The sequence below is a fragment of the Mytilus trossulus genome, chromosome 11, assembly GCF_036588685.1.
Source record: "Mytilus trossulus isolate FHL-02 chromosome 11, PNRI_Mtr1.1.1.hap1, whole genome shotgun sequence".
In the NCBI taxonomy this organism is placed as follows: domain Eukaryota; kingdom Metazoa; phylum Mollusca; class Bivalvia; order Mytilida; family Mytilidae; genus Mytilus; species Mytilus trossulus.
In genome coordinates, this window is record NC_086383.1 from 24,794,686 (window position 1) to 25,083,043 (window position 288,358).

A 288,358-nucleotide genomic window follows, 5' to 3' on the forward strand; every position below is an offset into this window, starting at 1 on the left:
AGTGACAATCTTAGCACTCCGTAGATATTGAAGATGACGTTTTTCTGGAAAATCCATCTAATACAATCTTTATATATACAGAGTCAATGATTTGGTTGAATGTTATGGACATTGAAAGACCAGGGGGGTCTCAGCCTCATTTAAGCGGTCTCGGGTAGGTTTTCACTATATATTTTGAATATCCAACTGGCACTTTGGGCGCTCCGTAAACATAGAAGACAGGAACTGTACCCAAAGTCCTTTTAGTCACGTTTGTATCTACCTTTTGACTAAATGTCTGTTAAATATTAGAAAGATTGAGAGATCAGGGGGCTCTCACTATCACCCTGTGCCCTTTGTCCTAAAATTTGGACATTTTTTGACTGAAAAGTGACAATCTTAGCACTCCGTAGATATTGAAGATGACGTTTTTCTGGAAAATCCATCTAATACAATCTTTATATATACAGAGTCAATGATTTGGTTGAATGTTATGGACATTGAAAGACCAGGGGGGTCTCAGCCTCATTTAAGCGGTCTCGGGTAGGTTTTCACTATATATTTTGAATATCCAACTGGCACTTTGGGCGCTCCGTAAACATAGAAGACAGGAAGTGTACCCAAAGTCCTTTTAGTCACGTTTGTATCTACCTTTTGACTAAATGTCTGTTAAATATTAGAAAGATTGAGAGATCAGGGGGCTCTCACTATCACCCTGTGCCCTTTGTCCTAAAATTTGGACATTTTTTGACTGAAAAGTGACAATCTTAGCCCTCCGTAGATATTGAAGATGACGTTTTTCTGGAAAATCCATCTAATACAATCTTTATATATACAGAGTCAATGATTTGGTTGAATGTTATGGACATTGAAAGACCAGGGGGGTCTCAGCCTCATTTAAGCGGTCTCGGGTAGGTTTTCACTATATATTTTGAATATCCAACTGGCACTTTGGGCGCTCCGTAAACATAGAAGACAGGAACTGTACCCAAAGTCCTTTTAGTCACGTTTGTATCTACCTTTTGACTAAATGTCTGTTAAATATTAGAAAGATTGAGAGATCAGGGGGCTCTCACTATCACCCTGTGCCCTTTGTCCTAAAATTTGGACATTTTTTGACTGAAAAGTGACAATCTTAGCACTCCGTAGATATTGAAGATGACGTTTTTCTGGAAAATCCATCTAATACAATCTTTATATATACAGAGTCAATGATTTGGTTGAATGTTATGGACATTGAAAGACCAGGGGGGTCTCAGCCTCATTTAAGCGGTCTCGGGTAGGTTTTCACTATATATTTTGAATATCCAACTGGCACTTTGGGCGCTCCGTAAACATAGAAGACAGGAAGTGTACCCAAAGTCCTTTTAGTCACGTTTGTATCTACCTTTTGACTAAATGTCTGTTAAATATTAGAAAGATTGAGAGATCAGGGGGCTCTCACTATCACCCTGTGCCCTTTGTCCTAAAATTTGGACATTTTTTGACTGAAAAGTGACAATCTTAGCCCTCCGTAGATATTGAAGATGACGTTTTTCTGGAAAATCCATCTAATACAATCTTTATATATACAGAGTCAATGATTTGGTTGAATGTTATGGACATTGAAAGACCAGGGGGGTCTCAGCCTCATTTAAGCGGTCTCGGGTAGGTTTTCACTATATATTTTGAATATCCAACTGGCACTTTGGGCGCTCCGTAAACATAGAAGACAGGAACTGTACCCAAAGTCCTTTTAGTCACGTTTGTATCTACCTTTTGACTAAATGTCTGTTAAATATTAGAAAGATTGAGAGATCAGGGGGCTCTCACTATCACCCTGTGCCCTTTGTCCTAAAATTTGGACATTTTTTGACTGAAAAGTGACAATCTTAGCACTCCGTAGATATTGAAGATGACGTTTTTCTGGAAAATCCATCTAATACAATCTTTATATATACAGAGTCAATGATTTGGTTGAATGTTATGGACATTGAAAGACCAGGGGGGTCTCAGCCTCATTTAAGCGGTCTCGGGTAGGTTTTCACTATATATTTTGAATATCCAACTGGCACTTTGGGCGCTCCGTAAACATAGAAGACAGGAAGTGTACCCAAAGTCATTTTAGTCACGTTTGTATCTACCTTTTGACTAAATGTCTGTTAAATATTAGAAAGATTGAGAGATCAGGGGGCTCTCACTATCACCCTGTGCCCTTTGTCCTAAAATTTGGACATTTTTTGACTGAAAAGTGACAATCTTAGCCCTCCGTAGATATTGAAGATGACGTTTTTCTGGAAAATCCATCTAATACAATCTTTATATATACAGAGTCAATGATTTGGTTGAATGTTATGGACATTGAAAGACCAGGGGGGTCTCAGCCTCATTTAAGCGGTCTCGGGTAGGTTTTCACTATATATTTTGAATATCCAACTGGCACTTTGGGCGCTCCGTAAACATAGAAGACAGGAACTGTACCCAAAGTCCTTTTAGTCACGTTTGTATCTACCTTTTGACTAAATGTCTATTAAATATTAAAAAGATTGAGAGATCAGGGGGCTCTCACTATCACCCTGTGCCCTTTGTCCTAAAATTTGGACATTTTTTGACTGAAAAGTGACAATCTTAGCACTCCGTAGATATTGAAGATGACGTTTTTCTGGAAAATCCATCTAATACAATCTTTATATATACAGAGTCAATGATTTGGTTGAATGTTATGGACATTGAAAGACCAGGGGGGTCTCAGCCTCATTTAAGCGGTCTCGGGTAGGTTTTCACTATATATTTTGAATATCCAACTGGCACTTTGGGCGCTCCGTAAACATAGAAGACAGGAAGTGTACCCAAAGTCCTTTTAGTCACGTTTGTATCTACCTTTTGACTAAATGTCTGTTAAATATTAGAAAGATTGAGAGATCAGGGGGCTCTCACTATCACCCTGTGCCCTTTGTCCTAAAATTTGGACATTTTTTGACTGAAAAGTGACAATCTTAGCCCTCCGTAGATATTGAAGATGACGTTTTTCTGGAAAATCCATCTAATACAATCTTTATATATACAGAGTCAATGATTTGGTTGAATGTTATGGACATTGAAAGACCAGGGGGGTCTCAGCCTCATTTAAGCGGTCTCGGGTAGGTTTTCACTATATATTTTGAATATCCAACTGGCACTTTGGGCGCTCCGTAAACATAGAAGACAGGAAGTGTACCCAAAGTCCTTTTAGTCACGTTTGTATCTACCTTTTGACTAAATGTCTGTTAAATATTAGAAAGATTGAGAGATCAGGGGGCTCTCACTATCACCCTGTGCCCTTTGTCCTAAAATTTGGACATTTTTTGACTGAAAAGTGACAATCTTAGCCCTCCGTAGATATTGAAGATGACGTTTTTCTGGAAAATCCATCTAATACAATCTTTATATATACAGAGTCAATGATTTGGTTGAATGTTATGGACATTGAAAGACCAGGGGGGTCTCAGCCTCATTTAAGCGGTCTCGGGTAGGTTTTCACTATATATTTTGAATATCCAACTGGCACTTTGGGCGCTCCGTAAACATAGAAGACAGGAACTGTACCCAAAGTCCTTTTAGTCACGTTTGTATCTACCTTTTGACTAAATGTCTGTTAAATATTAGAAAGATTGAGAGATCAGGGGGCTCTCACTATCACCCTGTGCCCTTTGTCCTAAAATTTGGACATTTTTTGACTGAAAAGTGACAATCTTAGCACTCCGTAGATATTGAAGATGACGTTTTTCTGGAAAATCCATCTAATACAATCTTTATATATACAGAGTCAATGATTTGGTTGAATGTTATGGACATTGAAAGACCAGGGGGGTCTCAGCCTCATTTAAGCGGTCTCGGGTAGGTTTTCACTATATATTTTGAATATCCAACTGGCACTTTGGGCGCTCCGTAAACATAGAAGACAGGAAGTGTACCCAAAGTCCTTTTAGTCACGTTTGTATCTACCTTTTGACTAAATGTCTGTTAAATATTAGAAAGATTGAGAGATCAGGGGGCTCTCACTATCACCCTGTGCCCTTTGTCCTAAAATTTGGACATTTTTTGACTGAAAAGTGACAATCTTAGCCCTCCGTAGATATTGAAGATGACGTTTTTCTGGAAAATCCATCTAATACAATCTTTATATATACAGAGTCAATGATTTGGTTGAATGTTATGGACATTGAAAGACCAGGGGGGTCTCAGCCTCATTTAAGCGGTCTCGGGTAGGTTTTCACTATATATTTTGAATATCCAACTGGCACTTTGGGCGCTCCGTAAACATAGAAGACAGGAACTGTACCCAAAGTCCTTTTAGTCACGTTTGTATCTACCTTTTGACTAAATGTCTGTTAAATATTAGAAAGATTGAGAGATCAGGGGGCTCTCACTATCACCCTGTGCCCTTTGTCCTAAAATTTGGACATTTTTTGACTGAAAAGTGACAATCTTAGCACTCCGTAGATATTGAAGATGACGTTTTTCTGGAAAATCCATCTAATACAATCTTTATATATACAGAGTCAATGATTTGGTTGAATGTTATGGACATTGAAAGACCAGGGGGGTCTCAGCCTCATTTAAGCGGTCTCGGGTAGGTTTTCACTATATATTTTGAATATCCAACTGGCACTTTGGGCGCTCCGTAAACATAGAAGACAGGAAGTGTACCCAAAGTCATTTTAGTCACGTTTGTATCTACCTTTTGACTAAATGTCTGTTAAATATTAGAAAGATTGAGAGATCAGGGGGCTCTCACTATCACCCTGTGCCCTTTGTCCTAAAATTTGGACATTTTTTGACTGAAAAGTGACAATCTTAGCCCTCCGTAGATATTGAAGATGACGTTTTTCTGGAAAATCCATCTAATACAATCTTTATATATACAGAGTCAATGATTTGGTTGAATGTTATGGACATTGAAAGACCAGGGGGGTCTCAGCCTCATTTAAGCGGTCTCGGGTAGGTTTTCACTATATATTTTGAATATCCAACTGGCACTTTGGGCGCTCCGTAAACATAGAAGACAGGAACTGTACCCAAAGTCCTTTTAGTCACGTTTGTATCTACCTTTTGACTAAATGTCTATTAAATATTAAAAAGATTGAGAGATCAGGGGGCTCTCACTATCACCCTGTGCCCTTTGTCCTAAAATTTGGACATTTTTTGACTGAAAAGTGACAATCTTAGCACTCCGTAGATATTGAAGATGACGTTTTTCTGGAAAATCCATCTAATACAATCTTTATATATACAGAGTCAATGATTTGGTTGAATGTTATGGACATTGAAAGACCAGGGGGGTCTCAGCCTCATTTAAGCGGTCTCGGGTAGGTTTTCACTATATATTTTGAATATCCAACTGGCACTTTGGGCGCTCCGTAAACATAGAAGACAGGAAGTGTACCCAAAGTCCTTTTAGTCACGTTTGTATCTACCTTTTGACTAAATGTCTGTTAAATATTAGAAAGATTGAGAGATCAGGGGGCTCTCACTATCACCCTGTGCCCTTTGTCCTAAAATTTGGACATTTTTTGACTGAAAAGTGACAATCTTAGCCCTCCGTAGATATTGAAGATGACGTTTTTCTGGAAAATCCATCTAATACAATCTTTATATATACAGAGTCAATGATTTGGTTGAATGTTATGGACATTGAAAGACCAGGGGGGTCTCAGCCTCATTTAAGCGGTCTCGGGTAGGTTTTCACTATATATTTTGAATATCCAACTGGCACTTTGGGCGCTCCGTAAACATAGAAGACAGGAACTGTACCCAAAGTCCTTTTAGTCACGTTTGTATCTACCTTTTGACTAAATGTCTGTTAAATATTAGAAAGATTGAGAGATCAGGGGGCTCTCACTATCACCCTGTGCCCTTTGTCCTAAAATTTGGACATTTTTTGACTGAAAAGTGACAATCTTAGCACTCCGTAGATATTGAAGATGACGTTTTTCTGGAAAATCCATCTAATACAATCTTTATATATACAGAGTCAATGATTTGGTTGAATGTTATGGACATTGAAAGACCAGGGGGGTCTCAGCCTCATTTAAGCGGTCTCGGGTAGGTTTTCACTATATATTTTGAATATCCAACTGGCACTTTGGGCGCTCCGTAAACATAGAAGACAGGAAGTGTACCCAAAGTCATTTTAGTCACGTTTGTATCTACCTTTTGACTAAATGTCTGTTAAATATTAGAAAGATTGAGAGATCAGGGGGCTCTCACTATCACCCTGTGCCCTTTGTCCTAAAATTTGGACATTTTTTGACTGAAAAGTGACAATCTTAGCCCTCCGTAGATATTGAAGATGACGTTTTTCTGGAAAATCCATCTAATACAATCTTTATATATACAGAGTCAATGATTTGGTTGAATGTTATGGACATTGAAAGACCAGGGGGGTCTCAGCCTCATTTAAGCGGTCTCGGGTAGGTTTTCACTATATATTTTGAATATCCAACTGGCACTTTGGGCGCTCCGTAAACATAGAAGACAGGAACTGTACCCAAAGTCCTTTTAGTCACGTTTGTATCTACCTTTTGACTAAATGTCTATTAAATATTAAAAAGATTGAGAGATCAGGGGGCTCTCACTATCACCCTGTGCCCTTTGTCCTAAAATTTGGACATTTTTTGACTGAAAAGTGACAATCTTAGCACTCCGTAGATATTGAAGATGACGTTTTTCTGGAAAATCCATCTAATACAATCTTTATATATACAGAGTCAATGATTTGGTTGAATGTTATGGACATTGAAAGACCAGGGGGGTCTCAGCCTCATTTAAGCGGTCTCGGGTAGGTTTTCACTATATATTTTGAATATCCAACTGGCACTTTGGGCGCTCCGTAAACATAGAAGACAGGAAGTGTACCCAAAGTCCTTTTAGTCACGTTTGTATCTACCTTTTGACTAAATGTCTGTTAAATATTAGAAAGATTGAGAGATCAGGGGGCTCTCACTATCACCCTGTGCCCTTTGTCCTAAAATTTGGACATTTTTTGACTGAAAAGTGACAATCTTAGCCCTCCGTAGATATTGAAGATGACGTTTTTCTGGAAAATCCATCTAATACAATCTTTATATATACAGAGTCAATGATTTGGTTGAATGTTATGGACATTGAAAGACCAGGGGGGTCTCAGCCTCATTTAAGCGGTCTCGGGTAGGTTTTCACTATATATTTTGAATATCCAACTGGCACTTTGGGCGCTCCGTAAACATAGAAGACAGGAACTGTACCCAAAGTCCTTTTAGTCACGTTTGTATCTACCTTTTGACTAAATGTCTGTTAAATATTAGAAAGATTGAGAGATCAGGGGGCTCTCACTATCACCCTGTGCCCTTTGTCCTAAAATTTGGACATTTTTTGACTGAAAAGTGACAATCTTAGCACTCCGTAGATATTGAAGATGACGTTTTTCTGGAAAATCCATCTAATACAATCTTTATATATACAGAGTCAATGATTTGGTTGAATGTTATGGACATTGAAAGACCAGGGGGGTCTCAGCCTCATTTAAGCGGTCTCGGGTAGGTTTTCACTATATATTTTGAATATCCAACTGGCACTTTGGGCGCTCCGTAAACATAGAAGACAGGAAGTGTACCCAAAGTCATTTTAGTCACGTTTGTATCTACCTTTTGACTAAATGTCTGTTAAATATTAGAAAGATTGAGAGATCAGGGGGCTCTCACTATCACCCTGTGCCCTTTGTCCTAAAATTTGGACATTTTTTGACTGAAAAGTGACAATCTTAGCCCTCCGTAGATATTGAAGATGACGTTTTTCTGGAAAATCCATCTAATACAATCTTTATATATACAGAGTCAATGATTTGGTTGAATGTTATGGACATTGAAAGACCAGGGGGGTCTCAGCCTCATTTAAGCGGTCTCGGGTAGGTTTTCACTATATATTTTGAATATCCAACTGGCACTTTGGGCGCTCCGTAAACATAGAAGACAGGAACTGTACCCAAAGTCCTTTTAGTCACGTTTGTATCTACCTTTTGACTAAATGTCTATTAAATATTAAAAAGATTGAGAGATCAGGGGGCTCTCACTATCACCCTGTGCCCTTTGTCCTAAAATTTGGACATTTTTTGACTGAAAAGTGACAATCTTAGCACTCCGTAGATATTGAAGATGACGTTTTTCTGGAAAATCCATCTAATACAATCTTTATATATACAGAGTCAATGATTTGGTTGAATGTTATGGACATTGAAAGACCAGGGGGGTCTCAGCCTCATTTAAGCGGTCTCGGGTAGGTTTTCACTATATATTTTGAATATCCAACTGGCACTTTGGGCGCTCCGTAAACATAGAAGACAGGAAGTGTACCCAAAGTCCTTTTAGTCACGTTTGTATCTACCTTTTGACTAAATGTCTGTTAAATATTAGAAAGATTGAGAGATCAGGGGGCTCTCACTATCACCCTGTGCCCTTTGTCCTAAAATTTGGACATTTTTTGACTGAAAAGTGACAATCTTAGCCCTCCGTAGATATTGAAGATGACGTTTTTCTGGAAAATCCATCTAATACAATCTTTATATATACAGAGTCAATGATTTGGTTGAATGTTATGGACATTGAAAGACCAGGGGGGTCTCAGCCTCATTTAAGCGGTCTCGGGTAGGTTTTCACTATATATTTTGAATATCCAACTGGCACTTTGGGCGCTCCGTAAACATAGAAGACAGGAACTGTACCCAAAGTCCTTTTAGTCACGTTTGTATCTACCTTTTGACTAAATGTCTGTTAAATATTAGAAAGATTGAGAGATCAGGGGGCTCTCACTATCACCCTGTGCCCTTTGTCCTAAAATTTGGACATTTTTTGACTGAAAAGTGACAATCTTAGCACTCCGTAGATATTGAAGATGACGTTTTTCTGGAAAATCCATCTAATACAATCTTTATATATACAGAGTCAATGATTTGGTTGAATGTTATGGACATTGAAAGACCAGGGGGGTCTCAGCCTCATTTAAGCGGTCTCGGGTAGGTTTTCACTATATATTTTGAATATCCAACTGGCACTTTGGGCGCTCCGTAAACATAGAAGACAGGAAGTGTACCCAAAGTCCTTTTAGTCACGTTTGTATCTACCTTTTGACTAAATGTCTGTTAAATATTAGAAAGATTGAGAGATCAGGGGGCTCTCACTATCACCCTGTGCCCTTTGTCCTAAAATTTGGACATTTTTTGACTGAAAAGTGACAATCTTAGCCCTCCGTAGATATTGAAGATGACGTTTTTCTGGAAAATCCATCTAATACAATCTTTATATATACAGAGTCAATGATTTGGTTGAATGTTATGGACATTGAAAGACCAGGGGGGTCTCAGCCTCATTTAAGCGGTCTCGGGTAGGTTTTCACTATATATTTTGAATATCCAACTGGCACTTTGGGCGCTCCGTAAACATAGAAGACAGGAACTGTACCCAAAGTCCTTTTAGTCACGTTTGTATCTACCTTTTGACTAAATGTCTGTTAAATATTAGAAAGATTGAGAGATCAGGGGGCTCTCACTATCACCCTGTGCCCTTTGTCCTAAAATTTGGACATTTTTTGACTGAAAAGTGACAATCTTAGCACTCCGTAGATATTGAAGATGACGTTTTTCTGGAAAATCCATCTAATACAATCTTTATATATACAGAGTCAATGATTTGGTTGAATGTTATGGACATTGAAAGACCAGGGGGGTCTCAGCCTCATTTAAGCGGTCTCGGGTAGGTTTTCACTATATATTTTGAATATCCAACTGGCACTTTGGGCGCTCCGTAAACATAGAAGACAGGAAGTGTACCCAAAGTCATTTTAGTCACGTTTGTATCTACCTTTTGACTAAATGTCTGTTAAATATTAGAAAGATTGAGAGATCAGGGGGCTCTCACTATCACCCTGTGCCCTTTGTCCTAAAATTTGGACATTTTTTGACTGAAAAGTGACAATCTTAGCCCTCCGTAGATATTGAAGATGACGTTTTTCTGGAAAATCCATCTAATACAATCTTTATATATACAGAGTCAATGATTTGGTTGAATGTTATGGACATTGAAAGACCAGGGGGGTCTCAGCCTCATTTAAGCGGTCTCGGGTAGGTTTTCACTATATATTTTGAATATCCAACTGGCACTTTGGGCGCTCCGTAAACATAGAAGACAGGAACTGTACCCAAAGTCCTTTTAGTCACGTTTGTATCTACCTTTTGACTAAATGTCTATTAAATATTAAAAAGATTGAGAGATCAGGGGGCTCTCACTATCACCCTGTGCCCTTTGTCCTAAAATTTGGACATTTTTTGACTGAAAAGTGACAATCTTAGCACTCCGTAGATATTGAAGATGACGTTTTTCTGGAAAATCCATCTAATACAATCTTTATATATACAGAGTCAATGATTTGGTTGAATGTTATGGACATTGAAAGACCAGGGGGGTCTCAGCCTCATTTAAGCGGTCTCGGGTAGGTTTTCACTATATATTTTGAATATCCAACTGGCACTTTGGGCGCTCCGTAAACATAGAAGACAGGAAGTGTACCCAAAGTCCTTTTAGTCACGTTTGTATCTACCTTTTGACTAAATGTCTGTTAAATATTAGAAAGATTGAGAGATCAGGGGGCTCTCACTATCACCCTGTGCCCTTTGTCCTAAAATTTGGACATTTTTTGACTGAAAAGTGACAATCTTAGCCCTCCGTAGATATTGAAGATGACGTTTTTCTGGAAAATCCATCTAATACAATCTTTATATATACAGAGTCAATGATTTGGTTGAATGTTATGGACATTGAAAGACCAGGGGGGTCTCAGCCTCATTTAAGCGGTCTCGGGTAGGTTTTCACTATATATTTTGAATATCCAACTGGCACTTTGGGCGCTCCGTAAACATAGAAGACAGGAACTGTACCCAAAGTCCTTTTAGTCACGTTTGTATCTACCTTTTGACTAAATGTCTGTTAAATATTAGAAAGATTGAGAGATCAGGGGGCTCTCACTATCACCCTGTGCCCTTTGTCCTAAAATTTGGACATTTTTTGACTGAAAAGTGACAATCTTAGCACTCCGTAGATATTGAAGATGACGTTTTTCTGGAAAATCCATCTAATACAATCTTTATATATACAGAGTCAATGATTTGGTTGAATGTTATGGACATTGAAAGACCAGGGGGGTCTCAGCCTCATTTAAGCGGTCTCGGGTAGGTTTTCACTATATATTTTGAATATCCAACTGGCACTTTGGGCGCTCCGTAAACATAGAAGACAGGAAGTGTACCCAAAGTCCTTTTAGTCACGTTTGTATCTACCTTTTGACTAAATGTCTGTTAAATATTAGAAAGATTGAGAGATCAGGGGGCTCTCACTATCACCCTGTGCCCTTTGTCCTAAAATTTGGACATTTTTTGACTGAAAAGTGACAATCTTAGCCCTCCGTAGATATTGAAGATGACGTTTTTCTGGAAAATCCATCTAATACAATCTTTATATATACAGAGTCAATGATTTGGTTGAATGTTATGGACATTGAAAGACCAGGGGGGTCTCAGCCTCATTTAAGCGGTCTCGGGTAGGTTTTCACTATATATTTTGAATATCCAACTGGCACTTTGGGCGCTCCGTAAACATAGAAGACAGGAACTGTACCCAAAGTCCTTTTAGTCACGTTTGTATCTACCTTTTGACTAAATGTCTATTAAATATTAAAAAGATTGAGAGATCAGGGGGCTCTCACTATCACCCTGTGCCCTTTGTCCTAAAATTTGGACATTTTTTGACTGAAAAGTGACAATCTTAGCACTCCGTAGATATTGAAGATGACGTTTTTCTGGAAAATCCATCTAATACAATCTTTATATATACAGAGTCAATGATTTGGTTGAATGTTATGGACATTGAAAGACCAGGGGGGTCTCAGCCTCATTTAAGCGGTCTCGGGTAGGTTTTCACTATATATTTTGAATATCCAACTGGCACTTTGGGCGCTCCGTAAACATAGAAGACAGGAAGTGTACCCAAAGTCCTTTTAGTCACGTTTGTATCTACCTTTTGACTAAATGTCTGTTAAATATTAGAAAGATTGAGAGATCAGGGGGCTCTCACTATCACCCTGTGCCCTTTGTCCTAAAATTTGGACATTTTTTGACTGAAAAGTGACAATCTTAGCCCTCCGTAGATATTGAAGATGACGTTTTTCTGGAAAATCCATCTAATACAATCTTTATATATACAGAGTCAATGATTTGGTTGAATGTTATGGACATTGAAAGACCAGGGGGGTCTCAGCCTCATTTAAGCGGTCTCGGGTAGGTTTTCACTATATATTTTGAATATCCAACTGGCACTTTGGGCGCTCCGTAAACATAGAAGACAGGAACTGTACCCAAAGTCCTTTTAGTCACGTTTGTATCTACCTTTTGACTAAATGTCTGTTAAATATTAGAAAGATTGAGAGATCAGGGGGCTCTCACTATCACCCTGTGCCCTTTGTCCTAAAATTTGGACATTTTTTGACTGAAAAGTGACAATCTTAGCACTCCGTAGATATTGAAGATGACGTTTTTCTGGAAAATCCATCTAATACAATCTTTATATATACAGAGTCAATGATTTGGTTGAATGTTATGGACATTGAAAGACCAGGGGGGTCTCAGCCTCATTTAAGCGGTCTCGGGTAGGTTTTCACTATATATTTTGAATATCCAACTGGCACTTTGGGCGCTCCGTAAACATAGAAGACAGGAAGTGTACCCAAAGTCATTTTAGTCACGTTTGTATCTACCTTTTGACTAAATGTCTGTTAAATATTAGAAAGATTGAGAGATCAGGGGGCTCTCACTATCACCCTGTGCCCTTTGTCCTAAAATTTGGACATTTTTTGACTGAAAAGTGACAATCTTAGCCCTCCGTAGATATTGAAGATGACGTTTTTCTGGAAAATCCATCTAATACAATCTTTATATATACAGAGTCAATGATTTGGTTGAATGTTATGGACATTGAAAGACCAGGGGGGTCTCAGCCTCATTTAAGCGGTCTCGGGTAGGTTTTCACTATATATTTTGAATATCCAACTGGCACTTTGGGCGCTCCGTAAACATAGAAGACAGGAACTGTACCCAAAGTCCTTTTAGTCACGTTTGTATCTACCTTTTGACTAAATGTCTATTAAATATTAAAAAGATTGAGAGATCAGGGGGCTCTCACTATCACCCTGTGCCCTTTGTCCTAAAATTTGGACATTTTTTGACTGAAAAGTGACAATCTTAGCACTCCGTAGATATTGAAGATGACGTTTTTCTGGAAAATCCATCTAATACAATCTTTATATATACAGAGTCAATGATTTGGTTGAATGTTATGGACATTGAAAGACCAGGGGGGTCTCAGCCTCATTTAAGCGGTCTCGGGTAGGTTTTCACTATATATTTTGAATATCCAACTGGCACTTTGGGCGCTCCGTAAACATAGAAGACAGGAAGTGTACCCAAAGTCCTTTTAGTCACGTTTGTATCTACCTTTTGACTAAATGTCTGTTAAATATTAGAAAGATTGAGAGATCAGGGGGCTCTCACTATCACCCTGTGCCCTTTGTCCTAAAATTTGGACATTTTTTGACTGAAAAGTGACAATCTTAGCCCTCCGTAGATATTGAAGATGACGTTTTTCTGGAAAATCCATCTAATACAATCTTTATATATACAGAGTCAATGATTTGGTTGAATGTTATGGACATTGAAAGACCAGGGGGGTCTCAGCCTCATTTAAGCGGTCTCGGGTAGGTTTTCACTATATATTTTGAATATCCAACTGGCACTTTGGGCGCTCCGTAAACATAGAAGACAGGAACTGTACCCAAAGTCCTTTTAGTCACGTTTGTATCTACCTTTTGACTAAATGTCTATTAAATATTAAAAAGATTGAGAGATCAGGGGGCTCTCACTATCACCCTGTGCCCTTTGTCCTAAAATTTGGACATTTTTTGACTGAAAAGTGACAATCTTAGCACTCCGTAGATATTGAAGATGACGTTTTTCTGGAAAATCCATCTAATACAATCTTTATATATACAGAGTCAATGATTTGGTTGAATGTTATGGACATTGAAAGACCAGGGGGGTCTCAGCCTCATTTAAGCGGTCTCGGGTAGGTTTTCACTATATATTTTGAATATCCAACTGGCACTTTGGGCGCTCCGTAAACATAGAAGACAGGAAGTGTACCCAAAGTCCTTTTAGTCACGTTTGTATCTACCTTTTGACTAAATGTCTGTTAAATATTAGAAAGATTGAGAGATCAGGGGGCTCTCACTATCACCCTGTGCCCTTTGTCCTAAAATTTGGACATTTTTTGACTGAAAAGTGACAATCTTAGCCCTCCGTAGATATTGAAGATGACGTTTTTCTGGAAAATCCATCTAATACAATCTTTATATATACAGAGTCAATGATTTGGTTGAATGTTATGGACATTGAAAGACCAGGGGGGTCTCAGCCTCATTTAAGCGGTCTCGGGTAGGTTTTCACTATATATTTTGAATATCCAACTGGCACTTTGGGCGCTCCGTAAACATAGAAGACAGGAACTGTACCCAAAGTCCTTTTAGTCACGTTTGTATCTACCTTTTGACTAAATGTCTATTAAATATTAAAAAGATTGAGAGATCAGGGGGCTCTCACTATCACCCTGTGCCCTTTGTCCTAAAATTTGGACATTTTTTGACTGAAAAGTGACAATCTTAGCACTCCGTAGATATTGAAGATGACGTTTTTCTGGAAAATCCATCTAATACAATCTTTATATATACAGAGTCAATGATTTGGTTGAATGTTATGGACATTGAAAGACCAGGGGGGTCTCAGCCTCATTTAAGCGGTCTCGGGTAGGTTTTCACTATATATTTTGAATATCCAACTGGCACTTTGGGCGCTCCGTAAACATAGAAGACAGGAAGTGTACCCAAAGTCCTTTTAGTCACGTTTGTATCTACCTTTTGACTAAATGTCTGTTAAATATTAGAAAGATTGAGAGATCAGGGGGCTCTCACTATCACCCTGTGCCCTTTGTCCTAAAATTTGGACATTTTTTGACTGAATTTTTTTTTTTGGCTTTCCATATATATTTCTATTTATAGTTTTAAATATTTCTAGAGTTATTGGTTTTTCTTTTTGTCGTAAGAAACATTATACACAAAAGTACATCTTTGAAGTCGTTTTTATGACAAAACTCTTTATTACATACAGACAAATTAGTCGCACGGAAAAGGGTTTATATTCGAGGACAACGAGAAATTGCGACAGCTTGAAAAGGTCATTTAATGATTCCTACGTATCTTATCAGTCCTTTTGACTATGAAAATCGTGCTTATTATGATTTCCAGTATTTAATTTTCTTATGATTTTTCACTAAATTTTGAATATCAAACTGGCTGCTAGCAGCCGGTTGGATATTGAATATCGAATAACGAATAACGAACCGGCTGCTAACTTCACATACATTACTAGGTGAATGTTAATTTACATAGTATAACTGGATCTGATTCTGATGGAAAAAAATTATAACAGTCTTATACATTTTATATGCAGAGGATGTGAAACATTGTTTTTAAAAATTAATCACGAGTTTGTTGCCTCACAATGAAACACGATTGGTTATTGATACATGTATGTTAATATTATAAGAAAAATCCCTGTAGAAAGGAGACATCAGTTTGATCTTTTTCTCTTTTTCCAATATTATAATTGTTTTAATATCTAAAGATGATAAATCATATCAACAAGATTTTTCGAAATGAGTCAATTAAAACGCAAAAATAATAATAATAAAAAAAAAAATCAATGAATTTTGGTTGATAAAAGAAAAGAAAAAAATGCGATTTAAAGATCTTACCTATAAATGTACAATGGTTATGAGTACATTCGCGTTTAATCTATAAATTCTGTTTCTATACTCAAAGGAAATGTGTCAATATAATTTTTCCTCAGAAAGAAGACTTTTCTCAAAAAGTTGAAATGTTGCAAGAAAATATGCCTTCCAAACAAATAACAGACTACGTGTTAGACAACCGGTGTACTGACAAGTGGGGATGTCGATGGGCCAATTATGGAAGACATTTTTTTCATGAAAATTAAGATACAAATAACTTAGGGACGACATCAAAAGTTCAATGAAGGATAAAAAACTTAATTCACATAGTTTTTTTCACTGACCCCCCTACCCCCTCTTAACTTAATTTGGGAAAAATTGATTGACCCATATGGATAGATGTAAAAATCAATGTATCAATGTATCATAACCAAATCTTGCAGAAGTTGACCCCCCCCCCCCCCCCCCCCCCCACCCCCAAACTTTTTGAATTAAGTTTTTTTATCTTACATTGATCTTTTGATGTCGTCCCTTAGTTGAAAGGTTATTAATACATTTTATTACTATACACCTTATATATTACAAGATCGAAATGTTAAGCATCATCTAATTATTATATGTTTGATAATAGTAGACAAAATGAAAAATGTAGTCTAACAAAACCTGATGTGTATGAGAACATTAAAAATATAATGCTACTTATAACATTCAAATGTATACACATTAAAGTTTCATGTACTTTCTATTTGTACATTCAAACATAAATCATAAATTCAAAGTCATTAACATTTTGTCATTTTCAGGTTTTTCCTGGGCATGAAATACCATTTCCTTGGTGGGTATGCCAATTGCAGAGTAGACAATCCTATTCTTCTTATCGTTCACTTGAATCGTCTAAATTAGAAAGATCATTTCAATTTAAGATGCAAATACATTGAATATTAAATACTGTGAATTCAATTTTTTAAGAAATAATTGATTTATAGATCTTTGAATTAAGTTTTCATAATAAAAAATAAATAAAAAACATTGTAATTTTAGCTATCTAGATGAACTCGCAAAGATTGGTCGGTCGCCTGAAAAATATGGGAGGACAAAGGGAAGACAAAAGTAAATTGACAGCAGAGAATATGCTCAAGGCAGAACTCGACCAAACTGTGCAATGGACTTCATCCATAGAATGCACTGTTCCATCACAGACAGCATTTGGGACGATTTAGAATGTGGACATTGTCAATGTAGTGTGCAATTGTCCAGCTGCAACAACAAGAGGTAAGTTTTTTTTATTATCTAAAGTCAGTTCAACAATGTTTAAAAGTACACCATCAAGTATGAATTGTTGAAAACAAGATTATTAATTTCGGGTGCCGTATATGGTCCCGGAAATGCCTACCCTTCTGGAGCACCTAATTTTACTTCAGGTTTTTAATGGAGTTCGTATTGTTTATTATTTTTTTTTTACTGTTGTTGTAAATTTCTTTTGGTTTTATGAGTCTCCTCGGTTTTGATTGTTTTTATCTTCCAACAAGGCATTATCAACCGTCATCAGGTTATACAAGTGCAAATAATCATTTGCCTCATCAAATTTTCTAAAACAATGCGATCCAATTTAAGTAAATCTTAACTGAATGTTCATTAGTGGTTTTGTTTAAAGTTTGTACAATTGAAAGTAAATCATAAGGGTACAATGCAGTTAGTTATGTTCCATTCTCTACTATTTTTCAGGAATGTGTGAGCATGTTCATTTAGCTGAATTGATTGCTTCTAAAAGGAACATCGACCTCACTGTAGAGCGCAGATCAGAAGCAATGGATGTATTTAATGCAGAACAATATTTTTATGACAGAGATAACAACCAGGTAGAGGTTTTGTTCAGATTGGGAAATGTATCAGTTGTTAATTTGACCTCATTCAAATGTACATGTACTACTGACATAGAGTCTACCTCAATTGATGAAACAAGACAACAATTAAAGGAAGACAACGAAACAACCGACCAGGCTATTAAAAGAAAAATTGAGGAAATCAATATATATGTAAACAATGGAAATTTCCAGACAATTGATGTGAAAAAAAAAGAAAACTATTTTACAAGCACTCACAATGGCATTACATATTTGTAAGACAACCGACTTTTCCAAAACAACAAGAAAACGGCAACAACCGCTGTTTCCAAGCAGAAAATCCAATTCAGTAAGCCGAAAGTGTGTTCTGAAAAAACTGGGGCGTAAAGTTAATGATGATGGCAGTTTCAAATCTACTCACAGAAGGAAAGGATCCATTCGTAAACCATTTCAATGAAAAAAAAATGAAATATTATACTGATTTTGAAAAACTGCTTTTTCTAGATATTCATTCAAAAATTTTATATGTTACATTGGTACCTAAAGGCTTTAAAAGTAGGACATATACAGTTTGCTCTTGAAATGTTTTGCAAAGATACTGATGTTACCAAATGTATATAATTTAATATAACAAATACCTATTCCCAATGAAGATTTTGTCAAGCAGATAAATTGGCTAATTATTACATTGGACTAGGTCTGTTTGCTGTCTCAAGTAGGTAATATTTTTTAAGCAAATGATCAAATATGTTTTAAGTTAAGATAATACGTGTGATATGTCAAATAAATCATTACCTGGCAGCATTGTCTCTATTGTCTTCCAAAAGGCCTCAAAAACTTTCCCATGCATTGCTTTGTTAACATTTGATTTATTTAGTTCGCCTATAACATGGCAAATAATTTCTCTGGAAATATAAGTTAAGACAGCAATTTTATTTTTACAGGACATTTATTTACCTACATGATTTTATATAATGACACCATTTTAATTCTTCTAGTTTTAATAAGAATCATTTAATCTAAACAAAGAAAAGATTTACAAGAATGCATTTTATTTTATTGACTTAAATATTCTTCTTAAAATGTTTTAATATGTTGGTACTATAATGCTTAATTTATGTCATTAATAATAGTAAATTGTATTCAATAATTTCAAATGTTTCCTAGCTACAATAAAATAGCACATGTTAAACCGTTGAAAAATAAATGAGAATAGCAATGTTATACATATCAACAATAAAACATAGGATCAAGTCGAATTGCAAGGCCGAATTTAATAGTAATTTTTACATCAATAATTGTAAGTCAATTGTTCTACCTAGCTTTCCGGTAAAAATGTAGTGTGGATTGTTTCAAGTTTATGAGCAGTTAGAAGTAGATTGTATATGATTTTATAGTTAGTATTCTAACGATGCTATATAAATTTTAAAATGATTGATTGCATGTCAGTTTGCTTTGATAAGTTTATTACTTAGTACACAGAGAAATATGAAACTTGCACAACCTTGAGTTGTTTTTTACGTTTTTGGTCGGGTTGTTATCTTTTTGACATATTCCCCGTGTCCAAATAGTTATATTCAAACAAAATCTATTTTTGAACAGCTGGTAGTATGTTTGTGTTTGAATCATTTTTTTTTTATTACTGATGATGTGTCATTTCTCTGTATATTAAAATGATAACTACACATGTTCATTCGCAATTAACACAATTGTTCATTCTCTATATATACATTTGTAGACCTCGATTGCAAAAACAAAGATTGCATTATAGACTTGATTATGAATCTATGATCTGAATTTTGTTACAAATTTAGTCTAGAATAATTATTGAAACAGATAAGCAATTAATTGGATAGATGAGTCTCACTTGTATCTGTTGAGATAAGAGTATTATTCAGGATAATTGTAAGCAGAAGGTAACCAGAGGTAACCAAATCCAATATTAACATAAGGTAGCCAGAGTACACCAAATCTAATATTATTATAAGGCGACCAGAGGTCACCAAATCCAATATTTACATAAGGTGACCAGAGGTCCCCAAATCCAATATCAGCATAAGGTGACCAGAGGTCCCCAAATCCAATATCTGCATAAGGTGACCAGAGGTCCCCAAATTCATTATCTGCATAAGGTGACCAAATATAACCAAATCCAATATCTGCATAAGGTGACAAGAGGTAACCAAATCTGAAATCAGCATAAGGTGACCAGAGGTAACCAAACCCAATATTAACATAAGGTTGCCAGAGTACACCATATCTAATATCATTATAAGGCGACAAGAGGTCACCAAATCCAATATTTACATAAGGTGACCAGAGGTCCCCAAATCCAATATCTGCATTAGGTGGCCAGAGGTCACCAAATCTAATATTAACATAAGGTGACCAGAGGTCACCAAATCAAATATTTACATAATGTGACCAGACGTCACCAAATCTAATATCTGCATAAATCTGAAATCAGCATAAGGTGACCAGAGGTCCCCAAATTTAATATCTGCATAAGATGACCAAATATAACCAAATCAAATATCTGAATAAGGTGACCAAATATAACCAAATCAAATATCTGAATAAGGTGACCAGAGGTAACCAAATCTGAAATCAGCATAAGGTGACCAGAGGTACCCAATTCCAATATCTGCATAAGGCGGCCAGAGGACACCAAATCTAATATTATTATAAGGTGACCAGAGGTCACCAAATCCAATATTTTACATAAGGTGACCAGAGGTCACCAAATCCAATATATGAATAAAGTGACCAGAACTTATCCCATTCTAGCATGTTAAGGCCACCCGATGTTAACAAATCCCATTTCTGATTAAGATGACCACATGTAATCAAATTAAATATTTATGTAAGGTAATCAAGAAACAAAAAAATGATTTGTTCAATCAAGCCTAAGTGGCCATTTACCAGAAACAATTGCAAGTTTTAACTTCAACAAGAATAATAGTTGCAGCATTATATAAACATAGTGTATGTTTCAATCATATTAAAGGTTAAATACAATAAATTAAATGCATACATACCACTCTCATCTACATTTTCTGGTGACTTCTGAAAAAAGAAGATGAACATATGATGATTGTATTAGTTAATTCAATTTTATTTATCCAAAAGTATCTTATGAGGATGAGGATAAGTAGAAATTGACTTAATTATCAACCGTCCATGCACTTGGCAATGTTTGCAAGATCAATGTTTTTTCTTAGATTTGTTTGTAGATGATCATGAAAGATAATGTTCATTGTTTAAAGTTTTATCGATATATTAAAGGTAATGTAATAATATTCTATATTCTTGTTGAACCCATAATGTTTATCAAACCTGCTCTTCTTCTTTTTTCTCTTTCTTTGATTGTCTCAGACTTTCTACAACTGATATGAAAAACATCAACTAGTTGTATGTAAATACGAGAGATAACCAAATCTGAAATCTTCATAAGGTGACAGAGGTAACCAAATCCATATTAACATAAGCTGACCAGAGATCACCAAATCTAATTTTAACATAAGATGACCAGAGGTCACCAAATCAAATATTTCCATAAGGTGACCAGAGGTAACCAAATCCAATATTAACATAAGGTGACCAGAGGTCACAAAATCAAATATTACCATTCCATATCTGCATAAGGTGACCAGAGGTAACCAAATCTGAAATCAGCATAAGGTGAACAGAGGTAACCAAATCCAATATCTGCATAAGGTGACCAGAGGTCCCCAAATCTAATTTTAACATAAGGTGACCAGAGGTCACAAAATCAAATGTTAACATAAGATGACCAGAGGTAACCAAATCCAATATTTACATAAGGTGACCAGAGGTCACCAAATCCAATATCTGCATAAGGTGACCAGAGGTCCCCAAATGCAATATTTACATAAGGTGACCAGAGGTCACAAAATTCAATATCTGCATAAGGTGACCAGAGGTCCCCAAATCCAATATTTACATAAGGTGACCAGAGGTCACCAAATCAAATATTAACATGAGGTGACCAGAGGTAACCAAATCCAATATTAACATAAGGTGACCAGAGGTCACCAAATCTAATATGAACATAAGGTGACCAGAGGTCACAAAATCAAATATTAACATAAGGTGACCAGGGGTCACCAAATCCAATATTTACATAAGGTGACCAGAGGTCACCAATCCAATATCTGCATAAGGTGACCAGAGGTCCCCAAATCCAATATTTACATAAGGTGACCAGAGGTCACCAAATCCAATATTAACATAAGGTGACCAGAGGTCACCAAATCCAATATTTACATAAGGTGACCAGAGGTCACCAAATCCAATACATGAATAAGGTGACCAGAAGTTACCCCATTCTAGCATATTAAGGCCAACAGAGGTTAACAAATACCATTTCTGGTTTAGATGACCACATGTAATCAAATTAAATATTTGTGTAAGGAAATCAAGAAACAAAAAATGATTTGTTCAATCAAGTCTTATTTGCCATTTTACCAGAAACGATTGCAAGTTTTAAGTTCAAAAAGAATAATAGTTGCAGCATTATATCAACATAGTGTATGTTTCAATCATATTAAAGGTTTGATACAAGAAATTAAATGCATACATACCACTCTCATCTACTTTTTCTGCGAACTTCTGACAAAAAAAAGATAAACATGATCATTGTATTATTTAGTAAATTTAATTTTATTTATCCAAAATTATCTTATGAGGATAAGTAGAAATTGACTAAATTATCAACTGTCCATGCTCTTGGCAATGTTTGCAAGATCAATGATTTTTCTTAGATTTGTTTGTAGATGATCATTAAAGATAATGTTCATTGTTTAAAGTTTTATCGATATATTAAATGTAATGTTATAATATTATATATTCTTGTTGAACTTATGATGTATATAAAACCTGTTCTTCTTCTTTTTTTCTTTCTTTGATTGTCTCAAACTTTCTACAGATGATATGAAAAACATCAACTAGTTGTATGTAAATGTTAATTACGAGAGATAACCAAATCTGAAATCTGCATAAGGTGACCAGAGGTCACCTAATCCAATATTAACATAAGGTGACCAGAGGTCACCAAATCCAATACATGAATAAGGTGACCAGAAGTTATCCCATTCTAGCATATTAAAGCCAACAGAGGTTAACAAATCCCATTTCTGGTTAAGATAGTCACATGTAATCAAATTAACTATTTGTGTAAGCTAAAGGTAATCAAGAAACAAAAAGAGATTTGTTCAATCAAGCCTAATTGGCCATTTTACCAGAAACGATTACAAGTTTTAAGTTCAAAAAGAATAATAGTTGCAGCATTTTATAAACATAGTGTATGCTTCCATCATATTAAAGGTTTGATACAATAAATTAAATGCATACATACCACTTTCATCTACATTTTCTGAGGACTTCTGAAAAAAGAAGATAAACATATGATAATTGTATTAGTATATTCAATTTTATTTATTTAAGTTATCTTAACATTATCAATAGTATCAACTACATGTATAAGATTAGTGAATAATTTATTTCGTAAACATATTTTATATCTACTTCTACTTAGAGTCTTAGAGTGAGTCTAATCTTCTAGTCGTGATTCGAACATTTAAAAAAAACTTGATGAAACAAATCTTTTGCTTTGAATGACTTAATTAAACTTAAGTTTGTTTTATTCGTTGTATTCAATTGCTCGGTATGTTAATTTTACTTACAGATAATACAGACGGTGATAAGCTCAAGATCTATGGTGTATTGCTAAATAGAAAGAAGAATTGTTATTTTTAGTTTTCTATTTTTAGAACTACAATATTACTACACAGAAGAGTACTATTTATAGGGTGACCAGTGGGCACCGTTCAGCGTAACTATTATCCTTGTGCTAAACGCACTCGTTTAAAGCTATTAGTCAAAAGATGCGGATACACGAATCACGATAATATACTTCGGATATAATTATTTTTTTTGGAACATATGAAAAAGATGATTCGCATGTGAGATGTGTGTGTGCTTATTGCGAAACCTAATGTTGCCTTACGTTAAGATTTTTATTAGTAATGGTAATGAAAGACCTAAAAGTGTGATGATCCAGATTTCTCCAAATGTGGTCTGAGTGCTAAATCAGATTTTACGCCTAACAATATATTTGCAAAAAATCAGGACACATACTGTGTAGTTCTGTCGTGCACACATTTTGAGAAATTAAAAAAAAAATGTCAAGTTCTGTGCTTGTGTGAATTGAAATAATTCAGTAAAACGTATTCTTGATTATTTAAGCTCTTCTTTTTAAATTCAGTATATATTATCACAATTAAAACAGCAGGGGCGTGTTTTTTGTCCTTCGGTAGTGAGCCAGAAGAGGTCCATTTCTATTTTTTTGCATTGGGAAGATCTTCTGGCTCTCTTCCACCTCTTCTTTTTAAATAGGTGGTTTAGACTGTTAGACAGCAGAGACGCAACACAAACATGGCGTCGTTTAGTCTAAATGACATTCACAAATTAATGAATGAAATATACTAGAATGTGAGCTTTGTTATAAACGTTTTATAGTATGACGGGCTTAGTAGGATATATCTGTAGGACGATAAGCTGGAAGAATATAAGAACTACACGGACAGTAACAGTTAAGGGACAACTATTTGAAATTCTAGAGAAGGCATTTTGATTCTTCTTTAGGTACAGAAAACCATCAACATTTTGAAGATTTTTTTCCGGCACATGCCTGATTGAGGTTCATTTCAATTTTTCTAGTATTTGTTAAATTTAACAATTTTATCGAACTTTTATTTTTTTTACATTTTTTTTATTATATTTTCATTACATTAGTGATTAACGCTAATTCAATACTCATGGTTGGGCTAGTAGTCAGTTCAAATAAATAGATGAGGAATGAAGAAGGAAAGAGGACATCATTATTCATTTTAATTTGTCGCTAATCATGCCTTTTTTTGTTTTGCTCTTACCAGGCAACCATATTCATAAACGAAAATTTCCTGTCCCCCATCCCAACAAATAAATAAATATCAGATGAGATGGTTTTCTCTTAAATAACACACGTTTAAATTGATGCTATAATTTTTAACGCCCAGTGACAAATATTTCATGCATGTTCAGGAAAACACGAGAGAAAAAGTCGGGTATATAATATAAAAACGAAGAGATGAGATATGATTGCTGATGACGCAACTATCATAATATGAAGTAGTGGATGGAAGCAATAATAGGAAACCGTAAGGCCTTCAACAATAAAACAAAAACCCGATACTGTAAAGCCGTTTATAAAACGCCATGAAAGTGTGAAACAATTCAAACGATAAAACTAATACGGCCTAATTATTCAAAACAAAACAATTTGAAAAATACCAAATATGAGTTGAGACATGAACCAACGACAAACACTAAACTACATGCTCCTGACTTGGGACAAGTTCATAAAGAATATGGCAGAGGTTGGTCATATAAAAACGAAGATGTGGTATGATTGCCAATGAGACAATTCTTCACAAGAGAACAAATGATACAAAAATTAACAGCCATAGGTCACCTGACCATACGGCTTTTAACAATAAGCAAAGCCAATACCACATAGTGAGCTATAAAAGGCCCCGAAATCACAAATGTAAAACAATTCAAAGGAGAAAACTAACGGCCTAATTAATGTATAAAATAAAGTGAACGAAAAACAAAGAAGAAACACAGCAACAAACGGCAACCACTGAGTTCCTGTCTACTGACTTGGGATAGTCACATACATACAGAATGTGGCGGGATTAAACATAGTAGCGGGATCCCAAACATGTCCTAACCAGGGACAGTGATTTAACAGTACAACAACTAGTGTGTAAGCGCTCGATCCTCCTCGAAGCTGAAACAGTAGTGTAGCAGTACAATATAAGAGGCAACCTGTGCAAATCAGTTGCAATTTGAATATCTGAAAAGATCGGTACGAGATACTCAAAAGAAACCGACCAACTAACAGTAAAGACCATAGACTCAAAACATCGAACTACTAGTAAGAGTATTTGCAATTACTGGAAGTTTGTTCAAAGCTAGTTGCAACTAGTTCTGAAATAAATCTTGTTCTCCCAGACTGAAGTATCAATCAGTATACACAACCAACTGATAAAATTTATTAAAAAGAAAAGTATAGGAAATGTCTGGTTTACGTTGCATACTAATATATGGATCGATATATAATGAAAGCATTTGAAAAATGGTAGTCCGAAGGTTTTGACCATCAAAATTTTGCATTAGAAATAATAGTTAGGACCTGAGAAGATTTTCTTCAAGGACCACCAGAAAAAAAATTGTTTTGAGAGCTTTCTGAAAGCTTTGCTCTATACAAAAATAATCCAGTTCGGATACTAAAAAAATAATAGATAGACAAAGATGTCCTTTTTGTAAATTGATCCGAGTCATATTCCAGACAAATATTAACGAATTCTTGGGCAGGATAAAATTATTCTTAAAAATCAAATAGTGGGGAATAAAGCCTGATTTGTTTAGCAACATTGAATTGAAGAAAAGCATAAAGAAAATTGTAACGAACAGAGCACAATTTTACAGTCGTGTCTACTGGACGTATCTTAATTTTCTAAAAAAAAAATCGTAAACTTAATTTGATTCATCCAACATAACAAGAAACTGCTGTATTCAACGGCAATTTATTTTTTTATTTTATTGATCTTCCGTAGAATATCTTCAGAAGAGGTCCAGATTCATTTTTTGAACTCTTCACCAGAAGACATTCTGGATATGTACAGAAGAGATTAATAAAACACGCCCAAGGACCGAAAAGGGTACATGGTCGAACAGACAAAGGCAGAACGGACTACATGGACGAAACATTCATTCATTCATTTCTTTATTTCCTATATCAAGAGATTCAATGAACAACATATATGTTAACAAATTAAATAACAAAGGTTTACAAAAACAGGCAACACAATACAATATTACAATATTACACTATTTACAATAACTAAAGCATATTACCAAAAGAAAATTTTAAGACAATTGCTCTCACTAACGACAGTTCATGTACTTAGCAAGCTACTGTATTATCCTTCTCGTTAATCTGCTATACTCAGCAACACAGAGTGCAACGTGTACGTGACACAAACTAAGAAAACTGTCAGTATCGATATTTACTGTTGTTATGTGCTTGCCCAAAAGAATGCAGTATAATTGTTCATCATCGTATGAATACAGTTCGACAAATAATTGCAATGGAAACCTTTCAATAATGAAATCCCACCATGCATCTCTGAATGATTGAGTACCACAACAACTATAACACGCATGTACGTACACATCTAGAAATGGTCTGTCGCATAGCTCGCAAGTGCTTCTCGTGTTGTTAGGGATGTCAGTTAGTAATTTTGTTATGAAGTATGCGTTTATGATCCTTGATCATGTTGATGATCTAGCGCATTTCCAGAAATCAGGGACTTTGACCGAGAGATGAATATTTCTAAAACGAGAAAAGTTATTGTCACTCTGTATTCGACGAGTCCATTCATCAGTTTGTACTTTGTCTACCATATTATTCACTATAATTTTCCAAGATTGTTTTGTAGGGAAAACTCCATCTCGCATAAAGATAATCACATATTCATGAAGATAATATTTATATAAGATATCCATAATTTGTTGAATGAACCCATATAATGCTTACGTTCGGTGTCAATAAAATAAGAGTACAGGCGCACAAGAAATAGTTTTTTCATCAGGAATCTACTTGTCAATCTGATAGATCGAAATACAGTTCCAGTGTCAAACTTCGCTAAATCGAACGTAAAAGAGGAACGAAAGATACAAGAGGGACTTTCAAACTCATAGATCGAAAAATAAACTGGCAACACCAAGGCTTAAAAGGAAAAGACATACAAACATATAATGGTAATAAAATTGAGAATGGAAATGGGGAATGTGTAAAAGAGACAACAACCCGACCATAGAAAAAATAACAGCAGAAGGTCACCAACAGGTCTTCAATGTAGCGAGAAAATCCCGCACCCGAAGGCGTCCTTCAGCTGGCCCCTAAACAATTATATACTAGTTTGAAATAGTGATAATGAACGCCATACTAATTTCCAAATTGTATGTACACAAGACACAACATAGAAACTAAAGACTAAGCAACGCGAACCCCACTAAAAACTGGGGGATCTCCTCATGTGCTCCGAAACAGTCAGAAGATTCTGACAAAGGATCTACATGTAACAAAGCTGGGCTCTTCTTTCTGGTGGTTGTTTATTCACAAAAACATACATACGTATATTTGTCTCTGATTTAACCTTCTCCTTGTTTTGTAGTTGTACTACACACCCCTTCAAAAATGTGAGGGCTATGATTAAGAATTTAGGAAAAACAAGTCACAGGAAATAAAGTTGCTGACAATAATTTGTGCTCCAATGAACAGTTGCGCTTTAAACACTATGAACGTTTGCGCTTTACACTTTGATACACACCTATGTTAATTAATTGTTAACTCTAAATGAATTGTGAGTGATCATTACGCAAATTGAAAGCAACTTATTTTTTTGTGCCATTTTGGTCTATTTGAAAAAATGGTTACAAAACTCTTCTCATATAAATAACGGTTAATTCTACACTGCCTGTATAGTCCGCAGAAATCTAGCAACATTGTTTATATAAGCTTTTTTCACAATTTGTGGAGAGAAAAACTATTTTTTCAGTATACAACATTCAAATGCTAAGGTTTGTGTTTGCTGGTCTATTCCTAATAAAGGCAAAGCAGGAAAAAACACGTAGTGTTGGCAAATCCATGTAAGTGTAAAACGTAGTGTTAACAGAAAGTATAAGTGTAGAACGTAGTGTTGTTAGATAATGTAAGTGTAGAACATAGTGTTGTCAGATAATGTAAGTGAAGAACGTAGTGTTTTCAGATAATGTAAGTGTAGAACGTAGTGTTGTCAGATACGTGTAAGTGAAACGTAGTGTTGTCAGATACTTAGCAGTGTAGAACGTTTAGTTGTCAGATACTGTAAGTGTAGAACATAGTGTCGTCAAATAATGTCAGTGTAGGGCATACGTAGTGTTGTCATATACTGTCAGTTTAGAACGTAGTGTTGTCAGACGCTGTAAGTGTAGAACGTAGTGTTGTCATATAATGTAAGTGTAGAACGTAGTGTTGTGAGATACGTGTAAGTGTAGAATGTAGTGTTGCCAGATAATGTAAGTGTAGAACGTAGTGTTATCAGATACGTGTAAGTGTGAAACGTAGTGTTGTCAGAAACTTGACAGTGAAGAACGTTTTGTTGTCAGATACTGTAAGTATAGAACGTAGTGTTGTCAGATAATGTAAGTGTAAAACGTAGTGTTGTCAGATAATGTAAGTGTAGAACGTAGTGTTTTCTGATACTGTAAGTGTAGAACGTAGTGTTGTCAGATGATGTAAGTGTAGAACGTAGTGTTGTCAGATAATTTTAGTGTAGAACGTAGTGTTGTCAGATGATATAAGTGAAGAACGTAGTGTTGTCAGATACTGTAAGTGTAGAACGTAGCTTTGTCAGATAATGTAAGTGTAAAACGTAGTGTTGTCAGATATGTTGACTTAATGACTATATAAAGTCGTTTTGAATTTAAGCAACAATAGGTGATAGCATATAATTTAGCCTTTAAATATGATTCGCGACACAACTCTGTGGTATCAGAGACATATATCATATGTCTCTGGTGGTATACAGTAAAGTCATTTGAAATGTTTTTGAACACTAATGTCTGTAATGTCTAGTCTGTGGTCAGTTTCCTAGTAATATCATTTTGAGGAGTAACATATATAAGATTATCTCAGGTATGAAAGTAATATATCTACATATCTTTTAGTGTTGTTTTTCAGACACACAAAACTTGACTTTTTTCCATTTTCGTGCTGGGATCGAAACGTTTTTTCACCTTCTAGCATTACCTTTGTTCAACTGGTTTTCGGTTTTAATCTTGTTACAGTATCGCCAACTTTAAAAAGTAAAAACAAACCAGATTCTTCGGTGTTCAAACTTTTTTTTCAGCAAAACTGTTTCCTGATATAAACGTGTACTATACAAATCTTTGTATTAATCAAAAAGAAATGGGTAAATACAAAATCTAATTTCAATTTTAAAGGAAAAACGGGTACACCTGTTACCTTTTCTGTAATTTAAGCGAATTCACCGTTAGATCACAGGAAATTTCGGAAGTTCTATCAACATGATCAATGTTTTACTTAAAATATTAAATAACTTAATATACAATAAAATTGTTATTGCATGAAAATTCGGGAATATTATTACTCGTAGAATTTATATTGCACTGGCAAGCTCGTGCAATACATGTATAAAATTCTACTCAGAAAATATGTGACCTTATCGCTATTAGCATACTTGGCTGGCCGACCCAGCCGCTTGACCTTTTGATGCATACAACAATCGCTTTTCCATTATGGCGTCAGATAGTTTGTTTTATGACGTCAAAAATTTACAGGAACCTGTGTGATATCCAGTAATGGCGGACAAATAGCGATAAGGTGTATATTCCCCAATATTCATGCAATAACCCTATATTCTTTTTAATTAATGAATCAATAAATTTTAACAATTAAATAATCAACTAGTTTGTTGTTTTAACGCTAGTCCAAATAATTATATGACATCTTGAAAAGCTATTATATTTTTTTTCTTTGACGCCTTACGCAAGAAGGCATCAAAGCAACAAATTAAAATAGCCTTCCTAGACACCATAATCATGTTAATTATTTAGACTATTTTTAACGCTAGACCATGTAGACAGGTAGTCATTGATGTTTTTTTCTTCATTGGTGTTTGAGGACAGGATTCCCTATACAAGACAAATCGGCACCCAAGTCCGAAGACATTTCGGCATCCATTTTTGACATTTCGGTATCCGCACAAATCAGCACCAAGACAATCCGGCACCTCGTTTTTAAAAATAAATTTATTATCAAAAATTAAAGAATTGTTGCATAGATATTATAATTTGTATATAAAATATGCATTACAAAAAGAATATTTATCATTTAATTAAGCTCTTAAAGATTATGTACGAATAAACATAATTTAATTAAAACATAATTGATTGTTAGATATGTTTTTGATGGTTGTTGAAAACTTGTTTGAATAAACATTATTAAATTGAATCATAATTAAATCATAATTAATTGTAGTTATGCATCAATCAGTATTTTATGTTTAAATCTAACAATTCCTCAATAGAGATCAAAAGTGTATAGCTTGTGTTTGCAGCTTGTGTTCTCGTTTGATCCTTACATCTGTTAAGACAACACAATACTTGAAAACAATATTTTATTGTTGTAATATTAAAAGCCGTAAACATAACAGCGTGTGCAAGCCATAATGAGTAAATACCTAGAAACGTATGTAAATGTCAACACTTCTGGGATGCTCTTTCTAACACAATATCAGACAACAGTTGTATACAGTGCCAAAATGTTGTGCGCCCTAGACAAGAAGCTTTGCAATGTGATGGGTGTCAAAAGTGGCAACATAGAATATGCAACAGTGGTAAGTGGCTTTTAAACATTTTTAATTATTATAGATTATCATAACTGAAATTCTCCTTGCATACTTTTCATTTCCATACTACTGTAGCCAATCTCTGATAGCGCTATAATAGCAATCGATGAAATAGAAAAAAATAAGGTCCACAATCATTATGGTCATTTATCTATATATGTATAATATATTCTTATGATGTATTATTAATATTAACCGGACTTGTTTGAAACACCTTTTCGAGTATTGTATGTGTTTTGTCACTTTTGTATATTGTGTTTGCAATTTACATGTATCCCTCAGTGTGTAACTTTTTGCATTAAACTGATAAAGTATAATATATTATATAGTTCCTGTGTATTGACAGTTATCTATTGCCACGAGCCAGAACGAGCTAATTAACATATAATAACTAATTGGATTAGTAGCCAGATAATTGAATTAACCTGATTGGGAATGTTTAACTGATTGGTAATTTTTAACTCTGAATATATTTTTTTTTCTCTCTAGTATAGCATACTACATATAACGATATGAAATAAAAGACAATGTAAAACAATTCAAACGAGAAAACTAACGGCCTTATTTAGGTAAAAAAACGACTTGTGTATATATGTCTCTGATACAGGCACATACATAAATAATGTGTTATTAAAATATATGTTATATAAATTTATGTTACAAATTATTCTGATTTTCAATTCATATTTATATTTAATTCATGTACAAGTATTCAATGATGTGTTTTATTGCAGATTATTGATGAAGACCCTTCGATAGTTATAGACCATTCATTTGACAAATCAGCAGATTAACTCAACCAAAAACCCTAAAAAGTAGAACATTTAAATGTTCCGAATATTTACTTATTGATAATTATTGTGCTGATGAATATACATGTTCGTATATATTAATTAATGTATGAAATAAAACTCATAATGGTAACGATTTTATGGTTCTGCTCCTGCCTGGAATTAAATGTTAATGATTTTTTTTACTCAATACTTAAATATGGACAAATCATGTACAAATTTAAAAAATACATTCAGTTAAAAATATTCTTTTTACATTTTCAGTCCGCCTACAACAAGAAGGATGCAGTATACACATACTTGAGACAGGTGATGGCCTTACCGTTCCTCCCACCAGAGCATATCCCAGACACCTTCCGTCAGCTAGACGAGAAAGCCGACCATCCAGGTGTTCAGAAGGTAATGGACTACATCTACAAGACGTGGATACGCAACAGTGTGTTTGACATAGACTACTGGTGTGTTTTCATGTCCTCCATCCGTACCAACAATGATGTCGAGGGGTGGCATAACAGTGTCAACACCAGAGGACCAGTGCCTTTTTATTCCTTGGTTACCGAACTGTTTAAGGAAGCGTCCGATAATCCGCTACAGCTAAAGTTAGTGTCTGAAGGCAAGCTCCAAATGTACCAGCGCAAACAGAGTAGACAGACCCAGGGCCGTATTTTTGCTTTGTGGGACGAGTACTGCAACAACAGCATCTCCGCGTCTTGACTCCTTAAGGAGTGTGCCAGTGTTTAAGGACCACCACCAAAGTGACTTTGAGTGTTAAGACTTATAGTGCTTGTATATATGTTATGTTATGATTTCAGTATTTAATCTTTGTGTTCTTACCTATAGTATGCTTTTGACCTAGTTTATCATGTTTATTACAACCATGAACCATGCTTTTAGTGCTTCATTTAGTGCTATGTGTTATGTGTTGTATTGTTAAAAATGTTTTGTTTGTCGGTTAAAAATATACTTTGCCGACTCTAAATACAGCTTATTTAGTTTTATTTATTATTATTTATTATTTATTACATTTACTACATGTATGCATAAACTGTTGAATATAATATATAATAGATATAATAAATAAATATTATTAATATTCTACATGTGTTTTATTGATTTTGGATACAATGGTAACAGAATTATGGATAACATTAAAACTAGTACATGCACATTCCAAGTACATGTGTGGTGAAATCTATAAAGTCAGAATGTTCATTGTTTCAGGAAAAAGAATTCACACAAATAAAAAACCTATCAAAATGACTTAGCTGCAGTACAGTCTTATGCACAAACAAATAACTAAAAGGAATATACCACTTAATAAGACACATATTCAAAGATTTGTCTGGGTGCCGAACAAATAACTAAAAGGAATAAACCACTTACTAATAATAAGATACATATTCAAAGAAACAATGTACAATATTGACAATAATGTTATAAATAGTGCAGAAGACAAATAAATAACACTCAAACATAATTGCTGTCTATTAACACTGAACACGCAAAATGCCCTCATACATAAACAGTGCCAGGAAATTTTAATTTTTGGTTCACTATATATAGATCAAAGATAAATAATTGATAAGGTGCCGATTTGTCTATGTTAGGTGTCTATGTTAGGTGCCGATTGTCTAGGTGCCGATTTGTCCGGATGCCGATTTGTCTTTCATGGGTGCTGATTTGTCTATGGTAGGTGCCGATTTGTATGGGTACCGATTTGTCTGGGTGCTGAACTGTCTAGAATTCCAATTTCACGATGAAAGTAAACTTTAGGTATTTTGGAATATATATATATAATAATATATCATGTAACTGTATGTCATGTATGTAATTATTTTATATATATGGTACTAATACATGTAATAAGTGATATTTATTGAAAACTCGTAGATTAATGATAAGGGTGGGCTTATAACAGGATCTTTATTATAATTTATATTCAATAAGCATGATAAGCAGTTTAAACATATTTATTTATAGTAGATTGGTAACAAGTTATTGCAACTAATATTAACCCTTTTCCACTTTGCGGGTGTAAGTGCTGCCTTGTACAGTCAGGGGTGCTACTTAAACAAGTGATTTCAGAATCACTTCTTCAAGTGATTTTGGCTGTGAACTATTTTTTTAAATTCTATAAATAGACACAGAATCTTTAAAATCACTGTAACAAGTAGTTTGAGAAGATCACTTAAATAAGTGTTTATAACTTTTTCTTGATATTTTTCTTACAAGCTTGATTTTTTAATTGGTAAAAAGACAAGAATTCCATTGAAAAAACAACTATCTATATCTAGAAATTGTCTTTTGCTTGATTAGCCTGTCAGTTTTTACAATTTATTTAAAATATGCATTTTGTGGAATAATTCGTAGATCAGGACATAACTTTGAAGTATATCATTCTAACTCTAAAGAAAAACAATCAGGTTACCTAATATTATTGACCTTGTCTGTTAGTCAGAGCAGTTAATGAATATTTGATTACAGAACAATTCCCAAGGGTACTTTTAAAAGCTTTAGCGCACTAGCACTAACTGTATACTGCTCAAGCGCACTGGTGAAGTTAATATCCATAGAAAAAGGGATAATTGATCTATGTAGGAAAATTATAGAAAAGTTTGTGAAAATATGGAAAATCAAAGAAATTAGCATTTGAAGATCAAAGGAAACACCAAAATCACTTAAACATGTTAAATAGGTGATAACTGAATTTATTAAATCACTGAAATAGGTGATAATGAAATCACTTGTTTAAGTAGCACCCCTGACTGATGTGGCGACATTAATAGCCTACCCTTTTTTATACGACCGCAAAATTTGAAAAAATTTTCGTCGTATATTGCTATCACGTTGGCGTCGTCCGAATACTTTTAGTTTTCGCACTCTAACTTAAGTAAAAGTAAATAGAAATCTATGAAATTTTAACACAAGGTTTATGACCACAAAAGAAAGGTTGGTATTGATTTTGGGAGTTTTGGTCCCAACATTTTAGGAATCAGGGGCCAAAAAGGGCCCAAATTAGCATTTTCTTGGTTTTCGCACTATAACTGTAGTTTAAGTTAATAGAAATCTATGAAATTTTGACACAAGGTTATGACGACAAAAGAAAGGTTGGGATTGATTTTGGGAGTTTTGGTTTCAACATTTTAGGAATTAGGGGCCAAAAAAGGGCCCAAATAAGCATTATTCTTGGTTTTCGCGCAATAACTTTAGTATAAGTAAATAGAAATCTATGAAATTTAAACACAAGGTTTATGACCATAAAAGGAAGGTTGGTATTGATTTTTTGGAGTTTTGGTCCCAACAGTTTAGGAATAAGGGGCCCAAAGGGTCTAAAATTAAACTTTGTTTGATTTCATCAAAATTGAATAATTGGGGTTCTTTGATATGTCGAATCTAACTGTGTATGTAGATTCTTAACTTTTGGTCCCGTTTCCAAATTGGTCTACATTAAGGTCCAAAGGGTCCAAAATTAAACTTAGTTTGATTTTGACAAAAAATGAATCGGTTGGGTTCTTTGATATGCTGAATCTAAAAATGTACTAAGATTCTTGATTATTGGCCCAGTTTTCAAGTTGGTCCAAATCGGGGTCCAAAATTAAACTTTGTTTGATTTCATCAAAAATTGAATAAATGGGGTTCTTTGATATGCCAGATCTAACTGTGTATGTAGATTCTTCATTTTTGGTCTTGTTTTTAAATTGGTCTACATTAAAGTCCAAAGGGTCCAAAATTAAACTTAGTTTGATTTTAACAAAAATTGAAATCTTGGGGTTCTTTGATCATGTTGATATGCTGAATCCAAACATGTACTTAGATTTTTGATTATGGGCCCAGTTTTCAAGTTGGTCCAAATCAGGATCTAAAATTATTATATTAAGTATTGTGCAATAGCAAGTCTTTTCAATTGCACAGTATTGCGCAATGGCAAGAAATATCTAATTACACAATATTGTGAAATAGCAAATTTTTTTTTAATTAGAGTTATCTTTCTTTGTCCAGAATAGTAAGCAAGAAATATCTAATTGCACAATATTGTGCAATTGCAAGAAATTTTTTTAATTGGAGTTATCTTTCTTTGTCCAGAATCAACTTAAATCTTTGTTATATACAATATACAATGTATATTCACTTTTTACTACCAACTGATAAATTAAAATAATCTTTACCATTCAGTGATAACAAGCAGTTTTTTTTTTACATCTTAATATTTTATGATGTATTTAAATGAGTAGTTATTGTTGCAAACTCCATTAGAAATTTTAATTGAGATTAGTTTTGGAATAAGGGAAAGGGGGATGTGATTAAAAAAATTGGGTTCAATTTTCTCATTTGAAATTTCATAAATAAAAAGAAAATTTCCTCAAACATTTTTTTGAGAGGATTAATATTCAACAGCATAGTGAATTGCTGTAAGAGAAAACCAAAATTTTAAGTTCATTATAACACATTCATTCTGTGTCAGAAACCTATGCTGTGTCAACTATTTAATCACAATCCAAATTTAGAGCTGAATCCAGCTTGAATGTTGTGTCCATACTTGCCCCAACCATTCAGGGTTCAACCTCTGCGGTCGTATAAAGCTACGCCCTGCGGAGCATCTGGTTTTAATTCTACAAGGGTGTCTTTTACGTGCAAAAGATATGGCTCTCTCTTCATTTATCATTCCCATTCGAAGGACAACCATCGTTACATCAAGACCATACTCGCAAATGGATGTCAAGAAAATACTGAAAATATATATATATATAATCAACATATTTTTATTTATCTAGTTCAATGTGTCATGTTTTAACTTCAGATTGCAAGAAATGTTTGGCATTGATATTAATGATTGCTGTTGTAATGGGAGATAACTCCAGTAATGAAGGGGTACAGAAACATGTGGTCATTGTTGGAGGTGGCATAGCTGGTCTTGCTGCCGCTAGGAAGTTACAGAATACTGGTCAGTTTGTGGTCAATGTCTTAGAGGCCAGGAGGGAGAGGTACGGAGGCAGGATATTCACAGATCGTTCATCAGTTAAATTTGCAAAAGGTAGGTCATGTTTATACATATATACGTATGTATAAGAAAGTAATGACCAAATTAATCACTGTTTAATCATATTTATTTCTTTTATTATGTTGTTAAATTCTAAGTCTGTAAATTTGACAAGCAGTGTTTATTAAAATAGCACTCAATACACATCCAAAGAATTAAGTGTTTACTAGTCTACACTAACTAGTGAATAAGAATTTGTGTGTATATAGCAATATTGTTTAATTTATAAATTATAATTCTTTAAATTTAGTTTTTTTAATATTTTCCACAAGCATTGATTGTCAATAATAATTACATGTTTTGTAACATGAATTGTAGAACCAAGGATTTCCATACTCTGGATAGGAAAGTAGTCCAGTGAACATATTCCAAAAATGTAAACAAGAAACTGCAAAAAATACCATCACAAACCACCTAAAACCAATCATAGCAAAGGTCTTCTAATTATGCAGATCATATATGAGCATGATGAGATTCATGCATATCAACCATGTATGAAAACACATTATTCACAGAAGAAATTACTAGTTAAATTCTACACCATAGATATAGGAAGATGTGGTGTGAGTGCCAATGAGACAACTCTCCATCCAAATAACAATTTTAAAAGTAAACCATTATAGGTCAATGTATGGCCTTCAACACAGAGCCTTGGTTCATACCGAACAACAAGCTATAAAGGGCCCTAAAATTAGTAGTGTAAAACCATTCAAACAGGAAAACCAACGGTCTAACCATGTACAAATGTACATGTGCACTTGTCTCATAGATACCATTGAACAGTATAAATTAAAAAATAATTCATGGAAGCCATAGATTTGTTGGAAATTTAAACATGGCCTGGGCTGTGATATTCGAATTTTATCCTGAGCGTTAGCGAGGGATAAAATTAACGAATATCACGGCCCAGGCCATGTGTAAATTTTAACAAATCTATGGCTTCAATGAATTATTTCAATTCTAATACATGTAGGACAAATAAGTTCATTCAAATACTGAAGCGAGGATGGGTATGCCGTGTGTGTATCTGCTCTTTTTTACTCCTTGTTAGATAAAGCTCAATTATTCTCATAAATCTCAGGCTTGCATTTACTATTTCGTTAATAACCGCTAGAACAAATATTTTTAACTCTCAAACCAAATTTTTCCGATATTTAATTTACATGTTTTCTCGTAAACTACCGTCAAATCCAAAATTGACATATCGTAATGAAGGAGCTGCCATGTTGACTTGCTGAAATCAAATGCAATAGAATCATTGAGAATAGAAAACCAAACCTACCTCAGAATTCCATTTAATACAATATTATACAAACTTCGATGGTTACAAAAAAGTTTATATTTTTGTGACATTGACTAAATATTGCTTTTATACTGCCACTTAAATTAGTATATTGATAGCTTTTAAAATCTTAACATAAATATCAAGCTCATTTTCATCCCTTAGTGAGTCCCTGATTGTAGAGAAAGTTTTCCATGATGAAATTGACATTGCACAAAACATAGCTGTGTTACTATATTTAGGAAATAAACAAAACTAGTTGCATTATATAAATTCTTTTTATTATGCATCTGAATAAGAATAAAAGTTATTTTGTTTTTTGTTTTATTACAATTTCTAATACAATACAATTTGCAAAGCATTTGCAAAGAAGGTTCAAATACATGTGGATTTATGTGGGAGGTATATTGTAACATCCATTATTATGTATATCTCTGAGTCTGCGCTAAGCATAGATATATCGAGATTTTTCACAGTGTTGTTTACAAAGCGAAAGAAGCACGTCATATTAGAATACCTCTTTTATCATGTTTATTTTAGGAATGGAAGTAGATATAGGTACTAACTGGTTGAATTCAATGGTAAAAGACAACCCATTGGCTAAGATAGTATCTGACGGGGAACTAGAAGTGAAATCGGCAGGAAGTGTCCAACTCCACTTTCCAGAGAAGGGACAAGTTTATACAGGGGATGATGCCAACAAAATATTCACAGAATTTTATAAAGTATGGTTGATTATTGAATGTAATCAATTTTCAAAATTCTGACAAATATAATTTTGCATTGTACATGTTATATGAGGCAGTATCAGGATTGGAAAAAAATTACCATTACTTTTATCAGCTGCAAACATATGTTATGTATTTACCAGTAATTTTTACATATAAGCTAAGAGAATTGTTATTTTTGGTGTATATGGTGTAAGAGAAATAAAAATCGTACCTATATTTTGTATGAATCAATGAAAAAGTGGATAAAATGATTTAAATCTGATGAAAATACTGGGTTTAAAGGATAACAAATGTTGTTCATCTCAGCTTTTCTTTGGTATTTCTTTGCTTCTCATATTCCATAATATGAATTTCTAGAATCCTGAGAATACAAAAGTAATTTCATACGAACTAAGAATAACACATTATTACCTATGACCCTGGTTATAGGGATATTTATGAAATTGAACAAGGGGAGATAAATCAATAATCTAAAAAAAAAATTATCATGAAATAATTTAGATTGTAGCCATTAATATGGTTATATACAATTTACAGCTGAAAGTTTAGAATTAGATGATATTAGAAATTTCATTGTAGTCATCAATAATACACCTAAATGGCAAATTTAATGTTCATTATTTTTATGCCCCACCTACGATAGTAGAGGGGCATTATGTTTTCTGGTCTGTGCCTCCGTTCGTCCGTTTGTCCTTGAAACTTAGTACACATGTTCCCTATGATATGATCTTTCTAATTTTAATTCCAAATTAAAGTTTTGACCCCAATTTCACGGTCCACTGAACATAGAAAATATTAGTGCCAGTTGGGCATCCGTGTACTATGGACACATTCTTGTTTAAAGCATCTTTAGCTTTATTCTTCATATTCATCAGTTTGAAAATTGTCAAATATTGTGTTCTTTGTGCAATCAAAGTATAGAATAGAGACCTAATGACTATGACATTCAACAATGAGCAAAACCCATACCATTGGCATATATTCAGCTGTAAGAGGTCTTAACATGAAAAAAAATAGAAAAAAAAATAAACTTAATAATCCAACTTTCTGATTTTGACAAAACAATAATGCTCTTTGTAGTATGACCATATTATTTTCTGTTTACATTTTGTCAATGCACATATCCCCCTTTATGACTTTTACTTCAGGTTTCTGTATTTTTATTTCAGATAACTCTGCAAGCCATGCAAAAGGCAACGGACAACGGAAGAGACCTAGATCTAAAGAAAGCGATTCAAAGTGTTTTACGAGATGAAGAGACGGTGGCTGACAAAACCTTGCTGTCGTCAGTACTGGAATCACATTACACTATGTCTCTATCTGATCACTCCACACAAATGTTTGATCCTAAAAAAGAATTTGGTTGGGATACCGCTGTAGTTGATGGCTTTGATCAGATTGTTGACATGTAAGTGTAGCCACGGGCGTAGCTAGAAAGAAACGACGTGGAAGCAAGTTCCGCCGTGCGGAGCGAGGCGAAAAAATTTTGGGACCCTATTTTGCAGAAAAATGGTTTTTTTTCGGTTTTTGGTCATATGATGGCTAAAAGAGGAGCTACATGTATAATTATGTAGATAAAAATTTATGAATGTAAAACTATTAATAAATCTTCTGAATAGAGTAACAAATAAACAACTCATATTTTTGATAAGAATTTTTTCAAAATTGTCCAAAATCTGCTCTTTAGGTCTTGGAAGAAAGAAACTTCTCTATTACTTTTTCAATATTCACACTGAAATCCCGATGAATATGCAGTAATGCTATGTAACTGTCGTTGTTCATTGTTGATCGTTCATTTGTTTTCAATTACATATGTAGTATATACCGTGACTGAAAGATCTCCATCATGGTATGGTAGCACTCGCGAGATGTTATAAACCAGCGTACGTGTCCGGCATCGAGCGACCTTCCCAATTGAATTCGTCAAAATTACATGACAGGTCAGTTTCGTATGTCTCAGACAATATTGAGATTTGTGATATTTCCTACATTATGATGAAGCAGATACAGCGTAAAGAAGATAATACTTGAAGCGACTCCACTTTCCAGTTCCCTTGTCATATGGTCTAAAAACGCAAAAAATAATTAGAATTTCCGATACTGTTTTTGCGTGGTTGTAGGGTGATTGGCTCCGGTAGTCCGTCGACCACTTCGCCTTGGCATATTTTCAACGATATCGAAGGGATCAAATAATTCTAATGCCGATTGGTACATCTCATTCCAAACTGATGAACTGTACATTGTGAAATATATTCTCCAAAACTACATGTCTTAGACTGAATATAAATTCAAATCTTGTAAAAGATACAAGTTACCTCCTGATCTTGTCATTTTTATTTATTTTGAAACCAAATGTCGTTATTTAATGATATTTCATTAATTAAAAAGGTGACAACATAGTTGTTTCCTTTAACACTCAATTTATAAATTTTGATTTTGCCATTTCTTTTTTGCATGCCGAATCAATGTACACGCAACTGCGTGTAAGTGTATATGGAGCCACGATCTTTTTATGCATGACTCGAACAGCTTCATCAACACTTGCAACTATAGGTTGTCAAACTAATATCCGGGACACCAACAGTCTCCGATGTTAAACAAATATTATAATCATAATAGTCTAAGATAATACATGCATCACGTGTCGCTGTCCGATTCCGATTGACAACTCATTTCTCTCTCTCTCTCTCTCTTCATTTTTTTTTTTGTGAAAACGACGTGGATGCACGTGCTGTCGTGCCTCCGGGTAGCTACGCCCCTGGTAGCATTTGGTTTTTATTAAGTTATGTAATTGTTTAGGTTTAAAGGTAAAAAAAAAGTTGTAAACCACGTTTTAAAAAGCTACCAACATGAAAACAGATTAACCCGACTTGAATATTCTCTTACAATTAGCTGCTCATTATTACTTTCAATCTTTGATCCCTGGCAGGGTCAAACTGAATATAGATATAAGAAGATGTGGTATGAGTACCAATGCGAGAACGGTCCATCCAGGTCACAATTTGTAAAAGTAAACTATTTCTAGGTCAAAGTACTGTCTTTAACACAGAGTCTTGGCTCACAACGAATAGCAAGCTAAAAAGTGCCCCAAAAATTACAAGTGTTAAACAATTCAAACAGGAAAACCCAAGAAGACTTGAAATCTGCTATTAATGGCTGAACATTCATAATCCTAGACGTTACAAATAAAAGATTGATTGGTTATTGGTTACTTAATGTTTAGCCGTAAATATTCTATGCATGTTAGATATAAAAAGAAGAAGAAATGTAAGCTTTCTTTTTTTAACTTTCACAAACTTTCTTATGCATGCATTTGTCTTCAATTTTTTTCTTTATGATGCATAATTGTTATGATTAAACTCTTAATAGTTAATAATCATTAAATAGTGCTTTACATCTTTAAAAGTTCGTTGCACATATTTAAAAAATATTAAAAAATTATAGAACTATTTATGATACTGTTTTAGCCTTGTAGGAGGACAAAGAAAGGAGAGCACACTATCTGTAGAGTTAAGGAAACCAGTACGACAGATAGAGGTTAACAAAACACGGAACAAGGTTTTGGTGAGAACCAGAGATCTGAAGCAGTATGATGCTGACGCTGTGGTGGTTGCCCTACCTTTAGGAGTATTAAAAACAGAAACAGTAATATTTGATCCTCCCTTGCCTAAAGGATGGAAGAAAACTATAGAAAATATAGGTAAAATAGTACAGTTTAACCTGTGTTATCCAACACACTGGCGAGTAGAAACAATTTTGGTTTAAGCATCAGGACATTTTTGCAAGCATATTTTAGGACCAGAAAAATGTGTCCGTTAATGTTGGAATACTTAGGTGTTAGATTAGGCAGGTTACACATTATCAATAATATTTACAGAGTAAACTTTGATAAGGATTTTTTAAACTATTGATTTAACTGGCTGTTCAAGACTTTATGTGAATAAAATCGTTCAATATCTGATTCCCAAAAAAGGTCCATCTACATATATCCTTTATGGAAAAATAAATTTTGATTTGCACTTCCTATAATCATTATAATTTAAAATGGCAAGAACACTTGCCCCATTTACTGGTAGAACAGATTGCTGTATTAAGACTCAGAAAATTAAATTTTTGAACTTTGCTATCTTCACATGGGGGCTGAAATTTAAAAATAAGAAGATGCTGTATTCTGCCAATGAGACAACTCTCAACCATATATGTTAACAACTATAGGTCACTGTACTGCCTCAGTCTTCTTTCAACATTAAGCAACACCCACACTATATAGTCAGCTATTAAAGGCCCTGATATGACAATTGTATAATAAACCAAACCAGAAAACTGACCGTTATTCCTTTGATCACTTTGAATGTAAATTACGTAAACCATAAAAAAAATCATGTATATTAAAAAAAATGTTACACAAAATATGAATGATTCTATATTTTATTTCCTTTCCAGGAATTGGATTTAGTAATAAGCTAGTCTTACAGTTCAACAAAGTATTTTGGCCAGAAGATGTAGGTATATTCACCATGGTGACCAGTAACCAGGACGACATGGGCATGCTTCAGACCTGGGTAAATTTACATCGCTATGTCAACAAACCTTTACTGATGGGAATGTTACATGATCAAGCTGCTGTCAGGTTTGAAAATATGACAGACGAGGAAATCAAGGAAAATGGTATGTAAAAGATCTTAGTAAGGCCTTTTTCAATACCTAACCCATTTTTCAAACTTTTTAATAGAAATAGCCTACATTAAAGTTTTAAAGGTACTTTTTCAATAAGCACTGTTAACATGAATAAAGTCAGATTTTTTCTCCCATAAACTCAATGAAGAAAAAAGTCCCTACCTACCTACCCTATTTTTTTCAAAGATATAATAGGAAACACACAAATTATGTTATTAGGCCTAAACTATAAAATATCAATAGCTTTGTTTTGGATGTCTACAAAACCAATTAACTATGAATACAGAGGTTTTCCTTATATAATGCCTTTGATGCATCAAGCTGAATACCAAAGAATAAATATCAATTGAAAGTACAGTCAAACTAATCATGTATCTAGTACTATTGGAAATATATTGTCCATAGTTTCAAAATGATTAAAGGGAAGTAATTAGGGCCCCGACTAAAAGTCGGGTCGCCCTATAGTGATCAGTCTGTCTGTCCGTCCGTCCGTAACACTTTAACTTTGTGTCCGCTCCATATCTAGAAAACCGTTATGATTTCATACTTTATACTTTACATGTTTATTAACCACCACCAGAGGGCGTGTCATGATGTATGTACAACTTTCTAGGTCAAAGGTCAAGGTAAAAAAACTTTGGTTTCAGTTGACAACCCTGTGTCCTGTGGTGATGATCGTGTCCGCTCTATATCTTGAGAACCCTTATGATTTCAAAGTTTATGTACAACTTCCTAGGTCAAAGGTCAAGGTAAAAAACTTTGGTTTCAGTTGACAACCCCGTGTCCTGTGATGAAGATCATGTCCGCTACATATCTAGATAACCGTTCTGATTTTATACTTAATACTTAACATGTTTATTAACCAACACCAGAGGGTGTGTCATGATGTATGTACAACTGCCTAGGTCAAAGGTTAAGGTCAAAAACTTTGGTTTCAGTTGACAACCCTGTGTCCTGTGGTAAAGATCGTGTCCGCTCCATATCTGGATAACCTTTATGATTTCAAAGTTTATACTTGACATCCATTTTAACCACCATCAGATGGCGTGTCATGATGTATGTACAACTTCCTAGGTCAAAGGTCAAGGTAAAAAAAACTTTGGTTTTGGTTGACAACCCTGTGTCCTAAGTTGAAGATTGTGTCTGCTCTATATCTTGGGAACCGTTTTGATTTCAAATATTATACTTGACATCCATTTTAACCAACACCAGAGGGTGTGTCATGATGTATGTACAACTTCCTAGGTCAAAGGTCTGTCTATCTGTTGGTCTGTCCATCGCTTACAATTTTGATTCACACTATATTTATTTACCTAACGTTATTGACAGCGGGGCCCACAGAGATGGCTTCCATCTCAATGATATCTAGTTCAATCTTATATTCATAATTTCTTTGAACAACACATGCATCAAAACAAACGAATCATGTTTAGTAACAGGAATTGCTCAAATTAATATGGTGATCAGTATTTTTATGCCTTGAAAGAGGAATTATGTTTCCAGTTTGTTGAATCTTTCTTCTGTCCATTAGTCTGTCTGTCTGTTGTGCATCATGTTGTTAAAAGTTCTGGTTTTAAATACAGTTATGCCGTCACAGCAACATGAAACTTATTACACATGTACATTATCAAGTGAGCTGTTTACTATATAGTGGGTCTCATTGGGGTCTAAGCGTGATGTGGGATTGCTAATTTTTTGTAAGCGTGACATTGAAAGTCAAATTATTGTGTTGTGAAAATGGGAAATAAAGTCTAGCAGTACCCTGGAAATGACAAAAAATGAGAATTGCTTACGTACATAGTGTTAGCGGGATACGGAAATCTAACAGTAAGCAGGATCCTGGATCGGACCCCCCCTTCCCAATGAGACCCCCTATATATAACAAATTTGACCTAGATTATGTGATTCACTATATAGCTAAACATAGTAATAATGTGGTGAGAAGGGCTTGATGCCTTATACTGTGGATTCACTATAATTTGTTGGATATCCATTTTTCATAGTTTTACATGGGTAAAGGTAAACAAAGAAATATCAAATGATTGGGCCATTACTAAAGAATGCCTCCAATATGTATAGATTTAACAATGAGCAAAATCCATGCTGCATAGTCAGCATTAAAAGGCCCTGATATCACAAATTGAAAAAAAAATCAAACAAAAAAACTAACAGCCCATTTTATGTAAAAAAAAATTTACAAAAAAACAAATATGTAACAGCAACCAGTAACAATCACTACACTACAAGCTACTGGCTTTGGACAGACACATACATACAGAATGTGGTGGGATTAAAGTTAAACATGTTAGTTTAATTGCCTGAAATAAAATATTTCCATTCATATATAAAGGAAATATGTGTAACATCCCTTTTGTATTTTTCAGCAATAAACATTTTAACAAAATTATTTGGTGAAGAAAAATTGAAAGATGTCACAACAACCATAGTAACAAAATCTAAGTGGAATTCAGACAACAAAGTATTAGGAACTACTTCATATCCTAAAGTTGGTTAGTATTCTTTCTTCAGAAGTTATTGTGTAAGATAGATTGTGCTATAGATAGATATACATGATATAAGAAGATGTGGTGCATGAGTGCCAATGAGACTAATCTTGATCAATGTCACAATTTGTAAAAGTAAATCATTCTTCAACATGGAACCTTGGCTCACGCCGAACAGCAAGATATTAAGAGACCCAAAAAATGACTTGTGTTAAACATTTATAAGGGAAAACCGATGGTCTATTCTATATAAAAAACGAGAAACATTTATGAACCACATCAACAAACCATAAAACAAACAACCACAGAACTTTAGCCCAAGCTCACCACAGGGTCTTTAATGCAAAGGAGAATCCAGCACCTGGATTCAACTATTTTTGAAGAATTATCTTTAAAATGCATGTTTGTTGCTGCATCTTGTAATTTCAGGAAAACCTATTTACCCAGACAAATTATTTGCACAAATAGAAATATAACAACAAAATTTAAATTTGCAGGAGTTTAGATAAATTGTGTTGCTCTCTCTGTGTCCTCCATATTAATTATAGAATCTGTAGGGCTTTAGTGGTCAAGTTCTCAAAGAAGTTCATTTTATACCACTGAACTGATGTTGTTACTTTGTATCTCACATGTGTAGATGCATTAAACCAATCTTAATTGACTACAGTTTTCCTGCCTAAGATGGTTGTTTTTTTCTGGCCACTCAGGCTTCCTCCACCAATAATAACTGGCCACTAAAATGTGGCCAATAGTGCTAAAAGTGGCATTAAACAACAACAGTCAATCTTAAGGTAGATAAATGGTTTTTTTTCTATTTAAAGAAAACTTGTTAATTAATCGTATTATACAAAATATTTTAACAAATATATTTTATTTTGGTTATAAAATCATTTTTTTCAAATGAGCCATTTAAGGGGAATAACTCTTTTAGTACAAAATTTTATATTGGGCTAATAGAGAAATTTTTTATTTTTACTTGTAGCAAAAAAACAAGTTTGGTGACACCATGTTTTCTTTTTATTTTCTTAAAACATATTATGAAACCTTTCTTCTCACAATTTATTTCAAAATTCTATCTCATAGAAATTTTTTTATGCACACTAATGTGTTTTTTTATGAACAAACTAGCCAAATTTTGGCAATTTTCAACGCCTCATAGCTTGAAAAATAGCATGGTGACCCATATTTTTTATTAAATTTTTGAAAAGAGCATAATAAAATCTTCATTTTGGCAAATTATAAAAAAAATCTGTCTCCAAAAATATATACTTGTGATTAAGGATGTACTTTATATGTGAGGTTGGGTGAAAATTAACAAATCAAGAATTTTAAATTGATACTACAAACTGGTTAGGCATTTGTTAATGATAAAAATAAGCTAAAAAAAATAATAGGTCATGGACCTCCTTTTCAAGATATTTGAGATCTAAAATATGGTGGATTTTTACCTTATATTTTGCATCAAAACAAATAGAAAGAAAATCAAGAATCTTCTTAAATTTTTGTAAAATGACCTTTTATGAGTCATTAAGTTTTATATGAAAAAATAAATGGGTGTTATGGGGCAAAATATTTTAACTTGTATTGTGTGAAAAAACACCAAGGAGTCCGAAAATTTGACATGAATTCCAAACCTCACCTAAGTACATCCTTAAAGCATCTTGGTAAATTTAAAAAAAAAAATCTCCAATACTTCAAAATTGGAGCTCACTGCTTAGACTAGTAGGCTCAGATCAGAATAATCTGTTTATGTAGTCAGCGATATTGTTAGCTTTTTTTCAAAACTACCCCTACCCTTTTTTATTGGGAAAATATGTGTCATTTTCATCAAATTGGGAAATTTTAAAAAAAAACATGAATTTGACTGAAGCTTCAATTTACAGACCCATTTTCAAGAGTCAAACCCTGCTTTAAAACAAGACCCCATTGTGTCACTGATGATACATAAATAGACCCTCAAATGTGCACATATAATCATTTTCGGCATGAAAAATGGTTATATGAGTGTTTTTCCATTTGAAATCATGCACAATTACTACTGACACTGCACTGTATGGGGAAAAAGTTGTCTTTTTGGGAATATGTACTGTTTGGGAAAAAAGTTGTCCTTTTGGGAATCATTTTAAGCCATTTTTTTTTTCAAATTGGGATTCTTCTCCATTAATTTTAGGCAGTGGCTATTCGTCCGGCTAGCCGGACAAATAGTCAAAAATGTCTATTCATCCGGCAAGCCGGACAATTAGCATTTTTACGGTTTTTCGCTATTTGTACGGCCAAAAACATAATGATGAAGATATAGCTTTGTGTTTTGAAGGTTTTAAATAAAGCACGAGATGTTTTAAAACATTTTGTCTAACATCGTTTTATGAAAAAGAACTCATTCTAATAAAAAAAAAACACCTCTACATTTGATTCAGACTTTTTTATTCTAATATTCTAAAGGAATTTGGGTAGGAGGGGGGATGATTCTCTCTTTTGTAGTTCTGTCTATGAACTTCATGTAAGGTAAGTAGTCGGGGCAATCATTATTGGCTTTATCTATGATTTCAAAAGATCCTGAATTTAGTGTTTCTGTGAAGTTTGGTTAAAGGAAGGTCCCCATATGATTATGCACGATTCATCATTTAAATTATTCAGCGATTTTTAATTCATAGGAAATTATAGAAAAGGGCAGGCACGTGTAACCTGTCCCCAAAAGTAGGATTTTGTTTTCGATAAGATTGTTTTAGAAAAAAATGTGTATTAGATACAACAGAAAAAAGGGGGGTACCCCAACCCTGGTGTCTTATTAACAGTCAAGGCATATCAGTATGTTCATATATCTCCGTTGCAGTAGAATTTAAAAATAATGCATCAAAGCAAGTTTGATATAGTATTTTTCATTCAAGCAAGTTTGATATAGTATTTTTTCCGAATGCGTTTTACCTCCATAAGGTAAATGGGGGTAAATCATCAATTTCACTTCGATTTCAGGCTTATTCCTCACAGTTAACATGTACACGCTATTGTTCTGATATCACTCCTATATACATTTGTTTAAAGCAATCACATTCTCTCAGGTTTTCTCTATGACATCTTTAATATATAAGTAACGATCTCCAATTCTCAAAACGTCCATTGCATACGCGCGTGTGTTATCCGACACCGCATGTGTTATCTGACACCTCATCCGGGACACTTTCCGCGTCACATGACACTTTTGTTGATATTGAAGATTTGCGCATCCGCAAACGGATGGCCGGACGAATAGAGATTTTTAACTATTCGTCCGGCTAGCCGGACGAATAGACACTCCGTTAATTTTAGGCAAACAATATCAATATATCAATAGACACATGTCTTCCTGCAGACTGTTAAAATTACACTTTAATAATTTGTCTCAGCATATCAATCGATTAAAGCAGATTGCCATTGATGCCATATACTTGCTCTGTAACATACTCTTTCAGAGCAGGGATTTATATTCAAATTGCATAAGAAGTGTTCTTTGATTTTTTTGACAACATATAAACATTTTATTTTTCTGACTTCATATTTAACATTATTTTATATTTCAGGTATTTTACCAGAAATGTTTGATTCTTTGACCAAACCTGTATGTCCATATATTTATTTTGCTGGGGAATATACGTCATTGGAACACATGAACACAGCTCACGGAGCTTATTTATCTGGCATAAGAGCTGCAGATCAAATCATTTCTAATTATTGTGCAAAGGAACCGTCAAAAGAAAAGAAAGTAGAGACCGGTAAAGGAAAAACAAAGAAAGAGAAAAAATCTGAAAAGAAAAGAGAAAATCAGAAAGATGATAAATTAAAGGATGAGCTGTGATCATAGAAAAATGTTATGGGTTTCTTTATGAATAATTAAATTTCTTATGATTTTGGAGGGATTTATTCTCATGTTAAGGTGTTTTTTTTAAAGGTGAAATGTAACAATAAAATATATGTAATTAGATGCTAATTTATAAAGAATAGAGAATCATGTTCAAAATTTATAAAGAACAGAGAAAATATCATAAAAAATAAAAATACAGAAATGTAGAATAATTCATCCTTTCCTTTTATGTTTAAATAATACATGTAATATGTCAGCAAAATTTTATCCAAATGACAAAATAACTGAGACGTTACCTTTGTAAATTCGAAAGTTCTGCATTATTCATTTGAATGAAAAATAAAACTTTCAATATTTTCTGAAATGAGTCAAATGACAGTATTAAACTAGATGAAGCACTTAAATTCAAACTCAATTTAAATAAAAGATGATATGTGAGTTATATTTTTTCCTGACATGTTTAACATGCATTTATATCTATTCGAAGAATATTCATGGAGATAGTAAATCAATTATAAATTATACAATTGACCTGTTTTTAATGGAAGGCAATTTATGCAAATATTTTTATGTCATATTTTCATGTGACACAAGGTTATTGCTTGTTCTGATTTTTTTATGGTAATTAAAACAAAAATTATTGAAATTCTGTAGTGAACAAATGTGAAAAATAAAATAAGTAGCACAATTGGTTAATGTATTTAAATTAATACAAGTAGCTGTAGAATAAACATTAAATTAATGTACATGTATATGAACAGGTGCTGTTAACAGATTATAGTGTCATTAAATGTAGTACTAAACTTATTGTATTCAAGGATTTGCAAATCCTTGTTGTATTAAGGCAGTCATAGTATGAAATTTTGTATTTTTTATTACTATGTATTCACTTTTGTCAAGCCATCAACTTTTGTTGAAAAAGCGAGACATAGCGATCCTACATTCCCTCAACAATGTATTCACTCTGTTGTTAAAGTTTTTGAAATTTTAATAACTTTCTTAAACTAACATGTTTTCTACGAAACTTGGACAGAAGCTTGTTTATATTCATGAGATAGTATCCAGAAGTAAATTTGTAAAAGAAAATTTTGTTTTTTCTGTATTTTACCTTTAAATGGACTTAGTTTTTCTTCCAGTTAACATTATAACAGTCTGCAGTTAAAGTTTTTAAAACATTTATTAGATTCATAACCTATCCTGGATTTTTATAAAACTTGGACAGAAGATTCTTACAATGAAAAGATAGTATTGAGAGAAATATTATTTTTTTTTCCTCGGTTTTTTTTTAGCCTGCGATTAACAGCAAAAGTTGGCGAGACACTGTGTTCAATGGAACCCTTACAAATTTTTGTGAGCAAATTTTTCATAGGCATGTATGTGTTACAGTGAATTTGTATAATCAGGGATTATGTAGAATCCCTGGTTTTTCAAGGAATATGTAAAATCACCGAAATCATTAGTAATTATATGTAATCCCTGAAAATGACCAGTGATTTTACATAATCACTGAACATTTTAATAACAATTCTATATATTCCCTAATATGAATTCAGGGATTATCAATAATTTAAGGATCCCTTGTTTTTTTTAAAATAAACATTATTACAGACAAATAATCATTTTTAGCTCACCTGTCCCGAAGGGACAAGTGAGCTTATGCCATCACTTGGCGTCCGTCGTCTGTCGTCGTCTGTCGTCGTCCGTCGTCGTCTGTCGTCGTAAACTATTTCAAGAATCTTCTCCTCTGAAACTACTGGGCCAAATACTTTCAAACTTTAACTGAATGTTCCTTAGGGTATCTAATTTATAAATTGTATCCGAAGTTATGATCTATCAACAAACATGGTCGCCATTGCTAAAAATAGAACATAGGGGTCAAATGCAGTTTTTGGCTTTTAACTCAAAAACCAAAGCATTTAGAGCAAATCTGACAGGAGAAATATTGTTTATCAGGTCAAGATCTATCTGCCCTGAAATTTTCAGATAAATCAGACAACCCGTTGTTGGGTTTCTGCCCCTGAATTGGTAATTTTAAGAAAATTTTGCTGTTTTTGGTTATTATCTTGAATATTATTACAGATAGAGTTAAACTGTAACAGGAATAATGTTCAGCAAAGTAAGATTTACAAATAAGTCAACATGACGGAAATGGTCAGTTGACCCCTTTAGGAGTTATTGCCCTTTATAGTCAATTTTTAACCATTTTTCGTAAATCTTAGTTATCTTTTAAAAAAATCTTCTCCTCTGAAACTACTGGGCCAAATACTTCCAAACTTTAACTGAATGTTCCTTAGGGTATCTAGTTTGTAAATTGTATCCGAAGTTATGATCTATCAACAAACATGGTCGCCATTGCTAAAAATAGAACATTGGGGTCAAATGCAGTTTTTGGCTTATAACTCAAAAACCAAAGCATTTAGAGCAAATCTGACTGGGTAATATTGTTTATCAGGTCAAGATCTATCTGCCCTGAAATTTTCAGATGAATCAGACAACCAGTTGTTGGGTTGCTGCCCCTGAATTGATAATTTTAAGAAAATTTTGCTGTTTTTGGTTATTATCTTGAATATTATTATAGACAGAGATAAACTGTAACAGGAATAATGTTCAGCAAAGTAAGATTTACAAATAAGTCAACATGACAGAAATGGTCAGTTGACCCCTTTAGTAGTTATTGCCCTTTATAGTCAATTTTTAACCATTTTTCGTAAATCTTAGTAATCTTTTACAAAAATCTTCTCCTCTGAAACTACTGGGCCAAATACTTCCAAACTTTTACTGAATGTTCCTTAGGGTATCTAGTTTGTAAATTGTAACTGAAGTTATGATCTATCAACAAACATGGTTGCCATTGCTAAAATAGAACATTGGGGTCAAATGCAGTTTTTAGCTTATAACTCAAAAACCAGAGCATTTAGAGCAAATCTGACATGAGTAATATATCTGGTCAAGATCTATCTGCCCTGAAATTTTCAGATGAATCAGACAACCTGTTGTTGGGTTTCTGCCCCTGAATTGGTAATTTTAAGGAAATTTTGCTGTTTTTGGTTATTATCTTGAATATTATTATAGATAGAGATAAACTGTAAACAGGAATAATGTTCAGCAAAGTAAGATTTACAAATAAGTCAACATGACGGAAATGGTCAGTTGACCCCTTTAGGAGTTATTGCTCTTTATAGTCAATTTTTAACCATTTTTCGTAAATCTTAGTAATCTTTTACAAAAATCTTCTCCTCTGAAACTACTGAGCCAAATACATCCAAACTTTAACTGAATGTTCCTTAGGGTATCTAGTTTGTAAATTTTATCCGAAGTTGTGATCTATCAACAAACATGGTCGCCATTGCTAAAAATAGAACATTGGGGTCAAATGCAGTTTTTGACTTATAACTCAAAAACCAAAGCATTTTGAGCAAATCTGACAGGGATAATATTGTTTATCAGGTCAAGATCTATCTGCCCTGAAATTTTCAGATGAATCAGACAACCTGTTGTTGGGTTGCTGCCCCTGAATTGATAATTTTAAGGAAATTTTGCTGTTTTTGTTTATATTCTTGAATATAATTATAGATAGAAATAAACTGTAAACAGCAATAATGTTCAGCAAAGTAAGATCTTCAATTAAGTCAATTTGACCAAAATTGTCAATTGACCCCTTAAGGAGTTATTGCCCTTTAAAGACTTTTTTCACAATTTGTTCATCATGTTGACTTACTTTAAAAAATCTTCTCCTTTGAAACTGCTGTATCAATTTCAGCCAAACTTAGGCTAAATGAGTTTCAGAGAATCTAGTATAAATTTTATATTTTATTTCCTTGTATGTCAAGAAACATAGCTCCTATGGCTAAAATAGAACATAGGAGAAAATGATTATTTTTTTTGGCTTTTGAAGAAAACAGGACTATCCAAAAAACATTTAAATAAATTGAAAAGCCAAAATAATCAGTGATGAGAGATTTAACCAAAAGAATTAAGGTGAGCGATTCAGGCTCTTGAGAGCCTCTTGTTTTCTTTCATATTCCTTGCCAGATGAAATAATTCTGCTTTTAAACACAGAGGATAATCTTATAGATATAACAAACACAGGGTTTCGAGATAAAGTTGAAGGCATCCCCTTTTATAGATAACTTTACATGTGTTGTTTGTTGCTTAAAAGCCAGCGTCAAATGGATATTCATGTTCTATTTGTAAATCCAGAGCTTGTTATTTGTGGTAAAGAAGATTACGGAACATTTGTTTTGTGGGTTTTTTTTCTTTTTTGGTCAAAGGAACAAGAAAATTTGAATTGAGAGAACTTATGCATCTAAATGTCATGATGATAAAACAGGCAGAACTAAGAGATGGTTTTACTGAACACTTTTTTTTTTTTTTTTTTTATATCGATTCGATATGTAAGGAAAAGTTTTTTTTCAATGTGGATATTGTAATAGAAACAGATGTGAATCATATTATTTTAATATATATGTTACAGATACATTGCGCCTAACATTTTAAAAAATGGGGTTATCATTTTGATATATTGTGCTTAACATTTTACAATTTATGTTTAAAATGATGTTGTAATATGATTTTATAAAATAAATTATTTGACTTAATTCATTTTCTTTATAAATAATACTATTTCTTCATTTCAGTTAATATGTATAATCCCTAACATTTTTTCTAGTGATTATACATAATCCCTGGAAATTTTAGTGATTATATATAATTCCTAAACTAGCCAGTGATTCTACATAATCCCTGAAAATTTCAGGGATTCTACATAATCACTGATTATACAAATTCACTGTAACATATGCACTTGGCAAAACATACAAAATAAAATATCCACAAAATAAATTTGTATCCATGAAAAAAGATTCATTAGTCATGACTGTATTGTGTTTATTTTAATTTTATAAAGTTTTTTAATGAATGAATGCAAAATACAAGATGCACTGTTGATATTTGATGTTTACACCCCAATCTGTAAAAATTGTATTTTGAAATGTTTATGCAAAAGGTTGTGAAAATGCAGCATTACCATGTGAAGACTAGTTTTTTTTTGTTTTTTTTTTATATACTTTTCTATTACCAATTGTGTTCATATCAGTATGTTTGCATGAAAAGCTATTTTCTAATTTTTGTATAAGTTATTAAGAAATTACATAGCATTTTCCTCATGATAACTGTGGATTAAGTTTAATTTTAGGTGGTGTAAATAATGTGAATTGTTTACCAATATTCTGATTTTAATACATGCATTTATTATACCCCCACTTTAAAAAAAGGGGTGTATACTGTTTTACCTCTGTCTGTCCTTCCGTCAGTCAGTCAGTCCGTCCGTCCCATGAATATTTTTCGTCGCATTTTTCTCAGGAACTACAATACAAGGATTTCTGAAATTTGGTTTCAGGGTTTATCTAAGTCTGCTATTCCGTGTGATGGGTTTTCAGATTCATCACTGGACAACTTCCTGTTTACTGAACACTTGCATATTTTTACACTATTAATATTATCCACTTGCGGCGGGGGTATCATCAGTGAGCAGTAGCCTGCAGTTTCACTTGTTATTTCCAGTTCTATACAACTGATAAGAATGCTAGACTTTAGTTTAATAGTTCAATACAGAACTTTAGAGTTCTATGCATTTCAATCCATAACTTTGGTTTTAGTGAACATCATTCACATTTTTTTCAATTCTTCTGGATTTTTTCCATAAAATAGACTGCAATCTTCCTATATATATGCTTTCACTGTATTTTTAAACCTTTATATATCTGGTTTTACTGTCCTCTTGAAACCTGTATACCTGCTTTCACTGTACTTTGAAAACTTAAAATCTGGTTTCACGGTACCATGACAGAAATAAGAAGAATACATGTTTTTTTTTGTTTTATAAATAATCACTTGATGTACTTGACAGGATTTTTTTAATACATGTGATATTTGTCAGATTCACATTTTGTGTTACAACATGATGTTATATCTGTATTTTATGTTGTTTACATCAGGAAAATTGGTATCCAATGAAAAATATTGAATTCACAGTAGAAAATTGGGAAATTAATTTCATTAAAAGCATTAATGCAATCATTTTATACTGCTAATAGTCTGTCTGTTGGACCCTTTCTTCTTTCTGTTTGGCTGCATTCAGTGTCCTGATACCTTAATTTATTGAAAACGAACTAAATAACATTATTCCTAAACATATATAAATTCCAGGGGCGGATCCAGCCATTTAAAAAGGGGTGGGTTGGGGTTGGGGTTGGGGTTGGGGGGTGGGTCCAAACCCAGGACAAAAGGGGGGTTCCAACTATATGTCCCCATTCAAATGCATTTTTTGGAATACAGATAGTTTATTTTAAGATGTATATCAAGATCAAACGAATATTCTATCAAATTTATATATTGTGCCATGTATACATAGAAAGAAAATATATGATTACTTATAATGAAAGTTTTTTTTCTGATTAGAAATTAAGAAATAATTCATGGGGGCTTGAATATATCGTGATTTTACCACGGGTTGGCCCTTTATGACAAATATTTTACCCTGAGCGATAGCAAGGGGTCAAATATCGGCATAAAAGGACAACCCGTGGTAAAATCTAGATATATTCAAGCCCCCATGAATTATTTCGATTCTAATAAGACAAATACGCCAATTTTATTCGATCGAATCGCTCTAGGTGGAGGCAAATATTTGCCATTCCCATAAATTAACTCACTTTTAGATCGGAGGAAACAGAATTAGTGACATGCTCAAACTATTTACAATAACATATTTAAATAAATTTGGATGAATTTTAATGATAATTTACCTATATATCTTCTAAGTATATAAAAAAAGGGCTTATACCAAATTTTAGCCTCGTTTGTTTATGTTTCTTTGTTGTGATGATTTTCGGTATCAGAAGCGTGTATTTTCCCATAAAATGCTTACATTATTACGTCATTATTCTATGACGTAGTGTACTTCATTTATAAACAATCATGTGACGTGGGAGTACAATCGGAACAGCCCAACCAATATATTCATATTTTACCACGGGTGTGTACTCAAAGCGTTTGAAGGACATCATGTTAGAATTTAAGTTAAAATTGGATATGTTATACTGTGGATTCAATTATTTTTGTTTTACCAATTTTTGAGGATTGCGAAAAAACTTACACTTTCGTGGATATTAATTGTCCTAGTTTTGCCATATTCTGCATATAAACCAATGGCAAAAAGGCAATTTGTTGAACATTAAAATTTGAGGTTAACCTGTACCCACAAATTCCAAGAAAATTGGTATACACCGAAAATTAATGAATCCATAATAGTTCAAGTACCAATAAGTTGTTTCCCTTGGCTACTTACATGTTTTGTAACAGATGTTATTACAATGTAATCAGTAAGAGAAATTTAAAAAAAAAAAAAAAAAAATCCTTAACTTTATGAAATCAATTTTGTAATATATTATATAGCTGGATTAGAATGTTAATGTACTTTTGATTCAAATACATGTAGTATGTTTCAAACATGTACATGTATTTTTTGTAATATATCTTTACAGGTAACAGTTGTTTTATAAATTACTTAAAATAACAAAAAATCCTTACCACAAAAAATTTATACATGGTTTTAACTACTATTACAAGTACATTTCCTTGTAATTGAATTTATAATAGATGTATTTCTTTTTTTTAGTCTATGACATTTTGTTGTTGATGCAAAAATATAGCAATCCTTTATTCTGACAACCAACAGCTGTATTCTGGGTAAAATGTTGAAAATATTTATTTAAAGTTTTCTTCATGTCACTGTATATAAAATGGATTTAATTTTTAGAAACTTAAATTTGTAATGTGCTAGGGTGGGCCATATTGCAGCCATTTGGGGATTAAAATGTTTTACGTTTGGGCACAGCTTTTGACTACATTTGTGCACGTTTATCTTACAGGTAAACTCAGGTAAAAAAGGGAATATAATAAAATATAAATAATATCAAAATATAAATAACTATAATTTTCATATTAGATCATTAAAAATCATTAACTTTGAAAATATATTTTAATTATATATTGTTTATATTGAATTCTAAGACAAAATATAAAGTGTTCATGATAAATTCTGCTATAACTTAGAGCATACATTTAACTTTTTTTAATAGCAATCAGGGAAGGAAATCATTAGAATATAGTGCAATCGACTTATCCCACTTGCACATCCTCATGGGTGAGTAGGTGACTTAGACTAACAGAAAGGGTACTTTTACTTAAAATTAATTGAATAAATTGATAAATAAATTAGTATTATTACCTGAGCTTACCTGAGTTTACCTGTCAAACGAATGGGCGCAATTGTAATCAAAAGCTGCTCGCAAAGGTAAAGTTTTTTTCACACAAATGTAATGGTAATGCATGCAAACGTAATGCACCGTCTAGGGTAGGGATGGAGCTAATTAGTTTAATAAATTTGTAATTTGCTAGGGGTGAAGTTACATTTGCAATAAGTTGTGGGCTTTTTCTTTGTAGTGAAGGATGACTGTTTTATTAATGTAAATTTGAAATTATAATTTAAAGGGAGCAGGTGACATATGTTTTTCTTTAATGACTCAATAATTTTTCTTCGGTGGTAAATATCCATTTAATGCAATTTTTCAGTTGATACAAGTCATATACTTATAGATTATTGTTGATCATCTCAAAGAAATTGATTTTCTCGCTTGATCCAGTACAGTGAAAGTGAGAAAAGCCATCAAGTTGAGATGACCAATGATAATCTGTTTATGGCTATTTTACCTATGACAATGTTGACAATGTCATGTCAATTTCATTAGCAACGCCACATGCCTCCTTAGTTTTTAGGGATAATTTTCCATCTCAAGCGAGTAGCATGATATGAAAATGATCAGAAAAAAGATCAAAGGAAAAATGCACAAAATAGCAACAAAAAAAAAGAAAACAAAGTTTAATTGTGTTTACTTCGAGATATCAATATTTGATTTATTATTGCCAACAATATTATATATGTCCAGAATTATCTCCCCTTCTTTGTCACTTTCTTTGTACAATATGGGTATTTAACTAACATCATAATTAAACGCTAGTTAAAATGTGTGCAATCCCCTGTGTGTTTTGGTTTTTAATCCCTGTACTCCTGCTTTCAACTGAAGCTTGAGTAGTAAAATCATTGATTGCATGAATATTTAACTTTTTTTGTTTTAACTTTTTCTCTTAACAAAAATTTGGGAAAAAAAAAAGTAAGATCAGGTAAACAAAGAACAAAATTAGGGTTTATATGACTTAGCATTTGTCAGGATAGACCATCCATTTTTGATTTTTTTTTTTTTAAATCACCTCTGAAACTACTGGACCAAAAAAATCCTTTTTTTTTTCATGTTGACTTGTGGAATAGATTGAGATGTCCTCTGTTGACAGGTAGAACAAAAACAAATATCTAATCTGATAGAAGTGAATACAATAAATTAATCTATTAAATGAAACAGAAATTCTATTTTCAGTTGTAATTATAAAATACGGTTGTTGATCTGAGATGTATTGATTTGTTATATAAGAGTAGGTTATTGATTAGTAGGTAATTTACTGAGATGCACTTACAACGCACAATAAACAGATTTTTTTCTTTGGATTTCAATAAAATTGAGAATGGAAATGGGAAATATGTCAAAGAGACAACAACCCGACCATAGAAAAAAACAACAGCAGAGGGTCACCAACAGGTCTTCAATATAGCGAGAAATTCCGGCACCTGGAGGCGTCCTTTAGCTGGCCCCTAAGTGTATACAAGAGTTCTGAGCAAAGGTACACTTTTTGGGACCTAGCTTTAAACCGGCAATAGAAAGTCTTTGAAAAATGTTCCATAAATCTTCAATATGCTGATTGAATGTTTCGGATGCAATAAGAATATCATCAAGGTACTAAGCACAAACATGATTTAAAAGTTAATCTATATGCTTTGTTTTGGAGTTTGGATTTTTTCTTTGAATATCAAATCTGTATGCTATGTTTTGGATTTTTCAATCAGGTGGAAAAGCATTTATGGCTATTTTACGAAAATTTTCCTTCGATCTTACTGACTGATAAAATTCTTTCTAAGCACAGTTGAGTGATATAAAAAATTATTGCTAGACACCAAATGCCCACATGTATTGTCAATAATTTTAATTTAACAATGTCGTGATAGGTAAAATAGCAATAAGCAGATTATCATTGGTCATCTCACCTTTATGGCTTCTCTCACTTTAGCCGTATCAGCTCAAGAGAGAGAATCAATCTTGTTGAGATGACCAAAAATAATCTATTACTATATGTGGTTAAATCAATTGAAATTTACTTTTTTATTAATTATTACATCATTCCATGTTTTGTTATAATATATACATATCATTTACAAATTATATTTGTTTATTATATACATCAGTCGTGTACTTTATACAATGAGAAATACAAACTGATCAACACTAATTTGTTACCAAGTAAAAGGCAATAAAAGCAAAATACTTTTTTCAATAGTTGACTTTTTTATGTAGACTCTTTAGCTCACCTCATCACCTGGCGTCCATCGTCCGTCATCTTTATTTTTGACAAAAATCTTCTTCTCTGAAACTATTGGGCAAAATTGAACCCAACTTGGCCACAATCATCATTGGGGTATGTAGTTTAGAAAATTTGTCTGGTGACCTGGCCAACACATCAATCATTAGATCAAGATCTATCTGCACTGAAATTGTCAGACCATTCAGGCAACCTGTTCTGCAGCTTTTAGTTGTTATCTTGAATATTATTATAGATAGAGATAGAATGTGAACAGCAATAATGAACAGTAAAGTTAGACATAAAAATAAGTCAACTTGAACAAAATGGTCAATTGACCCCTTGAGGAGTTATTGCCCTTTATAGTTAATTTTCAACAGTTTTCATAATTTTTGTTAATTTTTGCGAAGTATTTTCCACTGTAACTACTGGACCAAGTTCATTATAGATAGAGATAATTGCAAGCAGCATGAATATTTAGTAAGATCACCATCACCAAAACACAATTTGTCATGAATCCATCTGTGACTTTTGTTTAATATGCACATGGACCATGATGAGGGACACAGGCTCTTTAGATCCTCTAGTTGAATGTTAAATTTAAAATTCTATTGTCTGGGCTGAGAGACACGAGACCTTAAATCTGATGCCTCAAGAGAGTGCCACGCTTTTTGCACATTAAGAACCTTTGCAACCGAACTCTGTTGCAAGACAAAATGTCTGTCCATATCCAATATGTATGTACCTTCATTTTTCCAGTGGTAGTCCAAATTTCTTCGATCTTCTTCCAAGATGACCTCTATTTCAACACCTTCCTTTTGTTTTTATTGTTAACTTGTTCTTGTCCTGAACTTGCATGAATTATTTGCCACTGTACATTGAGCAACCAACACTTATTAAATATATTGTCTGGGATGGTGAGATTTCCTATTGCACAAGAGACAGTACTTAGTTGGATAGGTTTCTATATATGTTGACACGCATTAAAATTCTTTTTGTTTTACCTGTTTATACGACCGCAAAATTTGAAAAAAATTTCGTCATATATTGCTATCACGTTGGTGTCGTCGTCGTCCGAATACTTTTAGTTTTCGCACTCTAACTTTAGTAAAAGTGAATAGAAATCTATGAAATTTTAACACAAGGTTTATGACCACAAAAGGAAGGTTGGTATTAATTTTGGGAGTTTTGGTCCCAACATTTTAGGAATTAGGGGCCAAAAAGGGCCGAAATAAGCATTTTCTTGGTTTTCGCACTATAACTTTAGTTTAAGTCAATAGAAATCTGTTAAATTTTGACACAAGGTTTATGACCACAAAAGAAAGGTTGGGATTGATTTTGGGAGTTTTGGTTTCAACAATTTGTGAATAAGGGGCCAAAAAAGGGCCCAAATAATCATTATTCTTGATTTTCGCACAATAACTTCAGTTTAAGTAAATAGAAATCAATGAAATTTAAACACAATGTATATGACCACAAAAGGAAGGTTGGTATTGATTTTGGGAGTTTAGGTCCCAACAGTTTAGGAATTAGGGGCCAAAAAGGGACCCAAATAAACATTTTTCTTGGTTTTCGCACCATAACGTTAGTATAAGTAAATAGAAATCTATGAAATTTAAACACAAGGTTTATGACCATAAAAGGAAGGTTGGTATTGATTTTGGGAGTTTTGGTCCCAACAGTTTAGGGATAAGGGGCCCAAAGGGTCCAAAATTAAACTTTTTTTGATTTCATCAAAATTGAATAATTGGGGTTCTTTGATATGCTGAATCTAAAAATGTACTTAGATTCTTGATTATTGGCCCAGTTTTCAAGTTGGTCCAAATCGGGGTCCAAAATTAAACTTAGTTTGATTTTGACAAAAAATGAATCGGTTGGTTTCTTTGATATGCTGAATCTAAAAATGTACTTAGATTCTTGATTATTGGCCCAGTTTTCAAGTTGGTCCAAATCGGGGTCCAAAATTAAACTTTGTTTGATTTCATCAAAAATTGAATAAATGGGGTTCTTTGATATGCCGAATCTAACTGTGTATGTAGATTCTTCATTTTTGGAAAGATTAGAACTTGTTCTAAATCTTTACTTAGGCACCACCCTCCCTAACAGCAGGACAGGTTAGCTACTGTTACTAAATGTATTCACACTAAAATATAGTTCCCTATGGTTCTCATGAATGTGCACATAATACACAAATAAACTGAAAAAACTGGGTATATTATTGGAGCAGTTCATTCAAGAATGCATGTTATTAAGGTGTGTTGATGTGCAGGCTTTTTTATAAACATTTTGATTGAGGTAACTGGGTATTGATTCCACTAGTATGATTGACAACTGTCATTATCACTAAACAATCAGAGACAAGGTGGACCTTTAATTAGAATGCCCCACCTCCTTAACTGCCAATCAAATTGACCACATTACCTATCAACCTCAGTCTTACATAATTATACAGACCATTCAACACACATCTAATTCTTAATACACAAGCATTTGACCTCATAATATAATACACAAATGTGTATATAAGATGTTTGATATTGATAAGGATGATAGATTTATTTATTGCCAATTACTTTTGATCTACATTACATAAAGTTATTCTGTAAATTATATCTGAAAGATAAATGACTAATGGATTAACAAGATCTTAAAAAAATGAAATATGAATATAAATATGAATATATAAAAGGTATTCAAGTATGGCCTATAACTTACTTGATAATTTTCCAATAATCATCTGTAATTAATCAACAATTTAGATTAGTTCACTTTTTTATCAGGAATTGGCTTGAAACAGTTTTAAAACTTATAATAATTATTACAAACCATTGTTTATTAGTTTATTTCCCATCAATCATTATGTCTATTTTAGTCATTTGAATTTTTATTAGAAGTAAATATATATTTTTGCAATCAAGAAAGAATCCACATTTCAATAATATAAGTTTTTTAATTGGTTTTTGTTGAAAAATAAAATTGAAAATGCCCTGTGTTGAAAAATACTTAAAAATTTGATCAAAAGGCACTCTAAAACTTTTAATTTTCAATGCCATATAACCTCTGTTTCAACTTACAAAATGCCCCAAAACAACATTTTTAGAATATATTTGTTGGCACTTTAAAGCTTTTAGCTGTATGGCTTACAAGGATAGTTGATAACAATTACTAGAAGAATTTTTGCATTTTTTTGTTTTTTAAAAACATGTTCTGAACTGGCAACATAATTTCGATTAGATATATATTAACTGCAGTTTAAATAAAATTGTGCAAATTTAGAGACTCATATTATTTAATTTGAGCTCATTTTATCCTCATACTGGAAAAGCAAATTTCCTTCTAAAGACCTGCTGTAAATGTAATTTTCAGCAACAGTGCTCTATAAATGTTCATTTTCTCCCACCATACCTTAATATGAAATAATTCAAACTACTGTTCTAATCTTTCCATGAGTGATATCCATCACTTTGATTGGTCCTGTTTTCAAATTGGTCTACATTAAAGTCCAAAGGGTCCAAATTTAAACTTATTTTGATTTTAACAAAAATTTAAATCTTGTGGTTCTTTGATATGCCGAGTCCAAACATGTACTTAGATTTTGATTATGGGCCCAGTTTTCAAGTTGGTCCAAATCAGGATCTAAAATAATTATATTAAGTATTGTGCAATAGCAAGTCTTTTCAATTGCACAGTATTGTGCAATGGCAAGAAATATCTAATTACACAATATTGTGAAATAGCCAATTATTTTTAATTAGAGTTATCTTTCTTTGTCCAGACTAGTAAGCAAGAAATATCTAATTGCACAATATTGTGCAATAGCAAGATTTTGTTTTAATTGGAGTTATCTTTCTTTGTCCAGAATCAACTTAAATCTTTGTTATATACAATATACAATGTATATTCACTTTTTTACTACCAACTGATAAATTAAAATAATCTTTACCATTCAGTGATAACAAGCAATTTTTTACATCTTAATATTTTATGATTTATATAAATGAGTAGTTATTGTTGCAAACTCCATTAGAAATTTTAATTGATATTAGTTTTGGAATAAGGGAAAGGGGGATGTGATTAAAAAAATTGGGTTCAATTTTTCCCATTTGAAATTTCATAAATAAAAAGAAAATTTCTTCAAACTTTTTTTGAGAGGATTAATATTCAACAGCATAGTGAATTGCTCTAAGAGAAAACAAAAAAATTAAGTTCATTAGAACACATTCATTCTGTGTCAGAAACCTATGCTGTGTCAACTATTTGATCACAATCCAAATTTAGAGCTGAATCCAGCTTGAATGGTGTGTCCATACTTGCCCCAACCGTTCAGGGTTCAACCTCTGCGGTCGTATAAAGCTACGCCCTGCGGAGCAACTGGTTTTAAATTGCAGAAACAAAACATCTATATGGTGGCCTCAACACTTTGAACAGCAACACTATTGACAATTTAATTATATCGGGTATGCAGTTGTATTAGTTTTTGCATGTTAATATAGCGGTTACACGCCATTATTCCGACAGCCCATTGGTCCGACAACCCATTAGTCCGACAACCCAATAGTCCGACAACCCATTGATCCGACAGCCCAATACTCCGACAACCCATAAGTCCGACATTTAACAAGTCAGTACCAGGGTATCAGGTGAAAATAAAATTTGTCTGTCTGAATTATACTAGTACGTCTAGATATGTAGTAACATATTCTAAGAAATAATTCCGTATATATAAAATAAGGCTTAGGTTGTTCGAATACTTTCTATATACTCAATTCGAAATCTGAACGAGTCTAAATTGAAAACTACGTTCAAACCTATGATTGCGTTGGATAAAAACCGCAATTTTTATACGTGTGCATGTAAAACAAATTTCGTTGTAGAAGGATCTAAAAACAGCACAAACAACATTTTCCAAAAGACCAAAAACGTGAAAAGTATATTTAAACAAAACGCATTTGACTAACAGGTCGAACAACTGATGTTCTTTAACCCTGCTGACTGCCATTGACGATTGCCAAATAAAATTGATCACAAGATGTAACAAAATGGATCTGAATATAAATTTAATACGTCACAGAAAAAAAAATTGTTAGCTAGTGGCTACGATGTTGTGCCACAAACATTCTACATAGAATATAACAGAAAAGAATACGTCATTTTCCAAACTAAAGGCTCTTTAAAGAACATATAAATCAAGAACAACCATTGAGGGTACCAGCTGCTGATGATACCCCCGCCCAAACATTTCGTTAAACGGGAAATGTTTGAGTTGTTAATCATTGAATTGTAGTTTCTGAGAAAAATGTGACGACAATTTTCAACTTGGCTGTCATGTAATGAGTAATGAATTTGAAAACGCATCACACGACATAGCCAACTTCAATAAATCTTTCAGAAATCCTTGTAATGTAGTTCCTGAAAAAGATGCAACGAAAATATTTATGGGACGGGCGGACGAACTGGCGGATGGACAGACAGAGATAAAACAGTATACCCCCACTTTTTCAAAGCCGCGGTCTAATGATTGGGTCAATATTCCTGACATTAAGACATTACAATACTTGATATAATTATCTTTATAGCACTATAATCCTCAGTTACCAAGACAAAATACAAAAAAGCAACTAACACATTGATATCAAATAATAGTCGGTATCAAGACATGTACTATATAATTCAAAAGATCTATAACAATGTAATCATCATCCCCCTCCCCCTCCCCCCCCCCCCCCCCAATAATAGTAAAGTTTTCTTGTGTTAACATCGAAAATTTATCATATTTATCTTACTTTTTAAAGTTCTTACATGTGCTAGAAATATGGTGAAAGAGTTCCTCCCTCAAATTATTATGAAGTGAGCATTCGATTAAAAAATGACTCTCATCCTCAACTTTATCAGCTGTACAAGTATCTAGCATTTTCAATTCTTTTAAAATGTAATGGAAGAGTACCGATTGTGAATTAACATATGAACTACCTTTCTTAAAATCAATAATATCTAAATATTTTTCTTCTTCTTGAAAACAATCTTTAAATGAAAAATAAGTGTCAAATTTCCAACAAAACACATAATGTACCAAGTTTTTAAAATTAGACAATTTGACAAAGACACAAGCAGGACAAGAATGTCACACATTGTCTTAGTTTTTTTACTAGTTTGTTATTGGCTTTTATATTGCAGTCATTCTATTTGAGCAGTCAAAATGCGTTTACTGTATATTTCTGCGACAAAACTAATTTAAATAAAACTCAGATGATTGATACAAGGAGAGTAAGTGTTGCGACCAAAGAGGGTGGGTAGTGTTATTCAACTCCGATATATTTATTTATGTAGTTAATAGTAGGGGAAACCTCACTCCTCTGATACGCGAAAGGGGGACCGAAGATCTAGTTAAGTCTTAGATGCATGATTTTTTTTATTAGTTGTTAGTGGCTTTGAACTAGCTTTCAGATAACGGCGAGAACTCTCAGATCTGTTCCTAGTGTCTTTTTGTTGTCGGGATGTACAAGTACCCGGCCACGTCCACTTGTATTTTTGTCCATCTGATGAGTTAAACCTTTTTCAACAGATTTTTATAGTTCGTTCTTATGTTGTACTGTTATACCACTGTCGCAGGTTAGGGGAAGGGTTGAGATCCGGCTAACATGTTAAACCCCGCCACATTATTTATGTATGTGCCGGTCACAAGTCAGGAGCCTGTAATTCAGTGGTTGTTGTTTGTTTATGTGTTACATATTTGTTTTTCGTTCATATTTTGATACAAATAAGGTACTTTTTACATTTTCATATCGGGGCCTTTTATAGTTGACTATGCGGTATATGGGCTTAATTGCTCATTGTTGAAAGCTGTACGGTGACCTATAGTTGTTAATGCCTGTGTCATGTTGGTCTCTTGTGGATAGTTGTGTCATTGGCAATCATACCACATCTTCTAATTTAAAAAGAGATAGATCAAGCCACACATGAAAAAAGTAGCGAAATAGAACAGCACAGGCTGATATTGGACATACAAACAACGAAATATAAAGATGGATAAAGTACCTTGACACGTAAAACGAATATTGGACGAGGATAAGGACTGAGCAGTTGCCAGTTTAAGCATGTGTATCAACTCAATATACTGAGACAAATATCCCGCATGGAAAGAATATTTCTAATCAAGACGGACAACCACACATACCATAGAGGACGTAGTTGGTCTTTTTAGAAAAAAAATTACCCATACCATAAGAAAAACGCATTGTCGGAATAATGGGCTGTCGGAGTAATGGGTTGTCGGAATAATGGGCTATCGGAGTAATGGGCGGTCGGAATAGTGGGCTGTCGGAATAATGGTTGTCGGACTAATGGGATGTCACCAATATAGCAGTCTAATTTACAAGATCCAGTTAATACAGTTCACCACAATCTTAACAAACAGGAGTTTATTATATCTAGTTTTGAACTACCCGGGCCTTTTTGAAATCGTTTGATGCAACTCATATACAGTAAGGTTTATTGTTCCGTCATGAAACGGGTACATAGCTAGGTATACTTGGAAAACCTGAATATACTTTGTTTACCTGAACTGGGATGATATGGTGCAGGCATAACACAATGGAAGACTAAATCCATTATCTCGTTTCGGCAATATAGTGTATCGAAAGGTATTCCTATGAGCACCAATTGTGCACTGACATTTGGCCATGTTAAACTAGCTTTTGATATGACTTGGCTGTCATTTATACAGACTTTCAGTGGAAATCGACTTCATGTTATAGATAAAACTGATGAATCGGACTGATCGATTTAGAGCGAAGGGATCATGATCGGTCATCAACCCCGGGACAACACTCGTTAGTATAGTACAGAAAATATGCATCCAAGTTTGAGTCTTCCGAGTTACTCTACTATATATACGAAATTCTAGTTCACTTCTTAAAAGAAAACCATCCGGCTATGATGTCATAATATCTACGAAGATCAGAATAATCCATAACTAGCTACTGAAATACAGTCTCATTAAAAGATAACTATTAGATCTATAAACCTGAAATCTATATTTAAAATTTTAATTATCCATCATTAATATACCCCATTATTATAGTAAACAGTCTATAAATATACCGGTATTTAATTGTTTGCCTGCTCAACCAACGTTTGACGTTCGCCTTTGAGCAAACAAAACAGACCTGTAAATGAAAACTGAGTTAAACATGTATAAATTGGCGGGAAATGTTATTACTTTTCCCGTTATTTTGAACGCTTAAAGAGAATTAGAATGTAACTGAGTGGCCAACATTTCAAAAGTAACACATCTTTATATAGTCTCATAACATAGTTCTATCAGTTTGTCAGGAATGTCGGTTGAAGGTTATGTAAATTCTGCACAAGTTGTTAATTAATTGATTTATACGCTTTCGATAATTACAAATTATCGGTATATAAACATGAGAGTTGATCATAAACGTGTACTTATTGCCAATTATATTTATAAAGCAAGATCATTAAAGATACCGGGTAAATACCAATTAGCAGACTTTGTAAACATCAAGATACGGCAGCTGACCTGATAGTATCGATAAATATCCGTATAACATGTCCAAACAACAACGGACAAACACAAACATTTTATGACGTATTTAAACCTGAGATATTGCATTTAATGGGCAATTTATTAAAATCTAATAAAATAAAGACCGCTTACATGATAGAAATGAGTAAACATCATAGGAAGCGGATTGTACACCGTTTGTTTGTATGTGGTTAACCCAGGCATATTAACCAGCACTTAATTACCAGTGACCAACAGTACAGCCAAGTGCAATTCACCAATGACCAACGGCCGGCACGTCAATAGAGAATCTCAATACCGGTTTACGGCACGTAAATGATGGGTACTATTAAGGTATACATGTAATTCATCAGTGACCGGCTTCTGGAACACAGAGAAGTTGTACTCAATACTGGGTATGTGAATTAATCTTGTCTTTCCTTACACTAATGTTTTAAAATGGAACATGTTGAAAACGTATCTAAGTTTCAACCTCTTTCAACCCACTAAATTGTGGCCCAGTACAGAAATTCATAAATTTCGTATTGTTTGTAATACACAGCTAATTAATATTGATAAAAAGTGAAGCTTTAGTTATCGAGTGATATTCAATTAGATATCTTACAATTAAAGGTAAAATACACTTATTTTCTTGCTCGCTCGGATCAAAGTACCTGTTAAAAATCTGCACTTACATGTACCTGTAAACGTAATTGTTCTTTCATGTGCAAAGTGTCCATAAATATTGTTTGCAACAGTTGGCTTTTGAAGTCAAAGAAATCTGTAGATGAGGCATAAAGCCGGACAACGTGCTTTGAACGTTCATTGAAATGGATAGTTCAACGAAAAAGAATAAACGGGCACACAACAAAATTATGTCTATGAGCTGATAGACAAAACAATCCAAAATTAAATTATTTACACGAAAAAAATGCAAGTCATCATTAAAAACCGAATGTTAATAATTACTAGAAGACACCCGCGAAATCGCGGGCATATAAAGCTTGTAAACTGTTGTAGGATGATTTTTTGTAAAACATATTATAGATATAGGAAGATGTGGTGTGAGTGCCAATGAGACAACTCTCCATTCAAATAACAATTTTAAAAGTAAACCATTATAGGTTAAAGTACGGCCTTCAACACGGATCCTTGGCTCACACGTACGTACCGAATAACATAAAAGGTATCAAAAGCCCTCTCTCTTTTTCCAAAGTCCGATATTTGTTTCATTTCTGTTAAATTCAATTATATTCGTGTTTCTGGCCTACGACCAGAATTATTTTTCTCCTTTGCTACACTGCTTCTTTTGGTAAAAGTCGAATCAAATTAAAAATTTGCACCGTTTCAAACATAAAATAAATGTAACTGCATGCTTATATATAAAGACCATTATAATAGTCTAAAAAATATGCTTCTTTGACAATCCATCAGACTGACTGCTTTTTTGGAACCTTATTAACATGCCAATGGTAGGATTTTAATCATATATACATAAATGACTAATACCGACTAAGGCTAATATGAGGGGTTGTCGGAGGGGTCCTGATCCCGAAATCCCGAGATGCAGAATTTTAAGAAATTCATATCCCGAAATCGAAAAATATATTCCCGAATCCCGCAAGGATCAATCCCCAAATTCCGAGCTTAAAAACACCCGATCCCGACGCCCTGAAAATGGTCCTGCCTCCCTCTAATCTCTACCTTACTTTCGTTTTTGCCAAATCACTATTTTCCCTTTTAACAATTAATTGTTATGCTCCAATTATGGGCATTATGTTTTCTAGTCCGTGCGTTCGTTCGTCGGGTCGTACGTCCGTTCGTCTCGTCTGTCTGTCTGTATGCAAGTGGTATGACCCCTTAAATAGTAAACGATTGAAAGAAAACAGTGGACAGAATACAGAGAGTCTCTATATATTAAAGAAACTGACAGTAAACAAAATCAGGGACTTTCTATACTAACATATACATTCCCTGACAGAATACAGAGAGTCTCTATAATATATTAAAGTAGTATAATCGTAGTTTACATGTAGATAAACGCGAAAAATAATTGTCCACTCTAAAGAGATATAATAGTTGTGATTCTTGCGATCTAAACACCACGATATGGAGAACGCTCTACGATTGGTTGTACTTGTGTCACATGTTTTACGGCTTATTTTAATATATATGCAACTGGTATGACCCCTTAAATAGTAAACATTTTAAATTAAAAAAAAGTAGACAGAATACATAGAGTCTCCACATATTAAAGAAGTGTAATCGTAGTTTACATGTAGATAAACGCGAAAAATTATTGTCCTCTCTAAGGAGGTAAAATAGTTGTGGTTCTTGCGATCTTAACACCATTTTATGGAGAACGCTCTGATTGGCTTATCTATTTTTATTTTTGTTATCTATCATACGATTGGTTGTGTTTGTGCATGTTTCAAACCGGAAGTCTTATCTATGACTAAAAGTCAGTCTGATGACGGAATCATATCCGGACTCTTTTTTTGTCGTTTTTCTCCCAAAATAACTCAATCTGAATAATCATAAGAATGGATGACAAATGCGAGTATGCATGTTACCTAAAGGACAAAAAGGCATGATGATTGATTTATTGTGGAAGGAAGAGAAGCGACACCAAAAATCAGGTCTTCTCGTTTAATAGTATAGATTCTCGATGTTACTTTCATCGTTTGGATTCTAAACTAGAGTGTTCCTCAATTTTCAAGAAGTGACAGAAATGCTTAAACTCGGCAATTAAAGCGTAGAACCTCGGGAATGTTTCGGAAAACCGATGACCTCAAGCTTGCATTGGAAAAGGATAATGTTTTTAGTAACGTCGCGAATTGAGGGAAGAGAATTTAGAAAAATATAATATTGTGGTGGTAGCTATTTTAAAAGACAGACAACTGGGATTGTTTTTCCAAGTATAAATATATCTTAAGATATCACTAGTCATTCGATCAATAAAATAGTTTGATTTAATTAATGACACTTTGCAAGTGATAACAAAAAAGTTACTAAATCCAATATATATTCTTCATCCCCAACAGTCAACTGAAACTTTGGGGAATTCTTCAGCTTTTTCATGTATATTTTTCAATCATAACACAACACGAGAGGGTGTAGGAGGGGTCCAGATCCCGAAATCCCGGGCTTAAAAACGCGAGATCTCGAAATCCCGGACTTAACAACAAGAAATCCCGAAGTCCCGAAAGTCGAAAAAAAAATCCCGGATCCCGAAATGGTCAATCCCAAAATCCCGAGCTTAAAAACACCCGATCCCGGAGTCCCGATAAAGGTCCTTTCCCCCTCCAACATGGTAGTGAAATATAGTCATGTATCCTAGAGAGAATAATCCTCCTACGTTTTTTAAAGGTCATTTGGACAATGAATGTCATTGACATATATGTCGTTTTGCTCGTAAAAAGATTAAAAAGTTAAGTTGCATTCATTGATAAGCCATGAATGGCGGGCGACAGATTGGACGTATTGTCCTCGGCGACACGGAAACGTAAATTTGTAAATTACACACATTTCGTTGTCATGATTTTGCATGGTGACCTTATCTGGTTAAAAGACTTACAATGGTGTTTAGTTCCTTAAATTCTATTGTACATTTTTTTGCTTTTTTGTGTGTTTAGTTTTGAGCTTTGCTGATAAAGCGCGGCAAACGGTCGCACGAAATCAACGTATAATGTCTATATTATTTTCTTCTTGATTTACTGACATTTATAATACTAAATATCTCAGTTTCTAAGACGGAATATAATATATCTGTGTGAAGTTCAAACCTTATAGGTCAAAGAGAAACTGACAATGCCATTTTTTAACGAGTTTGTTTATTACAAAACGTGGACAAAAACTGTCTTCTAACAAAATAGATGTAAGAAGATGTAGTGCGTATGAGTGCCAATGAAACAACTCTCCACCCAAATCACAATTTTTAAAAGTAAACCATTATAGTGAAAGGTCAAATTACATTCCTCAACATAGGACATTTCCACTTTTTACATAAGAAATAAACGCTTTTGCAATATTATGCTTTTTATGACTTCCCTCTTCTTTTATCCGGTGTTAGGACCAGCAGGTTTGACATAGAAGAGTCAACATTATATTTTTCTTTGGTAAAAAAAATTGAAATTCATTTTATAACACATTTCAAAGTGAAAGCACATTCATGCCATAGATTATACTGAATTGAAAAAAGATAAATATTTCAGTACTATACAAATATCGAGGTTTTTTCACAATGAGCATGATGAATGATGAGAGTGATGCAGCTCTTATTCGTGGCGAGTAGATTTCACGGTCATAAAACTTTCGAGCGTGATTTTTGTACTCAGACTCGAAAATCAACCAATCAAATTGCTGGATTTCATGTTTCGAGCATATTTATGTGCTCAGAGCACTGAGCACAGTTTTATGCCTTCAAGGCCAGGAGTCGATTTCACAAAAAGACTTACGGCTAAGATTGAACGTGAGTATACTGGTTTGTTCATGACTTAAGACTAATCTTAGTCGTAAGTTTGTTGTGTTATCGACTCCTGATATTCATATTTAAAGTACAAACACAGTATTGAACCTTGAATTCAAAAAGGTATAATAATTAATCGTGGCTAATATCTTGTGTATGTATCAATTTTATAGATTCCAATGTGTATTTTTGGGTTTTATGTTAATACACCCAACATCTATTTGTCTGTACTACGCTTTAAAGCACGATGTACTCAGATCCTTATACGTTAAATTTGTGTTGATAGTCTTGACCCTCCATACTTTCTTTAACATCAATGAGGATCTAAAAAGGGATTTACAAAATACAGAATAATGAGCAAAAATATAAAGAATATATACAAAAACCGGACCAAACGCTAAATAAAACTGGGGGTGCTCAAATATTGAGAATGGAGCATAATGAACACAAGCTATAACGAATAGAAAAAAATGGCATAAGAAAAAAATACACATGAAAGATTATAACCCCCACCAGACCCACTGTTATAAAAAGGTACTGGTGACGTCACATTCCGAGGAAAATGTTACGCAATAGTTTACAAAGAGAATAACTGAACAATTCATCATTAGGCAGTTATACACTTATTAAACTGGTGATTGGAGTAATAAGAATGTAAGTACAAACAAATATATAATAAAACTGCATTATTTATGTAATACAAGACATTGTTTCGATAAGATATGGAATCTACCGCCCTACATAAACTGTAGTCAGAAAGTACATTCTTTATGTACAAGTGCATAGATATTACGGGACACTAGTGTGATATATAGAAATATAATAAAATAAGGAGACGTGGTATCATTGCCAATCAGAACACTGACATTAAGGAGAAATGAACAAAACGTACAACGTAGTTATTAAGTTAAGAATGTAGTCAGCACTTTTAAGTGCTAGAGCCAAGTTTAAAAAAAAATCTTATATGAAAATTCGTAATTTTGGTTCATTTTTTACCCAATAAAGAAGCCAACATCTCGTTTGATCCCTTTTGACCGATTGCTTGTACCCGTTTTGTTTTTCTTTGATGGAATTGTTATTTGTTGCTAAAAATCATAAATACCTTAATATGAGACAAGGTTTATACAAAGGTATATATACGGAAAAACATAATTTGCCTGTGTGCTGTATTACAATTTTGACAATTTACCTATTATTTCTGTTTGTTTTTCTTACACGTTGTTGTGGATGTAATAGAATTACATAAGACAGTAATATAAGTGAGAGGTTCAGCTAGCTATAAAACCAGGTTTAATCCGCTATTTATGGAAATGTCTGTACCAAGTCAGGAAACTGTTTTACATGCATACTTAAAATGTGTTTGAGCTTTTTATTTTGCCATTTGATGCATGACTTTCCCTTTTGAGTTATAACTTTTCCTTTGATTTCAATTTTTTTGGCTGTTTCTATTTTTGTTAATTTCCTTCTAATTAAGTTATCTAATAGAAGGCAACTTGTCTCATTAAGGTTTTTATCTCAAATTCCAAGCAATGACCGAAACTAATAAGTTCAGCGCAGGACTTCGGGATATTTTGGAGAGCCGCGACAACCTTGCTTCGGAAGTTGGCCCTATTTCCGACATCATGGTTTTCGGTGAACTTCAGTCCTACATTTTATGCGGTTTTTGTTTCCATGCATAATAGACGTGTTGGTGTGTACTCTCGTATCCTGTTCAAACAAATTATTTTTTCACGTCTTTACTTTCCCATGTAATACTGTTTACTTTTACACCAGTACTGCATTCTCTCTTCTCTGGCCCAAGACCACAATTAATGACCCTACTTTTCGTTGTTCACGAATATAGTTCCCTTTAATTAAGGTGTATTCTTTCTTTATTTTTTTTCTTGGCCTTTCTCATTGATTATTTAGTTTTTATGGGTTGGAAATGAAAGAAGATAGGTGAAATAAACTTTTGGTTGTTGTATTTTAACTTATTTTGATATGGAAAGAGTGATTAGGCTAAGTGCAAAAAGGTGATATTTACAGTTTTCGGAACATCTCTTGACTTGTCAATAGGGGTAGGGATGTGTATTGGCTAATTTTGTAAAAGTGATTGCTTCAATCTTTCTGAATTTTGGATATACTTTTGGACAGGTACTATACATTACACACACAAAAGATTGGACAAAAGTGCATGGTGCAAATTTTTTAATGTGACAAAAAGTTATAAAGAACTAATAGAGGAATTAATTGTGGTCTGTGGCCCTCTATCTGGTACCATGAGACGATCATCGATCACAGTGAAGTGTTGATCTAGAACAACAATCGATTTCATTTTTCATAACATAATAAAATAATATTTAAGTTATTGATTAGAAGATTCTAAAATTGATTACATCTTCTGCCGAGATCGCAGTGACGTATAAAATAAGAATTTATTTACGACATTTTCGTAATTGAGGGTCCCCAAAGGAAAACTGTCCATGCTACACCTAATAAGACATTTTTGGCTGGAACTAAATGAATTCCATAATATAACCTCACAATTCTTCAGAATAGATTAAAGAAATATATTGACTCTCAGTAGACACCATTATTTATTATTTAGTCAAATCGAATGTGTTATACACTCAACCGCAAAGACTAATTGTTAGAAGACTATTTCCATTTTGTCATAAAGTTATATATTTTCACCATGGGAAAGTCTCAATCTATATTCGACCCACAATATAGGGAAACTTTGCTAATTGTTTGGTTAAGACAAATAACACTACTTGTCACAATAATACCATTGTCTAACTTTATATAGATCTTTATATACAATTTATTATCTGATAACCGACAAAAAATCTGATATTAACTATGGGAAATACGGTTAACGGACAGTTTTCGTGCATTATTTCGGGAATCCTTAAATCTTTGCTTTTCAACTTTTCACGTGTTACATTATGCGGACAACATGGAGGTCTAGATCATAATAGAACATTTTCACTTTTCTGAAATAATGATTTAAATTATTGACAACATAAATACAAAGCTATATAAATTAATTCTATAAATATCCGTTGTAATTACAGGTGAAATTCACTGTAACAGAAACCATTCATAATCATTACTCGTAATAAATCAGTACTGAATTACACTGATGGTTTTATACTGTTTGTCATCTCCGTGAAACCATTCATACCTCGTACTGAATCAGTACTAAAGTACACTAATGGTACTGCACTGATCTCCGAAAACTTAATCGTATATGATGTGTCAGAATCACACCAGTAGCCAGGGTTCGAGTGGTTCCTACGCTCCACTATTAGCTTGTTTCTGTTTGAATTGTAACAGTTTAAGTTGAGTATGATTGTATCGAACCCCACCTTTAAAATTCCTGGCTAAGGGCCTCAGATCTGAAGAGGCTATAAACATTTAAAGAATGATGGTATATATATGTACATATCAAAAAGATAAGAAGTTGTGGTATGATTGCAAATAAGACATCTCTTGACAAGAGACGAAATGAAACATTAAAACTATGGGTCATCGTACGACCTAAAACTTTATTTGGTATTCTAAAATCCACCTATATGTTATCTCATCTTAATACAAATTAGTAAACTGAAAAGACATGCAATATTACTTAAGTCACGTGACTTCGGTTAAATTCCCTGCTCTACTTTAATACGTCCCTTTTTGTCTGATAGCTCCCAATGTATTCAGCTAGTTTGCATATCCTTGTCTCACACGTGTTTTGGTTTGAACAGTCTTATTGAAGGTAAATCCTCAATAACGCTTTAGACATACACATCTTTTAAGTGCCATATGTATATTTACACAGTCAGATTGTTTTTCCTAAAGGCTTGATCCTAAAATCTACGTCAATTGGTCTCTGGTGAAAAGTTGTTTCGTTGACAATAAAACCACGTTTTTTATTTTTAAATTTATAATTGCAGTGGTCGAATTTATCCATATTGATATCGAATACATTATATTTAAAGAACCAGTGACCATTAGATTGGCTAAAAGTCAACTTTTGCCGTATATATATATTAGCTGCTCCATTAAAATAGGTACTATTATATACATATCAAACTTGATTTAAACTATTTATTTTATCGATACTTCGTAACGGAGAAAGACATTGTGCATGCCTTAAAACGTGTCATCGTCGGCTTATTCGTCGGACAGACCGCATTGCAATTTCCCCGACAATTGACAACAAATTCACTGCGTCGTCCCCATTCAAACTTTGCGCGCGGTTGCGTATTTATACATTATCAAACGGACAAGCCTTCGGTGTTTTTGGTGAGTTTGTGCCACAGGAAACGGGCACCTTGTTTACCTCAATGCTCAATTTCAAAGGTTTATGATTTGGTAATTTTTAAGCACTCTTAATCACATGTGTTTTATAGTGAGCCTGGCGATTGTTCAATAAAGTTAACTGCATATGCACGAAACTAACCTTGATGACAATAAATTTTATAGGACCAAACAGATGATAAAATACGTTTCGAGAAAACGCTGGAAACAGTATATCTATATATGTTCCTGGAAAGCGTAACAACAGTTTGAAAAACATGTATATAACAAAGAAAAACAAATCTTTGTAGTTTCTTGAATATATTTGGGTCTCTCATCTAGGAAAGACCACTATCGCTATGCCTCAGGCATATGATTAATATACCTAAACGTGAGAGCCGTGGTGTAGCGATCAGCGCATCGGACTACAAATTAACAAAGGTTCCTGGTTCGATCCCCGTTCCGAGAAGAAAATTTTAGGGACTGAATTTTCGGCTCCAGCTCCCTCTACACCATTTTCGAGTATGGTCTTGAGAAACGATGATACTTGTCACGCAGAAGGGGACGATACATGGCTGGTCCGTGTTGAGAGAGAGTAATATCTCTTGCAAGTTTAAGACGCCCTTCTTATAGATTTCAAAAAAGAGCAGTCTAATGCCGCTACAAGGCATCACTCGCACCTGCATAGTGCAGTGACGGATTCGGAAATTTTCATAAGTGGGACCCACTGACTGCCTTAGAGAGTGCCGCTCATGTCACGTTTTATTGATTCCCTATATAAACAACCAATTATTTTTTTTCCACAAAAGGGGGCCGCGGCCCCCTTTCCCCCTTTAATGTGCCTTTGAATTGGAAAGGGAGTTAAAATAAGTTGCAATAACTTGTTTTCCAATCCTCTATTATAAATAAATATGTTTAAACTAGACCAAATGTATTCATAATTTGCTGAACGACAATTAGCGTGGTTGTTTCAAAGGCAACAGAAACTTCAGTTGTAAAACATGGCTAATGTTATTCAACATCGAATACTGATACTTGTAAACAGGTTTCTACATCATTAGATTAAAATTTAAAACACTATTACACGATAAAAACCAAATTGATGAAGTAATTCAAGATATATATCTGATAGTGATGTTGTTTCTATCTTATTTATAACCCTAGACTAATTTTTATTTCAAATTATCATTTCTTTACTACAAAGCAAGTTTCTAGCAATTTTACTTGTGTCATAGTAAATTATGATTAAATAATCAAACAATATTTTCTTAACGTTAAAGATCCTATTGATTACAAAGAGAAAATACTTAATCAAGATTACAGCTGTCAATTAAAATGGTTATATTGTTTTTAATATCATATTCACTTCACGTCTTTATTGATCTAAAATCAATTTTTGAGTAAAAATACCGATTGTGACGATATCACCCCTATCAACCAAGTCATAATGGAATAGCCCAGAGCTCCAGGAAAATCGATTCAATGACGGTTGAAGAAGCGAACTGATAGAAGAAAAACAGCTTACACAAAAATGATTACACAAAAATTATTTTTCAATTAACGGATATGAGTTCATATTTACATATTATGGATATTGTTTTAACTAATTCTGCAGAAATGCTATTAAGGTACGTACAAGAAACCGTTTTATTTCTCTAATCGTCTTTTGATATATTCTGTTTAATTATTATGCTGAATATTCGTCAAGCTGAGAAAAATCTTAGACAGATTCCCTTAAACCAAAGATAACGCATTGAACTGAAGGCTATCATTTGTATATATTTGTAATACATTTAAAGAAAAGATGGATTATTATGTATGATCGATTTCTACATGTGAAATCTACAAATGAAACATACATAGGTTTGTTGTATTGGAAATAAACAGTACACGGACATGGTTGACAATTGTGAAGCTGGAAATTAACATATTTATCGATCTCTTGTTATATTGCATAAAACAGTGCCGAAGATATACGTTGATTCCGATCTCAGAGAATTTATTACAAAAAAAAAGAAAACGGATAAAAAGAGTTAATAAGATTTTCCAGTACAACAATGTTATGTACGTCGAATTATAGTAGTGTTTTTCTCTCTCAAAATATTTGTCATATTAAGTCTATAGTATAAAGCTTAATGAAGCTTAGTAAATCTAATTTTAGTAAGTTGTTTTTTTTTATCTTCGCACCAGGAAGCAAAAATCTTGATTCTCACAATTAAATGGCAAACAATACGGACTCAGAATCACAAAAGCGATTAACAATAATGGTTAACACGTAGTCTTAAATTCGGTAATGGTAATGGAAGGAACTACAGCTGACTAGTATGTGGTATGAGATTTGCTTATTGTTGAAGGCACCTTACGGTGACATATTGTTGTTAGCTTCTATGCCATTTGGGTTCTGGTGGAGAATTGTCTTATTGGCGATCGTGTTAATATATCTGTATGTTAAATCCGTATTTCCTGGTACTGTATTGCCTTATCCATGCATCTTCTTATTTCTATGTACATATATAATTAAGAAAATGTTAAGCGTCAAATTTATGTGATATGATTTCTCAAAGTCATGTTCAGCCTAAATCTACGTTTATTCATATGCATATGGTAGCTGTTTCATTGACGTATCTCTGTTTACTCGTGATGAATTGCATAACTATCTTACCTACACGATCGTGTATGGAGCAGAACCGGACGATTCAAACTGTAAACATAGGGTTGTAATGTTTATTTCACTTAATACTCCCGGTCGCTCTTCTCGCTTATAAATATCAATGAGGGAGTGACATACATATTCTTATGGGATGTGGTATATATACAGGGATCTCGAAAAGAAGTGGAGAAAATGCAAGATTTTGAAATAAGCACCTCGTTTCAACATCACAGCAATAAAGAGAACTTACACCAACAAACTTTATCATATAAAATAAGCGATGAAAAAAGGAAAATGGTATAAACGTCATAAAATCTAAAACATACAGACTATTGAAATGAAGGCCAAACACTCGAGGCTAGTGGAAAATATGGCATGCGTATGAAGTCACTAATTAACACTATCTTCTTTTTTTAAAACATATAAACAACTATAAATGTAAATATTCAGTTTAAATGTACAACCAAATGACCAATTATGACAGCCTCTCTTTCTTTGCATTTCACATCTTTGTTTACAAGATAATTTTGCACTTAAACAGGAAAAATTGATTGCTTTTAATCCTTGTTCTGTTATGGGTCATATTGCAAACTCTAATCAGACTGTATGGCATGTTTACAAATACATCGAATCGATTAGATCTAACTCCAAGCCAATCTACTCTACACATTTCATCTTTACCTTATCAAATCCAATTAAATCTGCTAGAGTTAACACGGTGTGTAAATATTTTGTTAGATCGTATACTTAATCAGATCCCTACACCCTAAATTGTCTTTTTTTTTAGAAAAGGGGTAAACTGTACCTGTTGAAATAGCAAGTGTATTGTCAAATGTAATTGATGACACTGTTCTATAAAGGTTCATGTAAATATATTTTCAGATAGTACACTTAATCAGATCCCTATACCTTAAATTGTCAATTTTTAGAAAAGGGGTACCTGTTGAAATAGCAAGTGTATTGTCAAATGCAATTATTTCTGCTAGGTGATGACACAGTTCTATAAAGGTTCATGTAAATATATTTTCAGATCGTATACTTGATCAGATCCCTACACCCTAAATTGCCTTTTTTTTTAGAAAAGGGGTAAACTGTACCTGTTGAAAATAGTAAGTGTATTGTCAAATGCAGTTATTTCTGCTAGGTGGTGACACAGTTCTATAAAGGTTCATGTAAATATATATTTTCAGATCGTACACTTGATCAGATCCCTTCACCTTAAATTGTCAATTTTTAGAAAAGGGGTACCTGTTGAAATAGCAAGTGTATTGTCAAATGCAGATAATTATGCTAGATTGAACACTGTTCTATAAAGATTCATGTAAATATTTTCGCGGATCCTACACTGAATCAGATCACTACACCTCAGTCAGCGGAGTGCCAGACGAGAATTAACAGTAGCTGAACTACTTAGGCCTCTCGGTAACCGACTCCGCCCCTTTTCCCATTGTTTTGAACTGTTGATGCTTTTGTCTTTAGACATCTGTCAATGTGTTAAGCATAATTATAGATAAACTGAACAACTATTTCCTTGTAAATGATGTTATATAAATCAAATAATATATCAATATATCAACATTTGTACCACGATAATCGCTATGATGCTGAGGGGTTGGATGGGGTTTACCGGCAGAATAGAAAATAATGGACAGAAAAAGGGCAGGGGCAGATCCAGCCATTTTAAAAAGGGGGGTGGTCCCTACCCAGAGTTAAAAGTGGGGATTCCAACAACATGCTCCCATTCAAATGCATTGATCGTCCAAAAAAACGGGAATTCCAACCCCCGGATTCTCATTTTGGATCCGCCAATGAAAGGACAAATATGTATAAAGAATAAGAAACAAAAATTAAAAATATTAAAATTAATGGATTGCTTAATTATATAGAATAGGAAATATAGAATAAAATTTATGAAGAAGAGAGAACAAGGGCATACAAATAATGAGAATGCAGAATTATAGACCACCCATCAAGACTTATAGTTGGTAAATACTGTTTATTTTGGAAAGCGAGTATCAATTTACTAAACAGGATATTTTATATCATACACCTAGCCTTGCGGTCATAAACTTTCGAGCATAAGTTTTGTACTCAGACTCTAGAATCAACCAATCAAAATACTGGATTTTGTGTTTCGAGCACTTTTTTTGTACTTGGAGTACTGAGTAAAGCTAGTTTTATGACTAAGAGCCCAGAGATGAAAATAAAATTTTCTAGTCGTTTAACTATTTTGAAGTGGTGGCGTATAGGCTACTTATTGTGACTCCAGTGTATGATAAGCAATAAAAGGAGGAGCGCAAAACAAAAAGTATGTCCCCACGTACCAATAGGCTATACGGTATGAGTTTTGTTCATTGCTGAAGGTCGTACGATGACTTATTATACCTCAGGAGAAATTGGCCTATATAGTTCTCTCGTTGGCATTCATACCACTTCTCATTATTTTATATATTGACAAACTCATCGCCATAGTGTTGGTAATGTCTCGGACGTAACAGATAACAATATGTTCTTGTTGTGATAAAGACCGTCGTAATCAATAAATAAGAAGGTATTAAGTCATATCGTGCACGTGGTGTCACAACCGTATGCTTCATCAATAAAACATTATAACAATTAAGGTGTAAAATGGATCAGCCGACTGTTGCTCCCGTACCGCTATAATTAGATTGCGTATTATAATGTGCTAAATGATTCCTATATTTAGCATATAAGCCATTATCTATTATATTTATAACATATTAGTTCAATGGTATTTATCTATTATCTTGTATTTGGATCTTCCTATTTTGTTTCAATATAATTATATTATTTAATTCGAATTTATTGTTCCTTTCCTTTTTGCTAAAATATTACTTTGAATTCGAGCTTTTAAAATTTAATTCGTTTTATTTAAAAAAAATCTTTTCCTTTTCGGTTTTTTTTTGGGGGGGGATGAGTTTTGTTTATTTATTGTGCCAACATTAAAAGTCTTCACGCAAGAAGGGAATAACAATTCAGAAGCAATGGATCTTTCATATATAAATAAATTATTAAAACGGTTTGAGAGCACCTCTTTTTTCCGTTTCGTAAAATTAAAATTCAGATAAATAAAACGTTACAATATCAAACATCAGCCATGTACTTGGCTATGACACTAACAATGGCAGCAGTTACAGAGACAATATTTTCTTTTTAAAAGAATGACTATTATTTTTTCTGTCTTTGATTCGAAGAAATAACATAAAAAAAATGTGGAGCATACTGAAAACCCCTACGCGTGCATCACATTTTTTTAATGAGCTGATAGACAAAACACTTTCAGCCAACCAGAAGATTTGTCACATCCAAAATTAAATAATATATAAATGTATTAAATAGTGTAGATTTTATCAAGCTGAAATAATCCGAACAAAGCAAAACTTCAACCTGTTGTCACCTATGGTGATACAAAATAATTACGTCACAAAATTTTATTTCTATTTATTCATTCATCAATAATTTAACACCTGTCACTATATTTATTCGATTTAACCCTTATGATATGCTAACAGAGAATGCTTCAATAGATGTACTGCTCTTTAAACTTGTATTAAATTGAGAATGGATACTTGGAATCTGTCAAAGAGACAACAATCCCCGACCATATAGGGCAGACAACAGCAGAAGGTCACCAACAGGTCTTCAATGCAGCGAGAAATGCCATTTGTTGTATTGTAATTCTAATCTATCAACTTTTTTTTTATGGTAAATGCAGTGGAGTATCAATGCAGGGGATAGGGAACCCCCTTTTTTCGGACGACCGATGCATTTTAAAAATGGGGAAATATGGTTGAAACCCCCGTTTTAAACATGAGTAGATCCTGTAATTTGTTTGTATAATGGTTATTTCAGTACTTTTTTTTTTTTTTTATATAGATACCAGGATTTAATTTTTTACACCAGACGCGCGTTTCATATACAAAAGACTCATCAGTGACGCTCGAATAAAAAAATGTTTTAAAAAGGCTAAATAAAGTACGAAGTTATAGAGCATTGGGGACCAAAAATTCCTAAAAGTTTTGCCAAATACAGCCAAGGTAATCTATTCCTGAGGTAGAAAAGCCTTAGTTTTTCAAAAATTCATAGTTTTGTTAACAGTTAATTTGTCTCCATAGCAATGTTAAAAAAAACATATTGTGAACAGTGATGAGTTGCACTATTTTTCTGCCACTGGTTTTGTTCCCTTGTTCCTGTCACTGGGTTTGTTCCCTTGTTTCTGTCACTGGTTTTGTTCCCTTGTTTCTGCCACTGGTTTTGTTCCCTTGTTCCTGCCTCTGGTTTTGTTCATTTGTTCCCTGTACATGAATTATGACCATGATGAACCCAGTTGTCATTACTCAATAATATTTTGATTTTAATCATTTTGTATGGAAATTTCATAAAATTCTGTCAACATGCTAAAACTGAAGTTGCAACTCTTGCAATCTTTTGAAAAAATATAAGTATGTCTAAAGCCCGATCTATACTGCAATCGTCTCTCCTCTCTAAAAACAACCAACAAAAAACAATCTTGTGATGCTACTATTCGTATTATAGGTTGCATAATAGTCTCCGCAGGTTCGTGCCAAATGTTTCTTTTTATTGGATTATTGTAATCAAACGAATTGATTTATTATTCGCTGGAATGATTCTATTAATTAATTATTAGAAATGTATTATTGATTTATTATACGATTGCTTATCAATTTCCATATCTGTTTACGATATATAATGAAACGTATGTGTATATAGATGTTATGCGATGGCTGATTGTTGAGAATTTTATGAGAACCAGGCCTGAGCAGATCCAACTTGGCGATCATTTTTAAAAGGGGATCCTAAAAAAGGATAAATGGGGTCCAACCATATGTCCCCATTTAAATGCATCCTGGGGTTCTTATCGCAAAAATTCTACCCAAAAAGACTGATAGTACTTAAATGTTGATGACTTAAGAGTTGACTTATTTTTTTTCTAATGTTTTTTTTTCAAATTGATCACTGGAATGTCCCAATTCGAATAATCCAGTTGTTCATTCGGCTCACTCGAAGGCGAAAGGGGAGAGCTGAGTTCGAATTTCGCCCAGAAGTACGTTACTGTAGCCATGCCAATACCGTATTTACAATCTATCATATATATACAAAAGTGTTTGATGCTTAAAGAAAATCGCCATCTTGATGAGTTATTTTAAGGAACAAACTGTAAAAAATCAATTTATTTGTTTGTATTTATAGTCGAAATTAAACAGGAATATTTTCAAGTGTCTTGACAAGATCACAAAGATTTAAGTGTTTCCGGTTTCGTCTTCTTTAGTTTTTAATCATTTTGTCCAAATCGTCTTCAATTCAAACAGACTTAAAGGAAATCAATTGGCTTTGTATGTAGTGTTTACGATTATGACGTCATTACTTGTGCAAATTTCACATAAATTCAGTGAGAAAAGACCTCATTTCAACAAAACGTGCATTAAGAAAGTATTACATGCATCTAGATACGTGTTAGTTCGCCATAATCGTCTGCTTAGCTAGATTTTCAAAGTCCTATATATTGCGCGAAATAAATGAAGTGCAATAAAACTATAATAATGAACAAGAAAAATTAGTGAAGGCATGAAATATTATTAAGTGCTCTTTGAAAAACGCATGTTGTATGCATCGTGGAGGTTAGATTGTCTTTTATCAACTGAAAATTTCAATGTACCAAATAGCGGTACATGGACGCAGCTATCATATATTTTAAAGTAACTTTGACCTAGATTTTTTTGTAATTGATTACTCCATTTGCTTACATGCAAAACAGAATAATCCTTGAAAATAATTAAAAAAGAATTATTCATAGAATTATTTGTTCATGTACAAATCATGTAGTAATGTGATACTGTAAATCTAGGTTAAGGGAATTTACTCTTGAAATCAACAGTACGTTTGTGTCAACCATTTTCATAAATCCATTCGAAGCTTCTAAGTTATATAGATTATTTCCAATCCATGTCATTAAATAAAAAAAATATAATACATCGATAAAACTTGACTTTTCAAAACGTATAACTGATTTAAAAAGTTATCTCCCTGAACCAAGTTATACCCTCTTAAAACTTAAAGAGAGTGCAATCAGCATTGATGCTTAAAACCTGTGAAACCTTGAAACTACTCGTTTTACTATCTCAGGTTTATAGCCGAGTAAACTTATTAGCCCCACGTCTTGTAAACATATTAACATGTATCACCACTAGGTTGTAGTGGTTCATATAAAGATACTCGACATGTACTGTTTTCTTTGGATATATATTGTCTTTTGTTTTTTTAATCTTGTTTAAGCAATGCATGTACTTTTATTTGCACCAGACACATTATTAAACGATCATGAGTGTAATATTGGCTTTTTATATTGGCAAAGGTGAAAAAGTGGTAGTTAACTTAGTGAACTGACAGTTGGCATATCAAACCTCTGTTCTTTTACGTCAAGTTCTAACTTCCTTGATTTATTTGTCCAAAAGATCCATAAAGACCTGTGGTATGTAGTTGCAGCTTCATGGAGGGTTCAGGGACCCCCCTTTTATTTGGACGATCAATGCATTTGATGGGGACATATGGTTGGAACCCCCTTCCTTTATTCTGTGTTGGAAACCCCCTTTAGAAAATGTCTGGCTCTGCCCCTGGGTATGGATTTTGTCAAAGTGAACAGATACAAGACCCGACAATGTTCATAGACACATTTGTTGATTTACTTTTTTGAAAGTAGGACCTTTTTGTTTGTTATTTTGTGATCATTTCTTTTTCTTTCCTCTTTGATTTAAACAATGGTCAAACGAATTCTATATATGCAGTGATTATTTTTTCGAAAAGATAGAATGAGTCTCCTTCAGACGGCTTATAATATACATACAATGTTAAACGTTTGAAAACAATATATGGCAGAGATCGAATTTAATGCAACATTTCATGGCCAATTTACAATTACATTCGCACGCGCGTAACGTGCATATTACGCGTAGTATTGATTGATTAGTGGTGGAGGTGATTAGTATATCTGGGCGATGAATGAAATATAAAGTACTTTCAAACTCATTATGGTTAGTTTGCATGTAGAATATTGTACGTCTACAAGGGTAAATTCTGCCATTTTCAAAAGGGGAGTCCCCAACACAGCATAAAAGGGAATCATATGTCCCCATTCAAATGCATTGATCGTCAAAAAAGGGGGACTGAAACCCCCCGGCACCCTTCCCCTGGATCCGCTACTGGCTACAAACTAATATTCTGGACTTCGATGTATTACATACCGGCGTTTTACGTTTCCGCAAATTGGCATTACTTTTCCGCGAAAAAAAGATGACGTTTCCGGAAAAAAAAGTTTTACGTTTCCGCAAATAAATATCTTACTTTTCCGGAAAAAAAGTTACTATTCCGGAAAAAAATAAATTATTACTTTTCCGCAAATAATTAAGGAATACCTATTGATCGAAAGCAAAGCTATAATAAAAAATAAATATGCATTAAGTTAAAGGTCATCATATCATGTAAGTAAAACACATCATTAAAATGTATGAAAACGTATAAGTCAGTTCTGGCAGAATATTTGTAGCCAACACGTCGTGCAAAGACCATAGGAGCACATTCACCGTTTACAAATTCTGTATTTTGTTTAGGAAGGAAGTCCATCTTCTCCTTTTCATACCATCGAATGGGTGCTTTTACAGTTAGAGTTCTCATCTTTATGTAAGATGTTGTCTTCAGTTTCAATAACACATCGACAAAGACAAATATGGTAGGATGGCTAGCTTAAAACTGCTCGCACAGGTAGACACTAAAAGACTCGACACAATTCGTTGTTCTCTTTTCCTCGGGGTCAGGGGTGATGCCCAAATGCTTGGTGGAAATCTCAATTGCCACCCATATGAAATTCCAATATATAATCGGAAGACCTCATGCATTTATCTTCAGATGGAGCATCGGCAATTAATTCAACAAAGCATTCTTTAATCATGTCAGTTGGCAAGTAAGCCAAACCAAAGATTTCTCAATGAAGTTTAACTCATCCTTACTCGAGTCAACTAGTTCTATCTAGTAAATTGTAGCTATACTGAGATCAGAACATTTGTTTTATTAAAAATTAAGAAAAAAAAAAATCATATATGTACATTCAAATCTTTATAATTTACCAGGTAAATTTGCGGAAAAGTAATAAATGCAAATTGCGGAAACGTATACTTTAAATTTGCGGAAACGTAGTATTGGGACTTTGAATAATTAGCGGAAATGCAATACGCCCTTACATACAGTTAATTTAGATTTAACTATTTCATTTTTTATTTAAATGTGACACTCATTTATTAAAAAGAGAGGAATTGATGCAAAATATATTAAAATCATGTCCAAACTTTCAAAATTTAAATATTGATAACAAATTAATTTGGATAATGAATAATGAGGATCCTAATGTACTATTTGCATTTTACAAATATATAGAAGATACTAAGAATTAAAGTACAACTTAATCTGCAAAAACTAATTCATTATAACTCTTTAATATGAATTTGGATACCCTGTTAAGCCTGCACAGATCATAAGAAGAATTTCAAATTCTTTGGCACCGTCCCTTGATGATCTTTGCTGGCTGGACACAGAATCTATAATCTTAAAAATATGTTTTTAAAATATATTTTCAATAATTAAGGAGCTTGACTCATCTGCATTAAGTACAAGTAGGGACTCCCCTTTAAGCACCGACTCTTGGTGCTTTCTGCAGATAAGTCATATTAAATATCCTTTATTAAATAAACTTTGTTATTTGCAGTATACCTCATAGTCAAATGTGGGAGTGCTTAATTTTTACATTAATTTGTTTTATATTGGGTTCTTTTTGTATTTTTGTATTTTTTTTTTATATTGACATTTCTCCGCACAAACTACTAATGCCTCATGTTTGTCTTCTCAAAGTGAAGATATACTTACCGGGTGCACTTGAGTCATTTTCAACATAGTATTCATTGAATAATAATACATTGCTACTATTTTGTTGAGTGTATTTTCTGTGGTATATTATTTTATTTTATTATTTTTATAACACTTGTTACATATCTTTTACTGTGTGTGTATTGCATATGTTATTGTTTATAATAATATTGTCTGTATCATATGCCCTCCTGGGGCCCTAATTTGGTAAATAAAAATATTGTATTCTATTAACTGTCGATAACTGCATGTCACACTGAATTTTGACAATTATACTCAGTATTGCTATCATAGATTTAACTGTCGATAATTGAACGTCCAGATATTTTTTCACTCATAATCTAGAAAACTTGATGTAGTACATACATTTATCATATAATTAACTGTCGCTGCTTGTATACGTAAAGATATTTCTTCACCCCACCTAGAATCTGGACAATTTTCTGTTTAATACACAGTTGTCATACTAGATTTAGCTGACGAAGCTGTACATCCAGATATGTTTCACTTCACTCAGAATTTAGACATTTGGATGTTTTACATGTACAGTTATCATAGATTAACCGTCGATATTTGTACTTCTAGATATTTTTTTCACCGAGAAGCTGGACGATTTGATATTTGAAATACAATAATCATATGTTTTACCTCGATACTTGTAGGTGTACATCTAGATATGTTATTTTACTGAAAATCTTGACAATTTGATGTATTACATATGCATATACAATTATCAAAGATTTAAATGTCGATAATAATTATTATCATTTAATTCATATGTTATTTCTCTGGTGAAACGCCATAGCAACCACAAAGTTTATACATGTATCCATTCGTATCATGACGTCTTGGTTATTAATTCCTACCAACTCCACATATTTCTTTAAGTGTTCATTGAATATTTGCTTTCATTTTGCACAGGACAATGTCCTTTACAATCTACAGTGCTGTAGATACATGTACATGTTATGGCATTTGTCGAATGGTATCTTTCTATTTTAAGTCGCCAATGTACTGAAATCAGGTTACAACTTCTTCCGGCAAAGAGAATTTGACCTCAATTATGTTATGCGTATGTGTGTTCGGAACTTCGACCCTCTAGTGTACTTGATGAAGTTTGATCTTTATTTCAATAAATTTAATCGTAAGCAATTTATAGATACTTATCACATGGAATTTTAATTGCAAACGGCTTATCAGGTTGGTGTGCAATTTTGCACGTGCAGTGTTTTTTAGTGTGCTAAAGTACGTTTATATGCATCATCAGCAGTAATTGTGAACCCGGCGTACGGTGACCTATAGTTGTTGATGTGTGTCATTTTGGTCTTTTGTGGATAGTTGTCTCATTGGCAATCAAACCACATCTTCTTTTTTTTTTATAGAATTTGGAGAAAAAAAGGATTTAATTTACATAACACAAAATCTCAAGAACGCAGTATGTTTATTACATCCCCTTTTGGTGGAATTTCTTTCTTTGGCCACTTGTCAAATATTTATTTCTTGTGTTTATACTTACAGTCCAGTGGCAAATATTTCATGAACTTGGCGAAAACAAATTAACAATATGATCAATAAGGTAGATTTTGCAAGTGAGTTAATCGTGCAAGATATCATAAGGAGGTCTGCCAAACAACTATCCCTATCAGGAAACGGAATATGCAGTTATTTGTTTATCCCGTTCATCTGTCAAGTATAATAAGCTTTTAATTTTAATAATGGCCTATCCTAAAGATTTTTTTTGTTAATTTTCATTATTGAAGTATTGTTAAAGTCAGAATGGTGCTCCTATAGACCCAATGTAAAAAAAAAATCCCTACCGCCCCTAACTTTTATCAGTGGCGGGTCCACAAATTTTCATAAGTGGGGGCCGATTGACTTGCCTAAGAGGTGTCCCGCTCCGGTCATGCTTCAGTGATTCCCTATATAAGCAACCAAAATTTTTTCCAGAAAAGGGAGGGGCGGACCCCCTGCCCCCCTATTCCGCCTCTGTTTATTTAAGATATAACCTGAACCACCTGTACTAGTAGACATACTATTTTATTTTGCCTTTTTACACTTTGATGAATGATTTACATGTAGAGGGGCACTATACGAAAGTTAGACGTTAACAAGGAGTTTATTATAACAAGTGTTTACACTTAATAAACTTTCAAATTACAAAAATTCATTCACAGAATTGTCTAAGTTATTTATCTTTATTTGAAATGAAGGTATAAAAATAAACATTAAAATGATAAGGATGCGATAAAGTAGCAGACGATCATTTCACACTTCCGTTTGATGTTAGTTACCGGCATAAATTTAATCTTTAAACGTTTGCCTAACCAGAAAATGATGAATTAATTTTCAAATTGCTCGAGCAATTTCAATCTTTCAAAGTTTAGACTATAGTTTGTATGTGACAAAAACGCATCCAAAAAATTCGTTCCTGTTCATGACCACATGCTTCATGCAGTATAGGTTACTAACTGGTAAAATCTGGAAATTCGTCATTTCGACATGCGCGTATAAAAGGAAATGCAAGATTCCTGATAAAAGAGGGACGAAAGATACCAAAGGGACAGTCAAACTCGTAAATCCAAAACGAACTGACAACGCCATGGCTAAAAATGAAAAAGACAAACAGAAAAACAATAGGACACATGACACAACATAGAAAACTAAAGAATAAACAACACGAACCCCACCAAAAACTAGGGGTGATCTCAGGTGCTCCGGAAGGGTAAGCAGATAAGATAACCCACCGTGCTAGGGCTGTATAGCCGGTCAACGTCGTTAAAAACTTTTATCATAATGGCAATCGAACCCAGAGTGACTGATTAAAGTCGTTTTACAGCTTCTGACTGCCCAATTATGTTATTATTAGTCTTTGGAACCGTCTGTTTATTTCTTTTTTGAAAACACTTAGTTGGTCCTATTGCCTACTGGTCGAAGGTCAAAACGGATCAAGGATCACCAAGGATTGTTGAAATGAAGAAAAAATGGTATAGGTATTGCTCACAGGAGCGATTGAAAAAATAAAATGGTCAATTTTATACAAACAATATTTTTTTTCTATCAATCGGGCATATACGCTTGCTCCCTGCATCCGTCACTGTATGTTATCTTGTTCCTCTTTAGTAGCTGTATTTTAATTGGTAGTTTGATCTCGAATAATTGTGGTTGGTGTTGTGTTATGATCTTGGTAATAAAACTGATCAAACGAAAAAGGCTTTTATTGTAAATAAATGGATAGCCTTGTTCAAAAGTTGCTTATGAAAAATACGGTTTTGAATAATTAATTTTGTCGATCACGAGCCAATTCTCATCTGAGTCATCTCTGTGCTAATTATTGTAGCAGAGCTCAATGTAAAGAAAAGCTTTTTAATGAATTAATAGTTATTTTGACAGCCGAAACTAGCTGAGATGTTGCGATAATCTTTGAACGGACGCTTGTGACGTCATTATACCTATGTTTAGATTTAATGTCTTGTTTTTCCCCTGTTTTTTTTCTAGCATTGTACTATTTTGTTGCTAAAGAATAGAAATATGATTGAACTCGCTATATATATATTGATATACATGTTGGAATTATTTTCATAACAAATCGCATCTGATTCCATCGTTTGTATATCATGTATATCATATATCTGTTTTTTGTTTGTTGCCGACCGTATTTTTTATTTGTTTATCGTTTTTTGTTTAGTACATAATTCCGGTTGTTGGTTTTCTTATTTTAATCAGTTTTCATTTCGTTATTCTCTTAGCATTGTCTAGATATATATATAATAAAAAGATGTGGTATGATTGCCAATGAAACAACTCTCCACAACGTGCGAGACCAAAATGACACACTTTAACAACGATATGTCACCGTACGGCCTTCAACCATGAGCGAAGCCAATACCACATAGTCAGCTTTAAAATGCCACGAATTGACAATGTAAAACAATTCAAACGAAAAAACTATCGGCCTTGTTTATTTAAAAGAAAATTAACGAAAAACAAATTTGTAATACACAAACAAACGACAACCACTGGATTTCAGGCTCCTGACTTGGGACAGACACATACATACATAATGTGGCGGGTTTAAACATGTTACCGGGATTCAAACCTCCCCTAACCACGTGGTATAACAGTACAACGTAACCCTCTCCTAACCACGGACAGTGGCATAACAGTACAACGTAAGAACGAACTATTAAAGTCAGTTGAAAAGGCTCAACTCATCAGATGGACAAAAATACAAGTGGATGTGGCCGGGTACTTGTACATCCCAATAACAAAAGACACTAGGCTATTTATAGCTTGCGTTCCAGTATAGGATTCTCTTATTGTTGAACCGTTCGGTTGTTTATAGTTGCTAACGTCTCATTTGGTCTCTGGCGGTTATAGTTATCCGTTAACATTTCATACATGTACCACATTACTTTTTATGAAAAAGAATTTTGTGCACTTTCACATATATACACTAGCTATTATCATATAGCAGAAGTTGATAACGTCCAATGGCACTTGTTTTGTATATATTCAGTTTACTATGTCTGTTTGCAAGCCGTTGTTTCTAACAAATAATTAAAAAAAATGTTATTTTTTTTAACGGTTTATTTTCTGAAAATAGTATACCAATCTTTCAAAATTAGAATAGCAAATAATTATATTCTTTACGAATGTCGCACAGGCAGTCTACATGGAAAAAAAGTATTCAAACTCAAGTATTGCATACTGTCTGCACTTCAGAAATGTTCAGTTTCTAAGTAATCTCATTTATCTTATGCTTCTATTGTCAAAATTTGTTTTGAAGTAGTTTTATCAATCATATGGTTATAATTAAATTTTCCTGTACATATCAACGCGTGCTAATCTGACAGGGGCACGTGTCTTTGCTAATAATAAACACCCCTTCACAATGTCAGTTCATGGAAATAATTTACCTCCTTGATTGATGGGAATTCAGGTACCAGACAACAGGTTCGTGTGCTAAATAACTATATGGAAATCAAATCAATTGAATTGGAACTATTTTTAGTAGCGCAAACACATGTCGAGGTGTTTGTCTTCATTTTAAACTTCTTCCGTAGAGTTATATTGTTTTCCCTAGCGTGATCTGATTAACAGAGTAATGTGGCTTTTTTATGCACTCCGACCAGTTTTTGATTAAAGAAAAACAAATGACTGAGATACTGTGTTAGACTTGAAACAGCAGTGTGCCTAATCTTCTGAAATCTGTGCACAATTCTTTCCTGCATTTATACAATAAAATCATTTTCATTCTTGTTATAGCTATATTGATATTTTATTATTTGAGGGAGGGGGCTTGCAAACAACACATTACTGGAATAATGTCCTACAACATCGGTGGATATCGACTCAAATCTTTCACTGTTTATTTCATATTTATTTATTTATTATTAGGGGCGGATCCAGCCATGTTAAAACAGGGGGGTCCCAACCCAGAGTAAAAGGAGGGGGGGGGGGTTCCAACGATATATATATACATGCTCCCATTCAAATGCATTGATCTTCCAAAAAAGGGGGTTCTAACTATATGCATTGATCGTCCAAAAAAAGGGGGGTTCCAACCCCTGGTCCCCCGGACCCGCCACTGACTTTAATATAATGTTGGCTTCATAACGTTCTGTGGGATATATTTTGATCTGATTCAATGGCAATACGTGTGAAATATTTTCTATTAACACATGTACTATATTAACATTACACCCTTTGTACAAATGTTTTAAACTGTTTAAATTAAAAGTGATCTACATTTATATTCTTGCCAATTGGTACGTTAAAATACCATTCCCTTACAAATGATGATTACTCATTATAGTGTACTATTAAAGGTATGACTGTGATATTGTTTTTCTGTCTACGGAGACGTAATAACACGAATAACATAAAAATGTGGTGCACACTGAATAACCCGCGTCGCTATTTTTTTTAAAAGTGTGCACCACATTTTTGAGGTAATATCTTCACAGACTAAAAAAAATATATCACTCACTTTTAAAATTTAATTATAAATTCCATTATGAGGAGTAAATCATGAAAAACGTTGGAAACGTCACGATCACATGACAAAATTATGTCTATGAGCTGATGGACAAAGAAATTCAGCCAATACGAGGACGTATTACTAGCCTAGATTAAATCATTAGCAATTATGAAGTCATCAAGAAAAGTGCTATCTACTCTTGTAATTTCTCGCCTACAAAGGATAATTTTTATGCACGTAAACATCACACTTCTTGTCAAGATTGATTCTTTTGTTCGTCTCTCTCCCCTTGACTGTGACTCTCTCTCCCCTTAATTGTGGGTGATTGATATTTAAGAGTCGTATGTATACTATAATTATACAATTACATCAAAATAACTTTCTATAAGTACATCTTAGTACCTTGTTTTGAGTCATGTATAATTGTCTTGACACGATAAAACGTCATTATTCTTGTACATGAACATGCATAGTCATACTTTGCACTAAACTCAATCACCTCAAGTTGTGTAATTCAGATATATGCGACTATCTATTTCGTGTTATTTCAAATTCGCATTTGAATAATTATTTCATTTTGTTTTTAGGTACTTGTTAATTTCGATATGGTTTTCCATAGTTTGTATGTAATTATGCATGTGTTACAATATATTAACTGGAAGTTCCGAACTATAATAATTTTCATTTGAATTTCGGTGTTCTAAAGACCTTTTGGACCTTCCTTGCAAAATAAAAACCCAACCCAACAGTGTCAGATGTTTTATCTGTGGAGGTCACAGAGGCGGATTTAAGGGGGACAGGGGGCCCGGGCCCCCCTTTAAAAAATGGTTACTTATATAGGGAATCACTGAAGCGTGACAGGAGCGGGCCCCCTCTTAGATCAGTCAGTGGGCCCCCACTAGATCCACCACTGGGTCAACAGAAGCATTTAACAGTATCGTATTCCATCTGACGAGTACCTCTATATTATCTATATATAACAATGTAAAGGTTCAAATAATGATTTCAGTCTGCAGATATTCTTTTTGGTGATCACTATTTTTGTATAAGTTGTAATTTTTATTTATACATGTATAACACATTCTTGGTGTATGCTATGGACGTCTTTTCTAGGCCCACATATAGTCTACTCCGTCTCGTATTCTTTCGGGTACAAAACTCATAACTCCAAATGGTTAGACTAATAGAGAAGGGCTAAAAAACGAAATAGGCAATTCTTTTGGATTTTTTTTAGCATACCTGTATAACACATTCTTGGTGCTTGCTATAATACTAAATAAATATATGTACGTCATTTAAGGTATTTACATTAAATAGCCTACGCGTATTCTTTCGGGTACAAAACTCATATAATTTCAAATGGATAGATGAAAAGAGAGGGCTAACAATCGTAATCGGAAATTCTTAGAAAATTTCATGACTATTTTAGACTTTCTTGATCGCTTTTACACATATCAATTGGCAGCTTTGTTAAAATTACAAGTTGATTGATTCTCATTTTTTTTTGTCTCTTATTAGCATATGTTTATTTACTTGTCTGTGAAAATGGAAACGGTAATAGATCATTCATCAAAAACTAAAATTACTTATGTTTATTGTTGAATATACATTCTCCAGCCCATGTCCAAATAAATATTTTCATAGACAGGAGTAATAACCGTTCAAGCTTATAAAATACAGAAAACCATAACATTTCTGTATTTATATACTTCTTCATAGTAAGTTTATTTCCAATCACAATATATTTTTTTCTATCTTTGTTGTAAGAGTACTTTAAACTTGAATCACACGTAGCCCATACGTTATAGGAGGGTTTCAGTGGCGGATCCAGCCATTTTAAACAGGGGGGGGGGGGTCCAACTATATGTCCACATTCAAATGAATTGATCGGCAAAAAAGGGGGTTGCAACCCCGGACCCCACCCCCCTTTTGGATCCGCCGATGGGTTTCAAGTGGATAGGTTTTACAGAATACGAATAAAAATAATGGACCAATTATGCACAATAATGGACTCACAAATAGATAACAGAGAAAACAAAACTTTGTTTGATTGTATCTTTTCTACGTACCCAAAAACGACAAAAGCAGCCTAAACGAAAAAGTTTATAATACAAATAAATGGGGGTTCACGTTTATTAAGAATATCTATAGAATATTTGAGAAAAAGTATATTAAATATGAAAACGAAAGTAATATTTTGATTTGGTTCATATATAACGGCTGTCCGAAATATAAGTTCTTGATAGCTTTTTACAGAATATGATAAGAACAAAAATGGCGGAAACGATAAAGTAAACAGAAACAATATCTTCATGAAGACCCTCATATAGAACAGGGGTGTATCTTTAGCACAAAGTTGAAACTTATAGCCCATTGATTTAACTATAAGTTCCTACAGATGCAACTTTTATGTATAAAATATAAATAGAAGATTTGTTAAGAACATGCTGGGAGGTTTAATAGGATTCTTTCACATCCTGAGAACGCCTTCAAACTATACACAATGTAATCATACATAAATATTGTATAGATATAGCAAAGCAACATGTACACCGTTGTTTTGAGTTCGTCCGAAGCACGCCTTTTAGTTTCACCAAAGGCATACAAGTACAACGCGTTGATAAATACAATTAGAAGTTTTTTATGTGATTTTGAAAGTGTCAACATGACTAGATTGATGATTCAATTATTCTTAATAAAATGTGGACTATTGAAAAATACAGTGAGCCAGGTATTAAGATGTGTTTTTAAAGGATAGAAAAGTGACTGCATAAAAAGGGGACTTCTCAACGAATACGACTGTTCAAACGAGATTACCATATGAACAGAATATGTTTGATTGTAGCTCTATAAAACCATATGTACCTTCATTCTTGCTGAATTACAATCATAAGTATACAATACTTTATGTGGCATTTTAAGCGTGGTATAAATTATAGATATTGACAATTAGCAAATAACCTGACAAGTAAAATGTGTACTTTAATAGAACAGTTTGAACCGTTAAGCTAATAAAGTTTGCTTTGGATTCCACGCTCCTGACATCGTTTATATGCATTCCGACATAGTCCTAAGTTTTTAACCAGAAGGGCATTTGAAGAACTAAATAGAACTCCCAAAATAAACAGGGGAGCTAGCTACTTTTAAGTAATGTGTTTTATTATTATTTTATTAAACTAACATGTATATGGTTATAATTAAAAGTATAATAACAAAAATATCGAACTCCGAGAGAAATTCCATACGGAAAGTTTCTAAGCAAATACCACCCCTTATTGTATGTCCCATCCATGCCCTCATTACCACGTAATAGTATGAGATTAGTCATGATAACCTGATCAAAGACTCAGCGAAGCAATCGGTACAATTCGTTTATAGATCTTCATTGATCAGATCTTACATCAAGTAATTGTTGTAAACAAAAGCATACTAAATGGCATCAATATAGATAAGGTGAGGTAATATACAAGCGAGTGGATGACACACTGTGCTAATTTCCCAAGTTCCCCCTTTTTGGGCGATATTTTTTTCTCATTTTCTACTTTATTTAACCCCCTTTACCACACATCGCCACTTTTTTTACCTCCTATATCCAAAAAAGCGTGTCATTCACCTCATCTTTGGGGTTTCTTTGATGGTTGTGTTTGTTTACTTGTATCAGATGTGTACTGCTAATTGTATAGATTCTACATAACTTCCTAATGTAAACATAAACACAACATTACCCTTCTTCATGGGTTTCTACTTAAAGACCGGGTCTGACCTAAAAAATTTACCAGGTGGTAAGTGATTAAGCCAATATGGAAATGAGGAGGAGCTTGCCAGTGTGTTATCATAATCTGTGTTAAAAATAGTTTGTTTATGTACAGAGCACATGGCTAATCAATTAGAAAGAGATTTAAACTAACCATTCATTTAATGCAGTATGACCATGCAGCAGCCACTATTTGTTTAATCCACACTGACAATATATCATATATTTAAAATACACACTTAAATTCATCCAGTTATTAAAAGTAAAAGTAGAAAATAAAACAATTTCAAACATTAAATGTGAAATTTGATTATAAAGTTATGAGTATTGAATTAATTCCTCCTGGTTCTTTTCCTTGAATAAACAACATTTACAAAAGTTTTCCATATATTTCCTCGAAATTTAAATGTTTTCTTTTTGTAATTTTTCTTGCCTCTTACACTTCTAGGGGTTCTTGGATTTCGCGGATTCGAAATAGATGTATAGTCCCTGTCAACATTTTCATTCCATTGACAAACAGCCAAGTTTGAACGTGCATTGTACTGTTTGTCACCGAACGCAATTCTCTTATCCTGATAAATATTTATAACGTTGTTAAAACTTTCAACATAAAATGTGTCTTTTCCTAAAACATAATCCTGAGGATATTTAAAAATGGTAGAATTTAAAAGTACTCCAAGTAACAGTTTTTCGGCCACTGGATCAGTCAAAGCAATTCTTTTTGGTTCATAATTTTCATCAGATCTGCATCGAGAGGAAGGATCACAAGATGAATGCATGTTTTTGTAATGGTCAACTACATTCAGAATTGATGACTTTAATTTCTCTGGATCATTGTTACAATTTCTGACTGCCCAATGAATATGAGTTGAGACAGCTTCCACTTTGTCGCTTAGTTGAAAGGACCATGTTTTTCTTTCAGATTTTGCTGTTCCAGATGCAACTTTTTTCAGTGCTGATTTTACTGCTTTAACACAATGCCATGTATCGTTTTGATTAATTGCATCAGTTTCTTCACGAACGTATTTGTTAATAGATAAATTCCTGTCATGGCAATGGACACCTACAGCAACGTCCTTTTCCGCCAAATATTTATATACCCTATCAGTACCTATACGTTCATGTCTTTGAGACACAACATCATCAGCTTTGGTAACATGTTGACAAGATAAAACTTTATGTGTTTTCTCACCAATGGCGACAATACTTGCATCTTTAGCGTTTTTACGCCAGCCATGTCTTGCATCAGTTAAAATATCTATTTCTCCAAATTTGTCATCATAATATGAGGCTGATTCTTCAAGTAAGGCTGTTGTGGTGGATTTGTTGTATTCTGTTTGGATGTGAATTTCATACGAATTGAAGAATTTATTTCGTTTTTCCTTATTAATTTTCCCAATTCCAGCACCATCCACAAACTTGGTATAATGGGATGGCAACATTCCACTACAGATAAAACCATGTTGGACTCTGTTATTTACCAAGTACTCCTTATTTTGCATGTATGGCGAAGAAGACCACAGAAACGTGTGAGAAGATTCACATTTCATTCTTGTCATTATTACATGTCCTCTTGTTGTCCATTTCTCTATAGTTAGGTTGTGTTTGCAATATCTGGAGTGAGATTCTACCACTTCTTTGAAACGTTTTAGTGAGTCCTCAGCACACATGAATATTTTTTGGTTAACATCTTTTTTCTTAGCTTTAACATAGGTACTTGGTATTGGATCTGGTACATTAATTGATTGTTCATCAGATACATCCACCCCTTCCTGACTAGACCACATCTCCAATAAAGTTTCTAAAACGTCCAAATTTCCTGAAGGTTTGTTTAACCTTTGAGTCAATATATTCCTAATTTTCAGTATTTTCTCAAGAATTTCAGCCTTCTTTTCTTCACTTCCTGAAAACTCTATTCTGAAACTTGGGGTTCTTTTACGTTTTTTTTGTGGACTAGCCATACTTTTGTCTTTATAGATTTGTTTACTAATTACCCAGTAGTTGACCCCCATACAGAATACATGAGACTATGGATGAGTTTATTGTTAATTTGGGGAAAGGGGAGTGGTGCAGATAAAACTTTTATTCTGAGAATAAAAAAAATATTTTAATCTAAACATCATGTCTTTTATAGATATTTTATTATTATATACTATTTCAAAGATGCATGTAAAAATTCTTTTTTTTTATGTATTAATCAGTTATCACTATAATGACATATCATATAACAGGATAGGGTTACATCCTCCATCCCTCTTTGTAGATTGCACTTGTCCAGAAATGTGATATTACACAAACATACACATCAGTTCCCTCCAAAACAGTGGAAATTCTTTTAGAGATAATTTATGATGCCAGGGTTTATAAATTCTTGAGGTTCTCTCAGGATTTATTTCCCAAGTATAACAGTATGCAAACAACTAAATAAAAAGTTTTTTACTGAGAAAACTTTATTTTATTGAAAACAAAATAAAAGAGCAGTTACAAACAGGAATTGGTATCTTTAAATTAAAAAATGTTATTTATTTCCCCCAAGTTGTTCCTTTTATTTTACTTTCTCTTGGAGCATTTGGGTCAAACTTTTGGAGGGCAAATTTTCTGGTCATATCTATGCTATCAACTGAAAATGGACGACAGTGTAAATCAAGAAAAATCTATCTTAGCTCTTGAAGTTACAGAAGAACAAAAAGAAACTATTTATAATTTATTTTCTCATAATAACTGGGATTATACAGAAATTGAAATAAAAGAAAACAAAGAGGAAAATAAAGAGACTAATGAGGCAGGAGAATCAGAAGATTTTGAAGAATTTTTGATAGAGCAAAATGAAAACTTTGAAGAATGTCCGTACTGTTTATGCAAACCGTGTATAACACATGAAAATAACAGACAAATGTGGTGGGAGAGTGAAGTACAAATGGCACACACAAGAAACTCTTCTTTGAGAAAAACTGACTATAAATATTTCTGGACTAATCTCTTCCATAGAAGAGTATGGCAGGACCCGAGATATCTAGAACGAAAACGTGCAGCTCTCCGTCAGGATCCCAGAAGAAAGAACTATATCTATCATAGGCGAGACTTGATGCCAAAATGTGTCATTAAATTAGTAAGATCTTGGTTACCAAATTTACCAAATGTACAATACATGGGCCACATGTGGGAATAATAATTCATATAATAGATATATAAACATATTCGATTTGTGAATTATGTCATTTATCCAATTTACACATTTTCAAACATTTTTTGGGATTTTTTAAAAACTATAAATATTCTGAGGTGGTGACTATTGTAAATATGAAGGAATTAATCTGGTTTGAAATATTCTTGGATCTTTGTGAGGATTGTATCTTGTCTGTGATTAGGAAAAGGTAGGGATTTCATTTATTTTTTTACTATAGCATGAGCATGCTGTTATGTTTACAAACATTAGGAAGCTCCGCCTCAAGTGAGTCAATCAAACCATTTGAATTTCAAAATATTGTCCACTTATGAATTTTATTTTATAATTACATAAAAACTAATTTATCAAATTACTTTATTTTTGCTTACATTTTTTCATGAGTATGTACTGCACTTATGAGATTAATATTAAGCAAAAATTTCAATTATTTATTTAGTAAAATATAAAAATGCTTCCCAAACATGAAACCTGCTAAGAAATTTGAATTTCCCTTCATTTTTCTTATTGGCTTCTATTTATACCCCAGACCCGGTCTTTAAGTGTATTTAGAATTTGACAGATAGTTTTACACATATTGATAATTATGATGAATCACATTTAGGAACAGCATTGATTAGTATACTGAGGAGTTGTGAGGGACTTACTAATAATCTTAAAAGCTGGAAACAACGGAACATTTCCATACTGCATATATTGAAATAATCCATGCTCGCTCGCTCGCTGCAAATGAAAGTACATGTCAATCTAAGGATGCGCGACATATCAGAACAGGAGCAATTAAAGGATTTAATTTTACTTAGATTGATGAAAGTAGAACCAAAAATGTCAAAATAATGAACGGAAATGTTTGATAATCCTTTTTATACGACCGCAAATTTTGAAAAAAATTTCGTCGTATATTGCTATCACGTTGGCGTCGTCGTCGTCGTCGTCGTCGTCCGAATACTTTTAGTTTTCGCACTCTAACTTTAGTAAAGGTGAATAGAAATCTATGAAATTTTAACACAAGGTTTATGACCATAAAAGGAAGGCTGGTATTGATTTTGGGAGTTTTGGTCCCAACATTTTAGGAATTAGGGGCCAAAAAGGGCCCAAATAAGCATTTTCTTGGTTTTCGCACTATAACTTTAGTTTAAGTTAATAGAAATCTATGAAATTTTGACACAAGGTTTATAACCACAAAATAAAGGTTAGGATTGATTTTGGGAGTTTTATTTTCAACAGTTTAGGAATTAGGGGCCAAAAAAGGGCCCAAATAAGCATTATTCTTGGTTTTCGCACAATAACTTTAGTTAAAGTAAACAGAAATCAATGAAATTTAATCACAATGTTTATGACCACAAAAGGAAGGTTGGTATTGATTTTGGGAGTTTCGGTCCCAACAGTTTAGGAATTAGGGGCCAAAAAGGGACCCAAATAAGCATTTTTCTTGGTTTTCGCACCATAGCGTTAGTATAAGTAAATAGAAATCTATGAAATTTAAACACAAGGTTTATGACTATAAAAGGAAGGTTGGTATTGATTTTGGAAGTTTTGGTCCCAACAGTTAAGGAAAAAGGGGCCCAAAGGGTCCAAAATTAAACTTTGTTTGATTTCATCAAAATTGAATAATTGGGGTTCTTTAATATGCCGAATCTAACTGTGTATGTAGATTCTTAATTTTTGGTCCCGTTTTCAAATTGGTCTACATTAAGGTCCAAAGGGTCCAAAATTAAACTTAGTTTGATTTTAACAAAAATTGAAACCTTGGGGTTCTTTGATATGCTGAATCTAAAAATGTAATTAGATTTTTGATTATTGGCCAAGTTTTCAAGTTCGCCCAAATCGGGGTCCAAAATTAAACATTGTTTGATTTCATCAAAAATTGAATAATTGGGGTTCTTTGATATGCTAAATCTAACTGTGTATGTAGATTCTTAATTTTTGGTCCAGTTTTAAAATTGGTCTAAATTAAAGTGCAAAGGGTCCAAAATTAAACTAAGTTTGATTTTAACAAAAATTAAATTCTTGGGCCTCTTTGATATGCTGAATCTAAACATGTACTTAGATTTTTGATTATGGGCCCAGTTTTCAAGTTGGTCCAAATCAGGATCTAAAATTATTATATTAAGTATTGTGCAATAGCAAGTCTTTTCAATTGCACAGTATTGTGCAATGGCAAGAAATATCTAATTTCACAATATTGTGAAATAGCAATTTTTTTTTAAATTAAGAGTTATCTTTCTTTGTCCAGTATAGTAAGCAAGAAATATCTGCAAGAATTTTTTTTAATTGGAGTTATCTTTCTTTGTCCAGAATCAACTTAAATCTTTGTTATATACAATATACAATGTATATTCACTTTTTACTACCAACTGATAAATTTAAATAATCTTTACCATTCAGTGATAACAAGCAGTTTTTTTACATCATGTATTTAAATGAGTAGTAATTGTTGCAAACTCCATTAGAATATTTTAATTGAAATTAGTTTTGGAATAAGGGAAAGGGGGATGTGAATAAAAAATTGGGTTAAATTTTTCTCATTTGAAATTTCATAAATAAAAAGAAAATTTCTTCAAACATTTTTTTGAGAGGATTAATATTCAACAGCATAGTGAATTGCTCTAAGAGAAAACAAAAATTTTAAGTTCATTTGAATACATTCATTCTGTGTCAGAAACCTATGCTGTGTCAACTATTTAATCGTAATCCAAATTTAGAGCGGAATCCAGCTTGAATGTTGTGTCCATACTTGCCCCAACCGTTCAGGGTTCAACCTCTGCGGTCGTATAAAGCTACGCCCTGCGGAGCATCTGGTTTCCCTTCATTTTAACGAAAGAAAAACAAAAGCCGTAGGTAAATTTTATTTATCAAATGGACCTACATGGAACTGTTATTATTTGTAAACATATGTTATTCCCAGGTTTTGTAAAATTCCCTTTTATTTCAAGCTTATAATAGAAGTCATTGTACATGATAAGGGGGTTAAGATAAACTATTGAAAAACGTACAAGTTTATTATAACGTAGATTTTGTCTCATATGAGTTGATTGTTTGCTTCAAAGATAATCCATATTCTCCCCTTGTGTTCCTTATTCCAATTATGTGTCCGTTGTTGGTAATGAAACATGTTGTTGTTGTTGTTATGTTTATATATGTCCTTTTGCAGGGGTGGATCCAGCCGTTTTAAAAAGCGTAAGGGGGGTCCAAACCAGGATGAAAAAGGGGGGTTCCAACTATTTGTCCCCATTCAAATGCATTTATCGGCAAAAAAAAGGTGGGTTCCAACCCCCGGACCCTCCCTTTATGGATTTCACATTCAAACATTACAGTATCAATTAAGGCAACGTTCACAACTGAAACTCGATGGTGACTATACTTTGGAAGCGCTAAGAACGAATTTGTTAGTCTTGGTAAGAAAAATAAATATATAGTTTATAAAAACTTCCAGATACCAATAAGATGCATCACTTAAAGTCCTTAATTAACATCAGAAAATTGCGGTAACGTCTGAAGGACTATTTTATAATGTTAAAGATTTTTCAAAGAAAACAAAATGTGCGTGTATTTGGCATGTCTTGTGTGAAAATACGAATTAATGTGAATGCTCTCTAAATTAAAGTATTTAACATATTCGTGCATTTGGCATGTCTTGTATGAAAATACGAATTAATGTGAATGCTCTCTAAAAGTATTTAACATGTTCGTGCATTTGGCATGTCTTGTGTGAAAATACGATTTAATGTAAATGCTCTCTAAAAGTATTTAACATGAATTGTGTATGCAGTTGGCATTTCCTGTGTGAAAATACGAATTAATGCGAATGCTCTCTAAAGTATACAACATGTGAATGCAGTTGGCATGTCTTCTTTGAAAATACGTATTAATGTGAATGCTCTCTCAAAGTATACAACATGTGCGTTCAGTTGTTAAAGGTAGATCTAACGTAAAAGCTAACATGTGTGCACATGTGGGATTTCGTGTGTGAAAAGATGATTTAACGTGAAAGCTCTCTCAAATTATACAACATGTGCGTTTAGTTGTGAAAAGAAGATTTAATGTGAAAGCTCTGTAAAAGTATATAACATGTGTGTACAGTTGGCATTTCTTGTGTGAACAGAAGATTTAATGTGAAAGCTCTGTAAAAGTATATAACATGTGTGTACAGTTGGCATTTCTTGTGTGAACAGAAGATTTAATGTGAGAGCTCTGTAAAAGTATATAACATGTGTGTACAGTTGGCATTTCTTGTGTGAACAGAAGATATAATGTGAAAGCTCTCTCAAATTATACAACATGTGCGTTTAGTTGTGAAAAGAAGATTTAATGTGAAAGATTTCTCAAATTATACAACATGTGCGTTTAGTTGCGAAAAGAAGATTTAATGTGAAAGCTCTGTAAAAATATATAACATTTGTGTACAGTTGGCATTTCTTGTGTGAACAGAAGATTTAATGTGAAAACTCTCTCAAATTATACAACATGTGCGTTTAGTTGTGAAAAGAAGATTTAATGTGAAAGCTCTGTAAAAGTATATAACATGTGTGTACAGATGGCATTTCTTTGTTTACCCATGCTATCAATCAAACCACCTTTAATCTTTCCATCGACAGGCTGCAGAGGAATTTATGTTGTGTTCTCTGTCGAACTCGTTATCAATGTATTTGTTCTTGCCTTGTAACTTGCACTTTTAATGAGCTTGTATTCATACTTCTTCCTTGCATCTTCGAGACAAATAATAAATTGAGGGAATACGATGTTCCTCCCATAACAGACCATAACACGTGTATTTTCGTTTTGTGTTGGAGGGGGAGGGGTTTTGATTTAAATTTGTGTGGTGAATTTCAAGTCACAAGTAGAAATCGTAGTTACAAATGAAAGGGATGAATTTATCGAACTATACAAAATGCATATCTAAACACAGATTATATATAAAGTAAAAACACGTGCAAAGATCGAAATGTGTTACAAGTTTTAAGGACAATTTTGTACCCTTGATTTCAAAAATACGAAAAGTTTTTCAAATTTATGAAAGCTTCAGTGCTGTGACTGTTTGTAAAATAATACTTGATTTTATCCAATTGTGTTAGGATCTCAATGACCGCAGGGGCGGATACAGCCATTTTAAAAGAGGGGGGTGTTCCAACTATATGTCCCCATTCAAATGCATTGATCATCCAAAAAAAAGGGGGGTTCCAACCCCCGGAACCCACCCCCTTGATCCGCCACTGGACCGAGTGGTCAAAGTGATTCATCAACTGCATCTTTTGCTTCACAAATCTGTCTCCATTCAAAAAAAAGCTTATAGCCAGAATATAGTCAACAGTGCAGCTGCTGAAAGTTGCGTTAAAGACAAGGTTAATCAATCCAAATGTGTTTGCGGACAAATATATGCAATATTACAAGCGTACTGTACCGTTAACTGCAATTTTTTTCTGGATGTTAATAGAAAACTAACATTTGTTATTTCTGAAACAATTCACGTATTATCTTAAATTTACATTTATTTTATAAAATTAAATTTGAATATATTCTAAAACCTGATAAAACAAATAATTTGTTTGTTGATCCCGTATAATTTACACTTTAACTTAACTGTTCCACGTTGACAGTTTGAAACAATAGCAAACTTAATAAAGATTTGGTTAACCAGATATATTAGATAGAAATGTACGTGATAAACAAAAACAAATATAGGACGTATACAAAACATCTACAATCACAATATGTGTACTGGATACCTTGCAGTCTTTGGAAAAAGTGGGGGAGAGGTTGACATGGGGTTGCTCCTTATCAATATCCTGTTTTTTTTCTCCATTTCACCTTTTCTCTTCTTTTTCCCAGTTGACACTTTTATCAACCACCTAAATACTACTTCCTAATAGCATGTCACCTCTCAAAGTATTACTGAAAAGCAATTCGATAAATCCTGATACAGGTCAATCTATACATTTTATGCAAGTAGCGTGTTTCGTCATACCAGGAGTTCGTCATAACCAGAATACAGATAGATTACTTCTTTTTTGTTCGATCGAGGCTCTAAAAGGGTCGAAATGTGATAACAGGCGTGAATACAAAAGACGAAATACTTCGTTGTGAAATGTTTACTATGGCAAATTTGTACATGCATTTTTTTTATGCTTTGCATGCTTTTATTTTGATGGACCCCCCTTTCCTTTGATCTTTTACAAAATGCCGTGGGATATAGTTGTCCACACAATACATACGAAAGAGAAAAGAGGTGGACTCATATTAATCCTAAATGGGACTAAAAAAATATGAGGTCAATGTCATAAAAGTATAAACTTTTTTTTTCGGCACAAAACTGGGGAAGGGCTCTGTAAGACCTCGCTTTTCTCCAGTTTCTCAGCCTCATACAAAAAAGTTTATATTTTTCTTTCATTGACCTAAAATTGTATATTTCCAAAATATAGTACATCTAATAATTGATACATGACATAAGTTAGACGATGCTTATAAATCCCTCGTGAAAACACGAGACTCCAGCCATCGATTAATACATCCGAGATATCATCTGCAATATTGAAATTAATAATTTCCCGAAGGTGATTGAGAGTATATATGTATACACAAACGGTGCTATTATAGAACCATTATTAGCTGTTAAATGAACCCCATAATGATGTCAATTTATAAAGTTATTTTCCACAAAGAAAGTGTTATGAAATGTAAAATATTATACTTTTTAAGTGGGAGTTAATATATATGCCTTTAAAGACGCTTAATGTCTTGAAATGACCGTTATAAATTTTAGTGAATTTTTCTTGCAGCAAGTATCTACTGACGGAAAGATATAAGAAACTCATATTTTCAATATTGCAACTAAAATTAGAAAAAGAAATTGTATATGGTTTCAATTCTTAAAAGAAGATCTCTTTCCCATGCTATCAAACCCATACCCCTTTTCTTAACACTCTCTGTGGATATATATATATATGTACAATATTTGTCAAGGTCTTTACAAATTTGTCTTTTAAGATGTAAATTTTACATAAAAAAATCACATACATTACAAACTCATCATGTTCAGAAATTGACTATTTCATGTCAAATTAAAGTAAATAATGATATTAAAATGCTAGTAACACATTGTAAAAAATTATTTTCCCGCATAAAATCTATGATATATTGACATCATCTGTTGACAACAGATGTCGCTTTGTTAAGTTTTAACACAAAATATAATACAAAGTTCAACATACTTGACATTACAATATAGATATCACCTTTGTTGACACATTCTTAGTTTACAAGTTAACAACGTGCTTGGAGTAAAAACAGAAAACAGAACACCTCCGACATAACAAAATAAATAAATTGTACCCATATTTTAACCCGAATTCATCAGGCTTTCCCAATCATCAGCTGCTCATGTTGAAGATAAATCAAAAATGTAACGAGAAATCTCAATATATGATTTAATTGTTCATTGATAGTGTTGTAATACAGTTAAAAAGTTCAACTTCTGTTAAATATGCAAATTTTTTTCTTCCTTAGAATTATTTATGTGACACAGCTATTTAGTTTATTTTTCGTGAATTCCTTTGTTTTGCAATAAAGTTTCCAATGAAATATACTAAAACAAAAAAGTTATCTAGAGATCAAAATCTGGTCTTTAATAGTCCATTTGCCATTTTTGGTCTGTTTTTTTTTTGTTCAAATTTCACCCCTCCCGCTATTAATCAAATGGTAGCTCCCCAAAGATGTTTACGCTAAAAAAAAATGCACACTAGTTGATGCATGTAAATAATGAAAATCCAGAAAATGACCAAATCATATTACTAGATTTATATAGACAGGGATACAGATTGTCTTTAATACCTGTTTCCGTTTGCAAAATAAGAATTCGAAAATTCGAAAATTGGAAAATCTAAATGCAAGCCGGTATTTAAATAAAATAATTTCTATTTTTAACTTTATGTCGTCTGTACAAAATGCTGCTATTTATTACTGGACATGCTTTCCGTTACAAATAACGGGCTGTTCGATACTCCAAAACATCCCACTTAATTATTGTACCACTTATATATCATGTATATGGATACTTCCAAACTCCCCTCACTTAATTATGGTACCACTTATATATGGATACTTCCAAACTCCCCTCACTTAATTATGGTACCACTTAAATAGATACTTCCAAAACCCCCACTTATGTATGGTCACGTTTACACTTATATTGATACTCCCCCCCCCCCCCCCCCCCCCTACACACACACACTTAAAAATGGTACCACTTATGAATATGGATACTTCTAAACACCCCCACTTGAAAATGGTACCACTTATACGGAAAACAATGCGTTCTGTTGACAGAAATATATTTCCTTTCTTTGTATGACAATATCGATTATTCCGCCGATCTCATTACAATCCATTCTTCGATTAACCTAGCCATATACCAATTCTTTTAAAGAATATCATTCCGCGCTCTGTTGACACTACTATAAAATAGCACAAGTAATTGTATTTTAATTGATCAAACACTCTTTTTATTAATTATAAATTGAAAACGACAAGAGAAGAGAAATTCTTTATGTTGTAATCAATATACAGTTAAATGAACACTTCATCGCTATCAGTTGGTTGTCAGATCTATAACGTTGCATGTATGATGTCATATTGCAGTAGCGGATCAAGAACTTTTTATAAGAGGGGCATTGACCGACCTAAAAGGAGGTTGGATGGGGTAGGCGATCCAGCCATGCTTCAATGATTCCCTATAAAATCAATGAAATTTTCCCCAGCTCACAAAAAGTGGAATAACCTAGATGAAAAAAATAACAAATAGGTACAAATTAACATTAAATAATAAAATGTTTAGACTGAGGTAAAAAGCAAATGTGTGATTCTTTCAAAAATTCCTTTGTGTGAGTGTGACGTCTGTTGTCTCCTTGCAATGCGAAACCAGATAACAATAGTTGAAATAGAGGGAACCGTAGATAAATTAACCTGTAGATATAGGTTTATATACATCTATGAGGGAACAACGCGTCATGATGCCCATAAAATATCTGACTGCATGGGTTCTGCCAATTATTTTGAAACGAATTCGGAAGCATTTAAGGTGCAGCATAAACAAGGACACGAGCCGACAGAAACTATCTCCCTGGGTTGCTACATACAGTTAGCTTAGCCCGGCACATAACAATAGTTCTCAGTTGTGTCCATACGATATGTTTTCAAAATCTGCGGACTGCAATCTGCGGACTGCACCGAAAATTGTCAAAAACATTATAATGACCTTTAAGAGATACGGTTCACCAGCTACAAACAAGTGAACGTTGCCAGATTTATCGTTCAACTTATAGTTTTGCGCCCAATTTTCTCTATTCATTATTTTTTTTGCCAATATTTTCTATTCTGTGTACCTCTCCCAGACCCTCATACCGTTTCCTAAATAGACAGGTTACGAGTGTGAATCTTCAACAGGAATGCGTAGAACGACACATTACATACAAATAGACGCTTCATTTAGTGTTTGTACAGTTATATTACAAATAACATACATTTTGTGGGCTATGTACAATGACAAAACAATACAAATTGCGGTAGGCTTACATGCAGGCATAAATCAGTATGATCATCTGTAGAGGATCATAGAGGAAACAGATTTAAGAAGATATGGTATAAGTCTCAATGAGATAACTCTCCATCCAAGTCACAATTTGTAAAAGAAAAACCGTAACGGTTGTAGGTCAAAGTACGGTCTCCAACACGGAGCATTGGCTCACAACGAACAGCAAGCAATAATTAAAGGGCATCAAAAATGACTGGTGTAAAACCATTATGCAAACGGGTGAAACTAACGGTATAATCTATATAAAACACGAGAAACACCTATAAACCACTTTACAAAAGACAACTACTGCATGAACATCAGATTCCTGACTTAAGACAGGTACAAACAAATGCAGCGGGTTTAAACATTTTAATTGATACCAACCTTCATCCTTACATTAAACAACATAGAAAGACACATTAAAAGTATTAGTAACACATAGTAATTTAAGCCTTGACATTTTTTATCCTTGAAACATGTAAATTCATACTAAGCTAAAAGTTATACTTTAAATTCAAATACGGAGTTATCGGACGTTTTTTTGACATCTTATGATTATTTTGGAATTTCTGGAACCATTAAATAATAAACGAATAAAAAACATAATGTTATAATTTAATGAGCATACTTCAAATACGAAACATGTGAAGGGCTACTATACTATACGAGAACGATCTATAACCTCAATATAATGGAAACAAAGAATATTCAGAGCACTGGTTATTGACCATATTGAGATTTAAAATTATATGTATGTGTATTCTGGTGAAGGTTTAGGTGTGCGGTGCAGTTTGGGGGAACCCCTAATTTTTTTGGCCTATCAATGCATTTGATTGGGGACATATAGTTTAACCCCTTTTTAAAATGGCTTGATGCAGGAGCGGATCCAGCCATTTTAAAAGGGGGGTCCCAACCCAGGACAAAAGGGGGTTCCAACTATATGTCCCCATTCAAATGCATTGATCGGCCAAAAAAAAAAAGGGGGAATTCAAACACCCGGAACCCCCTCTGGATCCGCCAATGTGATCCACCCCTGCGGTGGTATTGGAGTTATTTGTCTCATCTATACCCAGACACTTCTTTTAACACCCTACTCTGAGGCTTGTAGGTTGGACAATTATTAATTGTCTATATATATTTCCAATTTAAACATATTCGATGCACTGCGCCTGCTTGAGAGGAACACGATGGTTCTTGATCTTGGTGTTTTAATAGCGTTCATTGTAAACATTTAGGTGTTTGGTAATTATTTTTTTATAGAATTTTCACTTTGATATCCCGATCCTATTTAATTAATAGCCGACATCACATGATTCGATCATACAACTAGTAATTAAAAAATTGATTACTCTTTTTATATAGTAAATGATTGATACGGGCGTTAAGCAAATCATGGATAGTGTACAGAAAATGTATACACTTTAGTTAAACAACAGACAAAACTGTCTGAACATTAATCTTCGTTCTATATTTCTTGGCAGAGGTTAAAGAATGAAATATTTAGGGATGTAGAAGGAACGTAGACTTTTCAGATCGAGTAGATATACAAACCGTGGAAATTGAGATTGATTTCAGTGGAGGATGCAAGAGGGGGGGGGGGGTCCGGGGGTTGGAATCTCACTTTTTTGGACGATCAATGCATTTGAATGGGAGCATATATTTGGAACCACCCCCCCCCCCCCCTCCCCCCCTTTTACTCTGGGTTGGGAACCCACCGTTTTAAACTGACTGGATCTGCCACTGGATTTGTTGTTTATGCTTATCTCCACTTTCAGTATTATTGACCACAAATGCATCAATACCCTGTATGCATTTAAGGAGGTAGACCTATGGTTAAGGGAAATAACCCATAAAATCATCTGTATGTTTCTGTCAGCCATTTTCATAAATATATTCTAAGCTTTTATGTAACATTGATTGTTTCCAATCTATTTCAGGTGAATGCTTAAACTACACTGATGAAACTTGACTTTTACAAACGCTTAACTGATTAAAAGAGTTATCTCCCTGAACAAAGGTTACCCCCTTAACAGCTTATATTTCTCATTCATATAAAGTACCAAAACGTGCCGCATCGAAGATCAAAATTGAAACCCAGCACAGTAACCTACCTCTATAAACCAATGATTCATAAGGTGTACTATTCTGAAGTCCTGGTAATCTCCGAGGTCGTAAACATGCTAAAGTAAATGTAGTTGTTGCAGAAAATTGAGGGTCAAAGTCGAGTTTTTGGTTAGAATAGTGAATAACATCTCAACTTACTTTGTACTTACAAACGACGAACGGCAAGCTGTAGACGCATTTTCAGCGACTGCATGTATAATTTGTCAAAGTGTATGCAAACGTTGCAAACGTATATTAGAAACACAATTGAAGCTGCAAATTTCCTCAAAGGAAAAAGAATTTCCTCTAAGGAAAAAGAATTTCCTTTAAGGAAATAGAATTTCCTCAAAGGAAATACTTATGCAGCAAATTCCCTAAGGGAAATCTTTTTCCCTTGAGGAAAAAAACAACTTCCCTTGAGGAAAAATCTTTTTCCTGCAGGGAAATTTGATTTCCCTTGAGGAAAAGTACTTTTCCTCTGAGGTAATTGTTGAAAAAAGGGGCATAACTTTTTCAACAGTGGTGCTAGAGCCAAAAAAATTTAGGACAAATATCAGGGAACCAATACCAACCAAGTTATCAACTTTGTTTTGACTTAACTCCAAAAATTAAGGTGACAACTTTTGCACTCAGCGGAATTGCAAACTTGTCCCGGAGACTGTTACATGATCAAAATGTTTTTTCATTTGTGTTAGAAAGAAACGCACAGTATTCCTACAAACCAGACCAACAAACGACAACTACTGAACATCAGATTCCTGACTAAAGACATGTACAAACAAATGCAGCGGGTTTAAACGTTTTAATATGTACCAACCTTCACCCTTACCCGAAACAATAGTGTAACATCACAACATAGAAAGACACACTGTAAAATATCAAATGAAATGGCCTAACTTTACACTTTACACTGAACGAATGAATTTTATCTATAGCTGGTAACCTCAACTTTACTTCCAACCTATTACTTTTAACCCCTAGTAGAAAAAAATAGATAGAAAAGCCGCGAAAACCATCAAGAATAAAACCTAGCACATTATGGTCGACATTGTAGTCTACAAAAAAAACTGGATTCATTTATTTTCGTGGTTACCAATTTACATGGGTTTAGGAACCATTTATATTTTCGTGGACAGGTAATTTCGTGGTTTTGACGAAGTCTGTATTCAAGCCTATAGAATATGTATTATTCGTTGAACATTACATTTCGTGGTTACTCTGTATCTACGAAATCCACGAAAATTAGTATACAACGAATACTAACGAGTCCACAGAAACAAGACACCAATCATGGTAAACAATTATAGTAGATTATACCGGATAACGTATTTTTACAAAACTATTAATAAATTTCATCTTTTTCTTTTGCAGGAATATTTTTATGACGGGCAGATGAACCAAGATGGGAAAACGGAAAAAGTGATTTTTAATAATATTTCTCCGACCTTTGAAACCTTTTTTTACTACTAGGATATATTTTTTCTGTGATTATTGTTTACAATCATAACCAGAAAAATGACTATGAATACTATGGACGCTGACAACAGGGTCATAATAAACGTAGGTGGTATACGTCACGAAACCTACAAAGCAACGTTAAAGAAAATTCCCGCAACTCGGTTATCTAGATTAACCGAGGCGTTGGCGAATTATGATCCAGTGTTAAACGAATATTTCTTTGATCGGCATCCAGGCGTGTTTGCTCAAATATTGAATTATTACCGATCAGGAAAACTTCATTACCCAACGGATGTATGTGGGCCTCTTTTTGAGGAGGAATTAGAATTCTGGGGCCTAGATTCCAATCAGGTAGAACCATGCTGTTGGATGACGTACACTACACATCGAGACACGGCGGAAGTTTTAGCGACATTAGATCGGCTAGATCTAGATACCGACAAACCAACAGAAGACGATATTATGAAAAAATTCGGCTGGGGAGATGAATACCAATCCGGAGATTTAAACTGCTGGCAAAGAATACAACCGAAAATTTGGGCGCTGTTTGACGAACCTTATTCCTCTACACCTGCAAAGGTAAGACTATAAATAGAATGATGAAATTAACACGTATTGTCGACCTACATACAGTAGAACCTGAAAAAATCGAACCCCGAGTAAATTAGAAACTTGTCTTAAGGTTTATGTACCCTTCTGTAGCCATTTTTGTACGAATTTTTCAAACCTCAATTGTATCAAAACTACAGATATAATGAATAATAGAGATAGGCCATTTTGTACATATTCCAAGGGGAAACTTGATGCAAAGCATTATTTTTTACTGTTTCATTGCATTTGATAGAAATATAGGACTTTGTGGCAAATGAATCAAGATTTTTATAGAAAATCCACAGCCTTTAATACAGAGATTTTTGTTATAAAAATTGAAACATAAAAAACTCACTTGATTTTCTATGATGTGCTAGTGTTTATTTTTTACAAAAAGTTCTAAGCAACCTGTGAATTCCAAAACACCTCGTGCTGAGTCATTAAAGTCGAACGCACCCTAAAAGGTGTACTTGATTTTGGCCATATTTATATTTGTTTTAACCAATAACTACATTTATAAACTTGTTATAAGGAAATCAATGCTAGCACTGCATGCAATAATCCTATATCTATCAGTCATCCAATTGCCAAATATGAGAGTACAAGGATAAAGGCTGTGGATTTTCTATAAAAATCGTGATTTATTGGCCACAAAGTCCTCTTTTTCTATTAAATGCAATGGAACAGTAAAAAAAAATTCTTTGCATCAAGTTTCCCCTTGGAATATGTACAAAATGGCCTATCTCTATTATTCATTATATCTGTAGTTTTTATACAATTGAAGTTTGAAAAGTTCGTACAAAAATGGATACAGAAGGGTACATAAACCTTAAGTTGACACTTTTATCAGGACAAATACTGAATATGGTTAAGTAGTTCATTGAATTTAGACTTAAATGAGCGCATGTTTTATCCGAACAAATTTCCTCCCATAGGGGTTCGGTTCAGACAAGTTTCACTGTATAACATTTTTTTCATGCTTTTTAAAAAGTGAGTGTTTGTTTTTAATGAGCACGCGACTGATAAGATAATACAATTGAACCAGATCAGACGATTTTTATCATAGGACACACATACACACATACGTAAACTGTGAAATAACATAGCTTTACACTATGTTTAATTTGGAAAACAAAAGAATGAGTTGTGTTTGTGTAACATGGCCTTTGTGGTTTAGATGATAAACTTGACGCTGAATTTTCTATTTTGTAAGGGTTTCTGTCATTCAATGAAGAGTTTTAATACCTTGGGTGGTCTCAGAATGTAAGTTTCTTCATAGCACGGGTCAGTTACAAAGTGAGGGGTGGTCTCAGAATGTAAAGTTTCTTCATAGCACGGGGTAGTTACAAAATGAGTTTTTTTTTTAATTTGCACCTTAATCATGATAAATGGTGCGTTTCAATTGGATAATGACACTTTTTATACGTATCATAAAAAAGCAAATCAATTTAATGATCCATAATAAAAAAAAATATACCAGGATAAAAGTATAACAGATACAATTACATGTATATGACTTCGATATACTGCAAGTCTTTTTGCAAATTTTGGAAATATCTACATTTTGTAATATGTAATTAGTTCATTTTCAAATTTTCTACTGTGTTTCCAATATTTGATTTTTGGCAAAGGGAGATAAACTATCCCTACCTATACAAATCAATTGGAACGAGCAAGGTGCATGGACAATAATATTGACCTCTTTTATTTACACAACGATCTAAGGCATTGCACATTTTTATTGTAAAAAATGTGTAAAAAAAGATAATTGATGAAACAATGATCATTTATAACAGCTTAAACGTTCATCAAACATTGTCCAATGATGCTCCTTCCGTAAGGTTTGTACAGGCAGGGATACAGTTTGTCCTACCAAGGGGTTGTTTCCCTTTGCCAAAAATTCTCAAATTTATAATCGTAGTTAGTAATTTGAAAATGGACTATTCAATGTAGTGTCGACATATAAAAATGAATTTATCACATTATGGTTTAGGAAAATATCACATCTAGATATGATCTTCAGCGGCTTAGGGAAGTATGTCTCTCTGTTTATATCAAAGAACCTACATATACTAAAAGAAAACGAGGGAGAGTTCATTTATATAAATTTGAATACATTTATAGTCAAATCAAAAAGCACCCGACTTCTATGATTACAAATTTGAGGCTGATGAAAACAATTTAATACATGCAAGACTTTAGATCGTGTGTTTTGTTGAAAAAAAAAACTACGCTCACATTCTTTTTCTTTGTGTGTATGTGGGTCCTATGATAATGTTTGCTTATTTGATCTAAAACTGGATCCCTGTAGAAGGCAGATTAAAACTCAAGCAGTTTAAATGTTTTGCATGGTTAGATTTTTTTCATTTACTTCAGCATTTTTTGTTATTTCTATCTCATTGTATGCTTCTTATAGTCATCCCTTGTATATATTAAATGTTTGTATGAAATAAATATGGAGTAACGTCACGGAGGACAATACATGTGATTGGTTAACCAAAGCGAGGCTATTTCAAACCCAGTAATGGATACCGCTGATCAGATTCATGATCACACGAAACTTTCTTACTAGTTTTTGTTTCTTTTAGTGTCAAATATATAAAATGTGTTCTAGTTATTACATTTCCCCCTGCAGAGCGAAATGATCATCAGTTCATTGATTACTTATTGACTAAGACATCAAATCTGTAATTGGAATGACAAAAAGTTGACCACTGTGTCATAACACGCATTACCGAATGAGAAAACTGTAGGTCAAGATTTAAAGGCAAAGTGACAGAGGCTAAGCATAAATACAGAACGACTCTACTGAATGTCCGAGTTTCAAGCGAAAATTCTAAGCTATCACCAAACAAATAGAATACTGTGATTTTTTTAATTACTTACTTTGTTGATGTTAAATAGGACATATTACAATTGGTGTATTCAAAAAAAATAGTTATTGAAGAAAGGGCTTCGGGTTTTACAGGAATGAATGGGGTAATTGTTTTAATTGAACTGATTTGAAAAAGGGTATTCTAAACTGCTCAATGATTGTGCCCTATAAATACGTTTTTTGTTGCTTTGTATCAATGAATAGTAGGCTTTCTTTTATTTACAAAGAACTGTTTGCTCATTTGCCAAGATTAACTGATTAACTTTTTGTATATTAATTCTTCGCATTTATTTTTACAAACAATTAATTCAACAGTTTGGTAGCGAAGATGGCACCCGATTAAATAATGGGCGTTCGTTTTCACCTAAGCTTGTGTTTTAAGTATGGTTCATGAAGCTTTATCTTGAGTTTTCTGTGTATTTGTTTGTTGATTGTATGTCTTTATTTGTCAGCTTTTTATGGGCTGGTGTTGTCTTGTTATCATTGACCAAATGGCTTCTTGAATGCTCCTTTTGGTATCTTCTCCGTCAGCAGAGTTTGAATGTTTTACTACCATTCGGTAATCCTCGGTAAAATCCGCTACCCTCCGTCTATGAGGGTACGGAATCGACCGAGTTGATACGATTGGTTTTACTGCATGCAATACCTTAAAATCAAAATGTAACTCATCGCTCTATGGCGCGGTTTTTAAAAGGCAATATTAAAGTTATTGTAGTTTTAAGATGTATCGTTGGGCATCTTAATATAAATCAGGCAATTTTCCTCTGGAAAGATTTGTGATTGGTTTTCTTTTTCGTTGATTGTCCAATTCCAAGATTTTTTCCAACTTGGCTCATTTCTATACATTATTTGAATTTGCTAGAATCTTTCAAAGTTGCTGAGTCACCTGTCGTCCTTTATGATTAATTTACATGCTAGTTTCAAGATGTGATGTAAATAAAATTGAATTTTCGATAAAACCTAAAATACCTTCGTACGCATGACGCTTTTATACTGAATATAGTAAAGATACACCGAACGTGGTTCTCCCTTGTTGTTTGTTAAGTTAAACTATGTGATTGAGTTCTATTGAACAAAGTCTGTGTCTAAATACAATTTGAATGCATTACGTACAGTCTCGTATGATCTCGTAAATTCGCGTTGATCCTGGTTATTGATTTGGTCACAAGATTATGGAGTAACATTATCAAAGTTTTGTCCTGTTGGCTTTTTCTCTGAGATTGATTTAATAATTCTAAAGAAACAGATAATTTAATATTTCTGGCAAATACAAGAGTTATTTACATCAGTTGTAGAACAAATCAATACGATTCTCTAGGCAGACGACAGTTCGACAGCTCGTGCGTTCTGATGTGATTGCTTCGAAATCTCTGTCAGACAATATCTGAATAACGAACGCTACAACTAATCATTTTAAAAAGATATGCATTTGAAAGTTTCATCACTTTTATTTTTCTCTTCCATTCATTTATTTACTTATGTTTCCTTCTTTCAATATTGCGGATATTGCCACAACGGTAAAAATGAATCAATATTGTATCAGAAGCTGAATTCATAACTTTACATATAAAAATAATCATCTCGCTTTCTAGATTCAACTATTTTTTATATTCTTATTTATCATTTAAAATCACTCTTTTATTTCAAAACATTGGATCTGTAACTAGCAAGCGTCTCTTGAGTTTATCTCTTTCTTTACTACTGAACGCTTCTATGTTCTTTTTTTTCTTTTATTGTGTTTATTGTGTTTCTCGCCGACTGGACGAGTTGAGCTCTTTCAATTTCAGTTTTACAGTTTGGTGTTATGTTTTGTTGCTACCCGATTGTCCCGGTGTATGTGAGTTGTTCCGCGCTCAGAAACATGTTAAACTCTGTCACATTCTGTATGTGTCGATACCCAGCATGCAATTCAACACTTGACGTTGGTTGCTATATGGATTTTACTCATAATTGAAGGTCGAACGGCAACCTATAGGACTTTTTTCATCCTCCTATTTTGGGTCTTTTGGCAATCATGTTAAATCACAGATATAAACAAAAATGTTTGTGATTTAATAGGAATTGCCGAAAAATATTTTAATTTTGATCTCCGCTCCCCACACTTTTGAAAGTAGAGAGCAATCCCCCCCCCCCCCCCAAAAAAAACACCCAGTGTACGAACATATTCAACTTTACAACACGATCAAAAAAGATCCGCTTTACCAACTTTAGTCATAAGAGAATCACCGATTACCGCCTGTTTTATAGTTTTATAGATATAAGTAAAAACGTGACATACTTTACTTCAGTCAGACATTGGACGGTGGATAGTTAGTTGTCTAGGACGGTGATTACTAGAAGTTGTCTTAAATAAATTGGCAATCATACCTCAACTCCTTATTTTCTTTATAATACACCTACATATGTATATGTATATATATCAGCCTTTGTTAGAATCTTACTTTAAGAAGACATACCGAAATATTTGTGATATTATTTTTTCACAAAAACTAAGTTTTCCTCAAACAGATAAATTAATGATTTTACACGTACGAATACGTTCTAATATTGAAAGCTGGTATCAGATAGAAACATTATTTAATATATGAACTGGTATCAAATAGAAATATTATATAAGAGTTACTATAGTTACTATTTAAACCCTGCACGAGCATTGTATAAATACGGTATGATATTGTATCTGACTTCTTTATTATATATTATTTAATTAATTTAATTTATTTTTATTTTTTTTGTACTTGTGTTTTTATTTATCTATTATTCCCTTATTCAAGAATAAAGCGCTTTTGCTTTTTATATACTGATTTATATTGTATGTTCGTTTATGTACCCTGTATTAGTCGACTGATCGAGATTATAAAATACGGGTTTTGTTTTTATTCATGTGTATTTCCAGTTTAATGAACCTCGTCCTTGGGTTTTTAAACGAATTTTACAACGAGTATGCTTTATCATGTGATTTATAAGTAAAAGTAACTCGGTAGGTGTCGCTGACGAACTACTTCCTGAACATCTTTGTTACCCTCGTTTTCATATTGGGTTCGTGTTTACCAGTCTTTTGATTTCTGCATATAATAGTGTTTTGAGAACGGTTGTTCGTCATTCTTTTTTTTCTTTTAACCATTGTATTGACTAGGTTTTTTTTTTGGCTTATGATTTTTGATATTGGCCCTTCCTTGACCTGTCAATCTTTTGGTGTACATATGCAGACTTCGGCTCTGACTTCGTAATAGGATTGTCTGATTTGACATTTCCGATGACCTTTGTTAAAGACCTTAATTTTTTTATTTATCCTCCAGGAGAGATGTTAAATTTTCGGTTTTTCATCTGAATATTAATGATATAAACATTCTTTCGTTATTGAAAAAAAAACTGTTGATACGTTTTCCGGTGTTTGAAAGCTGTGCGCGACATTTTAGTAAACGCGGGTCAAGATGGAAATCGAATTTTAATTAAATTATTTGTATTTGTATCTGTTGTGTTTCCTGATAATTGATGTCTTCTGGGAACTAGTTAATTATGCAATATAACATCAATAAAAATGCTTTATGATGATTAAATACTAGAAAACATTATGTGCTAGAAATACCTTTAGACATAAAAAGGTCATAAAACTTATTTTCCAACAAAATATTAACTTAAGATATTAGATGGAAGATTAATAACTATTAAAGCAATTACCCTGACAGCATGTGTCACATTTTCATAGAGTAAATTTGTGATATATTGTGTTTTCTCTTTTTCTCTCTTTTGTCATCTAGTAATGGCTTCTATATATAATCGCCTTTCTTTCTTTTTTTGCAATTTGCAATAATATCATGGTAATATCTACTATCGCCGATATAGATTTAAACCAACCAATCAAAATGAACTTAAGGTGGACCAGGTACCCAACACTTTAACTAAAATTCATTTGGTTCGTTTAATTTTCATAAAATTTTGACAAAGTATTTACTTTGAACCTTTGACAAAAATATATTAATTTCAAAATATTTGAACCAACCGTTTTATCAGAAAATTTACACTGGTTATATAGCAGTTTGACAAACACTTATTTTGATCATTGAGAAGCTTAGTATTCCCTCAACAACACAGTGTAATTAAAACGTTAAGCTGATTTTACAGAGTTATCTCCCAGTAGTGTTAAGTACAACCTTAAAGGACAATGGGTATGTTCATTGATCGTATCCTAAAAATAAAAATTGCATTAATTATTTGTTGAATGTCCTTTGTTTATGATGTTTTAAACCAATCACAATATGTTGGTGTAAGCCTTTGAAAAATTTACCCAGAATGTTATACACAGGACTACACATAATCCTGAAATGGCGAACGGTAACAATTTTGCTGTTACAATTTTTATATCAATGGTTTTGTCTATTCCATTATTTTTATTTTTCAAGTGGTTCGTTAATTCCTCCATTTTGTAAGTTAAATTTCGTGGTAAGGCAGTCATTCTCCTTTAATTTTCTCTTTTTTTTTCAAGCTAGGACTCCTAGCTACCTCTTAGCCCTGATGAAAACTTATTTCTATGTGCACTTCTTTGCGTCTTGTCTTTCATTACTCAGTAATAAGTCTCATCTCATTTCGTCTTAACACCTCAACTGATAGGTTACAATTACTCTCGTGTGTATCGCATTGTGTCTTAACACTTCAACTAATAGGTTACACTCATGTGTATCGCGTTGTGTCTTAACACCTCAACTGATATGTTACACTCACATGTGTATCGCATCTCATGTGCATATATTACCGCACGTGCATTTTCACAGACTTTTTATTAATAGAGATGTGCTTTTAACTCAGTAAAAAACCTTATACATGTGTTTCAGCTAAAATGACTGATTTTGATCATACTCAAGTTTTATGACCTAATATCACACTAAGAGGGTTTGTAGAGCTCGAGTCGCTCAGTCTTTAGTGTTCTAAGTACTGTTGAAGACTTGTTTTCGATATTTTTGTCATTTTACTTTTAGATATTTTTTTCGTCGTTCGCTTTCCATTTCGTTTAGTTATAACATGTTTTTTGTCAAATTCTCTTCGACATTTGAGATTTGATTGTCGCATTGATATCTTCAATCTCTGTTAAGGTTAATATTTTTTATTGGCTAAGATTTGAAAATGTGACTGAATTCTTGTCATATCTGCCAATTTACCGATTAATGACTGAATTCTTGCCATATCTGCCAATTTATCGATGGTTTCTCCCCCACCCTTTACGCTGACATTTTGACACCGTTTACTAGTCCATTTGTCAATTACCAATTTGATTCTGTTATTACACACTTTTTAACAAATTACTTCCCTTTGACTGGTTCCATACCGGACAAAATTTACTCTTGCCATGTCCCTCATAAGGTAGACAACTAAACACAAATCTCTTATTACAGGGTCAATTACAGGGATTGGCAAATAGCCTATTGCATGGCGGATGATGCATGTCTAACATGATACACTTACTTAAAGGTTTTGCTCTTTGTTGAAGGTCGTACGGTGACCTTTGAGTAGTTGCTTACGTCAAATGTATTTTGTCTCTGGTGGATAGTTGTTTATTTGGGTGTCATATACCACACCTGATTTATTTGATTCAATTAAGAGTTTCCTGGTATTAAGGAAAAATTGAAAATCTGAGCATCGATCATTATTCAAAGCTTAATACCTATAGTTTTAATGCTTATAGTTTGTAATGCTTAAACCTTTTAATACTTCATCGTACGTGTTTAAATGCAGTTTATATTTTTGATATTTTTTATTTTATAATTGTTTAATTTATCTTGCAGGTGATAGCAGTCGTTTCCGTCTTCTTTATAGTAACATCTATATTATCGTTTTGTCTAAAGACACATCCGGAAATGCGAGTACCTATTTTGAAAAATGCTACAGTGAACATTTCCAATACAACAATATGGCGGATCGAGAAACTGAAAACAGAGCCTCATGAAGCTTTCTTTTATATAGAATGTGCAAGTAACGCATGGTTTACATTTGAAATAATAATACGACTTATAGTCGCTCCGTATAAATTAGAATTTTTGCGAGCTCCTGTGAATATAATTGATATTGTGGCTACGTTATCTTTTTATCTCGACTTCCTTTTAACAAAATTGAAACAGGAGAGTGACATTTTGGAGTTTTTCAGCATCATTCGTATCATGCGTTTATGTAAGCTCACTCGGCACTCCTCTGGACTTAAAATTCTTATTCATACATTCAAAGCTAGCGCTAGAGAATTATTGCTGCTAGTTTTTTTCCTAGTTCTTGGAATAGTTGTGTTCGCAGCACTTATATACTATGCGGAACGAATTCAATACAATCCAGATAACGATTTCACAAGTATTCCAATTGGATTGTGGTGGGCCATTGTGACAATGACAACTGTTGGGTACGGAGATATGGTTCCTAAAACGTATGTCGGTATGTTTGTTGGCGCCCTCTGTGCATTACTCGGCGTACTTACTATAGCTTTACCCGTACCCGTTATTGTCAGCAACTTTGCTTTGTTTTATTCACACACACAAGCCCGGTCCAAATTGCCGAAAAAACGAAGACGTGTTTTACCAGTTGAACAACCACGACCGAAAGGACCCAAGGCACCTGGGGTGCCAGGTGGAGGTGGACCTCAAGCTAGGAGGGTAAATGCTATAAAACACAACCATCCTGGCGCTTTAGATGTAAAAATTAACAGAATAGGTGGGTATTCACGGTGTTTTAATGATGTTTTATTTATATAAATGTTAATTATGTTTATAGAGTTGGTGTTAGAAATTCATACTTTCCTTCTACAGGTTGCACATCAACGCTTGTCTAATATATAATGTTCAAATAATATGTATTTAGATATATTAATTCTAGGTTTTTTACCAGAGATATCTATTTAACTTTTTGTTAAAAAATTTTAAAAATATATATATACATGTATATATATATATGGTTCAACATTACATTAAGTAAGATAAATGACTAATTGAACTTAAAAAAGTACAAATTAGTCATGTAATCCTTTTTACACAGATAACTACCAGAGTAGATATGATAGTAAGGGAGTTATCATTTGATATTTATGGGGGAAAAGGGGGGGGGGGGTCTAGGATGAACAGTGTTGGCATGGATTGTTAAATTAATTTCTGCCCTGCCTTTTTATTTTTCATTCGATTCAGTCCTGTTTTTTTTTTATTGTTCTTTTTTGTTGCACAGTATCATCCTGCCTTCTTTAATTTTTTTTGAACTCAAAACCCCTGCCTTCCTTTTTTGAATATTATCCTAGCCCCCACATAATATTCAAGTGGTAGCTCCCTAATAAAATGTTGGGCAAAACATATACTTTGTACTGTTTCCTTGAAAGTGTCATGAATTCATTAAGGTCGTGTGTATCTGTTTAAAGACTTGGGTTGTATATATATATAAGATATTACGTTGCTTAGTTTTGTAAGCTATTAAATCAAAGCTTCATGTACTTTTCATTGGAATACGACTATCTACAGTTAAAAGTACAGTACTGTCAAATCTGCTTCAGAATACTACCTGTATTATTAAAAAACTGTGTTATAAAATCGTTATTTGTAGATTCGTTTGTAGTGACATAGGTGGAACCTGTATTAAAAGACCACCTATCTTATGAGACTAATTTTGTATTCTCCTTTAATAAACATGAGAATGGTAATGGGGAATGTGTCAAAGAGACAACAACCCGACCATAGAAAACACAACAGCAGAAGGTCTCCAATGTAGCGAGAAATTCCCGCACCCGGAGGCGTCCTTCAGCTGGCCCCTAAACAAATATATACTAGTTCAGTGATAATGAACGGCATATTAAGTTGTCTTTTAAAGCAGGTTTCACTGTACTGGGTTTAAGGCTCCGTTTGAATGTCACTCTTGTAACCTGTTATAATTGACGGAACGTGACATGAATTTTGAATTTGGGATTGGATGCACAGGCACTTGTCTCAGATTTCCTCCTTTATACCTTAGTGTTATATTTAGGTATATTGAAACAAAAATTCTGAGACAAGTGCCTGTACTGGGATGGTTGGAATAGTAGAACACTTCTTGGTTAAGTTAAGGCCACACAGCACATACATTTGATTCAGAGCGTTTGATATATTTCAAAAAACAAATGATTTAAGAAATAACCAGGGACTTGGGTGTAATACAATACAAAGGATGCACATGAATATGCCCAGATAAAATTGTCTTCCCTCCTGTTTGGATGGTTCGGTTTTTGTTTGTTTGTTTTTTTTTTTTTGGGAATGTAATATTATAAAAATGCCTTTAAAGATTGCCATCCTATAGATAAATAAGGCCTGGACGCAGCCAAACAATTAAATAACAACCCAAAGCTGGAATGGACCCGACTCGATCTCCGTAAACGCGAATTTACCCAACAAAATCTACTCATACGCCAAATAACGGCAAAGAACTCCTTTGTCATTGTGAATCAGACAGTATGATTAAGCATTTTAATTATTAATTGCTTTTAATTGTTTAGATAGAATTTCAAATTCAACATTAAAGGGCAATCAATTATACTGTCGAGGAAATAGGAAGGTTGGGAACATTGCCATAGACGAAGTCTTTGAAGCTATAAAATACTTATATAATTTGCTAGGAATCGTATTGTTAACCTCAATTTAGATAAGTGTTTGTTATAACATATGTTTTATTAAATGATAAGGTACAAGAACATTATTTTATAATGTATCATTTATTTAATTAAGTGTACGTTGTCGTGGGTGTTAATTATCATTCTTGTTGGTTGTTATTTTAACCAATGTTATTTCAAACGTCTCGATTTGTATTGTGAGAAATAATTTGTACCTATCACCATTGATATCTTGTGAGACATAATGTGTGCCAATCCCAATTGGTATTTTGTGAGACACATTATTTGTGCCTATCCCAATTGGTATCTTGTGAGACACATAATTTGTGCCTATCCTAATTGGTATCGTGTGAGACACATAATTTGTGCCTATCCTAATTGGTATCGTGTGAGACACATACTTTGTGCCTATCCTAATTGGTATCGTGTGAGACAAATTATGTGTGCCTATCCCAATTGGTATCTTGTGAGACACATTATTTGTGCCTATCCAAATTGGTATCTTGTGAGACACATAATTTGTGCCTATCCGAATAAGTATCTTGTGAGACATATTATGTGTGCCTATCCGAATTGGTATCTTATGAGACACATTATTTGTGCCTATCCCAATTGATATCTTGTGAGACACATTATGTGTGCCTTTCCCAATTGGTATCTTGTGAGACACATTATTTGTGCCTATCCCAATTGGTATCTTGTGAGACATATTATGTGTGCCTATCTAGAGGCATCTCACCAAGTGAGGGGCTTTAATCAAATGGTTGTCGTTTATCTCACAAAGTCAGGGGTCTGTAATGAAATGGTTGTCGTGTATCTCACCAAGTGAGGGGCCTGTAATCAAATGGTTGTTGTGTATATCAAAAAGTCATGGGCCTGTAATCAATGGTTGTCGTGTATCTCACCAAGTGGGGGGCCTGTAATCATATGGTTGTCGTGTATCTCACCAAGTCAGGGACCTGTAATCAAATGGTTGTCGTGTATCTCACCAAGTGAGGGGCCTGTAATCAAATGGTTGTCGTGTGTCTCACCAAGTCAGGACCTGTTATCAAATGGTTGTCGTGTATCGCACCAAGTCAGGGGCCTGTAATCAATTGGTTGTCGTGTATCTCACCAAGTCAGGGGCCTGTAATCAATGGTTGTCGTGTATCTCACCAAGTCAGGGACCTGTAATCAAATGGTTGTCGTGTATCTCACCAAGTCAGGGGCCTGTAATCAATTGGTTGTCGTGTATCTCACCAAGTCAGGGACCTGTAATCAAATGGTTGTCGTGTATCTCACCAAGTCAGGGGCCTGTAATCAATTGGTTGTCGTGTGTCTCACCAAGTCAGGGGCCTGTAATCAAATGGTTGTTTTCCATCTCACCAAGTCAGGACCTGTAATCAAATGGTTGTCGTGTATCTCACCAAGTCAGGACCTGTAATCAAATGGTTGTCGTGTATCTAACCAAGTCAGGGCCTGTAATCAAATGGTTGTCGTGTATCTCACCAAGTCAGGGGCCTGTAATCAATTGGTTGTCGTGTGTCTCACCAAGTCAGGGGCCTGTAATCAAATGGTTGACGTGTGTTTCACCAAGTCAGGGGCCAGTAATTCAATGGTTGTCATGAATCTCTTCACGTCGAGGGCCTATAATCAAATAGTTGTCGTGTATCTATCTAACCAAGTCAGGGGACTGTAATCAAATGGTTGTCGTTTATCTTACGAAGTGAGGGGCCTGTAATCAAATGGTTATCGTGTAACTCAAAAAGTCACGGGCCTGTAATCAAATGGTTGTCGTGTATCTAACCAAGTCAGGGGCCTGTAATCAAATGGTTGACGTGTGTCACCAAGTCAGGGGCCTGTAATCAAATGGTTGTCGTGTGTCTCACCAAGTCACGGGCCTGTAATCAAATGGTTGACGTGTGTCTCACCAAGTCAGGGGCCTGTAATCAAATAGTTGTCGTGTATCTCACCAAGTCAGGGACTGTAATCAAATAGTTGTCGTGTATCTTATCAAGTCGAGGGTCTATTATCAAATAGTTGTCGTGTATCTCACCAAGTCAGGGGACTGTAATCAAATGGTTGTCGTGTTTCTCATCAAGTCGAGGGTCTATTATCAAATAGTTGTCGTTTATCTCACCAAGTCAGGGAACTGTAATCAAATGGTTGTCGTTAAGATACCAAGTCAGGGGCATGTAAAGAAATAATTGTCATGTATCTCACTAAGTCAGGAGCCTGTAATCAAATAGTTGACGTGTATCTCAAAAAGTCACGGGCCTGTTATCAAATGGTTGTCATGTATCTCAAAAAGTCAGGGGCCTGTAATCAAATGGTTGACGTGTGTCTCACCAAGTCAGGGGCCTGTAATCAAACGGTTGTCGTGTATCTCACCAAGTCAGGGGCCTGTAATCAAATGGTTGTCGTGTATCTCACCAAGTCAGGGACCTGTAATTCAATGGTTGTCGTGTATCTCACCAGGTCAGGGGCCTGTAATCAAACGGTTGTCGGGTATCTCACCAAGTCACGGGCCTGTAATCAAATGGTTGACGTGTGTCTCACCAAGTCACGGGCCTGTAATCAAATGATTGTCGTGTATCTCACCAAGTCAGGGGCCTGTAATCAAATGGTTGTCGGGTATCTCACCAAGTCACGGGCCTGTAATCAAATGCTTGTCGGGTATCTCACCAAGTCACGGGCCTGTAATCAAATGCTTGTCGTGTATCTCACCAGGTCAGGGGCCTGTAATCAAACGGTTGTCGTGTATCTCACCAAGTCAGGGCCTGTTATCAATTGGTTGTCGTTGCGTAACAAATGTGACCCAATTATTATGATAGCTAGGATATTATTACATCACGTTTTTCCTGCCAAGTGGTCTTTTGGTGTACAAGAAGACAAAACATACTCCTTTTAGATGCCTAGTCTGTCTGAATCGAAAGAACAATTCTAAATGGGCAATAGCCATTGTGCAGACAACAAATGTTACAAATGAAATTATTATTAGAATATAGAACAAACCTAGACACATAAATAAATAAACAAATAATTCAAATTAAAAATTTGGCAAACGAAACTCCACTAGAAATTTGGGAGGTAAGCTAAACAATAGAAAATTATTACTTATAACATATAATTGTAATTACCTACATAATTACATACATGATTACCATATTATATGATTAATCAAGGTTTTCATTACAAGGTGTCAAAATGCCTGCAAAAAAAACTATCAAATAATTATTATAAATGAGAAAAAGCAAATAATATCGGCACCATCAATGTTAATGTTTTGTCTTATGGGGTCAAAAAGGGGATGTGAGGTCAAATCGAAAGAGTTCTTTTAAAAGATATCTACATAGAAACTTTAACAATCTTTTTAATTATATTTTACACTTTGCACTTGTCAAATGCGGATACAGGAATGTGCAACAGGGGGAGGGGGATACTTTAGACACAGTTTTGAAAAAACCTATGCATTAACCACCATATCTCCTCTATATCCGCCTCTAAAATAATTCAACTTTGGTGCCTTTTTCGTTTTAAACACAAATCTGTATGAACTATCTGGAATAGATTCAATTAATGTATTACTACTACGATCAATAATCATTTAGGAATTTTGGTACTCAACTCTCTTCAACTTCGTTCTTTATGTGGCCTTTTTTAACATTTTTGAATACGATCGTAACTGATGAGTCTTTTGTAGACGAAACGCGCGTCTGGTGTAAATACAAAATTTTATCCTGGTTTCTATGATGTCTTTGAGTTTATTTATTTCTATTATTTCTAATATATTGTGTAATTTGTATTCATATGTGTAGGTAGTTTAATACAAGATTTTGATGTGCCGTTTCATTCAGTGGCGGGATATGACTGTCCATTAATATCTTAATAGGTTTTGAAAAATTTGGTTCTTTATAAGAGTAGAAACATGTTTCCTGCCAGATTTTGTCTGATGGTACTACATTACTAGATCTTACTACACATTACATAACATACATTATATGATTTGGCACAGCTCCTTGTGTTTCAATATCCTTATTTTACGAGCCATTAGTCAGGATTATGTTTAACTATCGTAGATCTACAACAGAGAATACAAACATCATTACCGACAATGATTTTGATAAAATCAGAACACCAGGACGTATACAGATACGTATGAAGTTACGTGTTCTAAGGGATTGTTGAACCTGTCAATGGGATTTAAGATTGCCTAACATCTAATAACATGCCCCTTGAGATTATATTTGATACAGGTATCAATGGGAGAAATAAATCTATTAACTAAATGGGTTTAATAATGCTGGTATAGAGAGTCGTTATGCCATGTTAGGTACAAACATCTTCCAAACAAAAGAGCTCTCCGTGTAGAGTTTTAAGACTGCCAATAGAGATTTTCGATATAAAAAGTAAAAAGCACAAAAATACTAAATTCAAAGGAAAATTCCATAAGGGAAGTTTCTTATCAAATGGCAATACAAAGCTCAAATACATCAAACGGATGAATAACAACTGTCATATTCCTGTCTTGGTACCGGTATTTTTTTTATGTAGAAGATGGTCGATTTAACCTGGTTTAAAGCTAGCTAAACTTCTCATTTGTATGACAGTCGTATCAAATTCCATTAGATCGACAACAATGTCTGAACAAAACAAACAGACATGAGAGGTAAAAATATTAAAAATAGGGTCACAGCAGTCAACATTGTGTTATAATCTTAATCACTATAAAAACCAACTTATATATAACAAAGAAGCACAATATATATGTTATTCCATTTTGAACCTGAAATTAAAACAAGACGTCGGTTTAAATTGTCACGTGAGATGAAAGCAATATCATTCCACGTGAAATCAATTAGTTTACGTCATTTAAATGAAATTGTCGATTTCAAAGTAGATACCTCGTTAAATATTTATCAAATTTCGATCAGTAGTAGGCATGCATATCATAGGATATTAGTTTATTATTAGATACGTATATCAATTATCTATATTTATTTACTAGATACGTTGTCAACTACGTTTTCCAAATTTAATGTTATTTTCGATTTTATTAAAATGAATTAATGTTTACTAGAAAATAAACTGCGATGTGATCACTAGTATAGGTATTTGTTAAGTCCTGTCAAGGGGCCATATGAAGGACGCCTCGGGGTGCAGGAGTTTTTTTCCGTTGCATTGAAGACATATTCGTTACCTAGTGCTGTTGTCTGTTCTATGAACGAGTTGTTGTCTCTTTGACATATTCCCAATTTCCATTCTCAATTTTATTAAGTTTTGAGTTATAAAGTAAGCGGAGCTTATAGTTCTATAAATTTGGGTTTGGTTTATACCGAGGGGCTTTTTATTTTTAACAAAATGACAAGATAGCATCATGGAATCAGACAATAAAGATAAGCACGCGATTGAATTTTTTTTTTAATATTTTTTTTTTTAATTTATCATATTTTATTGAAATCTGTACATTTGTTATTTGAAAAACATCAAGTACCAGTACTTTATCCCGGCCTCGTTAATATTAGTGAATTGCATATTTATACAGTTGTTATTTTTTTGTTAGTATTATACATACGATTTCCCAAACTTGAAAAAAATATATACAATGTCAGTGATTTTTAAAAAAGAACATTTATTTTTAATAAGAGAAGTTTAATAGGTCACGATCAAATATTGTTTGATAAATAAAAATGATATGGTGTTGCAAGAAAATTTCAATGTCTGCCCTTCTTGAATACCAACATAATACTTATTATGTAATTTATTTGTTTTTCTGTCTAAAACGTCATAATGTTTGTTTTGTACAAATAACGTCTCGTCACTGAAACAATAAAACAAAAACTTTGAAAAGTTTTAAGATCGAAAAAGAAACTAAAAAAATAAGACCAAACCTACTTAATTTTGAACAACACCTGTGATTTAGGGAGATGATTCTTGGTTTTTTTTAGAACTTCATATTTCAATATATTGATTTTTAGTTTTACAAAAATCTGTTTTCCCTCTAAATAGTAACATAAATCATTATTGTATGGAATAAATTTTCAAATAATTGGACTGAATATCCAATAACTTTTAATTATTGCATTTGTAAAACGATTCTAATTTTATTTAATTGATATAAATTTGAGATTTATCTGATCTAGAATTTATAAATATTGAAACTCCATTATCAATAGAATACAATGTAAACGCCACATCTTTATAATATTTATAATTGAGCAATTATAAAACGAAAACAAACCTTTATAATGCTCGTATGTCCGATGCTTTATGAGAATCGCCTAGACCCAAACATTTGACAACCAAGTATGTATAATGTATGTAGAGTCGTTATGATCTATGATCTATGTGACCAACAAGGACATAAAAATAATCGTTAAACGAAGCTAAAATCAAAGTTGCCTGAGCGAGTTGGACCTTTTGGATTATAGCTCTTCATCTTTTATATAAGCTTTGGATTTCAAATATTTTGGCCACGAGCATCACTGAAGAGACGTGTAGTTGTCAAAATGCGCATCTGGTGCAAGAAAATTGTTACCATAATTTTTTTATTACGATTCTAGGCTATTTTTAAATTTATCAATTTAGTTAAAAGTATAAACTTTACTGCTGTAACATCTATGACATAGTTATAACTTTTCTTATACATTTACGTAAACAACAAAAAGTAAAATCACAAAAAAACTAAACTTGGAGGAAAATTCAAAAGGAAAGTCCCTTTTCAAACGGCAAAATCAAAAGCTCAAACACATCAAACGAATAGATAACAACTGTCATATTCTGACTTGGTACAGATATTTTCTTATGTTGAAAATGGTGGATTAAACATGGTTTTAAGGCTAGCTAAACCCCTCGCTTGTGTGGAAGTCTCATCAAATTTCATTCTATTGACAACGATGTGTAAACAAAAGCATTATGTGTTATTACTTAAGTGCTATTTAATTATATTGTATTCGTACAACAAGTTTTCAATATAGTTTAGGAAGTACAATCATAGAAAAAAAGGAAGTACGATCGGTGTCGAAGTTCTTATCCTTTATTCAGCTATTGCGCCATTACATTGTATTACCTCTTATAGCCCTCTGAATTGTCGAACAGGATCCGCTTAACCTTCCGAAACATTTGAGAGCACCTCAGATTTTGATGGCGTTCGTGTTGCTCAGTCTAGTGTTCTATCTTGTGTTTTGTGTATTATTGTTTGTTTATTGGTTTTCGTTTTTAGCCACGGCGTTGGTTTTTTATTTTAACTTGTGAGTTTGAAAGTCCGTCTGATATCATTTGCCTATCTTTTATAACATGTGAGAGGTTAAGCTAGCAGCTATAAATAAAGGCAACATTAGAATACCGCTGTTCGAAATTCCTTAATCGTTTAATCCACCATTTTCTAGCATCACTGATGAGTCTTTAGTAGACGAAACGCGCGTCTGGCGTATATACAAAATTTAGTCCTGGTATCTACGATGAGTTCTACACGTGGAGATACCTGTACCAAGTTATGAATATGACAGTTGTTTTCCATTCGTCTAATGTGTTTGAGATTTTGATTTTGACTTGCTATATTTTCCATTGAGTTAGGTATTTTTGCTATTTGACTATTTTTTTGTAGAAAATTATATTGGATTGGGTTGGTTTCGTAAAAAGAAGTATACATTGAACGACCGAATCAGAATCCAAGTGTAATTAGTCAAGCAAAATTTTACATTTTTCCAAAAATTATGTTTATGTGTCAGAATCAAATTGTATTTTATACAAAGGGATTGATTTTAAAATGCTATTAATATATATATATATATTTATTTATATAACTAACGTTAGTATAACTGTGATACAGGACTGGTCTTGGAATTTTTTATTTTGTTACTATATTGACTATTCACTCATTGACATGGCAAGCAATATCTTTTAATTAAGACGGTATATTAACGACTTTCCTTAATATGTGGTCAATTGCTACTGAATGAATATCTGTTACCATGACAACCAAAGTATGTTTGGCAAAATAGAACATTATGCTGTTTACGGTAGAATTGGGAATCCAATCGATATGGCGCTTGTTATTTTGGTTGAAAAGATCTTAAGGTTTTAATTTACATTGGCTTTTAGTAGAAAGAAGAGTTGATGGAATACAACATTCATTAGAATAATTGTTGTTTTATGTGACGTCACAACGAATCCAAGTGCTACGTAAAACATTCGTCATGAAATCCATTTACGACAGATAGTTTAATTAAAGTGTCATGTTAAAACTGTAATTGATTTCTATTCTCTTATACAGAATGTTAGTTTTTATACCAATAATGAGGTCACACACATATAAGTGTATAACAGTTATAATATATTTACAGTATATGTCATCTAATCATTGTTTAAAACTGGGTAGAAGTAGGTTGGTTTTGTTAAGCAAAAGTTTGCTAATTTGGAAAATTGCACATAATAATCGAATCAGAAAAAAATGATTATCCTGGTGTATTTTTCGCAGATATCCAGAACATTTTTTTTGTCAATTTTTTTTCATGAAAAAAAATAAGCAGTTTTACTTAGACGAGCTCTATGTATGTATAGCGGATTTCTACCAGGGCAGACAACTCCTACATAAATGAAGAGGTCTTTCATTATGTTTAAACATTGTTAAAGATGCATAATTTTAGTTAAAACTGCACAATTCCGTATAATTAGCGAACAGTTGTGATATGTTAATGCATTTCTGTAGCACTTAAAAATATAGATAGTCTATATTTATTACATTATATGCTATATTTATAAACATGTGGTTGATTTCAGTTAACACTGAGAGCAGCCTCGTTATAGCCATTTCCGGAAGTAGAATTACCTAATTTAATTTAATTTTATTTTGCTTTTAAGTAATTTAATAATAGTTTCAATAATTGGTCTTTTAAATGGTATTTTTAAAGAATTATATATATAAAAGAAGAAAATATCGATAATTTCGGAAATGGTGAAATTTTTTAGATGTTTGTTTTTTTATCAGAATTCTCGATTTTGTTACCCCTTTGATTGATTGTTATTGTTTCATCCCTTTAATTTATTGATTGTTTGTTATCTCCCTTTATTTAGCACAAGGTGGTGCAATACAGGAAATGTTCCCATTCCGTAGTAAGTCAAATGTACCTTATATGTGCCGCATGCGTATTAGCTAGACCGGTGGTTGCTCACAACACCTCTTCCGTCAAATATAACCAATCAATAATCTGGCTTCGTGGCATGGAAAAAGTAGTTAGAATTGTGTAGTCCATAGAACAGGGCTCTTGCACGCATCTTGCAAAGATTGGAAACATACATTAGGACTGTAGGCATTGCTTAATAAACTATTTTTGGTAAAAGTATAAGCTATATTAAAGGGTAGTTTCATTCCAAATGATAATTTGACAGTGGCATTTCCCCTGTCGAAACAAGATTCTATATTTAGTGATAAATTCAAACAAGTTTAATCTAGTTCTTGAATAGTAATTGAATATACGGATTTTTTCAATTTTAAAATTTTAACTTTCAAAAACATGTTGCATTATTGTGCGATCAATTAGAAGTATTCACCGACACAACGCCACGTTGCTTAAGCTTTTGTTGTATAAAATGCATTTTTGGTTTATTATCTTCATGTGTATTATTAGTAGTATATTTGTATGTTCTTAATTTCATTTTATAACTAAAGTAATAATTGTTTAGCTTTAATCAAATATCGGCATCACTAGATTGAACTTCAGGACGACCCATTTTTAATGTTTGACACAAAAGGCTCATCTATGTGTAATCATAACAAAAATTGAGACTTTTTAAACGTGGTATTTCGTACGAATAATCCAAGGACAAATGCACTTAGGTCGATGCCAGTGTTGGTGGGTATTTATTTCCCCGAGGGTATCACCAGCCCAGTAGTGATTTTGTGCTGACATGAATTATCATTGATTTGGTTATATCTATAAATTACCTGTTTACAAAATTTTTAATTTTTGAAATACTAAGGCTTTTCTACCTAAGACATAGATTAACCTAGCTGTATTTGACAAAACTTTTAGGATTTTTTGTCCTCAATGCTCTTCAACTTCGAACTTTATTTGGCTCTTTGAACTGTTTTGAATTCGAGCGTCACTGATGAGTCTTTTGTAGACAAAACGCGCGTCTGGCGTATAATCAAAATTTAGTCCTGGTATCTATAATGAGTTTATTTAGATATGATTTTAATGAATGTTTTAACAATATAGCAATTCAAAAATAAGTAAAAACAATAAACTCTTGAATATATATGTATCTAATCCATGATTTGTAAGATTTTTGTTTACCTACAGTCCTAATGAAGTTTCCAAAACATATATGAGTGTATAGACCAGGTGCAAGGACCATCTCACAAATGTAGGGGTTTTGTGTCCATACATTATTCATTTAAATATTTAGTTGACATGATTTTCTTTTCTTTAAATCAATTATGTCTGTTTGGGTTACTCGTCCAATTTTGTCAAAATAAGAGAACTGCATGCAAGTGGGAGTCTTATTTAGTCATAAACCACGGTTCAACCCACCCATTTCTTTGGGAAATGCCGCAGGAATATGAAAGTTGTTTTCGATTCGTTCCTTTGGTTGATATCGATAATCGTTTGATTTGGTCAGATTATTCTGTAACTTGTATTTTATTAATATTTTCTTCATATTAAATCACGCTGTTTCAGTATTCATTTGATGAAATCAGCTGACCATTTTACAGAATGTCAGGAATGTGCCGTAACGATCACGTTGTTTTACTTCAACTGGGCACATTTATTTAAACTCTTATTCTCTGATTTGAGATTCTCAACCAAGGATAAAGCCAGGATCTTCATTCTCTGCATCTGGGATATTGTACCTTAATAGATTGGAATAATATTCTGGTCAATGACACTTTCAATTCAATTATGTAAGGTACATATAAAGTGGCCCACAGTTTTCTAAAGATTTGGTCCTTATAGACAGAAATTGTATTTATGCATCAGTAGTAATACCAGGTATCATTCTGCCCTTCTATTGGTCATGGTAGTGTTTAAACGTAATAGAATATTGCGTTCTGGTATCTTCCTTCTGTCTCTGTCCTGAACTATCTAGATTTACCTACCATTTTCTTCTGTGCCCTTAACTGTATAGAGTATCTGTCCTCTCTCTCTGCCATGAATTAACAAGATTTGTCTCCCATTATTTACTGTGAACAATCTACATTTATCTCCCTTTTCTCTCTGTCCTGAACAATGTAGAATATTTCCCTTCTTATTCTGCCTTGAACAATCATGAGGTGTCTCTATTCTTTTTTTATCATGAACAAATTACATTTATCTCTCTTTTCTCTTTGTCCTGAACAATTTGGATTATCTTCCCTCTCTGTGTTTTGAACAAATAAGATTTATCTCTTTTATCTCTCTGCCTTGAACAATCTAGATGGGTCTCCCTTACGCATTCATGCCGGAGCACCACATGTATGTATGAATATATAGGGGACCCATTCTCTACGTGAAATTGACTTTCGTTTTTAAACGCCAATGGAGTAAAATATATTTAATGTATGATATATCAGGCGTGTTTGATGTTGCAACATACCAGAGATGCATTTTCAAATTATTTATGGACACAAAATCCCTCACATGTATTTATATTGTTCATTGTTGTATCATTGTCGTTCTATAAAATCAATTACAACTGTATCTACCTGCCAACAATGTGAGTAAATTGCACTCTTGTCGTCATAACCTCCCTTTGATGTTATTGTTACGTCACAACCACTAAATTTGTTCTTTTCTCTTCACCATAATCAAGACACTCGTATCTCAGGTCGAATACCTATTTGATTAAAAACGTCACACAAATATTTGTTATATTGATAAGCGGAGTAACACTCTAACAGCTTATGCTTTTGAGTTCAAAGGCTCGGTACTAGTTGTAGTTAAGTGCATATGAGAGTGTGTGGATGGGATTTACAGAATAGAGAATAATTTTAGTGTAAACAATATTTTATTATAAAAAATACATAAGTATGAATTATAAACACATTCACAATAAGGATCCAGGAACAAGCAACAATTGCTTATATTAATCTGTCTCCTTAGAATAATTTTCAAAAGCATAAACGTATAAAAGAGTAAAATTGCTTAATATTAAGATAAAATACAGAAAAAGACCTATCATCTAGGCCCTCATATTTGATCATTTACTCGCAAGGTTTGCTTTAATAAACCAATGTGTTTATAAAATACTCCTGGCGTCTAACGATAAAGTATATTTGAATTTTATAAACGACGAGGTACTCAGAGGGGGGATAGGACCTTTATCGGGACTCCGGGATCTTGTGTTTTTAAGCTCGGGATTTCGGGATTGACCCTTTCGGATCCCGAGAAATATTTTTTCGAATCTCGGGACCTCGGGATTTCATTTTTTAAAGCCCGGGATTACGGGATCAGGACCCCTCCTACCCTCCCTCTATACAGGGCGGTTTATCACTATCTCAGTTAACAGTATCTACTTTTTTAAAATTATCAGGAACCTGCAGTGCAACAGTGGTACAGAAAACATTGAGGACATCTCTCTTATAAACCCCCAAGATAGGTGATTTTCAATGATAATAAAGTTATCAAGTCGAATGTCTGCACAGTTATTTAAATATTTTTCAATAAAAAGAGTAAAAAACAGATAAAAATGACATTGTATCATCTAGGTGAAATATTTTTTAAAAGGAGTGATTTGTTTTTGGTTAGTTAAGGTTTATCTGATGTGTATTAGTTTCTTTTTATGTGATGGTTTAAATTCAAAAAGCTTAGAAACGTCACGAATTATACAACTTTCAGGTTTTTTTTTGTATTTATATCGAAACGGAACATGAATAATCAGACGAAAGAGAACACGGTTAAACACAAGTCAAAAGTTCATTTAGAGGTTAAAGACAACGGCTAATTGTAGGGGAAAATTGAAGAGAAAACATGATATGATACAAATTACTTTTTAACCTATCATTTACTGAGAGAGAAAAAAGCAGAGATTGACGCTTAAGTTTAACCTATTTCCAAAAATAAATTGAAAGATTGTGTAAAGAATCAACTATAGGTATTATTTACAGGTATAAATTATACCATAAACCAGCAAATTACTTTTCTAATTTTCATATATGAATGTTTGACGTTAACGTTTGCTCTAATTTACGAATAACCGTTTGACTAAATTAGTTTTAAATACCTAATTACGGTAAGGGTTCCGATTTCCTCATTGCAAACGTTAAAAGATATTTTTTTCAACTAGGAAAGTCTAAAAGCAACATTATCCATTTTAATTTGTATTAAAACATTTGATCTTTTGTTATCTTCTGTTGCTATCTTTACATTATTATTATTATTATTACAAAACTTTTTAAATATGAAACGTCATTAGAAATGCATGTCATATTACTAAGAAAGGCAACAAAGTGAAGGGGAGATAAATCAAGACTGTTCAGGGCAGAGATAGAAGGGTGATAATTTAGTTTGTTCAAGGCAGAGAGATAGAAGGGAGATGATTAAGATTGTTCAAGGCAGAGAGAGAGAAGGGAGGTTATCTGGATTTTGCATGGCAGAAAGAAGAGAGATGAATTAGATTGTTTAAGGCGGACAGCCTATGAGAGCAAACTACCAGAACATCTATTCAGTAATAGCTGAACCTTAACTTTAAACGCCCTACCCTTAGAGTGCTTTTTTCTGTATGGTAAAACACTACACCAAATGATTTTTTTTTAGATATTTATTTAATAGTTAATATTTCCAAATTTCATATTTTTTTTAAAATTTTATTGGACCCTTGAACATATGTTATCTCTTCATCATGTTTATGTATCACACATACTCCATTTAGTTTTATAAATAAGAAATAAATATATAACTACTTATACCATATCATAACAAACCTTTTCAACTATAACCATATACTCGAAAGAGAGCACAAATTAAACATATTCCTTTGCGCTGCATGTATTTGTAAACGGAGAAGATATGATCATTTAATTCATATTAAGCTATATTTCTAATTGATCACAATACCTTTATTGAATAACACATCATTTATTTTTGAAATACCAGTAGTCTTAGTTTATATCCATTAATATCAAAATTAACAATTTGTACTTTCACACAACTTAACATAGTACATTAATATTGCATCATATACTTAAGCATATTAAAAATATATTACACTCTATAATTGAACATGAATTAATACACTGTAATGATTCAAATATTTCAATAGCACTAGCACAGATTATTCAATGTATTGACACTTATGATTAATCCTTATGTCTGTAGAAAATGTTATTTCAACTATTCAAGAAATATTGGTGTGTGTCTTAGATTAGTGTTTAGTCTATCTGATTTAGATACAAATCATGTTACCACACTTTGTTTACAATGATCTATCATCGATACTTTCTACTTTCTGTTTGAAGAGTTATTTCAGAATCCTCTGGTTTAGTCATAGTCATACACATCTTCAAATATTTGAAGGCTGACATTCCATTGGCTAACCCGAACAGAAAGTAGAAAGTTTTTTTTTCAGATCCTTGTTTGCAAAGAGTAAATACAAGATCTGTATGTTAATTAGATTGATGTTTAGTCACTAATGTTTTGTATATGTATTCTAAATTAGAGAATGTTTACATTGTAGTGTTTTGTTCATAACAGGTGCTTACGGTGCTTATCCGTTCGGACAAATAGTTGGTAATGTATTACTGAACTAGCTTGAGGGTGATTTTGCATTTCCATAACCGTTACACATACAAGTCTTCCTTATTTATTTTGGCAATGTGCAAATTAACAAAACTATTAATCATTTTTTTTTCTAGATTTTTGTTTTATTTATGAATAAGAAAAGATAAGGAGTATATATTAATGATACAATAATCCAGCCATACTAATAACAAAACACATTAAGAGGGCAACATGCACTGTTCATTAAAAAGTAAAATTACAAAAATACTGAACTCCGAGGAAATTTCAAAATTGAAAGTCCCTAATCAAATGGCAAAATGAATCAAAGCTCCATTACAGACAAAACATTTGTTTGGTGTATATCAATACCAATCGATTATTCGTCGTAAGTTTAAATATTTTGAACAAACCTTTTTACATGTTAGTAACAAAAATATTTGCGTTTGACGATACCCCCGAATTGCTTGAAAGTAACTGAATATTATTTGACTGACCTCAAGCTTAATATTTTGAAAGTGCGTCATTTAACGCAACAAAATTACCGAACATTATGTAACCTTCTTTATAGTATACACGTTTTAGATTGCGTTCAGATAAAACTGTCCGTTTCAGAATAAAACTCGTTCACTAAAAGAAAAAATAACATTATAATCAATTGATATACAAGAAAAGGTCTCATCAAATGAAAATCAAAGATTCCGCAACAGATATTCTTTTAGTGGTATAATAGTAAAATTTGATTAATTATATCGTTTTTGATTGTTTTGGTAATTGTTAATTCAACTAACATTTATAAAAGACTTGTATTTGTAACGGCTTGTTCTGTCCTTTTTCTCACTTATGGGAGTATACAGTGACAACTATCCAAAGAGCTATCTGGACCTCTTATTATGTTGACCACCCTCTTTATGCTGTTACCTCCCATTATCAGGGTATTTGAATTTTATACCACCCGTTCCATACCTTTGAATCCTGTTATCATACAATTGTTACAGATTGTCAATTCTCCTTAACATCTTTTTCTATCATTAAAATCATAATACACATCATTTAACTCTTATTTTACCTCTAGCCCCATCAAATATTTCTGAGACTACTAGGGATATCTTATATAAATCAAATGTAAAAAAAATCATGCCAACTTGTTTATATATATATAAATTTGAAATACTAATTTATGAGACACCTGAATTCATATGTAAATTATTTTACTGGAATAGATTGCTGATCAAATTTCCTATTAACTATTCAAACTCATGTCTTAATTTAATGTGAAACATTCTTTAAAATTTAACGATAATGTTAAGGAATATGATCTCTTTTAGATTAATGGATAAATGATGTATTCATATTCAACAAGTACAAAAAGTAATCCTTACATAGTAACAAATGCCTTCTCCAACTACTTTCTACAATTTTAAAGATAAATTTTAAAAAGAAAAGATTGCTCTTTGAATAGCATTGTGCGGGTATTTTTAAGTCATTACACATGCGCACTTAACTAGTAATACACAGCGCAGGACACGGGGTTTGGGAAAGTATGTTTGCTTTAGCAAAGCTCAATATATGTAGGCATTATAACCTCGCAGGCATTTGTATTCCTTGCAAGCTGCTGTGCATGAAATTGCAAACTAACAAAAAAAATCAAAAATTCTCATGGAAAGTTCGCATCAAAACGTTAACGAGAAGGCAAAATATACTAACAGTACGTGCTGCTAAGGATGTATCTAGCCTCATATAGAACGTAATGTGCAATATTTTAATTATTTTAATTTTTCACATTTATCTATAGGGAAGTTTAACAAACATACCGAACTCCAGGGTAAATTCAAAAAGTGGAAGTTCATAAAATCATACAAAATCAAACGTTATCATTCATCAGAACCATAGTTTCCTGTCAGCAATACATGCGTAATACGTCACTTTATGAACTGGGTACCACGTAAATGGGATCAGCAATACATGCGTGGTACGTCACTTTATGAACTGGGTACCACGTAAATGGAAGAATTTTCAACGTAAGCGCATACTTGCGTTACTTTTTAGATAGGATAATTTGGTTCGGAATATCAAATCAAAGGCAACAATCGTTGACTGATTTTGAAAAATGTTAAAAGAGCCTTAAATTTAGAAATGTGTCAACTTTTGCCTCTTCAGTTCAATTCTATCATGATTATTTTTCTATTTGTCTGTGTAGAATATGTCCGTCAATTGGGAATACTTCTTTTTGGTAAATCTCTTCATCTGTAACGTGATGAGCGGTATTGTTTAACTATGATTCCAAAACGCATGCTCATTTACCTTGTTTTTAATTATATATTTCTACCTTTTAACCTGCACGATCTGGTATGGATGTATAACGACAATTACAGAGCGCAAAATCAGTGTGTCTGCAATTACCGCTTTCATCTTGTTCGTTCATGGTCAAATGATTTGACAAACTACATTTTTCGTTGAGGATTATATAAAAAAGACTTAACCAGAACCGACATTGTCGTTAAGGTTAATCCTTGAGTTGAGACTTTACGTTTTTTTATACAATTGTACAATTTACATACGACTCTGGTATAGCTAATATTAAGCGCAACCTCAGGCAAATATCTTGTTCCAATGCTAATAATTGTCAGATTTTATTTTCTTCTGAAATATTTATGTTCATTTTATTCTGTATTAACTCCTTTTTAATGTCATTTTAAACCAAACTATCTGTCTTCACACCGTTTTAAGCAAGTTAGACTTCTATTACAAAAACGTATTATGATAGCTGCAGTGGCAGAACGATCTGGAGAATTTATATTTGTACTATCGGTCCAATTAGTTCTGAAATTATTCAACTGCGAAAGTAAAAACATGCATACGGCATATGCTGTATTGGCTAGCTATTCAATCCTACTTCACGTTTTGCATTGAATAAATATAATATTCCTTTAAGATCCCTTTTTGTCATAACCACCTGATGTATTTTAGTATTTGTACATCATTTGCTTTCAAACCTTTTGCTTTAAGCTTTCCTAAGGAAGGTAAATCCTGAAAAGAAAACAAAATCATTACGAATGCTTTTATGAGGCGATATATTTCAAAGGGATAATCTAATCTCTTTAAAAGTTGAAAATAAACTAACAACGGCATTAACAAAGACCAGAATTTAAGCATCTTACAGTGCTCCTTAATAAGTTATAACTTCTACTTTTTCACAGAGGAGTAATGTCTTTTTTGTTATTTTCTATATTACACCATGTTCAAATCATCATACTTTATATTTTAATAAAACAAATTGACCTTTTTAAGGCCGATTCTATTAATAATTTGTATCACTTTAGTCATGTTAGTTGTGCAGATTGTAAAGGCTTCCATTTCACATCTCACTTTTTTTAACTTTATATGACACAATTCATTCACCCTTATTGTACAAGATATAACACAAAGATGTCGACACAATTTTGACTTTTTCTAGCACTACTCAATTAATGACTGGTTTTGATCAATCTGAAATACAAAACAGTATTATATAATTCAATTACATTACCTTATAACCACTCTTAAATATAAAAAAAAATGAAAACTTCAATGTTAACACTTGCTATGTTCTTTGGTGTATCGTGTCATGTAAACACGGACCTTTTAAAAGTATAAAAAAAACAATTTTCATTGATTTTTTGGACACAGAAGTAACATGCGTTTAGATTACTGATCTAAACTATATTGTTAACAACATGTTCTTTTTCAAGTGCTGTGTTAGAAAATTTGAGTGAAAAGACAAATTTACCACAATTTCATTATGAAATTCCACTTTCGCTAGTGACCTTTTGAAACCAAAAACCACTTTTCAGTAATTTTAGGACACACAGAAGTTACACTGGTTTAATTTAACCGATATACCTATATTGTAAACTGCATGTTCTTTTTCAAGTGCTGTATTAACAAATGTTAGTTAAAAGACAAATTTACGACCATTCCATCATAAAATTCCACGATCGCTAATTACAGTGTTCCTTCAACATGTAGTCTAAATATTTAGGTTAAACAGATTACAAAAGGTGATTCAGCAATTCATAATGTCAAAAGTGCATCAGAAGCAGTTGTCTTAGTGCAACTCTTGAGAAATAATTTAATCGTGAAATTATAAATAATTACATATTGATTTTGGCCGCTTGCCACAAGGAAAACATTCGATTATTTTCAGGGTAATAATCGGTATTCATTGCATTTAATTAGTAATTTGATATCCATGTTGCCGGATTTCCGAAGTGAAGACTTCTTTTAACATTCAATAAGCAATTCGGCCCACCATTAGTCACAAGTGGTTTTTACAGGATCTCTTGCGATACCTAATATATAAATAGGAACTTTCATCCCATTTATAAAAGACTTGTGTACAAGAACAATTACATTATAATGCTTTCAAATCAAGCGACTATCGATTTTTTAAAGTATTGAACAGTTCAGCTTTGTTTTAAATATAAATTAAAAATCCAATAACCATTAAACTAAAACAGTTCCCCTTCCGTGTACATTGTTATACAGTGATAAACAGTTTTGCATCCCTCTTTTGTATATTGAACTTGGGATATGTTTTAAGAGGCTGTCCCAGTAAGTATCAGGCAAATCCTATGATATGGGTGGCACAACATAATTTTTTACTCACTGAATTTTTGGTTTCCAATGCAATGTTTATATCTTACAACGGATATATATGTCAAAGATATTTTTGAATCAACAGTGAATGGATGGCTCAGAACATGATTTTAAAGTTTACTAACAATGCAACAAAATTTAGTACAAAATGAAGAGTTATCTCCACTTTTCAATGAATTTTTAGTGCTTTCATTGTATTTTTTTTCTTTTTTTGTTGTTGCAGTTAATATAAAAACAACATTTAACTTTGAGGAAGAATGAGTTTGTAATATGAGATATATGAAAAATTTTGAAAACAAAATATATCATGTGCCATCCACTGCCTGGTTGTTCCATGGACACCTTCTTAAATGGTACACAATAAAATTATTTATTTGAAAAAAATGTGTTTTATATATGTATATATATACTTAATGCAGAGCATATATATTGATCTTTTTGAACTATTAACTATAAACAGAACAAAAGCCAAATTAGATTTTCAAGAGCTGAATTGAAAAGATCAGTTCAAAGTCGAATTTGCGACACCTTAATGATATGAACGGAATCAGTTAGTGAATTTGATGTCTATAAATCTTTTGCACTTGGATTACTTTTATCTGCACATAATTTATGTAACTGTTTACATACGGTATTCATCATGTTTTCCTTATTCTATAAATTTATAAACTAAGTAGCATTTTATAAAGTCAACAAAACATTCAAAAGTGTATTTATTGTAATGGTAACATATCGTTTATTATGGTCTTTATCAGGGAATCTACATTTTTTGTTTAGTTATTTTGTGTATTTTTTTTAATACTTAATATAAAAAAGATGATGAAGTATGATTGCCAATGAGACAACTTCCACAAGATACCAAAATGACACAAACATTAACATAGATAGGTCACCGCACGGCCTTCAACAATGCACAATGCCCATACCACATAGTCAGCTATAAAACACCCCGATATGACAATGTAAAACAATTCAAACGAGAAAACTAACGGTCTTATTTATATGAAAGCATTTTTTTAAACACAACAATCGATAATTATTCATCGATACTGGTAAACATTGTCTTGTTTTGTATATATATCTATATATTGCCATAGCTTCCGAGTTCACTTAATATTTTCTGAGGGACAATATTCTCCAATAGTTTAAAGTAATAACTCTTTTATTAAATAACATAACTTTCAAAATTACAAAAACATTGTAAGCTACCTATATCGTCCTCATTCCATAGCACATTCGCACAAGGGAATATTGCAAGCTAATCTTTTCTTTCATTTAATATATTATGTGATTATACGTTGATAACCAATATGAAGTTTATAAATTCTTAGGTATTATTTTGCAGTTTTATTCTCTCACATATTATATACATGTTGAAGTATTGTTCATTCAACATCAACAAAGGGAAAATATGCACATTAATGTGTTATACTTTCATGTGCTGTAAATTGTTGCTATATATAAAAACATTTTGTATAAATATTTTAAAGATTAAAAAACTGAGCTTATAGTGGATGTTACTATTTTTATGAGTGCGCAGTATGATGCGCCTAACACAGATTAACATAGTTTAAGTTATATAACAGAAATAATATTGATTTATATGTTAATAATGCTTTAATTGTTTAAACTTAACACTTATAACATGTGTGTGTTATCGCATGCATGGAGTAGCTGTTTATCAGACAAATATATTACAGTTTCAGACACACTATTTTACATCAAACTACTCAAATATTGAAAATTGCTAAAGTCAAATATCATAAAAAATGACAAAATCAGTCAGATGACCGCTACTCCATGTGCATGGCATTGTTAACAATGTTATTCTAATGTTCTGCTCTAGGCCGGAATGGAGAAGAGAGTATTCCGATGTTGATGCTAAATCATACTGATAAAGAGGATTCTCTGCCCCGATCCCGACCACAATCCAATCTTGAAAAGTCTCCACCACGACTTGTGGAAATAAGTTCCAATCCCGGTACACCATTAAAAGTAACTGAAATTAAGGCATCCGGTTAGTATTGCATACTGTTCCGTAATGGAATAGGAGATTTCGTCTTTATTTCCGCTTCCTGATACTTGTGAGAAACTTCGTTTTATGAAATGCCTTTTTCCTTAATACTTTCTTAGCCTTCCTGCTTTGTTACCCTATGCTTTATATGCTTACCCCGTGTTTTCCTTGCTATAATCGTTCCACACTATCTCCATTCCATTTATATATACATTTATACTCTACTTTGCATGCCATGCTACACACACTAAGCAATCTGGTTAAGTGTTTTCTACGTCATCAATAAACAAATTTTGTTATCTATAATGAAGAGAACTATATGTATTAGTTTTCTGTATTTAAGTATTTTCATATTTTCAATATTAAAGTGAAATTGTCATTTATTGACCACGTATGGGAACATGCGATCAGATTGCTAATTCTTGTACTTTTGTATTTTTTATTATATATTTTGTATTAATACTATTAGTTCTTGTTTTTTTCTTAATAGTATTATTAGATATAACAGGAATGGTCAGTAGCAGTCATACTTTTTAATTCAAAACGATCGGTCCTCATCGAACAATTCCTTGAGTATATAATTTTTTATGGTGATTCTGTTAAAAATTAGCCTTGCTTGTTTTAGATGAAACAATGTGACATCTGGTGATTTAAAGTGATAATGCCCAGACTTATTATCCTGCATTATAAGGTTGATTCCTCTCCAGGTGAACTATTAGTCCCACGGGTCATCACTAGCTAAGTAATAAAGATATGCACTTCGGTGTGAACCAAGACTCCGTTTTGAAGACCATACTTTGACGTATAAGGTTTTTTCTTTTACAAATTATAACTTGGATTGAAAGTTGTCTCATTGGCACTCATGCCACATTTTCTTATATCTTTTAAATGAGGATATTGTTTAATTAAAATTTGCTGTTATAACATTTTGAAATCTTGTTGAAAAAACAGAATAGAGACATGAAAAGGGATGTATCTAAAATCCCAAAGAGTATAAAATATTCCAAGTACACGAATGGGTTTGTGTTGCTCAATTGTTAGGGTTGTGGTTTACTTTTCGATACACTAGATTTTATCAGCTCTTCCGCGTTTGTTTTAGGTGTTGGACATACAAATATTTTAGTTAAGGGCATCACCAAAGATCCACTAATTGTAAAAATTCGCATCTGGTCCAGTAAAATTGGTCCTGTTAATGTTGATACATAGTTCAAAGTCGGTGATATATTTCTCCTACACTTACCAAAACTAACAGTGTAAAGTTACTCTTCAGCTTCACACTTTATTTGGCCTTCTTTTTTAGATTCAATTGTCACTGATGAGTCTTCAGTAGACAAACGCGCGTTATTCATTATTTCAATCCTGGTATCTATGATGAGTTTATTCTTTAAACTGTTTTAACTGAATGCTCCATCCCCTCTGTACTGTATATTTCAGTGCAACTGTATTATTGCTTCAGAAAAAAATCCCATGAAAGAAATTTCTACAAATTCGTCTAAAATATATAAGAAAATATGTAAGAAAATATTCCGAAAGGCTTGCTACTGTTCATGACCTGATGCGTTTGCTTGTTATGTTGTTTTTTGTTTTAACACAGCTTTTCTGAAAAAAAGACATCTTTTTATTTATTGTTTCTTTTTCAGATGTTGATCAAATGATATGAAGTATTCAGCATATGTGTCTTTCAAAACTAGTTAACAGCTGGTTTTTAATTTTCAATCAAATAGTTTTCTCTGTTCAAAATGTAAATCAGATATTATTCAGAAATAAATATTCAAAATTAAACAAGGATCTTCAAAACATGATTATAAATTTTTTGTAGCCAGCATGTTTTCATTGAAGAGGGAAAATGTTTACACTTTAAGATTTAAAGATAAACACATAAGATTTTACAAAACGCATATCGTTTATTTATTACTAGCAAATACAATTACAGTATAGGTTTGTTGAAAGCCAATATCAATATCATATTTCGTTATATTCTTCAATAGGGAATGTAAAATACAATGTGTCAAATATAGTCATGGAACATGTTTTGCTTGTAAAATTGATAAAATTTATACTAACTCACAAACATTAGTTTACAAAACATAATATAGAAAAATAAAGACTCTGCAACACGAGCCACACTAAAAAGGGTAAATAACAAGTGAAACTCAGTAAAAAGGGAAAATATGAAATCTAGGGAAGCCAGGAGCAGAGGGAAAATGAATAACAAAATATTTTAACAAATAAAACCAACAGTAGTATACCGCTGTTCGAAATTCATAAATCGATTGAGAGAAAAACAAATCCGGGTTACAAACTTAAACTGAGGGAAACGCATCAAATATAAGACAACTATGACACAACAGAAACACAACATTAAAATGTAACACCACACCAACCAGAAACGTCCAATTAAAAAAAAGAATATAAAGCAAAGATAACTATGAGCAACGAATGGTTAAGATGGTCAGACTTATTTCTGACCTACATTGGTGTGGAGTCAAACCGTGCACACAAAAATCTTCCTGGCTAATAACATGTAGAAGTAATCATGGCAAATCACACCATAGAAAGCCTAGATATTGTAGCTACTGACAGCATGAACAAGACAGTGCATGATTTAAAAAGCATGACAAACCGCTGTTGTGGTATACTGCCATTGCCTCTTTATGAGCCTTTGCCTAACAAACTAAATAAACTAACGATTGAGCTTCACACACCCAACCTTACCGTATGTTTGGGTTACTCTTCTTCAAATATGTTGATTACCGGTGATATTGCATCACAGAATATCGGATAAGTATTTGGCATAACTTTTTGGAATTTTGGGTCCTCAATGCTCTTCAACTTTATACGTATATATAGCCTTTAAACGTTTTGGATCTGAGCGTCACTAATGAGTCTTATGTAAACGGAACGCGCTTATGGCATATCAAGTTATTCACCTATTAAATCTTACATTACGACATCATATATCTAACTTACAACACATTAACCTTAATTTATTCAGGTACACTTTCAACACATAAACCTTAGTTTTTTCGTATGCTAATATTTCAAAATAACTATTTTTAAAATTTTCAATCTGATTATTCTATGGCTAAAATACATTGACAGTTTTGAGGTGCATTATTGAACTTAATATGCTTGTAATACTGTTCATATATATGTAGATATCAACAAAGTTGTTTTATTTTCACACTGATTTATTAGCTGTAGATTGTACCATGCTTAAAGAAAAGTAATTATTACTGTTGTTTTTTTATTTTTTATTTTTTTTGGTAGTATTTATTTTAATGATTTGCCATCATTTTTTACATGTCCCTATTTTTTTCTTCATGTTTTCAGATATAAAAATGATCAGTCAAATTAACCTTTTATTAGACATAATAATGTTATTGGTTTCGTGTTAATTAAATACAAATAGCGTAATCCTCACTATTAATGGAATCACGCTTTATCAATATTGATGTACTCTTAATTAATAATAACAAAAACTTTAAAGAGTTTATATCTTTTTTTAAATCTATAATTATTTTCGACATTGAAGAAGAATGCATCATTTTGAAGTTCTTAATTGTAAATAGATACTAATGTTAAGACGTCACATTCACTACAAATTCAGACAGCTATAAAGTTCCAGAATGTCATATGTACTGTGTTAGAAAATTGATTTTGGTTTAAATTTATTATGTAAATCCAAGGTATCTTAAATTAAGGCAGTAGAAAACTGTAACTTTTGTTGTGTGCCAAACACTAACTAGTTCAAGGGGTAACCCTTGGTTCAGGGAGACAACTCTTTAAGTTAGGTATATGTTTGTAAAAGTCAAGTTTCATCAATGAATTTTAAGCATTTACCTGAAACAGATTGGAAATAATCTATGTTACCAAGAAGCTTAGAAAAAAATTATGAAAATGGCTGACACAAACGAACTGATGATTTTAAGAGTTATTTCCCTTAACCAAGGTCTTCCTCCTTAAATAGATGTTTTATTTAGATGTTATAATGAGCAGACCTGATACAAATAAAAGTTTTGCAGCATTCAATCTTTCTGTATTGCACTTCATCATGACGCTCGTTCCTTAACAGTTGCAGGTTGTAAGGGATAAATACTAACGTTATGAGATATTTATGACCAAAAAAGATACTCAAAGAGAAAATTCATACTTATAACTGTTTACAGAAATCAGTTTGTTTATAAATCTGCGCATTCGGAAGACTGACTGCTATGAAATTATTTTCAGTGTACAGAAGACAGAGACAACAATCCGACCAAAGAACAGAAAACAATTGAGGATTTACTATAAAACATATTACAACGATGCAAAGCTAAAAATATTTGTATTCTTAGAAATTATTTTACAATGTTTGTATTTATAATAATAATTGAAAGATGCTAAGCACATAAAAACTGACACAAATCAGTGCCATCTTTGTCAGAAGTTCATTGAGATATATAACATAAACAACTTATAATGATGCTTTTTCTTCAGATACACAAGGTACAGGGGCTCTTACAAGTTTGATAATGGCCCCAAAAGCTGCAGGATTGGCTCCTAGGTCAACAACCATACCTTCTGCTACTACACATCCAAACTCTGTATCCAGTTCACCACCTATGCCACGATCCAGGGATACAAAACGTATGTTAACGTGCTCGTATTTGTTAAAATTAAGAAAATGCAGTGATAGAATAAAGATGATAACAAATCAGTAGTCTAAAATCAGTGACAAGATATAAAAGACAACAGTCTCATCCAAGTAACAATTTGTACATGTGAACCATAATAGGTCAAAGCACGGTCTTCAACACGAAGCCTTGCCTCATACCGAACAGCAAGGTATAAAAGGGCCCAACAAATGACTAGTGTAAAACCATTCAAACTTGAAAACCTCCTGTCTAATCTATATAAAAAACGAGAAACACCTATGAACCATATCAACAAACGACAAGTATTGAACTGCAGTTTCCTTACTTAGAACTCGCTAGTTAAATAAAAAGGTTTTTATATCCATTGTATTGTCATATTGTTGTTATCTAGCAACGTAGTTCAGTTCAAGGTACTTTTAATGAGCTATGACACACATTTTGTTAAAGTTTTGAATACAATTATGGGCCTTATTCTACTAGTATAAAAGAAACCCAAGAGCAATCAATTGAAATATCTGATCTTACAAATGCAACGACTTTTCTTTAAAACCAAAAGGTACATTTTCTTTACCAACGCATTCACAATTGGGTTTGATGCAACGTCATCCGCAACGTCTTGGCAACACATATTGCTGTATGACGTCAGAGGAGTATAATTTTCGATTTTATTTCGAATGTAAAATTATCGGTTTCTATTTCACTGGGAAGTCACGGTAATTCATTGCAACCAATGAAATAAAAAACTATGGCATTATGTCTCTTTACTTTAAAATTATGTTTTAAATATTATTATCTTGTGTATGCCTGGTTTTTGCTGGGTCAACCGTATTAAAAATTTGAAATATGTCAATTCATAGAATGAAAGATACATCATACACCTATATCTGCCTCATGTTTTTCTATGTGTAACCTGCCTAATCCGACACCTGATTAATCCAAAATCCTGCTTTAAACAGACACGTGTTCATGGTCCTAAAATATGCATATCCTTGCAAAAACACCTTAGTATTCCGAAACTCTGCTTATTGCGACATTTTTTTCTGGTCTACCTGTGTGTCGGATTAAACAAGTTACACTGTAAATACAAGGAATCTTTTATTCTGTACAAATTTTATATTAATATGATACTCCTTTTTTTGTGTAGTTATACCAAACAGTGGCCATGTCGAGAACGGAAAACCAGATACTAAGGTCTCGCCAATCGATACAAACAAGAACTCTGAACAACGATCTGCAAACCATACACCCTCATCTTCACCTCCAACATCTAACAATTTAGTAGCTGTAAATACGTAACGAACACTTCATGGCTCTGTATAGAAAAGTCACGTGACTAGAAAGTGATCCATATCACAGTTGGGACGTATGTGTTAGTTTCGGATATAGTTTAAAGTACAGACAGGATGGAAGTCGCTTCAAGAATCCAGAAAGAAAGCTTCGAAAGAATAAACCATTTATATTAAGCTGACATATGGAAATGTTGTTTTGCACCGGCATTTTTTATTTAATCGATTAAACGATAGATGTATTAAATGGGCATTTTAGGAGATCTGAATATTTAAACATTAATGTATATAAATTACCAAATCACGGAAAAAGACTAAGTTAGTGTTTAAAAGTTGTTTAATGATAACGTTCTAACCATAGTTATGATTGAATTTTAATTTAATTGACCTTGCCATTTTTTCATGGATAATTGACCTTTTTAAGAAGGATTCTACAGTTTCACGCATGTATTGGCAAATAATACAAAATGTGTAATGTACAATGTAGAGTTGCACTGAATCATTATTTGTGAATTTTGTATGTAGTTATGATCCTTTTGTTACTTAAATCATATCATCAGGGCTCAATTCTTAATTAGGGACTAAAGCAATCAATTTCAACTTTTTCCAGATGTACAACTACTTGTATTTTCCCCCTGGTAATTTTTAGATCCAAAATTTGATCAAAATAAAAATAAGAGGGTAGAACACATACTATTGAAGGTTTACTATAACAATAGAATAAAAAAAAATAAAAAATATAATACTATAGTTTTCACTTTAGTATTGAAATTGAAATGAAATAGTATGTCAAATGGCAAAATCAACAGCTCAAAACACATCCTACGAATTGATAACATATTCCCGACTCAGAACAGGCAACACAACCTAGTCACACGAACAACGAAAATAATGAACACAAATGTTATGATGTGTAAAGTATGGATTTGAAAACCAGTGATTCTTTCCTATTTAGTTTTATTTTTTGAGCAGAAATAAATGCATATTTAGTTTCGTATCACAAATATATTATCTTGTCTAAGGTTTTTATTTTAGTTTCATTTATTGTACTTTCTTACCTTTGACATACATTGATATATTTCCTAGTATTAAGGTGCTAATGTGATACAGTGTATAAATCATATATAAAATTATGCATTGCCCTCTCAAAGTTTTGTATATACTGTTTAATGCAGATGATTCAAAATAAAGTGTATGGCTCAATGAAGACTTTCAAACTGGAAAGTTTAATACTCAAGCTGGTATACAATACTCAAATAAAACGCCGAACATGTATACCTCAATTGTAACAAGTGTATCGTTTGATAAAATTTTACAGTAATAGGGTAATCTACTTCTACAATTGTATAATGACAAGAGACGCTGGTGTTTAAAGTTGTTACAATGGTTATTGGACAAGTATTTGAAACAAGGCGGGAAATATTAGTTGTTTTTGGTTGAAGTTCAAATAAGCATAAGATAGATATTCAGATCTCCCTTTGCAGGGTCCAAGCAACGCTTTATTTATAATAATAATGAATCGATATCTCAATCATCTTTTACATTGTACACATTAAATAATATATTGTATTTCAATGTTACCATTTGCACACGTTTTTAATTATCAAAGAGAGAGAACCGTTATTTGTTCTCGTCAGATCAACGAGATTTGCAAATCAGAATTTGTTATGTTGAGTATGTTGTTTATTAGATTGTTAGAAAACTGTTGATTTTATTTAAATTTTATTGTGTAGATAAATTTTGATTGACAGTTTGTTTTGTGAGAGTTTATTACACCACGTGGTAATGATGTATCCATTAAAACCAATTCATCTACGATAATGGCTCCTTCTCGAAAGAAGAGTTACACTGATATATGTTATCTAAATAATGCCAAATATAATATTTCTCTAAAATGAAAAAAGTTATAACAAGATATCTTTTAGTTGGAATTATTTCTATATCTTGGTATTTTCTACAATAAAATATTAAATATATAAATTTATTATACAATTTAGATTTTATCACAAATCTGCTACATACAATATTTATCTTCTCGAGTTTGTTTAATTTTCAAAATTATAAAATTTGCATTGTTACTGAGCATTTTTGTATTTATAGATAAACTTATCGAGTGTAGATACATGTTATTCTGAAGTGGGTTAGGGGCATAATCTGTTTCTCTTATGATTCCAGGAAAAATTCAGATTGCAATATTTCGGATAGATAAGTTAGGAAATTCTACGAGAAATATGTGTTCAAAGTGTGGTATCTCAAAACTAATCAGATGTTGTATAGGACACATAATTTCAAAAAAACACTTATCACAGCAAAACAGATTTTCTTTTTAAACCATGATAACTTGAATCTGCATATATGTAGGATGAAGACGCTTTTACAAATTCAAATAACACGTCTTTGAAAGATGTGTTTGATAAAAAAAAATTCTGTACAGTTTTTAAACAGATTTTACGATTTTTTTTATATGCTTGTTGAATAAAATATTGCATATTTAGATTTTTTTAAATTTTTGTAAATGTTAATATCTGGACGAAAGACTTAAAACATATAATATCATTTGTTGATTTGCACAGTAAAAGGGGGACAACTCAGACGTCAAAATGTTATATTATCAGCTATTTCCGTCAGATTCATAAATAACATTAAGTGACTCATTCAGATGCTAGTATTGAGATTTAAGAATTCTTTTTTTTTCTCGTTTTTTACAACTTTTTAACATACTTGTTTCTTTTCTCATGACGTAAAATGACTTAATTTCGTATCCATTCCTCATATATATTCAGTATATTGAACTTAAATATTCTAAAAATATAACGCAAAATGAGACATCTCTGACATAAATACATTTTGGAATAACAGGATAAAATGTATGTGTAACAAAAAATATTGATTTTCCTTAGAAATTACAAAGAATTCTTTGTATCAAATCATAGATTTTGAAATCCTAAAAGAAACGTTTATATAGCCATTTCTTCCTGTGGTATTTATTAATTTATTGTCACTTTAAGATATTAGATTTATAAATTGGATAACTTTTGTTATATATTTATTTCCACATATGATTCAAAATTTAATTATAATTTTTTAAAGTTATTATCTTTTTGGCTATTTTTTTTTTACATGTAAAGACCATTAAACAGCTGAACTGTGTCTGTTATCGTTACGTATCATGCTATATGTTTACATATGTTATACATTTATAATTTCATATTGTGATATATGTGGCATATCTGAATATTTGTTTTTACAATTTGCCAAATTTGTTAAAATTGAACATATTCAACAGTTACAATACATATACATGATATACCAAATAGTTGTAAAATGTAGATTGAATAAATGCAAACTTTACCATTTTAATTTTAAATCTAAGTTGTCACCCACTCTCACACATCAACAGTCAACTGCTTCATGCACGATGAATAACGTTGTTATTTTTTTCTTACAAGTCTTCGATTAATAGTTTTATAGATAAGCATCTGACATTGTCTAAATACTTCAATTAGTGTTACATGTACCTGTGAATGCCTAAGATGGTACAATACACATAAGGGAGATAATTCTTATAAATTAGCTGACCGTTTAAATCACTAACTATTAGTACGGGGAAAGCTTTTCAACGATAAAAATTAGTGTTTGTCAACTGCTATATATTCAACCAAATTATTCTTGTTAATTCAGTGGTTGAAATTTCTAGAAATTTTCACTGTTTTGTAAACTTGTCAAAGTAAATATACAGCTTTTCAACGGTCTTGGTTCTCATACATGTATGTCTTCGTATTTCAAATGTTTGGCTTTGATTAGTCTAGATGAAAGTAAATCCAGAAAAGCGCTTCACGCAAAAACGTGTTGTTTTCATTTTTTTTGGTTATAACATAAAGATCTTAATTGGTTAGGTCATCATTCAATGGGGTCAGTTTTTTTCTTTGATCCTTAAGACATGTTTACACGATCCTTTTGTTTGCCCATTAAATCATATTTCTAAATATTTTAGTAGCCCATTACTCTCTATAAAATTGAGAAAGGAAATGGGGAAAGAGTCAAAGCGACAACAACCCGAACATAGAGCAGTCAACATCTGAATTCCACCACTAGGTCTTTGTTTGTTGATTCATTGTTCTCTTTTCCTATATTTTGCCCATCTCTATTTATGTTATTTTATTATGTTAACCCAAGTCAGACCCTCAATTATGCAATCAATAAAGGTTTAAGGGTAAATATTGCATGAAATGCAATCAAAACCCTATATGACTAACTAAATATATAAATTTCCTGTTACAAAACTTTGAATTTTTCGAAAAACTAAGGATTTTCTTATCCCAGGCATAGATTACCTTAGCCATATTTGGAATTTTGAATCATCAATGCTCTTCAACTTTTTACTTGTTTGGCTTTATAAATATATTGATATGAGCGTCACTGATGAGTCTTATGTAGACGAAACGCGCGTCTGGCGTACTAAATTATAATCCTGGTACCTTTGATAACTATCATCACTTCCTATTTGATAACAAAATATTGTGCATTGATCATTACATTCTTAAAATCATTTTAATGAATATTTTCGGAAATTAATCAATGTTATATATGCTCAGATATTCAAGTCACAAAACAATGTTACATCTGTCAAGAAAATAGCATTACTTTGCAAGGCGCAGGAATCTAATATATATTCAAAAATTATAAATGATGTCATTGTTTACATGGTTAAACCTTATCTTCAAAAATTTGAGTTATCTCCCATTGTTCAGAATTCTAGTGGAAACAATATATTGACAATACAATATTTAGTTTTACTTTCCACTGATTAATTACCGCGATGTTTAATCTTCTGTGCTTACAAGCACTTTGATTTCATAATATGAATTGCTATATATAATAATAATTATTCATTTCTTGTAAGATAAATGTGATTCTACAGTTGTCCTAGACGATTTTAGATACAATATTTTTTTCTAATTGGGTTAACTATTTTTTTTAGTGATATCATCAATGTGCTTGTATTACGAATTCACTATTAATATGAGATCGTTATGTCACTGTAAATTGTTTGAATAAAACCACAATCGTATCTGATGTATTGCATCAAGAAATAAACTTGTTTAATTTGTATGATTTTTGTTTTATTATTTATTTGTGTTCTATTAGTGACCATCGTTGTGCGTTTTTTTTACTTTGAAGATTGTACCAGTGAAACATAAACGAGGGACAAAAGATACCAAAAGGGATAATAAAACTCATAAATCAAAAATTAACTGACAACGCCATGACTAAAAATGATCAAGACAAACAGACAAACAAAAGTACACATGGCACAAAATATAAAACCAATGAATTAACAACAAGAACCACACCAAAATCTAGGGGTGATCTCAGGTGCTCCCGAAGGGTAGGCAAATTCTGCTCCCGTGGCACCCGTCTTCTATACTGGAAGTTGTAGGGTCGTATGTTATATCTTTTAACGTCATAGATTGTTCTTGATTCACTAGTAACACCCGTTAGATAGGGTCCAAACGTTCAACGACACTTGTTTAATTTGGGTGATTTTTTCGGTGTACCTTCGGACCAAGGAAATGGCAACAATCGATGTGCGTCATTTTACTTTGACGATTGTACCAGTCAAACACGCGCGTCTACACTAGAAATAATCGGGGCGTCTGCTATACTAGTATCTAAAACATAGATTGTTTGTGTTCATTAATAACATCCGTCGGAAAGGGTCTTTTTGAACTTTTGGTACTCGATGCTGTTCAACTTTGTACTTGTTTCGGCTGTCAAACGTTTGTATCTGGGCGTCACTAGTAAGTCTTGTGTGGACAAAAGCCCTTTATGGCGTATTAAAATTTAAAACTTGATGCCTTTTGTTAGCTATTATTCCTGTGTTTTTGTCAATTGTGTTCTCCTATTTATTTGTATTGTAGTCCTGTAATGATGTGTTGTCATTTTAATGTTATATTTCACATGGCCATAAACGAGGAAGGTTTGGCATGCCACAAAACCAGGTTCATTTAACCATATTTTCCTTAAATAATGTCCTGTTCCAAGTCAGGAATATGGCCAGTCTTATTATAGTTCGTTTATGTGTGTGTTACATTTTAACGTTGTGTTTCGGTTGTTTCGTTTGTTTTCTCTTTTTTTTAGTTTGCATTCACATTACTATAAGACGTTTCACGTTACTTATCTATTCATGTATTTGGTTTTGATGTTATATTTGTTATTCTCATAGGATTTTGTCTAATGCTTAGTCTGTTTCTGTGTGTGTTACATTTTAATGTTGTGTCGTTGTTCTCCTCTTATATTTAATGCGTGTCCCTCAGTTTTAGCTTGTTACCCCGAGTTGGGTTTTTTCCATGGATTTTTTAGTTTTAAACAGTGGTATACTACTGTTGCCTTTGTTTACATTTGTCAAAAAATTTTAAATGACACATTGGTCGATTAAAAACCACTGTACATTGAATAAAATAAAGTTTCCTGATATGTAGTATTCTCAAAAATCATTTTGTAAACTAATCAGAAAGTCTTTATTTATTATTGAGAAGCTTAATATTTGATTAACAACAGCACGTGATTAAAACGGTCAGCTGATTTTTATACGGTTATATCCCTGGCAATGATTCAAACCAAAATGTATCTGAAATAAGGCTGTGATGCAAATATATATTTTTTATATAGCTTATTTCTCATATCAAACGAATGAGAGCATGTGTCAAAATTGCCAACAAAGACAACTCTCCATCAGAGACAAACGTACGTTGAAATACCACACTACAAAGAAAATTCCCCTGGGTGTTCCCATATCAATGAGAAAATCAAAAAAATAATCCCATCAAACGAATGGAAAACAAGTTTCATATTCAGGACTAGGTATAGGAAGTTCTTTGTGTAAAAAAAAGTGGATGAAACATGTGAATGTGTAAATAAACTAAGCATAGGTACAAGGATTGAAATTTTGTTTTTAAGGCAAGACGCTCGTTTTGTCTACAAAAGACTCATCAATGACGCTCAAATAAAACAATGATAAAAAATCCAAATTAAGTTCGAAGTTTCATTGCAGTTATGACCAGAAATTCCGAAAAGTTTTGCCAAATACAGCTAAGGAAATCTATTCTTGAGGTAGAAAAAAACGTAGTATTTTAAAAGTCCAAGCTTTGTAAACAGTTCATATATAATTATGACTGTATCAATGATTTTTATGTCAACACAGAAGATTTGCTAACACCCTCGCGGATTTAAAACAGTTATTGTTAATAAAATCACCATAGATACCAGGATTGAATTTTGTATTTGCGCCAGACGGGCGTTTCGTCTACAAAAGACTCATCAGCAATGCTCAATTAGAACAATGTTAAAAAGGCCAAATAAAGTATGTAATTGAAGAGCATTGAGGACCTGAAATTCCGAGACGTTTTGCCACATATATACAGCTAAGGTAATCTGGATGTGTAATTTTTCTATCGAATTATGCAATTCGAACAGAGGTATACTACTGTTGCCTTTACTATTCATTGGGCAGAAAAAAAATAGTACATGTATTCCAAAAATTCTAACTTTTGTAAACAGTTTATTTATGAGTATGTCTATATCAATGATTATTCATTTCAACAGTACAAACGCGAACACTGGTGAATATACCAAAAAAGATGATAAACAGCAACAAAAGACTCTTTAATAAAGTAAAGTTATAAAAAAAGTTAAATAACAAAAATACTGTACTCAGAGGAAAATCAAATCGGAAAGTCCCTAATCACATAGCAAATTCAAACGACAAAACACAACAAACAGAAATGGGCAAGAACTGTCATATTCCAGACTTGGTACAGGCATTTTTAAATGTAGAAAATGGTGGACTTTACTGGTTTTATAGCGCTAAACCTCTCACTTTGTTGACAGTCTCATCAAATTCCGTTATATTTACAATGATTAGTGAACTAAACAGACATAACAAAAAAAATAGTCAAAATATGTCATCATCGTGTAACAATTTTAAAAGGAACAATTTAACAGAACAAACAAACATCTATTAACAAACACATTCTTGATTTGCGTGTCTGACGTCAGAAAATTTTTGTTAAAGTTTAAAGTTTTTAATAAAGTTGTATCATTAGTCCATAGAAACCGATACAGAAAAGTGTCTTTATTGAAATAAGTTAACGGTTTCAAAATAAAGTAGAAGTGAACTAGTTATGATTACAAATTCGCCTCCTCAATTGACCTTAAAATGTTTGGATTTTTCCCAGTAATTTACACTTTTTTATTTTTATATTTTTTGGCATAGCAAATCGGATGCTTTATTATAAGTATCCGTGAAATGCATCCTTTTGTTTTGACACAGGAAAACAATGACATGTGTAATTTTATAACGCCGAGTGTTCGATTTTTCAGTACTAGGATGTACTTAAATTCAACTTTATCATTTTAGAAAGTTCTGCAATCACATTTTTAAATTTTCCACATCGTTCAATAAACAAAAGTTTACCCTATGGTTGAACTTTCATAATTGAGGATGTTGGTGTGCATTCACGAACTTTGGCAATTTTACAATCAAAACGATCGACAACCTATTCTATACTTCAAAAATGCAGAAACTGTTAAGTATGGCTCTAGTTTTGGACGTTCTTCAAGAAGGCGATTCAAGAAAAGCGATTCAGACACTTTAGAATTTTAAAGTTTTTTCCTCCATAAATCGGATTGATTAGTCAGTATGACTTGGTATTATGAAGCTATTTTTTCCAATTGTTCGTCAGATTTAAATTTTGTTCAATACATCCGATCCCCAAACATGTGGTCAGTTAAGATATGACTACAAACCAACAACAGATTGAAAAAAACGCATCGCAATACGTACCATAAAGTAATTTCAGACCATAAAGTTTGTCATTGATAAACGAAATAAGGCAATTGATAATACACCACTAATGTGTCCCAACCTGAGAAATAACAACATGTGAATCGTCTGCCAGATTTTAGTTTATAAACATAGTAAAAATAGCATTGGCAATCACGTAATTGTCATAAGAAAAATCGTCGAAAATAGTTGCGGGAAATGTAAAAAGTAGAATCACAAAAATACTGAACTCAGAGGAAAATCAATTCGGAAAGTCCATAATCACATGGCAAAAATCAAATAACAAAACACATCAAAACGAATGGACAAGAACTGTCATATACCTGACTTGGTACATACATTCTTAAATGTAGAAAATGGTGGATTAAACCTGGTTTATAGCGCTAACCCTCTCACTTTGGTGACAGTCTCATCAAATTTGTATATTTAACATGATGCGTTAACTAAACAGACACAATAAATTAAATAGTCAAAATATGGGTACAGCAGTCATCATCGTGTAACAATTTTAAAAGGAACAATTAAGGTGAACAAAAAAAACCATCTATCTGCAAACACATTTATTAATTTTCGTGTCTGATGTCAGAAAACTTTATACGTCGTATATATTTGTCGTTCAATGTACATACAAACAATTTTCAATTTTCACATAGGCAATGTTAGCATACAGGGTTAAAAATAAAAAGTATGTAAAAATGATTTTCAGAAATAGACCGATATTTAGAATAGTCCAAAAGTTATTTAGAATTTATAAGAATCCAGAAATAGTTAATTCAACTACGCGATTGAATGATTTTGACGTTTGAAGTTCAACGTGTTTATGTATAAATAAACTTTTACCTTGACTTTGGACAAATATATATATTTATCTAATTCTTCGTAAATTTATCCCTTTCTGAACCAATATATAAAAAAAAATAATCAAATTGTGGTTCGTTTGATCTCAGTTCTTCATTCAAATTTGGTTAAAATTCGATGTCGAATTTTCTTGCTTTCCTCTGAATTTCTTATTGTGACTGCACGAAAAACGGCGACCATGCCTGATGACGTCACATAGAAAGAACGCATCTTTTTGCAGATCATTCGAAAAGAAGGAATACCTTTGCCTGCATATTGTTTGAAATTCATAAGGGAAACAGATTCTACGGCCAAATCTCGTATAATACGATATTTATCCACACTCGACAGTTAAATTTAAAATATTTAAATTAAATTGTCTCGAGTGGAGAAATATCGTATCACACTCGATGCAGTGGTAGAATCTAAAATATAAGGTTGTAATTTGAAGTAAAACTCTTTAACACCATTTCAGCGTATATATAGATCATCGACATCGTAAAATAACAGCATTGAACAACAATGTAAACCTTTTGGGAATAAAAGTCGAAAAGAGTCACATAAAAAAGCCTCTGTAGTATAGACACTTGGTTGTCGTTCGTTCTTATTGTAAAATTGCAAAACGTCGTGAATGGCCGGCAACGTCCTCAATAATGGAAGTCCAACAAAAGTGATGATAAATATTATTTGAATGACGGGGAGAATTAGTTTCTTGTTTTTCTTGTTAAAATATTTGTATACAACTGGTCTTTTTTTTTTCTGTTAGACTTAAATTGTTATTAAATGAGAAGCGTTATAGCTAAGTATTAATCGAATATATATATATATTTGTCCAAAGCCAAGGTAAAAGTTTAAATGTTATATAGTAAAAGGGAATATAGATAGATAAGACAATTTCCTGTCATGTCTACCTTTTTTTTTAAGGATATGTCACTTTGATATATACATGATATATGTTGACCAAAAGCTTTGCCATAATTTTAACCAACCAAAAAATTGTTCTCAAAACGTCAGAAAAAAGAAGAATGGTTATTGAAAGTGATGGTGTTGAGTTGGCTCAACATAGGCAGGCGAAATAAATAGAACCTTTTAGTTTTCATATACGATTAATTTGACGTTCGGAGATCAGACAAAGATTGACTTAAATTTTAAAAACTTTCAAGCGATAAATAATCGTACAATTTACGTTAACAAATCAAACATGTAAATGTTTTCCTGTTTCAAAACCAATAGGATGCATTACGGATACTATATTGTAAAATATCATATTATATACATAAACAACACGTGGAAATTAATAGGGAAAATCCGGACATTTTTAGGTCAGTTGTTTTAATCTAAACTCGTACAACTATAATTAACTTTATGACCCTGATTTGATTCCAATAAGTACATTTTTCTAAGCTGATTAATGATAACAGTTTATTGCGTAATTATATGTCACTATATGAATGATTTGATGAATGTGAGCCCCATATTTATCATAAGAACATGTAGGCTAACTGAAACAAATATTTGATACTAAATTGAATACCCTGCTACAAAGTTTTCTTTATTTTACTGTGTGCGTTAAATTCTTTGACGGTATTTTGTTCAAGGTTATGGTTGTCTTCCTGGTATTGTTTGACATCGAACTCTCTTGTTTTATATATTTGGAATTTACCTAATGTCATAGATCAAATATATTCGTTCAGATTATATATATAGGAAGATGTGGTATGAGTGCCAATGACACAACCCTCCATCAAAAGAAAAAAATATAAAATCAAACCATTATAGGTCAAGGTACGGCCGTCAACACGGAGCCTTGGCTCAAACCGAACAACAAAGTATAATGGGCCCCAAAATTATGTTCGTTTTTTTTTTTTAATATGTTATTTGATCCATTATGCTATTTTAATTGATATTATAAAGTGTGTCTTTCGAAGTTGGGAATTTACACTATTGTTTCATATAAGATGAAGGTTGGCGCCTATCAAAATTATTAGATCCGCTTCATTTGTTTTAACCTGACCTAAGTCATGAACCTGATTATCTATGTTTGTCGTTTATTATTGTAGTTTATAAGTGATTTCTGTTATTTTGATATAGATAAGACCCTTTTTTTAATTTGAGTGCACTTATAGCTTGCTGTACGGGGTGTATGCCAAGGATCCGTGTTGAATGCCTTACTTTGACATTTGACCTTCAATGGTTTACCAAGATATCTTTTGTATCAGGACTTTCACTCGGTCAATACTTTATATATGGACCTGTTAGATTATATAAAACATCGGGCCTCGTCCTCGGTAAATATAATTTGACCAGGTCCATGTATAACGTATTTACCTCGTCAAAAGTCTATAATTGATAAATATGTATACTTTAGACAATTTCTATGTGTGTGAGATAGGGGTTTGACTCTGTAGTAGTTCGGGAAGGATAAGCATAGGCACATAACTGTGCTCATTCTGAATCCTATTTTAGATCTGATTGAAGGTTAATTGGACAAATAAAGCAAAAGCAAACAACTGGCAACACTTTAAATATCATTTCAGGAAACATGCTCAAAGTATATTCTGACATCAATCTGTAATTGGCTTATGAACTTTAAAAACATGTTGTGCTGAGGCGTACACAGTAACATACTGCTATGTACGGTAATTTTGCTTGGTTTATTTTATTTGATAGACGGTGGTTATCGAGGCTGTTTAATTAATTGTTTGCCAATTTCTGTGTACTTCAGTGTCCTATGGGCTTAATGTATTATGTAATGTACAACTATCACTACCAGTTTTGGCTTGAAGCCTCATTCCATATATTGATCATTAATAAATGCGTTACCAGTTTATCAGAGTCACGTGTAGGAAATTAAAATATGTGTTACAAGTTAGTCGAAGTCACGTGCAAGAAGGAAAACATTTTCCGGTGGACATGTATAAATGAGGCGATATGATAAAAGTATGTATAACGCGTCTAGTTTTCATAAGTGAGGCTGACAAGTCTGACAGAATGAGGCTCGTGTTTATATTCATAACTGTTTGCATTGTGTCTGCATATGGCACCACGTTAAAGTTTGAATCCTCTCCCTCTTCAGTCGATGATGAGAACGAGGTCGAGGCTCCGAAGCCAGATGTAGCCCCCTCCTCAGTCGATGATGAGAACGAGGTCAAGGCTACGAAGCCAGATGTTGCCCCATCTTCAGTCGATGATGATATGGAGGACGAGGTCGAGGCTCCGGAGCCAGATGTTGCCCCCTCTTCCGTCGATGATATGGAGGACGAGGTCGAGGCTCCGGAGCCAGATGTTGCCCCATCTTCAGTCGATGATGATATGGAGGACGATGTCGAGGCTCTGAACTCAGATGGTGCCAACGTTGAGTCAAAAGATGAAACGGAGAATAATGAGTTTCAGGCCCTGAAATCGGAAGTATCAATGTTGAAGAGAGAAATGACAAAAGGTAAGTTGATTTTTAATGAACGTAGACCCTTATTTAACATATATTGTTTTATTTGTCCATTTAAAGTATTTGTTTTTCAAACTCTCAATTTATGTTCACGTAGTTTTTTTCATATTTTTTCAGTTAAATGTTATCATGATTATTTTGGACTATGTATATTTATGCGTGTATATCTGTATATGAATATGTATTTGGTTTCTTTCTTTCAATCTCATTGAATGCTTAAATATAGTTACATAATAATTGCATCAAAATTTGAATTTGAATTTTATTTCAGTCCAACGTCGTCATCTCAACCGTCGTCATCGTCACCGTCGTTATCGTCACCGTCGTCATCACCACCGTCGTCATTATCACCGACGTCATGGTTGTAAGTGTTTATTTACCATTAAGTTTGTTTGCATTTAAAGTACTTTTACTTCAGTCAGTATTTGTTTAAATAATATCTCGTGTGTTTTCGGATTGAGAATACAGTCCATTGCCTCGCCGTAGAGCAAATATACAGGATCATAAATGATAACAGAAAACAAAAAAGAAGTTAAAGAATTGGCCGTTTTAGGCTCTAAAGCATCATGGGTAATTTCATTGTCCGTACCCCAAAATGAAAATAATATCAACAGATTTTCACCTCATATATATTCTAACGACTTAATTACAAACATTTATAATACACAAGATGTTTAAAGTATACTTAACTTTTTTTAATGCACGTACCATCTTATTCGGGATGGTCTTTTTCTGTATATTAAACATCAATTTTTCGATTCTCTAAAACATTTTTCACAAGAAACGGTAATTTCAGGATGGTGAATATAATTTATTTCTAAACAGGAAAGTTACGGGAACGCATTTCACTTCTAAGCCTGTTATTGAAGTTTTCCCACTCAGTATAGATTATAACATCGACTTGAAGTGCGATTTTTGAGTCTGTTAATCTAGTATAACATATTGGACGTTTATGGTTCAAAACAGGTTTTTTTTGGTATAAAAATTATTAAAAGATTTATCATGAATATACAATTCCCAAAGAATGCATCTAATTTTGATTGACAAAGTTCAGTACACCGGATATGTATTTGTACATCTTTTAAAAGATCTATGTTTGCAACATTACACTTAAAAACATTGCATACGTCATGTGTCTTCAGTTATGTTGATAATGTGTTATTTTTTTACTTTTAGTCCTGAAAAACCATAGAGCCTAGTACTTTCGTCTCACATGGCGACTTATTTCGTCTCACATATCGATTACATGACGATTATAATCGTTTCACATATCGATTACATGACGATTATAATCGTTTCACATATTGATTACATGACGATTATAATCGTTTCTCATATCGATTACATGACGATAATATTCGTCTCACATATCTATTACATGACGATTATAATCGTTTCACATATTGATTACATGACGATTATAATCGTTTCTCATATCGATTACATGACGATAATAATCGTCTCACATATCGATTACATGACGATACTCATCGTCTCACATGATTTTTTTCGTCTCACTTGACGATAATTCTAAATACTTATATTCCAAAAAAAATGAGAATGGAAATGGGGAATGTGTCAATGAGACAACAACCCGAACATAGAACAGACAACAGCAGAAGGTCACCAAAAGGTCTTCAATGCAGCGAGAATTTCCCACACCCGGAGGCGTCCTTCAGCTGGAACCTAAATATAATATATATATAAACTAGTTCAGTGACGTCCATATCTCATCATTCAAAAGCACTCTAGTGGAGATTCAAGATTTTAAAAGTTTTTAAAACCTTTTTATCATCCCTTTCAGTCTGATAACAGTTAAGATGCTAACGGTACTGCGGGTATGAACTTACTGTATAAAATAAAAATAATTTGTTGACTAATTTCTAAATGAGCCAATTATCTCAGCGAAAACTTCTAACAATTAGGGTACATAATATGTTATGTCATTGGACATTATAAAAACAATCTCATAGATTTTAACACATTTTGTTCATCTCGGTGACACCAACACTTATATTTCAAAACTTACCTACGCTGACAATACCATCAATTAATACAGCTCATTACTGAAAGTATTTAAATGAACGTTATTGGATCAATATTTAAGATCACTGATATATATCTTGTCATCATCAGCTATAAGAAAGATAACTGCACCAGATATAATAGTAGTAAATGTAGAATCGAATGAAATCAATCAAAAGTGGTTGATTTAATTACCAATACACACTAGTTTTTCACTTTGATAAACTTTAAGTAATTAATTTTTCTGCTTGTAGGCGTATCTGGAACTGCACAGCTTGGGTATTCGGCTAGACGAAACAAACAGCGAGTTATGTACATACGATTTAGTAGACCTTTCCGCAGGACACCTGCTTTAGTTGTTGGAATGACCTCACTGGATACCTACAGGAGAAAGAATGTGAGGGTAACTACGAATGTACTCCATCTTTCTGGACATGGATTCATTTTGTATATTAAAACCTGGGGCGGCTCGATTACCTACAATGTAGTCTACACTTGGATGGCGTGTCCAAAGTAGATGCTCACATAATCATATATGTACAAATTCCTCTATGAGTGTATTCCAATTGTAACTTTCTACAAAATCCCTATTACGTTCTTGTTATTTCTTTAGAATATTAAACTTCAAACAAAATATTGTAAATCTTTGTTAATCAATAACTATAAGTTAGATAAAAGAAGCTATTAAAACTGACTAGTACCCTGCTGAATTGTTTTCAGAAAATGTTTAATCTTCGTGACCGCATTGGATATCTACAGGGAAGAAAAAGGAGGACAAAAGCGACAGCATACCATCTTTCTGGACATGGATTCATGTTCAAAATTGTATCTTGGGCCGACTCGATTACCTAGGATGTTGTCTTAACTTGGATGGCGTGTCCAAAGTAGATGTTCAAATAGTCAGATTTGTACCAATTCCGTTATAAATGTATTCCAATCGCAACTTTGTACAACCTCCCTGTTTCGTTCCTGTTAATTCTTTATAATATTAAAGCTTCAAAAAAAAATATTTTGAATCTTTGTTAATCAATAACTATCGGTAGATACAAAAATGAAAACTATTAACACTTACTATTACCATGCTGAATTGTTTTCTTCGTGTATTTGCCAAAAAATGCAGATTGTATGCAAATGAGTTTAACTCTACTGGTGGAGCATATTGATCACTTTTATTCTAAGGTAGGAGAACACGCGGTAGGGTAGTTGGGTCGAGGAGGCGGGGTTGCAGGGTGGGAATAATCCCAAAAATTTGTCTTAGGTGAAAAAGCTTCATTTGAACGATTTTTTATTCTATTCATTGACCCCAAGACCGAGGGATGCTGATATATGTATTCATCTGTAGTCTGCATGTAGAGTGGACCTCATTTAACACATAAATCTTAACAGTCCTTAAGTCGGAGTGAAACTTATCTAAGTTAAGCAGTCCAAATAAGGTCATTCTGAACAAGCAATACCGAATTTTTCAATTTTTTCCCCGATTGTTGACTTCGACTGGACCCGAAACAGGAAGTAGTTGTTTCCTATGCGTATTTCAATAATAAAAACGATCAGTAGTTATATGGCTAATAGTTTACATGAATTTTGTGGGCCTCTGGACATCTTGTGTATGACACCAAAGGGAAGCAAACACTCCAGACATACTAGTTTTATCCGATTTCAATTTTCCAAGTACGTCATATATCAATCACATCGTTGTAGGGGTTTACCAACTAATTTACGCAAATGGTTTATTTTTTCGCACAGAGAATTTTCCGAATATAAATCTTCGCTATAATGTTAAACAAAGCTCCCTCATTTGAATACATCAAATATAATTGAAAATCGCGAAAATCAGGCAAGGCTCAACGTGAAATATGGTCTAAACAAATAAGTTGGTTTACAGTATGCAATTGGACTGTTAGTCCCACAGTTTATCAGCTTATCATTACAATATCACATGTGACCTAATTATAATTAATACCATACTTTTCTTAAATTCGCTGTTCAAGAAATGAATTTGACTATTCTCTTAAGGTCAGTGTAATTCCTAATGTTTCTACTTTTTCATCAATTCATTTATTTTATTAAAATCTACAGCTCAAACACATTAAATAAAGGCAACAGTAGTATACCGATGTTCATAACTCTTAAAGTCATAAAGTCGATAGAAAAAAACAACAAACCCGGATCACAAACCAAAACTGAGGAAAACGCATTGAATATAAGAGAATGACGACACAACATTAAAATGTAACACACACAGAAACGAACTAAGCAATAGACATAATCCGATGAGAATAACAAAAATAACATTAAAACTAAATACATGAATTTGGGATTGAAAAAAACCGTGACACGTCTTATAATAATGTGAATTCACACTCAAATATAAGAAAAATAAACGACACAAAAAAAAACACAACGTTAAAATGTAACAATGAAACAAACTTTAATATAACAATGACCATATTCCTGACTTGGTACAGGACATTTTTAAAGAAAAAATGGTTGGTTGAACCTGATTTGTGGCATGCCAAAACTCCCTCTTTTAAATATAACATTAAAATGACAACACAACATTATAAGACTACAATAAAAATAAATAGGAGAACACAATTGACAAAGAAACACACGAATAATAGCAAAAAATAAAATTGACGGTACCAATTTTCTTGCACCAGATGCGCATTTCGACAATACATGTTTCTTCAGTGATGCTCGTGGCCAAAATATTTGAAATCCAAAGCTTATATAAAAGATGAAGAGCGATAACCCAAAAGGTCCAAAAAGTATAGCCAAATCCGTGAAAGAAATCAGAGCTTTGCATGAGGGAGATACATTCCTTAACTTTCTAATAATTTCTAATATTTTGTAACAGCACATTTAATTATTTTAATAACACAAAAATCCGTATTTTCATGCCAGTACCGAAGTACTGGCTACTGGGCTGGTGATACAAAATGCACTAGGTTTAGAATCTAATACACCAGAAGTGCGTTTTGTCCACACAAGACTTACTAGTGACGTCCAGATACAAAAGTTTGAAAGCCAAATCAAGTACAAAATTGAACAGCATCAAGAACCGAAAGTTCAAAAAGGTTTTGCCAAAAACGGCTAGTGTACATGTATGTATAACAACTGTCATATCTCTGAATTAGTACTGGCATTTTCTGATGAAAAATAGTGAATTGAACTTGGTGAAAAAAACTAGCGTAACCTCTTACTGATGTGACAGTCGCATACAGTTTCATTGTATTGACACTAATGTGTGAACGAAACAAACAGTGATAATAGAATATAATAAAAGCATAAACAATGTACAAAAAAACACAATAGAATATAAGAAAAGCATAAACAAGGTACAAAAAAACACAATTTTTTAAGAAAGTTCGTAGTAAAATGTTATAAGAAATTTAATTTGTAGTAAAACTCTTAAACATTCTTCGGCGATAGGTACAAACTATCCAGCTTTTGCCCTATCGACCTACTAGAATATCAACCTCGATCCACAATGTGTACATTTTGGGACAAAATCTAGAAGACAAGTTACGTTTGATCATTTCTAATGTTGAAATAAGTAAGAGGTCTATTATCAAATGCTATATTCCGTTGATTATGAACTTACTTTTTGATCAGAAAAGACATTGCGGTACGTTTGTTGTGCTTTTTTGTTTCTAATGCAGTTAATTTATAGTCATATCATTAACTGACCATATGCTTGGGAAACGGAATTTTTGTAATAAATCTAACTTTGAAGAACGCATGGACGAATAAGGTTCAAGATACAATGTCATTCTGACTTATCAACCTAGTAAATGGAGAACAAAGACTTGAAAAAAGGCATGTGTTCGAATTGGTTTTTTCTTGATTCGCCTCTCGCAGTTCGGAGCAAAATAATTCAAGCCACAAAAAAACAATTTCTTAAATAAAACTGAACAATATTTGAAATAAAACGCCCTTTTTACCATAGGAATTAACTTTAATAGCTGTATTTGGCAAACGCCTTAAGAAAGTTTTGGTCCTCCATGCTCTTCAAGTTCGTACATCATTTTGCCTTTTTAATTTTTCATTTTTAAAGCGTCACGTACGATTCTTTAGTAGACTAAATGCGCGTTTGGTGCAAATACAAAACTTCAATCCTGAAAACTATTATGAGATTATTCATTTTTGCAAAATTGCAAAAACGTATTGAATGGACAGCAATGTTTCCAAGAATGGAAGTTCAACCATGGGGGTGAAATTGTTTTGTTCAATCTTTGGGAAAATTAAACACGTGATTTTAAATTTAAAAACATGTGTAGATAACTGACCTTTTTTTGTAAGATTCAAATTGTTATCTGATGAGAAGTGTTATAGATGAATATTACGTAGGTTCATCCGTTTTTGGAGCACCCCTCAAGAGCTTCTAAAGTACAGTAGAATTCGTGTACACTCCTTTTCGGGTTTTATGGAGAGTCTAAATGAAAGTTAAATGATTATGAAGTAATATTGAAAAAATTATATAAATTTAGAATTGTGTATCTTGGTTATTTTAAACAAAATATTTTAAGAATTCTTATCCGTTGAATGATTTATATTTTTCATCTTCAAGGGTATACATGATATAATATGAGGAGAAAAAAGTGTGTCTCGTAATTTTATTGAAACTTATGTACAGTTTCTTGTGTGTTGGAGTATGTCACATAAATATATATGTTGACAAAAAGTTTTGCCATTATTCTAAACAGAAAATTTTGATAGTTTTCAAACATTTCCAAAAAGGAAGGAGAATATTCATTTTATGATGATGGTGTACTTTAGGAATGAAAATTGGCTTTGAATGGACAGGCAATATAAATTAAAGTTTTCAAAAATTAAGGCAACAGTAGTATACTGCTGTTCGAAAGTCATATATCGATTTAGAGAAAACAAATCCAGTTACAAACCAATACTGAAGGAAACACATAAACTATATGTATAACATGTATAGACGAAAACGAAACGACAGAAACACTAAATTGGAACGAACAATTAAACGACAATGCAGAAACGAACTATAAGATAACAACTGCCAGTTTCCTGACTTGATATAGGACAGTTTTAAAGAAAGAATGGTGGATTGAACCAGGTTTTTGGCTAGCAAAATCTCGCCCTTTTATAGCAATGTTATTCTTTACACTAAAATGACAACATTACATGACAGAATTACAGTACAAATAAATGGAACATATACATATATAAACAATACCCTATATCATTTCGACATGCTCATAGTTATCAAAGGTACAAGTACAATTTGGAAATTAGTATGGCGTTCATTATCACTGAACTAGTATATATTTGTTAAGGGGCCAGCTGAAGGAAGCCTCCGGGTGCGGGAATTTCTCGCTACATTGAAGACCTGTTGGTGACCTTCTGCTGTTTGTTTTTTTATTTGGTCGGGTTGATGTCTCTTTGACACATTCCCCATTTCCATTCTCAATTTTAATGTAATTTAATACGCCAAACGCATGTTCGATTACAGAAGACTCGTCAGTGACGATCAATTCAAAATGGTAAAGAAAGCCGAACAATGACGAAAAACATTGATGACCCAAAATTATACAATAATGTGCCAAATATGGCTAAGGTTATCTGCCGGGGATTAGAAAATCCTTAATATTTAGAATTATTCATACGTTCGCCAACGGTAAATTTATAAAAAATACCATATGATTGATAAACATGTCAACATCGAAGTGGTGACTAACCACAGAATTAAAACGAAAAAAAAACTAGGTCAGCTAAAAAACAGATAAACAATTACACGTATTATCTATAAATTTCTAAAAATTATATATTGTTCAAGATTTGGTTAATAATTATGATATTTGATATATTCAATAACAATAGAAATTACAATACTAATGAAATAGAAAAGTGTTAGTAGTTTGATAATTAATTGTAATATCTAGCTATGTCGGTATTTCTTCCTTTTAAAACTAAAACAAATGCATCGTTTACGTTTAGTTAAACAAAACGAAAATCATAAACTTTTAATTTGTTGTCTGTAATGATAAATTCATATAAGCGATTAAAAATCTTTCAATTCGCGTTACTAAATCAAACATGCAGTTGTTTTCCTGTTCCCCCAACAATAGGATGTGTTACGGATACTGTATTGTGAATCTACCGTTTTATATACGAAAATAATATATGTAAATTAGTGGGGAAAATCCAGACATTTGTAGGTCAGTTGGGGGTGGAAAGGTTGTAATCTGAACTCGTTCAACTGTAATTTACTTTACGGCCATGATTTGATTTCAATAAATACAACTCGTTTTTATATAGTTCTACTGACTTATGCTCAAACGTTATAACGTGATTTGGTAAACGGTACCCTATCATGGGAAATTAACTTGATATTAGCATTAGGTAAACTACCCTCCGTTAGGAGTTAAGCTTACAAGCAATCTAACCAAAGATATTACCTTTGCCTATACACTCAATGAAATCGGCTGACGAGTTAAAAGAAAACTAAAACCGTAATGGATGAAATTAAAACACGAAAAACAGACAGACACCGTACAAAATACACAATATATGAAAATAAAGACTGAGCAACACAAACCCCCGCAAAAACTGGGTCTGATCACAGGTGTGCATGAAGTGCTCAAAAATATGACGCAGGTTGTGTTGCTCACGTGAGTATATAACTGGTGATAAGTCTCATAAAATTGAGAATGGAAATAGGGAATGTGTCAAAGAGACAACAATCCGACCAGAGAACAGACAAGAGCAGAAGGTCACCACCAGTCTTCAATGTAGCAAGAAATTCCCGCACCCGGATGCGTCCTTCGGCTGCCTCTAAACAAATCGTTTTGGAAGGCCGCAGATTGACCTATAATGGTTTATTTTTTTTGTAATTGTCATTTGGATGGAGAGTTGTCTCATTTACACTCACACCAAATCTTCCTATATCAATTGGACACACACTCCATAACCTAGTATATCATAAGAGCATTATGTCTGTCACATGCTATATGTCTCATTCCGGGGGTAAAAAGGGACGGGATTGTTGTTACGACAAGGTTTCTGGTACTTAAGATGTCTAAGTAATACTGAATTACATGTGGCACCTATCGTGTTGTTCATGTCAGTATAAATGCAGATAAAAAACAACAAAAACATACCAAATAATGCATATCGTGTAACTTGAGCAAGAACTATGAGGAATCAGAAGCAAAATATTAATGGTTTCCCATATTTGAATACTCAAAACAGTGTATTGCTTTGATCTTTATAAAAAAATCAGTTATTTAAAAAAAATTAAAAGTCATGTATTAGTTATAATGGTCATATCACTTTTAGATATTAACTCTTAAACAGATACTTCACTTTAGGTATACCACCATGCGATTGTACTCACAGTATGTACTCCGAAATTTTTACCTGTGCACTCAATAGATACATGTACATGTATGCATTGAGTAAAGATATTATCATGTTTATACTACTTGCTTAGTTAGTTTTAAAATTGACATCTTCTTCTTCATTAGCCCAGATTTATACAAATAAACTAGTATTATTACATTTGTTTAAAAATGGAGAAAATAGAAAAAAAATATAACTTACATTTACCCAAGTCTTACAAAGTGGAGCACCTTTTGAAAAAACAACTTTTGAATGACGAAATTGGTCTTTTATGAATTTTACTTTTAATCCTTTTATCTTTATAAATGTCTGACAGGGAAAGTTCAATGAACAAATATGGGACAACCAAAAATATGTAAAATCTCATCCCAAAGTATTATCCAATGTCAATCTGTTATTTGCTTAATAAATTAACGAGTTGATGCTAAGGTATTGATGTTGTGTTCGGTTTTTCTAGTGGGGAATGGCAGTCGTCGGGACTGTTTATTTACTTATTTGTCCATTCTAGTGTATGTCTATGTTCTCTGTGAATATGTTCTAAATGCAATGTTTACACTCCCACTACCAGTTTAAGCTTGAATCCTCGTTTTATTCATTGGTCAATAGAACTTGCGTTACCAGTTTGTTGAAGGCGCGCGTAAGAAAATAGAATATGCGTTACCAGTTTGTCGAAGTCACGTACAAGAAGGGAAACATTTTTGGGTTGACGTGTATAAAAGAGAGGCGATATAACAAAAGTAATTATAACGCGTCTAGATTTCATAGATAGGACTCAGAAGCTTGACACAATGAAGCTCGTGTTTATATTCATCACAGTGTTGATTGTGTCTGCAGTTGTCGAGAGTGTGGAGTTTGAATCCTCTCCTTTAGTTGATCATGATATGGATGACGAGATCGAGGCTCCGAAGCTAGATGTTGCTCCCTTTTCAGTCGATGATATAAACAACGAGGTCGAGGCTCCAAAACCAAAAGAAACCAAGTTGAAGTCAAAAGATGATATGGAGACTGAGTTTCAGGCTCTAAAATCTGAAGTATCTGATTTGGAGACAAAAGGTTAGTGGTTTTGTCGTTGAACTCAGACACACTTTTTAACATACATCGTTTTATTTGTCATTTCATCGTACTATTTCAAAGGTCGGTAACTCTCAATTTATGTTCACGTATAAATGTTTGTCATATTTTTTTTCAGTTAGGTGTTATCATGAATTTTTCGGTTTTTTATTAATATATGTATATATGTATGTGTGGGTGAGTTGTATAACAATACATTATTATTTATTTTGCTTCCTTTAATTTCATTTAGTGCTTTATATCGTATCATAATATGTGCAATTAAAATATTATAACTTCAATTTATTTCAGTCCGACACCGATATTATCGCCGCCATGGTTGTAAGTATTTATCTATTTTGTCTGTTTGCATTTAAAATATACTTACGGTGGATTTGGGCGGGCGGTCTTAGCTAAATTACAAAGATTTTTTTAATAACTTGTCAAAATGTAGATTTTAACATGCCTTTTTCCAAAATATAACAGAATGTTCAGGTCGCCGCACTTCTTTTCCTGCCACAAATAAAATTGTCAGATTTTGTAAAGGCTATGCATGGAAACTCCAATTATGTGTGATAAAAAAAACTACACTATAAAATTTTAAGATAAAGTGTAAGAAGATATATCTTAGAAAATGATTTCAAATCAGAAAAAGAACAAATCGGGGCGTTAGACTTGCTTTCGTTCTACGTATTAGAATAGGTAAACTTACAACACTTTCTTTAATAAGATTACTTTATCTGAGTTATCTCCCCTAATATCGTAGTTTTCTCCCATAATTTTGCATGTTGATACAAATGGAGAAGAATTTAACCCGAGCCACCTTATGTCAGTATTGGTAAAAAAAAATAGTGATTAAACTTCACTCGGTTTATTTATTGCTGACAAACTATTATGCATAATTTCATTGAGGCATTATTAATGTTAACAGATAAAAAACGCATTGTCCACCATAAATAATTTTTTTTAAATTGTGACAATATTTTATCGGTATCAAAATTAAATTATAACATTTCTGCTCACAAGTATATAAAAGTAAAATTCAAGTGGATAATATTTTTTTATGCCGTTCTCAATATAATGGCATTTGATCTGACTTTATACAAGTGAAAGGTTCAACTAGCTATAACACTAGGGTTAATCCACCATTTTTATCAATAGAAAAAGCCAGTACCATGTCCGAAATATGACAGTTGTTGTCCATTCGTTTGATGTGTTGAGAACTGTTTGTCAACTGATTGGGGACTTTTCGTATCAAATTTTCCTCTGAGTTCAATATGTTTGTGATATTACTTTTTACTAAGATAGTAAGGCATAAAAAGATTGAGAAAGTATATTTGGAAAAAAATCAAAAGTAATCTGTCGTTTTGTACACCTTAACTTTGAAACATTATGTAATTAATGTCACTAAACGCTAAACATGATAATGATGATAAATTTCAGTTTATATACTCTTAAGTGATTTCAAACCATCTGCTAAAACATTTTTTGGGATTATATTCAACTATTGCATTCAATGAGACGCTGATTCTCAATCATTATAAAGATCTACTAATTTCTACCAAATATGGCGATTATTATTGTCTAACAGGACGATTATTCTAGTCTTGCATGACGATTATTATCTTCTCTCATAACGATTACTCTCGTTTCACATGCCGATAATTCTCGTCTCACATGCTATCAACTATCGTCTCACATCACATTCTCTCGACTCACATGAAATTAATTCTTGTCTCACATATAACATGCATAAATTCTCGTCTCACATGACATCAATTCCCGTCTCACATATGACATTAATTCTCATCTCACACGATATTAATTCTCGTCTCACATAACGATTATTTTTCGTCTCAAATGACATTTATTCTCGTCTCACATTACGATTATATCTCGTCTCATAGGACGATTATCCTCGTCTCAGATAAAGAGAATTATCGTCTCACATGAAGATGATTCACTTTAATATATTTTTTTAGAATTAGTAGTTACTGTTGTATTGGCTTAAGTCAATCAAATGTTGTTTTTCACTTTGATAAGTTTAAAGTGTTTCATTTTACTGCTTGTAGGCATTTCTGGGACTGCACAGCTTGGGTATTCGAGTAGACGAAACAAACATCGAATTATGTACATACCATTTCGTAGACCTTTCCGCAGGACACCTGCTTTAGTGTTTGGAATGACCCAACTGGATACCTACAGGGGAAAGAATGTGAGGATAAAAGCGACAGTATCTCATCTTTCTGGACATGGATTCATGTTCAAAATTGTATCTTGGGGCGGCTCGATTACCTACGAAGTTGTCTACTCGTGGATGGCGTGTCCAAAGTAGATCTACAAAGAATCAGATTTATACCTATTTCTCATGCGTGTATTCCAATTGTGACTTTCTACAAACTCCTTGTTTTTATCTTGTAATGTTTTTAATGTAATAAAGCTTTACTCAAATACTTTTAAATTTTGTTAATCAATTACTAACGGAAGATAACATATTGAATATTACAAACAAACTCATGACGCAAGCGATTTGTATTTTGCGAATTTCGCTAAAAAAAACACATCAAAATAAATCGTTGAAATATAGAATCTAGCCGCTAAGTGGTCTTTGAGCAGTAAACATGAAATGAGGTATGCACAACAGTATGCAGAGTTTATCAGCTAATTATCATTTTATCTCTTCGGACATGATTAATGCCGTACTTTTCTTGAATTTGTGTTCGTAAATTAAGAAATAAAACTGACCATACTGTGGATTCAGTTTCTTTCGTAGGTACCAATTTTCGTGGATATTTCATTTTAAATACGTGATTTTGTCAAAGTCTGTATATAAGTCGTAACAAATTTGTCATTCGTTGAACATTTATTTTCGTTGTTCACCTGTACAAACGAAATCCACAAAAAATGGTATCCCACGAATAATAATAATGAATCCAAATTATAAGAATTTGGCTACTTTTCAATATCACTTCATGACATGTAGTTCCCTATGTTTCTACTTTTCACAATTTGATGACATGTAGTTCCCTATTTTTCTACTTATCACAATTTCATCGTCCTTGCCTTTAAAAATCTTTAAGATTTAGGATTCCTTAATGATATATATCTAACTGTTTTTTTATTGATTGTATTACCAGTTTGAAGGGATATATATGCTCGATAAACAAAGTTTTAGATATTTAAATTCAAATCCATCTTTTTCTAATGATTTACTTTTGTTGATAGAACTATAATTATCAGCACCGCACAAGTACCTCATAGAAATGCGTTGCACATAAATATGCATGTTTAACCTATTAGATGCACTGTGCACTGAAACAAAATTATAAAGGGGAAAAGGGAACTAAAAAGGATTAGGTTAACTTTAGGCTGAAGAACTTTCGAATTTTCTATTTTCAAACGTTTTTTTTTTAAGTTAAAACATGTTTTATTTGCCTAAATATGCAAAAGGGATTAGACACAATTTATTCAAACTTATATAGTAGATGTCTTATATACGTTAAATATAAATTCATATCGTAAAACAAACCATTATAGGTCAAGGTACGGTCTTCAACACGGAGCATAGGCTCACACCGAACAGCAAGCTATAAAGGCCTAAACAATTACTAGTGTAAAACCATTGAAACGGGAAATCCAACGATCTAATCTATATAAAAAAAACGAGAAACACTTATGAACCACATAAACAAACGACATATGCACAATTCAGACTTGAGCATACTAACATGATATGAACCAATCAGAATTGGGTTTACCTTAAGCTTCATGATATGAACCAATCAGAATTGGGTTTACTTACATGATATGAACCAATCAGAATTGGGTATAAAGGTATGAAGTATGGTATCAAATCAAATAATGTACAAATGAAAAGACAATAACTCAGTATTTGGAATGAATTATGCCGAAACTGTTTACCTTTCTGCAGATTATACCTAGCTCTTTGAAAGGAGTGCATGACCTGTTTGTGTAGTTTGTTTGTCCGTGGTATTTGACAAAACTTTTCGGAATTTTGGATTCGAGCAAAACTGATGAGACTTTTGTAGACGAAACGCGCGTCCTGCGCAAATAAAATATAAAATCCTGGTATATTTTATTATCAAAAAGTAATATTTCAATACTCGGTCAATTTATCCTTCTGACAAAGTCTTTACTTTTACTTCTATAAAAAATAAAATCACAAACAAAATGCAAACATAAATGTTGCATACATTATTAAAAAAGTCAAGTATGATTATAATGCTATATACCATTTGATAAAAATAAACGCGATGACATAATCGGTAAACAATATTTTTTCAACAGGTTGACAAATTAAGTTGTTATTAATCATTTATTGTTATTGTCAAATTTAGATATTAGTGATAAACCAATTTAGAAAAAGCTCACCAATGCGTTAAAAATTACCTGTTCTGTGAAAAAGAAAATTAACGTTTTGCTGTTAGAATGATCCTTATTTATTCCGTTTTTCCTCAAATTTCGGTAAAATAAACCGCAATATATAAATTTCGTATTGCTCAGTGTTTCATTTTCTATGAAGTTTTGATTACTTTGAGAAAACAAAGGATACAGGGTTCAAATGTATGCATACTTTTTAAAAATTGTTATTTGAATTGAGAGTTCAGTGGCACTCAACCCACATCTTCCTACATCTAATCAAATTTCATTGCAATTATTTTTTGTTGAGATTTGGATTTTTTCAAACGTCGTTGTTAGTTAAATTTCGCTTCGGCTGATAAGTTTTAAATGTACCATTAGTATCTCCTGCTTTTTCCCCACAAAGGTAACACTAGTATATCGCTGTTTAAAAGTCATAAAAGACAAATGAAAGAGGGGCAAAAGATACCAGAGGGACATTCAAACTCATAGTTTGATAATAAACTAAGAATGCAATGGCTAAAAGGAAAAAGACAGATAAACAATAAAACACAACACACAACATATTAAACTAAAGACTATACCACACGAACCCCACCAAAAACTGGGTTTATCTCAGGTGCTTATGATTGGTAAAAGTCATTTCCTGAGATAGCCGTATGTAGATATAGGAATATGTGGTGTGGGTGCCAATGAGACAAAACTCCATCCAAATAACAATTTAAAAGTAAACCGTTATAGGTCAATGTACGGCCTTCAACACGGAGACTTAGTTCACACCGAACAAGAAGCATGTATTTATAAAGCTCTAAATCGCAACGGATTATGCCAAATTGTCTTTATATACAACTGAGACAATCTCTATATCTGCAATAAAAAGTTATCAAAGGTACCAGGATTATGATTTAGTACGCCAGACGCGCGTTTTGTCTACATAAGACTCATAAGTGACGCTCATATCCAAAATATTTATAAAGCCAAAACATGTACAAAGTTGAAGCCAAATACGGCTAAGGTAGTCTATACCAATAAATTATTTATTGGACTTATAAAAAGAGCACTTTGCATGATTTTGTAAAATGACGTAATCTCTTTGTCAATAAAGGGAAAAAATTGACAGACCAGGAGCAGGAACACTTTCCATTTTTTAAAGGTAAATTTTGGTTAACGTCCTGACCTCTCCTTTCGAGAAATTGTGAATATAAAACGTTATCAAAGGTACCAGGATTATAATTTAATACGCCAGACGCGCGTTTCGTCTACATAAGACTTATCAGTGACGTTCAGACCAAAACAGTTATAACGCCAAACAAGTACAAAGTCAAAGAGCATTGAAGACCTACAGCTCCTAAAAGTTGTGCCAAATACGGTTATGGTAATCTATTCCTGGGATGAGAAAATCCTTAGTTTTTTTCGAAAAATTCAAAGTTTGGTAAACAGAACATTTATAAAAAATACCATATATAATTGATATTCATGTCAACACCAAAGTGCTGACTATTGGGCTGATGATAATATTTACGATACTATACATTAGTCATGACATTCATGCAACCTTTATTTACCACAAACTAACCATTCGTACTATTTTCCGCACCGCATACTATGGATATTATCAGTTATCAGGATTTGCACTTCTTACCCTTACGCAGCACATGAGATCACCCGAAGTTAAAAGTTCGTTTTGCTTAGTCTTTATGTTCTATGTTGTGCTTTGTGTACTATTGTTTGTCTGTCTTTTTTTCTTTTTTAACCATGGCATTGTTAGTATTGTCTTCGATATATGAATTTAACTGTCCCTCTGGTATCTTTCGCCTCCTTATTAATGTTTCAGCAGTCATAGAGAAACTAGGGGGAAATCGTTTGTCTCATAACTAAAAACTAACGTCACTTGGTTGAATTTCAAAATGTTTCAACTAATTACAAAATGTTGGTGTAATATTTTTAAAATGTTACCAAGAATGCAATAGATCCTGAAATGGCGAATATGAAATATTGAATTGTTGGTCCCAGACCACAATCGTCGTCCCTTGATTTTTGTTGTTCACAATATAGTCCCTAGTCTTGACAGTGGGTTTCTTGCCATTAATTTGTATACCCCTTCCAAATTTATTTCTCAATGTTTAATGCCTCAAATTGCAAGTAGGGGGTGAAATAACACTGGAAAATAAATTCGGTCTAGAATTTTAAAGGAAAGTAGTAATTTGGTCCAGCTGCAAAAAAGGTTTAAAATTAGCACTTCGGAAGCTGTCAAAAGATTTTAAGACACCCTAATCACAAAATTGTCCATATTTTGAGTGAGAGGCGATGAAGTTTTCTATAATTGTGATATAATTTGTCCCAAAAGTAGTACAACACACAGTAAAAGTTTCTTTGAGAAAGCGCAGGTAGGATTTTTTTAATTTTCATTAATGTTCTAAAAGAAATGTACTACGAAATAATTGTGGTCTCGGACCTGTTGTGTTGTGTTGTGTTGTTTTGCTTCTACACTGCAGTTCAGTTTTATTGTTTTGTGCTTTGATTTTTTGTCTGCTCATTTTTTGTCAATTAAGAAGGCACTGGCGAATATATGTGTACTTATATTAAAGTCGAAGTTTTACATTTGATTATAAATAGATTTTTGTCTGATGGTCATTGTCGAGTTGGCTTTTCAGCGGTCAGTAGGCTACATATCACGTTCATCAGGACACCACTCAAAGGGTTAAAGGACAAAATCTTCAATAGCTGGGTCATTCAAAAAAAGTTGATATTATATTGATATTTTATTTTCTATTCAACATTTCTAATTGATACAGGAAGGTCTTTTTTTCAATCAAAATTTTCTGTCTGTCTGTCTCACTTTATCTCAACATTTAAATCTTTGACATTCACAACACTGAGGCAATTTAAACCATCTTTTACTGAATCCTTTTCCTGGACAATAGGTCCAAGCTACATAGCCCTTGTAGTTCGATGGTGTACAACGGTAGTTTTTAGCAGGACAAGGTAAGCCTACGCATGATTTTGTTCTACAAATATACAATAAAGAATAATGTAAAGTACGTTTGATTTCCGTGGAGAATTAATACAGATATATATATATAAGAAAATACAAAAACACATGTTAAAATGGTTCATTTCCTATTGCTTAAACTTCTTATTTATATTTTTTTTATCTGTACAAATTTATTCAATCAACAAATTGAAACGATATTTGTTGAGTTATTCCATTGCACAGTTCAAACAATATATTTTGAGGTTTTATTTGCTTGTAAAATACGGTCAGTAAATTAAAAGTAATTTCAAACATGGGGTTTAAAGACTGACACCAGTTGGTTGTCTAGATATACACCGGTTGTCTTCTCCTGCATGAAAACCTTTAAATAAAATGTCCATCATATGTGTATTACTAGATTTATTTCCTTAGACTGGGCGTGGTTTAAGAAGTTAGCTTATTTAAGACCAGTCTATCTATTGACAGGAGTTTTGGGATAAACTCATCATTAATGAAATGTCCAGTTATTCGTCCTACATCATACAATCAGTTCTTTTGTATATGCGTTTGGTGACACTGACAGGCGATTAGAACTCAATATAAATTAAAACGGCAATCCTTCTTATCGCACACATCTTCAAATAAACTGTCCTTATGCAATTAAAACATAAGCTCCGTCCGATCAGTTGAAATAACATTGGTAACACTTATGCACAAAAAGCGTATGAAGTCGGAGTATTTTAATAAAATGTCTATCATATTTGTACTCACGCGCAAACAGCGTATGAGAGAGGAGTATTTTAATAAAAAAAAAATCATATTTGTACTTTTTCGCAAACATTTTATGAGACCGGAGTGTTTTGATAAATGTTCTACCATATTTGTACTTACGAGCACACAGCGTATGACAGTGGGGTATTCCACCATCTATTGAGAATCCAACACTTTCCTAGACTACTGCTTAGAAAATGCCATCCTCTTGGATAGACTGTGACAAATTTGTGAGGGCAAAGGGATGATGAAAATTGCGAACTGAAAAATAAATATGCCTATAAGCAATAATTTGATTCGCTCTTTGTAATGAAACATTCAGCATGGATAAACGATGAGCTGACATTCTACTTATGATAAAAAGAGGATCAAAGAAACACTAAGACAAGTGAATTACAGGTCACACATACAATTGTTGTAATTAAAAAAAAATCTTGTTTTAGGTCATACCTCCTTTAAATGATATGATCTTATTTGTTGACTATTTCACTTTTGATTGTTTCATTTACATACACTACAACACAGTCAATGTATAAGTCTTTGACCTATTTAGCTATAGTTTATCGGATTTCAGAGTAGCGGTTTATATACAGTTATGGACAAAAAAGATTAAAATGATAAAACATCAGTACTTACACAGACGGCAAAAATTCCAGTTTACTCAAACTTGCCATTTCAGCGGCGTCTTTATCGATCAGTGATTTTGTGTCTCTGTCTAACTTCTCATAAGCACCATCTATTTCAGCTCTGGAAAGGGTAAAAACGAGTTAGTTTTCATTTAAAAAAAGCATTTTGGATGTATCTATTTTGCATGTATGTTTGACAAATGCCTTTGTGCGTGTTTGTAAATTAGAAATAAAGGAAGCAATAGAAATGCAATGTTTGAAACGTCCATTATTACACCTAAATGGCGTTTAATGAATGTTTCAATGTATTTGTAATCCTGTATGGCTACAATATTATATATTTTTTTTATACAAGAAGTTTGTTTCAATAAAAAAAAAAAGCGTCTGAAAGACAGAAATAAGCAAACGATATTTACAACCACAGATATGTGTTTCTGCAATGTCAACCTATTTCATGAGCCGACTCCAAAAAACTATAAATACTGTGGATACATTTGTTCGTGCGTATCAATTTTCGTGGATTGAGCAAAACTTGCATTTTCGTGGCTACTTGAATTCTTGCATTTAATCTATTCAATTGCAACAATATTACCCTTCCTCTCCCAAAAGAAGTAAAATTAAAAACAAAAACCAAACAAATATCAACTTCAGAAAGATTCTTGTTGTTTTATTTTGTTTTTTAACTTACTTTGGATAGCCCCTTTCATCTTCTAATTTTCCTTGAAATGGATCTTCAGTTTTAGCCTCTGATGCACAAATCTGACTGTTGACAACAGCAACAAAACACAACAGAATCCACTGTAATAAGAATACATTATTGAAATGAAAGGCCAAAGAACCTATAAGTGACGGAACGGTTAGAAACAATAATTAGTATTCTGAATTTTCATTCTTCAATCGTTTAATTTTTTTTTAGGAATCTGGTATTCTTATTTCCAGTTGGTATAATTAATAGTTACATTTAGAATCAATACGAGGCATTATTGCTCGATTTATTGCCTTCAACATAGTTACGCAAAATACAATGTAATACTACAGTGAAAACATTTAGCTTTCCATCATTTACTATCATTTTATAGACAAACGTACATGTTTGTCATTATCGAATCAAATGTATTTTTGTGAACACATCGCCTTATATAATATATGATTTTGATCTATGATTTTAACAAAATTGTTCTTCAATAGCATATGCATTTTATTTTTCATTGGACGTTAAAAAAACTACCAATTAATATATCAAGCTGATGGAGATTTATTTCCACGAGGGTATCACCAGCCCAGTAGTCAGCACTTCTGTGTTGACTTGAGTTATCATTGATATGTTCATAATCATAAATTAACTGTTAACAAAACTTCTAACTTTTAAATTATTAAGGCTTTTCTACCTCAGGATTATATTACCTTAGCTGTATTTGGCAAAACTTTTAGCAATTTTCGGCTCTCAATGCTCTCCAACTTCGCACTTTGTTTTGCCTTTTAAATTGTTTTGATTCGAGCGTCACTGGTAAATCTTTTGTAGACGAAACGCGCGTCTGGCGTTTATATAAAATATGAGTATATGTATCTATGATGAGTTTATTAATACAATTTAAGATTGCTTAATTAGCAAGGAAAGATACCTTTTACTATTTACTATTGAATAAATACTACCATACGAAACCAGTTTCAATTTCAATATAATTTTTGGCGGTACTTCAACTTTGTTTTATTTAACAAATGCAAGTTGTCAAAAAATGTCATGGAAACAATTCTAAAATTCATAAATTTCTATCAGGTCACAATGGAAAATTTGATAAAACAAAATAAAAATTAACTGAGAATAAATGTTCAAATCAAGAAACTTTATTTTAAATAATGATAAAATCATAAGTATTTGAGAATATATTATGTGAATAAAGTATATCTATTAATTTATTACAAAATCGAAGTACGTGGTAAGTCATAGTTTACAGTTTAGAAAATATTCAATCACTTACCAAAATTCTTAGAACAGCCATAGTTGTGATTTCGTTTCTTGAATGAGTCGAGTGTTGTATAATTTGAACTTCGCGGTGTCTTGCCTTTATATCGAAAAAGCATCTATATCATTGGATGAAGGATCAGCAAATGAAAATGAACGTAAACAATTTAAAGTTTGGTCATCGAACCATAAGAAAAGAAATCGACACCACAAAGGAGTGTAGATAATATCAGTATATAATTTAATGGACAATAAGTATGGCATGCGCCATAAGGCATGAACTTCTTTATTGAATTAAATACTTAAGTAAAGTAAAACTGCTGATTTTGTTTCCGTAAATAATCCTGGTTGTAAAAAAAAAACAGTATTGCTTCAGCAGACTCCATAAGGAAATACATTTAGGTTAACTCAACTTATAAAAAATAAGAATTGAAGATCAAAGGAATTGTCAAATGAATTAACAAAACTAAGGTAAACGGGATCAATTAAAATTAAAACAAAATGTGTGTAGGATGGGAATATTCGCTTGTGTTTTCTTTGTCACTTGTTTAGCAGTGTTTACAGTACTTCCAATAAAATACATGTTTTATGTTTTGAATATCATACTTTACTAAATAAAGAAGACACTGACATTTATTATATATTAACAAAAGAATTTTTCATTAAATAAAGATATAAAATGGGTACATACACTCTTTTCAGTATTATTAAGATAAAAAAAAGACGCAAAATAAAAGAATTTAAAAAATTTGAGACAAAAAGCTTCAAAATAAAACATATACTGTGGATTCATTTATTTTCGTGGATACCAATTTTCGTGGATTGAGGAAAACTTACATGTCCGTGGATATTTAATTTCGTGGTTCTATCACAGTCGACATACAAGCATACGGAATGTTTGTCATTCGTGGAACATTTAATTTCGTGGCTAACCTGTACCCACGAAATTCACGAAAATTGGTATCCAACGAATAATAATGAATTCACAGTATATATCGTCTAAAATATGCTTTTCATCAAAAACAGCTGGTTGTTTTCAAACAAATAGAAGATGCATACTTTTGCTGCAAGTGTGTTTGCAATAAAGAAATGCTTAATATGATTTCAACTACGACTACAATTTCGTTTTAGAATGTTCACCTTGAATTATAGAACTATCACTTCATCAGTTTGTATTTATATATAAGAGGGACGAAAGATACCAAAGGGACTGTCAAACTCATAAATCTAAAACAAACTAACAACGCCATGGCTAAAAATGGAAAAGACAAACAGAAAAACAACAGCACACATGACACAACATAGAAAAATAAAGAATAAACAACACGAATATAACAGGTGTTCATTGCTTTGATTACTTTGCCATTGTCTACAAACAAAAATGCCTGTACTTAGTGAGGATTATGACAGTTGTTATCCATATATTTGATGAATTGAACTTTTAATTTTGCCTTTTGATTACGGACTTTTATTTTCTATTTTCCTCGGAGTCGGGTATAATTGTTATTTTACTTTATGAAATTTATGAACTTCACATTTGTCTTAAATGCTGCTATTTTCAACAATCAAAAATATATTAATACTTTAAAAAAAAATAAAGCGGAAGATACCCAAGGTATATTTAAAACTCAAATGTCGACGAAAAACAATATGTCAATAAACTAAAAAGCACAAAAGACAAACTAATCAACACAAAATACGATGACCTATAGCTGTTGATTTCTGTCATTTTTTGGGATCTTGTGCAGAGTTGTCTTATTGGCAATTCTACTACATCTTCTTTTTTGTAGATACAAGATTACATTGTGTTAGCAAGAAAGAGACAGTGGATATCAAAGGGACGATATAAATGCATAAGCCGAAGATAGACAAAACAAAAACCCACAGAAATGAGAAATAGAAATAATGAATGGAGCATCAACAGTTAACAATACACTACATAGATATCTAAAGATTGATCAACTCCAAATAAAAATGAGTGTCGAATAGAAAAAATGAGTGTCGAATAGAAAAAAAGAGTGCCAAATAGAAAAAAGAGTGTCGAATAGAAAAAAACGAGTGTCGAATAAAAAAAAAGAGTGTCGAATAGTAAAAAAAGTATGTCGAATAGAAAAAAAAGTAGACGAATTCTTAATTAGAACCAAAAACATTTTTTTTTCTATCATAAATGATGGAAAGAACATAAAGGACATAAACTATTACCGTACAAAAAAAAGTGTGTTTTTGTCTATAAGTTCATTCACTAAACACATTTTAAGTTATTTTTAAGGGTTAACCTTTTGGTTTTAAATAAAGAAAACAGATGGATATTGTAAAGTTTGTTATTTTATCATTTTCATTTAAAAAAAAACGAAAAAGAAAGGAATACTTTTTTTGTATTTTCAAGATGATGTAATTTACAACAATAAAGATAAATTATTATTTTAAGCAAGCAACTTTAAAAAAAAAAAGTTTTGTCAGATGAACATAAATATGTTTTAATAAAGCCTCTACATAAACATAAACTGTTGACAGATATAAGCATAATTATCGGATAATTTTTGAAGCATTGAAATAAAATCGAAGAACTCCTAAAACCATATCATGTTAACCAAGCCCTACTAACTTCACTGGACCGTTGATGTTCGTATACTTTACTGTAAGATTAATTGGATACATGTCCACCAATCAAAATTCTCTATCTTATTTTTCTGACAAGTATTTTACACAAATTTTTTTTAAGGGTACCAAATAATGATAATGTATAGTTTAATTTTAAAAATCTTTTATAAACTATTAAATAAAAAAAAAACAATTTCCATTTTATCATATTGGAGCTGATACTTGAATTCACAAAATTTTAAGCTTTTTCCCAAATAGTTAAATTTTCGCGTTATTATGTGAAAATGTATATGCTTTTTAAAAATTACATTACATAAGAATGTGAAGTATGATTGCCAATGAAAGATAACTATCGCCCAAAGACTAACTACAAACACATTGAAGGAACGAAATGACAATGCCAATGAGAAGCCCTTCGAGACGTATTTTGGGTTTTATTTTCTATTCACAAGTTTGGATGAATGTTTTACGCATGATCTCGGGTAAAATCCCGAGAATAAAATACAAGATAATGTGTTCAACATCAGTTATAAAAGAATTACTTTTTTATATGCAGAAATTTATAACCTTTCAAATATGTTTTACATGTAGCGATGTAAAATTCACATATTACTACTTTCAAGTCTATTCTTGTTATGTTTTATTTATTTATTTTAGTTTTAATTATTTGAAAATCGACGGACATAATGCATAAATAACTTAAACAAAACATAACCTAAACTATGAAAATATGGTGTACAGTCATAGGACAAAAGTGAGTTCCCATTCAAAAACAGTTTTATCATTTCAACTAAAATCGATTTCAAAAAAATTGTTCAAAGTGACTTTTTGAATGATTTTCATATAATAGATACCATAAGATGTAGAAATGTCAGAAGTTTAATTGTTTATTGTGTCATAACTTTTGTCAGGGATGTTATCATTATCTAATGGGTAAAACACAAATGCAAATTTTATGATTTTAATTTGGTTAGAATACATGACAAACTTTTCCAGAATTTTTTTTCTCTGAGTTCACCTAGTCAGAAAATAAATATGAGCCTGATTAATATCAGGGCCAAATTAACAATAAAACTTTAAAAATTTCTGCATATTATTTTGTTTATTTCATATAAATCAGTGGTGTAGTTATTATGAAATATGTTTTTGAAAAATATTGATTTTAGTTGAAATGATAAGAGAGACATTTATTGAGTGAGAACTTACTTTTGTCCACTGACTGCACTCTTTTAGGGAAAAAAGAACTACATAATTCTAATATATCAAATTTTGAAAAGAGACAAAAAATACCTATGGGATAATTCAAATGTATAAACCGACAAACGATTTTAAAAAGCACGAGGTAATAAACAGTATTCAAAATACTACATAGAAAACTAAAAATAAAAATTGATCAACAAGAACTTTACCGATATCTGACGTGAACAGAAAAAATTGTTTTCATATATGATTGAAAGGTTAGGATAACAAAAACTATTCGTGTACTTAAAAAAAACTTTTTTAAATATATATTTGATGCATCAACTTAAAATATAATATTTGGTGAATCCTTTCATGTACAAATTTAAGTACTGTAATTACATTAAACTTAAACAAAAAATAAATTTTTCCATATTTTCATCATTTTATTTGCAAAAAAGAAAAGAAAATACTTTAGTTAACATGTACTAAAGTTTGTAGTTTCAATTTATTCTGCATATTAACAGCAGTAAACATTAAATATTTTTTAAAGGAAGCAACTTACAAAAGAAAACATTAGATATTTTTTATTAACACTCATTTTAATATTTTGTTTGATGAAGCCGGCAATTAAAATGAAAGTTGTTGACTAAGTTCGTGTTGCTTATTCTTTAGTTTGATATGCTGTATCATGTGTACTATCGTTAGTCTGTTTGTCTTTTTCATTTTTTGCCATGGTGTTGTCAGTATATTTTCGATTTATGAGTTTGACTGTCCATCTGGTGTCATTCCTCCCTCTTTTAAAAAAGGTTTGATCGCTTGATAATGAAATTCTTTTTAAAATAGCATTTAAATACATGTTATGTAAACTTTAAACCTAAAACAATTAATAAACATACAACTATAATTACAACATAGATGAACATAACAGCAAAACATCTTTTGCTTCACATGACCATTGATATTCGCATACTTTAACTCTCTAAGATTTCCATAACCAATAGTCCATTTTCAAATTACCGATTTGAATATGTTATTACAAATTTTAAAATAAATGACTTCCCTTTGTCAATTGCAGGCTGGTTTTTTTTGCCCATACAATGAATAAGTTAAACATCGGCGTTTCAACATTTGTATTATAACTGGTGTCGAAGTGTAGATTTTAACAACAAATTAAATGGATCAAAAAATTTGAAAAACTTAAAGGTTACACACAAACCGCACAGATAAATTTACTCCTGTCGATCCTCTTTTTACTCCCTAAATTTGATGCTAAAATGTACAACTGAGTTTACCATACATGATAACAAATTGATGTTTTTCACCTCACTCTTGTTGCATACTTATATGTTATCTGACATGCCATACGATCTAAAGTATATCAATGATAAGATATGCCAGGAGTTATGTTCATTTTTGTAGACTGCACAGATATATGCTACTATTTACTCATAACGCTTACGACATTTTTCTAAATAAAAAATAAAGCTTGCTCGGTTCTATAACTCAGGAAGGGTATACTGTAGACAAATCGCGCTATTTCACTTTAAAACTATTTTTTTGTGACTCTTTAAGTAATTGAATCACACAAGTCACAGGTTCAAGATCTCTAAGGTCTTCGTCATGAGTTGGAAAATTAATTGTTGCAGCTTTTCACTTTCTCATTACTTAGAACCATCATATCCTTCAAATTCATCTGCCATGGTCAACCATGTAAATAAACAACGACCTTTGAAAATTATCAGTTCCCTTTTTCCCTATTCTGTTTTCATTAAAAGAAGAACGAAATATACCAGAGGGACTGTCAAACTCATAAATCGAAAATAAACTGACAACGCCATGGCTAAAAATGAAAAAGACAAACAGACAAACAATAGTACACATGACACAACATTGAAAACTAAAGAATAAACAACACGAACCCCAATATGACAATTGTATTACTTTGAATATATTTTGAAAAAACAGTCGGAAGATATCAAAAGGACAATGAAAATTCAATAGACCAATAAAACCATGACAAAACAAGGAGAAACGACGAAAAGACAGTGTATAAAACACTAAAGAGAAAACTAAAGATCAGGCACCATGAACTTGAAGATAATGTTATCTAGACTTTTGTTTCATACATAACTAACATTGTTGTTTTCATAAATGATGAAAATGATGCAATTATAAACAATTACAATATCCCAGAGTTTTTATATCTTTATAACGAAATTTGTTTTGCATTAGACAAAATATTATACTCTTTTTTCAGGTACAAATTTTAGTATTTACTTTAAACTTTAATAAAAACTAAGTGTTTCCTTATTTTTATTATTTTCTTAAAAAGAAAAAGATAAAGTTTGATAAAAATGCTCTAAATTATTATTTAAAGGAAACAACTTTTAACAAATATTTTTTTGTTTGCCGAAAACAGTTTACTTCGCAACTCGTTTGAATACTTTTTTTAGTAATGAAATAAATTTGTTGACAATATTTACCAATGATCGCCTGATAATAAAATTTAAAAATAGCACTAAAATACACACAAAAGACATTAAATAAAAACCTAGCCCTTCTGACATGAATTAACATAACATCAGTTAAAATCTTATCAACATTTTGCTTCAGTGGACAATTGAAATCCGCAAACGCTCACTCTTATTTTGATTGGATATAATATCCACCAATCACAATTCTCCATCCAGTATAAATACAACGAACCGCGCTTAATTCAAATTATCAACATATTCAGCAGCAACGATATTGATCCAAGATGAAAATATTAAGAACATTGGTACGTATCTATTTCTATTTTAATTCATATATTATTCTATAGAAATTGTTTTATAGTTATAACTGATTTTTGAATATGATATTTGAACATAATATGTTAACTTTACATACTAGTGCCTCTAATTCTCATGTTCAAAATGGTTCTTCATAAGTATTTCATTTATTCATTTTTATTTTTATTTTTTAGTATTTATTGACCTCTCGTTTACTTGATAATGCAATTATTTTCTTACACTATTTATTTATATCTTTATTTTTGTATTTTTCAATTATTTTTTTTTACCATTTATATATTTTGATTATTTATCTATGTATCTATGCCATCATCTTTAAATGGTAAGCAATCAAGCAAAGGACATTTAAAAACTACTGATCATTTGTCAAGTTCCATTTGCAATGTTTGATCTAATTCAGATATGGTACCTTAGTCATATTCATTGTTTGTGGAGAAAAAAACGCAGGTTTTTGGCATTAAAAACACCCTCTGTGCAAAAAGCAGTACGACACTTAGATTCGTAAGACTTTTAAAAAACTAAAAATTGTCCGTCAACATCCATTTGAACATTGAATTGTCATTTCATAAAACTAAAGTTAAGTTTGTATACATGGTTTTTTTTTGTTTTTTTGTTTTATCTTTGGTGATTTCACATTTGTGCTCTGAAAAAAGGTGCAAACGAAGTAAACTGTATTTGATAAATGCATATTAAAATGCAGGTGCTTGTTGACATAATTGATTTGTATTATCAATACCTTCGTTTTTTAGGTATTCTTCTGTGTCTTGGCATATGGCTTCTGCCAAGAAGAAGACCAATGTGATTCTCAGTATAATGATGATATTCTAGCAGGATTTGATTTCGATGATGCCGATAAATACCCTGAGTGAGTTAGCTTCACCTATGATGTTTTGTCTTATCATATGGCGTTTATATATCAATTAATCTTTGTTTCTTTAAAATGTTCTTAGTCTTATCAATTATACTTCAAGAAACTGATTTATAAATGATTTGGTATATATATCATATTTTATAAAATAAAGTAATTCCGAGAATCCCGTATCACGATGAAATTTTTTTTATCTCTTTTATCAACCATTTTCTACATACGAATGCAAATGAATTTCAAACAATTTACGACTTTTCACTTTTAAAAAAAAATTAATGCATGGTCCTCCATTTTCTACATAAGAAAATGGGGAAAGATCCGTTTGCGCCAAAAATGCGTCCTTTTGTGCCACAATTTTTTTCTCCAATTCTCCAATGCTACGTTTGCGCCACCTGTTTTAAAATTACATGGTATAATTTACGCCAATAATAAAACATACGATTGCGCCAATTAGAAGAAAAATGACTCTCCTCCTCCTTTATTCGGACTTGGAACCGGCAGTTTACATGGCAAATGTGTCCTTTTCTGAAACATACTTTCTTCTTTCTGCTGATGAATGGGTACTTCCTTATATGAGGTATGTAGTGGCTTGTAACTTCACTTTATTGTCCAGAAAAATAAAAAAATGAAGGATGAAATGCATACGACAGTTCATAATAATTATCCGTGGAATGCTTTTGCTTCATTACTTGTACGTCTTGCGGAAGATAGAGTTTCAGGCCGGATGATGGAAACAAAGCACGGTGTCATCAACATATTTGGATAAAACATGATCAGCAAAAGCTTCTGTTTTCTTCTCTTTTGGCATATCGTGTATTTAATATTCAGCAAAGCAATAAGTTTTATTCTCTCTCTGTACATGGACTGTCTATTGCATTTTAAGTAATTTATCTCTTGATGCTCATCTTCATTGTGAAATATCTCCGACCATCTGATACTGTTTAAGCCAAAAATAAATTTACATATTGATCATTAATATTTATAATTATAGATATTTGTACAGGTAAATTGGCGCAAATGAGTTCCGATTATTGGCGCAAATGATACATTTGGAAAACAAAATTTGGCGCAAATGATACCCCTGAAAAACAGTAATTGGCGCAAAAAGACTGCTTCCATGCTGATATATTTGTGATGTTGATTAAGCTTGATTACTCTAAATCTTATTCTATTGTAGGGGTGAAATAGCTGGGGCGGAAAGAGAACTTTCTAAACAGAATGCAAGAGATTATGAGCAGTTAAAGAGTGACAAAGACGCTGCACAAAGCCTCATTTCTTTTAATTCCAAAGAGCCGTGGATCGCACCACCGTAAGATAAATATATTACCATATGCATTATTTTAATTGATTTTCACATTCATGCTTAACTCTGGACCACATTTGTATGCCCCTACTACGATAGTAGAGGGTGCTGTGTTTTTTGGTTTGTGCGTACGTTCGTTCGATCGTCCGTCTGTCCGCTTCATGTTCACGTTTTTTATCAAGGTAGTTTTTGAGGTAGTTGACGTCCGAACAGCTTGAAACTTAGTACACATGCTCCCTATGATATGCTTTTTTCTAATTTTAATGACAAATAAGAGTTTTTATCCCAATTTCACGGTCCATTGAACATAGAAAATGAAAGTGCGAGTGGGCGTCCGTGTACTCTGCACACATTTTTGTTTTGAAATTTTACCTGGAAGTGTCTTCGTTCTTGTATTGTTTTATTAAGGTCCTTTAATAATGACATAAATTACTGATAGAACACAAAATAGTTCTGCTATTAAAAGCTCAAAATCATTGCTTTCAATGGTAGGTACACGCTGTATTTGGCAAAACTTTTAGGAAATTTTGGTCTTGCACTTCAACTTTGTACTTTATTTGGCCTTATAAAAGTTTTTGATTCGAGGGTCACTGGTAAGTCTTTTGAATACAAACCGTGCGACTGGTGTAAATACTAAATTTCTTTACATCATATAAATATATGTATATATTTGATTTGATATGAATTATAGAAATAAAAACTCAATAAAAGAGAGGCGAAATGTATCAGAATTAAATTCAAACTCATAAGTCGAAATGAAACCGACATTACTATGGAAAAGAAAAAAACACCCCCAAAAAACGACTAACAAACAAACACAGGAACACAAAAAAATAAAGAAAACTAAAGACTGAGCAACAGGTACTCTACCAATGTAGGTGTGCTGCTTCTTTGTCTCCTTCAGACTTTCAAAATTGGTCACATTGCTTCTAATTCTAACAAAATCAACTTGTACTGTATTATTATCATGTTCCTTTTTCAGTGATAAATATTTCACATTTTCTCGGGCTTTATATTTATAAATATATTTGATATCTATCGGAAAGTTGTCTTATTGGCGTTTATACCAACTCTTCTTATTTTCAAATTTGATTTTTAGACAACCTGCTGGAGCATCGATGTGTGAGTCTAAGTTCAGATCATTGAATATTGGTAAAACATTTTGGTATTATGGGGAAAAGTGTTACGTGCTGAAACCCTGGTGGAATACTGTTTTTACAGCTATAACGTATGCTGACTGCAAGTAAGTTATCAATTATTATCTTACCTCCTATACATTTCTAGGAATATGATTGGTTAAAAGCGTCCTCGTGGAAACCGTGTATATTTAATATCAGGTTATTTGGGAGGCGGGGCATATTTCATACACGGTTAGTCAATTAGTATTAACCTTCAAATTATGTAAATATACTTATGTTTTTTCTTGTTTGAGTGGTTAAAACTAGTCATTTGTTGTGCCCTTGCTGTTCGGTGTGAGCCAATGCTCCGTGTTGGAGACCGTATTTTGACCTATAATGGTTTACTTTTAAAAATTGCGACTTAGACGGAGATTTGTCTCATTGGCACTTATACCAGATCTTTTTTATCTTTTTATGATAAGGTTCCTTACTCTTAGACATCACTGGTTCATATTTGATCCAATACCTTTTCCAGAATGACGAGTTGTCTTTGTCAACACTGTTGTAATCCTTGAAAGATAAACAAATCGTATATTGGTTTCAAGAATTTTCATTATTGTAACATAGGACATCCTGAATCAATGACCACAATGTTTTGGTGTATTGATAACAAATCTACACAGAATGCTTTCATAAATACAAACTACTTGACCCATAATTGTTAACACACATTGTGACTTGGGAGGAGAGTTGTCTCATTGGCATTAATTCATACCACATCTTCTTATTCATACTTTTCTCATTTCAGACCACAATATTGTAAGAATGTTCCTTGCATGTCCTGGATGTTCCCATACAGATATAAGTGTGTACAAAGCAACTATAAAATCTTCAACATTTGGCTTTACTGTCCACAACCATTCCCACGTATACACAGACTACAACTGAAAGCTCCACAATGTTGTGAATGCAGGAAATTCAAAGCACCTTGGATTGCATTGGAAGATTTAACCAAAGAGTAGAGAAATGAGCATGTACTTTAAGTTTGAATCAGAAACTACAAGAAATTCAACTGCATATTGTGACGAAGACATTATTTTCGAATATTGTTTTTAGATATGACATGTTTTGAAGAAAAAAAAACATGTAATTTTTCTTCACTTATTATATCAGTACTTAATAAATAAAAAGATTTTTGTTCAATTATATTACTTGAAACTGTTATTATTGAAATTGCCTCTAAACACTTCTCTAGTATATCTTGCCTGATTATACCACCTTTGCACTTCAAAGCAAAATCATTGGAACCAACCTTATCGCATTTCATGAACTAATATAGAAAAAAAATTTACTATTTCTTCAAGTATTTCAATTACAATTCATTATTGTTTTATATAATTTCATGTATGTTTGTAAGTAATTATCATTGTTTTTAAAATAAGAATAAAGTTCTTTCAATCTGGTATATACTGGCATGTTTAATTTGTCTCTAAAAAGCATGTTATTACCTTAAATTTGCCATCACCAAGACGGTTCCTGGATTTATAAACTGTTTATAAAACGAAAGAGAAGATCACGGTACTAAGAACCAAAAGTCAAATAAAATCGTAATGCCCTATGACCAAAATAAAGAACGTCGGGTTAGCTGTCTTTGGCAAAACTTTTAGAAATTTTGGTCCTCAATGCTCTTCAACTTCGTACTTACCAATCGCGCGTCTGGCGTATATGCTAAATTTGGTCCTGGTATCTGTGATGAGTTTATTTTCTATGAATACTACGACTAAAGATTGGGAAAAACACGAATCCAACCAACAAAAAAGGGCTTCCTTTCAACACTATACAAATGAAACTAAACATTGAAAACCCCAGGGATGAACTCATGTCTACAATTTGGAAATTAGTATGGCGTTCATTATCACTGAACTAGTATAATATTTGCTAAGGGGCCAGCTGGAGGGCGCCTCCGGGTGCGGGAATTTCTCGCTACATTGAAGACCTGTTAGTGAACTTCTTCTGTTGTTTTTTATATGGTCGGGTTGTTGTCTCTTTGACTATTTCCCCATTTCCATTCTCAATTTTATCTTCTGCAGGAAGTTGCAGTTCTTGCTCCATTAGTGATATTTAGTAAAATAGAGGCGAAAGATTCAAGAGAGACATTCAAACTTATAAGTCGAATACAAACTGACAACGCCATTGCTAAAACAAACACCAACATACAATTGATAGTACATAAAAAATAGAATAGAAACTAAAGATTTAGCAGCACGAATATCATCAAAACCTATAGGGTTGAACGCATGTGCTCTGAAAGGGAAAGCAGATCATGTTCCATGTGGCACCCGTCGTGTGGCTCATGTTTGTACAAACACGGTACTAGGTATAATTTGGGAGGTCAGATGTGTGAAAAGGAAACCTGCATATGACGCTCAAAGGTAACTGAACGAATACATTGTCCTCTTGAAGTACTGCTGTAAAGTTGCTTTTTATATTATTTGCACTTTTTTTTATCAAAAGAAGCAGTTTCTATCACAAATGATATCTAACGTATCTTATATATTTATTTCAAACTTGGAAAGATGTCTGTTTGTCAAAATTTAATACCATACTCATGTGAAAAAAGAGGTCTCATTCGCAATTTTTTTTTTATCAGAATGCTAAAAAAAATTATCAGGAAATGAAAATGTTATTAACTTCGTCTCATTAATTATAAAAGCTTATAAAAGTACCAGCAATGTATTACTATTCCAGTTTCCGGATCATCAAATCATGGAGTGAAATAAAAGAGTTCGGTTTTTTTCTTATTCTTTTTCTGGACTATTTTTTTTTTTATTAAATCTAAATCAAGGAACACAAAGTCCAGGAGTTGCCGTTAGTTGCTATTATATATAGGGTTGTCACTGACTCAGACGTACTTATGAATATAATTATTTTCTGTGACTGTATCTTACATTAATTTGTAGGATCCTTTACTATAGATAATTTAGCTGATCTGTAACAATAACATCTTCATGCCTTATATATCATGTACTGTAGTACGCCGCTAGATTAAAACTGACGTGGAAAGGTAACATATGGCCACCGAAAGCTCTTTTTTTGAGAGCCCAGGTGGTCATGTGGTCTAGCGGGACGGCTGCAGTGCAGGCGATTTGGTGTCACGATATCACAGTAGCATGGGTTCAAATCCCGGCGAGGGAAGAACCAAAAAAATTTGCGAAAGCAAATTTACAGATCTAACATTGTTGGGTTGATGTTTAGACGAGTTGTATATACATTATGTACACAGCCATGTATCACCATCATTGATGGCGATCCGATGGATACATCTGTTGTAGGGTTGTCACTGACTCAGACGTACTTATGAATATAATTATTTTCTGTGACTGTATCTTACATTAATTTGTAGGATCCTTTACTATAGATAATTTAGCTGATCTGTAACAATAACATCTTCATGCCTTATATATCATGTACTGTAGTACGCCGCTAGATTAAAACTGACGTGGAAAGGTAACATATGGCCACCGAAAGCTCTTTTTTTGAGAGCCCAGGTGGTCATGTGGTCTAGCGGGACGGCTGCAGTGCAGGCGATTTGGTGTCACGATATCACAGTAGCATGGGTTCAAATCCCGGCGAGGGAAGAACCAAAAAAATTTGCGAAAGCAAATTTACAGATCTAACATTGTTGGGTTGATGTTTAGACGAGTTGTATATACATTATGTACACAGCCATGTATCACCATCATTGATGGCGATCCGATGGATACATCTGTTGTAGGGTTGTCACTGACTCAGACGTACTTATGAATATAATTATTTTCTGTGACTGTATCTTACATTAATTTGTAGGATCCTTTACTATAGATAATTTAGCTGATCTGTAACAATAACATCTTCATGCCTTATATATCATGTACTGTAGTACGCCGCTAGATTAAAACTGACGTGGAAAGGTAACATATGGCCACCGAAAGCTCTTTTTTTGAGAGCCCAGGTGGTCATGTGGTCTAGCGGGACGGCTGCAGTGCAGGCGATTTGGTGTCACGATATCACAGTAGCATGGGTTCAAATCCCGGCGAGGGAAGAACCAAAAAAATTTGCGAAAGCAAATTTACAGATCTAACATTGTTGGGTTGATGTTTAGACGAGTTGTATATACATTATGTACACAGCCATGTATCACCATCATTGATGGCGATCCGATGGATACATCTGTTGTAGGGTTGTCACTGACTCAGACGTACTTATGAATATAATTATTTTCTGTGACTGTATCTTACATTAATTTGTAGGATCCTTTACTATAGATAATTTAGCTGATCTGTAACAATAACATCTTCATGCCTTATATATCATGTACTGTAGTACGCCGCTAGATTAAAACTGACGTGGAAAGGTAACATATGGCCACCGAAAGCTCTTTTTTTGAGAGCCCAGGTGGTCATGTGGTCTAGCGGGACGGCTGCAGTGCAGGCGATTTGGTGTCACGATATCACAGTAGCATGGGTTCAAATCCCGGCGAGGGAAGAACCAAAAAAATTTGCGAAAGCAAATTTACAGATCTAACATTGTTGGGTTGATGTTTAGACGAGTTGTATATACATTATGTACACAGCCATGTATCACCATCATTGATGGCGATCCGATGGATACATCTGTTGTAGGGTTGTCACTGACTCAGACGTACTTATGAATATAATTATTTTCTGTGACTGTATCTTACATTAATTTGTAGGATCCTTTACTATAGATAATTTAGCTGATCTGTAACAATAACATCTTCATGCCTTATATATCATGTACTGTAGTACGCCGCTAGATTAAAACTGACGTGGAAAGGTAACATATGGCCACCGAAAGCTCTTTTTTTGAGAGCCCAGGTGGTCATGTGGTCTAGCGGGACGGCTGCAGTGCAGGCGATTTGGTGTCACGATATCACAGTAGCATGGGTTCAAATCCCGGCGAGGGAAGAACCAAAAAAATTTGCGAAAGCAAATTTACAGATCTAACATTGTTGGGTTGATGTTTAGACGAGTTGTATATACATTATGTACACAGCCATGTATCACCATCATTGATGGCGATCCGATGGATACATCTGTTGTAGGGTTGTCACTGACTCAGACGTACTTATGAATATAATTATTTTCTGTGACTGTATCTTACATTAATTTGTAGGATCCTTTACTATAGATAATTTAGCTGATCTGTAACAATAACATCTTCATGCCTTATATATCATGTACTGTAGTACGCCGCTAGATTAAAACTGACGTGGAAAGGTAACATATGGCCACCGAAAGCTCTTTTTTTGAGAGCCCAGGTGGTCATATGGTCTAGCGGGACGGCTGCAGTGCAGGCGATTTGGTGTCACGATATCACAGTAGCATGGGTTCAAATCCCGGCGAGGGAAGAACCAAAAAAATTTGCGAAAGCAAATTTACAGATCTAACATTGTTGGGTTGATGTTTAGACGAGTTATATATACATTATGTACACAGCCATGTATCACCATCATTGATGGCGATCCGATGGATACATCTGTTGTAGGGTTGTCACTGACTCAGACGTACTTATGAATATAATTATTTTCTGTGACTGTATCTTACATTAATTTGTAGGATCCTTTACTATAGATAATTTAGCTGATCTGTAACAATAACATCTTCATGCCTTATATATCATGTACTGTAGTACGCCGCTAGATTAAAACTGACGTGGAAAGGTAACATATGGCCACCGAAAGCTCTTTTTTTGAGAGCCCAGGTGGTCATGTGGTCTAGCGGGACGGCTGCAGTGCAGGCGATTTGGTGTCACGATATCACAGTAGCATGGGTTCAAATCCCGGCGAGGGAAGAACCAAAAAAATTTGCGAAAGCAAATTTACAGATCTAACATTGTTGGGTTGATGTTTAGACGAGTTGTATATACATTATGTACACAGCCATGTATCACCATCATTGATGGCGATCCGATGGATACATCTGTTGTAGGGTTGTCACTGACTCAGACGTACTTATGAATATAATTATTTTCTGTGACTGTATCTTACATTAATTTGTAGGATCCTTTACTATAGATAATTTAGCTGATCTGTAACAATAACATCTTCATGCCTTATATATCATGTACTGTAGTACGCCGCTAGATTAAAACTGACGTGGAAAGGTAACATATGGCCACCGAAGCTCTTTTTTTGAGAGCCCAGGTGGTCATGTGGTCTAGCGGGACGGCTGCAGTGCAGGCGATTTGGTGTCACGATATCACAGTAGCATGGGTTCAAATCCCGGCGAGGGAAGAACCAAAAAAATTTGCGAAAGCAAATTTACAGATCTAACATTGTTGGGTTGATGTTTAGACGAGTTGTATATACATTATGTACACAGCCATGTATCACCATCATTGATGGCGATCCGATGGATACATCTGTTGTAGGGTTGTCACTGACTCAGACGTACTTATGAATATAAATATTTTCTGTGACTGTATCTTACATTAATTTGTAGGATCCTTTACTATAGATAATTTAGCTGATCTGTAACAATAACATCTTCATGCCTTATATATCATGTACTGTAGTACGCCGCTAGATTAAAACTGACGTGGAAAGGTAACATATGGCCACCGAAAGCTCTTTTTTTTGAGAGCCCAGGTGGTCATGTGGTCTAGCGGGACGGCTGCAGTGCAGGCGATTTGGTGTCACGATATCACAGTAGCATGGGTTCAAATCCCGGCGAGGGAAGAACCAAAAAAATTTGCGAAAGCAAATTTACAGATCTAACATTGTTGGGTTGATGTTTAGACGAGTTATATATACATTATGTACACAGCCATGTATCACCATCATTGATGGCGATCCGATGGATACATCTGTTGTAGGGTTGTCACTGACTCAGACGTACTTATGAATATAATTATTTTCTGTGACTGTATCTTACATTAATTTGTAGGATCCTTTACTATAGATAATTTAGCTGATCTGTAACAATAACATCTTCATGCCTTATATATCATGTACTGTAGTACGCCGCTAGATTAAAACTGACGTGGAAAGGTAACATATGGCCACCGAAAGCTCTTTTTTTGAGAGCCCAGGTGGTCATGTGGTCTAGCGGGACGGCTGCAGTGCAGGCGATTTGGTGTCACGATATCACAGTAGCATGGGTTCAAATCCCGGCGAGGGAAGAACCAAAAAAATTTGCGAAAGCAAATTTACAGATCTAACATTGTTGGGTTGATGTTTAGACGAGTTGTATATACATTATGTACACAGCCATGTATCACCATCATTGATGGCGATCCGATGGATACATCTGTTGTAGGGTTGTCACTGACTCAGACGTACTTATGAATATAATTATTTTCTGTGACTGTATCTTACATTAATTTGTAGGATCCTTTACTATAGATAATTTAGCTGATCTGTAACAATAACATCTTCATGCCTTATATATCATGTACTGTAGTACGCCGCTAGATTAAAACTGACGTGGAAAGGTAACATATGGCCACCGAAGCTCTTTTTTTGAGAGCCCAGGTGGTCATGTGGTCTAGCGGGACGGCTGCAGTGCAGGCGATTTGGTGTCACGATATCACAGTAGCATGGGTTCAAATCCCGGCGAGGGAAGAACCAAAAAAATTTGCGAAAGCAAATTTACAGATCTAACATTGTTGGGTTGATGTTTAGACGAGTTGTATATATATATATATATATATATATATATATATAAAAAGAAGATGTGGTATGATTGCAAATGAGGCAGTTCTCCACAAGAGAACAAATGACACATAAATTAAAAACTATAGGTCACCCTACGACCTTCAATAATGATCACATCCAATTCTGCAAAGTCAGATATAAAAGGCCCCGAATGAGTTAACTAACAGCATAATTTATGTACAAAAAAATGAAAAAAAATAAATATGTAGCACGATCAACAAACAACAACCACTTAATTACATGATTCTGACTTTGGACATACATACAGAATGTGGCGGTGTTACACATGTTAGAGAGATCTCAACCCTCCATTTACATGGAACAGTGGTGTAACAGTACAACATAAGAACAAACTAGAAAAATCAGTTGAAAAAGGCTCATCAGATGGATACAAATAGAAATACATCTACGAAAAGCGTGGATGTAGCCGGGTTTTTGTATATCCCAACATTTACAGCGAGTTCCGAACCACTAACAACTAATAAAAAAAAAATATTCATCTAAGACTAAATTATTAATCGGTACACATCCAATGATCCTATAGATTTAGCGTACAGACGACATGAACAGTCAGAGGTAAACATGACTTGCGCAATGCCAAGATACAAGTGTCGACAGACTGTATATCCATGCGTTTGAATGGTTGTACACTAGTAATTTTGAGGCCCTTTATAGCTTGTTGTTCGGTGTGAGCCAAGGCTCCGTGTTGAAGGCCGTACTTTAACCTATAATGGTTTACTTATATTCGGAACTTATTTGCGTCAATTTAGCCGCTGAAACGTTGTGTGTGCAGCGAGTTACAAATTCCAGTGTATAAAATATATATTGTACGACTGTACCTCGTATATTTTATTTTTGGCGCAAATGATACTATGTAATTTTTAAATCAGTGGTGCAAACGTAGCATTAGAGAAAAAAGTTGTGGCGCAAAAGGACGCATATTTGGCACAAACGAATTAATTTCTCCCCTTATAATTGTGTTTGTTTTAGAGATACTTTTTACTAAAGAAACTCCGGAACTTGGGCCAGTTTTAGGTTCACTGAATAAAATGCCTATGAATATGCTAATAAGCAAATAGACAAACTGTTTCCGTCTTTGGGAACCAAACTCTACCTCGGAAAGTGGGGTTGGAAAATCATATTTTAATTAACCTTTTTCGAACTTTTAAAAGGAGCATTATTATGTTTGGGCTCAGAGAAAAGTAAGATATAATTTCTGATTGAGAGTGCTCGTAAGTTAATTTAATGTTAAGTTTTTCATATAAGATAAAAAAAAAAAAAAAAAAAAAAAAAAAGGAGGTTAATTTATTCTCATGATTTTCAGTATTAAGGGAGGGAGGTCAGTGTACATTATAGAGCTCTATTTATTTATCGGGAAAATCAGAATGTTATTCTTATTATAATAGGCAGTGGCTTATTCGCCGGCGCATACAAACGTGACAGGCTGAAATGTGTTATTTTGCCGGCTCTAGGTGAAGATCGGTGAACTGAAGACAATTTTGCCAGCAAAACGATTTTGCTGATAAAAAGATATGCAATTCAAAGAATTAACTTTTATTTTTCACATTTATGATTTTGAAGCAATTTTATTGAATACAGGTTAATAGAATCAGAGTTTAATGTTAAAAGTAATAAAACTTTATATGAGATTTTTTACTTTTGTTTTTTTTTCTTTTTAAGCTTACAAATAAGTCTGATACATCATTAATTGCTTTACTTCTGGTAATTAATGGATTCTCAATAGTTTTTCTATCATTTCACTTGGATTCTTAAATAGATTTATGTTATTATATGAACTGCGTCGCATAGATATCGACCTTATGTAAATGAATCACTATACAAATCATTTGGTTGATTTATAGAACAAATATCGCTTCGATACCCACTGACTATTTAAAATGTTCGAAATTATAATACCTATTTTAGGTTCTCCAAATGGTATGAATTGTCTCCCATAAAAAGATGCAACTTCGAAGTTGTTGCAGAATGTGCAAATGTCAAAAGGCTGTCAGTATGATTCTACGAATTTCTGCATCATGGTAAAGAAACTAATGCCTTGAAATAAATGCATTAGCTTTCAATATCTCTAAGTCATAAAACGTTGATTTACCTTACAAAAAGGGGGAGGGTATATGATCTGTCATAAATTTATTTGCAGTCTTGTCTAAAAATAAGGTCAACTTTATAAAACACATATGAATTAAACTGAATAGTCTTTTGAAAGGGTATAGGTGGCTTGATTTGTATTTTTCGTCCCGTTGCCAATGTGTTATGCACACCCCGACGAGAACATAATGATATGATGTCAAGACGAACCATACTTTGTGAACTAGACTGACATGCTGAGCATGATTCTTTTTGTCGTGTTAACCAATAAACAGTGAATTTTTGAAATATTAAGACTTTTCTACCTCGGGAATAGATTACCTTAGCTGTATTTGACAAAACTTTTAGGAATTTTGGGTTCGAGCGATAATGATGAGACTTTTGAAACCGAAACGCGCGTCCTGCGCGAATACAATATTCAATCCTGGTATGTAAAATAAATTTATTATTAAAAAGTAATATTTAACTACTCGGTAAATTTATCCTTCTGACAAAGTCTTTACCTTTACTTCTATAAAAAAATAACATCATAAACAAAATGCAAACATAAATTTTGCATACATTATTAAAAAAAAGTCAAGTATGATTATAATGCTATATACAATTTGATAAAAATAAACGTGATGATATAATCGGTTTTCAATATTTTTTCAACAGTTTGACAGACTAATTCGTTATTAATCATTTAATGCTATTGTCAAATTTAGATATTATTGATAACCAATTTAGAAAAAGCTCACCAATACGTATACGTTGAAAATAACCTGTTATGTGAATAAGAAAATTAACGTTTTGCATTTAGAATGATCCTTATTTATTCCGTATTTCCTCAAATTTCGGTAAAATAATCCGCAATATATAAATTTCGTATTGCTCAGTGTTTCATTTTCTATGAAGTTTTGATTACTTTATAGAAAAAAAGGATACAGGGTTTAAATGCATGCATACTTTTTAAAAATTGTTATTTGGATTGAGAGTTCAGTGGCACTCACACCACATCTTCCTACATCTAATCAAATTTCATTGCAATTATTTTTTGATGAGTTTGGGATTTTTTCAAACGGCGTTGTCAGTTAAATCTCGCTTCGGCTGATTAGTTTTCAATCTACCTTTAGTATCTCCCGCTCTTTTTCCCACAGATCTTACAATAGTATAACGATGTTCAAAAGTCATAAAAGAGGGGCGAAAGATACCAGAGGGACATTCAAACTCATAGTTTGATAATGAACTAAGAATGCAATGGCTAAAAGGAAAAAAGACAGATAAACAATAAAACACAACACACAACATATAAAACTAAAGACTATGCCACACGAACCCCACCAAAAACTGGGTTTATCTCAGGTGCTTATGATTGGTAAAAGTCATTTCCTGAGATAGCCGTATGTAGATATAGGAAGATGTGGTGTGAGTGCCAATGAGACAACTCTCCATCCAAATAACAATTTAAAAGTAAACCATTATAGGTCAATGTACGGCCTCTAACACGGAGGCTTGGCTCACACCGAACAATAAGCATGTATTTATAAAGCTCTAAATCGCAACGGATTATGCCAAATTGTCTTTATATACAACTGAGACAATCTCTATATCTGCAATAAAAAGTTATCAAAGGTACCAGGATTATGATTTAGTACGCCAGACGCGCGTTTTGTCTACATAAGAGTCATACGTGACGCTCACATCCAAAATATTTATAAAGCCAAAACATGTACAAAATTGAAGAGCATTGCGAATTAAAAATTCAAAAAAGTTGAGCCAAATACGGCTAAGGTAATCTATACCAATAAATTATTTATTGGACTTATAAAAAGAGCACTTTGCATGATTTTGTAAAATGACGTAATCTCATTGTCAATAAAGGGGGGAAAAATGACAGACCAGGAGCTGGAACACTTTCCATTTTTTAAAGGTAAATTTTGGTTAACGTCCTGACCTCTCCTTTCGAGAAATTGTGAATATAAAACGTTATCAAAAGTACCAGGTTTATAATTTAATACGCCAGACGCGCGTTTCGTCTACATGAGACTTATCAGGAACGTTCAGACCAAAATAGTTATAACGCCTAACAAGTACAAAGTCAAAGAGCGTTGAGGACCTAAAGTTCCTAAAAGTTGTGCCAAATACGGCTAAGGTAATCTATTCCTGGGATAAGAAATTCCTTAGTTTTTCGAAAAATTCAAAGTTTTGTAAACAGAAAATTTATAACAAGAATACCATATATAATTGATATTCATGTCAACACCGAAGTGCTGACTACTGGGCTGGTGATAATATTTACGATACTATACATTAGTTATAAAATTCATTGAACCTTTATTTACCACAAACTTACCATTCGTACTGTTTTCAGCACCGCATACTATGGATATTTTCAGTTATCGGGATTTGCACTGTTTGCCCTTACGGAGCACATGAGATCACCCGAAGTTTAAGGTTCGTGTTGCTTTGTCTTTATTTTCTATGTTGTGCTTTGTGTACTATTGTTTGTCTGTCTTTTTTTGTTTTTTAATCATGGCATTGTTTTTCTTTGATTTATGAATTTAACTGTCCCTCTGGTATTTTTCGCCTCCTTGTTAAAGTTCAGCAGTTATAGAGAAAGTAGAGCGAATTCGTTTTTCTCATAACTAAAAACTAACGTCACTTCATTGGTTGAATTTCAAAATGTTTCCAACTAATTACAAAATGCTGGTGTACTATTTTGAAAATGTTAACAAGAATGCAATAGATCCTGAAATGGCGAATATGTAATATTGAATTGTTGGTCCGAACCCACAATTGTCGTCCCTTGATTTTCGTTGTTCACAATATAGTCCCTAGTCTTGACAGTGGGTTACTTGCTATTAATTTTTATACCCCTTCCAAATTTATTTCTCAATGTTTAATGCCTCAAATTGCAAGAAGGGGGTGAAAATTTACTGTAAAATAAATTGGGTCCAGAATTTTAAAGGAAAGTAGAGATTTGGTCCAGCTGAAAAAGTTTTAAAATTAGCACTTCGGAAGCTGTAAAAAGATTTCAAGACGCCCTAAACATAAAATTGTCCATATTTTGAGTTAGAGGTGATGAACTTTTCTTTAATTTTGATATAATTTGACCCAAAAGTAGTACAACACACTGTAAAAGTTTCTCTGAGAAAGCGCAAGTGGTTTTTTTTTATTTTCATTTATGTTCTGAAAGAAATGCACTACGAAATAATTATGGTCTCGGACCTGTTGTGATGTGTTGTTTTGCTTCTGCACTGCAGTTCAGGTTTATTGTTTTGTACTTTGATTGTTTTGTCTGCTCATGTTTTGTCAATTAAGAAGGCACTGGCGAATATATGTGTACTTATATTAAAGTCGAAGTTTTACATAGTTATTTGTCTGATGGTCATTGTCGGGTTTGTATTTTATCGGTCAGTAAGCTACGTGCATTAGGACACCACACAAGGGTTAAAGGATAAAATCTGAAATGGCTTGGTCATTTAAAAAAGTCGATATTATATTGATATTTTATTTTCTATTCATCATTTCTAATTGATACAGGAAGGTCTTTTTTTCAATCAAAATTTTCTCTGTCTGTCTGTCTGTCTCACTTTCTCTCAACATTTAAATCTTTGACATTCACAACACTGAGGCAATTTGAACCATCTTTTACCGAATCCTTTTCCTGGACAATAGGTCCAAGCTACGTAGCCCTTGTAGTTCGATGGTGTACAACGATAGTTCTTAGCAGAACAAGGTAGGCCTACGCATGATTTTGTTCTACAAATATACAATAAAGAATAATGTAAATTACGTTTTATTTCCGTGGAGAATTAATACAGATATATATATAAGAAAATACAAAAACACATGTTAAAAGGGTCATTTCCTATAGCTAAAACTTATTAGTTATAAATCTTTTATCTGTACAAATTTATTCAACAAATTGTAACAATATTTGTTGAGTTATTCCATTGCGCAGTTCAAACAATATATTTTGAGGTTTTGTTTGCTTGTATTACTCAATTTATTTCACTTGACTGGGCGGAGTTTATCCAGTTCGCTCATAATAAACCAGTCCATCTATAGATGGGTGTTTTATGATACACTCATCAATGCATTGTCCAGTCATTCTTTTCTAAATTTCTTTGATGACACTGATAGGTGATTAGAAAAAAGTAATAACTATAACGGCAATCATCATAATCACACACATTTTCAAATCGACTGTCCTAATGCAAATTCAAAAACGTAAGCTCCGCCCGATCAGTTGAAATAACATTGGTCATAAAATACAGCCAGTAATTATATTTAAAATACTTCAAACGCGGGGTGTAAAGACTGACACCAGTTGTTTGTCTAGATATATACCGGTTGTCTTCTCCTGAATGAAAACCTTTAATTCGGATGTCTATCATATTTGTATTACTAGATTTATTTCACTTGACTGGGCGGAAGTTAGCTTATTTAAGACTAGTCCATCTATTGACATGAGTTTTGGGATAAACTCATCATTAATAAAGTGTTCAGTTATTCGTCCTATATCATACACTCGGTTCTTTAGATATGCGTTTGGTGACACTGACAAGTGATTAGAATTCAATATATCAATTAAAACGGCAATCCTTCTTATCGCACACATCTTCAAATAAACTGTCCTTATGCAATTAAAACATAAGCTCCGTCCGATCAGTTGAAATAACATTGGTAATACTTGTGCACAAAAAGCGTATGAACTCGGAATATTTTAATAAAAGGTCTATCATATTTGTACTCACGCGCAAACAGCGTATGAGAGAGAAGTATTTTAATAAAATTTCTTTCATATTTGTACTTTTTCGCAAACTGTTAATGAAAGCGGAGTGTTTTGATAAATTTTCTACCATATTTGTACTTACGAGCACACAGCGTATGACAGTGGGGTATTCCACCATCTATTGAGAATCCAACACTTTCCTAGACTACTGCTTAGAAAATGCCATCCTCTTGGATAGACTGTGACAAATTTGTGAGGGCAAAGGGATAATGAAAATTGCGAACTGAAAAATAAATATGCCTATAAGCAATAATTTGATTCGCTCTTTGTAATGAAACAAACAACATGGATAAACGATGAGCTGACATTCTACTTATGATAAAAAGAGGATCAAAGAAACACTATGACAAGTGAATTACAGGTCACACATACAATTGTTGTAATTTAAAAATTCTTGTTTTAGGTCATACCTCCTTTAAATGATATGATCTTATTTGTTGACTTTTTCATTTTTGACTATTTCATTTACAAACACTACAACACAGTCAATGTATAAGTCTTTGACCTTTTTAGCTATAGTTTGTCGGATTTCAGAGTAGCGGTTTATATACAGTTATGGACAAAAAGATTAAAATGATAAAACATCAGAACTTACACAGACGGAAAAAATTCCAGTTTACTCAAACTTGCCATTTCAGCGGCGTCTTTATCGATCAGTGATTTTGTGTCCCTGTCTAACTTCTCATAAGCACCTTCTATTTCAGCTCTGGAAAGGGTAAAAACGAATTAGTTTTCATTTAAAAAAAGCATTTTAGATGCATCAATTTTGCATGTATGTTTGACAAATGCCTTTGTGCGTGTTTGTAAATTAAAAATAAAGGAAGCAATAGAAATTCAATGTTTGTAACGTCCATTATTACACCTAAATGGCGTTTAATGAATGATACAATGTATTTGTAATCCTGTATGGCTACAATATCATATATCTTTTTTAGACAAGAAATTTGCTTCAATAAAAAAAAGCGTCTGAAAGACAGAAATAAGCAAACGACATTTGCAACCACAGATATGTGTTTCTGCAATAGTTCAACCTATTGCATGAGCCGACTCCAAAAAACTATAAATACTGTGGATACATTTGTTCGTGCGTATCAATTTTCGTGGATTGAGCAAAACTTGCATTTGCGTGGCGACTTGAGTTCTCGCATTTAATTTATTAAATTGTGACAATATGCCCTTCCCCTCCCAAAAGATGTAGAATTAAAACAAAAACCAAACGAATATCAACTTCAGAAAGATTCTTGTTGTTTTATTTTGTTTTTTAACTTACTTTGGATAGCCCTTTTCATCTTCCAATTTTCCTTGAAATGGATCTTCAGTTTTAGCCTCTGATGCACAAATCTGACTGTTGACAACAGCAACAAAACACAACAGAATCCACTGTAATAAGAATACATTATTGAAATGAAAGGCCAAAGAACCTATTAGTGACGGAACGGTTAGAAACAATAATTAGTATTCTGAATTTTCATTCTTCAATCGTTTAAATTTTTTTTAGGAATCTGGTATTCTTATTTCCAATTGGTATAATTAATAGTAACATTTAGAATCAATACGAGGCATTATTGCTCGATTTATTGCCTTCAACATAGTGACGCAAAAAACAATGTAATACTACAGTGAAAACATTTAGCTTTTCATCATTTACTATCATTTTATAGATAAACGTACATGTTTGTCATTATCGAATCAAATGTATTTTTGTGAACACATCGCCTTATATAATATAGGATTTTGATCTATGATTTTAACAAAATTGTTCTTCATTAGCATATGCATTTTATTTTTCATTGGACGTTAAAAAAACTACCAATTAATATATTAAGCTGATGGAGATTTATTTCCACGAGGGTATCACCAGCCCAGTAGTCAGCACTTCTGTGTTGACTTGAGTTATCATTGATATGTTCATAATCATAAATTAACTGTTAACAACACTTCTAACTTTTAAATTACTAATTGTTTTCTACCTCAGGATTATATTACCTTAGCTGTATTTGGCAAAACTTTTAGGAATTTTCGGCTCTCAATTCTCTCCAACTTCGCACTTTGTTTTGCCTTTTAAATTGTTTTGATTCGAGCGTCACTGGTAAATCTTTTGTAGACGAAACGCGCGTCTGGCGTTTATATAAAATATGAGTATATGTATCTATGATGAGTTTATTAATACAAGTTAACAGTTTAAGATTGCTTAATGAGCAAGGAACGATACCTTTTACTATTTACTATTGAATAAATACTACCATACGAAACCAGTTTTAATTTCAATATAATTTTTGGCGGTACTTCCACTTTGTTTTATTTAACAAATGCAAGGTGTCAAAAAATGTCAGGGAAACAATTCTAAAATTCACAAATTTCTATCAGGTCACAATGGAAAATTTGATAAAACAAAATAAAAATTAACTGAGAATAAATGTTCAAATCAAGAAACTGTATTTTAAATAATGATAGAATCATAAGTATTTGAGAATATATTTAGTGAATAAAGTATATCTATTTCTTTATTACTAAATCGAAGTACATGGTTAGTCATATTTTACAGTTTAGAAAATATTCAATCACTTACCAAAATTCTTAGAACAGCCATAGTTGTGATTTCTTTTCTTGAATGAGTAGAGTGTTGTATGATTTGAACTTCGCGGTGTCTTGCCTTTATATCGAAAAAGCATCTATATCATTGGATAAAGGATCAGCAAATGAAAATGAACGTAAACAATTTAAAGTTTGGTCATCGAACCATAAGAAAAGAAATCGACACCACAAAGGAGTGTAGATAATATCAGTATATAATTTAATGGATAATAAGTATGACATGCGCCATAAGGCATGAACTTCTTTATTGAATTAAATACTTAAGTAAAGTAAAACTGCTGATTTTGTTTCCGTAAATAATCCTGGTTGTAACAAAAAAACAGTATTGGTTCAGCAGACTCCATAAGGAAATACATTTACGTTAACTCAACTTATAAAAAATAAGAATTGAAGATCAAAGGAATTGTCAAATGAATTAACAAAACTAAGGTAAACGGGATCAATTAAAATTAAAACGAAATGTGTGTAGGATGGGAAGATTCGATTGTGTTTTCTTTGTCACTTGTTTAGCAGTGTTTACAGTACTTCCAATAAAATACATGTTTTATGTTTTGAATATCATACTTTACTAAATTAAGAAGACACTGACATTTATTATATATTAACAAAAGAATTTTTCATTAAATAAATATATAAAATGGGTACATACACTCTTTTCAGTATTATCAAGATAAAAAAAAGTCGCAAAATAAAAGAATTTAAAAAATTTGAGACAAAAAGCTTCAAAATAAAACATATATATATCGTCTAAAATATGCTTTTCATCGAAAAACAGTTGGTTGTTTTCAAACTAAAAGAAGATGCATATGGTTGCTGTATGTGTGTTAGCAATGAAGTAATGCTCAATATGATTTCAACTACGACTACAATTTCGTTTTAGAATATTCACCTTGAATTATAGAACTATCACTTCATCAGTTTGTATTTATATATAAGAGGGACGAAAGATACCAAAGGGACTGTCAAACTCATAAATCTAAAACAAACTAACAACGCCATAGCTAAAAATGGAAAAGACAAACAGAAAAACAACAGCACACATGACACAACATAGAAAAATAAAGAATAAACAACACGAATATAACAGGTGTTCATTGCTTTGATTACTTTGCCATTGTCTACAAACAAAAATGCCTGTACTCAGTGAGAATTATGACAGTTGTTATCCATATATTTGATGAATTGAACTTTTAATTTTGCCTTTTGATTAAGGACTTTTGATTTTTTGTTTTTTATTTTCCTCGGAGTGGGGTATATTTGTTATTTTACTTTTTGAAATTTATAAACTTCACATTTGTCTTACATGCTGCTATGTTCAACAATCAAAATGATATTAATACTTTGATAAAAAAAAAGATACCAAAGATATATTTAAAGCTCAAATGTCGACGAAAAACAATATGGCAATAAACTAAAAAGCACAAAAGACAAACTAATCAACATAAAATACGATGACCTATAGCTGTTGATTTCTGTCATTTTTGGGGATCTTGTGCAGAGTTGTCTCATTGGCAATCCTACTACATCTTCTTTTTTGTAGATACAAGATTACATTGTGTTAGCAAGAAAGAGACAGTGGATATCAAAGGGACGATATAAATGCATAAGCCGAAGATAGACAAAACAAAAACCCACAGAAAATGAGAAATAGAAATAATGAATGGAGCATCAACAGTTAACAATACACTACATAGATATCTAAAGATTGAGCAACTCCAAAAAAAAAGGAGTGTCGAATAGAAAAAATGAGTGTCGAATAGAAAAAAAGAGTGCCAAATAGAAACAAGAGTGTCGAATAGACAAAAACGAGTGTCGAATAAAAAAAAAAGAGTGTCGAATAGTAAAAAAGAGTGTCGAATAGAAAAAAAAGTAGACGAATTCTTAATTAGAACCAAAAACATTTTTTTCTATCATAAATGATGGAAAGGACATAAAGGACATAAACCATTACCGTACACAAAAAAAGTGTGTTTTTGTCTATAAGTTCATTGACTAAACACATTTTAAGTTATATTTAAGGGTTAACGTTTTGGTTTTAACGTATGTTATTTTATCATTTTCATTTTTAAAAAAAACGAAAAAGAAAGGAATACTTTTTTTGTATTTTCAAGATGATGTACTTTACAACAACAAAGATAAAATATTATTTTAAGCAAACAACTTCAAAAAAATAAGTTTTGTCAGATGAACATAAATATTTTTTAATAAAGCCTCTACATAAACTTAAACTGTTGACAGATATATGCATAATTATCTGATAATTTTTGAAGCATTGAAATAAAATCAAAGATCTCCTTAAACCATATCATGTTAACCAAGCCCTACTAACTTCACTGGACCGTTGATGTTCGTATACTTTACTGTAAGATTAATTGGATACATGTCCACCAATCAAAATTCTCTATCTCATTTTTCTGACAAGTATTTTACACAATTTTTTTTTTTAAGAGTACCAAATAATGATAATGTATAGTTTTAAAAATCTTTTATAAACTATTGAAGAAAAAAACAGTTTCAATTTTATAATATTGGAGCTGATACTTGAATTCACCAAATTTTAAGTTTTTTTCCCAAATAGTTAAATTTTCGCGTTATTATGTGAAAATGTATATGCTTTTTAAAAATTACATAACATAAGAATGTGAAGGATGATTGCCGATGAAAGATAACTATCGCCAAAAAACTAACTACAAGCACATTGAAGGCGAGAAATGACAATGCCAATGAGAAGCCCTTCGAGACGTATTTTGGGTTTTATTTTCTAAAATTGTTCAAAGTGACTCTTTTTTTAATGATTTTCAAATTGTAGATACCATAAGAAGTAGAAATGTCAGAAGTTTAATTGTTTATTGTGTCATAACTTTTGTGAGGGATGTTATCATTATCTAATGGGTAAAACACAAATGCAAATTTTATGGTTTTAATTTGGTTAGAATACATGGCAAACTTTTCCAGAATTGTTTTTCTCTGAGTTCACCTAGTCAGAAAATAAATATGAGCCTGATTAATATCAGGGCCAAATTAAGAATAAAACTTTAAAAATTTCTGCATATTATTTTGTTTATTTTATATAAATCAGTGGTGTAGTTATTATGAAATATGTTTTGGAAAAATATTGATTTTAGTTGAAATGATAAGACAGACATTTATTGAGTGAGAACTTACTTTTGTCCACTGACTGCACTCTTTTAGGGAAAAAAGAACTACATAATTCTAATATATAAAATTTTGAAAAGAGACAAAAAATAGCTATGGGATAATCAAATTTATAAACCGACAAACGATTTTAAAAAGCACGAGGTAATGAACAGTATTCAAAATACTACATAGAAAACTTAAAATAAAAATTGATCAACAAGAACTTTACCGAAAATCTGAGTTGAACAGAAAAATTTGTTTTCATATATGATTGAAAGGTTAGGATAACAAAAACTATTCGTGTACTTTAAAAAAAACTTTTTTAAATATATATTTGATGCATCAACTTAAAATATAATATTTGGTGAATCCTTTCATGTACAAATTTAAGTACTGTAATTACATTAAACTTAAACAAAAAATAAATTTTTCAATATTTTCATCATTTTATTTGCAAAAAAGGAAAGAAAATACTTTAGTTAACATGTACTAAAGTTTGTAGTTTCAATTTATTCTGCACATTAACAACAGTAAACATTAAATATTTTTTAAAGGAAGCAACTTACAAAAGAAAACATTAGATATTTTTTATTAGCACTCATTTTAATATTTTGTTTGATGAAGCCGGCAATTAAAATGAAAGTTGTTGACTAAGTTCGTGTTGCTTATTCTTTAGTTTGATATGTTGTATCATGTGTACTATCGTTAGTCTGTTTGTCTTTTTCATTTTTTGCCATGGTGTTGTCAGAATATTTTCGATTTATAAGTTTGACTGTCCATCGGGTGTCATTCCTCCCTCTTTTAAAAAAGGTTTGATCGCTTGATAATGAAATTCTTTTTAAAATAGCATTGAAATACATGTTATGTAAACTTTAAACCTAAAACAATTAATAAACATACAACTATAATTACAACATAGATGAACATAACAGCAAAACATCTTTTGCTTCACATGACCATTGTTATTCGCATACTTTAACTCTCTAAGATTTCCATAACCAATAGTCCATTTTCAAATTACCGAGTTGAATATGTTATTACACATTTTAAAATAAATGACTTCCCTTTGTCAATTGTAGGCTGGTTTTATACCGGACAAAATTGGGTTTGTTTTGCCCATACAAAGCATAAGTTAAACATCGGCGTTTCAACATTTGTATTATAACTGGTGTCGAAGTGTAGAGTTTAACAACAAATTAAATGGATCAAAAAATTTGAAAAACTTAAAGGTTACACACAAACCGCACAGATAAATTTACTCCTGTCGATCCTCTTTTTACTCCCTAAATTTGATGCTAAAGTGGACAACTGAGTTTACCATACATGATAACAAATTGATTTTTTTCATCTCACTCTTGTTGCATACTTATATGTTATCTGACATGCCATACGATCTAAAGTATATAAATGATAAGATATGCCAGGAGTTATGTTCATTTTTGTAGACTGCACAGAAATATGCTACTATTTACTCATAACGCTTACGACATTTTTCTAATTAAAAAATAAAGCTTGCTCGGTTCTATAACTCAGGAAGGGTATACTGTAGACAAATCGCGCTATTTCACTTTAAAACTAATTTTTTGTGACTCTTTAAGTAATTGAATCACACAAGTCACAGGTTCAAGATCTCTAAGGTCTTCGTCATGAGTTGGAAAATTTATTGTTGCAGCTTTTCACTTTCTCATTACTTAGAACCATCATATCCTTCAAATTCATCTGCCATGGTCAACCATGTAAATAAACAACGACCTTTGAAATTTATCAGTTCCCTTTTTCCCTATTCTGTTTTCATTAAAAGAAGAACGAAAGATACCAGATGGACAGTCAAACTCATAAATCGAAAATAAACTGACAACGCCATGGCTAAAAATGAAAAAGACAAACAGACAAACAATAGTACACATGACACAACATTGAAAACTAAAGAATAAACAACACGAACCCCAATATGACAATTGTATTACTTTGAATATATTTTGAAAAAACAGTCGGAAGATATCAAAAGGACAATAAAAATTCAATAGACCGATAAAACCATGACAAAACAAGGAGAAACGACGAAAAGACAGTATATAAAACACTAAAGAGAAAACTAAAGATCAGGCACCATGAACTTGAAGATAATATTATCTAGACTTTTGTTTCATACATAACTAACATTGTTGTTTTCATAAATGATGAAAATGATGCAATTATAAACAATTCCAATATCCAAGAGTTTTTATCTTTATAAAGAAATTTGTTTTGGATTAGACAAAATATTATACTCTTTTTTCAGGTACAAATTTTAGTATTTACTTTAAACTTTAATAAAAACTAAGTGTTTCCTTATTTTTATTATTTTCTTAAAAAGAAAAAGATAAAGTTTGATAAAAATGCACTAAATTATTATTTAAAGGAAACAACTTTTAACAAATATTTTTTTGTTTGCCGAAAACAGTTTACTTCGCAACTCGTTTGAATACTTTTTTTAGTAATGAAATAAATTTGTTGACAATATTTACCAATGATCGCCTGATAATAAAATTTAAAAATAGCACTAAAATACACACAAAAGACATTTAATAAAAACCTAGCCCTTCTGACATGAATTAACATAACATCAGTTAAAATCTTATCAACATTTTGCTTCAGTGGACAATTGAAATCCGCAAACGCTCACTCTTATTTTGATTGGATATAATATCCACCAATCACAATTCTCCATCCAGTATAAATACAACGAACAGCGCTTTATTCAAATTATTAACATATTTAGCAGCAACGATATTGATCCAAGATGAAAATATTAAGAACATTGGTACGTATCTATTTCTATTTTAATTCATATATTATTCTATAGAAATTATTTTATAGTTTTAACTGATAAACAATATGTTAAAAATATATATACTAGTGCCTCTAATTCTCATGTTCAAAATGGTTCTCCATAAGTATTTCATTTATTCATTTTTATTTTTATTTTTGAGTATTTATTGACCTCTCGTTTACTTGATAATGCAATTATTTTCTTATACTATCTATTGATATCTTTATTTTTGTATTTTTCAATTATTTTTTGCACCATTTATATATTTTGATTATTTATCTATGTATCTATGCCATCATCTTTAGATGGTAAGCAATCAAGCAAAAGACATTTAAAAACTAATGATCATTTGTCAAGTTCCATTTCCAATGTTTGATCAAATTCAGATATGGCATCTTATTCATATTCATTGTTTGTGGAGAAAACAAATTCAGGTTTTTGGCATTAAAAAACAACCTCTGTGCAAAAAGCAATACGACACTTAGATTCATAAGACTTTTAAAAAACTAAAAATCGTCCGTCAACATCCAATTGGAACATTGAATTGTCATTTCATAAAACTAAAGTTAAGTTTGTATACATGTTTTTTTTTATCTTTGATGATTTCACATTTGTGCTCTGAAAAAAGGTGCAAACTAAGTAAACTGTATTTGATAAATGCATATTAAAATGCAGGTGCTTGTTGACATAATTGATTTGTATTATCAATACCTTCGTTTTTTAGGTATTCTTCTGTGTCTTGGCATATGGTTTCTGCCAAGAAGAAGACCAATGTGATTCTCAGTATAATGATGATATTCTAGCAGGATTTGATTTCGATGATGCCGATAAATACCCTGAGTGAGTTAGCTTCATCTATGATGTTTTGTCTTATCGTATGGCGTTTATATTGATTGATTGTTGTTTGCTTAACGTCCAGTGGCAAATATTTCATGAATATTCAGGACGAATATGTCGTTTATATATCAATTAATCTTTGTTTCTTTAAAATGTTCTTAGTCTTATCAATTAAACTTCAAGAAACTAATTCATAAATGATTTGGTATATATATCATATTTTATAAAAAAAAAAGTAATTCCGAGAATCCCGTATCACGATGGTATCATTTGCGCCAAAGATAAAACATACGATTGCGCCAATTTGAAGAAAAATGACTCCCCTCCTCCTTTATCGGACTTGAAACCTACAGTTTACACGGCAAATGTGTCCTTTTCTGAAACATACTTTCTTCTTACTGCTAATGAATGGGTACTTCCTTATATAATGTATGTAGTAGCTTGTAACTTCACTTTATTGTCCAGAAAAATAAAAAATGAAGGATACAATGCATACGACAGTTCATAATAATTATCCGTGGAATGCTTTTGCGGTAGATAGAGTTTCAGGCCGGATGGTGGAACAAAGCACGGTGTCCTCAACATATTTGGATAAAACATGATCAGCAAAAGCTTCTGTTTTCTTCTCTTTTGGCATATCGTGAATTTAATATTCAGCAAAGCAATAAGTTTTATTCTCTCTCTGTACATGGACTGTCTATTGCATTTTAAGTCATTTCTCTCTAGATGCTCATCTTCATGGTGAAATATCTCCGACCATCTGATACTATTTAGGCCAAAAATAAATTTACATATTAATCATTTAAATTTATAATTATAGATATTTGTACAGGTAAATTGGCGCAAATGAGTTCCGATTATTGGCGCAAATGATACATTTGGAAAACAAAATTTGGCGCAAATGATACCCCTGAAAAACAGTAATTGGCGCAAAAAGACTGCTGCCAGAAAATGCATGTACCAAGTCAGGAATATGACAGCTGTTATCCATTCGTTTTATGTTTTTGAGCTTTGATTTGCCATTTCCGTTTTGAATTTTCCTCGGAGTTCGGTATTTATGTTATTGTAAAGCTAGCATGAAATATTTCCATGCTGATATATTTGTGATGTTGATTAAGCTTAATTACTCTAAAACTTATTCTATTGTAGGGGTGAAATAGCTGGGGCGGAAAAAGAACTCTCTAAACAGAATGCAAGAGATTATGAGCAGTTAAAGAGTGACAAAGACGCTGCACAAAGCCTCATTTCTTTAAATATCAAAGAGCAGTGGATCGCACCACCGTAAGATAAATACATTACCATATGCATCATTTTAATTGATTTTCACATTCATGCTTAACTCTGGACCACATTTTTATGCCCCTACTACGATAGTAGAGGATGACGTGTTTTCTGGTCGTTCGATTGTCCGTCTGTCCGCTTCATGTTCACGTTTTTTAGCTAGGTAGTTTTTGAGGTAGTTGACGTCCGAACAGCTTGAAACTTAGTACACATCACATGCTCCCTATGATATGATTTTTCTTATTTTATTGACAAATAAGAGTTTTTATCCCAATTTCAAGGTCCATTGAACATAGAAAAAGTAGTGCGAGTGGGCATCTGTGTACTCTGCACACATTTTTGTTTTGAATTTTTACTTGGAAGTGTCTTCGTTCTTGTATTGTTTTATTAATGACATAAATTGCTGACAGAACACAAAAAAGTTCTGCTATTTAAAGCTCAAAATTATTGCTTTCAATGGTAGGTACACACTGTATTTGGCAAAACTTTTAGGAAATTTTGGTCCTCTTTGCTCTTCAACTTCGTACTTTATTTGGCCTTGATTCGAGGGTCACTGGTAAGTCTTTTGAATACAAACCGTGCGTCTGGTGTAAATATTAAATTTCAATCCTGGTATAAGAATAAGAATAAGAATACTTTATTAATCCAATTATGGACCCTTGCGGGTTTTAAATTTCATACAATGATTACAATGATTTGTCATAACAATGAAATAATAAAATGAAATACATGACAATAGAACACTGAACAGTTATTGCATGCACTGGAATAGAAAGTAATATGGGAGACAATCAATTTCTGTAAGGATTATTCCCCTTTAAACAGATGTGGTGTTTTGAGTTGCATAAAAATGATATGCAGCCCCAACTGATAAGATATAAAGGTATTGTTCTCCCATGTACACACAGCAACCAATTACTAGATATTTATGTATATAATTATATTTTTTGACAATTGCAAGAATATGATTAGCACCTTAGAGTTTTACTGCAGTTTGTTAATGCATATATAAGTATTTACATATTTATGACGAGTTTCTTTACATCATATAAGTATATGTATATATTTGATTGTAAATATGAATTATAGACATAAAAACTCCATAAAAGAGAGGCAAAATGTACCAGAATTAAATTCAAACTCATAAGTCGAAACGAAACCGACACAACTATGGAAAAGAAAAAACACCCCCCAAAAACGACTAACAAACACAGGAACACAAAAAAATAAAGAAAACTAAAGACTGAGCAACAGAAACTCTACCAATGTATGTGTGCTGCTTCGTTGTCTCTTCAAGACTTTCAAAATTGGTCAAATAGCTTCTAATTATTAACAAAAACAACTTAGACTGTGATATCATTATGTTCCTTTTTCGGTGATGTATATTTCACAATTCCTAGGCCTCAATATTTATAAATATATTTGATATCTATCGGAAAGTTGTCTCATTGGCGTTTATACCAACTCTTCTTATTTTCAAATTTGATTTTTTTAGACAACCTGCTAATGCATCGATGTGTGAGTCTAAGTTCAGATCATTGAATATTGGTAAAACATTTTGGTATTATGGTAAAAAGTGTTACGTGCTGAAACCCTGGTGGAATACTGTTTTTACAGCTATAACGTATGCTGACTGCAAGTAAGTTATCAATTATTATCTTATCTCCTATACATTTCTAGGAATATGATTGGTTAAAAGCGTCCTCGTGGAAACCGTGTATATTTAATATCAGGTTATTTGGGAGGCGGGGCATATTTCATACACGGTTAGTCAATTAGTATTAACCTTCAAATTATGTAAATATACTTATGTTTTTTCTTGTTTGAGTGGTTAAAACTAGTCATTTGTTGTGCCCTTTATATCTTGTTAATCGGAGTGAGCCTATGCTCCGTGTTGAAGACCGTATTTTGACCTATAATGGTTTACCTTTAAAAACTGCTACTTAGACGGAGATTTGTCTCATTGGCACTTATACCAGATCTTTTATATCTTTTTATGACAAGGTACCTTACTCTTAGACATCACTGGTTCATATTTGATTCAATACCTTTTCCAGAATGACGAGTTGTCTTTGTCAACACTGTTGTAATCCTTGAAAGATAAACACATCGTATATTGGTTTCAAGAATTTTCATTCTTGTAATATACCAATTTTCGTGGTTTTCGTGGGTTCAGGTGAACCACGAATTCAAACGTTCAACGAATTACACATTTTCTATAGGCTTTGTACTAGTATGCAGATATTGGCAAAACCACGAATTAAATCAAATATCCACGAAAATGCTGTTTTTTGTCAATCCACGAAAATTGATACCCACGAAAATAAATGAGTCCACAGTAGGACATCCTGAATCAATGACCACAATGTTTTGGTGTATTGATAACAAATCTACACAGAATGCTTTCATAAATACAAACTACTTGACCCATAATTGTTAACACACATTGTGACTTGGAAGGAGAGTTGTCTCATTGGCATTCATACTACATCTTCTTATTTATACTTTACTCATTTCAGACCACAATATTGTAAGAATGTTCCTTGCATGTCCTGGATGTTCCCATACAGATATAAGTGTGTACAAAGCAACTATAAAATCTTCAACATTTGGCTTTACTGTCCACAACCATTCCCACGTATACACAGACTACAACTGAAAGCTCCACAATGTTGTGAATGCAGGAAATTCAAAGCACCTTGGATTGCATTGGAGGATTTAACCAAAGGGTAGAGAAATGAGCATGTACTTTAAGTTTGAATCAGAAACTACAAGAAATTCAACTGCATATTGTGACGAAGACATAATTTTCGAATATTGTTTTTAGAAATGACATGTTTTGAAGAAAAAAACATGTAATTTTCCTTCACTTATTATATCAGTATTTTATAAATAAAAAGATTTTTGTTCAATTATATTACTTGAAACTGTTATTATTGGAATTGCCTCTAAACACTCCCCTAGTATATCTTGCCTGATTATACCACCTTTTTTACTTCAAAGCAAAATTCCTTGGAACTAACCTTATTGCATTTCATGAACTAATATATTTGGCGTGACCTCACTGGATACCTACAGGGGAAAGAATGTGAGGATAAAAGCGACAGTATCTCATCTTTCTGGACATGGATTCATGTTAAAAATTGTATCTTGGGGCGGCTCGATTACCTACGAAGTTGTCTACTCGTGGATGGCGTGTCCCAATTAGACCTACAAAGAATCAGATTTATACCTATTTCTCTATGCGTGTATTCCAATTGTGACTTTCTACAAACTCCTTGTTTTTATTTTGTTATTTTTTTAATGTAATAAGGCTTTACTCAAATACTTTTAAATTTTGTTAATCAATAACTATCGGAGGACAACAAGTTGAATATTATAAACAAACTCATGACGCAACCGATTTGTATTTTGCGAATTTCGCTAAAAAAACCGTCAAAATAAATCGTTGAAATATAGAATCTTTAATCTTTCTTCAAGTAAATTTGAAGGTGGCAAAATAGCCGCTGAGTGGTCTATGAGCAATAAACATGAAATGAGGTACATGTAAGCACAACAGCATGCAGAGGTTATCAGCTAATTATCATTTTCTCTTCGGACCTGATTAATGCCGTACTTTTCTTGAATTTGTGTTCGTCAATTAAGAAATAAAACTGACCATGCTGTGGATTCTGTAATTTCATTTACTTTCGTAGGTACCAATTTTCGTTGATATTCAATTTTAAATCCGTGATTTTGCCAAAGTCTGTATATAGGTCGTAACAAATTTGTCATTCGTTGAACATTTTATTTCGTTGTTCACCTGTACCAACGAAATTCACAAAAATTGGTATTCCCCGAATAATAATAATATATCCAAATTATAAGAATTTGGCTACTTTCAATATCACTTCATGACATGTAGTTCCCTATGTTTCTACTTTCACAATTTGATGACATGTAGTTCCCTATTTTTCTACTTTTTCACAATTTCATCTTCCTTGCCTTTACAAATCTTTAAGATTTAGGATTCCTTAATGATATATATCTAACTGTTTTTTATTGATTGTATTACCAGTTTGAAGGGATATGCTCGATAAACAAAGTTTCAGATATTTAAATTCAAATCCATCTTTTCTATCGATTTACTTTTGTTGATAGAACTATAATTATCAGCACCGCACAAGTACCTCATAGAAATGCCTTCCACATACATATGCATGTTTAACCTATTAGATGCACTGTGCACTGAAACAAAATTATAAAGGGGAAAAGGGAACTAAAAAGTAATAGGTTAACTTAAGGCTCAAGAACTTTCGAATTTTCTATTTTCAAACGTTATTTTTAAGTTAAAACATGTTTTATTTGCCTAAATATGCAGGAGGGATTAGACACAATTTATTCAAACTTATATACTAGTAGTCTTATATACGTTAAATATAAATTCATATCGTAAAACAAACCATTATAGGTCGAGGTACGGTCTTCAACACGGAGGAAAGGCTCACATCGAACAGCAAGCTTTAAAGGCCTAAACAATTACTAGTGTAAAACCATTGAAACGGGAAATCCAACGGTCTAATCTATATAAAAAAAACGAGAAACACTTATGAACCACATAAACAAACGACATATGAACCAATCAGAATTGGGTTTACCTACATGATATGAACCAATCAGAATTGGGTTTACCTATATGATATGAACCAATCAGAATTGGGTTTACTTACATGATATGAACCAATCAGAATTGGGTATTAAGGTATGAAACATGGTTTCAAATCAAATAATGTATAAATGAAAAGACAATAACTCAGTATTTGGAATGAATTATGCCGAAACTGTTGATCTTTCTGCAGATTATACCTAGCTCTTTGAAAGGAGTTTATGACCTGGTTGTGTTGTTTGTGACTCTCCGTTGTATTTGACAAAACTTTTAGGAATTTTGGATTCGAGAGAAACTGATGAGACTTTTGTAGACGAAACGCGCGTCCTGCGCAAATACAATATTTAATCCTGGTATATTTTTTATCAAAAAGTAATATTTCAATACTTGGTCAATTTATCCTTCTGACAAAGTCTTTACGTTTACTTCTATAAAAAATAAAATCATAAACAAAATGCAAACATAAATTTTGCATACATTATTAAAAAGGTCAAGTATGATTAAATTGCTATATACCTTTTGATAAAAATAAACGTGATGATATAATCGGTTTTCAATATTTTTTTCAACAGTTTGACAGACTAATTCGTTATTAATCATTTAATGTTATTGTCAAATTTAGATATTAGTGATAACCAATTTAGAAAAAGCTCACGAATACGTATACGTTGAAAAAAACTTGTTCTGTGTAATAGAAAATTAACGTCCTACTGTTAGAATGATCCTTATTTATTCCGTATTTCCTCAAATTTCGGTTAAATAAACCGCAATATATAAATTTCGTATTGCTCAGTGTTTCATTTTCTATGACGTTTTGATTACTTTGAGAAAACAAAGGATACAGGGTTTAAATGTATGCATACTTTTTTAAAATTGTTATTTTGATTGAGAGTTCAGTGGCACTCACACCACATCTTCCTACATCTAATCAAATTTCATTGCAATTATTTTTTGTTGAGATTGGGATTTTTTCAAACGGCGTTGTCAGTTAAATCTCGCTTCGGCTGATAAGTTTTAAATCTACCTTTAGTATCTCCCGGTCTTTTTCCCACAAATCTTACAATAGTATAACGATGTTCAAAAGTCATAAAAGAGGGGCGAAAGATACCAGAGGGACATTCGAACTCATAGTTTGATAATGAACTAAGAATGCAATGGCTAAAAGGAAAAAAGACAGATAAACAATAAAACACAACACACAACATATAAAACTAAAGACAATGCCACACGAACCCCACCAAAAACTGGGTTTATCTCAGGTGCTTATGATTGGTAAAAGTCATTTCCTGAGATAGCTGTATGTAGATATAGGAAGATGGGGTGTGAGTGCCAATGAGACAACTCTCCATCCAAATAACAATTTAAAAGTAAACCATTATAGGTCAATGTACGGCCTTCAACACGGAGGTTTGGCTCAAACCGAACAATAAGCATGTATTTATAAAGCTCTAAATCGCAACGGATTATGCCAAACTGTCTTTATATACAACTGAGACAATCTCTTTATCTGCAATAAAAAGTTATCAAAGGTACCAGGATTATGATTTAGTACGCCAGACGCGCGTTTTGTCTACATAAGACTCATACGTGACGCTCATATCCAAAATATTTATAAAGCCAAAACATGTACAAAGTTAAAAAGCATTGCGAATTAAAAATTCAAAAAAGTTGAGCCAAATACGGCTAAGGTAATCTATACCAATAAATTATTTATTGGACTTATAAAAAGAGCACTTTGCATGATTTTGTAAAATGACGTAATCTCATTGTCAATAAAGGGGGATAAAATGAAAGACCATCAGCTGGAACACTTTCCATTTTTTAAAGGTAAATTTTGGTTAACGTCCTGACCTCTCCTTTCGAGAGATTGTGAGTATAAAACGTTATCAAAAGTACCAGGTTTATAATTTAATACGCCAGACGCGCGTTTCGTCTACATGAGACTTATCAGTGACGCTCAGACCAAAATAGGTATAACGCCTAACAAGTACAAAGTCAAAGAGCGTTGCGGACCTAAAGTTCCTAAAAGTTGTGCCAAATACGGCTAAGGTAATCTGTTCCTGGGATAAGAAATTCCTTAGTTTTTCGAAAAATTCAAAGTTTTGTAAACAGAAAATTTATAACAAAAATACCATATATAATTGATATTCATGTCAACACCGAAGTGCTGACTACTGGGCTGTGATAATATTTACGATACTATACATAAGTTATAACATTCATTGAACCTTCATTAACCACAAACTTACCATTCGTACTGTTTTCAGCACCGCATACTATGGATATTTTCAGTTATCGGGATTTGCACTGTTTACCCTTACGGAGCACATGAGATCACCCGAAAATTAAGGTTCGTGTTGCTTTGTCTTTATTTTCTATGTTGTGCTTTGTGTACTATTGTTTGTCTGTCTTTTTTGTTTTTTAACCATGGCATTGTTTTTCTTTGATTTATGAATTTAACTGTCCCTCTGGTATCTTTCGCCTCCTTGTTAAAGTTCAGCAGTTATAGGGAAAGTAGAGCGAATTCGTTTTTCTCATAACTAAAAACTAACGTCACTTCATTGGTTGAATTTCAAAATGTTTCCAACTAATTACAAACTGCTGGTGTACTATTTTGAAAATGTTACCAAGAATGCAATAGATCCTGAAATGGCGAATATGTAATATTGAATTGTTGGTCCGAACCCACAATTGTCGTCCCTTGATTTTCGTTGTTCAAAATATAGTCCCTAGTCTTGACAGTGGGTTACTTGCTATTTATTTTTATACCCCTTCCAAATTTATTTCTCAATGTTTAATGCCTCAAATTGCAAGAAGGCGGTGAAAATTTACTGTAAAATAAATTGGGTCCAGAATTTTAAAGGAAAGTAGTGATTTGGTCCAGCTGAAAAAGTTTTAAAATTAGCACTTCGGAAGCTGTAAAAAGATTTCAAGACGCCCTAAACATAAAATTGTCCATAATTTGAGTTAGAGGCGATGAACTTTTCTTTAATATTGATATAATTTGACCCAAAAGTAGTACAACACACTGTAAAAGTTTCTCTGAAAAAGCGCAAGTGGTTTTTATTTTTATTTTCATTTATGTTCTAAAAGAAATGCACTACAAAATAATTGTGGTCTCGGACCTGTTGTGGTGTGTTGTTAAGCTTCTGCACTGCAGTTCAGTTTTATTGTTTTGTGCTTTGATTTTTTTGTCTGCTCATGTTTTGTCAATTTTAAGAAGGCACTGGCGAATATATGTGTACTTATATTAAAGTCGAAGTTTTACATATGATTATACATAGTTTTTTGTCTGATGGTCATTGTCGAGTTGGCTTTTCAGCGGTCAGTAGGCTACATATCACGTGCATCAGGACACCACTCAAAGGGTTAAAGGACAAAATCTTAAATAGCTGGGTCATTCAAAAAAAGTCGATATTATATTGATATTTTATTTTCTATTCATCATTTCTAATTGATACAGGAAGGTCTTTGTTTCAATCAAAATTTTCTCTGTCTGTCTGTCTCACTTTCTCTCAACATTTAAATCTTTGACATTCACAACACTGAGGCAATTTAAACCATCTTTTACCGAATCCTTTTCCTGGACAATAGGTCCAAGCTACGTAGCCCTTGTAGTTCGATGGTGTACAACGATAGTTCTTAGCAGAACAAGGTAGGCCTACGCATGATTTTGTTCTACAAATATATAATAAAGAATAATGTAAATTACGTTTTATTTCCGTGGAGAATTAATACAGATATATATATAAGAAAATACAAAAACACATGTTAAAAGGGTTCATTTCCTATAGCTAAAACTTATTAGTTATAAATCTTTTATCTGTACAAATTTATTCAACAAATTGTAACAATATTTGTTGAGTTATTCCATTGCGCAGTTCAAACAATATATTTTGAGGTTTTGTTTGCTTGTATTACTCAATTTATTTCACTTGACTGGGCGGAGTTTATTCAGTTCGCTCCTAATAAACCAGTCCATCTATAGATGGGTGTTTTATGATACACTCATCAATGCATTGTCCAGTCATTCTTTTCTAAATTCCTTTGAGGTCACTGATAGGTGATTAGAAATAAGTAATAACTATAACGGCAATCATCATAATCACACACATTTTCAAATCGACTGTCCTAATGCAAATTAAAACGTAAGCTCCGCCCGATCAGTTGAAATAACATTGGTAATAAAATACAGCCAGTAATTATATTTAAAATACTTCAAACGCGGGGTGTAAAGACTGACACCAGTTGTTTGTCTAGATATACACCGGTTGTCTTCTCCTGAATGAAAACCTTTAATTCGGATGTCTATCATATTTGTATTACTAGATTTATTTCACTTGACTGGGCGGAAGTTAGCTTATTTAAGACCAGTCCATCTATAGACATGAGTTTTGGGATAAACTCATCATTTATAAAGTGTTCAGTTATTCGTCCCATATCATACACTCGGTTCTTTAGATATGCGTTTGATGACACTGACAAGTGATTAGAATTCAATATATCAATTAAAACGGCAATCCTTCTTATCGCACACATCTTCAAATAAACTGTCCTTATGCAATTAAAACATAAGCTCCGTCCGATCAGTTGAAATAACATTGGTAATACGTATGCACAAAAAGCGTATGAACTCGGAATATTTTAAAAAAATGTCTATCATATTTGTACTCACGCGCAAACAGCGTATGAGAGAGAAGTATTTTAATAAAATTTCTTTCATATTTGTACTTTTTCGCAAACTGTTTATGAAAGCGGAGTGTTTTGATAAATTTTCTACCATATTTGTACTTACGAGCACACAGCGTATGACAGTGGGGTATTCCACCATCTATTGAGAATCCAACACTTTCCTAGACTACTGCTTAGAAAATGCCATCCTCTTGGATAGACTGTGACAAATTTGTGAGGGCAAAGGGATAATGAAAATTGCGAACTGAAAAATAAATATGCCTATAAGCAATAATTTGATTCGCTCTTGGTAATGAAACAAACAACATGGATAAACGATGAGCTGACCTTCTACTTATGATAAAAAGAGGATCAAAGAAACACTATGACAAGTGAATTACAGGTCACACATACAATTGTTGTAATTTAAAAAATTCTTGTTTTAGGTCAAACCTTCTTTAAATGAATAAGTCTTTGACCTTTTTAGCTATAGTTTGTCGGATTTCAGAGTAGCGGTTTATATACAGTTATGGACAAAAAGATTAAAATGATAAAACATCAGTACTTACACAGACGGAAAAAATTCCAGTTTGCTCAAACTTGCCATTTCAGCGGCGTCTTTATCGATCAGTGATTTTGTGTCCCTGTCTAACTTCTCATAAGCACCTTCTATTTCAGCTCTGGAAAGGGTAAAAACGAATTAGTTTTCATTTAAAAAAAACATTTTAGATGCATCAATTTTGCATGTATGTTTGACAAATGCCTTTGTGCGTGTTTGTAAATTAAAAATAAAGGAAGCAATAGAAATTCAATGTTTGTAACGTCCATTATTACACCTAAATGGCGTTTAATGAATGATACAATGTATTCGTAATCCTGTATGGCTACAATATCATATATCTTTTTTATACAAGAAATTTGCTTCAATAAAAAAAAGCGTCTGAAAGACAGAAATAAGCAAACGACATTAGCAACCACAGATATGTGTTTCTGCAATAGTTCAACCTATTTCATGACCCGACTCCAAAAAACTATAAATACTGTGGATACATTTGTTCGTGCGTATCAATTTTCGTGGATTGAGCAAAACTTGCATTTGCGTGGCTACTTGAGTTCTCGCATTTAATTTATTAAATTGTGACAATATGCCCTTCCCCTCCCAAAAGATGTAGAATTAAAACAAAAACGAAACGAATATCAACTTCAGAAAGATTCTTGTTGTTTTATTTTGTTTTTTAACTTACTTTGGATAGCCCTTTTCATCTTCTAATTTTCCTTGAAATGGATCTTCAGTTTTAGCCTCTGATGCACAAATCTGACTGTTGACAACAGCAACAAAACACAACAGAATCCACTGTAATAAGAATACATTATTGAAATGAAAGGCCAAAGAACCTATTAGTGACGGAACGGTTAGAAACAATAATTAGTATTCTAAATTTTCATTCTTCAATCGTTTAAATTTTTTTTAGGAATCTGGTATTCTTATTTCCAGTTGGTTTAATTAATAGTTACATTTAGAATTAAAACGAGGCATTATTGCTCGATTTATTGCCTTCAACATAGTTACGCAAAAAACAATGTAATACTACAGTGAAAACATTTAGCTTTCCATCATTTACTATCATTTTATAGACAAACGTACATGTTTGTCATTATCGAATCAAATGTATTTTTGTGAACACATCGCCTTATATAATATAGGATTTTGATCTATGATTTTAACAAAATTGTTCTTCATTAGCATATGCATTTTATTTTTCATTGGACGTTAAAAAAACTACCAATTAATATATCAAGCTGATGGAGATTTATTTCCACGAGGGTATCACCAGCCCAGTAGTCAGCACTTCTGTGTTGACTTGAGTTATCATTGATATGTTCATAATCATAAATTAACTGTTAACAACACTTCTAACTTTTAAATTACTAAGGGTTTTCTACCTCAGGATTATATTACCTTAGCTGTATTTGGCAAAACTTTTAGGAATTTTCGGCCCTCAATGCTCTCCAACTTCGCACTTTGTTTTGCCTTTTAAATTGTTTTGATTCGAGCGTCACTGGTAAATCTTTTGTAGACGAAACGCGCGTCTGGCGTTTATATAAAATATGAGTATATGTATCTATGATGAGTTTATTAATACAATTTAAGATTGCTTAATGAGCAAGGAACGATACCTTTTACTATTTACTATTGAATAAATACTACCATACGCAACCAGTTTTAATTTCAATATAATTTTTGGCGGTACTTCAACTTTGTTTTATTTAACAAATGCAAGGTGTCAAAAAATGTCAGGGAAACAATTCTAAAATTAACAAATTTCTATCAGGTCACAATGGAAAATTTGATAAAACAAAATAAAAATTAACTGAGAATAAATGTTCAAATCAAGAAACTTTATTTTAAATAATGATATAATCATAAGTATTTGAGAATATATTTAGTGAATAAAGTATATCTATTTATTTATTACTAAATCGAAGTACATGGTAAGTCATATTTTACAGTTTAGAAAATATTCAATCACTTACCAAAATTCTTAGAACAGCCATAGTTGTGATTTCTCTTCTTGAATGAGTCGAGTGTTGTATGATTTGAACTTCGCGGTGTCTTGCCTTTATATCGAAAAAGCATCTATATCATTGGATAAAGGATCGGCAAATGAAAATGAACGTAAACAATTTAAAGTTTGGTCATCGAACCATAAGAAAAGAAATCGACATCACAAAGGAGTGTAGATAATATCAGTATATAATTTAATGGATAATAAGTATGACATGCGCCATAAGGCATGAACTTCTTTATTGAATTAAATACTTAAGTAAAGTAAAACTGCTGATTTTGTTTCCGTAAATAATCCTGGTTGTAAAAAAAAACAGTATTGCTTCAGCAGACTCCATAAGGAAATACATTTACGTTAACTCAACTTATAAAAAATAAGAATTGAAGATCAAAGGAATTGTCAAATGAATTAACAAATCTAAGGTAAACGGGATCAATTAAAATTAAAACGAAATGTGTGTAGGATGGGAAGATTCGCTTGTGTTTTCTTTGTCACTTGTTTAGCAGTGTTTACAGTACTTCCAATAAAATACATGCTTTATGTTTTGAATATTATACTTTACTAAATGAAGAAGACACTAACATTTATTATATATTAACAAAAGAATTTTTCATCAAATAAATATATAAAATGGGTACATACACTCTTTTCAGTATTATCAAGATAAAAAAAAGTCTCAAAATAAAAGAATTAAAAAAATTTGAGACAAAAAGCTTCAAAATAAAACATATATATATCGTCTAAAATATGCTTTTCATCGAAAAACAGTTGGTTGTTTTCAAACAAAAAGAAGATGCATATGGTTGCTGTATGTGTGTTCGCAATGAAATAATACTCAATATGATTTTAACCACGACTACAATTTCTTTTTAGAATATTCACCTTGAATTATAGAACTATCACTTCATCAGTTTGTATTTATATATAAGAGGGACGAAAGATACCAAAGGGACTGTCAAACTCATCAATCTAAAACAAACTAACAACGCCATGGCTAAACATGGAAAAGACAAACAGAAAAACAACAGCACACCTGACACAACATAGAAAAATAAAGAATAAACAACACGAATATAACAGGTGTTCATTGATTTGATTACTCCACCATTGTCTACACACAAAAATGCCTGTACTTAGTGAGGATTATGACAGTTGTTATCCATATATTTGATGAATTGAACTTTTAATTTTGCCTTTTGATTAAGGACTTTTAATTTTTTGTTTTTTATTTTCCTCGGAGTGGGGTATATTTGTTATTTTACTTTTTGAAATTTATAAACTTCACATTTGTCTTAAATGCTGCTATTTTCAACAATCAAAAATATATTACTACTTAAAAAATAAAGCGGAAGATACCGAAGGTATATCTAAAACTCAAATGTCGACGAAAAACAATATAGCAATAAACTGAAAAGCACAAAAGACAAGCTAATCAACACAAAATACGATGACATATAGCTGTTGATTTCTGTCATTTTTGGGGATCTTGTGCAGAGTTGTCTCATTGGTAATCCTACTACATCTTCTTTTTTGTAGATACAAGGTTAGATTGTGTTAGCAAGAAAGAGACAGTGGATATCAAAGGGACGATATAAATGCATAAGCCGAAGATAGACAAAACAAAAACCCACAGAAAATGAGAAATAAAAATAATAAATGGAGCATCAACAGTTAACAATGCACTACATAGATATCTAAAGATTGAGCAACTCCAAAAAAAAGGAGTGTCGAATAGAAAAAAAGAGTGTCGAATAGAAAAAAGAGTGCCAAATAGAAAAAAGAGTGTCGAATAGAAAAAAACGAGTGTCGAATAAAAAAAAAAGAGTGTCGAATAGTAAAAAAAAAGTGTCGAATAGAAAAAAAAGTAGACGAATTCTTAATTAGAACCAAAAACATTTTTTTCTATCATAAATGATGGAAAGGACATAAAGGACATAAACGTGTGTTTTTGTCTATAAGTTCATTGACTAAACACATTTTAAGTCATTTTTAAGGGTTAACTTTTTGGTTTTAAATAAAGAATGAACAAATGGATATTGTAACGTTTGTTATTTTATCATTTTCATTTAAAAAAACGAAAAAGAAAAGAAATACTTTTTTTGTATTTTCAAGATGATGTAATTTACAACAATAAAGATAAATTATTAGTTTAAGCAAGCAACTTTAAAAAAATAAGTTTTGTCAGATGAACATAAATATGTTTTAATAAAGCCTCTACATAAACATAAACTGTTGACAGATATATGCAGAATTATCTGATAATTTTTGAAGCATTAAAATAAAATCAAAGAACTCCTAAAACCATATCATGTTAACCAAGCCCTACTAACTTCACTGGACCGTTGATGTTCGTATATTTTACTGTAAGATTAAATGGATACATGTCCACCAATCAAAATTCTCTATCTTATTTTTCTGACAAGTATTTTACACAAAAATTTTTTAAGGGTACCAAATAATGATAATGTATAGTTTAATTTTAAAAATCTTTTATAAACTATTGAAGAAAAAAAAACAATTTCCATTTTATAATATTGGAGCTGATACTTGAATTCACAAAATTTCAAGCTTTTTCCCAAATAGTTAAATTTTTGCGTTATTATGTGAAAATGTATATGCTTTTTAAAAATTATATAACATAAGAATGTGAAGTATGATTGCCAATGAAGATATCTATCGCCCAAAAACTAACTACAAACACATTGAAGGAACGAAATGACAATGCCAATGAGAAGCCCTTCGAGACGTATTTTGGGTTTTATTTTCTATTCACAAGTTTGGATGAATGTTTTACGCATGATCTCGGGTGAAATCCCGAAAATTAAATACAAGATAATGTGTTCAACATCAGTCATAAAAGAATAACTTTTTTTATACGCAGAAATTTATAACCTTCCAAATATGTTTTACATGTAGCGATGTAAAATTCACATATTACTACTTTCAAGTCTATTCTTGTTATGTTTTATTTATTTATTTTAGTTTTAATTATTTGAAAATCGACGAAGATCATAATGCATAAACAACTTAAACAAAACATAACCTAAACTTTGAAAATATGGTGTACAGTCATAGGACAAAAGTGAGTTCCCATTCAAAAATAATTTTATCATTTCAACTAAAATCGATTTCCAAAAAATTGTTCAAAGTGACTTTTTGGATGACTTTCATATAATAGATACCCTAAGATGTAGAAGTTTAATTGTTTAATGTGTCATAACTTTTGTGATGGATGTTATCATTATCTAATGGGTAAAACACAAATGCAAATTTTATGATTTTATTTTGGTTAGAATACATGGCAAACTTTTCCAGAATTTTTTTTCTCTGAGTTCACCTAGTCAGAAAATAAATATGAGCCTGATTAATATCAGGGCCAAATTAACAATAAAACTTCAAACAATTCTACATATTTTTTTGTTTATTTCATATAAATCAGTGGTGTAGTTATTATGAAATATGTTTTTGAAAAATATTGATTTTAGTTGAAATGATAAGACATTTATTGAGTGATAACTCACTTTTGTCCACTGACTGCACTCTTTTAGGGAAAAAAGAACTACATATAATTCTAATATATCAAATTTTAAAAAGAAAAAAATACCTATGGGATAATCCAAATTTATAAACCGACAAACGATTTTAAAAAGCACGAAGCAATGAACAATATTCAAAATACTACATAGAAAACTAAAAATAAAAATTGATCAACAAGAACTTTACCGAAAATCAGAGTTGAACAGAAAAATTTGTTTTGATATATGATTGAAAGATTAGGATGACAAAAACTATTCGTGTACTTTTTTAAAATATATATTTGATGCATCAACTCAAAATGTAATATTTAGTGAATCCTTTCATGTACAAATTTAAGTACTGTAATTACATTAAACTTAAACAAAAAATAAAATTTTCCATATTTTCATCATTTTATTTGCAAAAAAGGAAAAGAAAATACTTTGGTTTACATGTACTATTATTGGTAGTTGCAATTTATTCTGCATATTAACAGCAGTAAACTTTAATTCTTTTTAAAGGAAGCAACTTACAAAAGAAAACATTAGATATTTTTTATTAGCATTTTAATATTTTGTTTGATGAAGCCGGTAATTAAAATGAAAGTTGTTGACTAAGTTCGTGTTGCTTATTCTTTAGTTTGATATGTTGTCTCATGTGTACTATCGTTTGTCTGTTTGTCTTTTTCATTTTTTGCCATGGTGTTGTCAGTATATTTTCGATTTATGAGTTTGACTGTCCATCTGGTGTCATTTCTCCCTCTTTTAAAAAAGGTTTGATCGCTTGATAATGAAATTCTTTTTAAAATAGCATTGAAATTCATGTTATGTAAACTTTAAACCTAAAACAATTAATAAACATACAACTATAATTACAACATAGATGAACATAACAGCAAAACATCTTTTGCTTCACATGACCATTGATATTTGCATACTTTAACTCTCTAAGATTTCCATAACCAATAGTCCATTTTCAAATTACCGATTTGAATATGTTATTACACATTTTAAAAATAAATGACTTCCCTTTGTCAATTGTAGGCTGGTTTTATACCGGACAAAATTGTTTTGTTTTGCCCATACAAAGCATAAGTTAAACATCGGCGTTTCAACATTTGTATTATAACTGGTGTCGAAGTGTAGAGTTTAACAACAAATTAAATGGATCAAAAAATTTGAAAAACTTACAGGTTACACACAAACCGCACAGATAAATTTACTCCTGTCGATCCTCTTTTTACTCCCTAAATTTGATGCTAAAATGGACAACTGAGTTTACCATACATGATAACAAATTGATTTTTTTCATCTCACTCTTGTTGCATACTTATATGTTATCTGACATGCCATACGATCTAACGTATATCAATGATAAGATATGCCAGGAGTTATGTTCATTTTTGTAGACTGCACAGAAATATGCTACTATTTACTCATAACGCTTACGACATTTTTCTAAATAAAAAATAAAGCTTGCTCGGTTCTATAACTCAGGAAGGGTATACTGTAGACAAATCGCGCTATTTCACTTTAAAACTAATTTTTTGTGACTCTTTAAGTAATTGAATCACACAAGTCACAGGTTCAAGATCTCTAAGGTCTTCGTCACGAGTAGGAAAATTAATTGTTGCAGCTTTTCACTTTCTCATTACTTAGAACCATCATATCCTTCAAATTCATCTGCCATGGTCAACCATGTAAATAAACAACGACCTTTGAAATTTATCAGTTCCCTTTTTCCCTATTCTGTTTTCATTAAAAGAAGAACGAAAGATACCAGAGGGACAGTCAAACTCATAAATCGAAAATAAACTGACAACGCCATGGCTAAAAATGAAAAAGACAAACAGACAAACAATAGTACACATGACACAACATTGAAAACTAAAGAATAAACAACACGAACCCCAATATGACAATTGTATTACTTTGAATATATTTTGAAAAAACAGTCGGAAGATATCAAAAGGACAATAAAAATTCAATAGACCGATAAAACCATGACAAAACAAGGAGAAACAACGAAAAGACAGTATATAAAACACTAAAGAGAAAACTAAAGATCAGGCACCATGAACTTGAAGATAATGTTATCTAGACTTTTGTTTCATACATAACTAACATTGTTGTTTTCATAAATGATGAAAATGATGCAATTATAAACAATTCCAATATCCAAGAGTTTTTATATCTTTATAACGAAATTTGTTTTGCATTAGACAAAATATTATACTCTTTTTTCAGGTACAAATTTTAGTATTTACTTTAAACTTTAATAAAAACTAAGTGTTTCCTTATTTTTATTATTTTCTTAAAAAGAAAAAGATAAAGTTTGATAAAAATGCACTAAATTATTATTTAAAGGAAACAACTTTTAACAAATATTTTTTTGTTTGCCGAAAACAGTTTACTTCGCAACTCGTTTGAATACTTTTTTTAGTAATGAAATAAATTTGTTGACAATATTTACCAATGATCGCCTGATAATAAAATTTAAAAATAGCACTAAAATACACACAAAAGACATTTAATATAAACCTAGCCCTTCTGACATGAATTAACATAACATCAGTTAAAATCTTATCAACATTTTGCTTCAGTGGACAATTGAAATCCGCAAACGCTCACTCTTATTTTGATTGGATATAATATCCACCAATCACAATTCTCCATCCAGTATAAATACAACGAACGGCGCTTAATTCAAATTATCAACATATTCAGCAGCAACGATATTGATCCAAGATGAAAATATTAAGAACATTGGTACGTATCTATTTCTATTTTAATTCATATATTATTCTATAGAAATTATTTTATAGTTATAACTGATTTTTGAATATGATATTTGAACATAATATGTTAACTTTACATACTAGTGCCTCTAATTCTCATGTTCAAAATGGTTCTCCATAAGTATTTCATTTATTCATTTTTATTTTTATTTTTTAGTATTTATTGACCTCTCGTTTACTTGATAATGCAATTATTTTCTTGTACTATTTATTTATATCTTTATTTTTGTATTTTTCAACTATTTTTTTTTACCATTTATATATTTTGATTATTTATCTATGTATCTATGCCATTATCTTTAAATGGTAAGCAATCAAGCAAAGGACATTTAAAAACTGCTGATTATTGTCAAGTTCCATTTGCAATGTTTGATCTAATTCAGATATGGTACCTTAGTCATATTCATTGTTTGTGGAGAAAAAAACGCAGGTTTTTGGCATTAAAAACACCCTCTGTGCAAAAAGCAGTACGACACTTAGATTCATAAGACGTTTAAAAAACTAAAAATCGTCCGTCAACATCCATTGGAACATTGAATTGTCATTTCATAAAACTAAAGTTAAGTTTGTATACATGTTTTTTGGTTGTTTTTTTTTTATCTTTGATGATTTCACATTTGTGCTCTGAAAAAAAGTGCAAACTAAGTAAACTGTATTTGATAAATGCATATTAAAATGCAGGTGCTTGTTGACATAATTGATTTGTATTATCAATACCTTCGTTTTTTAGGTATTCTTCTGTGTCTTGGCATATGGTTTCTGCCAAGAAGAAGACCAATGTGATTCTCAGTATAATGATGATATTCTAGCAGGATTTGATTTCGATGATGCCGATAAATACCCTGAGTGAGTTAGCTTCACCTATGATGTTTTGTCTTATCATATGGCGTTTATATATTAATTAATCTTTAATTTAATTTGTTTCTTTAAAATGTTCTTAGTCTTATCAATTTTATTTCAAGAAACTAATTCATAAATGATTTGGTATATATATATTATTTTATAAAATAAAGTAATTCCGAGAATCCCGTATCACGATGATTTTTTTTTTATCTCTTTTATATACCATTTTCTACATACGAATGCAAATGAATTTCAAACAATTTACGATTCTTCACTTTTAAAAGCATTTTGAATGCATGGTCTTCCATTTTCTACATAAGAAAATGGGGAGAGATCCGTTTGCGCCAAAAATGCGTCCTTTTGTGCCACAACTTTTTTCTCCAATTCTCTAATGCTACGTTTGCGCCCCCTGTTTTAAAATTACATGGTATCATTTGCGCCAAAGATAAAACATACGATTGCGCCAATTTGAAGAAAAATGACTCCCCTCCTCTTTTATCGGACTTGAAACCGACAGTTTACACGGCAAATGTGTCCTTTTCTGAAACATACTTTCTTCTTACTGCTAATGAATGGGTATTCCTTATATAATGTATGTAGTAGCTTGTAACTTCACTTTATTGTCCAGAAAAATAAAAAATGAAGGATACAATGCATACGACAGTTCATAATAATTATCCGTGGAATGCTTTTGCTTCATTACTTGTACGTCTTGCGGTAGATAGAGTTTCAGGCCGGATGGTGGAACAAAGCACGGTGTCATCAACATATTTGGATAAAACATGATCAGCAAAAGCTTCTGTTTTCTTCTCTTTTGGCATATCGTGTATTTAATATTCAGCAAAGCAATAAGTTTTATTCTCTCTCTGTACATAGACTGTCTATTGCATTTTAAGTCATTTCTCCCTAGATGCTCATCTTCATTGTGAAATATCTCCGACCATCTGATACTATTTAAGCCAAAAATAAATTTACATATTAATCATTTAAATTTATAATTATAGATATTTGTACAGGTAAATTGGCGCAAATGAGTTCCGATTATTGGCGCAAATGATACATTTGGAAAACAAAATTTGGCGCAAATGATACCCCTGAAAAACAGTAATTGGCGCAAAAAGACTGCTGCCAGAAAATGCATGTACCAAGTCAGGAATATGACAGCTGTTATCCATTCGTTTTATGTTTTTGAACTTTGATTTGCCATTTCCGTTTTGAATTTTCCTCGGAGTTCGGTATTTATGTTATTGTAAAGCTAGCATGAAATATTTCCATGCTGATATATTTGTGATGTTGATTAAGCTTAATTACTCTAAAACTTATTCTATTGTAGAGGTGAAATAGCTGGGGCGGAAAAAGAACTCTCTAAACAGAATGCAAGAGATTATGAGCAGTTAAAGAGTGACAAAGATGCTGCACAAAGCCTCATTTCTTTAAATATCAAAGAGCAGTGGATCGCACCACCGTAAGATAAATACATTACCATATGCATCATTTTAATTGATTTTCACATTCATGCTTAACTCTGGACCACATTTTTATGCCCCTGCTACGATAGTAGAGGATGTTGTGTTTTCTGGTCGTTCGATTGTCCGTCTGTCCGCTTCATGTTCACGTGTTTTAGCTAGGTAGTTTTTGAGGTAGTTGACGTCCGAACAGCTTGAAACTTAGTACACATCACATGCTCCCTATGATATGATTTTTCTTATTTTATTGACAAATAAGAGTTTTTATCCCAATTTCAAGGTCCATTGAACATAGAAAATGATAGTGCGAGTGGGCATCTGTGTACTCTGCACACATTTTTGTTTTGAATTTTTACTTGGAAGTGTTTTCGTTCTTGTATTTTTTCATTAATGACATAAATTGCTGACAGAACACAAAAAAGTTCTGCTATTTAAAGCTCAAAATTATTGCTTTCAATGGTAGGTACACGCTGTATTTGGCAAAACTTTTAGGAAATTTTGGTCCTCTTTGCTCTTCAACTTCGTACTTTATTTGGCCTTGATTCGAGGGTCACTGGTAAGTCTTTTGAATACAAACCGTGCGTCTGGTGTAAATATTAAATTTCAATCCTGGTATAAGAATAAGAATAAGAATAAGAATACTTTATTAATCCAATTATGGACCCTTGCGGGTTTTAAATTTCATACAATGATTACAATGATTTGTCATAACAATGAAATAATAAAATGAAATACATGACAATAGAACACTGAACAGTTATTGCATGCACATGGAATAGAAAGTAATATGGGAGACAATCAATTTCTGTAAGGATTATTCCCCTTTAAACAGATGTGGTGTTTTGAGTTGCATAAAAATGATATGCAGCCCCAACTGATAAGATATAAAGGTATTGTTCTCCCATGTACACACAGCAACCAATTACTAGATATTTATGTATATAATTATATTTTTTGACAATTGCAAGAATATGATTAGCACCTTAGAGTTTTACTGCAGTTTGTTAATGCATATATAAGTATTTACATATTTATGACGAGTTTCTTTACATCATATAAGTATATGTATATATTTGATTGTAAATATGAATTATAGACATAAAAACTCCATAAAAGAGAGGCAAAATGTACCAGAATTAAATTCAAACTCATAAGTCGAAACGAAACCGACATAACTATGGAAAAGAAAAAAACACCCCAAAAAACGACTAACAAACACAGGAACACAAAAAAATAAAGAAAACTAAAGACTGAGCAACAGAAACTCTACCAATGTATGTGTGCTGCTTCGTTGTCTCTTCAAGACTTTCAAAATTGGTCAAATAGCTTCTAATTATTAACAAAAACAACTTAGACTGTGATATCATTATGTTCCTTTTTCGGTGATGTATATTTCACAATTCCTAGGCCTCTATATTTATAAATATATTTGATATCTATCGGAAAGTTGTCTCATTGGCGTTTATACCAACTCTTCTTATTTTCAAATTTGATTTTTTTAGACAACCTGCTAATGCATCGATGTGTGAGTCTAAGTTCAGATCATTGAATATTGGTAAAACATTTTGGTATTATGGTAAAAAGTGTTACGTGCTGAAACCCTGGTGGAATACTGTTTTTACAGCTATAACGTATGCTGACTGCAAGTAAGTTATCAATTATTATCTTATCTCCTATACATTTCTAGGAATATGATTGGTTAACAGCGTCCTCGTGGAAACCGTGTATATTTAATATCAGGTTATTTGGGAGGCGGGGCATATTTCATACACGGTTAGTCAATTAGTATTAACCTTCAAATTATGTAAATATACTTATGTTTTTTCTTGTTTGAGTGGTTAAAACTATAGTCATTTGTTGTGCCCTTTATATCTTGTTGTTCGGTGTGAGCCTATGCTCCGTGTTGAAGACCGTATTTTGACCTATAATGGTTTACCTTTAAAAACTGCGACTTAGACGGAGATTTGTCTCATTGGCACTTGTACCAGATCTTTTATATCTTTTTATGACAAGGTACCTTACTCTTAGACATCACTGGTTCATATTTGATCCAATACCTTTTCCAGAATGACGAGTTGTCTTTGTCAACACTGTTGTAATCCTTGAAAGATAAACACATCGTATATTGGTTTCAAGAATTTTCATTCTTGTAATATACCAATTTTCGTGGTTTTCGTGGGTACAGGTGAACCACGAATTCAAACGTTCAACGAATTACACATTTTCTATAGGCTTTGTTCTAGTATGCAGATATTGGCAAAACCACGAATTAAATCAAATATCCACGAAAATGCTGGTTTTTGTCAATCCACGAAAATTGATACCCACGAAAATAAATGAGTCCACAGTAGGACATCCTGAATCAATGACCACAATGTTTTGGTGTATATATAACAAATCTACACAGAATGCTTTCATAAATACAAACTACTTGACCCATAATTGTTAACACACATTGTGACTTGAAAGGAGAGTTGTCTCATTTCTCATTGGCATTCATATCACATTTTCTTATTCATACTTTACTCATTTCAGACCACAATATTGTAAGAATGTTCCTTGCATGTCCTGGATGTTCCCATACAGATATAGGTGTGTACAAAGCAACTATAAAATCTTCAACATTTGGCTTTACTGTCCACAACCATTCCCACGTATACACAGACTACAACTGAAAGCTCCACAATGTTGTGAATGCAGGAAATTCAAAGCACCTTGGATTGCATTGGAGGATTTAACCAAAGGATAGAGAGATGAGCATGTACTTACAGTTTGAATCACACACTTAGAGCTACAAGAAATTCAACTGCATATTGCGACGAAGACATTATTTCGGATTCTGTTTTTTAGAAATGACATGTTTTGAAGAAGAAAAAAACATGTAATTTTCTTTCACTTATTATATAATCAGTATTTTATAAATAAAAATATTTTTGTTCAATTACTTGAAACTGTTATCATTGGAATTGCCTCTAAACACTCCCCTAGTATATCTTGCCCGATTATACAACCTTTGCACTTCAAAGCAAAATTCCTTGGGACCAACCTTATTGCATTTCATGAACTAATATAGAAAAACATTTCACTATTTCTTCAAGTATTACAATTAGAATTCATTATTGTTTTATATAATTTCATGTATGTTTGTAAGTAATTATCATTGTTTTTAAAATACGAATAAAGTTCTTTAAATCTGGTTTATGCTGACATGTTTAATTTGTCTCTAAAAAGCATCTTATTACCTTAAACTTGCCATCACCAAGACGGTTCCTGGATTTATAAACTGTTTATAAAACGAAAGAGAAGATCACGGTACTAAGAACCAAAACTCAAATAAATCGTAATACACTATGACCAAAATGTAGAACGTCGGGTTTTCTATGAATACTGCAACTAAATATTGAGAGAAAGACACGAAACCAACCAAAAAAAATGACTTCCTTTCAACACTATACAAATGAAACTACAATTGAGAAACCCAGGGAGGAATTCATGTTCTTCTGCAGGAAGTTGCAGTTCTTGTTCCACCATTGTGATGTTTAGTAAAATAGAGGCGAAAGATGCAAGAGGGACATTCAAACTTATAAGTCGAATATAAACTGACAACGCCATTGCTAAAACAAACACCAACATACAATTAATAGTACACAAAACATAGAATAGAAACTAAAGATTTCGCAGCACGAACATTATCAAAACTTAGGGTGGAACTTGTGTGCTCCGAAAGGGAAAGCAGATCATGTTCCATGTGGCACCCGTCGTGTGGCTCATGTTTGTACAAACACGGTACTAGGTATAATTTGGGAGGTCAGACGTGTGAAAAGGAAACCTGCATATGACGCTCATAGGTAACTGAACAAATACATTGTCCTCTCGAAGTACTGCTGTAAAGTTGCTTTTTATATTATTTGCACTTTTTTTTTTTATCAAAAAAAGCAGTTTCTTGCACAAATGATAACGTATCTTACATATTTATTTCAATCTTGGAAATAAATCTGTTTGTCAAAATTTAACACCATATTCATGTGAAAAAGGAGGTCTCATTCGTATATATTTTTTTAACAGAATGCTAAAAAAAAATATCAGGAAATGAAAATGTAATTAACTCCGTCTCATTAATTCTAGTTGTGTCGGTCTAAAGGTACCAGCATTGTGTTACATTTCCAGTTTCCGGATCATCAAATCATGGAGTGAAATAAAATAATTAATTTTTTTCTTATCCTTTTTCTTGACTATTTTTTTCTGTTTTATTAAATCTAAAGCAAGGAACACAAAGTCCAGTATAGTTGTCGTTAGTTGCTATATAAATAAAAAAGAAGATGTGGTATGATCGCAAATGAGACAGCCCTCCACAAGAGAACAAATGACACATAAATTAACAACTATAGGTCAGTATACGACTTTCAACAATGAGCACATCCCATTCCGCAGTCAGATATAAAAGGCCCCGAAATCAAAAATGTTAAACAATTCAAATAAGTTAACTAACGGCATAATTTATGTAAAAAAAAAATGAAAAAAAATAAATATGTAGCACGATCAAAAAACAACAACCACTTAATTACATGCTTCTCACTTTGGACAGGCACGTACATACAGAATGTGGCGGTGTTACACATGTTAAAGAGATCTCAACCCTCCATTTACATGGAACAGTGGTGTAACAGTACAACATAAGAACAAACTAGAAAAATCAGTCGAAAAAGGCTCATCAGATGGATACAAATAGAAATACATCTACGAAAAGCGTGGACGTAGCCGGGTATTTGTATATCCCAACATTTACAGCGAGTTCCGAACCACTAACAACTAATAAAAAAAAATATTCATCTAAGACTAAATTATTAATCGGTACACATCCAATGATCCTATAGATTTAGCGTACAGACGACATGAACAGTCAGAGAAAAACATGACTTGCGCAATGCCAAGATACAAGTGTCGACAGATTGTATATCCATGAAGGTGTATATGTATAAGACAATAATATTTAGTTTGCATTTAATTTTCTGATAAAAAAAATTCAATACTAATACCAACAAAAACTGTATTTAATTATATAATTACAGTAATGAATTGATAACCTGGCTGGTATATTTAACTGGTTTTTTTTTTCAAGAAATCGTTTTGACTTACGAAGGGTAGCTGATTTAATTTAGTAAATTGTTCCACATTCTGTTACTAAGGGGCCTTTTGTAGCTTATCATACGATAAATGTTTTTACAGTTGTTGAAAATCGTGTTAAGACAGTTTATAACAGCATTATTTACATTTGATCCTGACTGATTGATAGCTTTTACTTAACGGCCAGTGGCAAATATTTCATGCATGTTTAGATACATTAATTAACAGCAGTTATATAATTATGACGGCGTGCACAAAGCTCAATCCACAAACGTAACGTCTTCAAATTACTAAAACCATTTACGACGTCGGCATTTTCCACCAGCTAGAAAACAAGCGCGTAACAAAAACACTGCTGGACACCTAGTTTATCACATTACTTTAAATATTAACGTTCAACATATTTCTTTTTTCTTTCAAACAAAAATGTGCAGCAAATGCACATTCTGGAAATATAAATAAATATATGCTACGAGCAGTGAAATGGAAATGATTAACGACTATGTCGTGGACCCTTTTCAGAAAATAGCGTTAAAACGTAATTTCTTTAGATTGTAACATAATAGCTGGACATTAAAAAAAATTCAGGTGTTCGGACTGGACTATCAAATCATTTATATTTTGCAGATTATTTTAAACCTCTGGTTATGCACATTTGGAATACCAAATTATTTTGAAAATAAAAAGATTGCCATTACATATTTTTTCTTGCCGATTCTTCCATTTCAATTAATATTCTTTTCTAATAAAATTGAGAAAGGAAATGGTGAATATGTCAAAGCGACAACCACCCGACCATAGAGCAGATAACAGCCGAAGGCAACCAATGGGTCTTCAATGTAGCGAGAATTCCCGCACCCGTACGTGTCCTTCAGCTGGCCCCTAAAAATATGCATAATAGTACAGTGATAATGGACGTCATACTAAACTCCGAATTATACACAAGAAACTAAAATTTAAAATCATACAAGACTAACAAAGGCCAGAGGCTCCTGACTTGGGACAGGCGCAAAATTGCGGCGGGGTTAAACATGTTTATGAGATCTCAACCCTCCCCCTATACCTCTAGCCAATGTAGAAAAGTAAAAGAATAACAATACGCACATTAAAATTCAGTTCAAGAGAAGTCCGAGTCCGATGTCAAAAGATGTAACAAAAGAAAATAAATAAAATGACAATAATACATAAATAACAACAGACTACTAGCAGTTAACTGACATGCCAGCTCCAGACCTCAATTAAACTGATTGAAAGATTATGTCTTCATCATATGAATATCAGGCACAATCCCTCCCATTAGGGGTTTAGTATCATACTATCATAAAATATATGAGAAGAACATAACCCGTGTCATGCCAACAACTGTTTTTTTTTAGAAATAAATGTGTTTAGTTCCGATGCAAAGACCCTATCAGTGAATCAATATTAAAGCCAAAATATGCAATCTTTAATGACCTGACAACAGTATCGTAACTATGTCCCCTTCTAATAAGTCTATTTAAAGGTTTTGTTAGTTTCTGAGGAGAATACTGACATTTTTGTGCTTTATAAAGAATATTTCCATAAAAAATTGGATGTGAAATACCTGAACGTATAAGATGTCTGCATGTTGAGTTATATTTACTAATAACTACTACTACTACTTACACATAACGAAGATCATTCCCAACTTATCTATCATGATCGTTTTTGATTGTTTTTGCGATAAATTTCGTGTGATGTCCGAGTCAAAATCCATACAATTTTTCTTTTATGAAAATCCAGGAAAATTTGTTGATTTTGTATAATTTTTAGGTAAAAAAAACTAATTTATGCTTATTCAATGTTACAAGTTGCACTGTACTTTTGCCGTTATTCTATATGTCCGTTTCATGCTTTATAGATTAAATTTTAATTTACCTTACTAGCAATTTGGATTTTAATAGAGTGCATTCATCACTTTATCATAACAAGAATCTTATTTTTATTCTTATTCAAAAATATTTTAAACACGGTTGTATAAAACTATTAAAAAAGCGAATTTTACAGTTGCCGTTAACTTTGTGCACGCCGTCATTATATTAGGTAATCAACAATTATGAAGGGCAGTAAATAATGTTATTTTATGTTCTCTAGCTAGTTGTAACAATTTCTGTTTATAAAATGTAGGTACCGAAATATAAGTAAACTAAACAGAAAGACGACGACGAAAACCCTTTGATGTGCTTCACAATAGGCGGCAGGAGTACTTTTGAGCCAATTACTGTTTTTCGGGGGTATCATTTCCGCCAAATTTAGTTTTTTTCAAATGTATCACTATGATTGCGCCAATATTCGGAACTGATTTGCGTCAATTTAGCCGCTGAAACGTTGTATGTGCAGCGAGTTACAAATGCCAGACTGTGTAAACAATATATTGTACGACTGTACCTCGTATATTTTATTTTTGGCGCAAATGATACTATGTAATTTTAAAATCAGTGGTGCAAACGTAGCATTAGAGAAAAAAGTTGTGGGGCAAAAGGACGCATATTTGGCACAAACGAATTAATTTCTCCCCTTATAATTGTGTTTGTTTTAGAGATACTTTTTACCAAAGAAACTCCGGAACTTGGACCAGTTTTAGGTTCACTGAATAAAATGCCTATGAATATGCTAATAAGCAAATAGACAAACTGTTTCCGTCTTGGGGAACCAAAATTTATTTAACTCTACCTCGGAAAGTGGGGTTGGAAAATCATATTTTAATTAACCTTTTTCGAACTTTTAAAAGGAACATTATTATGTTTGGGCTCAGAGAAAAGTAAGATATAATTTCTGATTGAGCGTGCTCGTAAGTTAATTTAATGTTAATTTCTTCATATAAGATAAAAAAAGAAAAGAAAAAAAAGGAGGTTAATTTATTCCTATGATTTTCAGTATTAAGGGAGGGAGGTCAGTGTACATTACAGAGCTCTATCTATTTATGGGGGAAATCAGAATGTAATTCTTATTATAATAGGCAGTGCCGGGCTTATTCGCCGGCGCATACAAAACAGGCTGAAATATGTTATTTTGCCGGCTCTAGGTGAAGATCGGTGAACTGAAGACAATTTTGCCGGCAAAACGATTTTGCTGATGAAAAGATATGCAATTCAAAGAATTAACTTTTATTTTTCACATTTATGATTTTGAAGCAATCATTTTCATTGAATACAGGTTAATAGAATCAGAGTTTAATGTTTAAAGTAATAAAACTTTATTTGAGATTTTTTACTATTGTTTTTTTTTCTTTTTAAGCTTACAAATAAGTCTGATACATCATTAATTGCTTTACTTCTGGTAATTAATGGATTCTCAATAGTTTTTCTATCATTTCACTTGGATTCTTAAATAGATTTATGTTATTATATGAACTGCGTCGCATAGATATCGACCTTATGTAAATGAATCACTATACAAATCATTTGGTTGATTTATAGAACAAATATCGCTTCGATACCCACGGACTATTTAAAATGTTCGAAATTATAATACCTATTTTAGGTTCTCCAAATGGTATGAATTATCTCCCCTAAAAAGATGCAACTTCGAAGTTGTTGCTGAATGTGCAAATGTCAAAAGGCTGTCAGTATGATTCTACGAATTTCTGCATCATGGTAAAGAAACTAATGCCTTCAAATAAATGCATTAGCTTTCAATATCCCTAAGTCATAAAACGTTGATTTACCTTACAAAAAGGGGGAGGATATCTGATCTGTCATAAATTTATTTGCAGTCTTGTCTAAAAATAAGGTCAACTTTATAAAACACATATGAATTAAACTAAAAAGTCTTCTGAAGACGATTATGAGTCTTATCCTATGAATAAATATATAGAAACAGCAGACAGATAAATAAATTCTGAAAAAAACTTTCGGCTTTGACTGTGCTGTTGCACTTGTCTTTTTTGTAGTCTAGATAATTATGATGTCTTACTGGCGTGACAGAAAAAAAATAAAATAGCCTTTCAAGAGGTCATTTTAATTTTTAACGGCCTCACAGAAAAAGTTAAAATATAGCCTTTCAAGATATGTCATAATTATTTTCCTGGCATCACCATATCACAGAAAAAAATTAAAATAGTGTTTCAAAAAGTCATAATTATTTGGACTAGTGGTAGCCTTGTACATTTACTGTACAAACTGTTCAGGGTAAGACCTCTGCAGAAAATCAAGTTTGCTGTCATTCTGACAGCCTCTTGTTTGTTTATACTGAAATACTTATAGATTATCTTTGTTCATCTCAACGAGATTGATTTTCCTCGCTAGAGCCGGCACAGCGAAAACAAGAAATGCAATTGAGTTGAGATGACCAATGATATTCTGTTTATCCCTATTTTACCTATGATGATGTTGTCAATTTCATGTTAATTTCATTAGCAACGCCACATGCCTCCTTAGTTTCTAGCGATAATTTTCCATCTCAAGCGAGTAGCATGATATGAAAAATTATCACAAAAAAAGTTCACAGGTAAAATGCACAAAATAGCGATAAAAATGTATAACCTTAAGCCAAACAAAATTTGATGTGGATGAAAAAATATATAGTAATGTTAATGTATAAATGATGTACATGTGCGTGTAGTTAAATGTACATATGACATGTACTGTGTTTCTTTTTTTTTCATTTGATTCCAATTTTATTGATTTCTTGGGTGAAGGTGAACTAGGCAATGAAATGTTCAATGAAAGACAAATTTAATATAGGCTTGTATTCAGACTTCAGGAAAACCACTAAATTAAATATCCACTAACATTTTTTTCATGAAAATTGGAATCCATGAAAATATGTAAATCCACAGTACATTAAATTATTGTAGGAGAGAAACCGAGAAAGTTAGAAAACTTAATTCTTCAAAAAAATAAATAATTGGCAGTAAACTGATTACAGAATGGTTATTTTACATGGTCAACAAGAATTGCAGGGGTGGATCCAGCCATTTAATAAAGGGGGGGGGTCCAACTACATATCCCCATTCAAATGTATTGATCGTCCCAAATCGTCTAATTTATTAGAGTCTAACCTCTTTAAAACATTTGATATAAAACACAATATAATATACACAATTTATAAAAGAGTCACTCTAAAAAGAGTTATGAGATACTGTAAAAACACAGATTAAAATACATTTATATTACATTTACAGTGATATTGTTGGCTTTTTTCAAAACTACCTTTTTTATTGAGAAAATATGCATCATTTTCATCAAATTAGGAAATTTAAAATCAACGTTGAATTTACTGGAATTTCAATTTACAGAGCCATTTTCAAGAGTCAATCCCTGCTTTAAAATAAGACCTCATTTTGTTAGTGATGATACATAAATAGACCCTCAAATCTGCAAGTATAGTCATTTGAGGCATAAAAAATGTTTAAATGAGTGTTTTTCAGTTTATATTCATGCACAATTTCTACTGAGAAAGCACTGTTTGAATGGTTTGGGGAAAAAAATTGTCTTTTTGGGAATAATTTTAAGCCATTTTTTTTTTCAAATTGGAATTCTCCAGTGGAAAAAGCCTGTATTCTCCACTAATTTAAGGCAAACAAAATCACTGATCTATTACATTTATCAATATATCTTAGCATAAAACACCATAATATTAAAAACAATTATACAAAAGAAAACAAACAACATTATATATAGAACATAATTTGCTATTGGGCTCCGTTTCCTATAACTATAGAAAAGTGATAAAATGTGAATTACTGTAAGAAAAGTTGCAACTACATCTAAAGATGCCATTATTTTTATCAACATTCAAGTGTATGCTACTCTTCCCTAGAAATTTTTTGTAAAATATACGAATTTCAAAGATTCTACAACCGTATTTTTGTGTCGTTTCTCACGTTACTTTTTGCTTCCGAAGAGCATAACGCTGACTGATTTATAGATAAATCGTCACCGGCAAATTCGTAACTTTTGCTTTCAAATAACAAAGAACATCGACCAATAAGAATAGTGAGAAGAAAATGCCGAGAACTATAAGTATTTATGTAGCAGATGTAAGAACAGTGGCGTGATTTTTGTGTCCGATTTCGTAACGCAATTTTTAGATGATGTAATCTGCTTTGTTGTAATAGAATTCTTAAAAACAATATGCAAATATGAACTCTCGTGAGATGTTCAAACAGGTAAATCCGAGATGATTTACATTCTTGTTTTGATCTTCGTAATAATTAAGTAAGAAAATTACGTTGTCGTTATGCGTTACATTTCACACGAAACAGAAGTCAAGTTATTTTTTTAAAATTGTTTTTGTCCTTAAGTTCTAACCATTTCCGGTCATACGTGAAACATGTGACTAACATGTGATAACGCCATTACTACCGGATGTACGAAATACTAGGTCTAAACATTGTTTTTGTTTCCAACGGGATGTTAGCAAACATAATCTGTAGACTTGTTTCGTCTTGTTTAAAAGAGGAAAATTCAATTGTCAAAGAGATTGCGCCGGTGGTCTGTTATTTTTCCTATGTGCATAATGTTACATACGATCCTGTGTGAAAATAAATGCCCAATGACTTGACAAAATCGATTTCATATCTGACAGACGTTAGAACACACTTCGTCTCCCGATAATGACGTGAAGAGTCCTTGGAAAAATCAATCGAAATTACGTCTCTTATCATTGTACCAATGCTCATTGGATTGATTTAACTTCAGCAGTAAATATTACAGGATATTTTAGGTGAATAAATATAATTTAATAAAAAATACATGTTAATATACTGTTACACTTGGAATGTACAAAGTTGGAATCTTTGTCACAGTTTTTATATGACCGCAAATTTTGAAAAAAATTTCGTCATATATTGCTATCACGTTGGTGTCGTCGTCGTCCGAATACTTTTAGTTTTCGCACTCTAACTTTAGTAAAAGTGAATAGAAATCTATGAAATTTTAACACAAGGTATATGACCATAAAAGGAAGGTTGGTATTGATTTTGGGAGTTTTGGTCCCAACATTTTAGGAATTCGGGGCCAAAAAAGGGCCCAAATAAGCATTATTCTTGGTTTTCGCACAATAACTTTGGTTTAAGTAAATAGAAATCAATGAAATTTTAACACAATGTTTATGACCACAAAAGGAAGGTTGGTATTGATTTTGGGAGTTAAGGTCCCAACAGTTTAGGAATTAGGGGCCAAAAAGGGACCCAAATAATCATTTTTCTTGGTTTTCGCACCATAATGTTAGTATAAGTAAATAGAAATCTCTGAAATTTAAACACAAGGTTTATGACCATAAAGGAAGGTTGGTATTGATTTTGGGAGTTTTGGTCCCAACAGTTTAGGAAAAAGGGGCCCAAAGGGTCTAAAATTAAACTTTGTTTGATTTCATCAAAATTGAATAATTGGGGTTCTTTGATATGCCGAATCTAACTGTGTATGTAGATTCTTAACTTTTAGTCATGTTTTCAAATTGGTCTACATTAAGGTCCAAAGGGTCCAAAATTAAACTTAGTTTGATTTTGACAAAAAATGAATCGGTTGGGTTCTTTGATATGTTGAATCTAAAAATGTACTTAGATTCTTGATTATTGGCCCAGTTTTCAAGTTGGTCCAAATCTGGGTCCAAAATTAAACTTTATTTGATTTCATCAAAAATTGAATAAATGGGGTTCGTTGATATGCCAAATCTAACTGTGTATGTAGATTCTTCATTTTTGGTCCCGTTTTCAAATTAGCCTACATTAAGGTCCAAAGGGTCCATAATTAAACTAAGTTTGATTTTAACAAAAATTAAATTCTTGGGCCTCTTTGATATGCTGAATCTAAACATGTACTTAGATTTTTGATTATGGGCCCAGTTTTCAAGTTGGTCCAAATCAGGATCTAAAATTATTATATTAAGTATTGTGCAATAGCAAGTCTTTTCAATTGCACAGTATTGTGCAATGGCAAGAAATATCTAATTTCACAATATTGTGAAATAGCAAATTTTTTTTTTAATTAGAGTTATCTTTCTTTGTCCAGAATAGTAAGCAAGAAATATCTTATTGCAAGAATTTTTTTTAATTGGAGTTATCTTTCTTTGTCCAGAATCAACTTAAATCTTTGTTATTGTATACTTTTTACTATCAACTGATAAATTTAAATGATCTTTACCATTCAGTGATAACAAGCAGTTTTTTTACATCTTAATATTTTATGATGTATTTAAATGAGTAGTTATTGTTGCAAACTCCATTAGAATATTTTAATTGAGATTAGTTTTGGAATAAGGGAAAGGGGGATGTGATTAAAAAATTGGGTTCAATTTTTCTCATTTGAAATTTCATAAATAAAAAGAAAATTTCTTCAAACATTTTTTTGAGAGGATTAATATTCAACAGCATAGTGAATTGCTCTAAGAGAAAACAAAAATTTTAAGTTCATTAGAACACATTCATTCTGTGTCAGAAACCTATGCTGTGTCAACTATTTAATCACAATCCAAATTTAGAGCTGAATCCAGCTTGAATGTTGTGTCCATACTTGCCCCAACCGTTCAGGGTTCAACCTCTGCGGTCGTATAAAGCTATGCCCTGCGGAGCATCTGGTTAATTAATATTTTTTATTCATGTTCTGCAAACACTTATCAGAAACGCAATAAACTTGTCAAAGGAGAAGTAAACTTTTACCATGCATGACTTGAAAGGAAGTACTTTATTGATTTTAGCCCACTAAAGTAGGTTAAAATGTGGAAACCATGTAGATAGTGTACAGGTCACAAATATCACATTGTGCCTATTTTAAAGATTTTAATTCCAAGTTAAAAGTTTTTTTCTTTACTGGATTTAAAGAATGTTACATTGCCAATGATTTGGAATAAATTGTATATAACTGGAATATCAAAACCAAATATAAATACATTTTTTTGGCTTAAACATCAAGATACAACGATTATGGTATCCTGTATCAATGAAGAAAATATGGAAAATTCTGAATAAATTGTACTAATTGTTTTCAAAACAAGCACATATTTAGGAGTTTTATAATACTGTTACATTTAAGATGGATTTTAAGAAAAAGTATACTGTTCAGATTATTTTAAGCAGATTTTGCAATAAAATAAAACTAAAAAAATACTTTCGGTTTCTTATGGTTTCCTGTCAGGTTTAAAAAAAAACTTTAATATAACATTGAAAATATATTTTAAATATTAACATGAAGCAAGTAACACTAGTAATGGTGTTTATTTATGCCTTTTGAATTATATTGTGCAAAATAAAGAAAATAAAGATTGGTTTCCTGTTTGGTTTCATGTCACGTAAACGGTGAGTCAAAATGTATTAATTTTTTCTCGAAAAACTCAATTGTTCCATTCATACTATCATGACTATTCTAACACCAACACAACCCACAAAATAAAAGTTAAAATTTTAGAACTTATAAAAAAGGATACAAAAAGAAACCAAAGGCCGAATACCAAATTATGGTCCATATACACTTATTACATTACTTATAATTATAAAATACACTTTTGTCTTATGACATACATGTATGAGATTTTCCTGGTCCTTGCATTTGAAATTACACTTAAATGATAAGTAAAGACATCTGGACAGACAATTAAAAATTCTATTAGAGTAAGAAAAGAATATAGTATGACTTTTTTACTCATTTTAAAAGTAAAAAATCTTATTGTCCAAGGGACATAACTAAGCCTATAAAAAAGTATCTTACAAGTTTACTCTAAGTATATTAATATTTCCTTCAAGCATGTCAAGTAAATAAAAAGTACTTTAATTTACAAGTTGCACCCCTGACTATAATTGTTTAGTGTTTTGAAATTTAACATTAATTAACAATAGGGTCAGGGTTATGCATTGAACATTAACCCATATACATGTATATTATAGATATGACATTTGCAAACATACATTTTAATCTATATATATATGCTATAAGCCAGTTGATGAGCTAAATTGAGATGTCATTGACAAGGACAAATTCAATATAATCCTTAAAATTCATCAATTCATAAAATTAAAGCATGTAAATGTTTCACACAAAAAAATATTGTGCCTAGTGATGATTTAAGCAAAATAAGGAGATGTAGTATAATTGCCAATGATCAATACATTTGTGCAACCATGACAACTATCCACCAAAAATTAAATGAAGTGAATGTTAGCAATTTCAGGCAACCTCACATCCCTCAACAGTGAGAAAAACCTGATATAAAAGGCCAGGACATGAAAACAATAAAATTGTTCAATTGAGCCTAATTTATAACTAATTATATACAGACATGAACCAATGACAACCACTGAACTTCAGGCTCCTGTGTACAATTTAAAAATGAGATAATTTGGTACCAGTAGTTAGACAACTCTCCCAAATCTCAACTAGAGTCGAAATGACATACAAGTTAACAACTATAGTTTAATGTAAGGCCTTGAACAATAAGTAAACCCATACGTTATTTTAAACAGAAAAAAATATAATATAGTAATGCCTTCTTTATAGTTTACTTAAAGGGTGAGATAACATTTTTTTTAAATAGAAAATAACAGCATGCTTTTGACAGTGTCAAAATCTTTCAGTCAGTTTCCTTAAAAAAAACCACCATGCACATGTTAAACTGTTGTTCATATGTCTCTAAAGATAAGTTTTAATTGATTGGGGGTTGGAGGGAGATCCTGATCCTGAAATCATGGGCTAAAAAATGAAATCCTGAGGTCCCAAATTTAAAGAAATTTAAATCCAATATCCCTGTATTCTTTTTTCGATAAAGGTCCTACCCATCCCCACCTCCTACATTAATTGTAATGTAAAGACAAGTCTTAAAACTCTCTCTATATAAATTTGCTAAACAAATGTTGATAATAATGTCAGGCAGATGAGTATTAAATTTATGTTTTTTTTACTTCAATTTCCCAGATTTGATTTAAACATGTTAAATATAAATACAAACAAATACATGTACTATGCTTCTTACATTTTCAGACCATTATTTCTACTTCATCAATCTTCGGTTTTTTCTTACTTGAAATTACTGATAATAAATATTGAAATATTGAGGTGTAATAAACAAGAAAATTTCCCACTATAAAATCTTGTATAGATAGTACATGTAGTAATAGTATCGCAATTCATTTATATAGTCATAATAGACAGTTATATCATGCATATGATTGTAACAATATGTGTTACACACAGAGTGGGCTGGGACTTGTCACTCCCCATACATTTGTAATTATCTGATTCTTTTGTGTAAATATCATATGTACTGTTATGCATGTTATTCTATTTTTATCTTACCCTCTAGATCATCCATTTATAACATGTAAAAATAGTCATAATTTGGTTGTTACAGGCTATTATTTGAACTTGGAATTAATTTTAATTATGGAAAGATTATTAAAAGATTTCATGTTTATTTTGTATTATAATGTTTTGAGCTGTTCATAATTACTTTCCATACAATGTATTTTGTATAGATAGTGTTGTGGGCGGCACAGTACAAATCTATTGAAAATGTACTATCTTCTTTGTTATGGAAAGTGTTGTGCACAGCACAGCACAGCACATTAAAGTATAGAATAAACATGGAATTTATTAAAAAAAATTCAAACCAAGAAATTATGTAAATTCCATCATTGATAATAATTCCAAGTTCAAATAATAGCCTGTTTTATCATGTTTATGCAGATTCAAATTATGTTTTGTAAATGATATTATTGACAAGAATTAACATTTTTTTGTTTCAAAATTTTGTAATACTTAATTATTAGACTTGCATTGTGTCTTAAAATTTTGCAGGTTTTCCAAATTGTTGTTTTATTTATATTTTAGAACATTTCTTTATATACATGTTTTAAACTTCTTTTTTATATCATAATAAATATAAATGGTTAAGGAATAATTTTAATCTTTCCTTTATCCATTACAGATTTTGAGAAGAAGCCAGATTCTGCAGGATGTTGATAATTGAAAGAAATATGTCTGACTGTCAAATAAATGGTGTCTATAATCCAATTATTAAGTAACCATGGTAACAGGATGAAGAACCACAATATGGAAGAAATGTTACAAAAACCTGGGAATATTTCTCAACAGGAAATGTCAACCTACATCCAAAACAGAAACTCAAAGAATTATGAAGAATTCGTTTGTGGATGGGGAGCAGCTTTTGTAAATATTGGGTTTACGTTCCCTATTAATAAAGTTATGTTTCGACAGCAGCTTCATGGCGTTAGAGTTTGCAAGGCTGTGGGGCAGCTACAGAAAGAAGGCATGCGTCATTTGTATCGGGGATTATTGGCCCCTTTGCTTCAGAAAACTACCTCACTTTCGCTTATGTTTGGATCCTATTATAAAATTCAACATTATTTGACAGTTGAACATCCAACTTTACCCCTTCATGGAGTTCGTATATTTTCAGCGTTAACTGCAGGAACTTTAGAAGCAGTGTTATGTCCCTTTGAAAGAATTCAAGTTTTAATGCAAGATCGTCAGTACAAAGATCGTTTCGACAATACCGCTCATGCTTTTAAAGAAGTACGTAAATATGGATTCAGGGAATATTACCGTGGATTATCGGCAGTCTTACTAAGAAATGGACCTAGCAATGTACCGTTTTTCTTGTTTAGAGATTACGCCATGGAAAATTTGCCAAGATCTGATTCCCAAGCTGATAGAATTTCTCAGGACTTTTTCTGTGGTGCTGTTTTAGGTGCAACTTTAAGTACTATATTTTACCCTGTCAATGTAGTGAAGGTTAAAATGCAATGTAAACTTAGTGGTGATTTTGACAACTTTTGGACAGTGTTCCAAAAAGTGTGGATTGAAAGAGACAGAAAGTTAAAGAAACTGTTTAGAGGTGTACACATTAATTTTACAAGATCGTTTATATCATGGGGTATTATAAATGCAACTTATGAATTTTTAATGAGGAATATGTTTGGTAGTAATACAAGGCTTGCAGATTCAAAATCATAATATAGATTGGCGTTAAAATTACTTAATAAATTTCACTCGACTAATCATGGGTAGAAAGACTGCATATAAGGCTTGATATAAATGACCTACATTGTACACTGTATTCTAAGGCAAAAATAAAATATATGTCTGTTTAAGGTTACATCATCAAAATATATAGGGTAGGTAGGTCGGTATTTCCATTTAATTTTTTGCCCCATGATTTTGAGTTGTGCGTTCTGTCTTGCCATAATACGAGTTTATCTGTAATTTTAATGATTAGATTATTTCCTTTTGTTATTGATTGGGAAAAAATGGCTGCAAAATGTTCATTTCATCAAATGAGTCACAAATTTCCTTAAAACAGCTATCATATTCATGATTATGAACATTGGGATACATGTATCAGGCAAAACTATCTTCACTTTTAACACAAGTTCAGTTTATTTTTCACTTTACAACAGAAATAAAATGGTTTCTAAGGGTAGGCACTAAAAAAATGGTCAGTTGTGTAACCGTAAACAGACATATATTTTTGGGGGGCCTAATATCTATGCAGGAAGGAGATACACACAAGTCACTATAAGTATATTCAGAATTTTAGTATAACCCGTGTAGATTTTATATTTTCTATAAAAATATTTTAATGAAACATTTATAGAAATTGATTATATTTAGAGGGAACATTATTCATATCAAATTTTTTGTTAGTTGGTGGAAAGAGAAATGACAGTACCCATTCTTTTTACTTTCCATTTTACTCATTATATAAGGGCATTTGAAGGAGAGTTAAATTTTGTTGCTTTCCAAGTACTGACTGAGGTGATTCATGGTGATTTTCTCCCCTGAATTTTCCTTATTTTTGACAAAATTATAATTTTGTATTCATTCTAAATCTTTCAAAAATTGTAGTATAATTGTTTTAACATATCTTAAATACATCTTACCTTTTCTAATAAATTTATGATTTAAGAATTTCTAAATGAATTATTATTAGCTCACCTGGCCCAAAGGGCCAAGTGAGCTTTTCTCATCACTTGGCGTCCGTCGTCCGGCGTCCGGCGTCCGGCGTTAGCTTTTACAAAAATCTTCTCCTCTGAAACTACTGGGCCAAATCAAACCAAACTTGGCCACAATCATCATTGGGGTATCTAGTTTAAAAAATGTGTGGCGTGACCCGGTCATCCAACCAAGATGGCCGCCACGGCTAAAAATAGAACATAGGGGTAAAATGCAGTTTTTGGCTTATAACTCAAAAACCAAAGCATTTAGAGGAAATCTGACAAGGGGTAAAAATGTTTATCAGGTCAAGATCTATCTGCCCTTAAATTTTCAGATGAATAGGTCAACCTGTTGTTGGGTTGCTGCCCCTGAATTGGTAATTTTGAGGAAATTTTGCTGTTTTTGGTTATTATCTTGAATATTATTATAGATAGAGATAAACTGTAAACAGCAATAATGTTCAGCAAAGTTAGATTTACAAATAAGTCAACATGACCGAAATGGTCAGTTGACCCCTTTAGGAGTTATTGCCCTTTATAGTCAATTTTTAACCATTTTTCATAAATCTAAGTAATCTTTTACAAAAATCTTCTCCTCTGAAACTACTGAGCCAAATTAATCCAAACTAGGCCACAATCATCTTTGGGGTATCTAGTTTAAAAAATGTGTGGCGTGACCCGGTCAACCAACCAAGATGGCCGCCACGGCTAAAAATAGAACATATGGGGTAAAATGCAGTTTTTGGCTTATAACTCAAAAACCAAAGCATTTTGAGGAAATTTGACATGGGATAAAAATGTTTATCAGGTCAAGATCTATCTGCCCTGAAATTTTCAGATGAATCGGTCAACCTGTTGTTGGGTTGCTGCCCCTGAATTGGTAATTTTGAGGAAATTTTGCTGTTTTTGGTTATTATCTTGAATATTATTATAGATAGAGATAAACTGTAAACAGCAATAATGTTCAGCAAAGTTAGATTTACAAATAAGTCATCATGACCGAAATGGTCAGTTGACCCCTTTAGGAGTTATTGCCCTTTATAGTCAATTTTTAACCATTTTTCATAAATCTAAGTAATCTTTTACAAAAATCTTCTCCTCTGAAACTACTGAGCCAAATTAATCCAAACTTGGCCACAATCATCTTTGAGGTATCTAGTTTAAAAAATGTGTGCCGTGACCCGGTCAACCAACCAAGATGGCCGCCACGGCTAAAAATAGAACATAGGGGTAAAATGCAGTTTTTGGCTTATAACTCAAAAACCAAAGCATTTTGAGGAAATTTGACATGGGATAAAAATGTTTATCAGGTCAAGATCTATCTGCCCTGAAATTTTCAGATGAATCGGTCAACCTGTTGTTGGGTTGCTGCCCCTGAATTGGTAATTTTGAGGAAATTTTGCTGTTTTTGGTTATTATCTTGAATATTATTATAGATAGAGATAAACTGTAAACATCAATAATGTTCAGCAAAGTTAGATTTACAAATAAGTCAACATGACCGAAATGGTCAGTTGACCCCTTTATGAGTTATTGCCCTTTATAGTCAACTTTTAACCATTTTTCATAAATCTAAGTAATCTTTTACAAAAATCTTCTCCTCTGAAACTACTGAGCCAAATTAATCCAAACTTGGCCACAATCATCTTTGGGGTATCTAGTTTGAAGATTGTGTCCGATGACCTGGCCATTCAACCAAGATGGACGCCACGGCTAAAAATAGAACAGGGGTAAAATGTAGATTTTGGCTTATAACACTGAAACCAAAGCATTTAGAGCAAATCTGACAAGAAGTTAAAATGTTAATCAAGTCAATATCTATTTGCCCTGAAATTTTCAGATGAATTGGACAATCGGTTGTTGGCTTGCTGCCCTCCAATTGGTAATTTTTAAAGAAATTTTGCCGTTTTTGGTTATTATCTTGAATACTATTATAGATAGAGATAAACTGTAAACAGCAATAATGTTCAGCAAAGTAAGATCTACAAAAAAGTCAACATGACCTAAATGGTCAATTGACCCCTTAAGGAGTTATTGCCCTTTTTAGTCAATTTTTAACAATTTTCATTAATTCTGTAAATTTATGTAAATTTTTACCAAATATTTTTCTCTGTTACTAATGGGCAAGGTTCATTATAGATATAATTGTAAGAAGCAAGAACGTTCAGTAAAGTAAGAACTTCAAACACATCACCATCACCAAAATACAATTTTGTCATGAATCCATTTGTGTCCTTTGTTTAATATGCACATAGACCAAGGTGAGCGACACAGGCTCTTTAGAGCCTCTAGTTACATGTATTAGAATAAGGAATTAAATTTTTACTTGCATGTATAAATTTTAAATATTAGTTCACAGATATATATAAAATAATTGATAGAAGTATTTTTTCTGTCATTATTCTTAATGTAACCTCTATCTGTATTCTGTTTACATGAACTTCATTATAGTTCACCCACAGTGGTTTGTGGTGTTAATTCAAAGCTCAGTCTTGTGTTTTCTGTGTTACTACTACTGTACATTCAGAAATTAATGTGTGTAGTTATTATTGCGATTTTGTCATTTAAGACTAAACAATGCTAAAATGCAATTATAATTTTTTTGCGAAATTGAGATAAAAATCCTGATTAATTTCCTTCAAAAATATTTAAAAAAAAACGAGTTTAAATTATTGCAGTAATAACCCTGTTGAATTTTTCCCAATAATAAAAACATCGCAATAATTTCTGAATTTACATTAATTTGACAATGCTTGTCGACAATGTTTGTTATAGTGTACATGTTATCTATCCTCATGAACTTGCATTTTTTTTGCACCAGTTATTTCTTGTTTGTTTTGTTTTTAAAACTTTATGATAAAAAAAAAATATGCCTGTCTGGATGGGGATGTTTATTTCTCTATTCTGTAATATTTTGCTCCTTATTCTGCATACTTTAATTAATTTGCTCTCAATACTCCATTCTTTATAGTTGAGTACCACATTTCTCTCTATATATTTATTGTTTAAGTCTGTTTATGCCCCACCTACATTTGTACAATAGTAGAGGGGCATTACATGTATGTTTTCTGGTCTGTGCGTCCGTTCGTCTGTCCCTCCTCAGGTTAAAGTTTTTGGTCAAGGTAGTTTTTGATGAAGTTGAAGTCCAATCAACTTCAAACTTAGTACACATGTTGCCTATGATATGATCTTTCCAATTTTAATGCCAAATTAGAGATTTTACCCCAATTTCACGGTCCACTGAACATAGAAAATGATCATGCGAGTTGGGCATTCGTGTACTGAGGACACATTCTTGTTTTTCTCTTTTTTTCGTCTTTTTGGTCTGTAAACCCCATCCAGATCCTAATGATAAGCTTACAAAACCCTTGTATAATGAAATAAAAACCTAATAGTTACTTTAACTAACCTTTTAAGTTTGAAATTATTTATTGTGTGTTATTATTTTGTATACCGTACATGTATTTACCTGCATGACCTGTTTGTTAAGTTATTTGTGAGAATTATATATTATCGGTGATCATCTCAATGAGATTGATGTTCTAGCTTGAGCCGGGATGCCGAAAGCGGGAAAGGCAATTGTGTTGAGATGATTAATGATAATCTTTTTATCGCTATTTTACCTATCACGACATTGTCAATTTCATGTCAATTTCGTTAGTAGAACCATGTGCATGCTTAGTTTCTAGCGATAATTGTTCATCTCAAGCGAGTAGCATGATATGAAAATTATCACAAAAAAAGATCAAAGGAAAAATGCACAAAAAAAGCGATAATATTTATTATGCATTGGTTAATTCATAAGATTCCAGTAACGTTTATTTTGGCTGATTTTTAACAATGTTAATTGTACATTCTCTTTAGAAGTTTTAGAAATCCTTCAAAAGGCATTCTTCAGACATGTCAGATACTCACAAAATATTAGTTTTGATATACAAAGTATTAATGTGGATTTATTATTATTCGTTGCATTGGATATCAATTTGAGTGGAATTTCATTGTTACAGGTAAACCACTAAATTTAATGTTCAACGAATGAAAAATTTGCTATAGTATGTATAGGCTTGTATAAACATCGGCAAAAACCACAAATTTAAATATCCACGAACATACAATTTTCCCCTTATTCATGAAAATTGGTACCCACGAAAATAAATGAATCCACAGTATTATCATGCATGTCATGATTATTGTTAAAAGAATGCATATATAAATGCCATTTGTATTTTTGAATATTCAGGAAAAAATAGGGCATTTGTTATTCATGTTATTCATTTGTGTACCAATGTATCTATATTAAAAGGTTAGATAAGATTTGTGTTGCTTTACTACATCTACATGTACTAGTAATTTGCAGCTGCTAGATGTGATAATGAGTTAATGTTTACTAATTTGCAGTGTTCTGAAGTGTATAAAACACATGTAGATGTACAACTTTAACAAGTGTGTTATCATGGTTATGTGTGTTGTAACTATATAGATTGTACATGTTGTAGAAAAGTTACTGTTGTTTTTGCTGTTACAGTGTGTATGAGGTGAGATGCGAAAGGTAGTCACAAAATAGGATTTGCTCCTTTATTCAATTATGCTGATTATTTTTGCAATCTATTTTCTTTTAAATATTTATCAGTACATTTTCCTCGAACTTAAGCCTTTTAGGAGGATCTGTAGAATGGGGTGTCATTCGAATTCCACAGAAATAAAGCCCCAATTCTGGCATCCCAAAAAAAGGTCCTTCTGTCCCTCTTGTAAGACAAAGTTCTGTACAGAAAAAAGGGACACACTATTCCTTTGCCTGGTTGTTACCTATACTTATCATATGAAATGCTACCTCAAGTAAAGACATAAAAGGTTGAATTTCAGTTTATTGAAATCTGGATACTTACCATGTTTACAGTGTTCTCACACAAGAAATTTATACAGTAATTTGGTTGACCTTCAAGCTTTATCACTGCCATGACTTAGGCCTAAAATAAAATATTGTTTGTTTTCCCAAACCCAACCGACCCTGCAAAATTGGTGCTACTTATAAAATTTTATTGTCAAAACTAAGTCAAATATTATTTTATTCATTTTGGATTTTCAGGCTTGTTGTATTGTCCGATAATGTTTAAGCTTTTTGGAAAAATTAAATTATTTTCCTACCTACCTACCCACACCTGGCTTGGCAGGGTCGGGATTGAGGAAACACACACTATTTTAATTTAGGCCTTACAAATGACCTTGTGAGAACACTTATACATGTTATATTTTAAAACAGGAATTATGTTTGAAAACCAATTTCAGTGATTGTTATTTATACACTATCATAACTCAATATGATTCAATAATTCTAAAGTTTTTATGGATGTCAAGTTTCCATGTTTATCTTGAGCGTTGAGGTTTTGGTTAGTTTTTATTTTAAATTAAACTTCAGGTTATTTAAGCACAGGTTGACAAATGACAATCATACATGAATACTGACATCCATACAAAAAATAATGAGTCCTCAGTATGCCAAAACCATTGGCATTAAAATGTCATATTTAAAAGAACATTGCTTGTTACCATAATCATTGATAATGTCTAATTTATTATAATTCTTTTTATGAAATGTTAGATGACTCTGTTCTCAATTATGGCAGCTGAAAAGTGTTCAGATGTTGAAACCATTATTAGGTACCTAAGTATTTTAGATAAAAAGCCAACAATTGTGAGTTAAAATTGCAAAATGATTATAAAAAAGTATCATCTTTCAAGGTTAATATTTTTGCCTAAGTGTATAAATGAAATAGTATTGGTTAGGATGACACTCATGGGCCTATTCGTGTACTGTAAATTCAGAAATTATTTCAAGGTTTTTATTCTTGTGAAAAATGCAAAAGAGTTGTAAACACCATAATTTAAACTCGTGTTTTGAAATATTTTATATGAATTAAACATGATTTTTCTCAAAATTGGAAAAAAATAAAATCGTATTAGTCTAAAATGACAAAATCGCAATAATAAATGCACACAATAATTTCTGAATTTACAGTAGATTTATAGTCGTGGGTATAATATAATAACAGGATATTTACTTCAGAAAAAATTTCCTTTGTTTGCTGTCAGACACAAAATATCCAAGAAATATTTTTAGTGTTAACATACTCTTAAACAGTTAGGTGTAAATTTTGGATAATAATACCTTCTCTAAATCAAAATTTTTGATTGTACAATCATTTATATGATAGAGATATGAAACAGATCATTAATATATATTGTTATAGAAATAGTAAATTAATATTATAGACATGACATAAGATGGTACTATTGATATGTGATGATGGAAGTTTTTAACAACCCAGTGGCGGATCCAGAGGGGGGGTTCCGGGGGTTCGCACCCCCCCCTTTATTTTGGCCGATCAATGCATTTGTATCGGGACATATGTTTTGCACCCCCCCTTTGCCCTGGGATTGCACCCCCCCTTTGGAAAATTCCTGCATCCGCCCCTGCAACCTAGACGGGTAGTTATATATTTGCTATACAATGTTGTATAATCATGATAATATAAGTCTAGAAGAGCTCTGTATGATTTCATAAAGTCATAATTAACAAAATCAAGACTAAACTGTATTTAGATAATCTTACTTGCACCAAGGAATACTCACACTATTATTACATGTATATCTAGTCCTATTATTCAGAAATTCTTAAGCTTCTTGTCAGTAATTTGGACAAAACTTATGATACTGTGAATTCATTTATTTTCGTGGGTACCAATTTTCATGGATTAATGAAAATATACATGTTCGTGGATATCCAATTTTAAGGTTTTGCCTAAATCTTCATACCAGCCTATAGAAAATTTGATATTCGTTAAACATTTACTTTTGTGGTTCACCTCTCTCCACAAAATCCATGAAAATTGGTGTCCAATGAATAATAATGAATCCACAGTAGTAAATTTTGTTATGTAGTAGTACAAATTTGAAATTTGCTTGTTAAATTCTTTGGTAGAAGTTTTTAGATGTGTTTTATCAGCGTTTTAATATTTGTATATTTTGAATTATCAAATATTTTGGCTTAGAACATGACTGAAGATACATTAATTGTCAACTGCAGACTAGTATTGTACGGTAACATAGGTACTGTAAATGTTATAACTGATCAAACTGAAAATTAAGTGGAAAAAATAGAGAGTAAATAAAAAAACTGCTGATCCAATCTGACTTAAATCAGCTATTAGTGAAAGAAGCAAATCTTGACTGCTGATTTTATTCAGATTGCTGCTTATGAAAACTCTTTGTATATGATTATCCTAATTTGACAACATAAAAATCATGGCAAAACAGAGCAGTCGATATAATTGATAGAGGAAGAAATTTTATCAGTCACAAATTTTGTTTGAAATTTCAAAAAAAATCATATCCATAAAGGGGTAATTGAAAGAGCATGTTTTACTACATGTATAGCATTTCTAGGTATAGTAAATACCATAACACTATTAAACTGTTTTGCTCAATTAATCAAATGACGATCAGCTTAAGGTTGTAAACCTTAGGATAGATGTCCAAAATTCTTCTTTCTTGTACTTTCATTTCATTTATATCTGTATGAAGTTGTTATAATTATATACTATACATTAGATGTTTGAATAATATATATATATATATATATATTCTATACTGTTTGTGTTTTTACAGTAATGAATAAAATTTCAAAAAACACTAGCAATATTTTTATTTTGAAAACATGGACAACAACAAAAAATGTATTTACATGTCATACATGTTGAAAAGAGACTGAAGATAAGGGGATATTAGAACTTCACAGGTAGAAGAGAAACTGACATGGCAAAAACACGAGACAACGAAAAAAACAAGTCAATAAAACACTACATAGAAATCTCAAGATTTAGCTACATGAAAAACTTTTGTCAATTGTCTTGAAAAAAAACCCGCTATAGCCTATACTATAGATAGATAAATCAATACATTAAATCTGTCAGAGAACTTACAGAAGCTAAATATAGGAGATATTGCCCTTAAATGATGAATGCAACCAATTTTCCCCCTTAATTTGAATATTATCTAGACAAGAGTGCACACGCTGAAATGTCTCGCCTTCTTTACTTATTATTGATATTATATTGATAGTCCTAAGTATAAAGCTTTATCAAAAACTGTAACATAAACTTAACATTAACCAAGATAACTAAACAAAGACCAATGAACCATGAAAATGAGGTCAAGGTCAGATGAACCATGCCAGGCAGACATGTACAGCTACCAATGCTTCCATACAACAAATATAGTTGACCTATTACTTATGTTTAAGAAAAATAGACCAAAACAAAAAAACTTAACACTGAGCAATGAACCATGAAAATGAGGTGGAGGTCAAATAAAACCTGCGCCAGTGACATATAGATCATAAAATATTTCCATACACCAAATATAGTTGACCTATGGCATATAGTATTAGATAAAAAGACAAAAACTCAAAAACTTAAACTTTGACCACTCAACCATGAAAATGAGGTCAAGGTCAGATGACATCTGCCTGCTAGACATGTACACCTAACATCATTCCATACAACAAATACAGTAGATCTATTGCATAAAGTATGAGAAAAACAGACCAAAACACAAAAACTTAACTATGACCACTGAACCATGAAAATGTGGTCAAGGTCAGATGACACCTGCCAGTTGGACATCTACACATAACAGTCCTTCCATATACCAAATGTATTAGCCCTATTGCTTATAGTATCTGAGATATGGACTTGACCACCAAAACTTAACCTTGTTCACTGATCCATGAAATGAGGCCGAGGTCAAGTGAAAACTGTCTGAGGGACATGAGGACCTTGCAAGGTACACTATGGTTTTTTTTCTTTGCAAACTCTTTTTTTCGCCTTCGGCGAAGAACAATCTTTTTTTTAGCGACAAACCGTTTCTTTCAATTTTAGCATTACACATAATGGCAGCTGAGGGTGAAACAAACATTTTTTTTTTCTCAGGGTCCAAAACAAATTATTTTTTTCACTAAAACCTGGAAACAAACTTTTTTTTCCAAAAACAACCATAGCCCCCCCGAAAATCAAATGGTTTCTGCCTTAAAAGCTGTGGATTTTCTATAAAAATCTTGATTTATTTACCACAAAGTCTCTTTTTCTATCAAATGAAATGAAACAGTAAAAAAAATTTCCCCTTGGAATATGTACTAAATGGCCAATCTCTATTATTCATCATATTGTAGTTTTGATACATTGAGGTTTGAAAAATTCGTGCAAAAATGGCTACAGAAGGGAACATCAACCTGAAGAAGAACAGAGCAAGACCTAAAAAATGAACACTGAGCAATGAACCATGAAAAACAAGGCCAGGGTCAAATGAAAGAGGGACGAAATATACCAGAGGGATAGTCAAACTCATAAATCGAAAATAAACTGACAAGTCATCAAGGCTAAAATGAAAATTACAAACAGAAAAAACAATAGTTCACCTGCATGACAGACATTTTCATCACAAAGTATTTCTATCCGCCAAATATAGTTGACCTTTTGCATATACTAAAAGTAGAAAAAAACATCAATAATTTAACTTAAACCACTGAACCATGAAAATGAGGTCAAGGTCAGATGACAATGCCAGTTGGACATGTACACCTTACAATCATTCCATACACCAAATACAGTAGACTTATTGCATACAATATAAGACGAACATACCAAAACACAAAAACTTAGCATAACCTCTGCACCATGAAAATGAGGTCAAGGTCTGATGATGCCTGCCAGTTACATATACACCTTACAATCTTTCATACACCAAATATATAGTAGATCTTTTGCTTATAGTATCTGACTCAGATAATCTGAGATATGGACTTGACCACCAAAAATTAACCTTTTTTCACTGATCCATTAAATGAGGTCGAGGTCAAGAGAAAAATGTCTCATGGGCACGAGGACTTGGGAAGGTATGCACATACCAAATATAGTATGAAACATCCAGGTTTTTCACCTTCTAGATCACTATCCCTATGTCGAGCTTTCTGCAACACAAGTTGCAGGAGGCCTAACAATAAAACTAGAGATTTATTCAACATTGCCGAGAGTTGCCATTGTTGAAGCTGCAAAAAAATCTAGGTGAGCATAATACAAGTTCTTCAGAGCCTCTATGTTTGAAAGTTGAATAGATTATAAAAATCCCCATTCCTTATCTAGACCCTTGATATCTGGCCTTTAAGGTCATACAAAAATAGTACAATTATTGTACTCTGAATCAGTTATAAATACTTTCTATTCTGATAATTATAACAGCAACCAAGGCAATTATGGTAACCTTAAAAAGAACGGGTTGTTTTCAGACCCTTTAAACTAATAAAGGTGTAGCAAAGACACTATAGTTCTTTATTTCAAACTAGGGGCATCGGTGGCCAAATGGTCTATGTAGTTCTACTACTGTAATCACAAGCCAGTCAAAACTAAGGATGCGAGTTTGAACCTCGCTCATACGGGTGCACTTGACTCCAATCTTAATTAAAGATAAAGATTGTCAGTATTTTTTCCTATTGAAGGTTGTCTGGTTTCTCCCCCACTCCCATAACTTTTATTCAACTAATAAAATCTGGCGGCCACGAAATAGCCCAAAAGTGGCGTTTAAAAGTGGCGTTACACACCAACTCTGGCGGATTCAGACGGGTTCCGGGGATGGACCCCTTGGCACAGGCACTCGTTTTATTCCGGAGACGAGTGCCTATCCTCGGGGGGGGGGGGGGGGGGGGGGCACTTCAAACTTTTTTTGGTAGGGGTGAGCAGCTGAGACATCAAGTACCCCACCCTTTTCATATATTTTGTTTATCAAAAATATATACCTTATCATATATTAATGAACAAAAAACAGACCTATACACATATTTGGATATTTTTCATCTTCTTGTACATTAGTATATGCATACATTTTTAGGTCCCGCTCATTTTACGTTCTTGTTTAGAAGCAACGCAGTCACAATAATCACACCTTGCTTTTCCAATGAATTCGTTACATCTTAAACACTTTCCTCTATTTGCCCCTTTTTTATCTTTTATTAAGAAGAATTTTCAATTTCAAAAGACAATAAAATATGTTTTGTCAGATAAACGTAGTAGCACTTCACATAGTATCACTTTTACTGAGATTAACATTACTTAAAAACTGATAAAAAGTCACATTTGCCGTTCCCTCTTGAAGGACGCTGACACTATATTATGGAATTTCTTTAAATGTTTCATGTATACAAACTTTTCAATGTTAATTAGGTGGAAATGTCAAAATGATTGGATTTATTGCATCTATAACTAACCTTAGTGGAAATACCACATTGTATAAATAGATTTAATTGGGTTGACAAATAGCTGATGCATTTACGACTGTGGTTTAACCGCATCAAAAATAAATACGAACATTTGATTAGTTTCAGATACTTATGATATAATCCAGCAAGTGATAATATCAACCTATTGATATATTTAATCTGATTTTCTCACCCTTTTCATATATCATGAAGCATAAAATAGTGACCTATTCCAGCGGCTCATCCCTACCAGTCATTACATAGGAAGTGCCCCCCCCACCCGAGTGCCTATCGTGGATGGACTCCCCTTTTTGACTATCAATGCATATGAATGAGGACATATAGTTGGACCTCCCTTTAGACTCACTGGGTTTGGACCCCCTTTTAAAAATGACTTGATCCGCCCCAGTTTTATTCAATCTGCAGACCCACATAAAACTAAGGACTGAAGAGCCTTTGTTTCCTTCCCCTACACAAATTCTTCCCAGGAACCCAGAGGGAAAACATGCACGTCAGGATGTGGTACTGGTACACCGTCCGTTACACGTGCTAAAAGGTTAATACCTGTTGTGGGTTAATATTATAGTTCCTTTACACAAATATCTACTAGTAAATGGTTATAAGTCTTGAATTTCAGGTTCGTTTGATTAGTTCTAAAAGAAAAAGGGGGGGGGGGGTACAAATGAGTGTTGTTGATGTGAATAGGTCGTTTCGTTTTGACACTCAATTGGTGAAAATATTGTTTGAATAATGTAATGGAACAGGTTATATTGATTATTTTTTAAATTTTTTTTTGGGGGGGGGGGGGGGTTCTAGGGGATATGGCCAGAACACTAAATCCTAAGGTCCTGAAATTGAATAAAGTATAACAAAAACAAAAAAATCCCTGATTCCGAAAGGGTCAATCACGAAATCCCGAAAAAACAGCAGATCCCGGAGTCCAGATAAAGGTCCTATCCCCCCTCCTAACTGCTTAGATTTGCAATGGTGTATTTTTAAAATTATACTTAAAACGATTATTAATTGGCACTATCTCTTTCCCTCAAGTGGCAGTTAGTCTGATTTTATTTTATTTATTAATAATTTGTCTACCTCCCTAATACTTTTGTAATATGCATGAAATATTTGCCACTTAACATGATCAATCTCCACATGGTTTTTATAACGTAACTTGCAAATTTTGTTATTTTAATTTTGAATAGATTTTAATAAGATGTATTATATAAACCTGATGAGTTTGATATATTTTATAATTCTAAGTATTTATTGAGTAGTTTCTAGTCATGCTTCAGTGGTTATATTGAGTTATATTTATTGTAAGACTTCGTCATGGCTCAGTGAGTTTTGATAGTTTGGTTATAACTCTCTAGGGTTTACTAGTTTTTGTTATGAAAACTCTGTTCTGTATGATCATTGGTTACATAAATCATATGTCTATTTTGGAGGGAAATTCTATTGTTTGGTTAGAATAGCTAGGATCTATTTTAAACTGAATAGTGGTATGCTGTTGAGTGTTTTAGTGTTTTATGGACTATAAATTGTTCAGGAAGTTTAAGCCATTCAAAAAAAAATCTTATGGAAAAAGGGAGAAAGGCTTGGTTTAAAATTAAAAAAACAGTCTCTTTAGATAATTCCTGCAGTATGCTTGAAAAACTATTTGATACTTTAGTTGTTCCAATAACTCTTTATGGGAGTGAAGTTTGGGGTGTAAGCCAAGTGTTCAAAGATTCAGATCCATTTGAACATTTACATATTAAATTTATTAAAGAAATTTTAGGTGTACAGTGCAAAACAACAAATGTTGCCTGTTTAACTGAGACAAACAGAATCCCTTTGTACTTTAGAATTCAGCTTTCAGCTATAAAATTTCTAAACCATATTGTAAACTCGCCTAACACTTTAGTCCATAAAATATATAATAATGTAGAGAAAACAAGTAAATGGGTTAACATTGTAAAAGACTGGTTAAATAAATTAGGTTTTGGTCATCTCACTTTTGATACTTTTAATTTAAAATATCACATAAATAGTATCCAACAAAGAATCTATGACCAGGCTTATCAAATTATAAATTGTTCTATCAATAAATGTGAAAAATTAAATTTCTTTTGTCATACTAAAAGAATTAGGAAAAGGCCCCCATATATTGATATATGTAAAGTCAAAACTGACCGATCAGTTTTCAGTAAATTTAAACTAAGTGCACATTCCCTAGCAATTGAAAGAGGGCGTTATACCAACATTGAAAGAAGTAAACGCATTTGCTTATCCTGTAACAGACAAGAAATTGAGGATGAATACCATTTCTTCTCAATCTGTCCATGTTATTCATCATTAAGGGATACCTATATACAAAATATTAATAAAAATCTTAATTTCAATTTTATTAAATTACAGTCCACTATAACACTTAAGCATTTGACTGTACTTTTAAATAGCAGTCTACCAGTCATTATAAAAATCACCATAAAGTATATTAATGATTGTCTTTTATTAAGAACATCTGTATAACTTGTATTTCTTTTAATATGCAATGCCAACCTAATTTTTGTTTGTGTTCTTTTTTCAATTGTTCATGAACATTAATAATGTGTTAACTGTTGATATTTATAGCCTTTTTTCTTCTTTGTTGTGAATACCACTGTCACTCTAATATAATTGTAATCAATTTAACTATTGTACGTTTATTGTCTTAATTTTGTATGCCATAACCATTTAATGTAAATGTGTTTGTGCGAATAAAATATTGTCTATTGTCTATTGTCTATTGTCTATTGTTGTAATTTATTTTCATATTTGGTGGACAGCTTAATTTAATTTTTATAAAAACATAAGGTAAGATACCTTCAGACTTACTTAATGATTTTTGTGTCTCATTATCGAAATAACCAAAATTCGAGACATATCTCTGTGATAACAGTTTATATTTAAATTCCTATATATATATCTAGCAACACTAATTTAAAAAATGTCCATGTTGATCTCTGGCTTTGTTCCAAATTTAACTGACGTTTTAATTTTTATTGTGACTATATATATACCTACCAACTCTTCGAAATGCGTGGTATCAGGTCTGTTCGCGCCCAATATACTTTCGCACCCTACATGTTCGCACCTCGCACGTTCGCACGTTTGCACCCAAGGTCCGTTTGCACTCTACACGTTCACGCCCAATTTTAATTCAAATAAAATGTTGACAGAATCCCACTTTATTTAGAAAGGAATTATCTAACTATACAAATCCTTGGGTTTTTTTTAACAATAGTACACTATCCAAAACATAATTCAGATTTAATCAACACAATAAAACATGCTGTCTCGCTTTATTTTGAGACAAGGAAAACAATTAAACTTAAAAGAATACTACTTGCCAAAACTTGATTACAAAGTTATTAAACCCAAAACCAATCAAAATTGGGCGCGAACATGTAGGGTGCGAACAGACTTTGGGTGCGAACATTTAGGGTGCGAAAGTGAAAGGGGGCGAACATGAGTGGGTGCAAACATGAATGGGCGCTAACGGACCAAGATTCGTTTTGCGTGCAAGATGGCTGTCATAGTCCTTAAAAAGCTTCAAGACCCTCCTGGAAATACGTTTTAATGTTGTTTTTTGGCTTCTTCATACTTTAATAAGCCTAATGTCATTGTAAAATTAATTGTTTTGTTTAAATTGTGGACAAGATTGCTCTTTCAAAATTTCAATTTGGGAGCCTCCATGGGGGAAATCCCCCACAAAAAGTGACAGTTGGCATGTTGGTAGGTTGAGGTATGATTGTGACGTCAATCACACACAGCCCATGATTTATTGGAACTAGACTATTCAAAGCCAAAGAAGAACGTCATATTATTGAAAGTCTAGGTACCGACTGTTGACACCGACTCTGACAGGTAAAATTAAGGGGGTTGTCTCAAAATAATAAAAGATAATAATTGATTAGCATTTTGATGTAAAATTTAGTTCAACGAGAGTTTTTTTGGTTCTCTGTTTACAAATCCTGGAACAGTCTCCACAATTTGTATGAGTTTTTCTCATGGGTGCCCTCCACAAAGAGTTACTGAATATTCAACAAGAATTCAATATTCGGCAATGATTTATTTACCAAACGAACTTTCACTTTTACAGAATACCTCTAGCTGTACAGATTGTGCTAAGGAGTATAAAAGCCATACAGGTCTCAGGTTTCACCATTTTAGCAAACATGTGGAGATGCAGTTTCCATGTTACTCATGTGACAAGATATTTCAAAGATTATCCTCCATGAAAAGACATGCAAAGATACAAGAGGTAAATGTTTAGTAGATACAGCACTGACACAATACTTTATTACATACATAATACTGTTAATCTTGATACATCTGTCAGGTCTCACCAAAGTTTCCTTTTTTTATTGCAATAAATTTTGTATATACCTATAATGGCATAGATGAAGGAAAATAATCAATCAAAATAACGTGCCAGGCTGAATATGTATGAGCTAGAAGACTTATCCGATTGAAATGTGCTGTTACGAAACTCTTGATTCAAATTTTTATTCTTATTTTCGGTGGAGCAATAGTATGCTCCGCTTATGGACAACTTATGATTTTTTTGTGTACCTGTAAATTAATTTTTGAGACAACCCCTGTATTTTTTCCTGTCAGAGTTGGAGACAACAGTCGGAACCGAGACTTTCCGTAAATCTCTATTAGAATATATGTTTTAACAGGCTTTTTTTAAAGCTGTTTATAGTGGCTTTGAAATAGCTGTCAGATAACTTCGAGTACTCTCAGATCTGTTCTTTGTGTTGGGATGTATAAGTACCTGGCCACATCCACTTGTACTTTTGTCCATCTGATGAGTTAAGCCTTTTTCAACTGATTTTTAGCTCACCGGGGCGGAAGGGCCAAGTGAGCTTTTCTCATCACTTGGCGTCCGTCGTCGTCCGTCTTCCGGCGTTAACTTTTACAAAAATCTTCTCCTCTGAAACTACTGGGCCAAATTAAAGCAAACTTGGCCACAATCATCATTGATGTATCTAGTTTAACAATTGTGTTTTTTGACCGGCCAACCAACCAAGATGGCCGCCACGGCTAAAAATAGAACATGGAGGTTAAATGCAGTTTTTGGCTTATAACTCAAAAACCAAGTATTTAGAGCAAATCTGATAAGGGGTAAAATTGTTTATCTGGTCAAGATCTATCTGCCCTGAAATGTTTAGATGATTTGGACAACTCTTTGTTAGGTTGCTGCCCATAAATTGGTAATTTTAAGCAAATTTTGCTATTTTGGGTTTGTCTTGAATATTATTATAGATAGAGATAAACTGTAAACAGCAATAATGTACAGTAATTTAAGTCTCAAAAATAAGTCAAAATCACCAAAATGGTCAATTGACCCCCTAAGAAGTTAATGTCCTTTATAATAAATTTTTAACAATTTTAATAAAATTTGTAAATTTTTACTAACATTTTCCACTGAAACTACATGGACAGGTTCATTATAGATAGAGATAATTGTAAGCAGGAAGAATGTTCAGAAAAGTAAGATGTACAAACACATCACAATCACCAAAACACAATTTTGTCATGAACTGTCTGCTTCCTTTGTTTAATTCACATATACGAAGGTGAGCGACACAGGCTCTTTAGAGCCTCTAGTTATAGTTTATTCTTATGTTGTACTGTTATACCTCTGTCCCAGGTTAGGGGGAGGGTTGGGAATTTCTCTAACATGTTTAACCCCGCCACATTCTTTATGTATGTGCCTGTCCCATGTCAGGAGCCTGTTAATTCAGTGGTTGTCGTTTGTTTATGTGTTACATATTTGTTTTTCGTTCATTTTTTTTACATAAATGAGGCCGTTGGTTTTCTTGTTTGAATTGTTTTACAATTGTCTTATCAGCTAGGCCTTTTATAGCTGACTATGCGGTATGGGCTTTGCTCATTGTTGAAGGTCGTACAGTGACCTTTAGTTGTTTATGTCTTTGTCATTTTGGTCTTTTGTGGATAGTTGTCTCATTATCAATCATACCACATCATCTTTTTTATATTAGCATGCTTAGTGTGTAATGTTACTATACCATAAATCCTTTTTGTCTAATTTTTGTGCTATTTTCCTAATTCCTGACCAGCGTGAGAAAAATATTTCTCCTCACTAGTGAAAAATCTGTTCTCGGTAAATGATTAGTGGAAATTTGATTATGACGTCTAAATGTTTTGTTTTCCTCTGAATTTCCTATTGTGACGCCATGAAAAAAGGTGGCAATGGCTAATGATGTCGCATATAAAAAGAACTTCTATCAGAAGAATATTTGGTAGAAATTTAATATGTTAAAAATTAAGATGTACATGTAATTGATTTATGAAGGATAACAATTCTCATGGTTAACAATCTTTATGTAGTTATATGAGGACTTATGTATTAAAAACATGAAATTCCAGTACTGCCATCTAGAATGAATATAAAATTGATACAATTGACCTCGCTATTCTTTACCCATAAGGTGTTATTTTTATCATTAACAACCAACCTGGTTACATATAAATATTTCAAAGTATCCATATTTTTTAATCCTAACTCATGTTTGTATGCTTTGCCTGAAATCATAACTAGTGACTTAACTAAATGACATTTTCAGGGTAAAATGAATAGAAAGGAAACATGAAGAGGTTCAAATGTATGCCAACATAAAGGGAAGCAGTTATGAATTTTGAAATTGGTATAAAGCAGAGATAATACACCAGAGAAGACGTAAAGTGTACAGGTATGATCTTGATTGGTTGACTTTAATCAAGTGGGTTTCAGGAGATGTGGTAGGATTGCCATGAGACAATTATCCACCATTGTCCAGATGCATGTATATAAGCAACTCTAGGTCAAAGTCATTGATCATACTGCAGAATCAACCATAATCAAAACCAATACTGTATGGTCAGCTAAAATTGCAGGCCCCGGCATTGTTTGATTACAGTTCTATGGCTATTAAATGTTTTACACATAGGCAAGGCAAAATGAAAAAAAAAGAATAATAGATCTCTTAACTCCTTAAGTAGCATTAACTTATTTGGTAAAACATGGCAAAAACTTATTGGAGAGGGAAGGAATTATAAGGCCAATAAAAATTAATTGATACATGTAGATTGTCATCCCTGCATGACCCTCTGAAATCGTCCCGCCCGAATTTAATTTTTTTTTAAATGAACAATGCTTTCTGGATTTTGTACATTTCTGTAACCAATAACCGTATGAATAAGTAGACATATTCTACTGTTCTATGATGACAACACAACATCATCTACCAAGAATAGAGATTAATTACGAGAAGGGCATGAACCATAAATTTTATTAAAGCATTTAAGCTCTTAGATTGACCCATGGCTGTCGTTTTTGTTTACAAACTGCAAACACCCTCTGTCATAATACCCCCTAAGAGAGTCATTAACCAACTTTTTTTATTTGTTAATATGAAAAAAGATGTGGTATGATTGCCAATGAGATAATTCTCCACAAGAGGCCAAAATGACACAGAAATGACCAATTATAGGTCAATGTATTGCCTTGTAATTATATTTGCATCTTGCATAAGTTGATATTAAGCACCAACCCTATTATTTTCAACACTGTTTTTGAGCTTATATTTTATTCTGTACTCATAACACTTATGTTGCATACAAATGCATTTGCTTCATTTTAAGGGGACTAAATACCATAGCTTAGAAAGCAAACTAAATTTGGTGTAGGTAGCCCAACTGCTCTTTTTAATGTATCAATAGGTTTAAAAGGGGCAATTACATGAAGAACCGTGGTTGCCAATCAGAGATATATTTATTTAAAAACTTTAAAAATTATACATACAAATCCTTTTACATGTATATACATGATATAAGCTTATTATTACTCTTAAAATTGAGAATGGAAATGGGGAATGTGTCAAAGAGACAACAACCCTACCATAGAATAAACAACTGCAGAAGGTCACGAACAGGTCTTCAATGTAGCGAGAAATTCCAGCACCCAGAGGTGTCCTTCAGCTGGCCCCTAAACAAATATATACTAGTTCAGTGAAAATGAATTGCACTTGCATATATGAAGAACACGTCACAAGAGGATTTCAAATGAAATAAAATTTAAAAAAAAAAAAATTAAAAATCCTCACACCCACCCCATTTTTTTTCAAAAATTTGGATGAAAATCTACTAATTAATTTCAGTTGGCCTAACTGAAAAATATGATTGTTTGGTAATGGACATACATTTGGCTTTGCAACAAAACATCTGCAGATTTAAAGAGTTGGAACACACACGACACAGGAGTCTCAATATTAAATAGAAATAGGAATAAATAGTTAGTTTATTAATGAGATGTAAACCTCGAGGCAAAAAAGGATTGTAAAACATAAAAAATAGTTTTTGTTTATCAATGATCAAAGAGAACAGAGAAAATGTTTAATTTCAAACATTAATGATCATTAAGGTGGTAGACTTTGGTTCAGGGAGATAACTCTTTGAATCAGTCATGTGTTTTGTAAAAGTGAAGTTTCATCAATGTATTTTAAGCATTTGTCTAAAACAGATTAGAAAGAATCTATATATAACATAGAAGCTTAGAATATATTTATGAAAAAGGTTGACACAAATGTACTGATGATTTTAAGAGTTATTTCCCTTAACCTAGGACTACCTCCCTAAGAGAACTTCAATTTGTAATAAACAGGGAATCATACTTTTAGACAAAACTATGTTGGTTAAAATTTGAACAGAGGTCTGAAGCAAGGTTGAATCTTAATCATTTAACCAAGGATTAAACAAAGGGTTAGATTTATCTACAGGATGAACAGAAAGTAACCTTGGGTTAAATTTTATAAAAAGAACAAAAATAAGGGAGACAATCATGTTCATTTACCAATTTAAATTATTTCAACTGAACTTTGCATAAAATTGAGAATGGAAATGGGGAATGTGACAAAGAGACAACAAAATAACAACAACTTGACCATGGAACAGACAACAACAGAAGGTCACCAACAGGTCTTCAATGCAGCGTGAAATTCCCTCACCAAAAGGCGTTCTTCTGCTGGCCCCTAAACAAATATATATAGTCTGTTGTTATTTATGTATTATTGTCATTTTTGTCGAGCCTGCAACTTTTGTTGCAGAAAGCTTGACATAGGGATAGTGATCTGGCGGTGGTGGCAGTGTTAGCTCACTTCTCAAAAGCTTTATATTTAGAAGGTAAAAGACCTGGATGCTTCATACTTTGTATGTAGATGCCTCATGTTATGAACTTTCCGTCAGTCACATGTCCAATGTCCTTGACCTCATTTTCATGGTTCAGTGACTACTTAAAAAAAAAGTTAAGATTTTTTGAAATGTTAAATTCTCTCTTATTATAAGTAATTGGATAACTATATTTGGTATGTGCGTACCTTGCAACTGGTCCTCATGTCCGTCAAACAGTTTTCATGTCTAGCTGACAGGTGTCATCTGACCTTGAGTTTATTTTTATGGTTCAGTGGTCAAAGTTAAGTTTTTGAGTTTTTGTCCATTTTTCTAATACTTAATGCATTAGGTCAACTATATTTGGTGTGTGGAAATATTTTTTGATCTATATGTCTGTTACGCAGGTTTAATTTGACCTTGACCTCATTTTCACGGTCCATTGCTATGTGTTAAGTGTTTGTGTTTTGGTCTGTTTTTTTGTCGAGCCTGCAACTTTTGTTGCAGAAAGCTCGACATAGGGATAGTGATCTGGCGGTGGTTGCTACCGCAGCGGCATTAGCTAACTTCTTAAAAGCTTTATATTTTGGAAGGTGGAAGACCTGGATGCTTCATACTTTGTATATAGATGCCTCATGTCACAAGTTTCTGCCAGTCACATGTCAAATGTCTTTGACCTCATTTTCTTTTTTCAGTGACCACCTGAAAAAAAAGTTCAGATTTTTTGTAATGTTGAATTCTCTGTAATTATAAGTAATAGGATTACTATATTTGGTATGTGCGTACCTTGCAAGGTCCTCATGCCCGTCAGACAGTTTTCACTTGACCTCGACCTCATTTCATGGATCAGTGAACAAGGTTAAGTTTTGGTGGTCAAGTCCATATCTCAGATACTATAAGCAATAGGGCTAGTATATTCGGTGTATGGAAGGACTGTTAGGTGTACATGTCTAACTGGCAGGTGTCATCTGACCTTGACCTCATTTTCATGGTTCGGTGGTTATAGTTAAGTTTTTGTGTTTTGGTCTGTTTTTCTCAGACTTTATGCAATAGGTCTACTATATTTATTGTATGGAATGATTGTAAGGTGTACATGTCTAGCGGCAGATGTCATCTGACCTTGACCTCATTTTCATGGTTCAGTGGTCAAAGTTTTTGAGTTTTGGTCTTTTTATCTAATATTATATGCCAAAGGTCAAGTATATTTGGTGTATGGAAATATTTTATGATCTATATGTCAGTCCCGCAGGTTTTATTTGACCATGACCTCATTTTCATGGTTATTGCACAATGTCAAGTTTTTGTGTTTTGGTCCTTTTTTCTTAAACTATAAGTGATTGGTCAACTATATGTGTTGTATGGAAGCATTGTTAGCTGTATATGTCTGCCTGATATGGTTCATCTGACCTTGACCATATTTTCATGGTTCATTGGTCTTTGTTTAGCTATCTTGGTTAATGTTAAGTTTATATGTGACAGTTGTAATAAAGCTTTATACTTCATGTACTTAGGACTATCAACATAATATCAATGATTAGTAGAGAAGGCGAGACATTTGAGCGTGTGCACTCTTGTCTTAATTAATAAGCAATAAGTCAACTATTTGTTGTATTGAAGAATTGTTAACTGTACATGTCTGCCTTGCATGGTTCATCTGACCTTGACCTCATTTTCATTGTTCATGGATCAATATTTCATTTTCTTGGTTAATGTTGAGTTTATGTGACAGTTGTAATAAAGCTTTATATTTAGGTCTATCAAGATAGTATCAAGGATTGGTAAAGAAGGCGAGACATTTCAGTGTGTGCACTCTTGTTTTCTATGGTCGGGTTGTTGTCTCTTTGACACATTTCCAATTTCCATTCTCAATTTTATATATACTAGTTCAGTGATAATGAACACCATAACATATACTAATCTCCAAAATTGTAACTTATTTGCATGAAAAACTATGAATGTTTGGTTTTAGTATGATTTATATCCAACCAGCAGCATACGATTATGAATCTTATAGTGTTTTTATATTTTTCAGTATGTAGAGAGAAGTCCAGGACAAGCTATTATTTGAAGAGGAATCACAGTCGCACCTTTAAATAAATGATCTTAGTACAGAACTGAATCATGAGACAATAATTAATATTTGATTGTTATTACAAAGAGTGGATGTATCTGACTAGCATTTGTATGGCATTTGTCATATGAAGACTTACAAGGCAAAGAAGTAGATGATACAAACAAATATGTGCGCATTTAAGTTGGTACCCAACACCTTGACTAAAATTAATTTGGCTTGTTTAATTTTCATAAAATTTTGAATATATATATTTACTATGACCATCTGACAAAAATATAAAAATTTCAAAAAATTTGAACCAAGCATTTTATCAAAAAAAATTACACTGCTTATATATATAGCAGTTTGACAAACACTAATTTTGATCATTGAGAAGCTTTAACACATCATAATTAAAATGTGTAGCTGATTTTATAGAGTTGTCTCCCTGTAGTGTTAGGTACCACCTTAAAGACATAAAAATGATGCATATCTTAATTTTACTTTCTTCTTGTAATTTGAAGAGAATTGGCTTTAGATGCTAACTTCTGTGTATGAAATGAAGAATGTTCATAGTTACATGATTGTAATCTTTAATCTATTAAAGAAACAAACTGAAATGTTAGAAAGTTTGGGTGTTTTTTCATGCCACTTTTATCTTTATTTCATAGATTCTATAAGATGTTTTGTATGCCACATTGTATATATGTGTTCATATACTAGTATTTAATTCCACACTTGTTTCATTTGTAAGCAACACAAAGTACTACAGTTGTCCTCTCGGATTAGGTGTTAGGATTGCCAATGAGACATTACTAGTATGTCTAAAGACCACAGATCAAAGATAATGAATTAATAATTGATTACATTTGTATCATCGATTTCAATACAAAAGAAAGGTCGCTGTATAACATGTGAAATTTCAATATTTTAATACTATATGTTATGATAGTTTACTGTTTAAGACTGTTTTGACATTTTCCTGTATTTCTGGTTGGGCTGTATTGTCCAGTTTCTGTCACACTGTGTTTACCCTATGGCCACAACTTTTCCCACACTTTCAAAAACCTTTAAGAATAAAATTGAGAATGGAAATTGAGAATGTGTCGAAGAGACAACAACCTGACCAAAGAGCAGAAAACAGATGAAGGCCACCAATGGGTCTTCAAAACAGCGAGAAAATTACACACCCGGAGGTGTGTTACAGCGGGCCCCTAAACAAATGTACTAGTTTAGTGAGGACTGGTTAGTAAAACTTGAGATACCAAGAAAAACAATTATATGTTATTATACAGATATTATTGAATTGCAGTAGGTTGTTTGTTACATTTCAAACTATTTTCGGTGATGGACATGAAATACATGACACATTATGTATCAGTAAGCATTGGATACTTGTGTATACGTATGGGAAGTTAAGTCGCCATCTGTGTTTAGGGTTCACAGATACTATACCTCCCATTTAGGTATAGTAACGTCCCCTACCATACGTACCACAAAATCCACAAACTGAGAGTGAGGAGGCTCAGTTTGACCGAGAGGTTGCTGGTAAAAAAAAATATATATATCCACGGCACACCATATATACCAAGTATTGACCACTATTACTGGTACAAACTGAGCGGGGTCTCAGTCAGCATGTGTACCAAGTATGTCCTAATACTGGTACTTACTGAGAGTGAGGAGGCTCTATTTGACCAATTTAGGTCACTTTTTATCTACCATATGTACCAAGTTACCGCTATTACTGGTACAAACTGAGCAGGGTCTCAGTCAGCATGTGTACCAAGTATGCCCCTATGACTGGTACTAACTGAGAGTGAGGAGGCTCTATTTGACCGATTTAGGTCACCTTTTATCTACCACATGTACCAAGTAACGGCTATTACTGGTACTTACTGAGAGTGAGGAGGCTCTATTTGACCGATTTAGGTCACTTTGTATCTACCATATGTACCAAGTAACGGCTATTACTGGTACAAACTGAGC

The 288,358-nt window shown here is 32.6% G+C and overlaps 11 protein-coding genes and 1 long non-coding RNA gene across 19 annotated transcripts; 8 read left to right on the forward strand and 4 right to left on the reverse strand.

Annotated features, from left to right (window-relative positions):
- Positions 1-16,591: 16,591 nt before the first annotated feature.
- Positions 16,592-21,209, reverse strand: LOC134689617 (uncharacterized). Its single transcript, XR_010101877.1, has 4 exons — positions 21,038-21,209; positions 20,740-20,767; positions 18,497-18,606; positions 16,592-16,751 (listed from the first exon to the last, which is right to left on the reverse strand). It is a non-coding gene; the product is annotated as an uncharacterized LOC134689617 (long non-coding RNA).
- An 8,467-nt stretch (positions 21,210-29,676) lies between these two features.
- Positions 29,677-51,023, forward strand: LOC134690913 (uncharacterized). Its single transcript, XM_063551078.1, has 8 exons — positions 29,677-29,787; positions 36,835-37,068; positions 38,897-39,081; positions 40,257-40,495; positions 42,555-42,787; positions 43,531-43,755; positions 46,149-46,274; positions 49,826-51,023. Exons 1-8 carry the CDS (start codon positions 29,784-29,786, stop codon positions 50,098-50,100), a joined length of 1,521 nt encoding a protein of 506 aa, XP_063407148.1. The 5' UTR covers positions 29,677-29,783; the 3' UTR covers positions 50,101-51,023.
- Positions 51,024-69,450: 18,427 nt separating this feature from the next.
- LOC134690914 (potassium voltage-gated channel protein Shaw-like) lies at positions 69,451-155,626 on the forward strand. 6 transcript variants are annotated; one of them, XM_063551081.1, is made up of 8 exons: positions 69,451-69,576; positions 115,460-116,125; positions 118,131-118,172; positions 124,793-125,702; positions 136,666-136,704; positions 148,771-148,941; positions 153,418-153,567; positions 154,720-155,626. In XM_063551081.1, exons 2-8 carry the CDS (start codon positions 115,604-115,606, stop codon positions 154,869-154,871), a joined length of 1,986 nt encoding a protein of 661 aa, XP_063407151.1. In that variant the 5' UTR covers positions 69,451-69,576; positions 115,460-115,603; the 3' UTR covers positions 154,872-155,626. The 6 variants fall into 6 exon arrangements, with proteins under 6 accessions (XP_063407151.1, XP_063407150.1, XP_063407152.1 ...); XM_063551080.1 differs by lacking the exon at positions 69,451-69,576 and adding an exon at positions 79,360-79,525; XM_063551082.1 differs by lacking the exons at positions 69,451-69,576; positions 136,666-136,704 and adding an exon at positions 79,360-79,525.
- An 11,826-nt stretch (positions 155,627-167,452) lies between these two features.
- On the forward strand, positions 167,453-170,693 carry LOC134690915 (uncharacterized). 2 transcript variants are annotated; one of them, XM_063551087.1, is made up of 4 exons: positions 167,454-167,750; positions 167,808-167,982; positions 168,260-168,352; positions 170,268-170,693. In XM_063551087.1, exons 1-4 carry the CDS (start codon positions 167,475-167,477, stop codon positions 170,528-170,530), a joined length of 807 nt encoding a protein of 268 aa, XP_063407157.1. In that variant the 5' UTR covers positions 167,454-167,474; the 3' UTR covers positions 170,531-170,693. The 2 variants fall into 2 exon arrangements, with proteins under 2 accessions (XP_063407156.1, XP_063407157.1); XM_063551086.1 differs by having other exon boundaries at positions 167,453-167,982.
- Positions 170,694-178,078: 7,385 nt separating this feature from the next.
- LOC134690916 (uncharacterized) lies at positions 178,079-180,887 on the forward strand. The gene is made up of 3 exons (XM_063551088.1): positions 178,079-178,437; positions 178,747-178,776; positions 180,507-180,887. The coding sequence occupies exons 1-3, from the start codon at positions 178,173-178,175 to the stop codon at positions 180,767-180,769; spliced, it is 558 nt and encodes a 185-aa protein (XP_063407158.1). The 5' UTR covers positions 178,079-178,172; the 3' UTR covers positions 180,770-180,887.
- A 4,676-nt stretch (positions 180,888-185,563) lies between these two features.
- Positions 185,564-189,244, reverse strand: LOC134690922 (uncharacterized). The gene is made up of 5 exons (XM_063551096.1): positions 189,165-189,244; positions 187,874-187,983; positions 187,196-187,306; positions 186,680-186,820; positions 185,564-185,822 (listed from the first exon to the last, which is right to left on the reverse strand). Exons 1-5 carry the CDS (start codon positions 189,183-189,185, stop codon positions 185,660-185,662), a joined length of 546 nt encoding a protein of 181 aa, XP_063407166.1. The 5' UTR covers positions 189,186-189,244; the 3' UTR covers positions 185,564-185,659.
- Positions 189,245-195,629: 6,385 nt separating this feature from the next.
- On the forward strand, positions 195,630-200,132 carry LOC134689618 (uncharacterized). Its single transcript, XM_063549588.1, has 5 exons — positions 195,630-195,710; positions 196,473-196,588; positions 197,769-197,900; positions 198,994-199,137; positions 199,821-200,132. The coding sequence occupies exons 1-5, from the start codon at positions 195,690-195,692 to the stop codon at positions 200,032-200,034; spliced, it is 627 nt and encodes a 208-aa protein (XP_063405658.1). The 5' UTR covers positions 195,630-195,689; the 3' UTR covers positions 200,035-200,132.
- Positions 200,133-208,673: 8,541 nt separating this feature from the next.
- On the forward strand, positions 208,674-262,941 carry LOC134690917 (mitochondrial nicotinamide adenine dinucleotide transporter SLC25A51-like). 2 transcript variants are annotated; one of them, XM_063551091.1, is made up of 2 exons: positions 208,674-208,768; positions 261,788-262,941. In XM_063551091.1, exon 2 carries the CDS (start codon positions 261,856-261,858, stop codon positions 262,834-262,836), a length of 981 nt encoding a protein of 326 aa, XP_063407161.1. In that variant the 5' UTR covers positions 208,674-208,768; positions 261,788-261,855; the 3' UTR covers positions 262,837-262,941. The 2 variants fall into 2 exon arrangements, with proteins under 2 accessions (XP_063407161.1, XP_063407160.1); XM_063551090.1 differs by lacking the exon at positions 208,674-208,768 and adding an exon at positions 253,415-253,524.
- On the reverse strand, positions 212,315-216,292 carry LOC134690920 (uncharacterized). The gene is made up of 5 exons (XM_063551094.1): positions 216,185-216,292; positions 214,886-214,995; positions 214,211-214,321; positions 213,698-213,838; positions 212,315-212,579 (listed from the first exon to the last, which is right to left on the reverse strand). Exons 1-5 carry the CDS (start codon positions 216,203-216,205, stop codon positions 212,417-212,419), a joined length of 546 nt encoding a protein of 181 aa, XP_063407164.1. The 5' UTR covers positions 216,206-216,292; the 3' UTR covers positions 212,315-212,416.
- LOC134690918 (uncharacterized) lies at positions 222,080-227,193 on the forward strand. The gene is made up of 5 exons (XM_063551092.1): positions 222,080-222,151; positions 222,885-223,000; positions 224,147-224,278; positions 225,774-225,917; positions 226,798-227,193. The coding sequence occupies exons 1-5, from the start codon at positions 222,131-222,133 to the stop codon at positions 227,009-227,011; spliced, it is 627 nt and encodes a 208-aa protein (XP_063407162.1). The 5' UTR covers positions 222,080-222,130; the 3' UTR covers positions 227,012-227,193.
- LOC134690921 (uncharacterized) lies at positions 232,341-236,260 on the reverse strand. Its single transcript, XM_063551095.1, has 5 exons — positions 236,130-236,260; positions 234,839-234,948; positions 234,164-234,274; positions 233,719-233,859; positions 232,341-232,601 (listed from the first exon to the last, which is right to left on the reverse strand). Exons 1-5 carry the CDS (start codon positions 236,148-236,150, stop codon positions 232,439-232,441), a joined length of 546 nt encoding a protein of 181 aa, XP_063407165.1. The 5' UTR covers positions 236,151-236,260; the 3' UTR covers positions 232,341-232,438.
- Positions 242,384-247,984, forward strand: LOC134690919 (uncharacterized). Its single transcript, XM_063551093.1, has 5 exons — positions 242,384-242,445; positions 243,205-243,320; positions 244,651-244,782; positions 246,286-246,429; positions 247,319-247,984. The coding sequence occupies exons 1-5, from the start codon at positions 242,425-242,427 to the stop codon at positions 247,530-247,532; spliced, it is 627 nt and encodes a 208-aa protein (XP_063407163.1). The 5' UTR covers positions 242,384-242,424; the 3' UTR covers positions 247,533-247,984.
- Positions 262,942-288,358: the final 25,417 nt, after the last annotated feature.

Excerpts from the sequence above, each read along its gene's own strand:
- LOC134690921 (XM_063551095.1), bottom strand. The coding sequence starts at position 236,150 with ATGGCTGTTCTAAGAATTTTG. Across the intron at positions 234,949-236,129 it reads TGGCTGTTCTAAGAATTTTG|TGGATTCTGTTGTGTTTTGT; the intron begins GTAAGTGATTGA and ends TTCTTATTACAG. Across the intron at positions 233,860-234,163 it reads CTGGAATTTTTTCCGTCTGT|TTCGCAATTTTCATTATCCC; the intron begins GTAAGTACTGAT and ends TTTATTTTTCAG.
- LOC134689618 (XM_063549588.1), top strand. The coding sequence starts at position 195,690 with ATGAAAATATTAAGAACATTG. Across the intron at positions 196,589-197,768 it reads GATGCCGATAAATACCCTGA|GGGTGAAATAGCTGGGGCGG; the intron begins GTGAGTTAGCTT and ends ATTCTATTGTAG. Across the intron at positions 199,138-199,820 it reads ATAACGTATGCTGACTGCAA|ACCACAATATTGTAAGAATG; the intron begins GTAAGTTATCAA and ends TTCTCATTTCAG.
- LOC134690919 (XM_063551093.1), top strand. The coding sequence starts at position 242,425 with ATGAAAATATTAAGAACATTG. Across the intron at positions 242,446-243,204 it reads TGAAAATATTAAGAACATTG|GTATTCTTCTGTGTCTTGGC; the intron begins GTACGTATCTAT and ends TTCGTTTTTTAG. Across the intron at positions 243,321-244,650 it reads GATGCCGATAAATACCCTGA|AGGTGAAATAGCTGGGGCGG; the intron begins GTGAGTTAGCTT and ends ATTCTATTGTAG.
- LOC134690915 (XM_063551086.1), top strand. The coding sequence starts at position 167,475 with ATGATAAAAGTATGTATAACGCGTCTAGTTTTCATAAGTGAGGCTGAC. Across the intron at positions 167,983-168,259 it reads GAAGAGAGAAATGACAAAAG|TCCAACGTCGTCATCTCAAC; the intron begins GTAAGTTGATTT and ends ATTTTATTTCAG. Across the intron at positions 168,353-170,267 it reads TTATCACCGACGTCATGGTT|GCGTATCTGGAACTGCACAG; the intron begins GTAAGTGTTTAT and ends TTCTGCTTGTAG.
- LOC134690922 (XM_063551096.1), bottom strand. The coding sequence starts at position 189,185 with ATGGCTGTTCTAAGAATTTTG. Across the intron at positions 187,984-189,164 it reads TGGCTGTTCTAAGAATTTTG|TGGATTCTGTTGTGTTTTGT; the intron begins GTAAGTGATTGA and ends TTCTTATTACAG. Across the intron at positions 187,307-187,873 it reads GATGAAAGGGGCTATCCAAA|AGCTGAAATAGATGGTGCTT; the intron begins GTAAGTTAAAAA and ends TACCCTTTCCAG.
- LOC134690916 (XM_063551088.1), top strand. The coding sequence starts at position 178,173 with ATGAAGCTCGTGTTTATATTCATCACAGTGTTGATTGTGTCTGCAGTT. Across the intron at positions 178,438-178,746 it reads ATCTGATTTGGAGACAAAAG|TCCGACACCGATATTATCGC; the intron begins GTTAGTGGTTTT and ends AATTTATTTCAG. Across the intron at positions 178,777-180,506 it reads ATATTATCGCCGCCATGGTT|GCATTTCTGGGACTGCACAG; the intron begins GTAAGTATTTAT and ends TACTGCTTGTAG.
- LOC134690920 (XM_063551094.1), bottom strand. The coding sequence starts at position 216,205 with ATGGCTGTTCTAAGAATTTTG. Across the intron at positions 214,996-216,184 it reads TGGCTGTTCTAAGAATTTTG|TGGATTCTGTTGTGTTTTGT; the intron begins GTAAGTGATTGA and ends TTCTTATTACAG. Across the intron at positions 212,580-213,697 it reads CTGTCATACGCTGTGTGCTC|AACAAAATCATGCGTAGGCC; the intron begins GTAAGTACAAAT and ends GTATATTTGTAG.
- LOC134690913 (XM_063551078.1), top strand. Across the intron at positions 40,496-42,554 it reads TTTGATCAGATTGTTGACAT|CCTTGTAGGAGGACAAAGAA; the intron begins GTAAGTGTAGCC and ends ATACTGTTTTAG. Across the intron at positions 43,756-46,148 it reads CGAGGAAATCAAGGAAAATG|CAATAAACATTTTAACAAAA; the intron begins GTATGTAAAAGA and ends TGTATTTTTCAG.
- LOC134690914 (XM_063551081.1), top strand. The coding sequence starts at position 115,604 with ATGACTATGAATACTATGGACGCTGACAACAGGGTCATAATAAACGTA. Across the intron at positions 125,703-136,665 it reads TGTAAAAATTAACAGAATAG|CACAAGGTGGTGCAATACAG; the intron begins GTGGGTATTCAC and ends CCCTTTATTTAG. Across the intron at positions 148,942-153,417 it reads AACTGAAATTAAGGCATCCG|ATACACAAGGTACAGGGGCT; the intron begins GTTAGTATTGCA and ends CTTTTTCTTCAG.
- LOC134690918 (XM_063551092.1), top strand. The coding sequence starts at position 222,131 with ATGAAAATATTAAGAACATTG. Across the intron at positions 222,152-222,884 it reads TGAAAATATTAAGAACATTG|GTATTCTTCTGTGTCTTGGC; the intron begins GTACGTATCTAT and ends TTCGTTTTTTAG. Across the intron at positions 225,918-226,797 it reads ATAACGTATGCTGACTGCAA|ACCACAATATTGTAAGAATG; the intron begins GTAAGTTATCAA and ends TACTCATTTCAG.
- LOC134690917 (XM_063551091.1), top strand. The coding sequence starts at position 261,856 with ATGGTGTCTATAATCCAATTATTAAGTAACCATGGTAACAGGATGAAG.